The sequence below is a fragment of the Macaca mulatta genome, chromosome 19 (genome assembly GCF_049350105.2).
Source record: "Macaca mulatta isolate MMU2019108-1 chromosome 19, T2T-MMU8v2.0, whole genome shotgun sequence".
Classification (NCBI taxonomy): domain Eukaryota; kingdom Metazoa; phylum Chordata; class Mammalia; order Primates; family Cercopithecidae; genus Macaca; species Macaca mulatta.
Genome location: NC_133424.1, coordinates 10,725,068 through 10,970,566, shown reverse-complemented (window position 1 = coordinate 10,970,566; position 245,499 = coordinate 10,725,068). Strand labels below are relative to the sequence as shown.

The 245,499-nt window shown below is 51.2% G+C and overlaps 9 protein-coding genes, 1 long non-coding RNA gene and 2 other non-coding genes across 37 annotated transcripts; 5 read left to right on the top strand and 7 right to left on the bottom strand.

Moving 5' to 3' along the window:
* The first annotated feature begins 20,993 nt into the window (after positions 1-20,993).
* S1PR2 (sphingosine-1-phosphate receptor 2) lies at positions 20,994-31,131 on the top strand. Its single transcript, XM_001100481.4, has 3 exons — positions 20,994-21,164; positions 27,323-29,048; positions 30,571-31,131. The coding sequence occupies exon 2, from the start codon at positions 27,365-27,367 to the stop codon at positions 28,424-28,426; it is 1,062 nt and encodes a 353-aa protein (XP_001100481.1). The 5' UTR covers positions 20,994-21,164; positions 27,323-27,364; the 3' UTR covers positions 28,427-29,048; positions 30,571-31,131.
* A 32,428-nt stretch (positions 31,132-63,559) lies between these two features.
* Positions 63,560-125,985, top strand: DNMT1 (DNA methyltransferase 1). 10 transcript variants are annotated; one of them, XM_077977273.1, is made up of 41 exons: positions 63,560-63,663; positions 75,530-75,566; positions 77,621-77,728; positions 77,934-78,153; positions 79,351-79,398; positions 81,278-81,353; positions 83,332-83,410; positions 84,970-85,004; positions 85,682-85,766; positions 88,275-88,309; positions 90,243-90,330; positions 93,790-93,824; positions 94,391-94,472; positions 97,746-97,780; positions 98,103-98,148; positions 98,245-98,325; positions 98,399-98,508; positions 101,645-101,763; positions 102,272-102,364; positions 103,160-103,311; positions 103,443-103,630; positions 103,737-103,923; positions 106,947-107,044; positions 107,249-107,396; positions 108,827-108,942; positions 109,132-109,336; positions 109,796-109,929; positions 111,910-112,083; positions 114,442-114,663; positions 117,110-117,302; positions 118,144-118,228; positions 118,425-118,553; positions 119,009-119,291; positions 119,518-119,659; positions 120,720-120,886; positions 121,290-121,467; positions 122,027-122,222; positions 123,064-123,230; positions 123,508-123,624; positions 125,048-125,138; positions 125,630-125,985. In XM_077977273.1, the coding sequence occupies exons 1-41, from the start codon at positions 63,584-63,586 to the stop codon at positions 125,662-125,664; spliced, it is 4,899 nt and encodes a 1,632-aa protein (XP_077833399.1). In that variant the 5' UTR covers positions 63,560-63,583; the 3' UTR covers positions 125,665-125,985. The 10 variants fall into 10 exon arrangements, with proteins under 10 accessions (XP_077833399.1, XP_077833401.1, XP_077833400.1 ...); XM_077977275.1 differs by lacking the exon at positions 79,351-79,398 and having other exon boundaries at positions 77,974-78,153; XM_077977274.1 differs by lacking the exon at positions 79,351-79,398 and having other exon boundaries at positions 77,934-78,051.
* A 14,762-nt stretch (positions 125,986-140,747) lies between these two features.
* EIF3G (eukaryotic translation initiation factor 3 subunit G) lies at positions 140,748-145,612 on the top strand. The gene is given in 11 exon segments (NM_001266735.1): positions 140,748-140,807; positions 140,947-140,993; positions 141,485-141,568; positions 141,677-141,765; positions 141,876-141,935; positions 143,368-143,472; positions 143,565-143,754; positions 144,489-144,596; positions 144,725-144,861; positions 144,962-145,068; positions 145,444-145,612. Coding segments are annotated over 11 exon segments (963 nt in total). The 5' UTR covers positions 140,748-140,787; the 3' UTR covers positions 145,460-145,612.
* On the bottom strand, positions 145,424-149,021 carry P2RY11 (purinergic receptor P2Y11). Its single transcript, NM_001204430.1, is given in 2 exon segments — positions 145,424-146,941; positions 148,797-149,021. Coding segments are annotated over 2 exon segments (1,125 nt in total). The 5' UTR covers positions 148,816-149,021; the 3' UTR covers positions 145,424-145,835.
* A 222-nt stretch (positions 149,022-149,243) lies between these two features.
* Positions 149,244-154,365, bottom strand: PPAN (peter pan homolog). Of its 2 annotated transcripts, none has more exons than XM_077975673.1 (12): positions 154,176-154,226; positions 153,917-154,087; positions 152,980-153,081; positions 152,731-152,781; positions 152,454-152,624; positions 150,818-150,894; positions 150,509-150,613; positions 150,284-150,407; positions 150,129-150,207; positions 149,917-150,046; positions 149,668-149,837; positions 149,244-149,589 (listed from the first exon to the last, which is right to left on the bottom strand). In XM_077975673.1, the coding sequence occupies exons 1-12, from the start codon at positions 154,191-154,193 to the stop codon at positions 149,375-149,377; spliced, it is 1,413 nt and encodes a 470-aa protein (XP_077831799.1). In that variant the 5' UTR covers positions 154,194-154,226; the 3' UTR covers positions 149,244-149,374.
* On the bottom strand, positions 150,689-150,768 carry LOC114674259 (small nucleolar RNA U105B). Its single transcript, XR_003725274.2, has one exon. It is a non-coding gene; the product is annotated as a small nucleolar RNA U105B (small nucleolar RNA).
* Positions 152,851-152,935, bottom strand: LOC114674253 (small nucleolar RNA SNORD105). The gene has a single exon (XR_003725268.2). It is a non-coding gene; the product is annotated as a small nucleolar RNA SNORD105 (small nucleolar RNA).
* On the top strand, positions 153,925-167,940 carry ANGPTL6 (angiopoietin like 6). 4 transcript variants are annotated; one of them, XM_077977423.1, is made up of 8 exons: positions 153,925-154,109; positions 154,647-155,511; positions 157,716-157,804; positions 163,382-163,973; positions 165,012-165,192; positions 166,393-166,580; positions 166,654-166,924; positions 167,498-167,940. In XM_077977423.1, exons 4-8 carry the CDS (start codon positions 163,392-163,394, stop codon positions 167,686-167,688), a joined length of 1,413 nt encoding a protein of 470 aa, XP_077833549.1. In that variant the 5' UTR covers positions 153,925-154,109; positions 154,647-155,511; positions 157,716-157,804; positions 163,382-163,391; the 3' UTR covers positions 167,689-167,940. The 4 variants fall into 4 exon arrangements, with proteins under 4 accessions (XP_077833549.1, XP_028695107.2, XP_014978316.3 ...); XM_028839274.2 differs by lacking the exon at positions 153,925-154,109 and adding an exon at positions 154,250-154,508; XM_015122830.3 differs by lacking the exon at positions 153,925-154,109 and adding an exon at positions 154,251-154,508 and having other exon boundaries at positions 157,716-157,820.
* Positions 167,028-173,619, bottom strand: SHFL (shiftless antiviral inhibitor of ribosomal frameshifting). 6 transcript variants are annotated; one of them, XM_077977447.1, is made up of 9 exons: positions 173,488-173,619; positions 172,892-173,015; positions 172,644-172,693; positions 172,330-172,468; positions 170,543-170,581; positions 170,191-170,340; positions 168,926-169,029; positions 168,649-168,819; positions 167,028-168,208 (listed from the first exon to the last, which is right to left on the bottom strand). In XM_077977447.1, exons 3-9 carry the CDS (start codon positions 172,649-172,651, stop codon positions 168,115-168,117), a joined length of 705 nt encoding a protein of 234 aa, XP_077833573.1. In that variant the 5' UTR covers positions 172,652-172,693; positions 172,892-173,015; positions 173,488-173,619; the 3' UTR covers positions 167,028-168,114. The 6 variants fall into 6 exon arrangements, with proteins under 6 accessions (XP_077833573.1, XP_077833570.1, XP_077833572.1 ...); XM_077977444.1 differs by having other exon boundaries at positions 168,649-168,803; XM_077977446.1 differs by having other exon boundaries at positions 168,649-168,695.
* A 13,343-nt stretch (positions 173,620-186,962) lies between these two features.
* Positions 186,963-228,485, bottom strand: LOC714514 (complement C3). Of its 8 annotated transcripts, none has more exons than XM_015122828.3 (41): positions 221,131-221,418; positions 220,787-220,994; positions 220,162-220,336; positions 219,876-219,946; positions 219,661-219,749; positions 219,491-219,573; positions 219,158-219,245; positions 217,269-217,371; positions 217,052-217,172; positions 216,671-216,786; positions 215,883-216,023; positions 215,587-215,796; positions 215,149-215,358; positions 214,701-214,862; positions 214,305-214,434; positions 213,364-213,441; positions 211,911-212,108; positions 211,620-211,731; positions 211,247-211,332; positions 210,999-211,138; positions 209,562-209,768; positions 207,408-207,459; positions 207,146-207,232; positions 206,777-206,980; positions 203,801-203,876; positions 203,361-203,529; positions 201,032-201,121; positions 200,725-200,878; positions 199,210-199,382; positions 198,870-199,028; positions 195,182-195,241; positions 192,852-192,942; positions 191,752-191,797; positions 190,316-190,403; positions 189,962-190,048; positions 189,595-189,700; positions 189,002-189,091; positions 188,104-188,190; positions 187,926-188,015; positions 187,670-187,805; positions 186,963-187,184 (listed from the first exon to the last, which is right to left on the bottom strand). In XM_015122828.3, the coding sequence occupies exons 1-41, from the start codon at positions 221,199-221,201 to the stop codon at positions 187,052-187,054; spliced, it is 4,977 nt and encodes a 1,658-aa protein (XP_014978314.3). In that variant the 5' UTR covers positions 221,202-221,418; the 3' UTR covers positions 186,963-187,051. The 8 variants fall into 8 exon arrangements, 7 of the variants coding, with proteins under 7 accessions (XP_014978314.3, XP_014978315.3, XP_028694612.2 ...); XM_015122829.3 differs by having other exon boundaries at positions 217,052-217,177; positions 221,131-221,321; XM_028838779.2 differs by having other exon boundaries at positions 217,022-217,172; positions 221,131-221,284.
* LOC144336651 (uncharacterized) lies at positions 221,361-229,253 on the top strand. The gene is made up of 2 exons (XR_013408908.1): positions 221,361-221,446; positions 226,957-229,253. It is a non-coding gene; the product is annotated as an uncharacterized LOC144336651 (long non-coding RNA).
* Positions 229,254-234,167: 4,914 nt separating this feature from the next.
* RDH8 (retinol dehydrogenase 8) lies at positions 234,168-244,075 on the bottom strand. Its single transcript, XM_001100028.4, has 6 exons — positions 243,768-244,075; positions 239,986-240,144; positions 237,622-237,801; positions 235,654-235,747; positions 235,013-235,196; positions 234,168-234,917 (listed from the first exon to the last, which is right to left on the bottom strand). The coding sequence occupies exons 1-6, from the start codon at positions 243,928-243,930 to the stop codon at positions 234,702-234,704; spliced, it is 996 nt and encodes a 331-aa protein (XP_001100028.2). The 5' UTR covers positions 243,931-244,075; the 3' UTR covers positions 234,168-234,701.
* Between the last annotated feature and the right edge of the window lie 1,424 nt (positions 244,076-245,499).

Here is a 245,499-nt window from a genome sequence, read left to right as displayed (position 1 = left end):
CTTGGGAGACTGAGGCAAGAGAACTGCTTGAACTTGGGAGGCGGAGGTTGCAGTGAGCTGATATCACACCATTGCACTCCAGCTTGGGCAACAAGAGTGAAACTCCGTCTCAAAATAAATAAATAAATAACTGTGGATGCATGTTTAAGACTCTATGTATTTTGCAATTTTAAAGGGTCTTTTAATCCTTTATTTTGTTGCTGTTGTTTTTGAGACAGGATCTCACCCAGTCTGTAGTGCAGTGTAACGATTATAGTTCACTGTAGTCTTGAATTCCTGGCCCCAGATGACCCTCTGCTGCAGCCACCTAAGTAGCTGAGGCTACAGGCATGTGCCACCATGCCCAGAATTTTTTTTTTTTTTTTTTTTGTAGAGATGGAGGTCTTGCTTTGTTGTCCAGGCTGGTCTTGAACTCCTGTTCTCAAGTGATGCTCCCTAACTGGCTAATGTTTGTATTTTCAGTAGAGACGAGGTTTCACCATGTGGGTCAGGCTGGCCTCAGACTTCTGACCTCAGGTGATCCACCCTCCTCAACCTCCCAAAGTGCTGGGATTACAGGCATGAGCCACCGCGCCTGGCCTATTGTATATTTTCATTGGTCTTTCATATACCTGGTAGAGAAAATTTCAAAAACTACAAAAAGATTACTAGGGTGAAAATTCTGTCTACTCTTATCTGTGCCCCCTACCCCCAGTTCTTCTCCTGGAAGCCAGCAGTACAATCAACCTCCTGTGTGTCTACTCCAAAATCCGGTGTATGATTTTACAGGCAGCTTTGCAAGTCTGTTCCACACCAGAGAGTTTAGATTTTACGAGGCAAATGATGGAACAGTACTTAGTTTTTTTATTTTATCTTGTTTCATGGAGACAGGGTCTCGCCATGTTGCCCAGGCAGATCTCAGACTTCTGTGCTCAAGCGATCTGCCTGCCTTGGCCTCCCAAAGTGCCGTGATTATGGGTGTGAGTCACCTTGCCTGGCTTTTTTTTTTTGAGAAGGAGTCTCGCTCTGTCGCCCAGGCTGGAGTGCATGGCATGATCTCGGCTCACTGCAAGCTCTGCCTCCCAGGTTCACACCATTCTTCCACCTCAGCCTCCCGAGTAGCTGGGACTACAGGTGCCTGCCACCATGCCCAGCTAATTTTTGTATTTTTAGTAGAGACAGGGTTTCACCGTGTTAGCCAGGATGGTCTCGAACTCCTGACCTTGTTATTCCACCCCTCATCCCCCACAACAGATCTGTATCATTCATCTATGCCCTGTACCTTTCTTTGTTTTTAAGTCGGAGTCTCATTCTGTCACCCAGGGTAGAGTGCAGTGGTGCGATCCCAGCTCACTGTAACCTCCTCCACCTCCCAGGTTCAAACAGTTCTCCTGCCTCAACCTCCTGAGCAGCTGGGATTACAGGCGGATGTCAGCACGCCCAGCTAATTTTTGTATTTTCAGTAGAGACGGGGTTTTGCCATGTTGGCCAGGCTGGTCTTGAACTCTTGACCTCAAGTGATCCCTCTGCCTCAGCCTCCCAAAGTGCTGGGATTACAGGCATGAGCCACTGCACTAGGCCGCCTGGCTTAGTTTCTTAGTGATTTATTAGGCACCTACTGTGCACCACCGGTACACCAGTAAATCCAGCAAACACTTTTGAGATATTCACAGTCTAATGCAGAGGCCTGAAGGATCAGAGTTCAGGAGGGGAGTCTACAGGGTCTGTGGGTGTCCATAGGAGGAATTCCCAACCACGGGGACAGGGACTTGGGGTGATCTTATGAAGCTGTAGCCTGAGAGCTAAGGCTTGAGGACTTTGTCCAGAGGAGAAAGTGTGTTTCAGGTTGAGAGAACAGCAGTCACAGAAGCCAGGACTAAGGAAAGACTGACAGGGGGACAGAGGTGGCTGAACCTTTCTGACTACCCACTGCATGCTTCCTTTGTTTCTGTTGTTGTTGTTTTTTGAGACAGGGTCTTACTCTGTCACACAGGCTGGAGTGCAGTGGTGTGATCTCAGCTCACTGAAACCTCTGTGCTGGTGTGCGACTGTAGTCCCAGCTTCTCAGGAGGCTAAGATGGGAGGATAGCTTGAATCCGGGAGGCGGAGGTTGCAGTGAGCCGAGATTGCGCCACTGCACTCCAGCCCAGGTGACAGATCGAGATGCTGTCTCAAAAAAATAAAAAATAAAAAAGCAAATCTTCACTCCTGACCCTTCTGACCCTATTCTCTTGCCCTATATTAATACTTATCTTCTTCTTCTTCTTCTTCTTTTTTTTTTTTTTTTTTTTTGAGACAGTGTTCCACTCTGCCACCCAGGCTGGAGTGCAATGTCAAGATCTCAGTTCACTGCAACCTCTGCTTCCGGGGCTCAAGTGATCCTCCCACCTCGGCCTTTTGAGTAGCTGTGACTACACGCGTGTGCTACCACACTCGGCTATTTAAAAAATATTTTTTTTTTGTAGACACGAGGTCTCACCACATTGCTCAGGCTGGTCGCAGACTCCTCGGATCCAGCAGTCTTCCTGCCTTAGCCTCCCAAAGTGCTGGGATTACAGACGTGAGTCACCACATCTGGCCTAATGGTTATCTTCTTCTTCTTTTGAGATGGAGTCTCGCTCTGTCGCCCAAGCTGGAGTGCAGTGGCACGATATCCACTTACTGCAAGCTCTGCCTCCTGGGTTCACGCCATTCTCCTGCCTCAGCCTCCTCGAGTAGCTGGGACTACAGGCGCCCACCACCACACCCGGCTAATTTTTTGGTATTTTTTAGTAGAGACAGGGTTTCACCCTGTTAGCCAGGATGGTCTCGATCTCCCGACCTCGTGATCTGCTCGCCTCGGCCCCCCAAAGTGCTGGGATTACAGGTGTGAGCCACCACGCCCGGCCTTTTTTTTTCTTTTTTCTGAGACGGAGTCTTGCTCTGTTGCCCAGGCTGGAGTGCAGTGGCGCGATCTCGGCTCACTGCAACCTCCACCTCCCGGGTTCCCTCCATTCTCCTGCCTCAGCCTCCCGAGTAGCTGGGACTACAGGTGCCTGCCACCATGCCCAGCTAATTTTTGTATTTTTAGTAGAGACAGGGTTTCACCGTGTTAGCCAGGATGGTCTCGAACTCCTGACCTTGTTATTCCACCCCTCATCCCCCACAACAGATCTGTATCATTCATCTATGCCCTGTACCTTTCTTTGTTTTTAAGTCGGAGTCTCATTCTGTCACCCAGGGTAGAGTGCAGTGGTGCGATCCCAGCTCACTGTAACCTCCTCCACCTCCCAGGTTCAAACAGTTCTCCTGCCTCAACCTCCTGAGCAGCTGGGATTACAGGCGGATGTCAGCACGCCCAGCTAATTTTTGTATTTTCAGTAGAGACGGGGTTTTGCCATGTTGGCCAGGCTGGTCTTGAACTCTTGACCTCAAGTGATCCCTCTGCCTCAGCCTCCCAAAGTGCTGGGATTACAGGCATGAGCCACTGCACTAGGCCGCCTGGCTTAGTTTCTTAGTGATTTATTAGGCACCTACTGTGCACCACCGGTACACCAGTAAATCCAGCAAACACTTTTGAGATATTCACAGTCTAATGCAGAGGCCTGAAGGATCAGAGTTCAGGAGGGGAGTCTACAGGGTCTGTGGGTGTCCATAGGAGGAATTCCCAACCACGGGGACAGGGACTTGGGGTGATCTTATGAAGCTGTAGCCTGAGAGCTAAGGCTTGAGGACTTTGTCCAGAGGAGAAAGTGTGTTTCAGGTTGAGAGAACAGCAGTCACAGAAGCCAGGACTAAGGAAAGACTGACAGGGGGACAGAGGTGGCTGAACCTTTCTGACTACCCACTGCATGCTTCCTTTGTTTCTGTTGTTGTTGTTTTTTGAGACAGGGTCTTACTCTGTCACACAGGCTGGAGTGCAGTGGTGTGATCTCAGCTCACTGAAACCTCTGTGCTGGTGTGCGACTGTAGTCCCAGCTTCTCAGGAGGCTAAGATGGGAGGATAGCTTGAATCCGGGAGGCGGAGGTTGCAGTGAGCCGAGATTGCGCCACTGCACTCCAGCCCAGGTGACAGATCGAGATGCTGTCTCAAAAAAATAAAAAATAAAAAAGCAAATCTTCACTCCTGACCCTTCTGACCCTATTCTCTTGCCCTATATTAATACTTATCTTCTTCTTCTTCTTCTTCTTTTTTTTTTTTTTTTTTTTTTGAGACAGTGTTCCACTCTGCCACCCAGGCTGGAGTGCAATGTCAAGATCTCAGTTCACTGCAACCTCTGCTTCCGGGGCTCAAGTGATCCTCCCACCTCGGCCTTTTGAGTAGCTGTGACTACACGCGTGTGCTACCACACTCGGCTATTTAAAAAATATTTTTTTTTTGTAGACACGAGGTCTCACCACATTGCTCAGGCTGGTCGCAGACTCCTCGGATCCAGCAGTCTTCCTGCCTTAGCCTCCCAAAGTGCTGGGATTACAGACGTGAGTCACCACATCTGGCCTAATGGTTATCTTCTTCTTCTTTTGAGATGGAGTCTCGCTCTGTCGCCCAAGCTGGAGTGCAGTGGCACGATATCCACTTACTGCAAGCTCTGCCTCCTGGGTTCACGCCATTCTCCTGCCTCAGCCTCCTCGAGTAGCTGGGACTACAGGCGCCCACCACCACACCCGGCTAATTTTTTGGTATTTTTTAGTAGAGACAGGGTTTCACCCTGTTAGCCAGGATGGTCTCGATCTCCCGACCTCGTGATCTGCTCGCCTCGGCCCCCCAAAGTGCTGGGATTACAGGTGTGAGCCACCACGCCCGGCCTTTTTTTTTCTTTTTTCTGAGACGGAGTCTTGCTCTGTTGCCCAGGCTGGAGTGCAGTGGCGCGATCTCGGCTCACTGCAACCTCCACCTCCCGGGTTCCCTCCATTCTCCTGCCTCAGCCTCCCGAGTAGCTGGGACTACAGGCGCCTGCCACCTTGCCCAGCTAGTTTTTTGTATTTTTTAATAGAGATGGGGTTTCACCGTGTTAGCCAGGATGGTCTTGATCTCCTGACCCCGTGATCCTCCCGTCTCGGCCTCCCAAAATGCTGGGATTACAGGCTTGAGCCACCGTGCCTGGCCTTTTTTTTTTCTTTTAGACAGAGTTTTGCTTTTATTGCCCAGGCTGGAGTGCAATGGCGCAATCTCAGTTCACTGCAACCTCTGGCTCCCAGGTTCAAGCGATTCTCCTGCCTTAGCCTCCCAAGTAGCTGGGATTACAGGCACCCACCACCACACTCGGCTAATTTTTTGTATTTTTAATAGAGACGGAGTTTCACCATGTTGGCCAGGCTGATCTCAAACTCCTGACCTTGTGATCTGCCCACCTCGGCGTCCCAAAGTGCTGGAATTGCAGGCGCGAGCCACTGCGCCTGGCTAAAAATGCTTTTTGTCTGCCTCTCCCATTAGAGTGTAAACTCCCCCAAGGCTGGAATTTTCCTCTATCCTATTACCTGCTGTAGCCTCAGCACTTGGCATAGTGCCTGGACCACAGTACATGCTCAATAAATGTTTCTTTAGTTCTTCTGTTTTTCTTTTTAGAGACAGGGTCTCACTCTGTCACTTAGGCTGGTGTGCAGTGGCATGATCATAGTTCACTGCAGGCTCCAACTCCTGGGCTCAAGTAATCCTCCTGCCTCAGCCTCCCGAGTAACTGGCACCACAGGCTTGCACCACCACACCCAGCTAATAAATGTTTCCTGAGTGAATTCCTTCATTCATCCTATTGCAGGGGTATTGCTAACAACAGAGGACTTTCTCTCTATGTCCCTGGGTCTTAAGTCTCTGTCCACCTGAGGTCACTGGGCACATAAGGTGCCCATACATGATTATTCATTCGGTAACACCGGTTTGAATCCAGGTGTTGCCACTAATTGGCTGGATGGCCTTGGTCAAGTGGCGAGCTCTTTTGGAGCTGTGGCCTCCTGATCTGTAAGTGAAATACACACAAGCCCTCCCTACGGGGCTGTGTTGAGAATGAATTCTTCCTTCCACCTTCACTCCTCATCACCTGTTACCCATCCCCTAGAGGTAGGCTGTAAACATCTGAGTCAGGTCACTTCCCTTTTCTGCTCAGAACCCTCAGTGCCTTCATTTCACTTAGCACTAAAACCAAAGTCCTCATGCAACCCTCAAGTCCCCGCGGGACCTGCCCTCACCTTCCATTCTGTTCCATTCCTCCATGGCTTTGGCCGTCCCGGCCTCCTCACCGGAACCCAGAACCCACCAATCACGTTCCATTTCCCCCTGAATACCTATTTTTGTTTCTTTTATTATTTTATTCTTTTAAAAAAACATGATGACGGCCAGGCGTAGTGGCTCACGCCTGTAATCCCAGCACTTAGAGAGGCCGAGGTGGGCAGATGACTTGAGGTCAGGAGTTCGAGACCAGCCTGGCCAACATGGTGAAACCTTGTCTCTCTAAAAATACAAAGATTAGGCCGGGCGCAGTGGCTCAAGCCTGTAATCCCAGCACTTTGGGAGGCCGAGATGGGTGGATCACGAGGTCGGGAGATCGAGACCATCCTGGCTAACACGGTGAAACCCCGTCTCTACTAAAAATACAAAAAGAAAAAAAAAAAAACTAGTCAGGCGAGGTGGCGGGTGCCTGTAGTCCCAGCTACTCGGGAGGCTGAGGCAGGAGAATGGCATAAACCCGGGAGGTGGAACTTGCTGTGAGCCGAGATCTGGCCACTGCACTCCAGCCTGGGCGACAGAGCGAGACTCTGTCTCAAAAAAAAAAAGAAAAAAATTAGCCAGGTGTGGTGGCGGGTGCCTGTAATCCCAGCTACTTGGGAGGCTGAGGCAGGAGAATTGCTTGAACCCGGGAGGTGGAGGTTGTAGTGAGCTGTGATTATGCCACTGCATTCTAGCCTGGGTGACAGTGAGACCCTGTCTCAAACAAAACAAAACAAAACAAAACATGATGGAGTCTCACTATGCTGCCCAGGCTGGTCTCCAACTCCTGGCCTCTAGTGACTCACCACTTTAGCCTCTCAAAGTTCTGAGATTACAGGCTTGAACCACCATGCCCTGCCTCCCTGAATATCTGTACGTCTCACTCTTTCATCTCCTTTGGCTCTTTACTGAAATGCCACCTTCTCAGGTGACAGTGCATCTAAACTTATCCTTCCCTTCCTCCTCCAGCTTTTGTTTTTTTATCTTTTAGAGGCAGAGCCTCCCTCTGTTGCCCAGGCTGGAGTGCAGTGGCAGGATCATAGGTCATTGCAGCCTTTACCTCCTGGGCTGAAGTCATCCTCACACTCAGCCTCCTGAGTAGCTGGGACTACGGGCACACGCCACCACACTGGGCTAACTTTTTTATTTTTGGTAGAGACAGAGACCCACTATGCTGGCCAGGCTGGTCTCAAATTCCTGGCCTCAAGCTGTCCTCCAGCCTCGGCCTCCCAAAATGCTGGAATTACAGGCATGAGCCACCACACCTGGTCCCTACCCCAGTTTACACAGCATTCCCCAACTGGCATATTGATTATGAGTCTTTTTTTTTTTTTTTTTTTTTTTTGAGACAGAGTCTCGCTCTGCCGCCCAGGCTGGAGTGCAGTGGCCGGATCTCGGCTCACTGCAAGCCCCGCCTCCCGAGTTCACGCCATTCTCCTGCCTCAGCCTCCCGAGTAGCTGGGACTACAGGCGCCTGCCACCTCGCCCGGCTAGTTTTTTGTATTTTTTTTAGTAGAGACGGGGTTTCACCGTATTAGCCAGGATGGTCTCGATCTCCTGACCTCGTGATCCACCCGCCTCGGCCTCCCAAAGTGCTGAGATTACAGGCATGAGCCATCGCGACCGGCAGAGTCTTTTTTCTTTTTTTTTTTTGAGGTGGAGTTTCACTCTTGTTGCCCAGGCTGAAGTGCAACGGCATGATCTCTGCTCACTGCAACCTCCGCCTCCCAGGTTCAAGTGATTCTCCTACCTCAGTCTCCCGAGTAGCTGGGACTACAGATGCATACCACCACGCCTGGCTAATTTTTGTATTTTTAGTAGAGGCAGGGTTTCACCGTGTTGGCCAGGATGGTCTTGATCTCTTGACCTCATAATGCTCCCGCCTCGGCCTCCCAAAGCGCTGGGATTACAGGCGCGAGCCACTGCACCCTGCCTTTTTGTATTTTTAGTAGAGACAGAGTTTCACCATGTTGTACAGGCTGGTCTCGAACACCTGGCCTCAAGTGATCTGCCCGCCTTGGCCTCCCTAAGTGCTGGGATTACAAGCGTAAGCCACCATGTCCAGCCCCCAATTATGAGTCTTAATGAAAGGGCAGTAATGACCAGGAGATCTGCATACCAAAAGGCTCAAAGTTTGACTATTTTGAGCCAAGCCTGGGGAGAGGTCAAAGGTCGATGCAACCAGCCCTCTCCCTTGGATCAAAGGCTCAACTGCAGGTGACCTCTGTCCTTGGTAGTGTGGGACCAGCATCAACTCTGCAATCCAGAGAGGGCCTTTGCTGGCCATGGGTATCACACATTAGATGCGGGAGGGCCACCCAACATCTGGCCTCAACTTTTCCTCCATTACTAAACAAGGGTTCTCACAAAGGCCAGGGGTCAGGGCTGCAATACTGGGGGGCAGCCCTCCAACAAGAAGGTACAGGGCCTGAGGTCGGTGGCTCAAGTGATGCACCCACCTCAGCCTCCCAAAGTGTAGGGATTACAGGCGTGAGCCACTGCACCCAGTCAATTTTCCTCATCTTTAAAATGGGATTGCTGGGCGTAATGGCTCACGCCTGCAATCCCAGCACTTTGGGAGGCCGAGAAGCGTGGATCATTTAAGGTCAGGAGTTTGAGACCAACCTGGCCAACATGATGAAACCCCATCTCTACTAAAAATACAAAAATTAGCCAGGCACGGTGGCGGGCGCCTGTAATTCCAGCTACTCAGGAGGCTGAGGCATGAGAATCGCTTGAGCCCGGGAGGCAGAGGTTGCAGTGAGCCAAGATTGTGCCACTGTACTCCAGCCTGGGTGACAGAGCAAGACTCCATCTCAAAAAAAAAAAAAAAAAAAAGAAAAGAAAAGAAAACGGTACAGGTCATGGATGGATGATACAGATCTGTTGGTGGCGGGTGACAGGTGGTCTCGTATACTGGGGAGAACGGCCTAAAGCGCCCCTCCCCCATCCACTGTCCAAACATCTGCTGTGTGTTTGTTTTCAGCTCAGCTTGTGTGTAACTGCCAAACCCCGTGAGGGGGCAGACCTCCCACGGAGGGCCTCCCCACAGTGGGACCGATTTGCATGGATATTTTCATTCCCTTCACTTCCCTGAGCAACCAGGACAGGGGTGAAGGGTAGAAAAAAGCCACAGAGGCCGGGCGCAGTGGCTCAAGCCTGTAATCCCAGCACTTTGGGAGGCCGAGACGGGCGGATCACGAGGTCAGGAGATCGAGACCATCCTGGCTAACACAGTGAAACCCCGTCTCTACTAAAAAATACAAAAAACTAGCCGGGTGAGGTGGCGGGCGCCTGTAGTCCCAGCTACTTGGGAGGCTGAGGCAGGAGAATGGCGTGAACCCGGGAGGCGGAGCTTGCAGTGAGCTGAGATCCGGCCACTGCACTCCAGCCTGGGCAAGAGAGCCAGACTCTGCCTCAAAAAAAAAAAAAAAAAGAAAAGAAAAAAGCCACAGAACTAGCCCTCCAGGCAGGTGTTGGCGAGAACCAGAGAATCTGACCTCCTTGAGGGCCTGAGACCCTGGGCGCGTCACATTGACTCTCCAGACCTCAGTTTCCTCCTCTGTAAAATGGGGGTATAGTCGCCCCTACCCACATGGTTTGTGCAGGGCTTAAGCCTGCATGCTCTGGCATCGTCTGGTCCCTGTGCTGTTCTCCCTGCATGGCTCAGGGCTGACCTCTCACAGGACATCTCCCTTACCCGCTGGCTTCTGGACACATTTAGCCAATGGGAGGCGCTGGGGGCAGATTGTCCAAGAGGAAGGCGGGAGAAACCGAAGCCAAGATATTTATTTTCTTTCCTTTTCTTTTTTTTGAAACGGAGTTTTGCTCTTCTCGCCCAGGCTGGAGTGCCATGGCGTGATCTCAGCTCACGGCAACCTCCACGTCCTGGGTTCAAGCGATTCTTCTGCCTCAGCCTCCCAAGTAGCTGGGATTACAGGCACGCACCACCATTTCCGGCTGATTTGGTATTTTGGGTAGAGACTGGGTTTTGGCCGGGCGCGGTGGCTCAAGCCTGTAATCCCAGCACTTTAGGAGGCCGAGGCGGGCGGATCACAAGGTCAGGAGATCGAGACCATCCTGGCTAACACCGTGAAACCCCGTCTCTACTAAAAAATACAAAAAACTAGCCGGGCGTGGTGGCGGGCGCTTGTAGTCCCAGCTACTCGGGAGGCTGAGGCAGGAGAATGGCGTGAACCCGGGGGGCGGAGCTTGCAGTGAGCCGAGATTGTGCCACTGCACTCCAGCCTGGGGCACAGAGCAAGACTCCGTCTCAAAACAAAACAAAACAAAACAAAACAAAACAAAAAACAAAAAAAAAAAAACAAGAAAAAAAAAAAAAAGAGACTGGGTTTCATCATGTTGGTCAGACTGGTCTTGAACTCCTGACCTCAGGTGATTCACCCGCCTCAGCTGCCCAAAGTGCTGGGATTACAGGCATGAGTCACCGCGCCCGGCCTCTTTTTTTTTTTTCCAGGGATAGGGTCTTACTCTGTCACCCAGGCTGTAATGCAATGTCACAATTGTAGCTCACTGCAGCCTCGACCTCCTGGACTGACGTGATCCTTCTGCCTCAACCTCCTGCATAGCTGGAACCACAGGTGCGTGCCACCATACATGGATTTTTTTTTTTTAAAACGATTTTTAAAAGAGAGATGGGGTCTCCCATATTACCCAGGCTGGTCTCAAACCCATGGCTTCAAGCGATCCTCCCACCTTTGCCTCTCAAAGTGCTGGGATTACAGTCGTGAACCACTGCACCCAGCCCAAGATATTTCTCCCCATATGCTTCTGGTAGCACCTCCCATTAGACATCATCTTCCTGTATGATCATTTCTATTTAAATTTTTTACAAGGTCTGCCATATCCTTTATTTTTATTATTTTATTTTTTAAGAGATGAGGTTCGGCTATGTTGCCCAGGCTGGAGTCCAACTCCTGGGCTCAAGCGATCCTCCTGCCTCAGCCTCCCAAGTGGCTGGGACTACAGGCATACACCACCATGCTTGGTTTATGCTATTTTTTATTTTTTTTTTGAAATGGAGTTTCGCTCTTGTTGCCCAGGCTGGAGTGCAATGGCACGATCTTGGCTCATCGCAACCTCCGTCTCCCAGGTTCAAGCGATTCTCCTGCCTCAGTCTCCCTAGTAGCTGGGATTACAAGCATGTGCCAGCACGGCTGGCTAATTTTGTATTTTTAGTAGAGAGGGGGTTTCTCCATGTTGATCAGGCTGGTCTCGAACTCCCAACCTCAGGTGATCCACCTGCCTCAGCCTCCCAAAGTGCTGGGATTACAGGCGTGAGCCACTGCGCCCGGCCTATGCTAAATTTAAAATGATCTCGCCATCCTTTTTGTTTTGTTTTACAAAGTATTACTCTTTCACCCAGGCTGGAGTGCAGTGGCGCAATCTCAGCTCACTGCAACCTCCGCCTTCTGGGTTCAGGCAATTCTCCTGCCTCAGCCTCCCAAGTAACTGGGATTACAGGCTCCTGCCACTATGCCCAGTTAATTTTTTGTATTTTTAGTAGAGACAGGGTTTCACCATGTTGGCTAGACTGGTCTCGAACTCCTGACCTCGTGATTTGTCCGCCTTGGCCTCCCAAAGTGCTGGAATTACAGGCATGTGCCACCGTGCCTGGCCGTCCTTCGATTTTTTTATCTTTGTGTTAAATTGACCCATATATTAAATCCCCTCTATTGGAGATACTTCTGTTTCCTGCTTAGACCCTCACTGATGTAAAGCTACTGTCAGGAGGCCAGGCAGAGCGGTTCACGCTTGTAATCTCGGTGCCCTTGGGAGACCAAGGTGGGAGGATTGCTTGAGCCCAGGAGTTCAAGTCCAGCTCGGGCAACATAGTGAGACCAACCTAATCCTCTACAAAAAAATTAAAAGTTAGCTAGGCATGGTGACTTGGGCCTGTAGTCCCAGCTACTGGGTAGGCTGAAGTGGGCAGATTGTTTGCGCTCACGAGCTTGAGACTACAGTGAGCTGTAATTGCGCCACTGCACTCCAGCCTGGGTGACAGAACAAGACCTTATCTCCAAAAAGATAAAAAATGAAAATAAATAAATCGCTTCTCGGCCTTTTGGCCAAGATGAAGAAAACAAACAAACAAACAAACAAATAATAAGGCTGCTGTGAGGATTTTTTAAACAGAAGTATTGCTTTTTTGGTGCAATTTAGATACAATAAAAATCTTCCTGGTTGGGCATGGTGGCTCATGCCTGTAATCCCAGAACTTTGGGAGGCCGAGGTGGGTGGATCATAAAGTCACGAGTTGAAGACCAGCCTGGCCAAGATGGTGACACCCCATCTCTACTAAAAATACAAAAATTAGCCAGGGGTGGTGGTGGTGGACACCTGTAATCCCAGCTACTCTGAAGACTGAGGCAGAAGAATCGCTTGAACCCGGGAGGCAGAGGTTGCTTTGGATCATGTCACTGCACACTAGCCTGGGCGACAGAGCGAGACTCCGTCTCAAAAAAAAAAAAGAAACTCTTCTCTTTTTAGCATACAGATGTGCACATTTCAACAAACATATATAGTCACGTAACCAAAACCACAATCAAGATGCAGAATGGTTCCATTGCCCCCACCCCCAAAAATAATAATTCCCCCATCCCCCCCGACTGTTTTTTTTTTTTTTTTTTTTTTTTTTAAAGACATGGTCTCACTCTGTTGCTCAGGCTGGAGTGCAGTGGTGCGATCATAGGTGACAGTAGTGTCAAACTGCTGGGCTCAGGCAATCCTTCTGCCTCAGCCTCCGGAATAGCTAGTACAGGCACGTGCCACTGTAACTGGCTCATTTTTTTTTTTTTTTTTTGTAGAGACTGGGTCTCGCTCTGTAGCCCAGGATGGTGTTGAACTCCTGGGTTCAAGTGATTCTCTCACCTCAGCCTCTGAAAGTGCTGGGATTACAGACGTGAGCCACTGCGCCCGGCCCCACCATGCCCTTTTGCAGTCAAGCTCTCCTGTCCCAATATTTCACCGTCCCTATAGTTTTTCTTTTCCTAGAACATTATAGAAATAGAGTCATACAGTATTCGATCTTTGCGTTGAACTTCTTTCCCTCATCCTAATGCATTTGAGAGTTCTGCATGTGGCTAGGTATCACTAATTCCTTATTTCTGACTTTTTTTTTTTGAGATGGAGTTTCATATGTTCTTGTCACCCAGTCTGGAGTGCAGTGGTGCAATCTTGGCTCACTGCAACCTCTACCTCCTGGGTTCAAGCAATTCTCCTGCCTCAGCCTCCTGAGTAGCTGAGATTACAGGTGTGTACCACCACATCCAGTTAATTTTTTCATTTTTAGTAGAGATGGGGTTTCGCCATGTTGGCCAGGCTAGTCTTGAACTCCTGACCTCAGGTGACCCACCTGCCTCAGCCTCCCAAAGTGCTGAGATTACAGGCATGGTCTTCCTTTGTGAGGACGGACTGCAGTTTCTCTCTCCTTTCTCTAGCTGAGGGAAATGCTGTGAGCTATTGAGGGTGAGTCAATATTTGTAAAACGCTTAGGGCAGTAACTGGCACGTTATACACATGTCAGCTGTCATGAACGTGCTGGGGTGGGAGGGGCTTGCTGAGAAGTTAGCCGTTTTGAGGTTCCCCTTTCCCCTAATTGTTCATCTTGCCTTCAGCGGGAAGAGAGCCCACTCCTTCCCCCAGTTTGAAGGGCCACGACTGCTTCTGGTGCAGACGTGGCAGAGGCTGGCCTCCAGTGGGAGCCTCCCCACCCCATCACTGAAGCTGAAAGTGGGCTCTGAGCCCATGGAGGAGATGAAGCTGCCACAATTCCCTCTCCTGCCAAGATCAGCATCTGGGAAGCTTCTCTGTAGCCTGGGGCCCCTTCCCCCAGCGCTGGGGTGATGATGAGAAAGTTGGGATCCATCTCAGACACTTCCCAGGCAGTTCCTCCTGCCAGAGATGAGAGCCAGGGGGGTGGGGGGACAGTGGAGGCCCAGGGAGGATGGAGAACAGGCCTGGGCTTCATGTATTTCAGGGACATGATGGGCAACCACAAGATCTGGTGTCAAGGGCTTGGGCCTCCTGGATTTGGGGGAGTTCACAATATCTGGGGTGAAGGTGGGAATGGGGGTCAGAGGGCATCCCTTCTCCTGGATTATGGAGAACATTCCACATCTCACTGTTGACCAGTGTAGTCCTGGGTGGTAACCATTGCCTGTCTGTTCCTACCTGCTGGGGCAGAGATGGGGGTGGTGGCACAGGAGTGGGGTGGAGACTCCGAATGAACAAGAGGACAGAGAGCCAGGGCTGCTGGATTGAGAGGAGCTGGATGGCTCTAGTTCAAATCTCACCTCTCCTGTGTGCCTCAGTTTTCTTCTTCTTCTTCTTTTTTTTTTTTTTTTTTTTTTTGAGACAGAGTGTCGCTCTGTCGCCCAGGCTGGAGTGCAGTGGCATGATCTTGGCTCACTGCAACCTCCACCTCCTGGGTTCAAGCGATTCTTGTGCCTCAGTCTCTCAAGTAGCTGGGGTTACATGCGCGCATCACCGTATCTGGCTAATTTTTGTATTTTTAGTTAGAGACGGGGTTTCCCCATGTCGGCCAGACTGGTCTTGAACTCCTGACCTCAGGTGATCCGCCTGCCTTGGTCTCCCAAAGTGCTGGGATTAGAGGCGTTCGCCACCGCGCCCAGTCACCTTTCCTCATCTTTAAAATGGAATTGGCCGGGCGCTCTTATAGGCGTGAGCCACTTAGGGAGGCCGAGGCTTAGGTACATGGCATGGATCACTTCAGGTTAGGAGTTTGAGATCAGCCTGGCCAACATGGTGAAATCCCGTCTCCACTAAAAATATAAAAATTAGCTAGGCATGGTGGCACACTCCTGTAATCCCAGCTACTTGGGAGGCTGAGGCAGGCGAATCGCTTGAACCCAGGAGGCAGAGGTTGCAGTGAGCCAAGGTCATGCCACTGCCACTCCAGCCTGGGCGACAGAACAAGACTCCATCTCAAAAAAAAAAAAAAAAAAAAATACCAGGCACAGGCACGGTGGCTTACGCCTGTAATCCCAGCACTTTGGGAGGCCAGGGTGGGCAGATCAGCTGAGGTCAGGAGTTCTAGAGCAGCCTGGCTAACATAGTGAAACCCCGTTTCTACTAAAAATACAAAAAATTACCCAGGAGTGGTGGCGAGCGCCTGTAATCCCAGCTACTCGGGAGGCTGAGGCAGGAGAATCCCTTGAACCTGGAAGGTGGAGGTTGCAGTGAGCCGAGATCGTGCCACTGCACTCTAGCCTGAGTGACAGAGTGAGACTCCATCTCAAAAAACAAACAAAAAAATGATGATTATCATAGTACCCACTTCCCCAGGCTGTGAAAACTCACAGCATCACATCGAGCACACAGTCGGTGGCTGTGTGTGTTAGCCATTATTGTCACTGACCCTATAATTAGTGGAAGCTAGTTCAAGCCTCTTCCTTCTCCTCTATTTCCCCTGCTGGGAGTTCTCCAAGAAAAGGGCCCTGTTTCCTTCCTCCTCCACTGTTCTCTCACTCAGGCGCCCCCCCCACCACCGGGGTCGGCCAAGCTCTCCTCCTGACCCCCGCAAGACCATCAGGAAGTCCAGGCCTCCAGCGTTTTCCAGTCCTCCGTACCGCTCCCTTGGCTGACCTGGCGAAGACATTGTGTTGAACCAGAAGTGGGAGGGAGGCGGAAGTTGCATGTCGGTGTGTCTGTGTCCCCGGGGACATCACCTTTGTCTGGGAGCCACAGTTCCCCTGGCAGACGGCCACATATGTCTGCAGCCTTTACATCACCCCCATGCCCCAACCCCCCAGGTCCCAGGGGAGACTGCAAATTGCTGAGCCAGCCCAGGCATATGAGGGCGGTCACTTCCTCCCCAGCCTTCAGGTCCCCACACAAGACTGAGATTTCCGCTCTGATAGCTCTCAGACGAGGAGAAAACCTAATTTTCTTCATGCTTCCTCCTCTGCGGGTTGAACACCTGGTTTCTAGAGTGTTCAGGCAACACTTCTCACTTGGTAGAGGAGGCAGTGAGGTTTTGCTAAGGTCCCAGTAGACCCCAAGATATGGCCCAGAAGCCGGTAGACCCTGAAATCAAGCTCAGGAAAGGGAGCAAAGTCTAGAATTGACTAGTCACTTTCTGACTTTCTTTGTATCCCCCTTTCAAAGCCCCATCACCCTGTGTTAAAATTGTCTGGTTTCGGCCAGGCACAGTGCCTCACACCTGTAATCCCAGCACTTTGGGAGGCCGAGGCAGGTGGATAGCCTGAAGTCAGGAGTTCAAGACCAGCCTGGCCAACATGGTGAAACCCCGTCTCTAATAAAAATACAAAACTTAGCTGGTCGTGGTGGGGTGCAGCTGTAATCCCAGATACTTGGGAGGCTGAGGCAGGAGAATTGCTTGAACCCGGGAGGCAGAAGTTGCAGTGAGCCGAGATCTTGCCAGTGCACTCCAGCCTGGGCGATAGAGCGAGACTCTGTCTCAAAATAAATAAATAAATAAATAAAAATAATTGTCTGGTTTCTTCTCTGTCTCCTCCATCAGACTGTCAGCTTTGGATGGCAGCGACCAATTAGGCATCACCAGGCTTAGCACAGAGCTATTACATGTTGTGTTAAATACACACATATGTAGCATGCCTATATGTAACATTAATATGTTGATTTTTTTTTTTTTTTTTTTTTTGAGATGGGCTCTTACTGTATTGCCTGGGCTGGTCTCAAATTCCTGGCCTCAAGCAATCCTCCTGCCTCTGCCTCCCAAAGTGCTAGGTTATCATGCTTGGCCTGTTGATTTTTTTTTTTTTTTCCAGATAGTGTCTTGTTCTGTCAACTAGGCTGGAGTGCAGCAGTGTGATTTCAGCTAACTTCAACCTCCACCTCCCAGGCTCAAGTGATCCTCGCACCCCAGCCTCCTGAGTAGCTGGAACTACAGGCACACACAACCATGCTGGCTATGTTTAATTTTTTGTTTTTTCTTTCGTAGAGACGAAGTCTCACTATATTGCACAGGCTAATCTCAAGCTCCTGGGCACAACTGGTCTTCCCGCCTTGGCCTCTCAAAGTGCTGGGATTACAGACATGAGCCACTAGGCATGACTGATTTTTAAAATTTATATAGATATATATAATTTTTTTTTTTTTTTTGAGACAGAGTCTCGCTCTGTCACCCAGGCTGGAGTACAGTGGCAGGATCTCGGCTCACTGCAAGCTCCACCTGCCAGGTTCACACCATTCTCCTGCCTCGGCCTCCCAAAGTGCTGGAATTACAGGTGTGAGCCACCACGCCTGGCCAATTTTTGTATTTTTAATACAGACTGGGTTTCACCATGTTGGCCAGGCTGGTCTTGAACTCCTGACCTCATGACCCACCTGCCTTGGCCTCCCAATAATTTTTGTATTTTTAATAGAGATGGGGTTTCACCATATTGGTCAGCCTGGTCTCGAACTGCTGAACTCAGGTGATTACCTTGCCTCGACCTCTTTGTACATTTTTTTGAATTGCTATTAGAAGCTAAAGATTTCAAACAGCCGGCTGGGCGCAGTGGCTTACACCTGTAATCCCAGCACTTTGGGAGTCTGAGGCAGGCGGATCACTCGAGATCAGGAGTTCAAGACCAGCCTGGCCAACATGGCAATACCTCGTCTCAAAAAAAAAAAAAAAAAAAAAAACAACAAACCCACAGCCCTCCAGGGTATATCATGAAAAGCTGTTTCTTCTTACCTCATTTTCCCACCCACAGTTCCTCTCCCTAAGAGTAACTGTTGTGACTAGGGTCTGGTGCCTTCTGCCAGAGACAGACTGTGTGTCACAGGCAAATGTGTGTGTATTTATATAGTTCTTATAAATACACCCAGAAATGCAATGCATACTGGTCTACACTGTACTTTTTCAACTTAATATGTGGAAGACCATTTCCCATCAATACACACAAGACTACTCCATTTATTTATTTAATTTTATTTATTTATTTAAAATGAAGTATTGCTCTGTCGCCCAGTCTGGAGTGCAATAGCATGATCTTGGCACACTGCAACCTCTACCTCCAGGGTTCAAGCAATTCTCCTGCCTTAGTCTCCCAAGTAGCTGGGACTCCAGGCACACACTACCATTCCCGGCTAATTTTCGTACTTTTATTAGAGATGGGGTTTGCCATGTTGGCCAGCCTGGTCTCGAACTGCTGACCTCAGGTGATCCACCTGCCTTTTCCTCCCAAAGTGCTGGGATTACAGGCATGAGCCATCACACCCGGCCTCTTTATTTTTATTTTATTTTGTTTTTTGAGACGGAGTCTTGCTCTGTTGCCCAGGCTGAAGTCCAATGGCGCCATCTCGGCTCACTGCAACCTCCACCTCCCGGGTTCAAGCGATTTTCCTGCCTCAACCTCCTGAGTAGCTGGGATTACAGGTGCCCACCACCATGCCTGGCTAATTTTTTGTATTTTTAGTAGAGAAGGAGTTTTGCCATATTGGCCAGACTGGTCTTGAACTCCTGACCTCAAGTGATCCACCACCTCTGAGTCCCAGAGTGCTGAGATTACAGGCGTGAGCCACCAGGCCCAGCCAATTTTTGTATTTTTTGTAGAGATGGGGTTTCACCATGTTGCCCAGGCTGATCTAGAACTCCTGGGCTCAAGCAATTCACCCATCTTGGCTTCCCAAAGTGTTGGGATTACAGTCGTGAGCCACCGTGCCTGGCCAGATTATGTTTATAACATATAATGTGTACATTTTCACAAATGGTACCCTCATAAAAAGCCAAATCTCCCACCTGAACATAAGATCCATTGGGTTGGCTGGACACAGTTGCTCATGCCTGTATTCCCAGCACTTTGGGAGGCTGAGGTGGGCAGACCACGAGGTCAGGAGATTGAGACCATCCTGGCCAACATGGTGAAACTCTATCTCTACTAAAAATACAAAAATTAGCTGGGCATGGTGGCACATGCCTGTAATCCCAGCTAGCTACTCAAGAGGCTGAGGCAGGAGAATCTCTTGAACCCAGAAGCCAGAGGTTTCAGTGAGCTGAGATAGCGCCACTGCACTCCAGCCTGGCGACAGAGCTAGACTCTGTCTCAAAAAAAAAAAAAAAAAAAAAAAAAAAAAACCATTGGATGAGTTTTTCCTTTTTTTTTTTTTGTTCACTGCTGTGCCCAGTAGGTGCATAAAAAATATTTGTTGCTGGGTGCTGTGGTTTACACCTGTAATCCCAGCACTTGGGGAGGTCAAGGCAGGCAGATCAGTTGAGGTCAGGAGTTTGAGACCAGCCTGGTCAACGTGGTAAAACCTTGTCTTTACTAAAAATACAAAAAAATCATCTGGGCGTGGTGGCACGCGCCTGTATTTCCAGCTACTCGAGAGGCTGAGGCACAGGAATAGCTTCAACCTGGGAGGCAGAGGTTGCGCTGAGCTGAGATGGCACCACTGCACTCCAGCCTGGGAGACAAAGGGAGACTCTGTCTCAAACAAAAAAATTTGTTGAGGGAATGAGGGGCTGTCCTTTCCTGTTGTCAAACTGCTGGTTACACACACACACACACACACGTACACAAACATCATTCGATGAAGGTGTAGTGTGCATAATTTCTACAGGTAGGCACACAGAAACGCCCAGGAATGAGTGAAAATTGGAAAACTGGATAGAAGACTGGGCCAGATGCCAGAAGGCAGGCACAAACTGGGCCTTGCTGGTGCCCCCTGCCAGAGGGGACAGTGATCTACAGGAGCAGGAAAGACTGTGGAGTGTCCCCAGTCCCCCAGGGGAGAGAGGGCAGCACCTGAATTCTGGAGTTCTATCAAGGGAGAGACTGGTCAGGCTCAGTGGCTCACACCTGTCATTCCAGCACTTTGGGAGGCCGAGGCAGGAGGATTGCTTGAATGCAACAGTTCAAGACCAGCCTGAGCAACATAGCGAGACCCCCATCTCTACAAAAAACTGCAAAAAATTAGCCAGGTGTGATGGCGTACCTGTAGTCCCAGCTACTCTGGAGGCTGAGGTAGGAGGTTGAGGCTCCCGTGAGCTATGATTGAGCCACTGCACTATGGCCTGGGTGACAGAGTGAGACCCTGTCTCAAAAAAGAAAAAAAGGCCGGGCGTGGTGGCTCAAGCCTGTAATCCCAGCACTTTGGGAGGCCGAGATGGGTGGATCACAAGGTCAGGAGATCGAGACCATCCTGGCTAACACGGTGAAACCCCATCTCTACTAAAAAATACAAAAACTAGCCGGGCGAGGTGACGGGCGCCTGTGGTCCCAGCTACTTGGGAGGCTGAGGCAGGAGAATGGCGTGAACCCGGGAGGCGGAGCTTGCAGTGAGCTGAGATCCGGCCACTGCACTCCAGCCTGGGCGACAGAGCAAGACTCCGTCTCAAAAAAAAAAAAAAAAAAAAAAAAGGGAGAGACCAATTTTGTCTTTGGGACAGGACATCGCACTTAGTAGGAATTTCATTATTTGTTGGGTGGACATACAATAGGCACTTAATGCCTATTTGCAGCGTTGACACCTAGTAGGTACTTCCAAGGCTCTTTGTTGAGTAAATAAAGGTGACCTGTGTTTTCTTCCAAGTCCAGGGTCCCGGGGAGAGCCCAGAGGTAACCTGGAGTTGAAGACAGCTGTTTCAGGTTGAGGCCACCTGGCCAAGAGTACTGTGACGTCACTAGGCTGCGTGACGTTTCCCGCTGGCCGGTTCTCACGGGTGGGGGCTGGGAGGGGCAAAGCGAGAGGTGGGGGGGCGGACAAAGGGGCCCTCCGTGCAGCTCCTGTCTGCCCCCGCGTGCGTCCCGGCCAGCCGGCAGGCCACATCTGGAATTCATTGCAGCCGCCGCCGGAAAGGGGAGGAGAGGAGGGCGGGGCGAGCGGGGGGCAGAGGCGGTGGCGGCTCACCCCGCCCCCCCACTGTCCCTCGTCCCAGCCCCGGGACGTAGCCGAGCCCGGCGGGCAACCCCAGCCCCAGCCGCGGCCGCCCTGGGGACGCAGACGCCAAGGCCCCTCCGGCCAGGGCCGGGAGCCGGGCCGGCCTAGCCAGGTGAGCGCGCGTAAAGACAAGGAAGCAGAAAGGGCGGGCCCTGGTCCCCTGAGGTCTCGGGATCCGAGCTAGGGGGCCCCGATCGGGAGGCTGGGGCGCGCACGCGCCGCCTGGGTTCCTGCTGCACAGAGCGGGTGGTCACCGTGCGCCCTCTCCAAGAGTCCGGGCGGCCCCCACTGCTTCGGCCGCGAACCCCCAGACTGTGCTCCCCGCCTTTCTCAGCGGCAGGAAGTTGGCGCCGGGGAGAAGGCGGAATCCGAGCGCTTTCGACTGGAGTCTTTGGGAGGCTGGACGCTGTGCCCGGGGACCAGGGTCTTGGGGAGTGTGTTTGGGGGAGGGGTGCAGCACCCCTCCTGGCTGACTCCTGCTGAGCGAGGGCAAAAGGATGTGCGCGCCGTGGAGCCTCCAAGCCAAGGGGCGGCACCCACGGGGAGGGCGGTCGCATGTCGGGCTGTCTGCCTCGGTTTCCCCAAGTTGTTTGCTCCTCCGGTTCCCCCGAGGGGGCGTGGCTTTGTTTTGGAAGGAAAGAAAAAGTGACTGCGTGGCTTAGGCGCCTCCTCTTTCAACTCCGGCTCAGGGATGGGTCGTGGGTGAAGGCGCGCGTGGCGCGGACCCCGCGTGGCCCCTGGCCGGGCTGAGCGTCGGAACTCGCCCCCTTCTCCGGCACGGGTTGACTCACCCGGGGATTTCCACCCCCTCTGTCTCTGTCCTTGTCAGATGCTCCGGGCGCCGCGCGCTGAGCCCACGGTCCCCCGCGTGGGGCGACTCGGGCAGGCGCGGAACTCGCGGTGCAGCTGCTGCTACGATCTGGTCCCCCACCCCCAGTCTTCCCAGAATCTCGAGGCGGGACCCCTGGCGGGACGGAGAGGAGTCCTTCCAGTCCCGCTTGGAGACGTTGGGGTGGTCTCGTAGCGGTAGGGGGGAGAGGAGGCGTGGCTCCAGCGCAAGCGAGTGTGGATACCGCGCATTCCTAGGCCAGATAAGGAAGCCGAGAGTGCGGGTCAGCGCGGGGGCGGGTCCTGCTGCCATCTCCATGGAGACACGCTGGGCTTTGCCTGGTTGATGGTGGGCGGTGGGGGCGCTGCCCGGGGACCAGAGGTGTCTCCAGGCTCCTTCGTTGTTGTTTGGGTCTGGGCTGAAATTAGGAGATTCCACCCTTGGGAACCCACTAGGGTCTCCTTTGTTCGTTGGTTCATTCATTCATTCATTCATTCATTCATTTGCCCATTCCACACGTTTTCTGAGTGTTTTCTTTGTGCCAGGCATCCCTGTAGGGGCTGATAGCTGACTTGCTCCCTGGCCTTACCCATTGACTGTCTAGGTGGAAGCCAGACAGAAAAGGAGAAATATCATGATAGTTTCCCATAGTGGCAAGCGCTGCGCAGATAATAAAACAATATTCTGTGATTAGAAAAGGCTTGGAGACAGCTGCTATTGTAGACTAGAGGTCAGGGGAGTCCCCTCTGAGGAAATGACCTTTAAATAGAAACCAGAAAGATGGAGAGACAGTCATTCGAAGATTTGGGGAAAGGCCAGACGCGGTGGCTCACGCCTGTAATCCCAGCAGTTTCGGAGGCTTTGGCAGGTGAATCACCTGAAGTCAGAAGTTCCAGACCAGCCTGGCCAACATGGTGAAACCCCATCTCTATTAAAAATACAAAAATTAGCTGGGTGTGGTGGTGGGTGCCTATAACCCCAGCTACTCAGGAGGCTGAGGCAGAAGGATCGCTTGAACTCAGGAGGCAGAGGTTGCGGTGAGCTGAGATCACACCACTGCACTCCAATCTGGGCAGCAGACTGAGTGTCTGTCTCAGAAAAAATTGAGGGAAAGTGTGCCCCAAAAAGAACAGCAGGGGCAAAGGCTTGCAGGTAGGGGTGGGGGTAGCATGGAGGAGGCTTAGTGTGGTTGGAGTGGAATGGCCCTGGGGGAGAATGGGAGGAAGCTTTGTGGGCAGGGGCCATGCTACTTGGGCTATAGGGAGCCATGGGAGGATTTGGAGTTGGGGAGTGACATGGAGTTACGAGTTTAAAAGCTCCCCCTGGCTGCTTGGTAGAGAATGGCAGGGTAGGGGGTCCTGACAACCACAGGGAAACCAAAAAGTAGGGTGGCTACCATGGGGGCTCCATGGGTGACCAGGGGGAACTGTAACCACAGGGCCTGCCTCTCTGGAACTGGGAGTGGGTGGAGAGGAGCTTAGAAGCCACTGAGGCTTCCTCCATCCTTCCCCTCTCCTAATCTGCAGCCAAACAGTCGTCTGAGTCTATCTCTCTTCCCTTCCTTCCAAACCCCATCACTTGTCCCTCCTGTTCCATTTCAGGCCTGGACATTCTATGTGAGCCCAGTGGCCTCTTTCTGAGCTTCTGAGAGGGAGTCAGGAAGGACTTGGTGAAGGTGACTAGGAGACAGGCTCTGTGTCCTTCTCAAAACCTGGTAACCTAACACAGGGAGGGGACACAGGCTAGGCCACAGTCCACCTAGGGGGTGACTCTTCCGCCAGCTCCAACCTCAGTGCCCTGCTTCCTCTTTCTGGGACGTGTCAACCACCTAAGTGCTTGCCTCAGTAAAGTCCTAGTGGTTAAAGTGAGGCTTGGATAAAATATGGGCCTCAGTTTCCCCTTCTCTAGGAGAGCTGCCTCTCCCTCTGTGAACGCCTTAACCTCCCCGGGCTGCAGAAGGTGAGAGCGCAGCGCCCCCAGTCTTCCTCTCAGGGAAGAAGAAAGATTGTTTGATCAGTCCCTGGGATGCAAGGGCTGAACACATTTCATTTCATTTCGTTTTGCTTTGTTTTGAGACAGAGTCTCGCTCTGTCACCCAGGCTGGAGTACAGTGGCTGCGATCTCGGCTCACTGCAACCTCTGTCTCCCAGGTTCACGTGGTTTTCCTGCTTCAGTCCCCCGAGTAGCTGGGATTACAGGCGCACACCACCACGCCCGGCTAATTTTTTTTTTTTGTATTTTGAATAGAGTGGGGAGTTTCACCATGTTGGTCAGGCTGGTCTCGAACTCATGATCTCAGGTGATAGGCCCGCCTTGGCTTCCCAGAGTGCTGGGATTACAGGAATGAGCCACCACACCCGTCCTGAATATATTTCTTATTTCTCCAGGAAGCCACAGTAAATCTCTTGGCGAGCAGCAGAGGGGGCGGCTGCACTGCACAGTCTTCTTCCCAGGCCTGGAAAGGGACCTTGATTCTCACTTATGAACCCCAGGAGGGGCCCAGCAGGCCAGGGCAGCCTGGGGGCGTCTGGTCGGGGTGACCCAGCGGTCAGGCTGCGGTTCAAACTCCCCCTAGGGACGTCCACATAGCATTAACTCTATCCTTGGAAAGCCTGAGCTCCCGTCGCCTGTAAAGGACCCCATCAGTAGGGCTGGCCATAGAGCGCCCCCAACTGGACCAATCAGAGGCTGAAGATGGAAAGCACGGGCCAATAGGCAAATCGCTCAGTGCCCTTGGATTGAAAATGAGCCAATCAGGGCGTGGGCTGTTGCCGGCCCGTCAGCTGTGTGTGATCCCGCCGCAGCCTGGGCCCAAGCCTGCCTGGGACTGGCTGCAGTGTGCAGAGGGCATCAAGATCCCTGGGGCTCCGTCCAGCAAAGGAACAAGGGGCCTCTGTGTGGCTATCTGGGAGGGGCAGCAGTCCCCGGGGACGTGCACAAGCCCTTGTCTGTTCCCAAACTAGGACGGATGTCCCTCCGCCCTGGGGGAGCAGCTGCCTCTGTCCAGCCAGGGGTCAGGATGCCCCTTGGAGGGGGTGGCCAGGAACTGAGATGGCTGGGTGACTCCGGAAGCCTCCATCACTCCTGGGCTCAGGAGAACTGGCCTAACCAGACTTTTCTGGAACGGTACACACAGTCTTTGCCAGACGTGTTTCTAGGGACCTGGGGAGGACTCCCCTTATTCTCCCCGCTTCCTCCCGTTTGACTACGGGCTGGAACTTCCTCTCCCTTCATAAAAGGCATACACTGCATTGGCTCCTCTGACACCCCCCTAACCCTACGCCCAAGCTGGGGGAAGGCCATGGTGTCTGCCTCTCATCCTCTCTGCCCGAGAGCGCCTCTCCCCACCCCTCCCCCCACGGCTCAGTTTTCTTTGGTGGGTGGCGGTTCCGCCCCCTCCCCCCACGGCTCAGTTTTCCTTGGTGGGTGGCGGTGGGGGGGCTGGGAGGGGTTGGGGTGGAGGGATGGGAGGGGGTGGGGGGGTGACTCAGGCTTTCATGGAACAAATGCCTTACCCCCTCCCGGCAGGGCTGCACACCCCTCCACCACTCACATGACTTGAGCAAAGCTGCCCCATCCTCCCAGCCAGGACCTCCCAGATGGGGTCTCTCCCATCCTGACTCCCCCCACATCCCGCCTTCCTCACACCGGATGTGACTGCAGAGTGAGGACTCCACCCAGTTTGTTCCAGGGGCCTCACATCTGGATTTCATCCTGGCTGGGGAGGGGGTGCCAGCGCCCTGCCCATCCGCGCAGGACCTTCTGTCCCAGGGCAGAGCTAGATGGTGCTGATGAGAACAGGCTGTTGGAGATCTCATCTGGTTGGCTTACATCCCTTCCCTTTCCAAAGGATTGGAGGAAAGAGGGGAGCTAGTAACATTCGGCGGTATTTGTTGAGTGCTTACTATGAGCTAAACGTGCCTCATGCGTCATTTAAAAGGATTTTCCCATCACCCCCATGAAGTGGGCTTTCTTCTCTCCATTGCACGGATAAGGAGGTTCAGGCTGAGACAGCATCTAGGAACTTGCCCAGTGTTTCAGAGGTGGAATGGGAGCAAACTCTGGATTGTCTCCAAGGTCTGTGTCCTTGAAGATGGTATGACCTCTGGGATGTTTGAACCTCAGGGCCGCCCTGGTGTCTCCCCAAGACCTTATCTTGGGAACACCGGTGGCCTTAAGACTTAGACCCAGCCTGAAATCCAGCGTTAGTGCGTGGTAATGAATGAGCAGGGCATGGAGCTATCAGTGGTGAGATTCGCCCTGACCCAGGTCAGCATGAGGCTGAAGGCGCCTGTGTGTTCCAGAGAAGAGACAAACCCTCCAGGCCCTGCCTAGGGCTTGCTCTCTGGGCAGGTGGGCAAGGTTTCTGGAAGTCCACATTATATTTTTCATGCTATTTGGGGGAGCTTCTGTCCCTTTGAAAGCGTGTAGCTACTCAGGAGGCTAAAGTAGGAGGATCACTTGAGCCCAGGAGTTGAGTCGACTGTGAGCTATGATCATGCCACTGCACTCCAGCCTGGGTGGCAGAGCAAGACCGTATCTCTAGAAAATAATAATGAAAATTAAAATAGGCAAGATGTCTTGGTTCATGCCTGTAATCTCATTGCTTTGAGAGGCCAAGGAGAATTGCTTGAGGCCAGGAGTTCAGGACCAGCCTGGACAACACAGTGAGACCCAATCTCTACAAAAAAAAAAAAAAAAAAAAATTAGCCAGGCGGCCGGGCCCGGTGGCTCACAATGGTAATCCCAGCACTTTGAGAGGCCGAGGCAGGCGGATCACGAGGTCAAAAATTCGAGACCATCCTGGCCAACATGGTGAAATGTCGTTTCTATTAAAAATAAAAAAAATTAGCTGGGTGTGGCGGTAGGTGCCTGTAATCCCAGCTACTCAGGAAGCTGAGGCAGGAGAATCACTTGAACCCAGGAGGAGGAGGTTGCAGTGAGCCAAGTGTGCCACAGCACTCCAGCCTGGGCAACAGAGCGAGACTCTGTCTCAAAAAAAAAAAATTAGCCAGGCATGGTGGCATGTGCTTGTAGCTGAAGCTGAGGTGGGAGGCTGAGGTGGGAGGATCACTTGAGCCCAGGAGTTCAAGGCTGCAGGGAGTTATGATTACGCCACTGCACTCCAGCCTGAGGCAGAGCAAGACCTTGTCTTTAAAATATAGATAAATAAAATAAATAAGAAAGAGTGTAGCCTAGGGCTTATAAGAGGCCGCAGAGCCAGCCTCTCTGGCCCTGCCGCTGGTTAAATTTGAGACTTTAGGAAAGTGAATTAACCTCTCTGGGTTTCCTGTCTGTAAACGGGGATGATGATGATTCTGAATTCATGTGGCCCTTCCTCGAAGAGTAACAGAGCAAGAAATTGAATCTCAGCACATCTGAGGCCAGAGCCCAGGTAGCACCCATAGCTCTGACCTATTGTCTGTCTGTCTTCTCTGCAGTTCTGACAGCCCCATGGCCCCAGCAGGCCTCTGAGCCCCACCATGGGCAGCTTGTACTCGGAGTACCTGAACCCCAACAAGGTCCAGGAACACTATAATTATACCAAAGAGACGCTGGAAACGCAGGAGACGACCTCCCGCCAGGTGGCCTCGGCCTTCATCGTCATCCTCTGTTGCGCCATCGTGGTGGAAAACCTTCTGGTACTCATTGCAGTGGCTCGAAACAGCAAGTTCCACTCCGCAATGTACCTGTTTCTGGGTAACCTGGCTGCCTCTGATCTGCTGGCAGGCGTGGCCTTCGTAGCCAATACCTTGCTCTCCGGCTCTGTCACGCTGAGGCTGACGCCCGTGCAGTGGTTTGCCCGGGAGGGCTCTGCCTTCATCACGCTCTCTGCCTCTGTCTTCAGCCTCCTGGCCATCGCCATCGAGCGCCACGTGGCCATTGCCAAGGTCAAGCTGTACGGCAGCGACAAGAGCTGCCGCATGCTCCTGCTCATCGGGGCCTCGTGGCTCATCTCTCTGGTCCTCGGTGGCCTGCCCATCCTTGGCTGGAACTGCCTGGGCCACCTTGAGGCCTGCTCCACTGTCCTGCCTCTCTACGCGAAGCATTATGTGCTGTGCGTGGTGACCATCTTCTCCATCATCCTGTTGGCCATCGTGGCGCTGTACGTGCGCATCTACTGCGTGGTCCGCTCAAGCCACGCTGACGTGGCTGGCCCGCAGACCCTAGCCCTGCTCAAGACGGTCACCATCGTGCTAGGTGTCTTTATCGTCTGCTGGCTGCCCGCCTTCAGCATCCTCCTTCTGGACTATGCCTGTCCCGTCCACTCCTGCCCGATCCTCTACAAAGCCCACTACTTTTTCGCCTTCGCCACCCTGAATTCGCTGCTCAACCCTGTCATCTACACGTGGCGCAGCCGGGACCTGCGTCGGGAGGTGCTTCGGCCGCTGCAGTGCTGGCGGCCGGGGGTGGGGGTGCAAGGACGGAGGCGGGACGGGACCCCGGGCCACCACCTCCTGCCACTCCGCAGCTCCAGCTCCCTGGAGAGGGGCATGCACATGCCCACGTCGCCCACGTTTCTGGAGGGCAACACGGTGGTCTGAGGTGGGGGTGGACCAACAACCAGGCCAAGGCAGAGGGGTTCATGGAGAGGCCACTGGGTGACCCCAGACAGAGACGTGGGGCTGCCGAGCCAGATGCCCCCGCCCCACAGACCTGGGTGATGTTACAAATATTTCACACCTGGAAAGGCCAGATAAGGCACTGACTAGTCACATAGCAGTGTTGCAGTGGGGTCCTGAGGGCCAGTCCGGTGACTGGTGTGACCCCTTTAGAACTGGATCCTGGGAAGTCCAGGGCAGGGGACCTGTGAAGAGCCAGGGTGAGGGTAGGCAGCATTTAAGGGGACTTCAGGGCAGGAGCGCTTTACTACCTGGTACAAAGGATTTTTTTTTTTTTTTTTTTGAGACGGAGCCTTGCACTGTTTCCCGGGCTGGAGTGCAGCGGCATGATCTCGGCTCACTGCAAGCTCTGCCTCCTGGGTTCACGCCATTCTCCTGCCTCAGCCTTCCGAGTAGCTGGGACTACAGGTGCCCACCACCACACCTGGCGAATTTTTTGTACTTTTAGTAGAAACAGGGTTTCACCGTGTTAGCCAGGATGGTCTCGATCTCCTGACCTCGTGATCCGCCCGCCTCGGCCTCCCAAAGTGCTGGGATTACAGGCGTGAGCCACCGTGCCCGGCCTTTTTTTTTTTTTTTTTTTTGAGGTGAAGTCTCGCTCTGTTGCCCAGGCTGGAGTGCAGTGGTGCAGTCTCAGCTCACCGCAACCTCCACCTCCGGGGTTCAAGTGACTCTCCTGCCTGAGCCTCCTGAGTAGCTGGGATTACAGGTGCCTACAACCACGCCCGGTTAATTTTTTTTTTTTTTTTTTTTTTTTTTTTTTTTTTGAGACAGAGTCTTGCTCTGTCGCCCAGGCTGGGGTGCAGTGGCCGGATCTCAGCTCACTGCAAGCTCCGCCTCCCGGGTTTAGACCATTCTCCTGCCTCAGCCTCCCGAGTAGCTGGGACTACAGGCGCCCGCCACCTCGCCTGGCTAGTTTTTTTTTGTATTTTTTAGTAGAGACGGGGTTTCACCATGTTAGCCAGGATGGTCTCGATCTCCTGACCTCGTGATCCGCCCGTCTCGGCCTCCCAAAGTGCTGGGATTACAGGCTTGAGCCACCGCGCCCGGCCTTTTTTTTTTTTTTTTTTTTTTTTTTTGTATTTTTAGTAGAGACGGGGTTTCACCATGTGGGCCAGGCTGGTCTCGAACTCCTGACCTCATGATCCACCCGCCTTGGCCTCCCGAAGTGTAGGATTACAGGTGTGAGCCACTGCACCTAGCGGTACAAAGAATTTCTACATTTTCTTCTGGCCCCCATTCCTGCACTGATTTCTCCTTTTCGAATGTATTCCTCCTGCCACTTTCTCTGGGCAACTTCGTGCCACTTCGGAACCACTGTCCCGAGGAGCTAGAGGCCTCCTCTCTGACCCTCCAGAGCCCAAATCCACAGCTTCCCCAAATTTTATCAGCTGCCACTTGATGACTTCTCCTCTTCTCTCTGAGGCCCGGAAACCACGGCTGGAGGTGGGGAGGGGATGGCGACTGAGGTCCATTCCTCATTCTCAGACCTCATTGGTCAATTGCACTATTTGGGGCACAAGTGGGAAAAACCAGTGTGGGTGGCTGGGGAGGGCTTTGGGACTCTTGATGTGGGGTAGGGCGCAACTTGAGAAAATTCTGGGGGCGATGTTTGCACAGACACCCTCCTTTCAAAAACAGCCACCCCCAGGCTATTTTTGGGTCCACACCTGCAGCCCCAGCTAAAGTACCAGGTCTCCCGAGCAAGGCAGAGAGAAGCCTTGAGCCTGAACCCTGCTGTGTCTTCTTTCAAGATTTTTTTTGTTTTGACACGGTTTCAAGATTTTTGTTTTGTTTTGTTTTTCAGATGGAGTCTACTCTGTCACCCAGGCCGGAGTGGGGCAGTGGTTCAATCTCCGTTCGCTGCCACCTCCATCTCCCGGGTTCAAGCAATTCTCCTGCTTTAGCCTCCCGAGTAGCTGGGACTATAGGCACCTGCCACCACGCCTGGCTAATTTTTGTATTTTTAGTAGAGACGGGGTTTCACTATGTTGGCCAGGCTGGTTTCAAACTCCTGACCTCAAGTGATCTGCCCGCCTTGGCCTCCCAAAGTGCTGGGATTACAGGTATGAGCCACTGTGCCCGGCCTTCATCTTTCAACTTATATTGAATGGAGCATGGGAGTGGCAGTGGCTAGGGACATTTCCTAGGGACAGTCTCCCCTAACCTGCCCCAGAAGGATTTCATAAAGACCTGTGGATAATGGAAGGGATGTTACGGTACAAACGTATATTTATGTGTGTGTGTGTGTGTGTGTGTGGGTGTGGGTGCGCGCATAGGCGTGATGTCTGTGACCCCCCTCTCCCCATTACATTTCCCCAGAATGAATGCTGTCCTGTCTTCTCATGTCTGTGTTGAAGCTGCCAAAGTCAGGGAGCTCTGGTCCTGCCCAGACCCCTTTGGAATTGCTGGCCCCTCCCCCCACTGGAGAGCTGGGGTGCAGCTCACCTTGGGGAAGGAAACCTCATGCCTCAGAGTAATTTCTTGTGAATGCGAAGCCTGGGGGAGCGGGTCTTTGGGGGGCAAGGAGCCAGTCAGGGGCTTGTTTCCTCTCATAGAGCTCCCCAGACATGCCCCCGCAATGCCTGAAACCCAGACCTAGGCTAATAAACGGTTCAGTTTCTCTTTCTGGTGGTTGGTGTGTCTTTTCAGGGAGCACTTTCCCCCAGGAGCGCCCCATGGCTGGGCTGGATGGAACGGTAGGGGGGCTGCTGCCTGAGTAACTCATCCTTTGCCAACCTTCCCATTCTGTGCCCCTGACACCCTTAACCTGGCCTGAGCCAGGAGAAAACAGAGGTCAACCGGGATCTTTCTCAGGGGCAACTCTCCTGCCCCTCCCGGGGATTAACTAGGCCTGGGATCTCCCTGCTTTCCCTGAAAGAGACAGCCTGGCGGGTGGTGGGAGGCTCTTACATCCTCCCAGTTGTATGTGCCTCCCGGGGAGCTGGAGAGATGGTTTGAGGAGGGTACAAAGAACCCAGATACCCACCCTTAGACTCGGTGTTCCCAAAAGTAATGGCTGATCTCCACCGAGCACTTTCCAGGTGTAAAGACTTGACTGCTCAGGAGGTAGAAGTTACTATAAACTCTCATGGAGGTGTGAGTTCAGAGAGATCAAGCAAACTGCTCAGAGTCACACAGCACTAGTCGGGGTAGCGCCTGTCTGAGTTTGAACCCAAGCAGGCTGACTCCAGACCACACTGGATCCACCACTGGGCTAGAGAGAGGCCACTCAGCTGAGTGCAGTGGCTCACTCCTATAATTCCAGCACTTCGGGAGGCTGAGGTGGGCAGATCACTTGAGATCAGGAGTTTGAGACCAGCCTGGCCAACATGGTGAAACCCCGGATCTGCAAAAAATACAAAAATTAGCTGGGTGTGGTGGTGGGCGCCTGTAGTCCCAGCTACTCGGGAGGCTGAGGCAAGAGAATTGCTTGAACTGGGGAGGTGGAGGTTGCAGTGAGCCGAGATCACGGCACTGCACTCCAGCCTGGGTGACAGAGCAGAACAAAAAGAGAGAGAGAGAGAGGCCACTCAGCCCCCTCTTTGCCATGGAAGGAGGAGTCACGAAGTTCATCAAGAACCAGGAGAAGCCAAGACAGGATGCAGCCTGGAGTGGGTCCCTCAGTGGGCTCACTGGTGACATCCTCCTCTTTTGTCTGCAGGCAGCCGGCTCAGTGACTCCTTTGAAGACAGATCTAGAGTTTTTGTTTTTGTTTTTGTTTTTGAGACAAGGTCTTGCTCTGTTGCCTAGGCTGTAGTGCAGTTGGTGCCACCATGGTTCATTTCAGCCTTCCAAGTAGCTGGGACCACAGACATGTACCACCATGCCCGGCTAATTTTTGAATTTTTATTTATTTATTTTTTTGTAGAGGGGGGTCTCCCTATGTTGCCCAGGCTGGTCTGGAAATCCTGGACTCAAGTGATCCTCCTGCCTCCACCTTGGCCTCCCAAAGTGCTGGGATTTCAGGCATGAACAGATGGGGGACCCTAGATCCCCCAGCTGGAGCCCCACACGGCAACACCAGCTCTAAGACTAGGACAGCCAGTGAGAGAGAAGGCAGACCGCAGAGGCCGAGGGCCTGCAACCCCCATCGGAATTCCCCTTCTCTAGCAGTTGAGACAACAACCTCTGTTTGGAAACCTGAACCCTAGATGGGATTGGGGGTGGGGTGGGGGAAAAAGGCACAGACCAGGCTGGAGCCAGTAGATTTTCCCCAGGTACCCACAGGGTTCTCTATCTCCCCCTTCAGGACTCTGTTCAAATGCCACCTCCTCAGAGAGGCCCTCCCTGGCCACCTCCTTCCTCTTCACTTGCTTATCAGTATATGATTAAGTTGGTGCAAAAGTCATTGCAGTTTTTGCCATTACCTTTAATGGCAAAAATCACAATGACTTTTGCCATTTCTTTTTTTTTTTTTTTTTTTTTTTTGAGACGGAGTCTCGCTGTGTCTCCCAGGCTGGAGTGCAGTGACGTGATCTCGGCTCACTGCAAGCTCCGCCTCCCGGGTTCACGCCATTCTCCCGCCTCAGCCTCCCAAGTAGCTGAGACTACAGGCGCCCGCCACCACGCCCGGCTAGTTTTTTGTATTTTTAGTAGAGACGGGGTTTCACCATGTTAGCCAGGATAGTCTCGATCTCCTGACCTCGTGATCCACCCGCCTCGGCCTCCCAAAGTGCTGGGATTACAGGCTTGAGCCACCGCGCCCGGCCTGCCATTTCTTTTAATGGCAAAAGACATATTGACTTTTTTTTTTTTTTGAGACGGAGTCTCGCTCTGTCGTCCAGGCTGGAGTGCAGTGGCACGATATCGGCTCACTGCAAACTCCACCTCCTGGGTTCACGCCATTCTCCTGCCTCAGCCTCCCGAGTAGCTGGGACTACAGATGCCCACCAGCACGTCCAGCTGATTTTTTTGTAGTTTTTAGCAGAGACGGGGTTTCACCGTGTTAGCCAGGATGGTCTCGATCTCCTGACCTCGTGATCCACCCACCTCGGCCTCTCAAAGTGTTGGGATTACAGGCATAAGCCACCGCGCCCAACCTGCAATGACTTTTTTTTTTTGAGATGGGAGTCTCGCTCTGTCATCCAGGCTGGAGTGCAGTGGCCGGATCTCAGCTCACTGCAAGCTCTGCCTCCCGGGTTTACGCCATTCTCCTGCCTCAGCCTCCCGAGTAGCTGGGACTACAGGCCACCCGCCACCTCGCCTGGCTACTTTTTTGTATTTTTTAGTAGAGACGGGGTTTCACCGTGTTAGCCAGGATGGTCTCGATCTCCTGACCTCGTGATCCACCGTCTCAGCCTCCCAAAGTGCTGGGATTACAGGCTTGAGCCACTGCACCCAGCCTATGCAATGACTTTTAATGGCAAAAACTGCAATGACTTTAGCACCAACCCAATATATATCAATTTATCTGTGTCTACCGCCATTAAAATACAAGCACCATGAATATAGGACTGCACCTGCCTTATTTACTAATGTATTTCCAGCGTTTTGTTTTTTTTTGAGAGAAGGTCTCACTCTGTTACCCAGGCTTGAGTGCAGCGGTGCAATCACAGCTCACTGCAGCCTCAACCTCATGGGCTCATGGGCTCAGATGATCCTTCCACCTCAGGCTTCCTAGTAGCTGGCATTATAAGCCTGCTAATTTTCTTCTTTTGTAGAGACATGGTTCTGCCGTGTTGCCCAGGCTGGTCTTGAATTCCTGGGCTTAAGAGATCTCCCCGCCTCAACCTCCCAAAGTGCTGAGATTACAGGTGTGAACCTCCTTGCCTGGCTATTTATAGCTCTCTAGCATCTTTTTTTTTTTTTTTTTTTTTTGATGCAGGGTCTGGCTCTGTCACTCAGGCTGGAGTTCAGTGGCGTAATCACAGCTCACTGAAGCCTTGACCTCCTGGGCTCAAGCCATCCTCCCACCTCAATCTCCCAAGTAGGTGGAACTACACGTATGTGCCAACACACTGGCCTACTTTTTTGTATTGTTTGTAGAGACAGAGTTTCACCATGTTGCCCAGGTTGGTCTCAAACTCCTGGGCTCAGTGCTCCGCCCACCTCAGCCTTCCAAAGTGCTGGGATTACAGGCATGAGTCACCACGCCTGGCTATCTGTAACATCTTAAACACTATTTAGCATGTTCCCACCCCAGGGCCTTTGCACCTGCTGTTCCCTCTGCCTGGAATGCCTACACACAGTAGGTCCTCAATAAATGCTTGTTGAATAAATAAAGCAAAAGCAAATGATGGTCATGTCAGTGAGTGTTAAGTGCTAGGAAGAAAATAAAATAGGGCCAGACGCGGTGGCTCATGCCTGTAATTCCAGCATTTTGGGAGGCCGAGGCGAGCGGATCACCTGAGGTCAGGAGTTTGAAACCAGCCTGGCCAGCATGGTGAAACCTCATCTCTACTAAAAATACAAAATTAGCCAGGTGTGGTAGTGGGCATCTGTAATCCCAGCGACTCCAGAGGCTGAGGCTGGAGAATTGCTTAAACCTGGGCGCTGCAGTTTGCAGTGAGCCGAGATCACGCCTTTGCACTCCAGCCTGGGCAACAAAAGTGAAACCCCGCCTAACAAAAAGAAAAGAAAAGAACTAAAAAAAATTACAGGCGCGGTGACTCATGCCTGTAATCCCAGCACTTTGGGAGGCCGAGGCAGGCGGATCACCTGAGGTCAGGAGTTTTTTGTTTGTTTGTTTGTTTGTTTGTTTGAGACAGAGTCTTGTTCTGTCACCCAGGCTGGAGTGCAATCTACTCACCGCAACCTCCACCTCCTGAGTTCAAGAGATTCTCCTGCCTCAGCCTCCCGAGTAGCTGGCATTACAGGCAGGTGCCACCAAGTCTGGCTAATTTTTGTATTTGTAGTAGAGACGGGGTTTCCACCATGTTGGTCAGTCTGGTGTCAAACTCCCGGTCTCAAGTGATCCACTCGCCTTGGCCTCCCAAAGTGCTGGGATTACGGGCGTGAGCCACTGTGCCCAGCCAAGGTCAAGAGTTTGAAACCAGCCTGGCCAGCATGGTGAAACCCTCTCTCTACCAAAAATACAAAATTAGGCCATGTGCCTAATTTTGGGATTATGCCTATAATTCCAGCACTTTGGGAGGCCAAGGCGGGTGGATCATGAAGTCACGAGTTCAAGACCAGCCTGGCCAACATGGTGAAACCCTGTCTGTACTAAAAATACAAAAATTAGCCGGGCGTGGTGGCACGCGCCTGTAGTCCCAGCTACTTGGGAGGCTGAGGCAGGAGAATTGCTTGAACCTGGGAGGCAGAGGTTGCAGTGAGCCAAGATCGTGCCACTGCACTCCAGCCTGGGCAACAGAGTGAGACTCTGTCTCAAAAAAAAAAACTTAGCTGGGTGTGGTGGTGGGCGCCTGTAATCACAGCTAGCCTGGAGGCTGAGGCTGGAGAATTGCTTGAACCCGGGAGGTGGAGGTTGCAGTGAGCCAAGATCGTGCCTTTGCACTCCAGCCTGGGCAACAGGAGCGAAACTCCATCCCCCACCCCCCCCAAAAAAAGGTGGCATTTGTCCCCTGGACAGAACTGCTGCCGCTGTCACCATCTCTGACTAATATTGCCCAGGTCTCACCACCGCCACCAGGCCTTGGGGAAGCCGCAGCGCAGCTGCAGCCGACAGGCCAGCCAGACCCCCACCCGTGCTGCCCCACAGCCCCTGCAGATGGGGCCCTGCGCCTACAAGATCAGGCAGTTCCTGGACTGTCCGACCACTGAGAATGACCTGTCCATGTGTGAGGGCTTCACTGAGGCCCCGAAGCAGTGCAAGTACAACCATGGTCTGAGCTCCCTGCCCTGAAAATGTCGGTGCAGACTCGGGGGCCAGCCCTGCACCCACCTCTACCCCTCGCCCACAGCCGGACCACAACACCAAATTGTACCTGGATAGCTGGGATTGGAAGTGAGGAGGAGGTTTCTCACCCCACAGATAACCCAAGACACAAATGTGCAATTAAAAGAGTTTATTTTAGACCACAAAAACAAATGAAAAAACAAACAAACAAACAAAAAACAAAGAAAAAAAAGAAAAGAAAATAGTGCCAGGTGCTATAGCTCATGCCCATAATCCCAGCACTTTGGAATGCTGAGGTGAGCGGATCACCTGAGGTCAGGAGTTTGAAATCAGCCTGGCCGCATGGCGAAACCCCATCTCTACTAAAAATACAAAATTAGCCAGGCGTGGTGGTGGGTGCCTGTAATCCCAGCTACTTGGGAGGCTGAGGCAGGAGAATTGCTTGAACCCGGGAGGTGGAAGATGCAGTGAGCCAAGATCACACCATTGCACTCCAGTCCAGCCTAGGCAACAAAAGTGAAACTCCGTCTCAAAAAAAAAAAAAAAAGAAAAGAAAAGAAAAAGAAATAGGCGGGCGCGGTGGCTCGTGCCTGTAATCCCAGCACTTTGGGAGGCCGAGGCAGGCGGATCACCAGACCAGGAGATCGAGACCGTCCTGGCTAACACTGTGAAACCCCGTCTCTACTAAAAATACAAAAAATTAGGCCGGGCGCGGTGGCTCAAGCCTGTAATCCCAGCACTTTGGGAGGCCGAGACGGGCGGATCACGAGTTCAGGAGATCGAGACCATCCTGGCTAACACGGTGAAACCCCGTCTCTACTAAAAAATACAAAAAAAAATTAGCCGGGCGAGGTGGCGGGCGCCTGTACTCCCAGCTGCTCGGGAGGCTGAGGCAGGAGAATGGCGTGGACCCGGGAGGCGGGGCTTGCAGTGAGCTGAGATCCGGCCACTGCACTCCAGTCTGGGCAGCGGAGCTAGACTCCGTCTCAAAAAAAAAAAAAAAAAAAAATACAAAAAATTAGCTGGGCGTGGTGGCAGGCGCCTGTAGTCCCAGCTGCTCAGGAGGCTGAGGCAGGAGAATGGGGTGAACCTGGGGGGCGGAGCTTGCAGTGAGCTGAGATTGTGACACTGCACTCCAGCCTGGGCGACAGAACCAGACTCCGTCTCAAAAGAAAAAAAAAAAAAGAGAAGGAAATAAAATAGGGCCAGGCATGATGACTCATGCCTGTAATCCCAGCCCTTTGGAAGGCCAAGGCAGGAGGCTCACTTGGGGCCAGGAGTTTGAGATGAGTCTGGGCAACATAGTGAGACCCCATCTGTAAAAATAAGTAAATAATACATATATACCCTGGTGTGGTGGTACGTGTCTATAGTCCTGGCCACTCTGGAGGTGGAGGTGGGAGGATTCTTTGAGCCCAGGCGACTGAGGCTGCAGTGAGCTATGGGCATGCCACTGCACTCCAGCCTGGGCAACAGAGTGAGACCCTGTCTCAAAAAATAAAGTCTAACGTGTGCTTGTGTGCTGGGCACTGTTAGAATCATTTGACATCTGCAAACTTCTGGAATCCTCACAATAATCCTATAGAGTAGGTGCTATTAATGGCTTTTTGACAGATAAAGAAACTGAGGCACAGAGAGGTTAGTAATTCACCCAAGGTCAAGTAGCATGGGAATCAAGGGGCCAGGATTGGAACCCAGGCAGTGATTGAAGACCACAATCATATCTTTTTGATTGTTTGTTTTTGAGACAGAGTCTGGCTCTCTCGCCCAGGCTGGAGTGCAGTGGCGCGATCTCGGCTCACTGCAAGCTCCGCCTCCTGGGTTCATGCCATTCTCCTGCCTCAGCCTCCCGAGTAGCTGGGACTACAGGCGCCCACCACCATGCCTGGCTAATTTTTTTGTATTTTTAGTAGAGACGGGGTTTCACCATGTTAGCCAGGATGGTCTCGATCTCCTGACTTCATGATCTGCCTGCCTCGGCCTCCCAAAGTGATGGGATTATAGACGTGAGCCACGGCACCTGGCCCACAATCACATCTTTTAAAAAAATTTTTCAGGCCGGGCGCGGTGGCTCACGCCTGTAATCCCAGCACTTTGGGAGGCCGAGACAGGCAGATCACGAGGTCAGGAAATCAAGACCATCCTGGCTAACGCGGTGAAACCCCATCTCTACTAAAAAAAATACAAAAAACTAGCCGGGCGAGGTGGCGGGCGCCTGTAATTCCAGCTACTCGGGAGGCTGAGGCAGGAGAATGGCGTGAACTCGGGAGGCGGAGCTTGCAGTGAGCCGATATCCGGCCACTGAACTCCAGCCTGGGTGATAGAGCAAGACTCCGTCTCAAAAAAAAAAAAAAAAAAAAAAAAAAAAAATTTTCAGGCCGGGCGCGGTGGCTCAAGCCTGTAATCCCAGCACTTTGGGAGGCCGAGGCAGGCGGATCACAAGGTCAGGAGATCGAGACCACAGTGAAACCCCGTCTCTACTAAAAATACAAAAAATTAGCCGGGCGCGGTGGCGGGCGCCTGTAGTCCTAGCTACTCAGGAGGCTGAGGCAGGAGAATGGCGTGAACCCAGGAGGCGGAGCTTGCAGTGAGCCGAGATCGCGCCACTGCACTCCAGCCTGGGCAACAGCGTGAGACTCCGTCTCAAAAAAAAAAAAAAAAAAAAAAAAAAAAAAAAAAAAAAAAAAAAAATTTTCAGCCTGGCATGGTGGCTCATGCCTGTAATCCCAGCACTTTGGGAGGCTGAGGTGGGCGAATCACCTGAGGTTGGGAGTTCGAGACCACACTGACCAACATGGAGAAACCCCATCTTTACTAAAAATACAAAATTAGCTGGCACATGCCTGTAATCCCAGCTACTCAGGAGGCTTAGGCAGGAGAATCGCTTGAACCCAGGAGGCGGAGATTGCGGTGAGCTGGAGATTGCACCATTGCACTCCAGCCAGGGCAACAAGAGCGAAACTCCGTCTCAAAAAAAAATTATGTATTTATTTATTTTTGCAGATGGAGTCTCACTCTGTTGCCCAGGCTGGAGTGCAGTGGCGCAATCTCAGCTCACTGCAACCTCCACCTCCCAGGTTCAAGAGTCTCTCCTGCCTCAGCTTCTCTAGTAGCAGCGATTACAGGCACATGCCACCACGCCTAGCTAATTTTTTTTTTTTTTTTTTGAGACAGAGTTTCGTTCTTGTCGCCCAGGCTGGAGTACAGTGGTGCGGTCTTGGTTCACTGCAACCTCTGCCTCCCAGGTTCAAGCGCTTCTCCCACGTCAGCCTTCCGAGTAGCTGGGATTACAGGTGTGCACCACCACACTCAGTACACTGGGTGCACACTCACACCCAGTGAGATGGAGTCTTGCACTGTTGCCCAGGCTGGAGTGCAATAGCCCGATCTCGGCTCACTGCAACCTCTGCCTCCCAGGTTCAAGAGATTCTCCTTGTCTCAGCCTCTCAAGTAGCTGGGATTGCAGGCGCCCGCAACCACGCCTGGCTATTTTTTTTTTTTTTTTTTTTTTTTTTTGTATTTTTAGTAGAGACAGCGTTTCACCATGTTGGCCAGGCTGGTCTTGAACTCCTGACCTCATGATAAACCCGCCTCAGCCTCCCAAAGTGCTGGGATTACAGGCATGAGCCACCGCGCCCGGCCCATGGTCACATCTGATCATCCTCAATATCCGGATCTGAGGATCCTGTTTGTTGATAGCTCTCAAATCTTGGGGCCCAAATTAAAGTGGTCCTTCCAGCAGGAAACACAAGATGACTTTCACCTCCTTTTTTCCTCAGGGAGGCTATTACCTAACAGGGACCAACAAAGGAATGACCTGGAAGAACCTGCTTAAATGCAAATTCTCAAACTCTGTGGTCAGAGATTCTGACAAAACAGGTCTGGAATGAACCTAGAAATGTGTGCGTTTTTTTTACCAGGAACCCCTGGTAATTTAAAAATATGTAGTCCTTGGCCGGGCACAGTGGCTCACGCCTGTAATCCCAGCACTTTAGGAAGCCGTGGCAGGTGGATCACCTGAGGTCGGGAGTTCGAGACCAGCCTAACTGACATGGAGAAACCCTGTCTCTACTAAAAATACAAAAGTACAAAATATAAAATACAAAATACAAAATACAAAAAAAATACAAAATACAGAAAAGGTTGCGGTGAGCTGAGATCCTGCCATTGCACTCCAGCCTGGACAACAAGAGCGAAACTCCATCTCAAAAAATAAAATAAAATAAAATAAAAAGTAGGCCTTGCACTATATTCTATTTTGTTGTTGTTTTGGAGACAGGGTCTTACTCTGTCACCCAGGCTGGAGTGCAGTGGTGCCATCTCGGCTCACCGCAGCCTCAACGTCCCAGGCTCAATGATTCTCTTGCCTCAGCCTCCTGAGAAACTGGGACTGTAGGCACTTACCACCAAGCTTGGCTACTTTTTAAATTTTTTATTTGTAGACATGGGCTTTTGCCGTGTTCCCTAAGCTGGACTCAAACTCCTGGGCTCAAGCGATCCTCCCACCTTGGCTTCCCAAAGTGCTGGGATTACAGGTGTGAGTCACTGTGCCTGGCCCTTGCACCATATTCTAAGAAGCATTCTTGGTTCCATAATTTGGAGGAGCACTGTCATGAGCATTACAAATAGGACTACTGTGAGGCAGGCAGGGACTGAATTTTACATATTATTGAATTTTAATTAACAGAAATCATTAGCTATAATATTGGACAGCATAATTCTGGGTTTCATATTTCTAGTTTCTGCAGCCTCTGAGCAACTGAGCTCTTTTGATTTTTGATTACTATCTCAACAATTTTTCTTTCTTTTTTTTTTTTTTTGAGATGGAGTCTCACTCTGTCACCTGGGTTGGAGTGCAATGGCAGATCTCAGCTCACTGCAACCTCTGCCTCCCGGATTCAAGTGATTCTCCTGCCTCAGCCTCCTGAGTAGCTGGGATTACAGGTGCCCACAAGGCCCGGCTAACTTTTTTTTTTTGTATTTTTAGTAGAGACAGGGTTTCACTATGTTGGCCAGACTGGTCTTGAACTCCTGACTTTGTGATTTGCCCATCTTGGCCTCCCAAAGTGCTGGGATTACAGGTGTGAGCCACCACACCCAGCCCATCTCAACAATTTTTTTTTTTTTTTTTTTTTTTTTAGACAGCGTTTCACTCTTGTTGCCCAGGTTGGAATGTAATGGTACAGGCTTGGCTCACTGCAACCTCCACCTCCTGGGTTCAGGTGATTCTCCTGACTCAGCCTCCCAAGTAGCTGGGATTATAGGCGCATGCCACAATTTTGTATTTCTAGTAGAGACAGGGTTTCACCATGTTGGCTAGAGTGATCTCGAACTCCTGACCTCAGGGGATCCGCCTGCCTCAGCCTCCCAAACTACTGGGATTACAGGCGTGAGCCACTGCACCTGGCCAAAACAAGGCATTCTCTAACATAACCTCAGTAAAATGATCAAAAGCAGGAAATCTGCAAACCTAATTAGATTTCCCCAGTGTCACATCACTGACCTTTATAGCAAAAGAAAATCCCAGATCACTTGTTGTTTCCAGTTGTCTTTTTAGTTTCTTTCACTGAGATCAATTTCTGAGCCTTTTTGTCTTTTGTGACCTTGACGTTTTAACAAAGTGTAGGTCAGTTATTAGGCAGAATATCTTTCAACTTGGGTTTGTCTGCTGTTTCCTTATGATTAGATTCAGGTTGTGCCTTTTTGGCAGGAAGACCCCAGCCTGCCATCAATTGGTCCCATTACTGGTAATGTTAATTTTGACCACTTGGCCAAGTGGTATCTGCCAGGTGTCTCTGCTACAAAGTTACTGCTTTCCGATTTGTAATTATTAAGTTTCTTGTAGGGAGGTACTTTGAGATTCTATAAATATCCTGTTATTCATCAGACTTTCACTCTTTCAGGATTCATTCTTGCCTGAATCAATTATTATTCAATGGTTTTTTGTTTTGTTTTGTTTTGTTTTATTTTTGAGACAGTGTCTCACTGTCACCCAGGCTAGGGTGCAGTGGTGTGATCACAGCTCACTACAGCCTCGACCTCCCAGGCCCAAGCAATCCTCCTGCCTCAGCCTCTCAAGTAGCTGGGGCTACAGGTGCAAACCGCCATGTCTGGCTAATTTTTGTAAAGAAGGGTTGGTTTCGCCATGTTGCCTAGGCTGGTCTCCAATTCTTGGGCTCAAGTAATCCACCTACCTTGGCCTCCCCAAATTATGGGATTATGGGTGTCAGCCACCACACCCAGCCAGCCTCACCGGATATTTTGTAGCAAATCTGAGACCTCAAATAATTTCATTTGTAAATACTCCATTTTTTATCTCTAAAATGTAGCAACACTTTTTAAAAAAATGCTGCAATACCTTTTTTGGGCAGGGCGTGGTGGCTCACTCCTGTAATCCCAACACTTTGGGTGGTTGAGGTGGGCAAACAGCTTGAGCACAGAGGTTGGAGGCCAGTCTGGGCAACATGGTGAAACCCTGTGTCTACAAAAAAAAAAAAAAAAAAAAAAAGCTGGGCATGCTGGGCATGGTGGCATGCGCCTGTAGTCCTAGCTGCTTGGGAGGCTGAGTGGGGAGGATTGCTTGAGCCCAGGAGGTGGAGGCTGCAGTGAGCAGAGATTGCACCCCTGCACTCCAGCCTGGGTGACAGAGTGAGACCCCCATCTTAAAAGCAAAACAAAACAAAAACCAAAAAACCTTTCTGTAGAACCAAGGTCCCACTATGTTGCCCAGGCTGGTCTGGAACTCCTGGGCTCAAGCGATCCTCCTGCCTCAGCCTCCCAAAGTGCTAGGATTACAGGCATGAGTCACTGTGCCTGGCCTGTCTTTCCACTTTTCACTGATAGCTAAGAATGATCCAGGGGTTCGGATGCCATCTGCCTGACCCTGCCTTTGTAAATTCCCCATCTGGCGTTTCCCTAAAGGTTTGATCACCCATGGATAACCATTGCCTGGAAGTGTTGTTTCATTAGCAGTCTTCAAAGGGTTTGTGGCTGGGCGTGGTGTGGCCCACGTCTGTAATTCCAGCACTCTAGGATGCTCAGGCAGGGAAGATCGCTTGAGGTCAGGAATTCAAGACTAGCCTGGGCAACACAGTGAGACACCCCCAGCTCTATAAAAAAATCTTAAATATTAGTTGGGCATGGTAGCATGCACCTATAGTCCCAGCTACTCAGGAAGGCGAAGCAGAAGGATCACTTGAACCCAGGAGCTGGAGGATGCAGTGAGCTATGATTGCACCACTGCACTCCAGCCTGGGCAACACAGTGAGACTGCCTCTCTAAAAACAAACAAACAAACAAACAAAAAACCTACAAACAGTTTCTTTCTTTCTTTTTTTTTTTTTTTGTTGAGAAGGAGTCTCGCTCTGTCGCCCAGGCTGGAGTGCAGTGGTGCGATCTCAGCTCACTGCAAGCTCCGCCTCCCGGGGTCACGCCATTCTCCCGCCTCAGCCTCCCAAGTAGCTGAGACTACAGGCGCCCGCCACCACGCCCGGCTAGTTTTTTGTATTTTTAGTAGAGACGGGATTTCACCGTGTTAGCCAGGATAGTCTCGATCTCCTGACCTCGTGACCCGCCCGGCTCGGCCTCCCAAAGTGCTGGGATTACAGGCATGAGCCACCACACCTACAAACAGTTTCTAAACCATCTCTCCATCCTCATATCTAGCCATTTTTTCCCATTTGTCTACAAAGCTGACATACTTGCCCAAAATTTGGACACCCGATACTGCCATCTTCCCCCTTTTATTGGACAGATTTAACTATTCTCGGATAAGACATTCAAAGAAACCAATGCCACCACCCTTCCTTGAATGTCTCATCCAGGAATAGTCAAGTCTGTCCAAAAAAAGGGAAATGAAGTGGGTCGGATGTGATTCATTTTTGTCGGCAATTGTGGTGGCATAGCTGTTAAAAGTGCATACTATCAAGTTAGGAAAAGCAGATTTGAATCTCACATCCAACACTCAACAACCCAAGTAGACTTTGGGGATGGCACATGACAACTGTCAGCTGGCCTCATCTGTTAAATAAGTACGTTACCTTATTTATTTATTTATTTTTTTGAGATGGAGTCTCACTCTGTGTCCCAGGCTAGAGTGCAGTGGTGCGATCTCGGCTCACTGCAACCTCCGCCTCCCAGGTTCAAGCAATTCTCCAGCCTCTGCCTCCCCAGGAGCTGCGATTACAGGTGCCCACCACCACGTCCAGCTATTTTTTTGTATTTTTAGTAGAGACGGGGTTTCATCATGTAGCCATGCTGGTCTCAAACTCCTGGCTTCAAGTGATTCACCTGCCTTGTGATCCGCCCGCCTTCGCCTCCCAAAGTGCTGAGATTACAGGCGTGAACCACTGCACCCGGCTCATTACTTTAGAAGCAAAGATCGCAATTACCTCTGCACCAACTAATGATCCCCAACTTGCCAATTGCTTCTGGAGAATCAGCTGTGGTTAATTGGTGGGGTTTTTTTTTTCCCCTCCAGAAAGGGGTCTCCTCATGTGACATCCCTCTGGCTTAATTTAAGGCCAGGGCAGGCCTAGCTTTTATTCCTGCTCACCACGGGGTAGAGAGGGAAACTTTCTTTGCAGTTCAGGAGCGGACACTGTGTGTTTTCACGTCATTCTCCAGGAGGTGGGCAAGTCTCTGGCCTGTGAATGGCATTTTCTTTCTCTAGGGCTTGTGGCTGTCATGGACAATGGCAGGCTGAAGGGGGCTGGGAAGAGTTGAGGGAGGAAGGCAGGGTGTAAGTGGCCTGGAAAGAAGGAAGGAAGCCTAAGTTTGAAGTGGGTGAGAAAAATGAAGATAAGTGCCTTGGTAATTTCTATAAACAGAATTGCACAGTATGTACTCTCCTATGACTGGTTTCTTTCATGCAATGTAATGTTTTTGAAATTCACATTTGTTTGTTTTTTTTCTGAGATAGGGTCTTGCTGTGTTGCCCAGGCTGGAGTACAGTGGCATAATCACAGCTCACCGCAGCCTTTATCTCCAGGGCTCAAGCATTCCTCCCACCTCAGCTTCCCGAGTAACTGAGACCACAGGCATGTGCCACCATGCCCAGCTAACTTAAATTTTGATTTCTATTTTTTGCTGGGTGCAATGGCTCATTTCTGTAATCTCAACACTTTGAGATTACCAAAAAAAAAAAAAAAAATAGCTGGGTGTGGTGGTGCATGCCTGTAGTCTCAGCTACTACTTGGGAGCCTGAGGCGGGAGGATTGCTTGAGCGTGGAGGTTGAGGCTGCGGTGAGCTACGATTGCACCCCTGCACACCAGCGTGGGTGTGAGAACAAGACCCTGCCTTTAAAAAAGAAAGTTGATGACCCCCGTGTATAATATTCCATGTGAAGGCCGGGCGCGGTGGCTCAAGCCTGTAATCCCAGCACTTTGGGAGGCCGAGGCGGGCGGATCACAAGGTCAGGAGATCGAGACCACAGTGAAACCCCGTCCCTACTAAAAATACAAAAAATTAGCCGGGCGCGGTGGCGGGCACCTGTAGTCCCAGCTACTCAGGAGGCTGAGGCAGGAGAATGGCGGGAACCCGGGAGGGGGAGCTTGCAGTGAGCCGAGATCGCGCCACTGCACTCCAGCCTGGGCAACAGCGTGAGACTCTGTCTCAAAAAAAAAAAAATAATAAATAATAATAATAATAATAATATTCCATGTGAATGAGTAACTATCTGTTCTATTATTGATCATGTGGTCTTCAGCTTTTGGCTACTGTGATTAAACTACTATGAACATTTCTTGTTCGTGTCAATTGGTAGATATATACACTCATTCCAGGCATGGGATTGGGGGGTCCTGGTCAGCAGTAGACATGGCTTTAGCAAATGTTGCCAAATCATTTTCCAAAGTGGCCATACCATTTGAGACTTCCTCCAGCAATATAGAAGAGTTCTGGTTTTGCCAACCCCGGGAAAAAAAATTTGTTTCATTTGCGTGTGTGTGTGAGGGTGATACTGTATTGAGGTTTGAGTTTGCATTTCCCTGATGACTAATGAAGTTGAGCAGCTTCCCACGTTAGCCTTGGCCATCTGGGTATCCTCTTTTGTGAAGTGCCTGTTTAGCTCTTTTAGCCACTAAGTAAAAAAGTGATTGTCTGTCATTAAATTGAAGGAGTTCTATATGTATTATAGGTATGACGTATGTCTGTGGCTTTTTTTTTTTTTTGAGATGGAGTCTTGCTCTGTCATCCAGGCTGGAGTGCCGTGGCGTGATCTCGGCTCACTGCAACCTCCGCCTCCTGGGTCAAGCAATTCTCCTGCCTCAGCCTCCCAAGTTGCTGGGATTACTGGCGCCCGCTACTGTGCCTAGCTAATTTCTGTATTTTTAGTAGAGGCAGGGTTTCACCATGTTGGCCAGGCTGGTCTCAAACTCTTGACCTCGTGATCCACCCACCTCGGCCTCCCAAAGTGCTGTGATTACAGGTGTAAGCCACCATGCCTGGCCATCTGTGGCCTCCTTTTCTTTTTTTTTTTTTTTTTGAGACGGAGTCTCACGCTGTTGCCCAGGCTGGAGTGCAGTGGCGTGATCTCGGCTCACTGCAAGCTCCGCCTCCCGGGTTCCCGCCATTCTCCTGCCTCAGCCTCCTGAGTAGCTGGGACTACAGGCGCCCGCCACTGCGCCCGGCTAATTTTTTGTATTTTTAGTAGAGACGGGGTTTCACTGTGTTCTCGATCTCCTGACCTTGTGATCCGCCCGCCTCGGCCTCCCAAAGTGCTGGGATTACAGGCTTGAGCCACCGCGCCCGGCCCTGTGGCCTCCTTTTCAAAGGCATCTTTTGATGAACCAAAACTCATCTTCAGCTGGGAGTGGTGGCTCACACCTGTTATCCCAGCACTTTGGGAGGCCAAGGTGGAAGAGTCACTTGAGGCCAGAAGGTCGAGACCTGCCTGGGCAACATAGTGAGACCCTGTGTCGACAAAAAAAAAAAAAAAAATTAGCCGGGTGTGGTGGTGCATACCTATAGCCCCAGCTACTAGCTACTCTGGAGGCTGAGGTGAGAGGATCACTTGAGCCCAGGAGTTCAAGATTGCAGTAAGCTGTGATTGTGCCACTACACTCCAAGCTGGGAGACAGACCCTCTCTCAAAAAACAAAACAAAACCCAAAAACTCCTTTTCATAGAGTCCAGCATATTTTCTTTTATGACTAATGTACTTTGTGTCCTGCTGAAGAAACGCTTGCCTGTCCACAAGTCACATAGCTGTTCTGTGTTTTATTTCAAAAGCTTTCTTGACTTTGCTTTTGTATTTAGATATGCAAGGTGTCTGAGTTGTGTGTTTTGTTTTTGTTTTTGTTTGAGACAGGGTCTTACTGTCACCCAGGTGGGAGCACAGTGGTGTGATCACAGCTCATTGCAGCCTCAACCTCTTTGGGCTCAGGTTATCCTCCCACCTCAGCCTCCAGAGTAGCTGGGACTACAGGTGCCTGCCGCCATGTCCAGCTAATCTTTTTTTTTTTTTTTTTTTTGAGAGGGAGTTTTGCTCTTGTTGCCCAGGCTGGAGTGCAATGGCGTAATCTCAGATCTCAGATCACTGCAACCTCTGCCTCTCAGGTTCAAGCGATTCTCCTACCTCAGCCTCCCAAGTAGCTGGGATTACAGGCATGCGCCACCATGCCCAGCTAATTTTGTATTTTTAGTGGAGAAGGGGTTTCACCATGTTGGTCAGGCTGGTCTTGAACTCCTGACCTCAGGCGATCTAGCTCGTCTAATTTTTATTTTTTTTTTGTAGAGACAGAGTCTTGTCATGTTGCCCAGGCTGGTCTTGAACTCCTGGACTCAAGCAAATCTGCCTGCCTCATCCTCCCAGATTGCTGGGATTATAGGTGTGAGCCACTGCCCAGCCTGTTGGTAATTTTTTTTTTTTTTTTTTTTTTTTTGAGACAGAGTCTTGCGCTGTCGCCCAGGCTGGAGTGCAGTGGCTGGATCTCAGCTCATTGCAAGCTCCGCCTCCCGGGTTCAGGCCATTCTCCTGCCTCAGCCTCCCGAGTAGCTGGGACTACAGACGCACTCCACCACACCTGGCTATTTTTTTGTATTTTTTTAGTAGAGACGGGGTTTCACCGTGTTAGCCAGGATGGTCTCGATCTCCTGACCTCGTGATCCGCCTGCCTCGGCCTCCCAAAGTGCTGGGATTACAGGCTTGAGCCACCGTGCCCGGCCACCTGTTGGTAATTTTGATGGATATTTGTAAACTGAGCATTTAATGTGGGGAGAACAGGCGTCATACCCTCTCTCATCTGTGTAGGGCTCCATAATGCTTTATTGGGTGCTAACTACATCCTGGGTGCTTTGCTAGGCACTGGGCATCGGTGGGGGTATGGCTGACATAAATCTCAAATTATATGATCAACAGCTGGGGTAAAGGCTCTGAAGGAAAGGGCTTGGCTTCTAAAAGACTATGGAACAAAGACCTGAAAGGGCCAGGGGAGGTTAGGAAAGGCTCCGTGACGGAGGTCACGGCTGAGCCACAATAGGGAGGATAATTGTAGATTATCCAAGCAGGAGAACCGAGCATGTAGAATAGGACTTTCCAAGCTAAGGAAACAGCCCATGCAGAAGCCTTGCAATACATATCTCTGGCTGCATTAACAACAAGCCTCAAACCTCAGTGGCTCAGAACAACACCCAGGCATTATATCCTGTGGTTTCTGCGGGTTGGGAATTTGGGAGCAGCTCTCTTAGGGGTCTTTTATGAGGTTACAGTCAGATATCATCCAGGGTTCCACTCATCTGCAGGTCTGATGGGGGCTGGAGTGCAGCTACCTCCAATGTGGCTTACTCACCTGGCTGATAAATTGGTTTCTCTTCCTATGGGCCTCCCTGCAGGGCTGCTTGAGCATCCTTACAATATGGCAGCTGGTTTCCCAGGGAATGAAAGGTGGTGCTGTAGTGCCTTTTATGATCTAGCCTTGGAAGTCACTCACCTTCCCTTGGCCACATAAACTGACCGTGACTATGGAAGAAGGGAGAAGGCTTTGCAGGGTATGAATACCAAGAGGCAAGAGACATCGAGGGCCTTCTTGGAGGCTGGCCACCACAGGTCTTAGGCAGAAAGAGGCTGGGGCTGTCCATAATGTGGCTCAGCTGGAGTGGGTTAATAGGTGGGTGGCAGGAGATGAAAGGACAGGACAGGACAGGGCTGGGCACTGAGGCCTTGTGGGCTGCAGTGGAGAGAGTGGGCTTGGGTTTATCCTAAGATCCCTGAGAAGTCATTCAGGGGCATTCAGTGAGGTAGGGAGGAGCTAACATGATCAGATCTGGATTCTGACGAACTTCCTCCATGGTGAATGGATGGTGAAGGGGCCAAGTAGCAGCCCAGGAACGAGGCTGGGCAGGCATCCAGGAGAAAGGTGAGGGTGACCTGGGCCAGGGGCCCAGGAGGAGCAGATCAGTTGACTCAAGGGCTCTTTGAAGGAAAAACCCGCAGGGCTTGGCAGCAAGCCTCTTGTGATCCCAACAGAGAGCTGTCCGCCTGCTCAAAGGCTCCACGAGGAGTAGGCGGCTCTACCCAGCACACGCTATGGGACTTGGGTTTCTGCAGATCTGGTTCCTGGCTTGGGCAAGTCACTTGAGCCTGGAGAGAGTACTTCTGAGGCCCTTACGGGGTGAGGGTGGTAAAGTGTCCCCATTGTTACTGAGTGCTGCTGGGCCTCTGATGGGCCTAGCACTGAGCACGGTGTCTGGGATGACTCAGCTTCAGTCTTCTGACTGACCGTGGCTCAGGACATGTGGCCAGCTCTCCACCAGTCCTTGTGCTCGGGGCTGCCTGGACCTCGGTTAGACTGATCTCTGGGCCTCTCCTAGCCTCCCTGGAATGTGGCCTGGGAAGCAAGGAGCTATGACCTGGCAGATCTTTCCTTTTCATTTAATTTTTTTCTTTTTGGTGGGGACAGAGTCTTGTTCTGTCGCCCAAGGTGGAGTGCAGTGGCCTGATCTTGGCTCACTGCAACCTCCACCTCCCAGGTTCAAGCGATTCTTGTACCTCAGCCTCCTGAGTAGCTGGAATTACAGGCGCCTGCTACCATGCCCAGCTAATTTTTGTATTTTTAGTAGAGACGAGGGTTCACTGTGGTGGCCAGGCTGGTCTCGAACACCTGACCTCAAGTGATCCACTTGTGTTGGCCTCCCAAGGTGCTGGGATTATAGGTATGAGCCACCATGACCGGCCTAGATTTATTTTTTGTTTTTTAGAGATGTGGTCTTGCTCTGTCGCCCAGGCTAGAGTGCAGTAGCACGATTATAGCTCATTGCAGCCTCAAACTCCTGTCCTTAAGCAATCCTGCCTCAGCTTCCCAAAGCGCCGGGATCACAGGCATGAGCCACCATGCCTGGCCTGGCAAGTCTGTCTTGTGGCATGTTAGTGAATGTGACTTTGGAGGCTGAGAGGTGGAGGCAGAGTGAATGCCCACAAAATCGGTACGTGTTTTCTTCTAGAGGTTCCACTTCCTTCTCTCAGGTAAGGCGTGAGCCACTGCACCCGGTCTTTGGTCTTTCTTTTCTTTTCTCCTTCCTTTCTTTTCTCTTTCTTTCTCTTTCTTTCTTTCTCTGAGATCTTTCTCTGTCTGAGATCTTTCTCTCTTTGAGATCTCTTTTTCTCTTTTTTTCTCTCTTTCTTTTTTCTTTTTCTCTCTTTTTCTCTTTCTCTCTTTCTCTCTGTCTCTGTCTCTGTCTCTCTGTCTCTGTCTCTGTCTCTTTCTGTCTCTCTCTGTCTCTGTCTGTCTCTCTCTTTCTCTGTCTCTCTCTTTGTCTCTCTTTCTCTCTGTCTCTGTGTCTCTGTGTCTCTGTGTCTCTCTGTGTGTGTCTCTCTCTGTGTGTGTCTCTCTCTCTGTGTGTGTCTCTCTCTGTGTGTGTCTCTCTCTGTGTGTGTCTCTCTCTGTGTGTGTCTCTCTCTCTGTGTGTCTCTCTCTCTGTGTGTGTCTCTCTCTCTGTGTGTGTCTCTCTCTGTGTGTCTCTCTCTGTGTGTGTCTCTCTCTCTGTGTGTGTCTCTCTCTGTGTGTCTCTCTCTCTGTGTGTCTCTCTCTCTGTGTGTGTCTCTCTCTCTGTGTGTGTCTCTCTCTCTGTGTGTCTCTCTCTCTGTGTGTGTCTCTCTCTGTGTGTGTCTCTCTCTGTGTGTGTCTCTCTCTCTCTGTGTCTCTCTCTCTGTGTGTGTCTCTCTCTCTCTGTGTCTCTCTCTCTGTGTGTGTCTCTCTCTCTGTGTGTGTCTCTCTCTCTGTGTGTGTCTCTCTCTGTGTGTCTCTCTCTGTGTGTCTCTCTCTCTGTGTGTCTCTCTCTCTGTGTGTGTCTCTCTCTCTGTGTGTGTCTCTCTCTCTCTGTGTCTCTCTCTCTGTGTGTGTCTCTCTCTCTGTGTCTCTCTCTCTGTGTGTGTCTCTCTCTCTGTGTGTGTCTCTCTCTGTGTGTGTGTCTCTCTCTGTGTGTGTCTCTCTCTGTGTGTGTCTCTCTCTGTGTGTGTCTCTCTCTGTGTGTCTCTGTGTGTGTGTGTCTCTCTCTGTGTGTCTCTGTGTGTGTGTGTCTCTCTCTGTGTGTCTCTGTGTGTGTGTGTCTCTCTCTATGTCTCTGTCTCTCTCTGTGTCTCTGTCTCTCTCTCTCTCTCTCTTTCTCTTTCTCTTTCTTGATAGAGTGTCACTCTGTTGCCCAGGCTGGAGTGCAGTGGCACAATCTCAGCTCACTGCAAACTCTGCCTCCCGAGTTCAAGCGATTCTCCTGCCTCAGCCTCCCAAGTAGCTGGGATCACAGGTGTGCACCACCACACCCAGCTAATTTTCATATTTTTAGCAGAGATGAGGTTTAACCATTTTGGCCAGGCTGGTCTCAAACTTGACCTCAATTGATCCACCTGCCTCGTCCTCCCAAAGTGCTGGGTTTACAGCCATGAGCCACCGCACCTGATCCTTTGTTTGAGATTTCTAGTGTTTAAGTGAACAAAGCAAATGATCCAGGAATTGGAGACAAACCTAGGTTTGTAACTTGATCTGGTTTGGGTTTCTGTTTGTAAAATGGAAATGACACTGTTGTTGTGGGGAAAACAACTTTACTTTTTTTGTTTTGAGACAGGGTCTCGCTCTGTTGCCCAGGTTGGAGTACAGTGATGTGATCTCAGCTCACTGCAACCTCCACCTCCCAGGTTACGACAATTTTTGAGGGTTTTTTTTTTTTTTGAGACAATTTCCCTCTGTTGCCCAGGCTGGAGTACAGTGGCATGATCTTGGCTCACTGCAACCTCCGCCTCCTGGGTTCAATCAATTTTCCTGCCTCAGTCTTGTGGGTAGCTGGGACTACAGGTGCATGCCACCATGCCCGGCTAATTTTCGTATTTTTAGTAGAGACAGGGTTTCACCATGTTGACTAGGCTGGTCTTGACGGCAAACCTCAGGTGATCTGTCCACCTCAGCCTCCCAAAGTGCTGGGATTACAGGTGTGAACCACCATGCCTGGCCTAATTGTGTTTTTAGTAGAGATGGAGTTTCACCATGTTGGCCAGGCTGGTCTCGAACTCCTGACCTCGGGTGATCCATCTGCCTTGGCCTCACAAACTGCTGGGATTACAGGTGTCAAGCCACCACGCCTGGCCTCGTGTTCTATATGTTAATTCAACCTATATTTGCATTCCTCTGGAGTTTGTAGTCTGTGGAGGGGTCAGCATACTAAGGCCTGAGGGCCAAATTTGGCTGGCCATCTGTTTTTATAAAGTTTTACTGGAACACAGTCATACCTACTCATTTACATATTGATGATGGCTGTTTCTGCACTTTGATGATGGCAGGGTTGAGTAGTTGGGGCATAGGATGTGTGGCTCATGAAACCTGAAATATTTATCTGGTTCTTTACAGAAAACGTGTGCCGGCCGGGCGCGGTGGCTCAAGCCTGTAATCCCAGCACTTTGGGAGGCCGAGACGGGCGGATCACGAGGTCATGAGATCGAGACCATCCTGGCTAACACGGTGAAACCCCGTCTCTACTAAAAAATACAAAAAACTAGCCGGGCGAGGTGGCGGGCGCCTGTAGTCCCAGCTACTCGGGAGGCTGACACAGGAGAATGGCGTAAACCCGGGAGGCGGAGCTTGCAGTGAGCCGAGATCGCGCCACTGCACTCCAGCCTGGGTAACAGAGCCAGACTCCGTCTCAAAAAAAAAAAAAAAAAAAAAAGAAAACGTGTGCCAACCCCTGCTTTGTTCTTGTGGGGCAGACAGATTACAATAGATAGTAAATAAGAAAATCTCAGGCTGGGCACAGTGGCTCACGCCTGTAATCCCAACACTATGGGAGGTGGAGGCGGGCAGATCACCTGAGGTCAGGAGTTCGAGACCTGCCTGGCCAACATGGTGAAACCCCATCTCTACTAAAAAAATACAAAAAGTTAGCCAGCTGTGGTGATGGGCGCCTGTAGTCCCAGCTACTCTGGAGGCGAGGCAGGAGAATCGCTTGAACCTGGAAGATAGAGGTCACAGTGAGCCAAGGTTGTGCCACTGCACTCCAGCCTGGGTGACAGAGCAAGACTCTAAGGAAAAAAAAAAGAATCTTTGACAGTGGTAAATGCTACGAAGAAACAGTAAAAGTAAAGCATGACTCGGCGGGTAAAGGTTACTCTCCAGTGGTCTGGGGAAGCCTCTGTTTTGAGGCAATGTTGAGCTGTGTGAATCTTCCAGAAGGCTGATTTGGGCAGAAGTAGCAGCAAAAACAAAGGCTTTGGGGCACTTAAGAACTTGAGAGGCCAGGGGCAGTGGCTCATACTTGTAATCCCAACACTTTGGCAGGCTGAGGCAGGAGAATCGCTTGTGCCCAGGAGTTCAAGACCAGCCTGGGCAACATAGTGTCTCTACCAAAAACAAAAACAAACAAAAACTAGTCAGACATGGTGATGTGTTCCTGTAGTCCCAGCTACTTGGGAGGCTGAGGGGGGATGATTGCTTGAGCCCAGGAGTTGGAGGCTGCAGTGAGCTGTGATTGCACCACTATACTCCAGCATGGGCAGCAGAATGAGACCCTGTCTCAAAAATACAAAATTAAAATAAAGCTAGGCTGGGTACAGTGGCTCATGCCTGTAATCCTAGCACTTTGGGAGGCCGAGGTAGGCGGATCACTTGAGGTTGGGAGTTCGAGACCAGCCTGGCTAACATGGTGAAACTCTGTCTCCACTAAAAATACAAAAATTAACCGGGCGTGGTGGTACGTGCCTGTAATCCCAGCTACTCGGGAGTCTGGGGTAGGAGAATCGCTGGAACCCAGTAGGCAGAGGCTGCAGTGAGCCAAGATGACACCACTGCATTCCAGCCTGGGGAAGAAGAGTAAAACTCCATCTCAAAAAACAACAACGAAAAAAACCCAAAACTGGTGCTCAGTGAAGGGAGGAATAAAACTTACCGAGCAGGACCCCATAAAAATAACAAAATGCTTAGATTTTATTTCAAGAACAATGGGAAGTTCTGGAAGGTTTTAGTGGCAAAGAAGGGGATGGCATGTTCCAGTTTATTTTTGTAAACATTTCTCAGAGCCAGGTGTAGGGGCTCATGCCTGTAATTCCCAGTGCTTTGGGAGGCTAAGGTGGGAGGATTGCTTGAGCCCAGGAGTTTGAGGCTGTAGTGAGCTATGATCATGTCACTGTACTCCAGCCTGCGGTGACAGTGAGACCCCAGCTGGGTGGTGGTTGTTGTTGTTGTTGTTGTTGTTGTTTTTTAAAAAAAGGCCGGACACATAGCTCACGCCTGTAATTCCAGCACTTTGGGAGGCTGAGGTGGGTGGATCACTTGAGGTCAGGTGTTTGAGACCAGCCTGGCCAACATGGTGAAACCCCATCTCTACTAAAAATACAAAAAATTAGCTGGACATGGTGGCTTGTTCCTGTAGTCCCAGCTACTTGGAAGGCTGAGGCAGGAGAATTGCTTGAACCTGGGAGATGGAGGTCACAGTGAGCCAAGATTGCACATTGCACTCCAGCCTGGGCAACAGAGTGAGACTCCATCTCAAAAAAAAAAAAAAAAAGGCCTGGTGGGGTGGCTTACACCTGTAATCCCAGCACTTTGAGAGGCCAAGGTGGGTGTATCACAGGTCAGGAGTTGGCCTGGCTAACATGTTGAAACCCCGTATTAACTAAAAATACAAAAATCAGCCAGGCGTGGTGGTGAGTGACTGTAATCCCAGCTACTAGGGAGGCTGAGGCAGGAGAACTGCTTGAATCCGGGAGGCAGAGGTTGTAGTGGGTTGAGATTGTGCCACTGCACTCCAGCCTGGGCGCCAGAATAAGACTCCGTCTCAAAATAATAATAATAATAATAAATAAATACATAAAATAAAGCTTTCTAGCTGAAGCATTTGGAAGGGAATCTCCAGGGCAGCTGGGAGGTCAGGGAGGAAGCTTCTAGAATGAAGTCCAGGTGCGTGATGATGGCAGTTTGGGCTAGGGTAGCAGGAGCGTGGATAAGTAGAAAGACTTGGCTTGTATTCCAGAGGAAGAACCAGCAGAGCTTGCTAATGTTTAGCATCTGAGGCGAGGAGAGGCATGAAAGGAGATGCCTGGATTTTTCACCCAAACAACTTGGAAGCAAATTCCAACTTGCAGGGTGCCCTTAAGGCAAATCGTTTCCATATCTCTGTGCTTTTTTACCCGTATCTGGAAGATGGGTCAAGCCATCTCTTCCTGACAAGGTTGACAATGCTGTTACAAAGGAAATCTAGCTTAGAGGAAGTCCCCAGTAAATGCAGCTGCTCTCCTTGCCTTGAAGTCCCTGAGTAGGAAGTCTGTTCATCTGTCCCTTCTTCTATCTCCTCCCCTGGCTCTAAGGTGGGTTAGGGGTCCTGATCACGAGTTCTGACAGGTTTACGGGCCTAAGGTCCACTCTGGTAAGAATGACTTCTACTATTCCTGTTCTGATCCTATCCTAGTCCAGCTTCCTTCAAGTGCTATCTCTTTGGTCTCCCATGGCCTGGACAGCTGGCCATCCCTGGGGCCACTGTTTTGCCCTCAGGTTCTGGATGAAAGACAGCTGGATTCATGGTCCTTACTGCTGAGTGAATCTATGATCTTGGGTAAGGGGTGTCTGAGAGTCCTATGTGACGAATATTTCAGGCCATTGCAAGCACGGTCCTGCTACCTACCTTTATGGTTGTTAAGGATTAAATTAAATAATTCCCAGCCTGGGCAACATGGAACACTCTGTCTCTACAAAAATATATAAAAAAAGGCCGGGCGCGGTGGCTCAAGCCTGTAATCCCAGCACTTTGGGAGGCCGAGACGGGCGGATCACGAGGTCAGGAGATCGAGACCATCCTGGCTAACCCAGTGAAACCCCGTCTCTACTAAAAAGTACAAAAAACCAGCCAGGCGAGGTGGCAGGCGCCTGTAGTCCCAGCTACTCGGGAGGCTGAGGCAGGAGAATGGCGTAAACCCGGGAGGCGGAGCTTATAGTGAGCTGAGATCTGGCCACTGCACTCCAGCTTGGGCGACAGAGCGAGACTCCATCTCAAAAAAAAAAAAAAAAAAAAAAAAAAAAAAATATATATATATATATATATATATATATATATAAAAATTAGCCAAGCCCGGTAGTGTGTCCCTGTGGGTCCCAGCTACTTGGGAGGCTAAGATGAGAGGATTGCTTGAGCCTGGGAGGCTGAGGTTGCAGTGAATGGTGATCGTGCCACTGCATTCCAGCCTGGGTGACAGAGTGAGACCCTGTCTCAAAATAAAAGAAGGCTGGGCACAGTAGCTCAGGCCTGTAATTGCAGCACTTTGGGAGGCCGAGGCAGGAGGATCGCTTGAGTTCAGGAGTTAGAGACTAGCCTGGGCAACATGGCAAAACCTCGTCTCTACAAAAAAATATAAAAATTAACCAGGTGTGGTGGTGTGTGCCTGTATTCCTGGCTACTCGGGAGGCCGAGGCAAGAGAATTGCTTGAGCCTGGGAGGTGGAGGTGGTAGTGAGCTGAGATTGCACACCATTCCATTCCAGTCTGAGACGGAAGTGAAACCCTATCTCAAAAAGACAAAACAAAACAAAATGGCCTGGCACAGTGGCTCACAACTGTAATCCCAGCACTTTGGGAGGCTGAGGTGGGCAGATCACAAGGTCAGGAGTTGGAGACCAGTCTGGCCAACATAGTGAAACCCCATCTCTACTAAAAACACACAAGAAATTAGCTAATTAGCTAAGCGTGGTGGTGTGCACCTGTAATCTCAGCTACTCGGGAGACTGAGGCAGGACAATTGCGTGAACCCAGGAGGCGGAGCTTGTAGTGAGCTGAGATCGCACCACTGCACTCCAGCCTCGGTGACAGAGCAAAACTCCATTTCAAAAAAAAAAAAAAAAAAACACACCAAAAAGCCCCAGGCACAGTGGCTCATGCCTGTAACTGAGCTCAAGAGTTCAAGATTGGCCTGGCCTGGGCAACATAGCGAGACCCTGTCTCTATTTAAAAAAAAAATTGGAAAAGAAAAAAAAGTTATCTAAAGAACCTGGTAGAATACATCAGTGCTGATTCAATATTAACCGCTGGGAATTTGTCTTATTATTCAGTCTTCCTGGGTCCTGCCATGTGTGAGTAATTCATAGCAAACGGGGGGGTCTGTGTGAGGGTTCACTTCTGGCCAGAATGACCCTTCCCCACCAGCTGTTGGGGGAACTGTGTGTGCGTGAGTGTGTACGTGCATATAAACACATTCACTGTGAATTTTATAATACAAATATTTTGTAATACAAAAATGTAAAAATATGCCCGAATTTTAAACTCCTTTTTGGTGCTTCTTATTGTTGAAGGGAAAGTACTTCTTAGGGCTGGGTGTCATGGCTCATGCCTATAATCCCAGCCCTTTGGGAGGCTGAGGTGGGCGGGTCACTTGAGGTCAGGAGTTCAAGACAAGCCTGGCCAACATGGCAAAACACTCTCTGCTAAATATACAAAGATTAGCCGGGCGTGGTGGTGCACACCTGTAATCCCAGCTACTCAGGAGGCTGAGGGAGGAGAATCGCTTGAACCCAGGAGGCGGAGGTTGCAGTGAGCTGAGATTGTGCCACTGCACTCCAGCTTGGGTGACAGAGCGAGACTCGGTCTCAAAAAAAAAAAAACCTTAGCCCCGTTTACTAATAGTATTTTATTTACCATCTTATAAATTTTTCAGTGTGCAGTTTAGTATATACACATTGTTGTGCAACAGATGTCTGGAATCATTTTGTAAAACTGAAACTTTTGAACAGTGACGCCTTTTCCTCCTTCCCCCGTCCTTGGTAACCACTATTCTACTTTCTGTTTCTAAGATTTTGATTACTTTAGATGCTGCATAAGTGGAATCCTACGGTATTTTGTGTTTGTGTGATTAAGTTCTCACTGAGCGTAATATCCTGAAGGTTCATCCATGTTGTAGCATATAATAAGATATTTTTTCAGGCCAGGCGTGGTGGCTCACACCGGTAATCCCAGCAGTTTGGGAGGCCAAGGTAGGCGGATCACGAGGTCAGGAGATCGAGACCATCCTGGCTAACACAGTGAAACCCTGTCTCTACTAAAAATGCAAAAACTTAGCCGAGCATGGCAGCGGGCGCCTGTAGTCCCAGCTACTCTGGAGGCTGAGGCAGGAGAATGGCGTGACCCCAGGAGGCGGAGCTTGCAGTGAGCTGAGATCGCGCCACTGCACTCCAGCCTGGGCGACTGAGCGATACTCCGTCTCAAAAAAAAAAAAAAGATATTTTTCTTTTTTCTTTTTTGAGAAAGATATTTTTCTTTTTTCTTTTTTGAGACGGAGTGTCACTTTTGTCACCCAGGCTGGAGTGCAATGGCGGGATCTCGGCTCACTGCAACCTCCACCTCTCAGGTTCAAGCGATTGCCTTGCCTTAGCCTCTTGAGTAGCTGGGATTACAGGTGTGTGCCACCATACCCAGCTAATTTTGTATTTTTACTTTTATATTATTTATTTATTTATTTTGAGACAGTTTCTCTTTCGTTGTCCAGGCTGGAGTGCAATGGCGCAATCTTGGCTCACCTCAACCTCCACCTCCTGGGTTCAAGCAATTCTCCTGCCTCAACCTCCGGAGTAGCTGGGATTACAGGCATGAGCCACCACGTCTGGCTAATTTTGTGTTTTTAGTAGAGATGGAGTTTCTCCATGTTGGTCAGGCTGGTCTCGAACTCCTGACCTCAGGTGATTTGCCTGCCTTGGCTTCCCTAAGTGTTGGGATTACAGGTATGAGCCACTGCACGTGGCCGTTTTTTCTTTTTTAAAGACTGAATTAGGCTGGGTGCAGTGGCTCACACCTGTAATCCCAGTGCTTTGGGAGGCCAAGGCCGGCAGATTGCTTGAGCTCAGGAGTTTGAGACCAGCCTGGGCAACGTGGAAAAATCCTGTCTCTACAAAAAATATAAAAAATTAGCCCATTATGGTGGCACATACCTGTAGTCCCAGCTACTTGAGAAGCTGAGGTAGGAGGATGCCTTGAGCCCAGGAGTTTGAGACCTGCCTGGGCAACATAGCAAGACTCCATCTCTTAGAAGCAATATGATCTTCCTTTTTTTTTTTTTTTCTATCTGTTGGCTGTTGTGACTAATGCTGCAATGAAGATGGGTATGCAAATATCTCTTTAAGATCCTCTTTTCAATTCTTTTGAATTTATATCCAGAAATGGGATTGCTGGATCATATGATAATTCTATTTTTAATTTTTTGAGGAACTTCCACACTGTTTCTCATAGCAGCTCCACCATTTTATTTGACTCTCAACCGTGCATAAGGGTTCCAATTTCTCCACATTTTCACCAACACTTATTATTTGACAGTAGCCATTCTAAGGGGTCTTTGGGATATTTCATTGTGGTTTTGATTTGCACTTCCCCGATGACCAGTGATGTTGAGCATCTTTTAATATGCTTGTTTTCTATTCGCATATCTTCTTTGGGAAAGTATGTATTGAAGTCATTTGCTCTTTTTGTTTGTTTTTGAGATGGAGTCTCGCTCTGTTGCCCAGGCTGGATGGAGTGTAGTGGCATGATCTTGGCTCACTGCAAGCTCCGCCTCCCAGGTTCACGCCATTCTCCTGCCTCAGCCTCTTGACTAGCTGAGACTACAGGCGATTGCCACCACGCCCAGCGAATTTTTTGGATTTTTAGTAGATGGGGTTTCACCATGTTAGCCAGGATGGTCTTGATCTCCTGACCTCATGATCTGCCTGCCTTGGCCTCCCAAACTGCTGGGATCACAGGCGTGAGCTACCGCACCCAACCCATCTGCTCATTTTTATTTTTTTATTTTATTTTTATTTTTTTTATTTTTTTTTTGAGACGGAGTCTCGCTCTGTGGCCCAGGCTGGAGTGCAGTGGCCAGATCTCAGCTCACTGCAAGCTCCGCCTCCCGGGTTCATGCCATTCTCCTGCCTCAGCCTCCCAAGTAGCTGGGACTACAGGCGCCCGCCACCTCGCCCGGCTAGTTTTTTGTACTTTTTAGTAGAGACGGGGTTTCACCGTATTAACCAGGATGGTCTCGATCTCCTGACCTCGTGATCCGCCCGTCTCGGCCTCCCAAAGTGCTGGGATTACAGGCTTGAGCCACCGCGCCCGGCCCATCTGCTCATTTTTAAATCAAGTTTTTGTTGTTGCGTTGTAGTAATTTATTTTTTATTTTTTTAAATTTTTATTTATTTGAGACAGAGTTTCTCTCTTGTCTCCCAGGCTGGAGTGCAATGGTGCGATCTCGGCTCACTGCAGCCTCCATATCCTGGGTTCAAGCGATTCTCCTGCCTCAGCCTTCTGAGTAGCTGGGATTATAGGTGTGTGCCACCACGCCCAGCAAATTTTTATATTTTGAGGAGAGACAGTGTTTCACCATGTTGGCCAGGCTGGTCTCAAACTCCTGACCTCAGGTGATCCACCTGCCTTGGCCTCTCAAAGTGCTGGGATTACAGACGTGAGACACCGAGCCTGACCAGTAGTAATTTATTTTTTATATAATTTTTTTTTCTTTTCTTGGTAGAGATGAGGTTTTGCCATGTTGCTCAGGCTGGTCTAAAACTACCGGGCTCAAGCGATCTGCCTGCCTGGGCCTCCCAAAGTACAGGGATCACAGGCATGAACCACCGTGCCTGGCTGTAATTTTTCCTATATTCTGGATATTAACCCTTTACCAGATAATATAGTTTGCAAACTTTTTTTTTTTTCCCATCCTATAGGTTGCCTTTTCACTGTGTTGGTCATTTCTTTTGCTGTATAGCTATCCTTAAGTTTGATGCCAACTCAATTGTCTATCTTCTCTCTTGTTGGCTGTATTTTGCTGTCATATCCAAGAAATCATTGCCAAATCCAATGTCATGAAACTTTTCCCCATGTTTTCTTCTAGGAGCACTATAGTTTCAGGTCTTATGTTTAAGTCTTTAATCAATTTTGTGTTTTTTGTATATGGTGTAAGGTAAGGGTCCAACTTCATTCTTTTATATGTGGTTATACAGTTATCTCAGCACCATTTGTTTTTTTTTGGTTTTTTTTTTGAGACGGAGTCTCGCCCTGTCGCCCCGGCTGGAGTACAGTGGCACAATCTCGGCTCACTGCAAGCTCCGCTCCGCCTTCCGGTTTCACGCCATTCTCCTGCCTCAGCTTCCCAAGTAGCTGGGACTACAGGCGCACGCCACCACGCCCGGCTAGTTTTTTGTAATTTTTAGTAGAGACGGGGTTTCACCATGTTAGCCAAGATGGTCTCGAACTCCTGACCTCATGATCCACCTGCCTTGGCCTCCCAAAGTGCTGGGATTACAGACGTGAGCCACCGTGCCCGGCCGCACCATTTGTTAAAGACACAATCTTTCCCCCGTGTTCTGGTGCTTAAAAAAAAAAAAAAAAATTCCGGCCGGTTGCGGTGGCTTAGGCCTATAATCCCAGCACTTTGGGAGGCTGAGGCAAGTGGATTGCTTGAGGTAAGGAGTTCCAGACTACCCTGGCCAACATGGTGAAACCCTGTCTCTCCCACTAAAAATACAGAAATTGGCCAGGCGTGGTGGAGTACGCCCGTAATCCCAGCCTACTAGGGAGGCTGAGGCATGAGAATCGCTTGAACCTGGCAGGCAGAGGTTGCAGTGAGCCGAGATCTCACCACTGCACTCCAGCCGGCGTGACAGAGTGAGACAAGGTCTTACCCCGTCGCCCAGGCAGGAGTCCAGCGGCCCAATGATAGCTCACTGCAGCCTATACTGCCAGGGCTCAAGCCATCCTCCCACCTCAGCCTCCTGAGTAGGTAGGATTACAGGTGTATGTCACCATGCCCAGCGAATCTTTGTATTTTTTGTAGAGATGGGGTATCCCTATGTTGCTCAGGCTGGTCTTGCACTCCTAACCTCAAGCGATCCTCCCACCTGGGCCTCTCAAAGCACTGGGATTACAGGCATGAGCCACTGCGCCTGGCATAGTGCTTCTTAATTTATTTTTACTTTTTATTTTTATTTTTTTGAGACAAGGTCTTGCTCTGTCTCCCAGGCTGGAATGCAGTGGCGCAATCATGGCTCACTATAACCTCTGCCTCACTGGTTCAAGCGATCTTCCTGCCTCAACCTCTAGAGTAGTTATACTACAGGCACACGCCACTATGCCTAGCTAATTTTTGTTTTCCTTTTTTTCTTTTAAGAGATGTGGTTTCTCTTAAACCAGGAGGCGATCCTCCTGCCCTGGCCTTCCAAAGTACTGGGATGACAGGCATAAGCCACGTGGTGCTTAAAAAGGGGAACAAAAAACCCCACACACACTGGGTATAGAAGTGGCACGGGTCTCTATACACTGTGAGATTCTTGGTACTAGCTACAAATTCTGTGCATACTCAAGATTTTCTAGAGTAGGTGCAATTACCCCGTTTTACAGACGAGGACACAGAGGCTGAGTCCTAGTGACCGATCCAAGGTCGTACAGCCAGCAAATAGATGGAGGTTGAATTGGAACTGAGGACTTTACTCAAGGGCTCTCACAAGCCCTTGGGGACTTCTTGCTGCTTTATCCCCATCACACCTGAAAGAATGAATGAATGAATGCCTCGGGCACGGTGCCCACCTCCCAGCAAACCGTGGAGCTTGGACGAGCCCACTGCTCCGCGCGGGGGTGCGTGACCGCCTCGCGCATGCGTGGTCCCTGGGCATGGCCTGCTCCGTTCCATCCTTCTGCACAGGGTATCGCCTCTTTCCTTTTGGTACATCCGCTCCCCCCTCCCCGCGCCCGGACTGGGGTGGTAGACGCCGCCTCCGCTCATCGCCCCTCCCCATCGGTTTCCGCGCGAAAAGCCGGGGCGCCTGCGCTGCCGCCGTCGCGTCTGCTGCAGCCTCCGAGATGCCGGCGCGTACCGCCCCAGCCCGGGTGCCCACACTGGCCGTCCCGGCCATCTCACTGCCCGACGATGTCCGCAGGCGGTAGGTACCGTGGGGGGAACGTGGACTCGGGGGGCCAGGCAGGGCGCTGGGTGGGGGGTCGCTTCCCCTCGGGGTGGCCAGTGGCCGCTGCTGACAGACGGGCGCGCATGCGTGGGGTGGTGCGGCGCGCAGCGGCAGTTGGCGCGGGCAGGGTGGCACTTCCGGTCGCGCGTGCCCGGGCTGTTTGGCGCCAAAATGGGCTGTGGATTCCCCCGTAGCTCCCTGGTGGCTAGAAACTGGGCGGGGTGGGGGTTCTCTTTTGATCCCCAAATACAGCAAGCTTTGGGTTCGTCTCCGGGGTCCCCTTCTCGAAGCAGCGGTGGGCCGGGCTCCTGCCTCCAGCTTGGTAGCACAGGAAGTGGGCAGCCCGCGGCCAACGGACACCCCTCGGGCACCGGCACTTCGGCCTCCACTTCCGGTGTCCGGCCCGGTCCCCGGTGGTGCTTCTCTGGTGGGGGGTCCCTCAGTGCCTTTCCCCCAAAGCTGTGCATCCCGATGGCGGCCTCCAGAGACGGACGTCACCGGTCGGGGCCCGGGCTGGGCTGGCTCATGTTTGAGAGCCCAGCCTTCCGTAGGGGGGACTCATTCTGTCACTTGGGACTGTGTGTTCCTTGCTCCTTGGGAAAGTCTGTGTTTTGGCAGGAACTTGAACCGTGCAATGCCGCGCAGGGCCCGGGAAGCGTGAAGGCTCCATGGTTGGTCTTTTCCTGTAAATCTGTGCCTGTGAGCCGTGGGCATCAGGGAAGTCTTGCTATTGAGAACTGGCTACACTTTCGTGTGTGTTTGCGTGTGTTCATGGGTGTGTTCTTTAGTGTGTGTGTCTAATGTTGGAGGCCCTGGCTTTAGCAATTCATGCCTCTGTCCGACTTCCGTGCACAGGATCAGTGGGAGCAGTGGTCCCAGCCCCTTGTCCATGAACGCCATCTATTCATTCCTAACAACTTGTTCAAGGGAGGTGTGCATGAGGCATAGGAACCCTCACCAGGCCTGGACACTTCCAGCTGAATCTGTGAAAGCAGTCTGCCATTTTTCTATTTCCTTGGGCTTGTTAACTGGCCTGGTTGGGCCTTTGGGGAGGGATGGATATTTGGTTCGACCCCCTACTTTTTTTTTGAAGGCTGGGTGCTGTGGCTTACGCCTGTAATCCCAGCAATTTGGGAGGCAGTGGCGGATGAATCTCTTGAACCAGGGGTTTGAGACCAGCCTGGGCAACATGGCAAAACCCCATCTCTACTAAAAATACAAAAATTAGCCAGGAGTAGTGCCATGTACCTGGAGTCCCAGCTACTCAAGAGACTAAGGTGGGAGTATCACTTGAGCCCCAGAGATTGAGGCTGTATATAGTGAGCCGAGATCGTGGTACTGCACTCCAGCCTGGGTGACAGAGTGAGACCCTGTCTCAAAACAAACAAAAACAACAACAACAACAATTTTATTTTTAGAGATGAGTCTCACTCTGTTGTCCAGGCTGGAGTGCCCTGGCACAATTATAACACACTGTAGCCTTGAACTGCTGGGCTCAAGGGATCCTCAGCCTCCTGAGTAGCTGGGACCATAGGCGACCACCACCATGCCCAACTGACTTTTAGTTTTTTCTGTATACATGAGGTTTTACCATATTGCCCAGGTTGGTCTTAAACCCCTGCCCTTAAGCAGTCCTCCTGCCTCTGTGTCCCAAAGGTTAGGGTTACAGGTATGAGCCACCATGCCTTAACTACAACTTTTTTATTTTGAGATGGAGTCTTGCTCTGTCACCCAGGCTGGAATGCAGTGGCGTGATCTCAGCTCATTGCAACCTCCACTTCCGGGGTTCAAGTGATTCTCCTGCCTCAGCCTCCTGAGTAGCTGGGATTACAGGTGCCCACCACCATGCCTGGCTAATTTTTGTGTTTTCAGTAGAGTTGGGGTTTCTCCATGTTGGCCAGGCTGGTCTCGAACTCCTGACCTCAAGTGATCCACCCGCCTCAGCCTCCCAAAGTGCTGGGATTATAGTCAAACCACTTCTTAACCAGTTAGTGGGTATATACCTTCTTGAATCATCTGTGCCAGTATCCTCCCAAGATAAAACTTGATTTAAAATGGAATGGAAGTGAAGTTACAAAAGTACCTGGCTTCATGATGTTAGACCCAATTCAGAGAAGTTTGGGCCCGGCCTTCCTTTTTTATTCCTTTTTTTAATTTTGTAGAGACGGAGTCTTGCCATGTTGCTCAGGCTGGTCTTCGATTCCTGGCCTCAAGCGATCCTCCTGCCTCAGCTTCCCAAAGTGTTGGGATTACAGGTGTAAGCCACTGTACCTGGCCTGCCCAGCCATCTTGAAAACATGGCCTCCACTGGCTCGATGATCTTAAGCATATGCCACCTCTATATCCATAGTCTAGGAATAATGACATGTGTTTTCAGGTGGTATTGGGTTAAATGAGAATATGCATGGCACATAAAGGTTCATATGCTAGTGGCTAACTTAGCTTGTTTTTTAAGTTTTTTCTTTTAAGACACGGGATCTCACTGTGTCACCTAGGCTGGAATGCAGTGGCACAATCATGGCTTACTGCAGCCTCAAACCCATGAGCTCAAGCAGTCCTCTTGCCTTAGCCTCCTGAGTAGCTGGCACATGCCACCATGCCCAGCTAATCCTTAAAAATAATTTTTAGAAGGCCGGGCTCAGTGGCTCACGCCTGTAATCCCCGCACTTTGGGAGGTCAAGATGGGTGGATCACCTGAGGTCAGGAATTTGAGACTAGCCTGGCCAACGTGGTGAATCCCCATCTCTACTAAAAAAAAAAATTAGCCAGGTATGGTGGTGGGCACCTGTAAACCCAGCTACTCAGGAGGCTGAGGCAGGATAATCGCTTGAACCCAGGAGGCTTGAACGGAGGAGGTGGAGGTTGCAGCGAGCCGAGATTGCGCCATTGCACTCCAGCCTGGGCAACAGGAGCAAAACTCTGTCTCAAAAAAAAAAAAAAATTTTTTTTTTTAGAGATGAGGGTCTTGCTTTGTTGCCCAGGCTGGTCTTGAACTCCTGGGCTCAAGCAGTCCTCTGCTTTGGCCTCCCAGAGGGCTGATATTACAGGCGTGAGCCACTGGGCCCGGCCATTATTCCTCAAGAGTTCTTAAAAGTGGATGCTGGAGGAGTTAACTGCCAGGAAGCAGGAATTCCTGCTAAGGTCTGCTGCTTGCCAAAGCCTTTCCCTTCAACTGGGGTTGCCAATAGGCCACTGGCTTAGGGGCTCTGTTGGCCCTGTGCAAATATTTTGTTTGGCTGAATTGGAATACCATTAGGTGAGCCTTACAATCCACCATTGACCCTGGGTTCCACATTTCTTTGAACTCAGATTGCTTCACTGTAGGCATTGGAGTTTTGGAGGACTGCTTTTGACCATGTGGTAGACATTGAAACTGCAGTTTATATGACTCACTCCACAGACTTTTTTTTTTTTTAACATTTTGAAAATATTTCATTATATGAAAAATAAACAAACATGGCATCCAACAGTACCTGAAACTTAGATTTTTTTTTTAAATTGAGGCAGGGTCTTGCTATGTGACCCAGGCTGGAGTGCAATAGCGTGATCTCAGCTCACTGCAGCCTCCGCCTCCCGGGTTTAAGCAATTCTCCTGTCCCAGCTTCCCAAGTAGTTGGGATTACAGGTGTGCACCACCACGCCCAGCTAATTTTTTTTTTCCCCCTTGAGGCTGAGTCTTGCTGTGTCTCCCAGGCTGGAGTGCAGTGGCCATGATCTCAGCTCACTGCAACCTCCGCCTCCTGAGTTCAAGCAAATCTGCCTCAGCGTCCCAAGTATCTGGGATTACAGGCGCCCGCCACCAAGTCCAGGTAATTTTTGTATTTTTATTAGAGACTGGGTTTTGCTATGTTGACCAGACTGGTTTGAAACTCTTGACCTCAAGTGATCTACTCGACTTAGCCTCCCAAAATGCTGGGATTACAGGTATGAGCCATGGTGTCCAGCTGGTTCATTGTTTGATGTTTTTTTTTTTTTTTTTTTTTTCTTTTGACGGACTCTCGCTCTGTTGTCGAGGCTGGAGTGCAGTGGTGAGATCTTGGCTCACTGCAACCTCCGCCTCCTGGGTTCAAACAATTCTCCTGCCTCAGCCTCCCAAGTAGCTGCGATTACAGGCATGCGCCAAGATACCCAGCTAATTTTTTTTTATTGTTAGTAGAAACCAGGGTTTACTGTGTTGGCCAGGCTGGTGTTGAACTCCTGGCCTCGAGTGATCCGCCCGTCTCAGCCCCACAAAATGTTGGGATTACAGGCGTGAGCCACCGTGCCTGGCCTGTTAATTGATTCTTAAGCCTGCTCTCAGACAGCTAGGCTTGCTTCCCCACAATAAGAGTGTTGAATCTTGTTGGTGTACCCCACATGGTGCCATTATAACACTGAAATTAGTGATTATTTCAGAGTCTGTTACCAGAGCATGTCTGCCATATTCACTGTATCTGTAGCTTGGAGCACAATAGACTCGAATGCTTGCATGCTAGCTCTTCCCCTGTACAGCCTGGATTAACACATTAATGCTAGCAGCCTCCTTCGCACAACTGATTAGCTTTTGTAACTACTACAGCTTTCTTATCTGCTAGTCATTCTGTGATTGGATTAAGCTAGGTCTTGAACTCCTTAACTCCAGTTCCTTGGCTACTACTGAGTACATACTGAATAAGGCAAAATTGACTTACCTCTTTTTGTTTTGCTCCCCTGTGGTAGAATTCTAGGGGTGCAGACTGCTGGGGTTCACATCCCGCCCTACTTGCCAGCTGTATGGCTAAGTTATTGAACTTCTTGGTGCCTTGGTGTTTCATCTATAAAAAGGGGGTGGGGCTACCTGCTCCACAGGGGTGTTAGGAAGACTGAGCTTATCGGTATAGATGTGTTGAGAGCAGCACCTGTCCAAAGCCCTTTGTCACCTGTTAATTTTGTGGTCCTGTGTATACAGTGGGGATGCTGTGAGTTTGGTTCCAGATTACCGCAGTAAAGTGAATCTAGCAAGAAAGTGAGTCACACACGCATTTTGGTCCCAGTATGTGTAAAAGTTATTAGACTAGGCCGTGTGCAGTGGCTCATGCCTGTAATCCCAGGACTTTGGGAGGCGAGGCAGAAGGATCGCTTGAGCCAAGGAGTTCAAGACTAGCCTGGGCAACATAGGAAGACCCCCACCCCCGTCTCAAAAAAAAAAAAAAAAAAAAAAAGCCAAAAATGGTGGCATGCTCCTGGGGTCCCAGCTACTCAGGAAGCAGAGGTGGGAGGATCACTTGAACCCATGAGGTCGAAGCTGCAGTGAGCCATGATTATGCCACTGTACTCCAGCCTGGGCGACAGAGCGAGACCCTGTCTCAAAAAAAAAAAAAAAAATTATTATACTATGATTCTTTTTTTTTCTTTTTTTTTTTGAGGCAGAGTCTCACTCTGTTGCCCAGACTGGAATGCAGTGGCCTGATCTCGGCTCACTGCAAGCTCCGCCTCGCGGGTTCACGCCATTCTCCTGCCTCAGCCTCCCAAGTAGCTGGGACCACAGGTGCCCACCACCACGCCTGGCTAATTTTTTGTATTTTTAGGAGAGACGGGGTTTCACCGTGTTAGCCAGGATGGTCTTGATCTCCTGACCTCGTGATCCGCCTGCATTGGCCTCCCAAAGTGCTGGGATTACAGGCGTGAGCCACCGTGCCGGGCCAAGCCCGGTTAATTTTTGTATTTTTAGTAGAGATGGGGTTTTGCCATGTTGCCCAGGCTGCTCTTGAACTCCTGAGCTCGGGTGATCTGCCCGCCTCAGCCTCCCAAAGTGCTGGGATTACAGGCATGAGCCACCGTGCCCAGTGGGTCTACTCTTTTGCCTACTGCAGATGCTGTCTTGGGCAGCCCTGCTCCAGCTGCCATGCAGCCAGCCTGAAGAAGCTGGGTTGACAGACTTGTAACTTGTCTTGCATGGTCCACTATATTTTTAGAGACAAGGTCTTGCTCTGTCACCCAGGCTGGAATGCAGCAGCACAATTATAGCTCATTGGGCTCTAGTGATCCTCCTGCCTCAGTCTCCTGAGTAGCTAGGACCACAGGTGCATGCTACCACACCCAGCTAATTACTATTTTTTGTTTAGGCAGGCAGGGTCTCTGCTGTGTTGCCCAGGCTGGTCTCAAATTCCTGGGCTGTATTGATCCTCCCGCCTCAGCTTCCCGAGTAGCTAGGCCTATAGGTACATGCTAGCACACCCAGCTAATTACTAATTACTATTTTTTGTAGAGACAGAGTCTCGCTGTGTTGCCCAGGCTAGTCGTGAATTCCTGGGCTCTAGTGATCCTCCCGCCTCAGCCTCCTGAGTAGTTAGGACTATGGGTGCATGCCACCACACCCAGCTAATTACTATTTTTTGTAAAGACAGAGTCTCACTATGTTGCCCGGGCTGGTCACAAATTCCTGAGCTCTAGTGATCCTCCCGCCTCTGCCTCCCGAGTAGCTAGGACTATAGGTGCATTCTACCACACCCAGCTAATTATTTTTTCTTGTAGACAGGGTCTCGCTCTGTTGCCCAGGCTAGTCTCGAATTCCTGGGCTCAAGTGATCCTCCTGCCCTGGCTTCCCGAGTATAGAGATTACAGGCATGAGCCACTGCGCCCAGCCATGGTCTGCTATATTTCAGACCAGCATTTCTGGCATAGAGGTGTTAGAGTAATCTAACATTTTATAACTTCTTCCTATCCAATCTATACTAGATACCTCTGCTGGGTTAGTTTTCTTAACATGGCTCTGATATCACGGGTTCTACTTCCCCTTGACTGCTTTGGTGGTTTGTTAACTATGGAATAAGATTGATAAGTGTGATGCTTCTGCTCTCCCTCCGACTGTCGCCAGCCTCCTCTCTGGAGGTGCCTTTCCCTCTCTGTGTGTGACCAGTCTGGCGTTTGTTTCTTGGGTGTTTCCAGAGGCAGCCATTTCTCGACGGTCCGCCTATTTAAGCAGCTTCCTGTGCCCGGTTCGCACAGAGCTCTCAATTCCTTCCTGAGGCTGTTACACCCTTTATCTTGGGAAGCCCGCAGGCGTGAGCCGTATTTGCCTTATTCTTCTGTGGCTGTTTATATATTTATTTATTTATTTATTTATTTATTTATTTATTTTTTGAGACGGAGTTTCACTCTTGTTGCCCAGGCTGGAGTGCAATGGTGTGATCTTGGCTAACCACAACCTCCGCCACCCGGGTTCAAGCGATTCTGCCTCAGCCTCCCAAGTAGCTGGGATTATAGGCATGTGCCACTATGCCCGGCTAATTTTGTATTTTTAGTAGAGACAGAGTTTCTTTGTGTTGGTCAGGCTGGTCTCGAGCTCCTGACCTCAGGTGAACTGCCCACCTCAGCCTCCCAAAGTGCTGGGATTGCAGGCGTGAGCTACCGTGCCCAGCCAACTGTTTATATATATATCTTATCTTCCCTCTGCAGAGGGCTCATCTCCGAGGGAAACACTAGGAAGGAATCATAGGGTCTCAGGCTATGCGCTAAGCCGGCATTCTGAGTCTTCTGCTACTTCCTTCTTGGCCGTCCTCGACCCTCCTGGCTTTAGCAGGTGTGATTGGTGTCATCACAGTTTTACCAGGGAAGGGTGTCTTTACAGTGACCCTCCTGCCAGCTCCTGGGTGCCTGCCTGGGATCCCACCTGCCACTCTGGGGCCAGGCAGGTTAAATCCAGTCTCCACTGGATGAGACATTCTAGGGGTTTTGAAGGTTTCTCTCTTCTTCTCTTTGCCAGGCTAAATATCCCAGTTCATAGGAGGGGTTGAAAGAAAGCAGACCCATTCTGCAAAGGACACCTTGGTCTCCGCAGTCAGTTGAACCTTGTCCTTCACACCCCAGGCAACCTCAGGATCAGGAGACTGGCTAGCTTGGTAGAGGTACAAGCCATGTCCTTCCAGTTTTCTCAGCAGAGTGACTGAGAAATCGAGTGTAATGCTGTTACCACAGCTTGTGTGCCTCTGGCTGGAAGTACCAGTTTCTGTAGCCCTCCTGACTTAAGGCTCTCCTCGGACCCCAGTTGCTACAAGGGTAGAATGACTTTTGCCCGGAAGAGGTTCCCTGTGCTCCTGGAAGTCCTGATGTCAAAGCATCTTTTTTTTTTTTCCTTGTGAGACAGGGTCTTGCTCTGTTGCCCAGGCTGAACAGGCTGGAGTGCAGCGGTGCCATCATAACTCACTGCAGCCTCAACATCCCAGGCTCAAGCGATCCTACCACCTCAGCCTCCCAAGTAGCTGGTACCACAGGTGGAGACTAACCACACTCGGCTAATTTTTACTTTTTTTTTTTTTTTTTTTTTTGAGAGACTGGATCTCTCAATATAGCCCAGGCTGGTCTCAAACTCCTGACCTCAAATGATCCTCCTGCCTTGGCCTCCCAAAGTGCTGGGATTACAGGCGTGAGCTACTGTGTCTCACCTCATAGCACCTTGAGTCCAACTGATGCAGTATATATAATATGCAGTCTATGTTACCACTGTGTTTCCAGGGTGCGAAGTGTCTCTTTTACAGAGTGTTTTTTTTTTGTTTTTTGTTTTTTTTGAGATAGAGTCTCGCTCTCTCGCCCAGGCTGGAGTGCAGTGGCCGGATCTCAGCTTACTGCAAGCTCCGCCTCCCGGGTTTACACCATTCTCCTGCCTCAGCCTCCCGAGTAGCTGGGACTACAGGCGCCCGCCACCTCGCCCAGCTAGTTTTTTGTATTTTTTAGTAGAGACGGGGTTTCACCGTGTTAGCCAGGATGGTCTTGATCTCCTGACCTCGTGATCCGCCTGTCTCAGCCTCCCAAAGTGCTGGGATTACAGGCTTGAGCCACCGCGCCTGCCCATTTTTTTGTATTTTTAGTAGAGACGGGATTTCGCTGTGTTAGCCAGGATGGTCTCAATCTCCTGATCTTGTGATCTGCCTGCCTCGGCCTCCCAAAGTGCTGGGATAACAGGCATGAGCCACTGCACCTGGCCCTACAGAGCAGTCTTTCCTAACCATGCAGCAAGTCAGGAAGTCCCTGCCTAGTGGCACCTACATTTAATCACTTAACTCATTGCCTGGAGCAGGGTCTGGCATTCAGCAGGTGCTCAGATGTGAGCAGCGCTGGTGGGGAATCAGGGCCCGCATGACCCAGAGCAGCCGCTGTAAGACATCGGTCCAGCAAAGCATTCCTCATGCTACTGCCTGTACTTGCCCTCTAGGAAGGCCAGCCTGGAGGAGCCACTTCTGCCTTTCAGGCAAATGATAACTGAGCACCTGTCTGTGCGGGTGCTGGATGGGAAGGTCCAGAGATGGCAGTGGACTGGTCCCTGCCTGGGGCACCTTCTCTCCACCAACAGACACTTACCCAGCTGGTTAGACCTGTTCTCATTGCACGTCTGCAGTTAGCACCCAGGCTGGGAACAACAGCCTCTGTGTTCCCTTCCCTTTCCTTGGTACCTTCTCTTCTTGTTCCTTTATTTTTTTCTGAAGAGATAGGATCTCCCTATGTTGCCCAGGCTGGACTCGAACTCCTGGCCTCAAGCCGTCCTCCCACCTCAGCCGCCTGAGTAGCTGGGGTTGCAGGCACTCAGCACCACAGCACCGCACCCAGCTATTGTTCTTTTATGTTTTCCCTTTTTGTCCCCGAAAGAGTCAAGCCACTAATTGTCAGTAATCAAATCAGACCACGATTTCCCAGGGAAACTCCTGGCAGTTCTACATTTAGGAATGATTAGTTAGAGACATCCTGAAGAATGAGTTATTTGGGGAGGCGCCAGCCACCTCCTCTAATTTCACCTCTATCCGCCCTGTGTGTGGGTACCCCTTGCTTCCCTGGATGCTTCACTCCCCCATTTCATCCTCATTAAAATGCCACCACCCCCCACCAGGCCTTTAGGAATATTAACTGGCTGTTCCCCCAGTGTCCTGTGGCCCTGGGCTACTTATTCTGACACTGGCCATACTGTGGCACACCTTGTTATGGGCTGTGGTCAGACCCAACTGGAGAAAGACCAGCTGTAGGTCATTTCCCTTACGTAAAGGGCCCCAACTGTATGACCTGCCCCTCCTTTCCTGATATCTTTTTGAGTCAGGGTCTCACTCTGTTGCCTAGACTGGAGTGCAGTGATGCAGTCACGGCTCACTGTGGCCTCGACCTCCCGGGCTCAGGTGATCTTCCTTCCTTAGCCTCCCAGCTAACTAACTGGGACCACAAGCACGTACCACCAACCCAGCTTTTTTTTTTTTTTTGAGATGGAGTTTCACTCTTGCCATTGCACTCTAGCCTGGGCAACGTGACCGGCTCACTGCAACCTCTGTCTCCTGGGTTCAAGCGATTCTCCTGCCTCAGCCTCCCGAGTTGCTGGGATTACAGCCACCCACCATCACACCCAGCTAATTTTTGTATTTTTAGTAGAGATGGGGTTTTGCCATGTTGGCCAGGCTGGTCTCAAACCCTTGACCTCAGGTAATTTACCCACCTTGGCCTCCAAAAGTGTTGGGATTACAGGCATTAGCCACCACGCCCAGCCACTAATTTTTGTAGAGACAGGGTTTTGCCATGTTGCCCAGGCTAGTCTGAACACCTGGGCTCAAGTGATCCGCCTGCCTTGGCCTCCCAAAGTTCTGGGATTATAATTGTGAGCCACCATGCCCGGTCCCTGGTACCTTTTAAAATATATAGGCTAGGCATGGTCTCTGGAGTTCGAGACCAGCCTGACCAACATGGAGAAACCCTGTCTCTACTAAAAATGTAAAATTAGCTGGGTATGGTGGTGCATGCCTGTAATCCCAGCTACTTGGGAGACTGAGCCAGGATAATCGCTTGAACCCGGGAGGTGGAGGTTGTGGTGAGCTGAGATCGCACCATTGCACTCCATCCGGGGCAACAAGAGTGAAACCCCATCTCAAAAAAAAAAAAATTAGACCGGGCGTGGTGGCTCACGCCTGTAATCCCAGCACTTTGGGAGGCCGAGGCGGGCAGATCATAAGGTCAGGAGTTCAAGACCAGCTTGACCAATATGGTGAAACCTTGTCTCTACTAAAAACACAAAAATTAGCTGGGTGTGGTGGCGGGTGCCTGTAGTCCCAGCTACTTGGGAGGCTGAGACAGGACAATAGCTTGAACCTGGGAGGCAGAGGTTGCAGTGAGCCGAGATTGCACCACTGCACTCCAGCCTGGGCGACAGAAGGAGACTGTCTCAAAAAAAAAAAAAAAAAAAAAAATTATATGTATATATGCATGCCAGGCACTGTGGCTCATGCCTGTAATCCTAGCACTTCAGGAGACGGAGGCAGGCGGATCACTTGAGGTCAGAAGTTCAAGACCAGCTTGGCCAACATGGTGAAACCCTGTCTCTACTAAAAATACAAAAAATTAACCAGGCTGGTGGCACCTGTAATCCCAGCTACTTGGGAGACTGTGTGAGAATCACTTGAACCCAGAAGGCAAGGGTTGCAGTGAGCTGAGATCGCACCACTTCACTCCATACACACATATGTATATGTGTATATACATATATATACACACATATATATGTATACACATATATATACACACATATATATGTATACACATATATATACACACATATATATGTATACACACACACATATACATATTCTGTTACAGAGCTGCTGTGTAATCTCACAGTCATCAGAAAAATGGCCCCCAAAAGGGGAAGCTTGTTCAGATCAGATGACTTCTTAGCATTAGGCATTCCAGTAGGACACTCTAGACTCTTGTGGGGAGACAGAAGCCAGCTTTGGTTTTTCTAACACTCATACGTTAAACTTGTTTCTGTCCAAAACTTGTTTAGAACTGTGATATTCTTACAGGCAAATGAAGTTGCTTAACAAGTATTTGTATTTTCTCCCCTATTTCTTCCTCCCAGGCTCAAAGATTTGGAAAGAGACAGCTTAACAGAAAAGGTAATCTCCACCTTAAAATTTTTCTTGCTACCAAATGTGACTGACATACTTTGTGGATCATGAAAAGAGGTTTGTTTTCTTTAAATGGATTTCACACTTTTTCCCATGATTTCAAAGATAATTTGGATACTCTTGGTGAATGTCAGCACTAATTTGCTGCTAATAGTTGGGTGTTTTTTTTTGTTTGTTTGTTTTTGTTTTTGTTTTTTTTTTGAGACGGAGTCTTGCTCTGTCGCCCAGGCTGGAGTGCAGTGGTGCGATCTCGGCTCACTGCAAACTCCGCCTCCTGGGCCCACGCCATTCTCCTGCCTCAGCCTCCCGAGTAGCTGGGACCACAGGTGCCCGCCACTGTGCTCGGCTAATTTTTTGTATTTTTAGTAGAGACGGGGTTTCACCGTGTTAGCCAGGATGGTCTCGATCTCCTGACCTTGTGATCCGCCTGCCTCAGCCTCCCAAAGTGCTGGAATTACAGGCGTGAGCCACCGCACCCGGCCCTTTTTTTTTTTTTTTTTTTTTTTTGAGGTGGTCTCACTCTTTCACCCAGGCTAGAGTGCAATGGCACGATCTCGGCTCACTGCGACCTCCTGGGTTCAAGCAGTTCTCCTGCCTCGGCCTCCTGAGTAGCTGGGACTACAGGTGCCTGCCACCACGCCCAGCTAATTTTTATATTACTGGTACAGATGGTGTTTCACCATGTTGGCCAGGCTGATCTTGAACTCCTGACCTCGTGATCTGCTCACCTTGGCCTCTCAAAGTACTGGAATTACAGGCATGAGCCACTGCGCCTGGCCTGTGTTTTTTTTTTTTTTTTTTAACCAATCTCAGTTCCTAAACAATCTACTCTGGATTGTAACTTGTCCTGGTAACACTGTTTTATTGTGTTTTTGTTGTTGTTGTTTTGAGATAGTGTCTCATTCTGTAGCCCAGGCTGGAGTGCAGTGACACAATTTTGGCTCACTGCAACCTTCGCCTCCCAGGCTCAAGGGATCCTCCCACTCAGCCTCCCGAGTAGCTCTAACTACAGGCTCAAGCCACCATGCCCAGCTAATTTTTTTTTTTTTTTTTTTTTTTTTGAGATGGAGTCTCGCTCTGTCGCCCAGGCTGGAGTGCAGTGGTGCGATCTCAGCTCACTGCAAGCTCCACCTCCCAGGTTTACGCCATTCTCCTGCCTCAGCCTCCCAAGTAGCTGGGACTACAGGCGCCCGCCACCTCGCCTGGCTAGTTTTTTGTATTTTTTAGTAGAGACGGGGTTTCACCGTATTTAGCTAGGATGGTCTCGATCTCCTGACCTTGTGATCCGCCCATCTTGGCCTCCCAAAGTGCTGGGATTACAGGCTTGAGCCACCGTGCCTGGCCTTTTTTTTTTTTTTTTTTTTTGAGACAGAGTCTGGCTGTGTTGCCCAGGCTGGAGTACAGTGGCGCGATCTCGGCTCACTGCGAGCTCTGTCCCCCAGGTTCACGCCATTCTCCTGCCTCAGCCTCCCGAGTAGCTGGGACTACAGGTACCCGCCACCACGCCGGGTTAATCTTTTTGCATTTTTTTAAGTAGAGACAGGGTTTCACCGTGTTAGCCAGGATGGTCTTGATCTCCTGACCTCGTGATCCGCCCACCTCGGCCTCCCAAAGTGCTGGGATTACAGGTGTGAGCCACCGCGCCCGGCCAGTTTTTTAGTATTTTTTGTAAAGATGGGATTTTGTCATGTCACCCCAGGCTGGTCTTGAACTCTGGGGGCCTCAGCCTCCCAAAGTGCTGGGATTACAAGTGTGAACCACTGTGCCCGGCCAACACTTTACAGAAGCACAGTATTGTTCTTGTAAACCATAAGTCTCCATCTCACCTCCAGCTTTTCCAATTTTCACCACTTTGGAGACAGGAGTGAAATGATCCTAATGGAAATTCCCTGAACACATTTCATGACTGTGTTTTGGCCAAGACAGCATTGCCTGTCGTTCAGTCATTGTGATGTGACCAGGCAGCTCAGTAATTTGTGTGTTAGTCCATTAGTGAATAGCTTGGGAATCTGGGGACCACTAAACCTCTATCCTTCCCTCAGGAATGTGTGAAGGAGAAATTGAATCTCTTGCATGAATTTCTGCAAACAGAAATAAAGAATCAGTTATGTGACTTGGAAACCAAATTACGTAAAGAAGAATTATCTGAGGTAAGTCAGTTCTCAGCATCCCAGCCTCTAGAAAAATGTCTCCTCCCAGTAACTTGTCTGTGACCACGGAGGCAGCAAGATCTCCAGCTGTCCTCATTGCCTGATGATGATGATGATGATGATGATGATGGAAACACATGTGTTTCCTTGTTCTCTGACACTTGTTTACATTCACTGCTACTTAAATTATCCTTTCCTGCTATAGGAGGGCTACCTGGCTAAAGTCAAATCCCTTTTAAATAAAGATTTGTCCTTGGAGAACGGTGCTCATGCTTGCAACTGGGAAGTGAATGGACGTCTAGAAAACGGGAACCAAGCAAGAGGTGAAGACCATAGAGTGGGAATGGCAGATGCCAACAGTCCCCCCAAACCCCTTTCCAAACCTCGCACGCCCAGGAGGAGCAAGTCCGATGGAGAGACTAAGCGTAAGAGCAGATGATTCCTTTTAATTGTTTTTGAGATGGAGTCTCACTCTGTTGCCCAGGCTGGAGCACGGTGGTGTAACCTCGGCTCACTGTAACCTCTGCCTCCCAGGTTCAAGAATCCTCCAAAGTGCTAGGATTATAGGCATGAGCCACCACGCCTGGCCCAGCTTGACTCTTTTTTTTTTTTTTTTTTAATGACAGAGTCTTGCTCTATTGCCCAGGCTAGAGTGCAATGGCGCCATCTCGGCTCACTGCAACCTCCGCCTCCCAGTTTCAAGCGATTCTCCTGCCTCAGCCTCCCAAGTAGCTAGTATTACACGCGGGCAGCACCACCCCTAGCTAATTTTTGTATTTTTAGTAGAGACAGGATTTCACCATGTTGGCCAGACTGGTCTGGACTCCTGACCTCAAGTGATCCACCTGCCTTAGCCTCCCAAAGTGCTGGGATTACAGGCATGGGCCACTGAGCCTGGCACCACTTGGCTCATTTTCAGCCTAGAAGGAGGCTTTAGTAGCGTATAAGTGGGCAGTTAAACTTGGACCCTGGGTCAGTGTTTCCAGGTTCCTTTCTTGTATACACGTCCTCACTAGTAATTACTAGACACTTCCTAACTAAGATGTGTACATCTTTAAATTTTGTCTTAGCCGGGGGTGCGGTGGCTCATGCCTGTAATCCCTGCACTTTGGGAGCCCAAGGTGGCTGGATCACCTGAGGTCAGGAGTTCGAGACCAGCCTGCCCAACTTGGTGAAACCCCATCTCTATTAAAAATACAAAAAATTAGCTGGGCTTGGTGGCAGGCACCTGTAATTCCAGCCTGGGCAACAAGAGAGACATTGTCTCAAAAAAAAAAAAAAAAATTTGTTTTTGACCAAGTTACAGCATTAGATTCCAAAACATGGCTACATGTGTGAGAGGTTGCAGATGACAAGTGCTAAAAATACTTAACTCCTTCTAAGACCTTATATGCCTGGTTAAACTAAACATTTATTCTCAGACTCCTGTCTAGTTTGTAGGCAAAGGAACTCTTCTGGAATTTTTAAAAAAACAAACAAGAGGATAGTACTTGAGCCCAGGTCTGGTTCTCAGCCACCTCATTTTTATTTTATTTTATTTTTAATTTTATTTTTTTTGAGACAGAGTCTTGCTCTGTTGCCTAGTGGCATAATCTCGGTTCACTGCAAGCTCCGCCTCCCAGGTTCTTGCCATTCTCCTGCCTCAGCCTCCCAAGTAGCTGGGACTACAGGTGTCTGCCACCATGCCTGGCTGGCTAATTTTTTGTATTTTTAGTAGGATGGGATTTCACCATGGTAGCCAGGATGGTCTCAATCTCGCGACCTCATGATCTGCCCGCCTCGGCCTCCCAAAGTGTTGGGATTACAGGTGTGAGCCACTGTGCCTGGCCTTATTTTATTTTATTTTTTATTTTTATTTTATTTTTTGAGATGGAGGCACGCACTACCACGCCCAGTTAATTTTTGTACTTTTAGTAGAGACGGGGTTTCACCATGTTGGCTAAGGTGGTCTCGACCTCCTGACCTCAGGTGATCCACCTGCCTTGGCCTCCCAAAGTGTTGAGATTACAGGCGTAAGCCACTGCACCCAGCTCTTTATTTTATTTTATTTTTTTTGAGACGGAGTCTCACTCTGTTGCCAGGCTGGAGTACAGTGGCGTGATCTCAGCTCACCACAACCTCCACTTCCTGGGTCAAGTGATTTTCCTGCCTTAGTCTCCTGAGTAGCTGGGACTACAGGCAGGTGCCACCACGCCCAGCTAATTTTTGTATTTTTATTGGAGACGGGTTTCACCATGTTGGCCAGGATAGTCTCAATCTCTTGACCTTGTGATCTGCCCATCTTGTCTCCCAAAGTGCTGAGATTACAGGCATGAGCCACTGCACCAGGGCTATTTCTTTTCTTCCTTTTCTGTTTTTTTATTTATTTTAATTTTTTTTTGAGACGGAGTCTCACTCTGTCCCCCAGGCTGGAGTGCAGTGGCTGGATCTCAGCTGGGTTTATGCCATTCTCCTGCCTCAGCCTCCCGAGTAGCTGGGACTACAGGCCCCCGCCACCTCGCCCGGCTAGTTTTTTGTATTTTTTAGTAGAGACGGGGTTTCACCGTGTTAGCCAGGATGGTCTCGATCTCCTGACCTTGTGATCCGCCCGTCTTGGCCTCCCGAAGTTCTGGGATTACAGGCTTGAGCCACCGTGCTCGGCCTTCTTTTTTTTATTTTTATTTTTATTTTTATTTATTTATTTTTTTTTTTTTTGAGACGGAGTCTTGCTCTGTAGCCCAGGCTGGAATGCAGTGGCCGGATCTCAGCTCACTGCAAGCTCCGCCTCCCGGGTTTACGCCATTCTCCTGCCTCAGCCTCCCGAGTAGCTGGGACTATAGGCACCCGCCACCTTGCCCGGCTAGTTTTTTGTATTTTTTAGTAGAGACGGGGTTTCACCGTGTTAGCCAGGATGGTCTCGATCTCCTGACCTCGTGATCCGCCCGTCTCAGCCTCCCAAAGTGCTAGGATTACAGGCTTGAGCCACCGCGCCCGGCATTTTTATTTTTAAGAGACAGGGTCTTGCTCTGTCGCCAAGGCTGTATGCAGTGGTGTGATCTTGGCTCACAGCAACCTTCATCTCCTGGGTTCCAGTGATTCTCATGCCTTAGCCTCTTGAATAGCTGGGATTATAGGTGTGTTACTACCACGCCCAGCTAATTTTTTTGTATTTTTAGTAGAGATGGGGTTTTGCCATGTTGTCCAGGCTGTTCTCGAATACCTGAGCTTGGATTATTTTCCTACCTCGGCCTCTCAAAGTTTTGGGATTATAGATGTGCGCCACTGTGCTTGGCCCACTTCATCTTTTGGTATTTTAACAAGAGGTTCTGTTTCCTGGCCTTCTTTAGCATTTGGCCCCTCAAATAACTGACATGATATGGCTCAGCAAACTGGCAGGTGCTAACTGCTGACATTAGCGAGCTGGTTATTGACTAGAATAAAAATGCAAAGATGCTTAGTCCTTAGAACCTGGCTTCCTGCAATAGCTTAGTAATGTTGAACTGCATTATTGCTGTGGGCTTTCTATTTACAGTGGCTTTTTTTTTTTAATACATTTTTTTCTTTAAACAGCTGAACCTTCACCTAGCCCCAGGATTACAAGGAAAAGCACCAGACAAACCACCATCACATCTCATTTCACAAAGGGGTCAGTATATGATAAATTGGCAGCTGCATTTTTTTAGGGGTCGGCCATTTTGGGATGGAATTGGTAGGGGGTCACGTGGCAATTCTGTCTTCCATGTTATATAGGTTTTCATCTTGCAGTTCTGTTCACTAGATGTTTATGAATAGCATTTCTGAAAGCGTTAACTGTTTTTACTCATAGGAAAGGTGAAATGTACACACAATTATGAGTTTTGTATAATGAACCCTGAAATACCCATCTAGTGCCAACAGTTATCAAGTTACAGCCATTGTTTCATCTATACCCCTGTATTGTGTGTCCCCGCCCCACCTGGATTACTTTGTCCATAAATATTTTAGTATATTTCTAGATAGTGAGATCTCTTGACAACTTTTTTTTAATTACTTATAGTTTACAATAATTGCTAACATTTAGCAGTCTTCTTTTTTTTTTTTTCTTTTTTTTTTTGAGACAGAGTCTTGCTCTGTCGCCCAGGCTGGAGTGCAGTGGCCGGATCTCAGCTCACTGCAAGCTCTGCCTCCCGGGTTTACGCCATTCTCCTGCCTCAGCCTCCCGAGTAGCTGGGACCACAGGCGCCCGCCACCTCGCCCAGCTAGTTTTTTGTATTTTTTAGTAGAGACGGGGTTTCACCGTGTTAGCCAGGATGGTCTCGATCTCCTGACCTCGTGATCCGCCCGTCTCGGCCTCCCAAAGTGCTGGGATTACAGGCTTGAGCCACCGCACCCGGCCCACAGTCTTCTTTTTTTTTGAGACAGCGTCTGGCTCTGTCACCCAGGCTGGAGTACAGTGGCACAATCTCGGCTCACTGCAACCTCTGCCTCCCGGGTTCAAGTGATTCTCCTGCCTCAGCCTCCTGAGTAGCTGGGATTACAGGCGCCTGCCACCATGCCTGGCTAATTTTTGTATCTGTAGTAGAGATGGGGTTTCACCATGTTGGCCAGACTGGTCTCAAACTCCTGACCTCAGGTGATCTGCCCACCTTGACCTCCCAAAGTGCTAGATTACAGGCGTGAGCCACTGTGCCCAGCCAAAACAGTCTTTTTAACAAACCAAAGTATAAATAATACTGTTCTGATGTCTTTATAAAATGTAAGAATTCCCTACTATCAGATATGTAGTTGGTGTTTACATTTTTCCCTTTGTGGTGAACAAGCCGTGTGGCAAACAGACAGCGTTTGGTTGACTTGTTCCTTAAAGTTATAGATTCCTTCCCTCCTATTTTACTTAAAATTCCTCACAGATTTTAAATTCCTCTTATCTTCTTGCCCTTTACTTGAAGAAATTCATTTGTCCAGCAGTTCCTAGATTGGGCCAATTGCATCTTTGTAGTGTTCCACAGGTCCCCTTGTCTTCTGTTCCCTATAAACTGATAGTTAGGATTACAGGCCTGATCAGATTCCAACTTTTTATTTTTTGAGGCTGACTTCATTTTTTTTTTGATACGGAGTCTTGCTCTGTCACCCAGGCTGGAGTGCAGTGGCATGATTTTGGCTCACTGCAACCTCCACCTCCCAGGTTCAAGCGATTCTCCTGCCTCAGCTTCCTGAGTAACTGGGATTACAAGTGCCTGCCACAATCCTTGGCTAATGTTTGTATTTTTGGTAGAGACAGGGTTTTACCATGTTGGCCAGGCTGGTCTGAAACTCCTGAACTCAGGTGATCCTCATGCCTTGGCCTCTCAAAGTGCTGGGATTACAGGCGTGAGCCACTGTACTTGGTCTGAGGCTGACTTTATGGATGGTGCTGTGTTCCTCCATCAGAAAGGTGTGTAACATCTGACACTAGCAGCTGTTGATCAGTGTTTAGACCCATGATTTCTTAGGACTTACAAGGTGGCAATATAGCATTCTAAACCTGTCATTCAGAGAAACATTGAACTTGAAGCCTCTTTCGACATCCTGGGGAATGAGGGTCCACTCCAGGCCCGTTGGAGGCCTAGGGTCTTGTTCCACTAACGGTCAGCCTCACTGTGTGACAGCCCTGCCAAACGGAAACCTCAGGAAGAGTCTGAAAGAGCCAAATTGGATGAGTCCATCAAGGAAGAAGACAAAGACCAGGTAGGGCCAGTGCTTTCATTTCCTGACTCTACCTTAACTTGGTATTTGACGATTGTGACTTCATATGTGATCTGTCCAAGTAAATAAAAACCCTGTCTAGTTAGGGCTCTCCAGAGAGACAGGACCAATAGAATGTATATGTGTGTATACAGATAGATACGTATGCACGTGTATGTGTATATAATTTGTTTTATTTTCTTGTTTTCGTTGGAATATATATTTATGGGGAGAGACTTTATTTTGAGAAATTGGCTCACAAGATTGTGAAAGCTGGCAAATTTGAAATCTGCAGGGCAGGCTGGAGGCCCAGGGGAGAAATGACGTCATAGCTCGAGTGGGAAGGCAGTCTTATAAACATACCTGTTATATATGTGTGTGTGTGTGTGTGTGTGTGTATATATATGTATGTATGTGTTTGGACTTTTTTTTTTTTTGGAGACAGAGCTTTGCTCTTGTTGCCTAGGCTAGAGTGCAATGGCACCATCTTGGTTCACTGCAACCTCAGCCTCCCGGGTTTAAGCGATTCTCCTGCCTCAGCCTCCCGAGTAGCTGAGACTACAGGCGTGTGCCACCACGCCCGGCTAATTTTTGTATTTTAGTAGAGATAGGGTTTCACCATTTTGCCTAGGCTGGTCTCGAACTCCTTGAGCTCAGGCAATGCTCCCGCCTCAGCCTCCAAAAGTGCTGGGATTATAGGCGTGAGCCACTGTGCCCAGCCAATTTTTTTTTTTCTTAACTTTTTTTAGACAGAGTCTCACTCTTTCACTCAGGATGGAGTGCAATGGCACAATCTCGGCTCATTGCAACCTCTGCCTCCTGGGTTCAAGTGACTCTCCATCCTCAGTCTCCTGAGTAGCTGGGACTACAGGCACGTGCCACTATACCCAGCTAATTTTTATATTTTTAGTAGAGATGGGATTTCACTTTGTTGTCCAGGCTGGTCTTGAACTCTTGACCTCAAGTGATTCACCTGCCTCAGCCTCCCAAAGTGCTGGGATTACAGTTGACTTTTTTCTTTTCTTTTCTTTTTTCTTTTTTTTTTTTTTGAGACAGATCTCATTCTGTCATCAGGCTGGGGTGCAGTGGCACAGTTATGGCTCACTGCAGCCTCAACCTCCTGGATTCAAGCGATCCTCCCACCTCACCCTCCCAAGCAGCTGGGACTACAGGCACATGCTAATCAGCTAATTTTTGTATTTTTTGTAGAGATGAGGTTTCCCATGTTGCCCAGACTGGTCTCTAATACATAAACTAAACAGATTCCTGACGCAAGATGGGGAATCTTTGATTCTCTTGCGTAGCATCACTAGGCGATCTCTATTGATGGGCAGTGTGCCTGCCTACTTCTCAGACCTGCCTTTGTTTTGGGGTTGGTGGGGATTAATACGAGAGTAAGAGTTTCTCAGATCTTCTCCCAAAAAACCCAGGCCCCCTCCTTTCCCACTCTTGTTGTAACCATGTCAAATGTGTTAATATTTCAACTCACACTTTTGGTGTTGATCTTCCCTTGAAACCAGTATTCTAATCTTTTTTGTTCTTCCTCCCTTCCCTCCACACAGGATGAGAAGAGACGTAGAGTTACATCCAAAGAACGGTAAGAATAGTTACTATGCCTTTCTTTTTGTTCTACGAGTTGTGTAATCTTGATCACAAAACTACTTTTTCAGAAAGTTTAAGGCTGGGCAAGGTGATTCATGCCTGTAATCCCAGCACTTTGGGAGGCCGAGATGGGTGAATCACTTGAGGTCAAGAGTTCAAGACCAGCCTGACCAACATGGTGAAACCCCGTCTCTACTAAAAATATAAAACTTAGCTGGGTGTGGTGGCATGTGCTTCTAATCCCAGCTACTCAGTAGGATTGCTTGAACCCAGGAGGTGGAGGCTACAGTGATCTGAGATCATATCACTGCAGTCCAGCCTGAGTGACAGGAAAAAAAAAAAAAAAAAAGTTTAAAAAGAAGAACTTTATTGTGAGTTTCCAAGGCAGCCATATCCTTATGAAGGATCTGAATTTGGGATCAGATCATTGATGTTTAGATTCAAGTAAAATTCTCCTCTTTCCTTGGAAAGAATGAATTGAGGGCAGCTGGCATTCGAACCAGATGTAAAAGTCATATCAGATACTACAGGTTAAATGAGTGTGTATCTGTCCGGGCTCCTGAGATAATGAAGGTTGCTTTTGGGGGTAGGAAAGAGGAGCTTTATGAAAACTGCTTCTTTGGGGAGGCTTCTGGCACTCACACTTGGGGTCTGTGTTGTTTTGCTTGACAGAGTTGCTAGACCGCTTCCTGCAGAAGAACCTGAAAGAGCAAAACCAGGAACACGCTCTGAAAAGGAAGAAGAAAGAGATGAAAAAGTAAAGCTCTATCACCTCTAAGTTTAATTCTCCCCTAATCCTATATGGTCCCAGTTTCCTTCCAGGACATGGGGACAGCGGGTGGGGAACGTGGAAGAACGAGATGGCTTTTGCCAGTGATCGAAGTGCCTTTGACTTTGACTAAACACTTTTCAAACTTGTTTTTTCATGGTTCTCTACATGGAAGGTGGGTTATGAGGTTGTGATAGTGAGGACCCTTGTTACTTATTTGTGATTTTCAAAATTTCATTTTATTTAATTAATTTATTTATTTATTGAGACAGTCTCCCGCTGTGGAGACAGTCACCCAGGCTGGAGTACAAAGGTGCGATCCTGGCTCATTGCAACCTCTGCCTCCCAGGTTCTGGTGATTCTCGTGTCCCAACCTCCTGAGTCCCTGGGGCTACAGGCGCCCGCCACCACACTCGGCTAATTTTAGTGGAGATGGGGTTTCACTGTGTTGGCCTGGCTGGTCTCTGACTCCTCACCTCGAATGATCCATCTGCCTCGCCACCAAAGTGCTGGGATTACAGGCATGAGCCACCACACCAGCCAACCTATGCTACTTAATCAACTAGTCACAGAGCTTCAGTTTGTCACCTTGCCCTCTTGCTTCTCTGGCTAATGAAATCTTTGTGAAGATCTAATTTTCAGACATAGGAGGTGCTAAAATTCTTTTTTTTTTTTTTTTGAGACAGTCTTGCTCTGTTGCCCAGGCTGGAGTGCAGTGGTGTGATCTTGTCTCACGGCAACCTCCGCCTCCTGGGTTCAAGTGATTCTCATGCCTCAGCCTCTTGAGTAGCTGGGATTACAGGTGCCTGCCACCACACCTAGTTAATTTTGTATTTTTAGTAAAGACAGGGTTTCTCCATGTTGGTCAGGCTGGTCTTAAACTCCCAACCTCAGGTGATCTGCCTGCCTTGGCCTCCCAAAGTGCTGGGATTATAGGCATGAGCCACCACACCTGGCCTAAAATACTTATTTTTTTGTGGTTCTCTACATGGAAGGTAGGGTATGAGGTTGTCATAGTGAGGACCTTTGCTACTTATTTGTGGTATTTATTTAATTTAATTAGTTTATTTATTTTGAGACAGTCTCCTGCTCTGTCACCCAGGCTAGAGTACAGAGATGCGATCTTGGCTTATTGCAACCTCTGCCTCCCAGGTTCAAGTAATTCTCGTGTCACAGCCTCCCAAGTAGCTGGGACTACAGGCGCCTGCCACCACACCTGGCTAATTTTTGTGTTTTTAGTAGAGACAGGGTTTTACCATGTTGGCCAGGCTGGTCTCAAACTCCTGACCTCAAATGGTCCACCTGCCTCAGCCATCAAAGTGCTGGGATTATAGGCATGAGCCACCACACTGGCCAACCTATGCTACTTAATCAACTAGTCACAGAGTTTCAGTCTGTCACCTCGCCCACTTCCTTCTCTGGCTGATGGGATCTTGGTGAAGATCTACTTTTCAGACGTAGGAGGTGCTAAAATTCCTTAGCATCATCCAGACATAAAGTTGCATTCTCCTCTGTGAAGTCAGACTAGCTCTTTCCCCAGTCTCTCATCTTCTTTGTAAAATCTGAGTCTACAGGCGCCCACCACCACGCCTGGCTAATTTTTTGTAATTTTAGTAGAGACGGGGTTTCACTGTGTTAGCCAGGATGGTCTCGATCTCCTGACCTCGTGATCCGCCCGCCTTGGCCTCCCAAAGTGCTGGGATTACAGGCTTGAGCCACCGCGCCTGGCTGCAAAGCGTTTCTTAATATCGCTGACCGTTGTGATCTCTTCACAAACTACCACATGTGGAGTTTCTGAGGGTTGGATTTGACTTGCCTGATTCTCTGTCAAGAAGTATCTAGTTCTTTAAATGCAACCTCAGGCTGGGCATGGTGGCTCACACCTGTAATACCAGCACTTTGGGAGACCAAGGCGGACGGATCACTTGAATTCAAGACCAGTCTGGCCAACGTGATGAAACCCTGTCTCTACTAAAAAAATCTCTGTAAAAAGATTACACCACTGCACTCCAGCCTGGGTGACAGAGTGAGACTCCGTCTCATAAATAAATAAATGAATAAATGCAGTCTCAGAGGATGTGGTGTTGTGTCTCAGTTGGAGCTCCTTTCCAGATTGCACCATCGTATTTCATTCCTTTATATCGGAAGTGGAGATTTATAATGAAGTTACTTTCTGTGAGGCTATCAACACTTACTGATGACAAGTGGTAGAGGAATTTTGAAGTAAAAATACTTAAACTGCAGTGTTGTATTATCTCCTTTCTAAGAGTTTCATTTCCTGTCTACTTACCCCACTGAAGAAGAAAGGAAAATTGCTGTCTTGAACACCTGGCGCAAGTGATCCTCCGACTTCAGCCTTCCAAAGTTCTGAGATTACAGGCGTGAGCCACCGTGCCCGCCAGTAGACAGTCTTCACTCCCACCCCTGGACTCTAGGATCAGAAAGATCCAAACCAAATCAAAAAAACTAACTTGTCTTTTTTCCCCGCAACTTTAGGAAGAAAAGAGACTCCGAAGTCAAACCAAAGAACCGTAAGTTGTTTGTGCTTTATGTTGTGAAACTGAATTGCTAACATAAGTATCCTGGTAAAATAACGGGTTGGTGTGGAACCCTGGGCACTAATCGTATGTCTCCTAAGTGGGCGAGTTCTACTTGTGAAAGGTGAGGACACCCTGAAGTGAAGGCTGAAGTTAACTTTTTTTTTTTTTTGAGACAGAGTCTTGCTCTGTCGCCCAGGCTAGAGTGCAGTGGCCGGATCTCAGCTCACTGCAAGCTCCGCCTCCTGGGTTTACGCCATTCTCCTGCCTCAGCCTCCCGAGTAGCTGGGACTACAGGCGCCCGCCATCTCGCCCGGCTAGTTTTTTGTATTTTTTAGTAGAGACGGGGTTTCACCGTGTTAGCCAGGATGGTATTGATCTCCTGACCTCGTGATCCGCCCATCTCGGCCTCCCAAAGTGCTGGGATTACAGGCTTGAGCCACTGCGCCCGGCCCTGAAGTTAACTTTTATAAATTTTAATTTAATTTAACTTAGAGACGGAGTCTCCCTCTGTCACCCAGGCTGGAGTGCAATGGTGTGATCCTGGCTCACTGCCACCCCCAACTCCCAGGCTCAAGCGATTCTCCTGTCTCAGCCTCCTGAGTAGCTGAGACTTCAGGCGTGCATCACCATGCCCAGCGAATTTTTGTATTTTTAGTGGAGACAGGGTTTCACCATATTGGTCAGGCTGGTCTTGAACTCCTGACCTCAGGTGACCCACCTGCCTCAGCCTCCCAAAGTGCTGGGATTACAGGGTGAAGTTAGCTTCAATTTCTCTTCCCAACCCCAGGGCCCTCCTCAGGGTTGGTCACACAGCTGTGTGTTGTGTGGTAGTGAAAGGCCGTCGAGTGAGCAGCTGTGTCACTTACCTTTTGCTGTGAAAATGCTGTGTGACAAATGACTCCAAGGCCAGAGGCCTACAACAGCGAGCATTTTTCAAGCTCACTTGTCTACAGCTTGGTGGCTGTCAGCTGATCTTGAGCTGGCTTAGTGGGGACAGCTGGGCTGACCCAGCTCTGCCTCCACAATTTGGCCAACCTGGGTACACACTTGTGGCTGTGCCAGATCACAAGGGTAGAAATGAAAAGTAGCACTTTTTCAAACCTTTCTTGAAAAAAGTTGGGCCAGGTGCAGTAGCTCGCACCTATAATCTCAGCATTTTGAGAGGCTGAGGCGGTTGGATCACTTGAGGTCAGGAGTTCAAGATCAACCTGGCCAACGTAGTGAAACCCCGTCTCTAATTAAAAATACAAAAAATTAGCTGGGCGTGGTGGTGCATGCCTGTGGTCCCAGCTACTTGGGAGACTGAGGCAGGAGAATCACTTGAACCCGGAAGGCGGAGGTTGCAGTGAACCGAGATCACATCACTGCACTCCAGCCTGGGTGACAGAGCGAGACTCTGCCTCAAGAAAAAAAGAAAAAGAAAAAGCAATTAGCTGAAGCAAATGTTGAGAGTGAGCCTGAATCCAGAGGTGGGCAGAATACCCCACCTCAGCGCCAGGGCCCTGGCAGAGAGGTGGGTGAAGACTCAGAGCCCTGTGTGCAGTCAGCTGTCCACGGTCACTGACTGACGCAGATCGCACATCAGCGCAGCTCTCCTCAGCCCGGGCAGGCCAGACACGGGTTTTCCTCTACCGCAGGCTGGATTCCCATCAGGCCACAGAAATCATGGCGTCCCTTTGTCTACTTTTTGTATTAAACCACTGGCATCTCTGACCAACATTCAGATGGGGTATTGACGGTGTTCCTGAAGACCTTGAGTCCTGGAGTAGTAAATGCCCTCTGGGCTTCCTGCAGTGAAAACTAGAGAGACAGCCTGTCCTCTGAACCTGGGGAGTTTGTGTCAACCCTTAGGAGCTGTTGGCCCTGGTGCAGGGCGCCCCCTGCCGTGCTGACCAGCCTATGTGTGTGTTGTCTTCTGTGACAGAACACCCAAACAGAAACTGAAGGAGGAGCCGGACAGAGAAGTCAGGGCAGGTGTGCACGCTGACGAGGACGAAGACGGAGATGAGAAAGTAAAGGCGGGATCTTTGTTTCTGAACTCCCCCTTGTTCTTCTGCTCCTGTTTGCTTGGGCGGGAGAGTGCAGGGTGGGGATCTGGGTTCAAGTCCAGTCCCATCCACCTAGGCTCCACGGGGTCATCCAGACTCTGGGAAGGTCACCTTTTCCTCCTCTTGGGGGCCGGGATTTGTGGCTGGATGCCTGTGCCCAATGCCTAGTGAACACTCAGTTGTCCTCTGTCTTTCACACTAGAGAGGGTCTGTGTGCACCTAAGCTGAGATGTGCGTGAAGCATCCTCTCCTGAGGCCTCACTGCTGAGAAGCCTTGATACACAGTCAGCTCCGACACACATGTCAGCCACACCTCGATTTCTTTCCCAGCCTCCTACGTTCTTCTGAGTCTAGCTCTCCCCCTGCCAGCCTCCCCAGTCTAATTCAGCCAAGTGCATATGTTTAAACCCTAAAGCATCATGTGGAGCACTGCTGGGCCTCTGTCAAAGTACAGGATGGCCAGGTTGCCTGCAGGCCCTCCTGCATGAACTCCAGGGAAGGGAGCTAGGTCATCGGTGTGGGACAGTGAGTCCCTATCTAAGAGACGCCGAAGACCCCAAGAGAGTCTCTGGGTTTCTGCCTGTTGCGATCTAGAGAGTGGAGCCCAAAGTCACGGGCTTGCTGGGTGACGAGCACCCTCACTTCTGACCCGGTCGCCGATGGGCTTCCGTCCTCACCCTGTAGCGGGAGAGCCTTTGGTATTGCCTCCTGTCCCTCACCTCTTCTGTCCAAATGTTGGGCACCTTACTGTCAGCACTTGCCTGGGATCCCTGGAGTAGTCACATTACTCCCTGCCCTCTATTGGAAACTGGCAGGGGCCTGAGCTCACACCGCCAACACTTTTGCCTCATGGTAGAAAAGGATGTGAGGGCTGCGCACGGTGGCTCACTACTGTAATCCCAGCACTTTGGGAGGCTGAGGTGGGCGGATCACTTGAGGTCAGGAGTTTAAGACCAGCCTGGCCAACAGGGTGAAACCCCATGTCACCTAAAAATACAAAAATTAGGTCGGCTTCATGGTACGTGCCTATAATCCCAGCTACTTGGGAGGCTGAGGTATGAGAATCACTTGAACCCAGATGGCAGAGGTTGCAATGAGCCAAGATTATGCCGCTGCAGTCCAGCCTGGGCAACAGAGTGAGACTCTCAAAAAAATATATATAGTAATAATAATAAAAGCAGTGCCCAGAGAACAAGGATTGTTGGCTGCTTCACCCCAGGGGGCCCCTTGCACAGGAGGTGCCGTCTCTGCCTCCCAAAGCTCTAAGCACCACTGTCCCCTATCCCGAGAGACAGGGTCTTGCTCTGTCACCCAGGCTGGAGTGCAATGGTGCCATCACGGTTCACTGCAGCCTCGACCTCCCAGGCTCAGGTGATCTTTCCACCTCAGCCTCCTAGGTAGCTGGGACTATAGGCAGGCACCACCATGTCCAGCTAATTTTTTTTTAAAGTGTTTGTAGAGCCGGGCGCGGTGGCTCAAGCCTGTAATCCCAGCACTTTGGGAGGCCGAGGCGGGCAGATCACAAGGTCAGGAGATCGAGACCATCCTGGCTAACACAGTGAAACCCCGTCTCTACTAAAAATACAAAAAACTAGCCGGGCGAGGTGGCGGGCGCCTGTAGTCCCAGCTACTCGGGAGGCTGAGGCAGGAGAATGGCGTGAACCCGGGAGGCGGAGCTTGCAGTGAGCCGAGATCGCGCCACTGCATTCCAGCCTGGGGGACAGAGCAAGACTCCGTCTCAAAAAAAAAATAATAATAATAAAGTGTTTGTAGAGATAGGGTTTTGCCATGTTGCCTAGGCTGGTCTCAGTCAAACTCCTGGACTCAAGTTCTCCACCTACCTCAGTCTCCCAAAGTGGCAGAGTGGTAGGATTACAGGCACGAACCATTGTGTTCAGTCTGTTTGGTTCGTTTGTTTTTTTTTTTTTTTTTAAAGACAGTCTCCCGCTGTCATGTACTGGTTGACTCACTGCAACTTCCACCTCCTAGGTTTAAGTGATTCTCCTGTCTCAACCTCTGGAGTGGCTGGGATTACAGGCATGTGCTACCATGCCTGGCTAATTTTTATATTTTTAGTAGAGATGGGGATTTACCATGTTGGCCAGGCTGGTCTCTAACTCCTGACCTCAAACAATCCACTTGCCTCAGCCTCCAAAGGTGCTGGGATTACATGTGTGAGGCACCACACCCGGCCTGTTTTTTTGAGACAGGACCTTGTTCTGTTTCCCAGGCTAGAGTGCAGGAGTGCAGTGGTGCTATCATAGCTCACTGTAGTCTCCTGGGCTCAAGTGATCCTCCCACCTCAGCCTCCCAAGTAGCTGGCACTATAGGCATGCACTATTTAAATTTATTTTTTGTAGGCCAGCCGTGGTGGCTCACACCTATAATCCCAGCATTTTGGGAGGCTGAGGTGGGCGGATCACCTGAGGTCAGGAGTTCGAAATCAGCCTGACTATATGGTGAAACCCCGCCTCTACTAAAAATACAAAATTAGCTGGGTATGGTGGTGCATGCCTATAATCCCAGCTACTAGGGAGACTAAGGCAGGAGAATCGTTTGAACCCGAGAGGCAGAGGTTGCAGTGAGCCAAGATCACACCATTGCACTCTAGCCTGGGCAACAACAATGAAACTCTGTCTCTCTCTCAGATAGATAGATAGATAGATAGATAGATAGATAGATAGGCAACAGGAGTGAAACTCTGCCTCTCTCAGATAGATAGATAGATAGATAGATAGATGGGCAACAAGAGTGAAACTCTGTCTCTCAGGTAGGTAGGTAGGTAGGTAGGTAGGTAGGTAGGTAGATAGATGAGTGAGCCTGGGCAACTAGGCTCACTCATCTATCTACCTACCTACCTACCTATCTACCTACCTACCTACCTACCTATCTGAGAGAGAGATTTTTGTAGAGACAAGGTCTCACTGGGTTGCCCAGGCTGGCCTCGGATTCCTGGCCTCAAGCAACCTCCTGCCTTAGCCTCCCAAAGTGCTGGACTTACAGGCACATGCCACTGCACACAGCCTGTAAATAAAGTTTTATTGGAACAGAGCCATACTTTTTCATTTACATTTTGCCTGTGGGTGCTTTTGTGCTACCATGGCAGAGATGATCATCCTGACACAGACCACGTGGTCAGCAAAGCTGAAAATACTGATCCTCTGGCTCTGACAAAAACAGTTTGCGAAGCTCTGGTGTAGGAGGTTGTTTAGTGCCCTCTTGTTAGTTTCAGGTGGGGAATTAAGGGAGGGAAAGTGAAGCCTTGTGTCTACCAGGTAGATCTGCCCAGGCCTGCCTGTCTTCCAGCTCCACAGTGAGGATCCCTAATCTGTAACTTTGGTGTTTGCATTTTATCTCACTCTGGCTCAGAAACTAATTTTTTCCCCTCTTTCTCTCTCTACCTCCCCCCTGTTTTTCTCTCAGGATGAGAAGCAGCACAGAAGTCAACCCAAAGATCTGTAAGTGTTTAAAATGCTTGTGCTTTTGTGTTTTCTGAACCAGGAGAAAACCTGTTCTAGGCCAGGTGCGGTGGCTTGCACCTGTAATCCCAGCACTTTGGGAGGCTGAGGTGGGTGAATCACGTGAGGTCAGGAGTTTGAGGCCAGCCTGGCCAATATGGTGGAAACCCATCTCTACCAAAAATACAAAAATTAGCGGGCTGTACTGGCAGGTGCCTATAATCCCAGCTACTCAGGAGGCTGAGGCAGAATTGTTAGAAGCCAGGAGGTGGAGGTTGCGGTGAGCCGAGATCGCGCCACTACTCTCCAGCCTGGACAACAAGAGTAAAACTGTCTCAAAAAAATAAAGAAAGCCTGTTCTAGAAACCTGTGGTGATGTAGATATGTGCGGGGACCCTGGGGCCTCTGAAGGCCTCGTCTCAGGATGACAAGCTGGCAGTGTAACTGCAAAGCTCCCACGGGTATCTTGCTTTCCCCTGGGGAGGCATTAGTTTGTCATTTTCCGTGCGAGTTGGCGATGTGGTGTTCCTAAACTGCTACTTGCTATGTATCTGTTCACCCTGCAGAGCTGCCAAACGGAGGCCTGAAGAAAAAGAACCTGAAAAAGCAAATCCACAGATTTCTGATGAAAAAGACGAGGATGAAAAGGTAAAGGTCTCACTTTTCTTTCTTTTTTTTTTTTTTTCAAGACGGGGTTTCGCCATGTTGCCCAGACTGGTCTTGGGAAAAAGAAGACTGGGCGTGGTGGCTCACGCCTGTAATCCCAGCACTTTAAGAGGCTGAGGCAGGTGAATCAGGAGTTCAAGACCAGCCTGACCAATATGGTGAAACCCTGTCTCTACTAAAAATAGAAAAATTAGCAGGCGGTGGTGCGCACCCATAGTCCCAGCTACTCGGGAGGCTGAGACAGGAGAATCACTTGAGCACGGGAGGTGGAGGTTGCAGTAAGCCGAGATCTCACCATTGTACTGCAGGCTGGGGACACAGCAAAATTAGCTGGGTGCGGTGGCATATGCCTGTAGTCCCAGCTGCTTGGAAGGCTGAGGCACGAGAATTGCTTGCACCCAGGAGGTGGAGGTTGCTGTGAGCTGAGATTGTGCCACTGTACTCCTGCCTGGACAACAGAGCAAGACTGTCTCAAAAAAAAAAGGGCTGGGTACAGTGGCTCACGCCTGTCTTCCCAGCACTTTGGGAGGCCAAGGCAGGCGCATCACCTGAGGTCAGGAGTTTGAAACCAGCCTGGACAACATGGTGAAACCCCATCTCTACTAAAAATACAAAAGTTAGTCAGTTGTGGTGGTAGGGGCCTGTAATCTCAGCTACTTGGAAAGCTGAGGCAGGAGAATCGCTTGAACCCAGGAGGCAGAGGTTGCAGTGAGCTGAGATCATGCCATTGCACTCCAGGCTGGGGACACAGCAAGACTCCTTCTCAAAAACAACAAAAAATACAAGGACATTGGTCTTATTGGGTAAGGCCCCACCTTTATTACCTCTTTTAACCATAATTGTCTCCTTAAAGATTCTATATCCAAATACAGTCACATAGCAGGTTAGTCTTAATGTATGAATTTTGCAGGGGACATGACTCAGTCTGTATACCCCCTCATCAATTGTTTGCTTACCTTTACATTTTAGTATTTATTTTTGAGACAGGGTCTCATTCTGTTGTCGAGGCTAGAGTGCAGTGGTACAGTTATAGCTACCATAGCCTCGAACTCCTGGGCTGAAGCAATCCTCCCACCTGGGCCTTCAAGGTAGCTGGGACTATAGGCGATGCCACTACACCCAGCTAACTTTCTATTTTTGTGGAGACAGGGTTTTACTGTGTTGCCCAGGCTGGTCTTGAGCTCCTGGGCTCAAGCAGTCCTCCCACCTGGGCTACTTAAAGTGCTAGGATTACAGGCATGGGCCACTGTGCCTGGCCAGTTATTTATTTATTTATTTATTTATTTATTTATTGAGACAGTCTCGCTGTGTCACCAGACTGGAGTGCAGTGGTGCGATCTCGGTTCACTGCAACCTCCGTCACCCTGGTTCAAGCAATTCTCTTGCCTCAGCCGCCCAAGTAGCTGGGACTACAGGCACTCGCCACCACACCCAGCTAATTTTTGTAATTTTAGTAGAGACGGGGTTTCACCATCTTGGCCACGATGGTCTCAATCTCTTGACCTCGTGATCCATCTGCCTTGGCCTCCCAAAGTGCTGGGATTACAGGCGTGAGCCACCATGCCTGGTCCTGTGCCTGGCCAGTTATTTGTTTACCTTGAGGTGTCACTTATACAGGAAAGCTAAGGTTTTAAAAAATTGGCTTCCCCTCTGAATCTTTTTTTTTTTTTTTTTTGAGACGGAGTCTCGCTCTGTCGCCCAGGCTGGAGTGCAGTGGCCGGATCTCAGCTCACTGCAAGCTCCGCCTCCCGGGTTTACGCCATTCTCCTGCCTCAGCCTCCCGAGTAGCTGGGACTACAGGCGCCCGCCACCTCGCCCGGCTAGTTTTTTGTATTTTTAGTAGAGATGGGGTTTCACCATGTTAGCCAGGATGGTCTCGATCTCCTGACCTTGTGATCCGCCTGTCTCGGCCTCCCAAAGTGCTGGGATTACAGGCTTGAGCCACCGTGCCCGGCCTTCCCCTCTGAATCTTTTCAGGAAGTTTTTGGTTATGAGATTTATTTATTCATTTATTTTGAGATGAACTCTCACTGTCGCCCAGGCTGGAGTGCACTGGCGTGATCTCTGCTCACTGCAACCTCTATGTCCCGGGTTCAAGCAATTCTTCTGCCTCAGCCTCCTGAGTAGCTGGGACTACAGGCGCCCGCCACCTCGCCTGGCTAGTTTTTTTGTATTTTTTAGTAGAGACGGGGTTTCATCATGTTAGCCAGGATGGTCTTGATCTCCTGACCTCGTGATCCACCCGTCTCGGCCTCCCAAAGTGCTGGGATTACAGGCTTGAGCCACCGTGCCCGGCCAATCTTAGTATTTTTAGTAGAGACATGATTTCACCGCTTTGGCCAGGCTAGTCTGGAACTCCTGACCTCCAGTGATCTGTGTGCCTTGGCCTCCCAAAGTGCTGGGATTACAGGCATGAGCCACTGTACCGGGCCTGGCTGTAAGATTTTTTTTTTTTTTTTTTGAGACGGAGTCTCGCTCTGTCGCTCAGGCTGGAGTGCAGTGGCCGGATCTCAGCTCACTGCAACTCTGCCTCCCAGGTTTATGCCATTCTCCTGCCTCAGCCTCCCGAGTAGCTGGGACTACAGACACCCGCCACCTTGCCTGGCTAGTTTTTTGTATTTTTTAGTAGAGATGGGGTTTCACCATGTTAGCCAGGATGGTCTCGATCTCCTGACCTTGTGATCCGCCCGTCTCGGCCTCCCAAAGTGCTGGGATTACAGGCTTGAGCCACCGCACCCGGCCTAGATTTTTGATTATATGACTTTAGATGGTAGAGTGAATCAGAGCTCACCTGCTGGCCCTCTCATTCCCTCCCTCCCCCTTCTGTTTTATGATAATCACTTATACAAAGTTCTTAACACCGAAGCACTATCTGGGTGTGAAACACTCTTACCCTTTAATCCTCTTTTTTTTTTTTTTTTTTTTTTTTTTTTTGAGACGGAGTCTCGCTCTGCCGCCCAGGCTGGAGTGCAGTGGCCAGATCTCGGCTCACTGTAAGCTCTGCCTCCCGGGTTCACGCCATTCTCCTGCCTCAGCCTCCTGAGTAGCTGGGACTACAGGCGCCCGCCACCTCGCCCGGCTAGTTTTTTGCATTTTTTTTTTTTTAGTAGAGACGGGGTTTCACCGTGTCAGCCAAGATGGTCTCGATCTCCTGACCTCGTGATCCGCCCGTCTCGGCCTCCCAAAGTGCTGGGATTACAGGCTTGAGCCACCGCGCCCGGCCCCCTTTAACCCTCTTTTGTTTTCCCTGTGTAGGAGGAGAAGAGACGGAAAACGACCCCCAAAGAACCGTAAGAATTTATTCTTGGCATTATCCAAAGCAGATGCTAATGTTAAAATGATGGTTCTAGAACAAAAGGGAAAGGTTTTAGTAATTGCCAGAGCAACCTTGGGGAGCAACCTTAGGCTCATTTTGGATTGGGTTGGTGAACATAGGACCAAGATGCGTCAGGCAGGACGCCCCTGCGGTGAAGAGCCACTGTGACCTCGCGCCTGGGCCTCACTGCCGCAACCGGTGCCTCCATGTGCCACAGGCGCCTCAGGCAGAAACCTCACAGGGGCGATTTTGATATTTTCTGAAACAATTAAACGATGCTGTGCTTTTCCCCCCAGAACGGAGAAAAAAATGGCTCGCGCCAAAACAGTCGTGAACTCCAAGGTAAATGTCTGCTGGGAATAAAGCTGGTGGCGGTGCTCACGAGGCGGCTGGGAGCGGCTCTCTTGAGCGCCATCATCTGTGTTCTTGCTCCCACAGACCCACCCTCCCAAGTGCATTCAGTGCGGGCAGTACCTGGACGACCCCGACCTCAAATATGGGCAGCACCCACCAGACGCGGTACGTGCAGCTGTCTTCCCAGCCTTCTCTGCCTGTCCCTCGTCCCTCTGCTCACCGGCCCCGTGTCCTTCAGGTGGATGAGCCACAGATGCTGACAAATGAGAAGCTGTCCATCTTTGATGCCAACGAGTCTGGCTTTGAGAGTTATGAGGCGCTTCCCCAGCACAAACTGACTTGCTTCAGGTAAGTGTACTTTTGTGTGTGTGTGTGTGTTTCGTGGAAGGAGGCGCTTTCCCAGAGGCGTCTACGGGCTCAAGATTATGGTTTTTAGGGCCTGACCTGCAGCATGTCTTAAGCTAACACTTCGTGGATAAGAGCTACCTTGGAGGGCTGGGCGCGGTGGCTCATGCCTGTAATCCTAGCATTTTGGGAGGCCGAGGTGAGCAGATCACTTCAGGTCAGGAGTTTGAGACCAGCCTGGCCAACACGGCGAAACCTACTGAAAATACAAAAAGTAGCCAGGTGTGGTGGTACGCGACTGTAATCCCAACTACTCGAGAGGCTTAGGCAGGAGAATTTCTTGAACTCTGGAGGCGGAGGTTGCAGTGAGCTGAGATGGTGCCACTGCACTCCAGCCTAGGCGACAGAGCAAGACTCCATCTCAAAGAGCCACCATGGAAAACTGGTGAAGGGACAGTAGAGCTTTGCTGATTTTTGGTTTGGTTTTTGGGTTTTTACACTACACATATTGCCCCTCCATTCTGCCTACATCCTGAGGGTCACACGCTTAGATGAAGGCTTGCTCTGTGCTAGGTACCAGTGATCTGGGTGTCGATGTAGCTGCTCACATCCTGCCTTCATGGAGCCAAAAATGGGTGATACCTGTCGGGTAGTCACAGCCATGACAGATTTTTAAAAAGCCTGGTTGCATGTAGAGAGAAAGAGTGTGAGGAGGAAGCTCTGTGAAGACGAGAGAGGCAATGATTTCAGTAAAGACCTTGCGAGAGAAGAGGCCAAGGGGATGGCCAGGGTGGGGCACCCTAGGTAGAAGGGGGCGTGATTACCAGGGCTCAGAGGGGCCTGTGCCAGCTGTGGAAGGTGAATGGCAAGCCTGGTGTGGTGGTGGGTTGGGGCTGGGCCACACAGGGACTTGCAGACCTCAGCATTGACTCTCGTGTCCTCTGAGGGAACGTGCCTGGCGTCCGGCCCCTACCTTCACCGAGGCTTACGTCAGCTCTTGAGTGGGCAGAGGGCCCGTGCTCTCAGGCATCCCCAGCACCATTTTGCTCCCTCTCCCTGCGGGTGCAGTCACCCTACAAGGCTTCACCTTGTTCTTCGTGGGAAATGCCTCAGCTCCAGGAACAGCCCTGCCTCCTTTTAGGCCTGGGTGGTGTTTTCCCTCTCTGTGAAGAGGAGGGGGAAGTGCCTTGGGGACACCTGTTGGAAACACCCACAGGCAGCGGTTCCTGCGCCCACTGGGAGGGCATCCACATGCTCCCTGTGCTTGGCTGATGGTTGTTCCCCTCCCTCTCCTTCTATGGGATCCCGATCCAGACCAAGATGCTGTTGCACCCACCAGCAACTGCTAGCCCCCCAGGCCTTGCCCAAAGCAGGGCCACACACCTCTGCCTGCTGGTGTGAGTGAGGTGTGCTGTGGTGGGCAGAGCTGGCTACCATGCCCCAGGGCCTCACTCTGGCCTTCATCAGGGCAAAGGCTCAGGGGAGCCTGGGGCTGGGGCTGCCAGAGTCCTGATGTCTCAGCTTCCTCCCTGAATTGAGATCTATCATAGATTTGTTCCTAGAGCGTGGGATGGTGGCCTGGAGGACACTTTACAGGAGTCGCATGCCTTCTGTCCACTGGAGCTGGGCTGCCTGGGTTATTTAGGGACTCTCCATGCTGCTGTACTTGGCCTGAAAGTGGCGGATAGAAGCCACTCATGGGTGGAGTCTGGCCTGTGAATCAGTGGGTCCTGCCACTGCCTAGGACTTAGAACTTCTCTCCCATGTCTCCCCATGGAGAGAGCCTCCAGCCCACCTGTGCAGCGGGGAGCGGGACCCCCTCTTCTGTAGGCCCTCCCTTGATCTCCCTTGATCCACGCTGTCTTCATCTGTCTCTTCTTCTGGGCCTTACATCCTGAGGGCAGGGCTGCCACCTATTCTGTCTGCTATGCCTGGCACACGGTAGGGGAGCTCCGCAGGAGGTGTTCAGTTTTTTGTTTGAGCATTTCTGGTTTTCAAGGCACTAAGCCTGGTGAGTGTGGTGGAGGGGTGCTCTCCAGAGACCTGTGCAGGCTCCATATGGGGGCTCTGGCGATAGCCCAGCACCTCTGGCCGGGGAAGGGTGATCCTTGTGCCTAGATGAGCAGGTTCATAAGCAGAACCCCCAGTTCATGTCTTTTTCCTTAAGTTTGACATCTTGCCTCTCTGTCTTCAATAAGGAACCTGCTCCCAAATGTCAAGGGGCATCTGGACAGTGGGGTCACAGGTGCCCTCCCTGTGTTTGAGATTTATGCCCAAAAGGAGGCAGAAGTCCTTCTCTCCCACATCCCTTTTCACACTGTTCTATAACCTGCTTTATTACTTTTTTAAATTGAGGTCTGACTCGTGTAATATAAAATTAACCATATGAGGTATTTGAATAGGTGAATTCATAGATATAGAAAGCAGGTGGTTGCAGGGGCTGAGGGCCGGTTGGGAGGAGACTGGAGAGTGACTGCTACTTGATGGGAATGAGGCTTTATTAACATTTGAGTGACGGAAATGTTCTACAGCTGAATAGATATGGTGGCTACACTGCATAGTGGAAACTGTTCTAGAAACCGGTATTTCCCACACTGTAAGTCTGACTGATCTTTTGGTGTTGCTCTTGCAGACACACATACTCTTGATGCTTAGGTGGGAGAATAAGGTAGACACTCCGGGTGATAGAACACTGTCTTAATTTAGTGTTCCCGCAACCAAAAAAATGAATGTTGGGGCTGGGCGTGGTGGCTCAGTCTGTAATCCCAGCATTTTGGGAGCCCGAGGCAGGTAGATCACTGGAGGTCAGGAGTTCAAGACTAGCCTGGCCAACGTAGTGAAACACCGTCCCTACTAAAAATACAAAAATTAGCTCGGCATGGTGGTGCAGGCCTGTAATCCCAGCTACTCAGGAGACTGAGGCAGGAGAATTACTTGAACCCGGGAGGCGGATAGGTTGCAGTGAGCCGAGATCACGCCATTGCACTCCAGCCTAGGGGACAGAGCAAGACTGTTTCAAAAACAAAAAAAGAGTGTTGGACTTGTACATTGTCTCATTGCTTCGTGCCTGATCTGAAGTCTGCACCAAGACCCACCTTCATGGCTTAGCTGGTAAGCGTATGCTTTGTTTCCTGTCCAGCGTGTACTGTAAACATGGCCACCTGTGTCCCATCGACACCGGCCTCATCGAGAAGAATATCGAACTCTTCTTTTCTGGTTCAGCAAAACCAATCTATGATGATGACCCATCTCTTGAAGGTAAGGAGGAGTCCAGGATTGTTTGGGGCACACTTTAAAAACAGCCAGGCAGGGTGGTTCACATCTATAATCCTAGCACTTTGGGGGTCTGAGGCCAGAGGATCACTTGAGCTCAGGAGTTTGAGGCCAGCCTGGGCAACATAGCAAGAGCCTGCTTCTATTTAAAAAATTATAAATATGTGTGTGTATATATATGTATATATACACATATACATATACACATGTATACACATGTATTTATATATATATACACGCACACATACTTATATATACGTATAAATAGAAATATACTTATAAAGCAATATTCAGCTGGAGCTGCTGCCTCTTAAAGTTAGGGCATGAGATTTTGTGTTGGGAACAGCTGTAGGCCAAGTCACTGTGGTGACTGAGGAGCACCCGACCTGGCTGATGGGATGTCTGCTGAGCTGGGCGCTTGGAGCACCTCTTAGCCCTCCTGGGTTTGGGATATGAGTCAGAGCCCTTAGTCCATTTCTTTTTTCTGCTCTAGGTGGTGTTAATGGCAAAAATCTTGGCCCCATAAATGAATGGTGGATCACTGGCTTTGACGGAGGTGAAAAGGCCCTCATCGGCTTCAGCACCTGTAAGTGTGTGGCCCATCAAAGGCTGGCCGGGGGTCTGAAAGGGGGCCTTCATGTTCTCCTTCCTGGGGGCTGGTGGGGCTCTGGTGGGAATTCTCAGCAGGCTTGCAGAAGGCCATGTGACTGTGGGAACCTTAGCAGGTTCAGTTGGGGTAGCCTCTTGTGTTAGTTATGACCGGCTCTGGAACTGACTCTCCAGTTGTAAGAGCAGGTCTTGGCCGGATGTGGTGGCTCACACCTGTAATCCTAGCACTTTGGGAGGCCGAGGTCGGGGGATCACTTGAGGCCAGGAATTCGCTGAGCCTGGCCAACATGGTGAAACCCCATCTACCAAAAACGCAAACAATAGCCACGTGTGATGGTGCACACCTGTAATCCCAGCTACGTGGGAGGCTATGGCAGGAGAATCACGTGAACCCAGGAGGCAGAGGTTGCAGTGAGCCGAGATCATGCCACTGCACTCCAGCCTGGGCGATGGAGCAAGACTCCATCCTCCTCCACACACACACACAAAAAAAGCAGGTCTTATTCTTGCAACCCAAACCCAGACTGAATTCCAAAAACCAGAGATGAGCTCAATGAAGGCCTACTCAGCTAGTCTTCGCTCTCTGGCTGACTCAGATAGGCTTCTTCAGAACAAGCCAGCTATGATGTGTTGTGCCCTGTGTTTCTGACATTTGGGTACAGGATGACTTTTAGACTGTTGGGTGAGTTTGGTAGACTCCTCCCTGCCCTGTGGCCACCGTAGGTGCCATCAGATTCCAACCCCTTTTTCACACCTGCTCTGTTCACCCCAGCGTTTGCCGAATACATTCTGATGGATCCCAGCCCGGAGTATGCACCCATATTTGGGCTGATGCAGGAGAAGATCTACATCAGCAAGATTGTGGTGGAGTTCCTGCAGAGCAATTCCGACTCGACCTACGAGGACCTGATCAACAAGATTGAGGTAAGAGATCGAGGGGCCTCAGCATCTGGGATTCCCACCGGAAACTTGCCTTCAGAACCAGCAGACATTGTTCTTCAGTTGGATTTAGGCCAGTTTGGCTTAAGCATGAGAGAAACCTGTTCTCTTTCAAGACCACAGTTCCTCCTTCTGGCCTCAACTTGAACCGCTTCACGGAGGACTCCCTCCTGCGACACGCGCAGTTTGTGGTGGAGCAGGTGGAGAGTTATGACGAGGCCGGGGACAGTGACGAGCAGCCCATCTTCCTGACGCCCTGCATGCGGGACCTGATCAAGCTGGCCGGGGTCACGCTGGGACAGAGGTAAGGATGCGGCGGGGACAAGAGTGAAGACTGGAGACTGAGGAGGTTAGAGCATGGTGCACATCCTCTGTGCCAGTCCTCTGAGATGCTGGACCCTCTCCCGTAGGCGAGCCCAGGCGAGGCGGCAGGCCATCAGGCATTCTACCAGGGAGAAGGACAGGGGACCCACGAAAGCCACCACCACCAAGTTGGTCTACCAGATCTTCGACACTTTCTTCGCAGAGCAAATTGAAAAGGATGACAGAGAAGACAAGGAGAACGCCTTTAAGCGCCGGCGATGTGGCGTGTGCGAGGTAACCTCGCCTGTAGGGGCTCCCACTCCCCTGAGGTGGCCCAGCTTCTGGCCTGATCTGAGGACTGCTCCATCTTTCTCTCTGTGGCTTAAGACTCTGGCTGCTCAAATGTGACCCCTGAGACAGAAATTAGTTAGTGTTCTAGGAGGACCCTGCATGCTTCATTGAACATCAATAGGACAGATGTCCACAGAGGCGTGCTTGGGTGCTTTGCTGATAATGCCACAGTCCCTAACTGACGAACCTGGCTTCTGGGTGACTCTGCTCTGCCTGCATCTCACTGTCTGGAGGCCCCCGTTGGAGTGCTAAGGGAGTATTCACATCTAAGTGGGCACTTTGTCCAACTTAGATTTGAGGCCCTTAGGAGGCCTTCCTTTCTGTGAGTTTTGAAAATATATGTTTACTTCCCTCAGGAGGAACCAACCTCCTCGTTCTATGACCCAAAGACCAGGTATATTTTGATACCTATTACCTGACTTTCTTTTGGATAAACACTGGCTTCAGGGCTTTGTCTTTGATCCCCACTGGCATCCCTTAACGGGAACCTGCATGTCGTCACCATTGTTACTTTGGTTTTATTTTATTTTTCTTGGTTAACACACGTGTGTCCAATGTTTTATAATTTCTAAAAAAATTCTTAATTTTTTTGAGACAGTCTCGCTCTGTCACCCAGGCTAGAGTGCAGTGGCACGATCTCAGCTCACCATAACCTCCGCCTCCCGGGTTCAAGCAGTTCTCCTGCCTCAGCCTCCCGAGTGGCTGGGATTATAGGCACCTGCCACCATACCCAGCTAATTTTTTTGTATTTTTAGTAGAAACGGGGTTGCACCATGTTGGCCATGCTGGTCTTGAATTCCTGACCTCAAGTGATCTGCCCACCTTGGCCTCTCAAAGTGCTGGGATTACAGGTGTGAGCCGCTGTGCCTAGCCCTAAAATCTTTTGTTTTTATTTATGCAACTGTTATATGTTGATACAGGTAGATCTAGTAATTTCATTTTAAATATTCTGTAGTATTTCATTAAATGAACATCCTAACTTCTCAATGATAGGCACCTCTTCAGTATTATAAATATAAGGCAGCATCCTTGAGCAAAGCTTCTTGCAAGTGTATCTGCTTAGAAATAGCGTTGCCAGGCTGTGGGTGTGTATTCTTAAGTTTGATCTAGAAGATTGCGCTCCAAAATGGTTCTATCAACTTATTTGAGTAGTGTGCGTTCTTGTTTCCTCACACCACCTCTCTGGCTTCTTAACCTTTACCCATCTGGAGAATGGGAAGGGAACTTTTTCTCTCACTTACCGTACTTCTAATAAGGTTGAATTTTTTTTTTTTTTTTTTTTTTTTGTAGAGACAGGGTCCTTCTGTGTTGCCTTGTCTGGTCTCAAACTCCTGGCTTCAAGTGGTCCTCCTGTCTCAGCCTCCCAAACTGCCGGGATTAGAGGCATGAGGCACTGCACCTGGCCAAACAGGCACATTTTTAAGTCTTCTTGTTTGTTGTTGTTGTTGTTGAGATGGGTCTTGCTCTGTCACCCAGTCTGGAGTGCAGTGGCATGGCTGTAGCTCACTACATTCTCAACCTCCTGGGCTCAAGTGATCCTCCCACCTTAGCCTCCCAAGTAGCTGGGACCACAGGTATATGCCACCATGCCCAGCTACTTAAAAAAAAAAAACATATTGTAGATGGGATTTTGCCATGTTGCCTAGGCTGGTCTTAAATGCCTGAACTTAAGCAGTCCTCCCTCCTTAGCATCCTGAATTGCTGGGACTGCAGGAATTTGTCACCACGCCTGGCGAATTTTTAATTTTTTGTAGAGATGGGGGTCTTAATATGTTGCCCAGGCTGGTCTTGAACTCTTGGACTCAAGTGATCCATCTACATATGCTTCAGCCTCCCAATATACTGGTTCAGGCATGAGCCACCATGCCTAGCCTAAAAGTCTTAATTCACTGTTTGTTTGATTGTCACTAAGGGCTTGTGATTCACCTTTTTTTTTTTTTGAGACGGAATCTTGCCCAGTCGCCCAGGCTGGAGTGCAGTGGCGTGACCTCAGCTCACTGCAAGCTCTGCCTCCTGGGTTCATGCCATTCTCCGGCCTCAGCCTCCCTAGTAGCTGGGACTACAGGCGCCCACCACCACGCCCAGCTAATTTTTTTTTGTATTTTTAGTAGAGACGGGGTTTCACCATGTTAGCCAGGATGGCCTCAATCTCCTGACCTCATGATCTGCCTACCTTGGCCTCCCAAAGTGCTGGGATTACAGGCATGAGCCACCGTGCCGGGCCACGATTCACCTTTTTTGTTTATTTTTAAAATTTTTTGAGACCTAAAAGTATTAATTCATCATTTGTCTCATTGTTACTAAGGGCTGTATGATTTCCCCTTTTTTTTTTTCTTTGAGATGGAGTTTCGGCCGGGCGCGGTAGCTCAAACCTGTAATCCCAGCACTTTGGGAGGCCGAGACAGGCGGATCACGAGGTCAGGAGATCGAGACCAACCTGGCTAACACAGTGAAACCCTGTCTCTACTAAAAAAATATGAAAAACTAGCCGGGCGAGGTGGCAGGCACCTGTAGTCCCAGCTACTCGGGAGGCTGAGGCAGGAGAATGGCGTAGACCCGGGAGGTGGAGCTTGCAGTGAGCTGAGATCCGGCCACGGCACTCCAGCCTGGGCGACAGAGCGAGACTCCGTCTCAAAAAGAAAAAAAAAAAAAGAGAGAGATGGAGTTTCACTCTTGTCCAGATTGGAATGCAGTGGTGTGATCTTGGCTCGCTGCAATCTCCACCTCCCAGGTTCAAGCAATTCTCCTGCCTCAGCCTCCCAAGTAGCTGCGATTACAGGCACACCCTACCACACCTGGCTAATCTTTGTATTTTTAGTAGAGACGGGGTTTCACCACGTTGGCCAGGCTGGTCTGGAATTCCTGACCTTAAGTGATCTGCCTGCCTTGGCCTTCTGAAATGCTGGGATTACAGGCATGAGCCACTGTGCCCGGCTCTGATTTGCGTTTTTAATACCATTTTTTAGGTGTGTCAGCAGCCTGAGTGTGGGAAATGTAAAGCCTGCAAGGACATGGTTAAATTTGGTGGCAGTGGACGGAGCAAGCAGGCTTGCCAAGAGCGGAGGTAGGTCGGGCCGAGTCCTCCTCCTGTGGCAAAGGACTTGCCAGCTGGTGGCGGATGCACTGTGGAGAAGGGCCCGCGTGTGTGGGAAAGCACCAGGATTCCTTCGTTAGGCATTGTCTCAGGGCCTGTCCCTGTTAGGACGAAAACAGCCTTGGTTGGTCTTACTTAGAAAAGGGGCCTTAGGTATAACCAGTGACATTGCAGGTGTCCCAATATGGCCATGAAGGAGGCAGATGACGATGAGGAAGTCGATGATAACATCCCAGAGATGCCGTCACCCAAAAAAATGCACCAGGGGAAGAAAAAGAAACAGAACAAGAATCGCATCTCTTGGGTTGGAGAAGCCGTCAAGGTAACCCTTGGAGCCCCTCGTTCGGCTCACTGCCATGTTCCCGATAAGCAGGTTCCCCTAGTATCTTGCCAACCTGACCTCTTGGTCAACCTGAGCCCCAGCACCAAGAAACCTGCCTGTTTGCCCCTGAGAGGAGCAGGACTGGCCGAGAGACCATGTTCTGTGGCTCAGTACCAGCAAGGCATTTTTGTATGGCCACAAGGCTCAGTTCTCCTAATGTCCCAAAATGGGCATTTGACACAGTTCTAGGGGCGTCAGGCAGGTGAGCCCTCATAGCTTGTTTTTGTGTTTTGTTTTGTTTGGGACAGAGTCTTGCTCTATCACCCAGGCTGGAGTGTGGTGACATGATCTCAGCTCGCTGCAACCTCTGCCTCCCAGGTTCAAGCAATTCTCCTACCCCAGCCTCCTGAGTAGCTGAGATTACAGGCATGCACCACCATGCCAGGCTAACTTTTTTTGTGTTTTTAGTAGAGACGGGGTTTCATCATGTTGCCCAGACCATTCTCAAACTCCTAGCCTCAAGTGATCCACCTACCTCAGCCTCCCAAAGTGCCGGGATTACAGGCGGGAGCCACCACGCCTGGCCCCTCATAGCTTGTTTTCAAGAGAGCCGTCACAGCCCCCTCTGGCGTGGGGTGGGTCTTTTGGGGGCACCAACAGATGGCCTCCCAGTTGTTCTGTGGTCATCGGCTTCACTGAGGGTCAGTTCCTTTACCACAGTGTGAGAGAAAGGAGTGAGTATCCTCTGTGTTGCTTCTCTGATGTCCATAAATTAAAGATGCAATCAGTTCACTTAAGCATGAGGCTTGCCGCCTGCTGGCTGCCTGGGCCGTGGCTGAGCCCCTGCAGGAGGACAGACATGGGTACTGTTGCATGGCATGAGTACCTCTGCAGGGTAGGGGGCTGGGAGGAGGCTGGGGCCACGAGGCCTTGCAGAGGTGACACGTGGGCTGAGATGGAGAAGGTCAGGTAGGACCTAGCCACACCAAGACCTGGGGGAGAGCTGCACTGAGGTGGCAGTCAGCTTACCTTGGTGGAGAAAGGGAAGGAGGCCCCTGCAGTTGGATTGGCTTGAGCCAGGGGGTGACAGGCAGGACAGGGGCCAGGGTTCAGGCTGTGGCCTTACAGACGATGGTGAGGTGTTGGGAGCTATGCTGTTAAAATCAAATCCTGGGACCCGAGTGGCAGAGCGGAAGTGGGAGGGACGCGAGTTCCCTTGGTTACAGCATCTGGCCGAGGAGGGTGGATGTTCTCTTCTTTTTTATTATTGAAGCCCTTGTAGAACAGGATGTTCTCTTTAGCAGCAACTCTTCATTGACTTCTTGATGAAATGGAGTCATGTCTTACATTAAGTAACAGAGAACCATGCAGGTCAAGGCCAGCAAAGACCCTCAAAATGATCCTCCCTGAACATCTGCTCTCATTTTCAGACTGACGGGAAGAAGAGTTACTATAAGAAGGTGTGCATTGATGCGGAAACCCTGGAAGTTGGGGACTGTGTCTCTGTTATTCCAGATGATTCCTCAAAACCGCTGTATCTAGCAAGGTTTGCATCTTTCTTTTTGCTTGACTTCTGCACGTACTTTCTCAAGTAGGAGATGCCTGTTTTGCCAAAATAGCACCAGCAGCTTTTTGCCCTAGATGAAAACCGAAAAGGACGAGTGCCGCTGCCCAGACTCGGTCACATATCTGCTGGCCAGGTCAGAACTTCTCCCCATGCCCGTCTTGATTCCAGGGTCACGGCGCTGTGGGAGGACAGCATCAACGGGCAGATGTTTCACGCCCACTGGTTCTGCGCTGGGACAGACACAGTCCTCGGGGCCACGTCGGACCCTCTGGAGTTGTTCTTGGTGGATGAATGTGAGGACATGCAGCTTTCATATATCCACAGCAAAGTGAAAGTCATCTACAAATCCCCATCCGAAAACTGGGCCATGGAGGTGAGTGCCTGGTGCCCCTCGTGAGCCCCTGCCTTGCCATGGAGGGTCAACTGCTGACATGTGTTCTGTTTTGTTTTTATTTGTATTATCTTGTGTGTGTGTGTGTGTGTGTGTGTGTGTGTGTGTGTGTGTGTTTGAGACGGAATTTCACTCTTGTTGCCTAGGCTGGAGTGCAATGGCATGATCTCAGCTCACTGCAACCTCTGCCTCCCAGGTTCAAGTGATTCTCCTGCCTCAGTCTCCTGAGTAGCTGGGATTATAGGCACCCGCCACGACGCCTGGCTAATTTTTTTTTTGTATTTTTAGTAGACACAGGATTTCACCATGTTGGCCAGGCTGGTCTCGAACTCCTGACCAGCCTGGAAGGCCAGGTGATCCACCCGCCTCGGCCTCCCATAGTGCTGGGATTACAGGCATGAGCCACCACGCCTGGCCTGACACGTATTCTTATCTCCCAAGGGAGGCATGGATCCCGAGTCCCTGCTGGAGGGGGACGACGGGAAGACCTACTTCTACCAGCTGTGGTACGATCAAGACTACGCGAGATTCGAGTCCCCTCCAAAAACCCAGCCAACGGAGGACAACAAGTTCAAGTGAGCACTGGGGCCAGGCTCGGGGTCAACAGGCACTTTCAGCCCACATCGCTCCCGTTTCCTGTGTGCTTCTGTCTGGTTGGCTTCCCCCAGGGGCCCCCCAGTTTGTGTTTCTTGCTCACCAAAGGCCAGCCTGACTATGGATGACGCTCAAGGGTATAGATGGCCTGGAGTTGCTTTAAGTGTGTGGATGACCTGGCATTGGCTTTGTAAGAGGGTTCCCTACCCAGGAGCAGGGTTCGTCTTCCCATTTCAAGACTTCCCGCATGTTCTTCAGTGTGTGCCCAGCTCTGGCATGTTTTTGGCTGTTTCTTAGATATTTTCTCCTGTAAATGAGACCTTTATTGGATTCTTTTCTAACTGGGTGACTGCTTTTAGGGAAGCTTTTATTTTTTATTTTGTTTTTGAGACAGAGTTTCACTTTTGTTGCCCAGGCTGGAGTACAACGGCTCAATCTTGGCCCACCGCAGTGGGTTCAGGTGATTCTCCTGCCTCAGCCTCCCGAGTAGCTGGGACTACAAGCATGTGCCACCATGCCCAGCTAATTTTTTTGTATTTTTAGTAGAAACGGGGTTTCTCCATGTTGGTCAGGCTGGTCTCGAACTCCCAACCTCAGGTGATCCGCCCGCCTTGACCTCCCAGAGTGCTGGGATTACAGGCGTGAGCCACTGTGCCTGACCAGCTTTTATTTGTTAATGTCCAATGCCCCATGCCTTCTTTTTAACCTCCATACCTCACTTTTTTCAACTAAAAGCAGCAGCCAGCACCCCCAGAGGAGCAGGTGGCAACCAGGGAGACCCAGGGAGGCCAAGAGGGCTCCCCTGGGGGTATCTGTGCTTCTCCCATAAGTCTCATGCTGAGTTCGGCTTGATCTCTATTTTCATTTTATTTTTTATTTATTTTATTTTTATTTGTTCGAGATGGAGTTTCACTCTCGTCACCCAGGCTGGAGTGCACGATCTTGGCTCATTACAACCTCAGCCTCCTGGGTTCAAGCAATTCTCCTGCCTCAGCTTCCCAAGTAGCTGAGACTACAGGTGCCTGCTACCATGCCCGACTAATTTTTGTATTTTTAGTAGAGACAGGGTTTCACCATGTTGGCCAGGCTGGTCTGGAACTCCTGACCTTAGGCGATCTGCTCCCTTCAGGCTCCCAAAGTGCTGGGATTACAGGCGTGAGCTACCGCACCCAACCCCATTTATTTATTTATTATCACCCAACCGCATTTATTTATTTATTTATTTGAGACAGGGTCTCACTCTGTCACCCAGGCTGGAGTGCAGTTGTGTGGTCACAGCTCACTGCAGCCTCGACCTGCTGGGCTCAAGTGATCTTCCTGCCTCAGCCTCCTGAGTAGCTGGGACTGCAGGCATGCACCACTCTGCCTGGTTAATTAAAAAATTTTTTTTTTGTAGAGACGGGGTCTCACCGTGTTGACCAGGCTAGTCTCAAACTTTTGGACTCAAGCGATCCTCCTGCCTTGGCCTCCCAAAGGGCTGGGATTATAGACATGAGCCACCATGCTGGGCCTTGATCTCTATTTTTAAGGCTGTCTTCAGGTCTCCTTTAAGGGCTTACTAGTCAAGAATAATGTTGAATTTCCTCAAATACCTGTTGGGCCTTTATAGAGAGAACAGTAAGAGTCTCTGCTGGATTGAGTTCCTCACTGAGCCGCTTGGGACTCTTGCTGGTGGTGTGTTCTTAACCGCATTCTAGACTCTCTTCATTGATATCTTAGGGGTTTTGTATCAATGACTCAAAAGTGGCTTGATTTTCTTGCTATATTCTCTCTGGACTTTGGTCTCAAATAAGTGCCTTCAAAATGTGAACACAAAGCACAAGAAAGCCACTTCCTTCCTTCTATCATCTGCAAATGTTTTCTCTTGGTCGCCAGAGTCTCTGGATTAAGCTGGCAGTAGCTGCTGCGGCCACCGCCGGCCACCTCAGGGCCTTACGCTTCTGTCCCTTTGTTTCCTTCAGGTTCTGTGCGAGCTGTGCCCGTCTGGCTGAGATGAGGCAAAAAGAAATCCCCAGGGTCCTGGAGCAGCTCGAGGACCTGGACAGCCGGGTCCTCTACTACTCAGCCACCAAGAACGGCATCCCATACCGAGTCGGTGATGGCGTTTACCTGCCCCCTGAGGCCTTCACGTTCAAGTGAGTGCCCCCTTGGAGCAGCCGGGGCCAGGGCGCTCCAGGCCGAGCCAGGCTGGCTTTGTGGTGTCCCCCTCCTCACAGACATCCCCAACCCCTCTGCACCAGCTGTTATCCCAGCCGTCACTTTGGCATAGGTGGCAAACAGACAACATAAAGCATGGAGTGTAGACTGTCCGTGATGCTATTGCAGAGCAAAGCTGACTGTAAAAGTCAGAACTCGCTGGTTTGGCTGGGTGTGATTTCTCACACCTGTAATCCCAGCGCTTTGGGAGGCTGAGGCAGTGGGGAATCATCTGAGGTCAGGAGTCCGAAACCAGCCTGGCCAACATGGTGAAACCTCGTCTCTACTAAAAATACAAAAATTAGCCGGGTGTGCCACCACACCTGTAGTCCCAGCTACTCGGGAGGCAGAGGCAGGAGAATCACTTGAACCTGGGAGGCAGAGGTTGCAGTGAGCCAAGATCATGCCACTGCACTCCAGCCTGGGCGACAGAGTGTGACTCCGTCTCAAAATAAAAAAAGCAAAAAGGAACTTACTGGCTAAAGCGCGAGGGACAGCTGGGGGCCCTCCCCAGTTCTGCCTCTGCCCAAGGACACCTCCTCTCCGTCCCCTGCTGTGAAGTGGGAGAGTGGGATCTTGGCTGCTGGGGCTCGAAGGGTTGAGTGAGTTGAAAGTGCTCCGTACAGTACCTGGCTTAAAGTAAAGGCTTAATGAACATGAGTTACTTCTTGGTAAGAGGGAATTACATCAGATGACTTATCTGTGTCGGAGGATCGAGGCTCTTTCAGGAAAAACCTAAAGCCACAGATCGTTTCCACACTGATGCATTCTGTGTTTTTGCTAAGAATAAGTGCGTGGTTGGAATTACAGCCCACATTTTCCAGATGCTTTCCCAGCTCACAGTTCCATTTCCCTAGAGCCCCAGCTCCCTTACCTTAGTTCAGTTACTGTGAATTATGAGACCTGGAGAAATAGGGTCCCTCCAGCCTTGGCACAGTTAGGGTGCATTACCCCCTCTGGTTGTCCTTGATTGGAAGGGGACACCTCCCTGTAGTATTTTCTGCCAGGTGCTCCTGGCAGAGTGGGAGACTCAGCACAGAGGTGCCTTTGGGGCCTGTCAGACTCCTGGGGGGCCTAGTGGGGAGAACATGGCAGCCGCCTTCCCTAACGGCAGGCCCTCTCCAAAGAACAGCTTTTCCCCACTAGTCAGACCTCATTCCCATTGCCCCAGGCCCCCATGTCGCCTTAGATTGGCCTTCTCCAGTGTCTCTTCTAGATCAGAGCCTTAGTCAGGGTAGCGTAGGTTGTATCATAGCAACAACCCCAAATCACAGTGACTTAAAACCACAGAAACTAGACTGGGCATGGTGGCTCGTGCCTGTCAGGAGTTCAAGACCAGCCTGGCCAACATACCTGTCTCTACTAAAAATAAATTAGCCAGGGTTAGCTGGGCGTGGTGGCGGGTGCCTGTAATCCCAGCTACTTGGGAGGCCGGGGCACGAGAATCGCTTGAACCCGGGAGGAGGAGTTGCAGTGAGCCGAGATCATGCCACTGCACTCTAACCTGGGTGACAGAGTGAAAGTGTCTCAACAAAAACCACAATAGCCACTGTCTTGCTCATACGAGGTGCCCATCACAGGTCAGCAGAGAACTCCGCCTGTTGTGTCCCTTGGATATCTGGGCTGCTGGAGTCAGAAGTTGCCAGTCTCTGAGCCCAAGGGAAAGCACACAGGACATTCCCCAGGCAGTGACGTGCTCTTAGGTCATTTCTGCTCACGTCACAGGCCAGGAAACACAAGATGCCAAGTGGTCGGGAGGCAGGAGCCTGGGGTATTCGAGCAGTGCTGGCCACCACTGTAGCCAGTAACGCACAGAGGGTGAATGCCTGCTTCAAACCGTGAGACTGAATTTCCAGCTAAATATTTTTTTATTCTTCAAGATGGAGTCTTGCTGTGTCACCCAGGCTTCAGTGCAGTGGCACAATGTCAGCTCACTGCCACCTCTGCCTCCTGGGTTCAAGCAATTCTCCTGCCTCAGCCTCATGAGTAGCTGGAATTACAGGCGTGTACCACCGCGCCCAGCCAATTTTTGTATTTTTAGTAGAGACAGGGTTTCACTATGTTGGCCAGGCTAGTCTCGAACTTCTGACCTTGTAGTCTACCTGCCTCAATCTCCCAAAGTGCTGGGATTACAGGCGTGAGCCACAATGCCCAGCCTAAATCATTTCTTAAGGTACACACCTACCTTAATTCATCAGGTGTTTGACTTTAAATGGCTATTGTCACGGGTCAGTCATGCCTGACTGACCACTGCAAGGTGGAAAGTTCATTGATGCTAAGTGGGTGCTTCTCTGCAGCATCAAGCTGTCCAGTCCCGTGAAACGCCCACGGAAGGAGCCTGTGGACGAGGACCTGTACCCAGAGCACTACCGGAAATACTCCGACTACATCAAAGGCAGCAACCTGGATGCCCCTGAGCCCTACCGAATTGGCCGGATCAAAGAGATCTTCTGTCCCAAGAAGAGCAACGGCAGGCCCAACGAGACTGACATCAAGATCCGGGTCAACAAGTTCTACAGGTCAGGGGAGGCCTCTATTCTTCCACGAGGCCGCAGACTCTTCTAGAAGGCTCTGCCTGAAACAGGGTTATGACATAGCACCCACGGTTGTTCTAAGAGTTAGGTTGAGTTAGCTGTTTTTCCAAGTGTTTTTGATTATCGGTGGGCATTGATAATGACTAGAATTCTAGTTCCCAGCCCTCACTTTTAGGTCCTTATTTTAATGTTGCAGAGCCCTTTTTCCAAAAGAAATCCTTAAGCTGTCTGGGCGCTGTAGCTCACACCTCTAATCCTAGCACTTCGGGAGGCTGAGGCAGGAAGATCACTTGAGTCTAGGAGTTCGAGACCAGCCTGAGGAAATGTAGTGAGACCCTGACCCTACCAAAAAAAAAAAAAAAAAAAAAAGGCCAGCTGCGTGTGGTGGCACATGCCTGTAGTCCCAGGTACTTGGGAGGCTGAGGCTGGAGGGATCATTCAAACCCAGGAATTTGAGGCTGTGTGAGCCATGATCCCACCACTGCACTCCAGCCTGGGTGACAGCCAAACCCCGTCTCAAAAGAAAAAAAGGGTAGAGTGTCTGGGCACCCGCATCCCAGAGCTGCATCTATGACTGTCCAGGTTCTGTCCCACCGTCCCCACCTCTTCCCAGGTCCTCCTTTCTGTCTCTGGGATTTTTTCTCTTTCCTAAGCTTTTGGCCTGTTACGTTTTCTTTTTCTAAGACCCGAGTAACTGGTGGTGATTGGGCATTAACCTGAAACTAGCCTGTACAGGAAGGTATACACTTGCCTCACCTCTTAGCTAACATAGATCAAAGATTTCCTGAAGCCTTTGTAATAACGGGAAATAAAACAAGGGTTCTGAGTGGTACAGGTGAGAGAAACACACTCTGGAGAGGCTGCTACCGGCAGGTGGCCACACAGGGCAGGGCCAGGCATGCAGAGCAAGCAGCCAACCTGCCCTAACGGTTGGGGGGTCTTTACCTGGCAGTTCCCTAATTGGGGGCGAGTCTACCTTACAGTTCCCTCATGTGGGGAGGGGATATCTTTACCTGCGGTTCCCTAAATATGGGGGGGGTCTTTACCCTATGATTCCCTAACTGAGGGGGCCTTTACCCTCTGGTTCCCTAACTGGGGGGGGTCATTATCTGGCGGTTCCCTAATTGTGGGGGAGTCTACCTTGCAGTTCCCTAATGTGGGAAGGGGATATCTTTATCCTACAGTTCCCTAACTGGGGGTGGGTCTTTACCCTGCGGTTCCCTAACTGGGGGTGGGTCTTTACCCTACAGTTCCCTAACTGGGGGTGGGTCTTTACCCTGCGGTTCCCTAACTGGGGGTGGGTCTTTACCCTGCGGTTCCCTAACTGGGGGTGGGTCTTTACCCTGAGGTTCCCTAACTGGGGGTGGGTCTTTACCCTGTTGTTCCCTAACTGGGGGTGGGTCTTTACCCTGCAGTTCCCTAACTGGGGGTGGGTCTTTACCCTGTTGTTCCCTAACTGGGGGTGGGTCTTTACCCTACAGTTCCCTAACTGGGGGTGGGTCTTTACCCTGCGGTTCCCTAACTGGGGGTGGGTCTTTACCCTGTTGTTCCCTAACTGGGGGTGGGTCTTTACCCTGCAGTTCCCTAACTGGGGGTGGGTCTTTACCCTGTTGTTCCCTAACTGGGGGTGGGTCTTTACCCTACAGTTCCCTAACTGGGGGTGGGTCTTTACCCTGCGGTTCCCTAACTGGGGGTGGGTCTTTACCCTGTTGTTCCCTAACTGGGGGTGGGTCTTTACCCTGCAGTTCCCTAACTGGGGGTGGGTCTTTACCCTGTTGTTCCCTAACTGGGGGTGGGTCTTTACCCTGTTGTTCCCTAACTGGGGGTGGGTCTTTACCCTGCGGTTCCCTAATTGGGGGTGGGTCTTTACCCTGAGGTTCCCTAACTGGGGGTGGGTCTTTACCCTGCGGTTCCCTAACTGGGGGTGGGTCTTTACCCTGTTGTTCCCTAACTGGGGGTGGGTCTTTACCCTGCGGTTCCCTAACTGGGGGTGGGTCTTTACCCTGTTGTTCCCTAACTGGGGGTGGGTCTTTACCCTGCGGTTCCCTAACTGGGGGTGGGTCTTTACCCTGCGGTTCCCTAATTGGGGGTGGGTCTTTACCCTGAGGTTCCCTAACTGGGGGTGGGTCTTTACCCTGCGGTTCCCTAAATGGGGGGAGTCTGTCTACCTTGCAGTTCCCCAGTGTGGGGAGGGGATATCTTTACCCTGCGGTTCCCTAATTGGCAGGGGTTCCTTACCCTGCGGTTCCCTAACTCGGGGGGTCTTTACCTGGTCTCCCTAACTGGGGGTGTCTTTACCTGGTGGTTGCCTACTGGCGGGGGGTGGTCTTTACCCAGCAGTTCCCTGAGCACCCCAGGAACATGGTGCTGTTTAATTCTGCATAAGCTCACCACAAAGGAGAGCTCCTAACGAGGCCTCTCCCGCTCGCAGGCCTGAGAACACCCACAAGTCCACCCCGGCGAGCTACCACGCAGACATCAACCTGCTCTACTGGAGCGACGAGGAGGCTGTGGTGGACTTCAAGGCCGTGCAGGGCCGCTGCACCGTGGAGTATGGGGAGGACCTGCCCGAGTGCGTCCAGGTGTACTCCATGGGCGGCCCCAACCGCTTCTACTTCCTCGAGGTGGTGCCCCTGCTTGCTAGAGGGAAGGCTTCGGGGTCCAAGTTGTCCAGAAGGAGTATGATGTCGGGTTATGCAGAAGGCGGCTTGGCTGCAGGGTTTCAGCTTTTGTAAGAAGTGGGTGGTTGGCTGGCGTGAAGCTGTTCTGCAGGAGCTTTACGGGGGTCTGGGCAGGGTTCTCCGGAGCACAAGTTGTATGAGATTCAAGTAGTTCCGGAGTTTAACACTCCTGGTTTTTAAAAAGCGTGTCATTAGAGAACATAACATTTTAGTGTCTTGGTGCAACTGAACGTTGAGGACCGTGAGGCAGCCTCCACCAGCCTGACTGGTGTCTTAGTATGAGTTGGAGAAGGTACCCCTGCTCCTGGGTCCCTTGGGCCAGGCACCCACGTCCAGGCCCAGCCCACATGCCCGTGCAGGTGGCCCTGGTTATGGAGAGGGCCCGGTAGTCAGCTGATCAAGCTCATGACTTGTAAATTGTTGGGGCTTGGCCTTTCCGTGTTGTTATCTTAAAACGATACATCCACGTTTTCCCAGGCTTGGATGAGGATAGCTCAATTGGACAGCAGATTCTGTATAGCACTTTTTCCTGTTCTAGAATGAGTACTCCCAAGTGCTTATAATAGGCATTTCAGTGTCAGCCAGATCAAATGTTAGTATTAATAAGATGGATTGTTTTAAGTTTCCATTGTAGCAAAGTCACACTACTCTTATTGGTGGCTAACTGACCATGCCCCACTGAGGGAGAAATTAAGTGGCTATGAAATTGCCTTCTTACTAGTCTGTGTTAGAGAGGGGACCAGTGCGCTTCTCTCCCAAACGATTGCAGTTCTCTCCTTTTCAGGCCTATAATGCGAAGAGTAAAAGCTTTGAAGATCCTCCCAACCATGCCCGTAGCCCTGGAAACAAAGGGAAGGGCAAGGGAAAAGGTACGTCATTGTATGAGTTTCTTTTCAAGTCATTCTTCTGTAACTTGGAGGCTGCCTGTGAATCCCTCAGTTTAAAACCACCTTTGGTGTTACCAACTCTGGGATAGCGAGGCTGCCTGAATTAACAAGGCGCTTGAGAGCAAGGTGGGACTTGGACTCTGAGGATCAGGTTTAGCCTCTGGCCTCTCTCCCCCAGGGAAGGGCAAGCCCAAGTCCCAAGCCTGTGAGCCGAGCGAGCCAGAGATGGAGATCAAGCTGCCCAAGCTGCGGACCCTGGATGTGTTTTCTGGCTGCGGGGGGTTGTCGGAGGGATTCCACCAAGCAGGTGAGTGCCCGTAGGCTCCATCTCTGAACACCTGGTGAGCCCAGACTGGGCAGGTGCTACCTGAAACGACTTCCAACCCCGGTCACCTTCCTGACTCAAGAATCTCCTTCCGAGGCCAGGCACGGTGGCGCACGCCTGTAATCCCAGCACTTTGGGAGGCCAAGGTGGGAGGATCATGAGGTCAGGAGTTCGACACCATCCTGACCAACATGGTGAAACCCTGTCTCTAATAAGAATACAAAAATTAGCCGGGCGTGGTGGCGGGCACCTGTAGTGTCCCAGCTTCTCGGGAGGCTGAGGTGGGAGAATCGCTTGAACCTGGGAGGCTTGCAGTGAGCCGAGATCGTGCCACTGCACTCCAGCCTAGGTGACAGAGCGAGACTCCATCTCAAAAAAAAAAAAAAAAAATCTCCTTCTGGGGAGTTGAAAGCATGGCTTCGTTCTTGATCCGCCAGGCATCTCTGACACGCTGTGGGCCATCGAGATGTGGGACCCCGCGGCCCAGGCGTTCCGACTGAACAACCCCGGCTCCACGGTGTTCACAGAGGACTGCAACATACTGCTGAAGCTGGTCATGGCCGGGGAGACCACCAACTCCCGCGGCCAGCGGCTGCCCCAGAAGGGAGACGTGGAGATGCTGTGCGGTGGGCCGCCCTGCCAGGGCTTCAGTGGCATGAACCGCTTCAACTCACGCACCTACTCCAAGTTCAAAAACTCGCTGGTGGTCTCCTTCCTCAGGTAAACAGGTAGAAGCCCCCCCGTGTTGACAGATGGCCTGGGGCTGTGCCGCGTGTCAGCAGTGGTCATTCACCCTGCACTGAGGCTTCTGCCCGCTGGAAACTCACAGCTCAGCTTTCAGTAGGGAGAGACTTTGATAACATTCACGAGGGGCTTCCGGCACAGTGGGTCATTTCTCCCCTCTGTCTGTGGAGGTGACTCCTGCAGTCTCTCCTGCCCCCTACAGCTACTGCGACTACTACCGGCCCCGGTTCTTCCTCCTGGAGAATGTCAGGAACTTTGTCTCCTTCAAGCGTTCCATGGTCCTGAAGCTCACCCTCCGCTGCCTGGTCCGCATGGGCTATCAGTGCACCTTCGGCGTGCTGCAGGTGGGCCCCGGGGCCGGGGCGGGCAGATGGATGTGGCCAGCACATGACCCGGCCAGCAGCCAACCGTCCCTTACTGAAAGCAGGGTTCAATGGCACAGGCCTGCCATTCAGGCGGCAGAGGCTGGCATGGTGCTCTGTCCCACTGGTGGGGTCAGGGGAGATGCATGCTCAGCCAGCCCCCAGCAAGTCCACCTCTAGCGTCTCTTGAGCTGTGTTCTCGAACATGCCCGGGAGGGCTGGCTACCAGGGGCTTCTCACCAGGTAGCTCCCGGTTCCTTTCCCTCGATGGAGAAGGGTGAGCAGCCCACCACGGAGCACCACGGAGCGGTTGAGTCTGCATGAGGGGAAGTGAGGTGTGCAGAGACATGTGTAGGCAGCTGCTGTTCGATCGGTTTAAAAGACAGTTTTGCTCTGGGTAACTGCGCATACAAACCCCCACAGATGGCCGAGGGTTGCACTCCAGGTGGCTGTGTCTGCAGGGACAGGGATGGACATGGTCTGTGGGGCCCAGGCCTTATCTGAAAAGCATCCCCCCCATCCTCTATCAGCTCAGCGATTGAGGGTATAACTAAAAATGAAGCAGCTATTCAGATGCTAGCACAGGATGTCTGCCTAAGTGGGCAAGCACTTGGCTACCCGGTCCCCTAGTTCAGCCTCAGGGTGACTCAGGCTCAGCAGGCAAGACTTGTCACAGCCACGTTCTCTGTCCTTGTAACCACAGCCATTAGGGAAGTGGCAGGGCTCCTGGTCTCCAGTGTTGTTCTCCCCGAGTGCTAAGACCTCGGGGCCCTTGCAGTGCTTTCAGAGCTGGCTGGACTTGCCCACAAGGTTCGCTCCCACCTTCCCCAGTGGTTGTCCCCTGCGCTCAGCTGCTTTTGTTCTTTATCTGCTCCAACCTCCTCTGACCAGGAGCGTGCCTGCTGGGGTAACTGGGGATTCTGCAAGTGCACTCTGCATCGGCCAGCTGCTCCCAAGTCAGGCTGCTGACCCCAGGCCTGGGTCTGGCCTGTCCAGTTGGGAGTGTCCCACTGATGGGGGTGTCTGTCCTTCTCCCCCACAGGCCGGTCAGTACGGCGTGGCCCAGACGCGGAGGCGGGCCATCATCCTGGCCGCAGCCCCTGGAGAGAAACTTCCCCTGTTCCCGGAGCCGCTGCACGTGTTTGCACCCCGGGCCTGCCAGCTGAGTGTGGTGGTGGACGACAAGAAGTTCGTGAGCAACATAACCAGGTAGGTGGCCCCGGTCACTCCTCCACACACTGCCGAGCGGGCCTCAGTAGCTCCTAGGGCCCGTGAGTGCTCCCTGGTGAGATTTAGGGAGGAGAGGATGGTACGCCTGCAACACGGCGCTCTGTCACCCCTGTTCTCCAATTCTGACCCCGCGTCATCTGCTTCCCTAGTAGATAGTGCATGTAGAGCGGCTGGCCGCATGCTTGGCTGTGGTCATCCACAAAGTCCATGCCATAACCCCGTCCCCTCTTCCAGATGGCATCCAGGCACACTGCCACTCATGTGACCTCAGGCAGTGTGCTGTGACCTCTGGAGAAGGCCATGTGAGCAGGCAGGGGGCAGCACCTGTGACGAGGGGACAGCTGCTGCGTGCATGCCCAGAGGTGTCGACCTCCTGTTGCAGGTTGAGCTCAGGTCCTTTCCGGACCATCACGGTGCGAGACACAATGTCCGACCTGCCAGAGGTGCGGAATGGAGCTTCAGCACTGGAGATCTCCTACAATGGGGAGCCTCAGTCCTGGTTCCAGAGGCAGCTCCGGGGCGCACAGTACCAGCCCATCCTCAGGGACCACATCTGTAAGGTAACGGCACCCTGACAGAGCAGCTCCCCCTGGAGGCCCAGCCTAGCAGCCTCATGGGAACAGTCAGAGCCTGCCCAAGGCTCAGGGGGGACATGGAATCTGATCCCAGGCTCCTCTTCCTGAGTCCTCAGCCCTTGCGTGACCCCTGGTCTCTCTCCCATGGTCATGGGAAGTGTCAGAGCTCCCGCACTCCTGGACTCAGACTCGGTCTGGAATGGTGTCAAGCCACTGCCCACCCACCACTGCCTTCCCCCTCGCTGCCTCTTCCTGCATATTTTCCCAGGATGCCAAGACCAGCCCTTTCACCATCCCCTGGCACCACTCCCCTTCCCCCACCCTAAAGACTCAGCTTAGATTCCCACGCTGTCCCGCCCCTGTGCTGCCTCAGGTCTCTGCTATGGCCTTGAGCCAAGTACAACATCCCCGACTGTCTCTTTCCCGATGGGCGTGAGCCCCAGGGGGCTTCCTGGTCACCATGGTGTTCCCAGCACCCAGCCCACCATGGATGCTCGGATGCTGCTTACACGAGGTGACAGCTGGGTCCCCCACACTCTTTCAGGACATGAGTGCATTGGTGGCCGCCCGCATGCGGCACATCCCCTTGGCCCCCGGCTCAGACTGGCGCGATCTGCCGAACATCGAGGTGCGGCTCTCGGACGGCACCATGGCCAGGAAGCTGCGGTATACCCACCATGACAGGAAGAACGGCCGCAGCAGCTCTGGGGCCCTCCGTGGGGTCTGCTCCTGCGTGGAAGGTGGGGCCTGTAGGTCGTGGTTCCCAATGGGCTGAGGGGAAGGAAGGCAGAGCCCTGGGGCTTTGACCTGTGAACCTGGAGGCCAGGGCAGGGCACAGACACACTAAACCTGGGTGTCCCAGAGAAGGTAGCTGCTGACCATGTTAAGTAGTAAAAGCAGACTGGGTTGGTGGCCACACCTGTAATCCCAGCACTTTGGGAAGCACTTTAAGGCGGGAGGATCACTTGAGCCTGGGAGGTTGAGGCTGTAGAGAGCTGTGATTGTGCCATTGCACTCCAGCCTGGGAGACAGAGTGAGACCTTGTCTCTAAAATGAATGAATGAATGAATGAATGGATAGATAGATAAAATGATAAAATAAATAAAACAGGTCAGGCACAGTGGCTCAACCTCTGTAATCCCAGCACTTTGGGAGGCTGAGGCAGGCAGATCACTTGAGGTCAGGAGCTCGAGATCAGCCTGGCCAACATGGTGAAACCCCATCTTTACTAAAATTATACAAATTAGCTGGGCGTGGTATCACACGCCTGTAATCCCAGCTATTTGGGAGGCTGAGGCAGGAGAATCGCTTGAACTCCATAGGCAGAGGTGGCAGTGAGCCAAGATCATGCCATTGCACTCCAGCCTGGGCAACAGAGCCAGACTCTGTCTCAAAAAAATATATAGTAATAATAACAAACACAGTCCCCAGAGAATGAGGATTGTTGGCTGTTCCACCCCAGGGGTCCCCTTGCACAGGAGGTGCCATCTCTGCCTCCCAAAGCTCTAAGAGCCACTGTCCCCCGTCCCAAGCCTATACCCCATCCCGTAACTGCAGCCTCATCACTGTCCTCTCTTCCAGCCGGCAAAGCCTGCGACCCCGCAGCCAGGCAGTTCAACACCCTCATCCCCTGGTGCCTGCCCCACACCGGGAACCGGCACAACCACTGGGCTGGCCTCTATGGAAGGCTCGAGTGGGACGGCTTCTTCAGCACAACCGTCACGAACCCCGAGCCCATGGGCAAGCAGGTAGGTGGGGAGGGGGTGTCCAAGGGCCTGTGTCAGGCCCTGTACTTGGAGGCCCAACTGGGTGGAGGTGTGGGCTTAGCCAACTGGAGGACAGCACCCCAGGACCCCAGGCACCTGGCCTCCTCTGCCTCCTGCCCACTCCGTGTCCATGGGACAGGCTCGTAGGCCAAGGCCAAGGCCACGGCCGGACGCTGCCAGGTTGCCATTTCCCTCCCTGTCCCCCACGGTGACCTGGCCTGGGTGCTACTACCCTCACCCACTGCGCCTCTTGCCCCAGGGCCGCGTGCTCCACCCCGAGCAGCACCGCGTGGTGAGCGTGCGGGAGTGCGCCCGCTCCCAGGGCTTCCCCGACACCTACCGGCTCTTCGGCAACATCCTGGACAAGCACCGGCAGGTCAGTGGGGCAGCGCCCACTGGGTCTGGACGGGAAGGAGGCTTCTGTGCCTGTCATTGGGTGGGACTGGGGCCAGCACAGTCACTTCCGAGAGGACACCTGTTGGCTGCCGGGTAGCCCCAGCACTCGCAGTAGGACGATGGCCCACAGGAGGGACAGGGCTGAGACATCCGAGTCAGGTTGTATCCCTACGCTGGTTCCTTACTGTTTGTCTTTGAGTCAGAGACTGAGCCAGAAGGACAGTCCGTCACACTAAGGGAGCAGGCTAAAACCCACGGTGGCGACCGCTCACTCGCTGTAGGTTCAAATGAACTAGCACCTTAATTCCTACCTGCTTCTCAGGTGTCAGCTGACTTGACGAGTTAGTCTATGAGTTAGTCTTAGTTAAGTGTATTTTCATCAACACAGGGCACATGCATAGCTTAAAAACCAGTGTCCAGGGTTCTTGTGAAAACCATGTTTCACCCCTCCCGCCGAATCTGGTTCTCAGGAAGCAGCCCCCTTTTTTTTTTTTTTTTTTTTTTTAAATAAGATGAAGCTTTGCTCTTTCGCCCATGCTGGAGTGAAGTGGCATGATCTCAGCTCACCACAACCTACACCGCCCTGGTTTCAAGTGATTCTCCTGCCTCAGACTCCCGAGCAGCTGGGATTACAGTTGTGTGCCAACACACCGGGCTAATTTTTGTATTTTTAGTAGAGACGGGGTTTCACCATGTTGGCCAGGCTGGTCCCGAACTCTTGACCTCAGGTGATCCGCCTGCCTCGGCCTCCCAAAGTGCTGGGATTATAGGCATGCGCCTCTGCGCCGGCCAGGGAAGCAGCCACTCTTAGCTGGGAGCGAAACGTGTCTAGGTAGCCCATTTGTCTTTTTTTTTTTTTCCTGAGACAGTCTCACTCTGTCACCCAGGCTGGAGTGCAGTGACATCATCTCTGCTCACTGCAACCTCCACCTCCCGGGTTCAAGCCATTCTGCTGTCTCAGCCTCCCGAGTAGCTGGGATTACAGACATGTGCCACCATGCCCGGCTAGTTTTTGTACTTTTAGTAGACGAGGTTTCGCCATGTTGGCCAGGCTGGTCTTGAACTCCTGGCCTCAACTAATCCACCTGCCTTGGCTTCCCAAAGTGCTGGGATTACAGGCGTGAGCCACCGCGCCCAGCCCCATGTGTCTTTGTCTCAAGTCTTTCTGAAGCTCTTCAAAGGCCCAGTGAACTATGGCTGTGGGGTGGGACGATGGGCCAGTTGGAGGATCCAAGGACCTTGTGCTGGAAGGGCTTTGGGCCCATGTGAGCAGGACCAGAACCCCTCCCCAAGGGGCGCAATGCCCAGGGTGTCCTCCGTCTGAACAGGGGCGGCAGTACACCTGACCCCGGGCCTCGGGCCTGGCCATCCACATCAGGCATTGCCCTTCTCCCCTCCCGCAGGTGGGCAATGCTGTGCCGCCGCCCCTGGCCAAAGCCATTGGCTTGGAGATCAAGCTCTGTATGTTGGCCAAAGCCCGAGAGAGTGCCTCAGGTATGGTGGGGTGGGCTGGGCTTCCTTTGGGGCCTGAGCGCCCTCTGGGGGTACATGCAGGGGCAGCTGCGGGCCACCGCTCTGGACTCTGGGCCTCATGTGGGTCACCCATCTTTCTGAAGGGGCTGCTGTGAGGATTGAGTTGCACGTGTCGAGTGCTTAGAGCAGGCGCGCTGCACACAGCAGGCCTTTGGTCAGGTTGGCTGCTGGGCTGGCCCTGGGGCCATTTCCCTCACTCCTGTTCAGTGAGTCTGGCTCAGCAGGCACCTGCCTCAGCTGTTCACTCGAGCCTCTGGGTCTAGAACCCCCTGGGACCTTTTGAGGAGTGTTCAGTCTCCATGAATGTTCCTTTAGCACTCTGCCGCTTACTGGGTCAGCTGTTACATCAGTACGTTAACATTTCCTGATGGTCCATGTCTGTTCCTCACCTGTCATGTAGCGTGATACCGTGCGTGTTCCCCAGAGTGACTTCTCCTTTTATTTCCCTTCAGCTAAAATAAAGGAGGAGGAAGCTGCTAAGGACTAGTTCTGCCCTCCCGTCACCCCTGTTTCTGGCACCAGGAATCCCCAACATGCACTGATGTTGTGTTTTTAACATGTCAATCTGTCCGTTCACATGTGTGGTACATGGTGTTTGTGGCCTTGGCTGTCATGAAGCTGTTGTGTGAGGTTCGCTTATCAACTAATGATTTAGTGATCAAATTGTGCAGTACTTTGTGCATTCTGGATTTTAAAAGTTTTTTATTATGCATTATATCAAATCTACCACTGTATGAGTGGAAATTAAGACTTTATGTAGTTTTTATATGTTGTAATATTTCTTCAAATAAATCTCTCCTATAAACCACCCTGGGTGGGGACTCGTGATTTGCACGGGGCTTCTGGCTGAGGCCAGACAGGAACAAGCTCCTCCACACTGAAGGCGACCCACATGGAGTTTGAAGCTAGACACTCCGTGTGTCTGTTTGTTCAGAACTGAGTCACATGAGTTGATCCCCATGACATGCAAATGGAACTTGCTAGTGTAGCTTCCAGGAAAGCCTTTTAACAGAAGTCTTGGCTAGCCTTCCCCATGGCTGGTAGCCCTTCTTTGGTCTGGAGTAGGTTGTGATGCCTGGCAGTAGAGCAGCCATCCTGTGACCATGAGGCAGAGCTCTGTGCAGCGACTGGTGGAACAAGGAGAGAGAAGTCACCACTGAGCTGCCCTTGGAGCTCCGGCCTCCCTATCCCGAAGCAAAACCCCTTCTTTAGTTGGGTTTTTTTCTTTTCAAAGGTTTTTTTTTCTTTTTTCTTTTTTTTTTTTTTTTTGAGACAGGGTCTTGCTCTGTTGCTCAGACCGTAGTGTAGTGGGGCAGTCTTGGTTCAGTGTAACCTCTGCCTCCTGGATTCAAGAAGTTGTCTTGCCTCAGCCTCCTGAGCAGCTGGGATTGCAGCCGCCCATCACCACGCCCAGCTAATTTTTGTACTTTTAGTAGAGATGATGTTTCACCATGTTGGCCAGGCTGGTCTTGAAATCCTGATATGATCCGCCCACCTGGGCCTCCTAAAGTGCTGTGTTACAGGTGTGACCCACTGCACCCAGCCTCCCATTAGCTTTTTTTTTTTTTTTTTTTTTTTTTTTTGGAGACAGTCTCGCTCTGTCGCCCAGGCTGGAGTACAGTGGCCAGATCTTGGCTCACTGCAAGCTCCGCCTCCCGGGTTCACGCCATTCTCCTGCCTCAGCCTCCTGAGTAGCTGGGACTACAGGCGCCCACCACCACGCCCGCCTAATTTTTTTGTATTTTCAGTAGAGACGGGGTTTCACCATGTTAGCCATGATGGTCTCGATCTCCTGACCTCGTGATCCAACAGCCTCGGCCTCCCAAAGTGCTGGGATTACAGGCATGAGCCACCGCGCCTGGCAGCTTTTTTTTTTTTTTGAGACAGTTTCGTTCTTGTTACCTAGGCTGGAGTGCGGTGGCACGATCTCTGCTCACTGCAACCTCCGCCTCCCAGGTTCATGATTCTCCTGCCTCAGCCTCCCAAGTAGCTGGGGTTACAGGTGTGCGCCACCACACCCAGCTAATTTTATATTTTTGGTAGAGATAGGATTTCTCCATGTTGGTCAGGGTGATCTCAAACTCCCGACCTCAGGTGATCTGCCTGCCTCGGCCTCCCAAAGTGCTGTGATTGTAGGTGTGAGCCACCGTGCCTGGCCAGCATTTTTTAATAGTGACATAACACTTCTGTGTGTCCAGTGGCCACTGGATGTACCCCTTCTCTGTGGTGGCCACATGACCATCTTTGCTGGGAGATCCCCGGGCGTTTGGGATGACTGCCCCTGCTCAGTCATCCTGGCTCATGTCTGTGCCATACAGAGACCTCCCAGTTTTAGGAAGTCAATTTATTTATATTTGTCACTCTTAGTTTTTTGTAGCCTGTTTATTTTTGAGATGGATTCTCACTCTGTCGCCCAGGCTGGAGTGCAGTGGCACGATCTCGGCTCACTGCAACCTCCACCTCCCAGATTTAACCCTCCTTCCTCAGCCTCCCAAGTAGCGGGGATTGAGTAGCTGGGATTACAGGCGCCTGCCACCACATCCGACTAATTTTTGTTAATTTAGTAGAGACAGGGTTTTGCCGTGTTGGCCAGGCTAGTCTCGAACTCCTGACCTCAAGTGATCCTCCCGCCTTGGCCTCCCAAAGTGCTGGCATTACAAGCATAAGCCACCACACCCGGCCTTTGTAGCCTATTTAGAAATGCCTTCCCTCCCTCCACCAAGAGATCTTAAACATGTTATCTTCTTCCACATTCCTGACATTCCCATTTTAACACATGAATCACTTTTGTAAGGACTAAAAATGGGAATCTCAGCTTATTTTTTGAATAAGACTGATAGCAAATGCACACAGCAAAGTACAACAGCTCAGCCTGACATATGGTAAAGTTCCCCCATCCAAGATTTTTTTTTAATATACTTTCTGCTGCTATTTTGAGCTTTAAAAAAATCATTTTAAAGTATATAATGAGTATAATGAGTTTTCTTTTTCTGGATTCCGAGGCACCTTGAGCAAGACAACCGAATCCTTGTTTTCTCACAAGGTCACACTATGCATTTTGCCCATGTACCTATGATCTTTTATTTTCTATTTTTTTGAGACAGGATCTCGGTCTGTCACCCAGGCTGGAGTGCAGTGGCCTGATCTCGGCGCATGGCAACCTCCACCTCCTGGGTTCAAGTGATCCCCTGCTTCCATGTAACTGGGACTACAGGAGTATATCATCACATGTGGCTAATTTTTTGTTTGTTTTTTTAAGATGGAGTTTCACTCTTGTTGCCCAGGCTGGAGTGCAATGGCACAATCTCAGCTCACTGCAGCCTCTACCTCCCAGGTTCATGGATCCTCCTGCCCCAGCCTCCCAAGTAGCTGGGATTAAAGGCATGTGCCCAGCTAATTTTTGTATTTTTGGTAGAGACAGGGTTTCACCATGTTGCCCATGACCTCAAGTGATCTCAAGTGATCAGCCCACCTCAGCCTCCCAAAGTGTCAGGATTACAGGCGTGAGCCACCACACCAGGCCTAATTTTTGCTTTTGTAGAGATGCAGTCTCACTATATTGCCCAGGCTGGTCTCAAACTCCTGGCCTCAAGCGATCCTCCCACTTGGCCTCCTAAAGTGCTAGATTACAGGTATGTGCCACCATACCCAGCCAATAGTGTCTTTTTTTTTTTTTAATGAGATGGAGTTTTGGTCTTGTTGCCCAGGCTGGAATGCAATGGCATGATCTTGGCTCACTGCAACCTCCGCCTCCTGGGTTCAAGTGATTCTCCTGCCTCAGCCTCCCAAGTAGCTGAGATTACAGGCGCCTACCACCATGCCCAGCTAATTTTCATATTTTAGTAGAGACGGGGTTTCACCATTTGGCCAGGCTGGTCTTGAACCCCTGACCTCAGGTGATCCACCCACCTTGGCCTCTAAAAGTGCTGGGATTACAGGCGTGAGCCACCGCACCCTATGATAGTGTCTATTAAGACTGCCTTTACAAAACTTAGTGGGACATGGTGGCACATGCCTGTAGTCCCAGTTACTCAGGAGAATGAAGCGGGAGAATCGCTTGAGCCCAGGAGGTGGAGTTTGCAGTAGCAATCTCGGCTTACTGCAACCGAGATTGTGCCATTGCACTCCAGCCTGGGTAACACAGCGAGACCCTGTCTCAAAAATAAACTGCTTTGGGCCAGGTGCGGTGGCTCACGCCTGTAATTCCAGCACTTTGGGAGGCCCAGGCAGGTGGATCACCTGAGGTCAGGAGTTCAAGACCACCCTGGCCAATAGGGTGAAACCCCATCTCTAGTATAGATACAAAAATCAACTAGGCATGGTGGAATATGCCTGTAATCCCAGCTACTCGGGAGATTAAGGCAGAATCACTTGAACCTGGGAGGCGGTGGCTGCAGTGAGCCACGATCACACCACTATACTCCAGCCTGGGCGACAAAGTGAGACTGTCTCAAAAAAAAAAAAAAAAATGTCTCGCACCTCGAAGGTTGTCTTACCTAGGAATCTCGCTTGTTCCTCTATTTTTGAAAATTGGGGTAGAATATGAAATATGCAACTCCTAAATGTTCAGCTTAAATTTCGAGAAGTGAATATAGCACTGTAGACTACGTCCTTATCGAGATAGAGAATGTCTCTGTCACCTCAGGTCACCTCGTACCTCTTCCCACTTGATCTTCCCCTTCCCGGTCCCTGGTCAGCCTCCCATCCAGTTTTGTCTCCATAGATGACATTTGCCTGTTCAGGCCAGCATGAGCTCTTGTGTTTGGGATCTTTCAGCATAAATGCCTTTGGGATTCATCCATGCCATTAATATGTGTATCAGTTTTGTCCATATATATATATACATATTTTAGAGGCGGGATCTTGCTCTGTTGCCCAGGCTGGAGTGCAGTGATGCTCTACTGCAGCCTTGATCTCCTGGGCTCAAGTGATCCTCCTGCCTCAGCCTCCTGAGTAGCTGGAACTATAGGCGCATGCCACCATGCCCAGCTAAGTTTTACATTTTTTTTTTTTTTTTTTTTTTTTTTGAGACGGAGTCTGGCTCTGTCACCCAGGCTGGAGTGCAGTGGCCGGATCTCAGCTCACTGCAAGCTCCGCCCCCCGGGTTTACGCCATTCTCCTGCCTCAGCCTCCCGAGTAGCTGGGACTACAGGCGCCCGCCGCCTCGCCCGGCTAGTTTTTTGTATTTTTTAGTAGAGACGGGGTTTCACCGTGTTCGCCAGGATGGTCTCGATCTCCTGACCTAGTGATCCGCCCGTCTCGGCCTCCCAAAGTGCTGGGATTACAGGCTTGAGCCACCGCGCCCGGCCAGTTTTACATTTTTTTATGGAGATGGGGTCTCACTGTGTTGCTCAGGGTGGTCTAAAACTCTGGCCTCACGTGATCCTCCCACCTCAGCTTCTGCAGCAGCTGGAACCACAGGTATGTGCCGCCACACCCAGCTAATTATTATTTATTTATTTATTTTATTTCTTTATTTTTGAGACAGTCTCACTCTGTCTCCAGGCTGGAGTGCAGTGGTGCGATCTCGGCTCACTGCAACCTCTGCCTCCTGGGTTCAAGCTATTCTCATGCCTCAGCCTCCCGAGTAGCTGGGATTACAGGCCCGCCACCAGGCCCGGCTAATTTTTATGTTTTTAGTAGAGACGGGGTTTCCCCATGTTGGCCAGGCTGGTCTTGATCTCCTGGTCTCAAGTGATCTGCCTGCCTCGGCCTTCCAAAGTGCTTGGATTACAGACACGAGCTACCGTGCCCGGCAGCTGATTTTTATATTTTTTGTAGAGACGGGGTCTCGCTTTGTTGCCCAAGCTGGTCTCACACTCCTGGGCTCAAGCGATCTGCCTGCCTTGGCATCCCCAAATGCTGGGATTATAGGCATTAGCCACTGCGCCTGGACAAGAATATAATATATTAACTATACTCACTATGTTATACAATAAATATCTTAGAATGCCTTTATTTGAACTTTTTTTCTTTATATTGTTTGGAAACAACTACAGTCTCAAGAGCAGTAGATTGAATTGTGATGCAGGTCAGCCCTCCATATCCAAGGATTCCACCTCTGCCATTCAACCAACCACGAATTTAAAATATCCAGAAAAAGTCCATAAAGTTCCAAAAAGCGAAACTTGTATTTGCCGCTCATGAAGTGCTACGTGGAATCCATAAGAAGAAAGCAATGTGTAGACATTATGTCAGGTATTACAAGTAATCTAGAGATGATATAAAGTACATAAGAGAGGCTGGGTGCAGTGGCTCACGCCTGTAATCCCAGCACTTTGGGAGGCCAAGGCAGGAGGAACACTGGAGGCCAGGAGTTCAAGACCAGCCTGGCCAACATGGCGAAACACCCTCTCTACAAAAAATACAAAAATGTGCTGAGCATGGTGGCACACACCTGTAGTCCCAGCTACTCCAGAGGCTGCGATGGAAGGATCACTTGAGCCCAGCAGGTGGAGGTTACATTGAGCTGAGATTGCGCTAGCCTGGGTGACAAAGCAAGACTCTGTCAAAAAGTAATGTACACAGGGGAATGTGTGTAGTGTATATGCAAATACTATGCTATTTTATTTTATTTTATTTTTATTTTATTTTATATTTGAGACAGAGTCTCACTCTGTCGCCCAGGCTGGAATATAGTAGCACAATTTCAGCTCACTGCAACCTCTGCTTCTTGGGGTCAAGCGATTCTTCTGCCTCAGCTTCCCAAGTAACTGAGATTACAGGCATGCGCCACCACACCTGGCTAATTTTTTTGTATTTTTAGTAGAGACGGGGTTTCGCCATGTTGGTCAGGCTGGTCTTGAACTCCTGGCCTCAAATGATCCACCCGTCTTGGCCTCCCAAAGTGCTGGAACTACAGGTGTGAGCCACCACGCCCAGCCTATGCTATTTTCTATCAGGGATTTGAGCACATTCTGATTTTGGTACCACATGGGATCCTGGAACCAATCCCCTGGGAATACTGAGAGATGGCTGGACGTAGATTTGTATACATATGAGTATCCACATATAGTCTACTTTTCTAGGAGTTGAATGACTGGGTTGAAACTTTAGAACTGGCACATCTGCTAAAAATCGAGCAGGTGTTTTATAGGGATTACATTAACTTTGCAGACTTCTGGAAGAATTGACATGTTAATGACAAGCCTTCCTTTTTTTTTTTTTTTTTTTTTTTTTTGAGACGGAATCTCGCTCTGTCGCCCAGGTTGGAGTGTGGTGGCACGATCTCCGCTCACTGTAAGCTCCGCCGCCTCCCAGGTTCATGCCATTCTCCTGCCTCAGCCTCCCTAGAAGCTGGGACTACAGGCACCCGCCACCACGCCCGGCTAATTTTTTTGTATTTTTAGTAGAGACAGGGTTTCACCGTGCTCGCCAGAATGGTCTCGATCTCCTGACCTCGTGATCCGCCCGCCTTGGCCTCCCAAAGTGCTGGGATTACAGGCGTGAGCCACCAAGCCCGGCCAAGCCTTCCTTTCTAAGAACAGGGTTTGTCCTGTTTGTTCAGGAATTCCTTTGTGTCCACAGCTTTTCATCCAGATCTTGCAGACTTCATAACTGGATTCCTAAGTATTTAGTCCCTTCATTGCTAATATAAATGGGGATGTTTTCTTGTTTTCTAAACTGTGGTCCTTTGCCTATGGAGAGATGCTCCATTTGTATTGGCTGTGATTTTGTAAATTGGTTTTTGAACCTAACCAACTTGTTGAATTCCTTTTTTTTTTTTTTTTTTTTTTGGAGATGTGGTCTTGTTCTGTCACCCAGTGCAGTGGCGCGATCTCTGCTCACTGAAACCTCCACCTTCAGGTTCAAGGGATTCTCCTGCCTCAGCCTTCTGAGTAGCTGGGATTACAGACATAGGCCATCACGCCCAGCTAATTTTTGTATTTTTAGTAGAGAAGGGGTTTCACCATGTTGGCCAGGCTGGTCTCCAACTCCTGACCTCAGGTGATCCGCCCACCTCAGCCTCCCAAAGTGCTGGGATTACAGGTGTGAGCCATCACACCTGGCCTGAATTTCCTTGTTTTTAATCCCACTTTTTCAGTTGTCACAGTCTGAGGTATACAATCCTTCACCAAAGACAACTTGAGGATGTACTTTGGTGTAAGAATTAGAAGCCATTGTCTTGTCTTTTGAGAGACAGGGTCTTATTCTTTCACCCAGACTGGACTGCAGTGATGCGATCATAGCTCACTGCAGCCTCGAACTCCTTTGCTCCAGAGATCATCCCCGCTCAGTCTCTGGAGGAGCTGGGACTACAGGTATGTACCACTATGCCTAACTCATTTTTATTTTTATTTTTAGTAAAGATGAGTTCTTGCCATGTTGCCCAGGCTGGTTTCAAACTCCTGGGCTCCAGTGATCTTCCCTCCTCAGCCTCCCAAAGTGCTGGGATTACAAGTGTAAGCCACCGTGCCTGGCTTCTTTTCTTTTTTTTTTTTTTCCTTTTAATGTATTATTATTTTTTGTAAAGATGGGGTCTCGCTGTGTTGCCCAGGCTGGTCTCCAGTAATTTCAATTCTTGTAAGTATAAAGCAGATGTGGAAGTGCTGGGTCATTTGGTAGTTCTATTTTTAATTTTTTGAGGAACCACCATACCATAGTTCATAGTGGAAGGCTGTTTTATTTTAATGAAATAAACGTAAGGCACTGCTGACGTGCCCATCTACTTCCCTAGAAAAACCACAGTAAGGACATTGCCATGTCTCCTTTCTGCCCCTATTTTTTGACTGTTACCACATCTGCATGTCCCATCAATTTAGTATTTCCTTCTTTTTATTTCTATTTACTTTTTTTTTTTTTTTTTTTTTTTTTGAGATGGAGTCTGTCACCTACGCTGGAGTGCAGTGGTGCAATCTTGGTTCATTGCAACCTCTGCCTCCTGGGTTCAAGTGATTCTCCTGCCTCAGCCTCCTGAGTAACAGGCATGCACCACCACACCCAGCTGATTTTTTTTTTTTTTGAAACAGAGTTACCTTCTTGTTGCCCAGGCTGGAGTGCAATGGCAGGATCTCAGCTCACTACAACCTCCACCGCCCAGGTTCAAGCAATTCTCCTGCCTCAGCCTCCTGAGTAGCTGGGATTACAGGCATGTGCCACCACACCCATCTAAGTTTGTATTTTTAGGAGAGATGGGGTTTCTCCATGTTGGTCAGGCTGGTCTTGAACTCCTGACCTCAGGTGATCCACCTGCCTTGGCCTCCCAAAGTGCTGGGATTACAGGCGTGAGCCACCATGCCTGGCCATACCCAGCTGATTTTTGTATTTTTAGTAGAGATGGGGTTTCATCATGTCGGCCAGGCTTGTCTCGAACTCTTGACCTCAAGTGATCCTCCCACTTTGGCCTTCCAAAGTGCTGGGATTACAGATGTGAGCCACAGCACATGGCTTATTTTTATTTCTTTTTAGAAAGAGTCTTGGCCGGGCACGGCGGCTCACACCTATAATCCCAGCACTTTGGGAGGCCAAGGCAGGCAGATCACCTGAGTTTGGAGTTCAAGACTAGCCTGGCCAACATGGAGAAACCCCGTCTCTACTAAAAATACAAAATTAGATGGGCATGGTGGAGCATGCCTGTAATCCCAGCTACTAGGGAAGCTGAGGCAGAATAGCTTAAACCCGGGAGGTGGAGGTTGTGGTGAGCCGAGATCATGCCATTGCACTCCAGCCTGGACAACAAGAGCAAAACTCCGTCTCCAAAAAAAAAAAAAAAAAAGGAGTCTCTCTCCATCACCCAGGCTGGAGGACGTGGTACGATATCGGTTCACGGCAACCTCTGCCTCCCGGGTTCAAGGGATTGTCATGCCTCAGCCTCCCGAGTAGCTGGGATTACAGATGCCTGCCACCACACCTGGCTAATTTTTGTATTTTTAGTAGACATGGGGTTTCGCTATGTTGGCCAGGCTGGTCTCGAACTCCTGACCTCAGGGGATCCGCCTGTCTGGGTCTCCCAATGTGCTGGGATTACAGACGTGATCCACTGCGCCCAGCAGAAATAGGGCCTTTAGAGAGAAAATTAAGGCCAGGTGCGGTGGCTCACGCCTGTAATCCCAGCATGTTGGGAGGCCGAGGCAGGCAGATCACGAGGTCAGGAGTTCAATACCAGCCTTGCCAACTTGGTGAAACCCCGTCTCTACTAGAAATACAAACATTAGCCGGGTGTGGTGGCACATGCCTGTAGTCCCAGCTACTCGGGAGGCTGAGGCAGGAGAATCACTGGAACCCAGGAGGTGGAGGTTGCCATTAGCTGAGATTGCACCACTGCACTCCAGCCTGGGCTACAGAGTAAGACTTCACCTTAAAAAAATAATTAAAAAAAAAAAAAAGAATTAAGTTTAAATGAGGTCATTAGGGTGGGCCCTAATGCAATAAGACTGATGTCCTTAGAAGAAGAGATTGGGACATAGATACACACAGAGGAGGCCATGTGAGGACAGACGGAGAAGGTGCCACCACCTCAGAAGAAACCAACCCTGCTGACACTGTGATCTTGGACTTCCAGCCTCCAGAATTGAGAAAATAAATATGTGCTGTTTAAGCCCCCCAGTCTGTGGTATTTCGTCGTGGCAATATGAGAGAAAGTAACTAATGTTAAGCTGGGTTTGCTCATTTCTGTTTTCTGGCATAATTTCACAAAGCCCCTGACTCTGGGACATGTCTGCACAGCTCTACAGAATGAGGCTTTGAAGACAAAACAGTATAGAGCACAGGGCACCCCATGTCTCGTTGCCCGAGTCACTGTATTCCTTAAGTGAGTCTGGGCACAGTGGCTCATGCCTGTGATCCCAGCATTTTGGGAGACTAGGGCAAGAGTATCACCTTAGCCTGGGGAGGTTGAGGCTGCAGCGAGCTGTGATCGCGCCACTGCACTCCAGCCTGGGTGATAGAGCAAGACCCTGTCCCAAAAAAAAAAAAAAAAAAAAAAAAAAAAAAAAAAAAAAGGTGTGCCAGGTGCGGTGGCTCACGCCTGTAATCCCAGCACTTTGGGAGGCCGAGGCGGGTGGATCACCTGAAGTCAGGAGTTCGAGACCAGCCTGACCAATATGGAGAAACCCCGTCTCTACTAAAAACACAAAATTAGCTGGGCATGGTGGTGCATGACTGTAATCCCAGCTACTCGGGAGGCTGAGGGGGAGAATTGCTTGAACCCCGGAGGCAGAGGTTGCAGTGAGCTAAGATTGCGCCACTGCACTCCAGCCTGGGTGACAGCAAGACTCCATCTCAGGAAAAAAAAAAAAAAAAAGGACCTGGCCTAAGCCTTTTCCTACATATAAAATAACATCTAATTGGGTTAGGGTATTACGCTTCTGTAATCTATAACCAGATGTACTCTTGCACCCAAACCTTGATGTGGCCGGGCATCGTGGCTCACACCTGCCTAATCCCAGCACTTTGTTCATTGCAGCCTCCACCTCCTGGGCTCCAGGGATTCTCCTGCCTCAGCCTCCTGAGTAGCTGGGATTACAGACACATGCCATCATGCTCAGCTAATTTTTGTATTTTTAATAGAGATGGGTTTTCACCATGTTTGCCAGGCTAGTCTTGAACTCCTGACCTCAGGGCATCTGCCCGCCTTGGCCTCCCAAAGTGCTGGGATTACAGACGTGAGCCACTGTGCCCAGCCTCTTTCTTTTTCAGAGACAGGGTTTTTGCTCTGTCGCCCAGGCCAGAGTGTAATGGTACAATCATAGCTCACTGCAGCCTTACCTCCGGGGCTCAGGCAATCCTCCCACCTCAGCCTCCCAGGTAGCTGGGACTACAGGCGTACATTACCACACCCAGCAATTTTTTGTGTGTAGTGATGGGGTCTCAATGACGTTGCCTCGTCTGGTCTTGAACTCCTGGGCTCAAGAAACTCTTCTGCCTTGGCCTCCCAAAGTGCTGGGATTATAGTGCATGAGCCACAGTGCCCAGCCAAGAAATATATTTATATGTTACATCTCACATATATTACATAAATGCATATTATATATTAATTCATGTCCAAAAATAATCTTTCCTTTCTTGGTGCCTTCTTTCCAAAGCATTCCTCATTAACAGGTTCTGATTCTTTCTTTCCAGGAAATGATTTGCATATATCTGCATATCTATGTGCTATTAAAGATGTACACAAATTGGTTCCTACAATATATGCCATTTTATATATTGCTTCCTCTTTTTTTTTTTTTGAGATGAAGTCTCGCTGTGTCGCCCAGGCTGGAGTGCAATGGTGATTCTCCTGCCTTAGCCTCCCGAGTAGCTGGGATTACAGGCGCCCACCACCACGGCCAGATATATATATATATATATATTTTGTATTTTTAGTAGAAACGGCATCTCACCATGTTGGCCAGGGGCTGGTCTTGAACTCCTGACCTCCGGTGATCCACCCGCCTCGGCCTCCCAAAGTGCTGGGATTACAGGAGTGAGCCACTGCGCGCCATCTTTGCTTCCCCTTTTTATCCTGAAGTTTGTTTTTAACATGAGCACAAATGTATCTACCTCCTTAAAGATCAAATAGCAATTTATAGATTACAGTATAGCATAACTTCATCTATGTAACTAGTCCCTATGGATGGTGGATGAGTGTTTCCAGTTTTTGCTATCATAAACAATACTGCAGACATTTTACTTACATCTTTGCATATATTTACAAGTTTATTCGCAGCAGGAATTATTAGCTGGTTCAAAGGAAAATTCATACGTGCTTGTTTTTTTCTTTTTTTGAGACAGAGGCTTGCTCTGTCACCCAGGCTGGAGTGCAGTGGGGCAATCTTGGCTTACTGCAACCTCTGTCTCCCAGGTTCAAGTGATCCTTCTGACTCAGTCTCCCAAGTAGTTGGGATCACAGGCGCCCGCCACCACCATGCCCAGTGAATTTTTGTATTTTTAGTATAGATGAGGTTTCACCATGCTTTCCAGGCTGGTCTCAAACTCCTGACCTCAGGTGATCCACCCACCTCAGCCTCCCCAAGTGCTGGGATTACAGGCGTGAGCCACCGCGCCTGGCCTGTTTCCCTACAACATCTTTACTACCACTGGGTGATATCAAATTTTTAAAGCTTTGCCCAATCTGCTAGGTTGTTTGGATTTTGTGTTGCTCAGAGTACATTTGAGTAAGCTTGTACAAATGTTTATCAGCCCTTTGGACCAGCTTCATATTTTCACCAGTATACATAGCCGGGACACCCTCCTGAAAAACCGCCGCAAACCGCAGCGGTGTACCTCTCTCTCCTGCCTCCAGCTAATGTTTTCCCTTCCACTTGGGTCTCTACAGGCTTCTAGAATAATTTTTTCCACAAGAAAAGCTGGTGATATTCTAAACCCTTGAGTGGCCTCCTCACTCACACCTCAGAGGATAAACAGCATAAACTTTGTTTTTCCTGTCTTCTTTATTTTTATCAGGCCATTCTCCCTTACAAGTTTTGTTTTGTTTTGTTTGTTGCATGTGTGTGTCTGTGTGTGTGTGTGTGTGTGTCTGTGTCTGTGTTTTCGAGACAGAGTCTCGCTCTGTTGCCTAGGCTGAAGTGCAGTGGTGTGATCATGGCTCAACCTCCTGGACTGAAGCTATTCTCCCACCTCAGCCTCCTGAGTATCTGGGACTACAGGCACACAGAATTATGCCCAGCTAATTTTTTTAAAGTTGTTGTTTTCTTTTTTTTTTTTTTTTTTTTTTTAGGGGCCAGTCTCACAACTGTAATCCCAGCACCTTGGGAGGCCGAGGCGGGCCCCTGTCTCTACTATCTCTACTAAAAATACAAAAATTAGCACGACCTGGTGGCCGTAGTCTGTAATCCCAGCTATTCGGGAGGCTAAGGCAGGAGAATCTCTAGAACCCGGGAGGCAGAGGTTGCAGTGATCCAAGATTGCGCCACTGCACTCCAGACTGGGCGACAGAGTGAGACTGCATCCCCCCCCCAAAAAAAATGTGTTTTAGAGATGGGGGTCTCGCTATGTGTTGCCCAGGCTGGTCGAACTCCGGGGCTCAAGTGATCCTTCTGCCTCAGTCTCCCAAAGTGCTGGGATTACAGGCGCGGGCCACAACACCCAACTAATTTTTGTATTTTTAGTAAAGACGGGTTTCGCCATGTTGCCCAGGCTGGTCTTGAACTCCTGACCTCAAGAGATCTGCCCGCCTCGGCCTCTCAAAGTGCTGGGATTACACGTGTAAGCCACTGCATCCGGCATTGTCAAACTTTTTTTGTTCATATCACCCTCCTTAGGAGAAAACCCGAATTATTCTAAAATTGAATTTACATCAACTAAATTAATTTCAATTTAATTACATTTAATATCTCCCTAAAGGCAGAAACTAAATACTTAGGAATAAGATGGCTGATAGAGCTGGCTTTAGAAGACCACAATAGCTAAGATTTTTTTCCTCCCTGAAAAGCAGTTTTTTCCCCTGGGGAGTCATCATGAATCACTCCAACTGAGGACGGTTGTGCTTAGAGCAAGCAGCTGAGCCATAAACAAGTAAATGCACAAAATTATACCGGAAAGCCAAGAAGGCTACAAAGAAAAGAAGAGGGAGTGGCTGGGGAGGGGGGCGACTTGGCATCTGAATCATTGAGATCGGGAAAGAAGATAAGGAACAGTTTAAGCAAAAGGATTGTTTTCCCTGAGCTTTGGTTTCTTTTTTCTTTTTTTTTTCTATTTTAGAGACAGGGGTTCTCACTATGCTGCCCAGGCTGGTCTCAAACTCCTGGCCTCAAGCGATCCCCACACCTCAGTCTCCCAAAGTGCAGGATTACAGGCATGCGCCACCGGACCCAGTCTGAGCCTCAGTTTCCTCAGCTGTAAAATGGAAGTAATATCCTCCTCACCGTGCTTCATATACAACAAGCACTCAATAAGTGAGCCTTGTTATGATTATTATTATTTATTTTAATTTTACTTCTTTTTCTCAGACAGAGTCTCACTCTGCAGCCCAGGCTAGACTGCAGTGGTGTGATTTCGGCTCACTGCAGCCTCCGCCTCGTGGGTTCAAGCGATTCTCCCGCCTCAGCCTCCCGAGTCCCTGGGATTATAGGCGCCCGCCACCACGCCTGGCTAATTTTGGTTTTTTGTGTGTGTGGGTTTTTTTTTGTTTTGTTTTGTTTTTTGAGACGGTGTCTCGCTCTGTCGCCAGGGTGGAGTGCAGTGGCGCAATCTCAGCTCACTGCAACCTCCACCTCCCGGGTTCAAGCGATTCTCCTGCCTCAGCCTCCAATCTGTAGCTAGGACTACAGACGCGCACTACCACGCCCAGCTAATTTTTGTATTTTTAGTAGTGACGGGGTTTCGCCACGCTGGCCAAGCTGGTCTCGAACTCCTTACCTCAGGTGATCCGCCCGCCTCGATCTCCCAAAGTGAGGGGATTACAGGCTTGAGCCACCGCGCCCCGCCTATTTTAATTTTAAAGGTTAATAGGACCAGCACTGAAATCAGCCTCTGCCCCGCCAGCCCTGCTCTGGTACCAGCAGCGTTCAGCAGCACACACAGCCGCGTGCGCCTCCACCTCCGTCCGCAGGTGTCGTTGTGGGTGCCGCGGCTGGGCCTCTCTAGCGGCGACGGCGACACCGGAAGTCTCGTTTTCCACCCACTTCCGCTCTCTGGCCAGGCTTGGGCTGCGTGGAGAATACTTTTTGCGATGCCTACTGGAGACTTTGAGTGAGTCCGGGATCGCGGAGGGGGGCATGGGAAGCGGTTGGGGTGCTCTGGGCAGTATTATGGGGCCTGGGTGTGCCGAGGCTGCGGGGACCGGGCCTTGCTGACTTAATCTTCGCTTCCCACACATTTGTTTCCGCAGTTCGAAGCCCAGTTGGGCTGACCAGGTGGAGGAGGAGGGGGAGGACGGTAAGTGTACCCGGTCGCCCGGGGTAATCGCGGCCAGGCCCGAGCCGGGCGACTGACGCCTGCTTCCATCTCGCAGTCTGGCACCGTGTCCCCCGTCACGACCAGCCCCTGCCCCGCGCCATCCTCCTTGGGACCTGCCTGTTGCCAACTCCAGGTGTTCCCGGGCGGGTCCCTGTTCCTCCCATGTTACTGCCGAAGTCCTCCCAGCTGTTGCCTTACTCCAGGGAGGAAGTTGTAATCTCCCGTCTCCTGTTTGTCTACTGGCGCCTGGTTGGCTTCATGGCCTGGCACCCACCTTCCTACGAGGGATCCCCCATCTTTGCCACTCCAAGTCCCCACAGGGCTATCCCAGTGCGCTGCCTGGTCAGCCCTCTGCCCTTGGCCTGCCTTTCTCAGCTCTTGCTGTAGGCATCATCCCAAAGGCCCTTCCATCGCAGCTGGGGAGCTCCTGCCCTGGACCTGACCCCTCCTCCCCACGCTGCCTCTTGCAGACAAATGTGTCACCAGCGAGCTCCTCAAGGGGATCCCTCTGGCCACTGGCGACACCAGCCCAGAGCCAGAGCTACTGCCGGGAGGTGAGTGAGGACTGCCACTCCGTGTCCGGGTTGCCTCTCCCTCCAGCCCTGCCGCTCCTGATCCCCATGACCCAGGACTCAGTCCTTCTGTTTTTCCCCTTCTCCCAGCTCCACTGCCACCTCCCAAGGAAGTCATCAACGGAAACATAAAGACAGTGACAGAGTACAAGATAGATGAGGATGGCAAGAAGTTCAAGGTGAGGGTAGGGGGTCCCTTAGACCAGAAGGCGGCGGGGTGTGCTGAGGGGGTTGGTAAAGGAGATCCCCTAGTCCCAGAAGCCTGACCCTTCTCCCCTGCCATCCTCAGATTGTCCGCACCTTCAGGATTGAGACCCGGAAGGCTTCAAAGGCTGTTGCAAGGAGGAAGGTGAGGCGCTCCTTCCCCAGGGCTAACCCAGAGGAATTGGGAAACCGTGCTCCGGGACCTTTTTGTTAAGAGATGGGGCTTAACTCTTTTTTTTTTTTTTTTTTTTGAGACAGAGTGTCGCTCTGTCCCCCAGGCTGTAGTGCAGTGGCACGATCTCGACTCACTGCAACCTCCGCCTCCTGGGTTCAAGTGATTCTCCTGCCTCAGCCTCCTGAGTAGCTGGGATTACAGGCATGCGCCACCACGCCCAGCTGATTTTTGTACTTTTAGTAGAGACGGGGTTTTGCCATGTTGGCCAGGCTCGTCTCGAACTCCTGACCTCACGTTATCCACCTGCCTCGGCCTCCCAAAGTGTTGGGATTACAGCCGTGAGCCATCGCACCCAGCCGGGCTTAACTCTTTGTACCTATTTTGTTGAAGCTGAACTGAGGCCTGGAGTGCTTACACTCTCTTGGGACTCTGGAAAGTCCAGGGCATAGGAGTCGATGATAAATAGCGATTAAATGATAAATATCTAATAAAAGTTTGATGATAGATATCAAATTATATTAATAAATGTCAAATAAATTCCATTATAAATATCGAGTGAAAGTTAGATTCTTTTAATTTTTTTAAAGACACAGGGTCCAGTTCTGTTGCCCAGGTTGGAGTGCAGTGGCACGATCATAGCTTACTGCAGCCTTGAACTCCCAGGCTCAAGCCAACCTGGGATTACAGGTGTGCACTGCCACACCCGGCTAATTTTAATTATTTGTAGAGATGGGGTTTCACTATGTTGCCCAGGCTGGTCTCTAGCTCCTGGGCTTAAGAGATCCTCCCACCTTTGCCTCTCAAATTGCTGGGATTACAGGAGGGAGCCACCGGGCCCAGCCGGGGTTAGATTCTTGTTCCTCTTGGCCTGTCAGCCTGGAGGAACAGAGGCAGGAGGTGGTCGCAGCAGTTAGAAGCATTAGCAATAAATACACTTAGAACAGCTTGCTGTGCACTTAATTGTAACATACCCCATGGCAAACGCCTTGCAGGGAGTGTCTCTCTGATTCAGTCTCCTTAGGAGCCCAGGGAGGCAGGAAGCTTTTGTGGTTCCCGTTTGATAAGGGAGGAAGGGAGGAAGCTGAGGCTCAGGTTGTCTAGCTCAAGGGCCAGGAGGTCTGGGTAGACCCCTGCACATCCCTGAGTATCACGCCCTGGTGGGAGCTGGTCCGCCAGCCTGCACAGGCCCCAGGCTGTACAGCTGTCACCTGGAGCTTGGGCCTGGCGTGTACTCAGGAAATGGGAACTGTCGCCAGGACTATTTGGGGAGTGGTTGAGGAGGATGAAAATGGGGTTCGAGGCCCAGGTACTCTGGGGATGGCTGCTGTAGGTCTAGGGTATCCCACTGTGGAACCCTGCCTGCCCCTGCCCTCAACTGTCCCCCATCCCCCCCTGAGCCCAGAACTGGAAGAAGTTCGGGAACTCGGAGTTTGACCCCCCGGGACCCAATGTGGCCACCACCACCGTCAGTGATGACGTCTCTATGACGTTCATCACCAGCAAAGAGGTGAGCAGGGCGATCGGGGGGGCTGGCGTGCTGGGGTGGGGCACAGGGGGTGCCTCAGCCGCCTCTGAGCTCCCACAACCCGCCCCTGCCAGGACCTGAACTGCCAGGAGGAGGAGGACCCCATGAACAAACTCAAGGGCCAGAAGATCGTGTCTTGCCGCATCTGCAAGGGCGACCACTGGACCACCCGCTGCCCCTACAAGGACACGCTGGGTCCCATGCAGAAGGAGCTGGCCGAGCAGCTGGGCCTGTCTACCGGCGAGAAGGAGAAGCTGCCGGGAGGTGCGGGGCTGGGGATGCTGGCTGCCATGGCGGGGGCGGGGGGTCCTGCTGTCAGTGCGCGGGTTCTGTCCCCAGTGCTGCCTTTGTGCTGTCATCTCCCACACGACAGCGTGGCAGGGTTGATGGCGCCCGACTCTTCTCAGGGCGTCTGTGCCTTCCTAATTGGCTGTACCTCCTGTGGTTGGGAGACCGGCGTCTCTCGTATATGTGTGACTTGGCAGCTGTGACTCTGCTGGTGGCCCTATGACTGTCCTGATGGGAGCTGCTGTCGGCCCTTGTGTGTACACACTGTGTGTGTAGTGTCTCCGTTGCACGCCTGTGGCTGTGCCGTCTGAATCTTTTGGTGGGATTGCTGGTGGTGAGTGTGAGAGTGGAGATGTGCATTTGTCGCCTACCATGCGAGGGAAACCTGGGCACTGTTCCTGTCGTGTGTCCCATGCCTGCTGTCGCTGTGGATGTGAGGCTGCCATTCCCGTCGCCACCCCCCCAACCCACCCTCTCTGGGGTGGGGTCAGGGCTCCCTCTTCCTCCGCCATTGTCACCGGCCAGGAGCTCAAATGGTGTCAGCTTCCTAGGTGTCACCTTGGTGTCCTCGTGGCCAACTGGCTGCCTGTGGCTTGGCACACGGTGCCTGCGCTGGGTCAGCACTGAAGCCTGAGCCTCCTGGGGCGGCTGTGTCCCTGTTCCTGCGCCAGGGTGAGGTTGAACTCAGTTGACTGTCTTTTGGTCCCCAGAGCTGGAGCCGGTGCAGGCCACGCAGAACAAGACAGGGAAGTACGTGCCACCAAGCCTGCGCGACGGGGCCAGCCGCCGCGGGGAGTCCATGCAGCCCAACCGCAGAGGTGAGGGGCACCCTGATGCCAGGCTGGTGGGTGGGCATCTCCCGGCACCTCGTAATTATCCCCAAAGCGTGCACACAAGGGCCGGGCAGGGGCCTCCCCCTCACAGCCACCTCCCCTCTCCCACACAGCCGACGACAACGCCACCATCCGTGTCACCAACTTGTCAGAGGACACACGTGAGACCGACCTGCAGGAGCTCTTCCGGCCTTTCGGCTCCATTTCCCGCATCTACCTGGCTAAGGACAAGACCACCGGCCAGTCCAAGGTGGGCAGGCAGGCGGGTGCGACGGGGCTGTGTGAGGGTCACCTGTCCTGGGGTCGCCTGTCCTAGTTTGTGCCCCTAACCCCACCCCGCCCCTGCACAGGGCTTCGCCTTCATCAGCTTCCACCGCCGTGAGGATGCCGCGCGCGCCATCGCCGGGGTGTCTGGCTTCGGCTACGACCACCTCATTCTCAATGTCGAGTGGGCCAAGTAAGACTCCACCCCCGCCCCACCCCTCCCCACCCCAGCCCCTGCTCCCCACCTCGTCCCAGCACCTCCACGGAACCTTGGGCCAACCAGTGGCCGTGTGCCAATTAAACAGTCCCCCAGCTGGTTTTGAGGGGACAGTCCTTTATTGTTTTTCTCCAAAACCTGGCAGAGGGGCAGAGGGGTGGCAGCTCTTGTGCCTGGGGTCCCTGCCAGTCCTGCCAGGCCTTGAGGCTGGCCATCTGGCTCAGTGCCCGCTTTGTCCTCCCATTGCCCCGTCCTTCTCTGCCCCTAGCCCGCCACAAGGCACCATTTGGGTGTCTGGGGTCTTGGGGCGCCCCTGGAGGTCTCATACCCTGCCACCCTCCCCTACCCCAGGCCGTCCACCAACTAAGCCAGCTGCCACCGCGTGCTCGGCCCAGGACCCTCGGCGACAGAAGGCAGCCTCTGAGAGAGCGGGCTCCAAGGGCAATAAAAAAGCTCCACTCTCTCTACCCGGTCCTGTTTGTTCTCGTGTCTCCAGTCCTATGACGGGGACCAGCGCCTCCCCTCTCCTGGGCATGGTTTGGTCCCTGACGCTGCAGGGAGCCCTGTGGCCAGCGCTGTTGGGTGGGAAAGGCAACTGCTCCTGCCTGGGCTGCAGCTGGGCCTGAGCTGGCTGCAACCACAGGTGTTGCCTTTTGGGGGAAGGGGCATGTTGGGGCTGGGGTCCTGTCCTCAGGGTTCTCCAGCAACACCTGGGGTGAGGCGGCGGCTTCAGCTAGGCTACGTCACGGGCTCAGCTCATGGGACTGGGGCTCCGACGGTTTAGAGGCAGCTGTGGCATTGAGGGGCAGGGCTTGGCCAGTGTTCTTGGCGTCCTCTGGGTTCCAGCTGTCCTTGTAGCCAGGGCAGTGTCGGCAGCAGCAACCCAGGCTGGGCACCGCGGCCATGTAGAGCAGCGGGTGGACACAGAAGGCCAGGGGCATGAGGCCCCGCATCACCTGGTAGCCCACGTAGGGTCCCAGCTCCAGGGCTGCTGTGGCCTGGGCCACGTCTGCAAAGCTCGGGCAGCGGGTGCTCCAGCGCCGCCGAGCATCCACGTTGAGCACACGCATGACGTGGTAGGGCACGTAGGAGCTGGCGTAGAGGGCCACGCCACTGGCCACCAGCGCTGCCACACGCAGCTTCTCGGCCACAGTCATGCTCGGGCTGCGTAGCACAGCCCGCCCGAGGGCGCCATAGGCTGCCAGCGTGAGCAGCAGCGGCAGGCCGCAGCCCAGCCCCGCCAGCACCAGGCTGTATGCTCTGTAGGCCTCCAGCCTGTGACCTGCTGTCCCCAGACACTTGATGCAGGCCTCGGGCCTGGCCACGATGCAGTTGCCCACCCCCTGCTGTGGCCTCTTCAGGTGGGAGAAGCTGAGTGTGGGCATGGCCAGCAGGGCGGCCAGGACCCAGCCGGCGGCGCTCACGGCCCAGGCGTGCTTGGGCCGCAGGTGGCTGCGGGTGAAGAAGGGGTGCACGATGCCCAGGTAGCGGTTGAGGCTGATGCAGGTGATGAAGATGACGCTGCCCAGCAGGTTGCAGGTGAAGAGGAAGCGCTCCAGGCGGCATGCGGCCTCCCCATAGCGCCAGTGCTTGGGGGGATAGAGGTAGGCGGCCAGCGGGGGCAGCGTCAGGGCGCAGAGCAGGTCACTGACTGCCAGCTGGACTGAGAAGACCACGGCGGGGTACCACGGGCGCTGCTCCCGGGTGCTGAAGCGGTACAAGGCCAGGCCATTGCTGGCCAAGGCCACCAGGAACTGAACCACCAGTATGGGCCACAGGAAGTCTTCCTGGAACCCACTGAGGATGTGGTCGGCAGCTGCCGAGAAGTTGGCAGGGCAGGACTTGGCATCTGTGGGCAGAAGGTGTCACCAGCTGAGCCTTATTCTCCCACATGGCAGCTCCTGCTGCCCCCCGAGCCCACGTCTGCCATGGCATGGATTCCTTGACACAAGTTCTTTCCCCTCCCTGGAAGGAGACCGGGCTCCACTCCTTTATATGGACAGGTCTGGGCTCAGAGCCGGGGTTCTGCATTGGGCCCCGAGGAACCAGCTGAGGCAGGCCAGGCAGTCTTGGAGCTCAGGGTCCACCGGTAACATGGGCAGTGGCCACCCTGCTCCCGCACCACACCTGCCTGTGGGAGTCCCTGGCCTCACTAGAGGCCGCCGCCTCAAAGTCCAGCCCCGGCAAGGCCTGCTGGCTCCGCTTCAAACCTGTGCCGTCTGAGGCCCCACCGGGGTGGGGTCCAGCCCTGGCATCCTGCCCCGACCTCAGCACTAGCCGCCGCCCACAGCCTCTTCTCCCTGTGGCCACCAGAGGGCACCTGCGAGCACCAGAGTTCTGTCCCCATCCTTTGGCTTCCAGGTGCTCACACTTGGCCACAGAGTTGCCGCCAAAAAGCCAGACTCACCCCACAAGGTCCCACAAGAGCACTCCCGCCCGCCATACCCCCCAGTGCCACCCTCTGTGCTCCACGACTCACTCCCTCGCGCCAGCCCACCCTGGCTTCCCGGCTGCTTTTGCAGGCTTGTGCCTTGGGACCTTCATACCCAGACATTCTTTTTCTTTTTTTTTGAGACAAGAGTCTCGCTCTCATCACCCAGGCTGGAGTGCAATGATGCGATCTCAGCTCACTGCAACCTCTGCCTCCCTGGTTCAAGTGATTCTCCTGCCTCAGCCTCCTGAGTAGCTGGGACTACAGGCAACCACCACCACGCCTGGTTTAATTTTAAATGTTGTATTTTTAGTAGAGATCGGGTTTCCCCATGTTGGCCAGGAGGTCTCGAACTCCTGACCTCAGATCTGCCCGCCTCAGCCTCCGAAAGTGCTGGGATTACAGGCATGAGCCACCGCACCTGGCCTCACCCAGACTTTCTTGAGGCTCCTTTCCCCACGTCTGTGGTCTTGCCTGTGAGAGGGCCCAAGGCCACTCTAACCACTATGTGCCCTCCACTCTCCCTTCCCTGCGGTATTTTCCCCCATACCCTGTGCCTCACCTGATGACAGTGAGAAAAATCTCCCTTTCGGGAGAATGGGGGGGCCTGCTTACACACCACTGGCGCCAGTGCTCACCGCAGTGCCCAGGGCCCAGCAGCACAGGGGCACTCACTCCTTGTACACCCCACTCCTGCCACCGCAGGCCGGGGCAGGCTCCTCCGGAGGACTCCCAACGCCAGCCTGCTCAGGGAGGAAGTGTCGTCTAGACTGGCTTTTTTTGGAGACAGGATTTCACTGTCACCGAGGCTGAGGAGCAATCACAGCTCAGTGCAGTCTCGGACCTCCTGGGGTCGTGATCCTCCTGCCTCAGCCTCACCAGTAGCTGGAATCTCAGGCTCACACCACCAGGTTTGAGACAGAGTTTTGCTCGTTGCCCAAGCTGGAGGGCAACCTCCGCCTCCCGCGTTTAAGTGATTCTCCTGTCTCAGCCTCCCGAGTAGCTGGGATTACAAGCACGTGCCACCAGGTCCGGCTAATTTTATATTTTTAGTAGCAATGGGGTTTCTGGCTGGTCAGGGTGTTCTCAAACTCCTGACCTCATGTTCTGCCCGCCTCAACCTCCCAAAGTGCTGGGATTACAGGCGTGAGCCACTGTGCCCCCCCCCCAGACCTAGGTTTTACCAATACCCATGCCCCACCGCCCCCACCTCCTGACAATCTGCAGGGCTAACCACAGACCCCCAGAGAAAGCCAACATGCCTTCTCCTTACCTGAGACGTTGGCTGCCATGCTCCCGTGCCGAGCCTCAGCCTGTGTCTGCCACCCAGTTCCGCAGCTCCTCCCCCAGTCACTGGTGGCTTAGCGGGCCCTGCCCCTGCCCCAGCCCCACCCCCAGTTCCTGGCCCAGCCAGCAGAGCAGGCCAGGGTGCCTTTCCACCCACGTTTCCTTCCTCATTGTGCACAGCCCTCTTGAGGTTCAAGCTCATCTGCTGAAAGCGTGACCTGTCTGCTTGCAGGGCTCTTGGTGGGACTGTGGGGAGGAGCCTCATGACCACCACTGCCACCAATGAAACCAACCCCATGCAGGGTAGGGGAGAGACCCAGCTTCCAGGAAGAAACCAGGTGGGAGGGACTCCCGGGGTCACCTGCCCAGGCGACTCTGGGTTGCTTTGCAGAGCTCCAGGATCCCCCATCCCAAACGCCGACGTGGACCCCTGGCCAGTTCAGTTGTTTATTGGAGTGGAAGGGTGGGGGACATGACTCCTTTATGAAAGGAAACCGAGGGCCATATCTCTCGGGCCCCAATCTGGGGCGTTCAGTTCATCCACTGCTCCGGTGCGGCTTGGGCTCAGGCCACTGTCTTCCGTGAGCGGCCCCGGCCCTGGCCTCGCCCACCATCCTGGGAAGCCCCTCTGGGCCCCCGCCTGGTCTGGGACCCCTGGGGCTTGTCCTTGGGCTTGGGAAACTTCCGGTCACAAAGACGACCCCTGCCTCGATCCGTTTCCCGCCGCTTCCGGCCTGGAGACTTGGCAGGCCGTTTCCGCTTGGCCTCGGGGAACAGGTCTGTGGGGACAGACAGTGTCAGGGTTCCCAGGGACAAGGACAGGCTCTGGGTGCCCCGCTGCAGACCCCACTCCATACCTTCACTAGGCGCCTCGCCGACCGCCTGGCAGAAATACTCGATGTCATCATCTTCCTGGTCATCGTCCTCCTCACCCAATCCCAGGCTCGCCGTCCTCGAAGGGATCCCAGAGGCCTCTTCATCACCACCCCCGACCCGTGCCTTCTTCATGCCCTGCAGGCTCTTCTTCCTGGAGGAGGGGGTGGGGGTCAATGTGGCTGCCCACCCCAGGGATCCCCCGGCCCCGCCGTGCCCAGCCCTGCCCGGACCTGTGGGCCTCCCGCTGCTCCTGCTTGCGCTGCACGTTCTGGGCCTGCTGAGCCTGCCTCTGTGCCTTTAGCCGCAGCTTCTTCTCCTTGGCTTCCAGGATGGCCTGCAGCTCCTCCTCCGTCTTGCGCACTGAGCCAGGAGACGCGGGTCACCAAGGTCCGGATGCAGCCCGGCACCCACGACCCCGCACCCCCGCGGGCCCCGGACTCACCAAAACTGTGGAACATCACTTTGCCCTCCCCAACGCCCTCCTGGACCTTGATGAGCTGCAATGTCATCCGCGGGCCGATCTAGGGGGATGAGGGAGAAGTGTCAGCCCATTGTTGGGACTGGGGGAACACAGGGGTCCCCTGCCCCGGGCCTTACCTCAGTGAGCCGCACCGCACTCTGCTGGGCTCGCATGTTGCCACGGCCAGCGACAGCCTGAGGCAGCTCTGTGATGTTGTGGTCGCCATCAGGCTCTGCCTCGCTCTCCGACAGCCCCGCGCCCCTGTGTGTGGGACATACAGGGCTCAGTGGGGGAGCTCAGGCTCCCGGGCCTGTTCTGGGGTCCCCGGGCGGCAGTGGCCTTCCGCCCTGTGCCCTCCTCACGTGGCCAGCAGCTCGCTGATGTCCTGCAGGCGGCTCATGTTGGGGAACTTTTCCTGGAGAAGCTTCTTCATCCCGCGACTCGCGCCCACAGGAACGACTTTGATGCTACTGCAGGAACGTGAGTTGACGGCAAGGGAGTGGTCAGGGGACACGGGGCTGGCAGTCCCCATCCCACCCTTCCCACAGTGCGTCAGGGCGTTTACTTTGAGACACAGCAATCACAGAGTCTCAGCAGGAGTGCTGTCATCAGCCGCACGCGGGGGCCCCCACCCGGCACCCCCTCGTCCCCCATTCCGCTGGGACACTCACTAGTGGCGGAAGTCCAGCTCCTGGGAGTCAGGGTTGTAGTCAATGAGCAGGCAGCGCTTGATGGTGTTCAGGTTCACCTGGAAGGTGAGGAACAGCGCATGCTCCAGTAGGCTCACGGCGAAGTATGGGGAAGTGGGGGCTTTGGAGGATGCATGCACTGTACATGGACTGTGGCACTGGCTAGAAATGCTGCCTCCAGCTCGCACCTGCAGTTTCAGCTACTCCAGAGGCTGAAGTGGGGGGACTGCCTGAGCCCAGGAGTTCAAAACCAGCCTGGGCAACATAGCGAGTCTCCATGTCTACAAAAAGTAGATGGAAAAATGTGCTGGACGTGGTGGCTCATGCCTGTAGTCTCAGCTACTTGGGGGGCGGAGGCTGCAGGATTGCCTGCGCCCAGGAGTTCAAGATCAATGTAGGGAGACGTGTCTCTTAAAAAAAAAAGGAAGAACGTGCAGGTTTGAACATAAAGTATAATAATTAAAAAAAAAAAAAAAAAAAAATCAACCGGGCACGGTGGCTCAAGCCTGTAATCTCAGCACTTTGGGAGGCCAAGACGGGCGGATCACGAGGTCAGGAGATTGAGACCATCCTGGTTAACACGGTGAAACCCCGTCTCTACTAAAAAATACAAAAAAAAAACTAGCCAGGCGAGGTGGCGGGTGCCTGTAGTCCCAGCTACTTGGGAGGCTGAGGCAGGAGAATGGCGTGAACCCGGGAGGCGGAGCTTGCAGTGAGCTGAGATCCGGCCACTGCACTCCAGCCTGGGCTACAGAGCAAGACTCCGTCTCAAAAAAAAAAAAAAAAAAAAAAAAAAAGGAAAGAAGAAATCCTGGTCCCTGAGCCCGTATTAGACTCTCTGATGACTGATATCTTCCATAATTTCTAAGTCCCACCTGAGAGTCACTAGTGCCAAAGATTAGGAGCTAGAACCCAGGAGCCAGACGAATTTAAAAATCCAGTCCTGCGCCCTGGAATCTAAAATCAGCATCTTGGCCAGCCTCAGTTTTGCTTTTTTTTTTTTGAGACAGGGTCTCCCTTTGTCACCCAGGATGGAGTAGAGTGGCATGAACACAACTCACTGCAACCTCGACCTCCTGGGCTAAGGTGATCCTCACCTCAGCCTCCCCAGTAGCTGGTACTAAAGGCATGCGTCACCACACTGGGCTTTTTAAAAATCTACTTTTTGTAGACATGCGGTCTCACTATGTTGCACAAGCTTATCTCAAAGTCTTGGGCTCAAGCGATCCTCCCACCTCGCCCTTTCAAAGTACTGGGATTACAGGCCTGAGCCATAGCACTGGGCCTGCAGCTTCCCTCTGTAAAACAGGGCCATGAGAAGAGATGCTATGATCCTGCTCAGTCCAGCACTCAACACACAGGGGGAATAGAGCTCCATCAGTATTTCTCTCCACCTGCTGGAAAAGGCGCAGCTCGTGGGGTGGGGAGCGCTGAGGGCATCTCTGGACACTTTTGTCCAGCATCATCAGACACAGGAGTGGGATTTGCCCTCAGGACTCAGCAGACCCAGGAGCTCTCAGCCTCAGAACTGGGAGGACTGAGCAATCCATCTGAGGGCCTGTGGGACCTCTACCCGCTGCACCCACCCATACCTGCCACCTCGCCAGGCCAGACCCACCTTGTGCACGTTGATGGAGGGGAACAGGTTCTGGAACATGGTGGCCATGAGCTTCACATGCATGCCGTGGGGGCCAAAGCTGTTGAGTACCAGGAGGGGTGGGTGGGCAAACTGCTGCTCGTGCATGCGGTGCCGGCGCAATGAGGAGACCACATCACGCACCAGCGAGTACTGTAGGGCAGGAGTGAGGGGGTGACCACCAACCACACATGGCTGGGAACACCCCCAAGTCCAGCTCTGACCCCACATGGCTTTGTACCACCTCCACCCCTCTCACCTTCTTGACCTGGAAGGTCAAGGTGGGGCCTCCTGGGAGGCGCATCAACTTCTGCAGGAGAAAAAAAGATCAGTGACGCTGGAGGGGTCTAGCAGAGGAGTCTGCGAGTAAGCACCTTTGCGCCATCTCTTCTTCAGAGCGTTTACTTTGAAGCCAGAAATCACAGCAGCTCAGAGGCACATGTGTTCATCATAAGAGAAGGGGGAAGTGGGGGTCTGGGGGAGATGAAGGGTGAGGGCATCTACTCACAAAGTAGACACTGGTCTCTGTTTTGCTCAGGATCAGAAAGTGTGTGACCCCAAGGGGCCCAGCCACTGCCACACAGTCTTTCAGCGAGTTCTTCTTACGAACCTGGAAATGACAAAAAGAAAAAGAGAAAACATAGCTTATCCCTTATTGCGATGACTATAAGCTGACGGTGCAAATCCTGTTATGGTCTGTCTAGCATCAAACCCTTTCAATAAGCCCAGAGGAGCAAAAGGATCTTAGCCTTTAGAGTCAATCAGACGCGGATTTGAGTTCTAACTCTTACCTCTTGCTCACAGCGCATTTTCCCATTGACAAATGAGTGAACTGAGGCCCAGCAAGGTTAACTAACTTGCTTCAGGTACTGGGGAGAAGACAGTTTCCAACCCTGCTTTGCTGCCTCCAGATTCTAGCCTCTTTTTTTTTTTCGACACGGTCTCCTCCTGTCGCCCAGGCTGGAATGAGGTGGCATGATCCTGATTCACTGCAGCCTTAATTTCCTGGGCTCAAGGAATCCTCCCACCTCAGCCTCTCGAGTAGCTGGAACTACAGGCATGCACCACCATATCCGACTAATTTTTCTATTTTTTGCAAAGACGGGGTTTCGCCATGCTGCGCAGGCTGATCTCGAATTCCTGGGCTCAAGTGATCCTCCTGCCTCAGCCTCCCAAAATACTGGGAATACAGGCATGAGCCACCACGCCCGGCTCCAGATTCCAGTCTTAACCGTCAGGCTTAGGCGACCAACTATCTCCCAAGCTGCGCGCCCTCACTCCAGCTCAGCAAAGCCCTGAAAGGTAGAGATGATGCTCCCCATGAGGGTCACTTTTTCCAGCCGGGGAGACTGAGGCCTCCCACAGTTTTATAGCGGGAGCCATTACTGCAGCCGCGAAGACGGGGCCCAGGGTGGGTGGAGGCGGGCTGGGGGTAGGGTACAGACCTGCAGACGGCTGGCAGTGAGCGGCTCCATGACCCGCCGCACGTCCAGGCTGAGCTGCCGGATGTTGCGACCCGTACAGCCCCGCGTGAACACGAACGAGTGCGGGTTCGCGGCATAGGCCTCGAGGTTGCGGAGCTGCGCCTGAGCGCGGGCGCGCTTCTGGTGCCGGGACTGCGGTGGCAAGAGACAAACGGTGAGCGCCGCGACCTCGGTCGGGATCCCGACTGCGTCCCCTGCCTCTCAAACCTCCGGGCCTTACCCTCCCTGACTGTCCCATGCTGCTGTGTCCTCCACGAGGCCTCCTGTGTCCGCCGCTTCCGGCGCTGCGCAGCTCACTTCCGGCGCCTGAGAGCCGGCACGGCCTGGGTCGTCATCGTGCGGGCCTGCGCACTAGGTGGCCTCCGGGAGCGGGGAGGGGCAATCAGGTGGAGCGGTTGCTATGGAGACACGGGTGCCGGTTTCTAGGGAGAAAGGGGCGGGGCTACGCGGCTCCGGGCTGCAGAGAAACTAATCCGCCGGTTCGAATCCCGCTTCGGTCCATTTCCTCCAGCTGGGCTAAAACCACTTTCTGCATTCCGAGGCTCCTCCCAAAGTAAGGATGATAATATCCCCCGGGCTCACGAATTAGGAGCGAGCATATACGCACAATGTTGGGCGCTCTGGCGCCACGTACTTGGGGAGAAGCCACTGGAGGGAATGACTGTGGCAATCATTCATTTTTGTCCCACAGCTCCTCTGGGCCAGCTGTCCTCCCTGGGTACCCCTGACTGCAGACGGGCTGAGGGATGGAAACTCCACATCACCTTCTGGAAACTCAGGGCAAGGCGGGCGCTTCGTGAATAACTCGCCCCCTCCTTCTTTCCGCTCAAAGCCTCAGTCTTGGCCTCAGGCCTCTGGCGTCTTCCCCAAAACCTTGCAGTGGGGGGAAGGGACACCCCCTCGCTGGGCTGAGCATTGCTCTCCCCTCCCCCATCGGCCTCCTCTCCCTCCTTGCTCTCTCTGGCACCCCAATTCTTCCTCCTCTCCCCTAGATGTGTCTCCCCTCCCATTCGTCTTCCCCCATCTCTCTCTCCCTCTTGCAACGTTGTCTCTGTCATTAGTTGTCTCTTTCATCATTTATAACTAAAGATGGAAACTAAAGAAGTTTCCTTTCTCTGTGTCTGGTCCCATCCCTGTTTCTTCTCATCTGCCTCCCTGTGTCTCTCCCCATCTCCCCGTCTCTCCCTATCTCTGCCATCTCCCTATGTCTCTCTCATCTCCATCTGTCTGACTCTCTGTCTTCTTCAGCCCCTCTCTGTGACTTATGAAGTTCCCTCCCTCTCTACTGCCAATGGGGAAGCCAGAAGGGGCTGAGGGTGGGGGGCCGAGGGGCCCAGTGTGGGGGCCCCAGCTCAGGCCCAGAGCCCAGCCTGGCAGCCTCTCTAAGATCTGGGACGACCATTTCCTCTTTCAACCCTGGAGTCCACTCGAGTTACTTGGGAGCTCAGGACGGTGCAGACCCGGGGAAGGAGGCGGCTCTCCCAGCGTGTGGCTGGTCGTCGGTGGGGCCTTCGGACAGGTCTCAGACCCTGGGCCAGGGCTCTGCAGGGCTCTACGTGAGTTTCTTTGTACCCCTGGGAAATGACTGCATGGTTACTTCCCCCAGTTCCGTCTTGTGTGATTTGACTTGTGTGAAAATGTGAACGAGCGTGTGGGAGACAGATGGTGACCTCTGTGATGTGGTGGATAGGTTTCCAGGTGTCACCTGTGCGGACCTGTTTTGTATCTGTGCACTACTGCGTGATCACAAGAACCAGGGTGTGGAAGGCCTGACACACACATAAAGACCCACTCAGCCCACCCCCATTTCCCTTTAAGTTGTGATGTGTGTGTGACCATATTTGGAACATACAGTTGTTGCCTGAAACTGTGTTTTGTTTTCAGCTGTGTCTTTTTTTAAAATCAATGAGATATCCTTTATTTATGAAAGCATAGTTCCAATGCAAAAGTCAAGCTTTATGGTTTCTTTCCAATGACAAGCTGGTGTGTTTGGCTTCTTATGCTGAAAATACATGCCTGAATTCTATAACAAGGTATTAACAAAATCATGAATAGTTAATTAAATAAGTGCCAGCACTACATGGAACTTACTGCATAAAACTACACACACACACACACACACACACACAAAAAAAAAAAAAAACCCAAAGAAAGATAACTATCACTGTACATATGAGTACTGTCCAGGATATCAGATCAATTATCAAATCCAAGGTCTCTAGTGTTTTGTCTTACAGTGTTGAATATATGAATGCTTCTCTATTATACTGACTTGTATTATTTTCAACAAATAATTAAGTGGACTCAAAATCTTACATTTTCATTTCTTTTTTTTTTTTTTTTTTTGAGACAGAGTCTCACTCTGTCGCCCAGGCTGGAGTACAGTGGCTCACTGCAACCTCCGCCCCCCAGGTTCAAGCAATTCTCCTGCCTCAGCCTCCTGAGTAGCTGGGATTACAGGCGCCCGCCACCACGCCTGGTGAATTTTTGTATTTTTAGTAGAGATGGGGTTTCACCATCTTGGCCAGGCTGGTCTTGGATTGCTGACCTCGTGATCTGCCTGCCTTGGCCTCCCAAAGAGCTGGGATTACAGGCGTGAGCCACTGTGCCCGGCCTTACATTTTTATTTATAATTACACAATCCAGATTAATCCAGAAAACATAAATCACATGTAACTGAGCTAAGGTTTTCACTTTAAGAATATATTACTTCTACCACAATTTAAAAATTTCCAGCTGTCTTTTATATTTATTTTTTATTTTAATTTATTAATTCTTCAATTTATTATCATCATTTATTATTATTTTGAGATGGAGTTTCAGTCTTGTCGCCCAGGCTGGAGTGTGTGCAGTTGCTCTATCTTGGCTCACTGCAACCTCCGCCTCCCAGCTTCAAGCGACTCTTCTGCCTTCAAGCGGTTCTCCTGCCTCAGCCTCCGGAGTAGTTGGGATTACTGGCGCACACCACCATGCCCAGCTAATTTTTGTATTTTTAGTAGAGGCGAGGTTTTACCATGTTGGCCAGGATGGTTTCAAACTCCTAACCTCAGGTAATCCACCCACCTCGGCCTCCCAAAGTGCTGGCATTTCAGGCATGAGCCACTGCACCCAGACTTTTGCTGGGTGTTAATGTGTGCGTGCATGCGAGTGTGTGTGTGTCTTTGTGTCCGCTCTGTTATGTGCCCATATGTGTGTGACTGCTGTGGTGTACATGTGTGAGTTTCTGAGTCAGGCTACCTCGAATGGCTCCCATCCTGGTCTCTTTTTGGCTGTGTGACTGCAGGCAAGTCGCTTACCCTCTCTGAGCCTCAGTTTTCCCTGCTGTAAAATGAGGGTACATACAGAATCCAGCTCAGGTTGTGAGGATCAAATACATAAAAGGTGTGGAGAGTTTAGAACCAAGCCCTACACACAGTGAGTCCCCAGTGATGTTCCTTGTTCTGGGTGTGGTGTGTGCATGTCTGGGGCTGGGATCCTGCCTGGCTGCCCCGGGGCCTGCAGCTCCCACACTCTCGGCTCTGCAGTGGAGGATGGGGGGGAAGGGGAGGGATGTCCAGGACACTGACCTGTGTTATCAGGCTCTGGTGGCCTGGGCAGGGGGGTCTGGCAATTCTGTCTCATTTCTCATTCGGGAAAAGCTAAATATTTATAGTTTGGGCTCCTGGGCCCAGCATCCCAGCTCCACTCCCAGGCTCTGGGGGCTGGGGAGTGGTTACTAAGCCTCCTCTCTCCTGTCCCACCACCCTCTCTCCTTCTCTAGCTCAGAGGCCCCACTGGACCCTCGGCTCTTCCTTGGACTTCTTGTGTGTTCTGTGAGCTTCGCTGGATTCAGGGTCTTGGGCGCCAGAGGTGAGAGGGTGGGAAGGTAGGTAGAGGCTGATTCTCACTGTGGGGAAACTCCGACCACAGCTTGGCTTAGGGGCCCCCAGGCCACCCCGCCACCCCAGGCTCACAGTGTGAAAGGCAGTGGGTATTATACACACGTCCCAGTTCCAGGGGGGTTGGTCAGTCTCTGTTGTGGGGGGTGGGGGCGTGTCAGTGATCAGGGGACAAAGAGAGGACCCCCCTCCCCGGACTCTTGTGAGCCCCTGCTTGGTGTCTGAGTCCAGAAGTAAATGTGGCCATCTCCAGCCCAGACCCTCCATGGTTCCCAGCTGACTCAGAGTAAAACCTAAGTCCTCCTCCGGGCCCACAGGACCCTTCACCCTTTGCCCTGTCACGTCTTCCCTCCTCCTGCTTCCCCCCTCGCTTACTCTCTCTGTTCCGGCCTTGTAGACCTTTCTGCCATTTCCTTTTTTTTTTTTTTTTGAGACAGAGTCTCGCCCTGTTGCCCAGGCTGGAGTGCAGTGGCACAATCTCGGCTCACTGCAAGCTCTGCCTCTCGGGTTCACGCCATTCTCTTGCCTCAGCCTCCCGAGTAGCTGGGACTACAGGCGCCCACCACCATGCCCGGATAATTTTTTTTTTTTTTTTTTGTATTTTTAGTAGAGACAGGGTTTCACCGTGTTAGCCAGGATGGTCTTGATCTCCTGACCTCATGAACCACCCGCCTCAGCCTTCCAAAGGGCTAGGATTACAGGCGTGAGCCACCACACCCGGTCTTTTTTATTATTTTATTATTTTTTATTTTTTATTTTTTTTATTTTTTTTTTATTTTTTTTTTTTTGAGACGGAGTCTCGCTCTGTCGCCCAGGCTGGAGTGCAGTGGCGCGATCTCGGCTCACTGCAAGCTGCGCCTCCCGGGTTCACGCCATTCTCCTGCCTCAGCCTCCCGAGTAGCTGGGACTACAGGCGCCCACAACCGCTCCCGGCTAATTTTTTGTATTTTTAGTAGAGACGGGGTTTCACCGTGGTCTCGATCTCCTGACCTTGTGATCCGCCCGCCTCGGCCTCCCAAAGTGCTGGGATTACAGGCGTGAGCCACCGCGCCCGGCCTTATTTTTTATTTTTTTAGACTTACTCTGTAGCCCAGGCTGGAGTGCAATGGCATGATCTCAGCTCACTGCAACCTCTGCCTCCTGAGTTCAAGCGATTCTCCCACCTCAGCCTCCTGAGTAGTAGCTGGGATTACAGGCATGCATTACCATGCCCAGCTAATTTTTGTATTTTTAGTAGACACGGGGTTTCACCATGTTGGTCAGGCTGGTCTTGAACTCCTGACCTCAGGTGATCTTCCCGCCTCAGCCTCCCAAAATGCTGGGATTACAGGCATGAGCCACCATGCCTGGCCCCTTTCTGCCATTTCTTGGGTGCAACCTCAGGGCCTTTGCACCTGCTGTTCCCTCTGCCTGAAATGCTCTTCCTCTTCTCTCTCTTCCTTCAGGTCTTTGCAAAAGTGTCATTCTTTATTTTATTTTAATTTTTATTTAGTAGAAATGGGCTTTCACCATGTTGGCCAGGCTGGTCTCAAACTCCTGGGCTCAAGCGATCCTCCTGCCTTGGCCTCCCAAAGAGCTGAAATTACAGACGTGAGGCACTGTGTCCAGTCAAGTGTCACGTCTTCTGTGAGGCCTTTCCTGACTCCTTTTATTTATTTATTTATTTATTTTTGAGACAGAGTCTCGCTCTGTTGCCCAGGCTGGACTGCAGTGGCACAATCATGGCTCACTGCAACCTCTGCCTTCCGGGTTCAAGTGATTCTTGTGCCTCAGCCTCCTGAGTAGCTGAGACTACAGGCGTGCGCCACTACGCCTGGCTAATTTTTATATTTTCAGTAGAGACAGGGTTTCGCCACGTTAGCCAAGCTGGTCTCAAACTCCTGGCCTCAAGTGATCCTCCCGCCTCAGCGTCCCAAAGTGCTAGGATTACAGGCACCTCGATCTCCCAAAAGTGCTGGGATTGTGGGCGTGAGCCACCACCCCCAGTCCTGACTTCTCTGTTAAATGTCCCCCAGCCCCAGGACTGTCACCCCCTTTCCTGTTCCATTTTTCTCCTAAGTACGATTGCCCTCTGACCTACCTGGCGACTGTTTGACTTATTTCTCTGTTCTACCAACTTGAATGTCAGCTTTGTAAGGGCAGGAATTTTGTCTGTTTGGTTTAAGGTTGTGTCCTCATTGCCTAAAACAGCACCTGGCACACGATAGGCACTCAAGGCGCCTGTGGTTGAATGCATGAATGCGGCAATGTGTGTGTGAGGTGGAGACCCTCAGGATATGTGCTTGTACAGGCATCAGGAAGTGTAGGTTTAGGCCCAGTGTGGTCGCTTACACCTGTAATTTCCGCACTTTGGGAGCCCAAGGTGGGAGGATCACTTGAGCCCAGGAGTTTGAGACTAGCCTGGGCAACATAGTGAGACCCCCTCCCTACAAAAAAGTAGCTGGGCATGGTGGTGTGCATCTATAGTTACAACTACTCAGGAGGCTGAGGCAGGAGGACCACTTGAGCGCAGGAGTTGGAGGCTGCAGTGAGCTATGATTGCTCCACTGCACTCTAGCCTGGGCAACAGAGCAAGACTCTGTCTTTTTTTTTTTCTTTTTTTTGAGATGGAGTTTCACTGGATTGCCCAGGCTAGAAGGCAGTGGCATGGTCTCAGCTCACTGCCACCTCTGCCTCCCAGGTTCAAGCCATTCTTCTGCCTCAGCCTCCCAAGTAGTTGAGATTACAGGCCCATGCCACCATGCCCAGCTAACTGCATTTTTAGTAGAGACGGGATTTCACCATGTTGGCCAGGCACCCTGTCTCTACTAAAAATACAAAAATTAGCTGGGTGTGGTGGAGCATGCCTGTAATCCCAGCTACTTGGGAGGCTGAGGCATGAGAATCGCTTGAACCCAGGAGGCGGAGGTTGCAGTGAGCTGAGACTGCAGAGCAAAACTCCGTCTAAAAAAAAAAAAGAAAAAAAAAAAGAGGGGGTGGGGGGCGGGGAAAGAGAGAGAGAGAGCGAGAGAGCGAGCACTGTATATGGAGGGACAACCCTAAATCTGCTGATCAAGGAGGGCTGCTGAGACGAATAAGGACAGGAAGGGAATGATGTTAAATTGTGAACAATGTTCCAGGCTGCTTGCTTCGTGTGAGGAAGTGCATGGGAGGAGGTGAGGGCAGGAGGGGATATGGCAGATAGCGCAAGTTTTTATGGACGGTGGGTGGATTTGGGCTTTTCCTCTAAAGGAGGTGGGAGCCAAGGAAGATTCAGGGCAGAGGAGGGAGGGAGGGATGTGAACTGACTCGGATGTTCACAGGCGCCCTCTGGCTGCTGTTGGGGAGACTAGACCTGGGGTTGAGGATGGAAATCCAGAGAGCAGGGAGGCAGCTGCTGTCATCCAGATGGTGTCTTGAGCTGGGAATTCAGGGAGGGTCTCCGGGCAGCGGGGAGCAGCGGGGACGTGGAGGAATTCAGGATCTAAACAGAAGAGCAGACAGGTCTGGCTGATGGATTAGATCTGCTTAGATGGGTTGGATCTGCTGGGGTTTTGTCTGAGGATGTGGAAGTTGGGGTTTCCAATATCCAACAGATGAGACCCATCTCACCTCCTTGCACCCTGCTCCCTTTGCTTTTTTTTTTTTTTTGAGACAGTTTTGCTCTTGTTGCCCAGGCTGGAGTGCAGTGGTGCTATCTCCGCACACTGCAACCTCCACCTCCCAGGTTCAAGTGATTCTCCTGCCTCAGCCTCCCAAGTAGCTGAGATTACAGGCCTGTATCCCCACACCCAGCTAATTTTGTATTTTCAGTAGAGACGGGGTTTCACTGTGTTGGTCATGCTGGTCTCGAGTTCCTGACCTCAGGTGATCCATCCGCCTTGGCCTCCCAAACTGCTGGGATTACAGACGTGAGCCACAGCACTCGGCCTTCCTTTGCTTTTGCTTTAACCTCTCCCAGGTTGCTTTAATACATCAGGCAGGGTCCAGTCTCAGAGCTGTTGCGCTTAGACCTCCTCCTCCACCAGGCTTTCCCTTTAGGCAACCCCTCCTCTCATGCTGCCCCTGCACAGACCTCCATGTTCTTTACCTAGTTTGCTGTTGTTATTGTTTTGTTTTAAGAGACAGAGTTTGCTCTGTTGTCCCCAGGCTGGAGTGCAATGCTGCGATCATAGCTCACTGCAGCTTCAAACTCCTGGCCTCAGTTGATCCTCCCTCCTCTGCCTCCCAAGGAGCTGGGATTACAGGTGTGAGCCACTGAGCCCAGATGTACAAAATATTTTAAAAATTAGCAGGGCATGGTGGGTCACACCTGTAATCTCAGCATTTTGGGAGGCAGAGGTGGATCACTTGAGGCCAGGGGAGACCAGCCTGGGCAACATAGCGAGACCCTGACTCTACAGAAAATTTAAACATTAGCCAGATGTGGTTCTGTGCACTTGCAGTTACTTTTTTTTTTTTTTTTTTGTAGAGACAGGATCTGGATACATTGCCCTGTCTGGAGTGTGGTCTTGAATTCATGGCCTCAAGCAGTCTTCCCGCCTTAACGCAGGCCTCAGCTGCCTCACCAGTCCTACTATTATTTTTAGCACTTAACATTGTCTAATATACTCTATTTATTCATCCTATACAGTATGTTTTTTTGTTTTGTTTTGCCACTGGGGGAGGGATTTTTGTCTGTTTTGTTCCTAAATGTATTCCCAGTGCCTAGAAAGGGGGCTGGCACACATTTGTGCATAGTACCTAGTGACTTTTTTTTTTTTTTTAAGACAGAGTCGCTCTGTCGCCCAAGCTGGAGTGCAGTGGCGTGATCACAGCTCACTGCAGCCTGGAACTCCTGGGTGCAGGCGATCTTGGGATGACAAGCCCTTGCCACCATGCCTAGCTAATTTTTGTATTTTTTGTATAGACAGGGTCTCTCTGTGTTGTCTACACTGGTCTCCAACTCCTAGGCTCAAGCGATCAGCCCACCTCGGCCTCCCAAAGTGCTGGAATTACTGGCCTGAACTGCCACATCAGGCTTGTTTTTATTTATTTATTTATTTTTGAGATGGGGTATCACTTTGTTGCCCAGGCTGGAGTGCATGGGAGCGATCATGGCTCACTGCAGCCTTGAACTCCTGGGCTCAAGTGATCGTCCTGCCTCAGCCTCCCGAATAGCTGGGACCAGAGGTGTGCACCACCACGTCCGGCTAATTTTTAATTTTTTGTAGAGATGGGGGGGGTCTCCTCATGTTGCCCAGGCTGGTCTCGAACTCCTGGTCTCAAGCGATCCTCTCGCCTCGACCTCCCAAAGTGCTGAGTTTGCAGGCGTGAGCCACCGCGTCCGGCCTCGCTTGAATGAATGCGTGAGATGCGTTATCTCGGGGGGCGCCAGGAGCTCGGTGTTGAAGCCAGAGTGGGATCACCCTGGGGCCCTCCAGCCGCGGGAGGAATGAGATGGAGATGGGGATGGGAATCATGGGCCCGGGACACCGCGGGTGTAGACGCGCGCATCCCCGCGTGGAAGCAGAGGGGTATGGCCTGGCCCCAGCACCCCGTCTTCCTCCCGTTCCTCTTCTGCCTGCAGGTCCGCCGCCATGGGGAGGCCCTGGCTGCGTGCGCTGCAACTGCTGCTCCTGCTGGGCGCGTCGTGGGCGCGGGAGGGTGCCCCGCGCTGCACCTACACCTTCGTGCTGCCGCCGCAGAAGTTCACGGGGGCCGTGTGCTGGAGCGGCCCAGCGTCCACGCGGGAGGCGCCCGAAGCCGCCAACGCCAGCGAGCTGGCGGCGCTGCGCATGCGCGTTGGCCGCCACGAGGAGCTGTTGCGCGAGCTGCAGAGGCTGGTGGCGGCCGACGGCGCCGTGGCCGGCGAGGTGCGCGCGCTGCGCAAGGAAAGCCGCGGCCTGAGCGCGCGCCTGGGCCAGTTGCGCGCGCAGCTGCAGCACGAGGCGGGGCCCGGGGCGGGCCCGGGGGCGGATCCGGGGGCGGAGCCTGCCGCGGCGCTGGCTCTGCTCGGGGAGCGCGTGCTCAACGCGTCCGCCGAGGCTCAGCGCGCCGCCGCCCGCTTCCACCAGCTGGACGTCAAGTTCCGCGAGCTGGCGCAGCTTGTCACCCAGCAGAGCAGTCTCATCGCCCGCCTGGAGCGCCTGTGCCCGGGAGGCGCGGGCGGGCAGCAGCAGGTAACCTCGCAGCCTACCCGGATAGCAGCATCGTCTGTGAAATGGGCGTTTTGCAACCCCAATCCACAGTTCCGAGATCCGCAAAACCCTGAAAGCCGGATTGCTACTCGCCCCTTCTGGTAACTTATTTGGGTCAAAAAGTGACTGCTGGCTATTTATAGCCTTTACTTATCCACTTAATGTGAATAGTCATAGGATCCTATAATTAAGCATATCATTATCACGTAAAGACCAAAAACCCCTTTAGGAGTGTTATGTATATTCTGTACGCACATGCATATACATAACCCTCCCTATGTCACTGTGTCTAAATCCAGCCGTGTTATTCTGAATTCTGGAACGTGTCCGGGTCTGGGTTTGGGATAAGAGAATGTTGCTCTGTGACAGTCCCTACCTTACAGGGTTGGTGAGAGGAGTCAGTAAGTTAAGATACTGTTGGATGTGTTCTTATTATGCCTACTTTACAGAGAAGGAGGCTGGGGCACAGATCAATTAAGCCATGAGCACCAAGAACCGGTATTTAAGCCCAGCTCTGTCTGCACTTTATTTTTTTAATTTTATTTTTGAGATAGAGTCTTGCTCTGTCTCCCAGGCTGGAGTGCAGTGGTGTGATCTTGGCTCACTGCAGCCTCCACTTCCCAGGTTCAAGCGATCCTCCTACCTCAACCTTCTGAGTGGCTGGCATTACAGGCGTGAGCCTCCACACTCAGTTAATTTTTTTTTGTACTTTTAGTAGAGACAGGGTTTCACCATGTTGGTCAGGCTGGTCTCGAACTACTGACCTCAGGTGATCTGCCCGCCTCGGCCTCCCAAAGCACTGGGATTACAGGCGTGGGCCGTCGTACACAGCCTGTCTGCACTTTAAAGCCAAGTTGTTTAGCTTTGGGGGAGGATTATTCCTGGGGCTGGGATACCCCCACTGCCAGATGTCCAGGTCATTTGGGAGCTGGGAGATTTATCCACCATCTCTGCCCCTGAGACCAGGCCTCCTGGCCTGAGGGTTAGTGCAATAACACCTGACTTTCTCCGTCACCCCAGGTCCTGCCACCACCCCCACTGGTGCCTGTGGTTCCGGTCCGTCTTGTGGGTAGCACCAATGACACCAGTAGGATGCTGGACCCAGTCCCAGAGCCCCAGAGAGACCAGACCCAGAGACAGCAGGAGCCCCTGGGTTCTCCCATCCCTGCAGGTCAACCTGCTGTCCCCACCAAGCCTGTGGGTAAGTCGACAGCAGGGCTGAGGAATTGTGGGTAGAGGCAAATTGAGGAGTCAGGATTTTAGTGGCATATTTCTCTTATCGTGAGAGGACCGGAAGAAATGATTCTGATTAAAAATAAGACCAAACTTCTAAGGTGTGAAAATAGGAGAAACAAGAAATAGAACAGGGGGGACTCTTATTTTAGTGAGGCGATTGTAGATTTAGGACTGCTACCTTTGGTAAGAGTTTGAACTGGTTCAGAGTACCATATTCAGGACTTATATTCTGGTGAGGAGACCATAAAAACCAGGGTTTAAGAACCCCAGACTTGGCCGGGCACGGTGGCTCATGCCTGTAATCCGAACACTTTGGGAGGCCGAGGCAGGCAGATCATGAGGTCAGGAGATCAAGACCATCCTGGCTAACACGGTGAAACCCTGTCTCTACTAAAAATACAAAAAATTATCTGGGCATGGTGGCGGGCACCTGTGGTCCCAGCTACTCGGGAGGCTGAGACAAGAGAATGGCGTGAACCCGGGAGGCAGAGCTTGCAGTGAGCCAAGATCACGCCACTGCACTCCAGCCTGGGCGACAGAGCGAGACTCTGTCTCAAAAAAAAAAAAAGAAAGAAAGAAAGAACCCCAGGCTTGGCATTTCCTCTGGTTAGAGACAAGGGACCCAGATTCTTACTCAGGTAAGGAAATGGCTATTGGGGCTCGAATTCTAGTGAGGAAATGGGAGAGGCAGGCCTCTTATGCTGGTGAGGAAATGGGAGAGGCAGGACTCTGGTAGAAAAGTGGGAGAGGCCGGGTGCGGTGGCTCAAGCCTGTAATCCCAGCACTTTGGGAGGCCGAGATGGGCGGATCACGAGGTCAGGAGATCGAGATCATCCTGGCTAACACGGTGAAACCCCGTCTCTACTAAGATATACAAAAACTAGCTGGGCGAGGTGGCGGGCGCCTGTAGTCCCAGCTACTTGGGAGGCTGAGGCCGGAGAATGGCGTGAACCCGGGAGGCGGAGCTTGCAGTGAGCTGAGATCCGGCCACTGCACTCCAGCCTGGGCTACAGAGCGAGACTCCGTCTCAAAAAAAAAAAAAAAAGAAAAGTGGGAGAGGCAGGACTCTTATTCTGGTGAGGGGACCTGTGAGAATCTCGACTCTTGCTCCAGTAAGGGATTGGTCAGCCCAGGCTGTGCCTCCCACATATCCCTGTGCCCACAGGCCCATGGCAGGATTGTGCAGAGGCCCGCCAGGCAGGCCATGAACAGAGTGGAGTGTATGAACTGCGAGTGGGCCGGCATGTGGTGTCAGCATGGTGTGAACAGCAGCTGGAGGGTGGAGGCTGGACTGTGATCCAGCGGAGGCAAGATGGTTCAGTCAACTTCTTCACTACCTGGCAGCACTATAAGGTGGGCACAGGTGGGCAGAGACAGGGAAGGGGAGGGAGCCTGTTCTGGCTTCCTGACTTTCCTGCCCTGCCAGGCGGGCTTTGGGCGGCCAGACGGAGAATACTGGCTGGGCCTTGAACCCGTGTATCAGCTGACCAGCCGTGGGGACCATGAGCTGCTGGTTCTCCTGGAAGACTGGGGGGGCCGTGGAGCACGTGCCCACTATGATGGCTTCTCCCTGGAACCTGAGAGCGACCACTACCGCCTGCGGCTTGGCCAGTACCATGGTGATGCTGGAGACTCTCTTTCCTGGCACAACGACAAGCCCTTCAGCACCGTGGATAGGGACCGAGACTCTTATTCTGGTAAGGAGAACTCTTATTCTGGTGGGAGGATAGGGGAGGTGGGACTCCTGTTCTGGTGAGGGAATGAAAGGAGGTAGGGTAGGTAAGACGCCCCTCTGGTAAGTAGTAGGATAAGCAAGCTTTTATTCTGTCAAGAGAACAAAGGTCAGGACTTTTATCCTGGTGGGGGTATGGGGAGTCCAGATTCCTTCTCTGATGAGGCAAAAAAAGAATCAAGACTCCTGTTCAAGTGAAGGGCAGAGGGTGAGAGCTAGTACTCTTATCTAGAAAGGAAGTAGGTAATTTTCTTTTCTTTGATAAAGGAATGAGTGGTAGACTCCTAATTTGCAGAAAAAGTGGGAAAGGTGTGACTCGTACTTTGGTAAGGAGATAGGGAAGGAATTAAGGCTATTACTCCGAAGAAAGTTGGGGGGCCAGGGCTCCTATTTTTTTGCTGAGGAGATGGAAGATCAGGGCTTGTATTAAATAAGAATGGGAGGGGCCAGGGGATACCTGGCAAAAGCCTTGCACTGTGAGGTGCAGGTAGAGACTTTTATTCTGGTGAGAGGACATGGACTCTCTCTCTCCCCTCAGGTAACTGTGCCCTGTACCAGCGGGGAGGCTGGTGGTACCATGCCTGTGCCCACTCCAACCTCAACGGTGTGTGGCACCGTGGCGGCCACTACCGAAGCCGCTACCAGGATGGTGTCTACTGGGCTGAGTTTCGTGGTGGAGCATACTCTCTCAGGAAGGCCGCCATGCTCATTCGGCCCCTGAAGCTGTGACTCTCTGTTCCTCTGTCCCCTAGGCCCCAGGGGACATTGGTCAGCAGGAACTCAAGTTGTCCTGGCCACACCTTCTTTGTGGCTCAGTGCCAGTGTGTCCCACAGAACCTCCCACTGTGGATCTGTGACCCTGGGTGCTGAAAATGGGCCCCAGGAATCCCCCCCTGTCAATATCTTGGCCCCAGATGGCTCCCCAAGGTCATTCATATCTCGGTTTGAGCTCATATCTTATAATAACACAAAGTAGCCACAGACCGTGTCTGGTTTGTATCTGCACCTGGCAGGGGTCACTCCCTGGGCCCGCCCTCCTCGTCCTCCACCTCTTCCTCTTCCTCCTCCTCCTCCTTCAGGTCCTCCAGGATGAGGTTGTCCAGGTCTTCCAGGAGGCCGCCCTGGCTCAAGCAGGTGGCCACAGTGGAGCCACTGCTAATGTGAGGGTTGCTGGGGTGGAGCACTTTGGGCAGGTGGTTCTGCTTCCGGCTCTTGGGGTGAGCACAGGATGTCCCAGGCACGTGGGGCTCTAGGGAGGGAGAGGTGCTGCAGACATGGGACTCCAGGTCCCATGAGAGTTTGGGCAGGAGGGGGCTGAGGCCACGAGGGGCTCTAGGGAGGAGCTGAGGCCACAATATACGGGGACCAGCACAACTGGACATTCAGGGGTGTTGAAGATACAGGAGACCTGGGGACATGGGGGGTCACCTGAGATTACAGGGGACAAAACAGGGGCCCCAAACCCAGAGACCATGGGGGCAGAGGCCATGGAGACCCTCAGGCATGGGCCACTGGGGTGAAACCTCAGAGCCTCGTGGGCAAGACCACGGAGACTGGGGGGCCATGGAGGCCACGTAGAAGCAGTGGCTGCTGCTGTGGGAGACGAAGTGGACTGAGTGGAGATTTGGGGACTTAAAGGCACAGAAGGGGACAAAGACTGCCCAGGATGTTGGAGGAGAAAAGCCTCACCTCGCCGGTTGTAGCAGTCGGCGGCCGAGCAGGAGTGAGTGTGGGTGCTGCGGCGATCCGGGTCCCGGTCCCAGCGCGGGGGGAGGATCCGTGTTGGATACACGGGGAAGCCGCACCCGTAGCAGGGGGACGGGGACCCCATCTGTGCCCAGCCCCTGGGGGCGGGCAGGGCTGTGAGGGTCCGAGGGCGAGGCTGGGCCAGGGTGGGGCCAGGGCAGGGAGGGGCAGGGCTGGGGTGGGGCAGGGCTGAGGGGGAGCTGGGGGTCAGCGCCCTCACCGGAAGTTGTGCCGACACTTCGGGCAGTGGAACTCAGCCAGGCCCCACATCTTGTCAGCTGGCACTGGCTCGTAGCGCTTCCGGCATTTCCGGCACCGGGATACCTGGTGGTGGTAGGGCGGGGCGTGCAGAGAGGGGACCAAGGATTGTCAGAGGTGTCTGAGGTTGGGGTCAGGGCTAGAAGTGTGCTGCAGTGGCTGGCCTCAGCTTGAGCAACCCAACTCAATCAGTGACTTCACATGGGTAGCCTCATATTGACCATGGTGGGAATACTTACACCACAGAAATTGGCAAACACTACACATCTTGGCTTCCTGCCTCTTTTGCAAGAACTAATTAAGCATTGACCAGAAGCGAACTACTGGTCAGGACATTCAGAGGCCAGATTTGGGGCTGTGTTTTTGAGGTCAGATTTGGTTTCTTTTCTTTCTTTCTTTCTTTTTTCAGAGACAGAGTCTCACTCTGTCATCCAGGCTGGAATACAGTGTTGTGATCATGACTCACTGCAGCCTCCACCTCCTAGGCTCAAACGATCCTCCCACCTCAGCCTCCTGAGTAGTTGGGACCACAGGCACACACCGCCACTCCCAGCTAATTAAAAAAAATTTTTTTGCCAGACGCAGTGGCTCATGCCTGTAATCCCAGCACTTTGGGAGGCTGAGGCGGTAGATTGCTTGAGCTCAGGAGTTTGAGACCAGCTTGGGCAACATGGCAAAACCCCATCTCCACACACACACACAAAATACAAAAATTAGCCAAGTGTGGTGGCGCAGGCCTGTAGTCTCAGTTACTTGGGAGGCTGAGTGGGGAGGATCATCTGAGCCCAGGAGGTGGAGGCTGCAGTGAGATATGATCCCGCCACTGTACTCCAGCCTGGACGACAGGGCGAGACCCCATCTCTTCAAAACAAAAATTTTTTTGGAGCCAGGGTCTCACCCTGTCACCCAGGCTGGTCTCAAACTCCTAGGTTCAAGCAGTCCTCCCCACTTAGCCTCCCAAAACACTGAGATTGCAGCCATGAGCCACTGCGCCTGGCCAGGTTTGATTTCTGTAGTAGCTGTTCAATTGTGGGGTCAAGGGTCAGGCTCTGGGGTAAGGAGGTATTGGACTTCTCACATTTAAGGTCAGGGGTTGGGATCAAGATGAAGGCTGAGCTCTGAGTTTGGAGGTCAGTGATGGAAATCCTTAGGTCAGAGGTACAGTCACTGAGGATGGGAGTCAGGAGTGGAGTTCGGGACAGTCAAGGTTAAGTTGTGGGTCACTACCTCCTTCCTCTGGGGCACGCGGCGCCACCAGACGTGGTCGCAGGAGGAGCAGGCAAACTGCCGGTCCACAGCAGGGATAAGGTCGTCCTGGGCACGTTGAAACATGCGTAGGTTGGCTTCTGTCAGCGGCAGGAGGGAGGTCGCCACTGCCTGTGGAATGGGGCAGGTGGGGATGAGGTGGAGGGGGGTCACCCCTTCTGCACTAGCATAAGCATCAGCCCTCCTCTCCCTACAGACAAGTCCTCCTCCTGCCCCAGTGAATATCTCCCCTCCTGCCCTAATGGACATCCTTCCGTGCCTGCAGATGTCCCCCTCCCCACTTCCCCATCTCAAGCCCTAGCCACCAACTCACCTGAATGTCCCGGTCCTGTTTCATATCTTCTGGTGGATCCTGGGTGGAGATAGCAGGGGCATAAACTGGGATGGGGCTCAGGCCTCTTTTCCACCTGTTTGCTGTGTTGGGAGAGCCCCGGCCGCAAGGAGAATAGGGTGCCCCTAGCTCGCCAGGAGCTCACAGAGCACTGCCCACATATTGAGAGCCAGGTGTGTGGCCTCAGTTGTCCTCATAGCAGCCCTGAGAGGTGGGCACACCTGTTACCTTATTGCTCAGATGGGGAAACTGAGGCTTAGGGGAGGGCTTGCCTGTGAGGCCAGCCTGACCCCCGTACTCACTTCCTGCCTGCAAATGCCACATGCTTGTTGGTGTTGTGACAATATCGCCCCTTTGAGGCCATGTTGTGCTTGGCTAAGTGGTGGGGATCTGGACTGAGAGATGTGGGTTCGAATCCCAGCTCTATCACTTCCAGCTGTGGGGACTTGGACAAGCCACTCCCTGCCTCCTGGGTTCCCACTGACAGGCATGTTAGAGCCCAGACTCTGACTCCAGGTGGCCAGGGTTCAAATCGCAGCTGCCACCTGCTTGCTTCGTGAACCTAGCAAGTGACTTCATCCTCAGTTTGTCTGTGAAATGGGGATAAATAACAGGACCTGTCTCCTGGGGTCACTGTGGCGATGAAATAAATCAATTCCTGGAGTCTTGCCATATGGGAAATACTCAATGAATGCTACCCTCTGCTATTGTTATTATTATATTTTTGAGATGGAGTTTCACTCTTGTCGCCCAGGCTGGAGTGCAATGGCGTGATCTCGGCTGACTGCAACCTCCGCCTCCCAGGTTCAAGTGATTCTTCTGCCTCAGCCTCCCAAGTAGCTGGGATTACAAGCATGCACCACCACGCCCAGTTAATTTTTTGTATTTTTAGTAGAGACGGGGTTTCACTATGTTGGCCAGGCTAATCTCGAGCTCCTGACCTCAAGTGATCTGCCCGCCTCAACCTCCCAAAGTGCTGGGATTACAGGCGTGAGCCACCGCACCCGGCCCCTCTGCTATCATTTTTATCATACTTTTATATGTATAAATGTAGACTATGATACATATTTTACTATCCTCTGGGTTTTTTTGTTTTTTGTTTTGTTTTTGAGACGGAGTCTTGCTCTGTTGCCCAGGCTGGAGTGCAGTGGCGCGATCTTGGCTCACTGCAAGCTCTGCCTCCCGGGTTTACGCCATTCTCCTGCCTCAGCCTCCTGAGTAGCTGGGACTACAGGCGCCTGCCACTACGCCTGGCTAATTGTTGTTGTTGTTGTTGTTTCGTATTTTTAGTAGAGATGGGGTTTCACCATGTTAGCCAGGATGGTCTTAATCTCCCGACCTCAGGTGATCCGCCCGCCTCAGCCTCCCAAAGTGTTGGGATCGCAGGCGTGAGCCATGGCGCCAGGCCTATTATACTGTAACAGCCCTACACTGAGCCTTTCAGGCAGGCGAAATCCACAGTGTTCCCATCACCAAAGCTTTCGAAGAAGCAAAGTAGCCATGATGCACCTGTGCTTCAAAGCCATTCATTCATTCATTCATTCATTCATTCATTCATTCATTCATTCAACACAAGGGTTCCCTTCCCCTCCCTCTCTCTCCTCCCCAATCCCCTGCTCATCCCAGCCTTTCTAGAGACTGACACTAACAACCCTTCCCCACCTCCCAGCCTTTGCTCATGCCATTCCCTCCCACACCCTAAGGCCCCTGCCTTTCTTTCCCTTTCCCCTCCCAGGGCTCACTCCTCTCCATCCTTTAAGACTTGGTACCTCCTCCTCCAGGAAGTCTTCTCTGATCTCTGCCCCCCCACGATGGCCATAATCCTGACTCCTTTCATTGCCTAGTTTCATGGCTGTCCGCCTTTGAATACAATCAGCGCATAATGAGCACCTACTGTTTGCAGGCTCCCTGGCCGGACAAACGATAGAGAGGTGAAAAAGTGATATTGGGTGATGAGTTACGGACCGACAATGCCTGGTCCCTCCTGTTTCAGAGAAGTGTCAGTCACCATGAACCGGTCGGGTCCCCCCTCTTGCTGTCCCTCCCGTGACCCGGTCCTTTGCGAGGGGAGGGGACAGGTTACCTGGGCATCCAGATCGTTACTTAGTTCTTGGCCATCTTTTTGCTTTACCCCTGCGGGGGAGAGTGCGTATAAGAGAAGGGCCCTTGAAGGGTCTGTGGGAGTTCCAGGCCACCCAGAGCCGCGATGCAGAGCCTCCCCGAGGCTGGGACCTCCGGGGGAGGTGATCTCAACGCCTCTCCCTAGACCACGCCCCCTCGGCGCTCCCACGCGCGGTCTCCGCACCAGGCCCGGGACCCCAGCAGCCTCACCGTACACGATGGAGCGCCCAACTCCCGTGTGGTCGCTGCCGAATTTCCTCATCAGAGCCCCCGCCTTCTTGGAGGATACCTTCCCATGAAACTTCTCCCGGAGGCGCCGGACGCTCTTCTCCAGCTGGGATGGGGACAGGGGGGTTCCGGTGGGCGAAGGGGAAGCGCGATCGTCCCTCCCCCATCTCTAGGCACCGTTCTCCCGGCCTGAACTTGACCCTTGGTTTTGGCCTCCGCCGCCCCCCCTTTCATCCCTCTACGGCATTTCCTGGAAAAAGCCAAAGTCCCCACATGGCGCTGGGGGAGGGCGCGGACTGAGGCGAGCGTCCCAGCCTAAGGTGGGGGGGCGGCCAGGTTATCTCTGGCCTCTGACCTTTGACCCTGCAGCCCCCGCTTTTCCTCGGAGAGGCCTCATTTCGCTCTGGGGAAACGTGGGAGTCACTTTCCTTTTCAAGGGGGGTGAGCGCCAGGCAGGGGTAAAGATCTGGGGTTCTAGGATGGGGGTCCCCAGGAACTGCGAAGCCCCCTCCGCGCTTCTCGGCCGCTCCTCGGAGTCTGTCGCGTCTGCCCCCGGCCCAGCCGTAGCCATCTCTTACCTCCACACCTTCCTGAGACATGGTGGCGGCGGCGCAGGTCCCCGCGAGGGTCCGCACTGCGCGGTTCAGCCGCCCCCCTACCTGGGCGCGCCCGTCGGTCCAGCAGCCGCGCAGGGCAGGGGGCGGTGCCTCGGGGCCGGCTCCGCCCTTCCTCCCCAGCCCCTGTTTCGCTTTCGATTCAGGGGGGACCGGGCGCGCTGGCTCCGCCCTGGCTCCGCCTCTGCTCTTGCGCCCCAAACCCAGGCGGGCGCCCCGGGTCTGCACCCTGCGGCGGAGCGCGCAGACCTCGGGCGGGGGAGGCGGCGCGGCCTCTGCAGTCGGTCACATGTCCCCACGCTGCGCGGGGTCCGCGTCTTCACGTCCCTCGTGGGGGCGGGGCCGCATCGGAAGGCCGCGGCGAGGCCCCGCGCCCCCCCACCCAGCGCGCGCTCCCCCAGTTCATCACCCTCCTCTCTGTCCTCCCTCCTTCCCCGGGAATCTGGCGCTCATGAGGACCTGGGCGCTTTTCCTGCCCTGAGTCTCTGTCCTAGCTAGGGTCACCTCTCTGAACCTCAGTTTACCCCTCTGTGAAATGGGGAGGATCCTGGTCTCTACACCATGGAGTGGAGTATGTGCCAAGATTCCCGAGTGGATCGCGTAATAGCGCCTGGCTTGCAGTAGGCACTCAACTAGTCACTGGGCCACCTGCTGTGTGCCCTTGATAGGGGCAGGCAGTGTGTGTGTGGTTGCGGGGAGCGGTGCTTGAGAAAAACACAGATTCTTGGTCTCTCGTTGCCCGGTAGAATCCGGCTGTCTCAGGGATCCAGGGAATCTGCAATGGTTAAGAACCCCGTGGGCTGGACAGTTCTAACCCAGTACAGGGCGCATCAGGGAGCCGTTAGGTGGTGGGGCTCTGGCCCAGCCTGGGGACACAGAGATGGCTACTTCATTGGAGGAGGGGATGCTTTGTACAGTCACTGAAATTGGAGGTCTTAGCTCGGGGACGAATAGAGTGGGGAGTTGAGGCAGCCGTGCAGAGCCCCCAAAACAAGACTAAGTCTGGGGCTTTCGGGCAAGGGCTTCTCAAGCCCAGCACTCTTGACACTTTGGGCTGCCTGGTTCTTTGTGTGGGGGACTGTCCTGTGTGTTGGGGGACATTTAACAGCATCCCTGGCCACTGCCTGCTAGATGCCAGTGGCTCCTCACTCTCCCTGTTGTGACTACAAAAAATGTCTCCAGAGACTGCCAGATACTCTCTGAGGGGCAAAATAGCATTGTGTTCAACGACTCTAAATTTTTTTCTCCATTGCACACCTCTATAGGTAAAACTGTTAAAATTACACCCCCAGATGGATATTTATTTATCTTTTGAGACAAGGTTTTGCTCTGTTGCCCAGGCTGGAATGCAGTGGTTTGAATACGGCTCACTGCAGCCTCGAACTCCTGGACTCAAACAATCCTCCTACCTCAGCCTCCTAAGTATCTGGGATTACTGGCATATGCCACTATGCCTGGTTAATTTTCAATTTTTTTTTTTTTTTTTTTTTTTTTTTTTTTTTTTTTTTTTGGTAGAGACGGGGTCTCACTATGTTGCACAGGCTGGTCTCAAACTCCTGGCCTCAAAGATGGATTTTTTTAAAAAAATTTATTTATTTGTATTTATTTATTTATTTTTTTTTGAGAAGAGTCTCCCCCTGTCGCCCAGGAATGCAGTGGTGCCATCTCGTCTCACTACAACCTCTGCCTCCCAGGTTCAATCGATTCTGCTGCCCCAGCCTCCCAAGTAGCTGGGATTACAGGTGCACGCCACTACGCCTAGCTAACTTTTGTATTTTAGGTAGAGACGGGGTTTCACTATGTTGGTCAGGCTGGTCTCGAACTCTTGACCTCGTGATCCGCCCGCCTCTGCCTCCCAAAGTGCTGGGATTACAGGTGTGAGCCACTGAGCCCAGCCAGGATATTATTTAAATTATATACAAATACAATTATATCAATATATTCTGTAAATTGTTACATAACAGTATCTTTATTACAGAAATATATATTCTTTTTTTTTTTTTTTTTTTTTTTTTTTTGAGACGGAGTCTCACATTGTTGCCTGGCTGGAGTGCAATGGTATGATCTTGGCTCACTGCAACCTCTGCCTCCCAGGTTCAAGTGATTCTCCTGCCTTTGCCTCCCAAGTAGCTGGGATTACAGGTGCCCGCCACCATGACTGACTAATTTTTTGTATTTTTAGTAGACACGGTGTTTCACTATGTTGGCCACTACATGTGGTCTGGAACCCGTGACCTCATGATCCTCCCGCTTTGGCCTTCCAAAGTGCTGGGATTACAGGCATGAGCCACTGTACCCAGCCAAAATATATGTTCTTTAGGAAACAAAAAATTGTAATCTCAGCTACTTGTGAGGCTGAGGCAAGAGAATTGCTTGAACCTGGGAGATGGAAGTTGCAGTGAGCCAAAATCATGCCATTGCCCTCCAGCCTGGGCAACAAGAGCGAAACTCTGTCTAAAAAAAAAAAAAAAAAAGAAAGAAAACAGAAAACTGCAGATTCAAAAATATACATGAGGGCTGGGCTTGGTGGCTCATGCCTGTAATTCCAACACTTTGGGAGGCTGAAGCGGGTGGATCACTTGAGGCCAGGAGTTTGAGACTAGCCTGGCCAACATGGGGAAACCCCATCCATACCAAAAATACAAAAATTAGCTGGGCATGGTGGTGCATGCCTGTGATTCCAGCTTCTTGGGAGGCTGAGGTAGCAGAATTGCTTGAATATAGGAGGGAGACATGGCAGTGAGACGAGCTTATGCTAGTGCACTCCAGCATGGGTGACAGGGTGACTTGAAAAAATGTAGAGAGATAAATGAAGCTGGGTATGATGGTTCACACCTGTAATGCTAGCACTTTGGGAGGTCAAGGTGGGGAATCACTTGAGGCCAGGAGTTCAAAACCAGCCTGGGCAATATAGCAAGACCTTGTCTCTTAAAAAAAAAAAAAAAAGAAAAGAAAGAAAGAAAGAAAAGAAAAAACTTATTAAAAAAAAAAAAACTAAAAAACAATAAACCCCCCCAAATCTAGATATTCTAGTGTTTTCCAGTTAAACCCCAAAACTTTGTTTATAGGGTGTATGTACTGCACTCTGGAGACTACTATATTCGCAAACAAAAGCAGTTCATGATTCTTCGTGGCTGAATGGTGGAATTCTAGGCGGGGATGGGGGCTGGAGACTGCACAGAGGACCTGGGATTTTATCCTGAAGGAAGTGGGAAGGTTTGGAGGGAATCTCCTGTCATAGTTGCCAGTTACTAATCTATTTGCCCAGCGCAGAGGGAGGTCATAGTTATGTCCCATCCACTGGCCGAGATGGGCACTGAGTGGGAAGGAAACAGGTAAGAGTCTGAGCTAGCCCTGACGTAAATCAGATCTGCTAGGCGTTTTGTTTTATGATTTTTTTTTTTTTTTTAGCACAGAATATGCAGAGCAAAGGTCTGTTAGAGCTGGCATTTTTTTTTTTTTTAAGAGACAGGATGGAGTGCAGTGGCACAATCATAGCTCCGCTGCAGCCTCAACCTCCCGAGCTCAAGCAATCCTCCCGCCTTGGCCTTCTGAATAGCTGGGACTGCAGGTGTGTGCCACCACACCCGGCTAATTTGTTTGTTTGTTTATTTTGTTGTTGTTTTGTTTTGTTTTTGTTTTGAGACAGAGTCTTGCTCTGTTACCTAGGTTGCAGTGCAGTGATATGATTTCAACTCACTGGCAACCTCTGCTTCCTGGGTTCAAGCAATTCTGCCTAAGCCTCTGAGTAGCTGGGACTACATGTGTGTGCCACCATGCCCGGCTAATTTTTATACTTTTTTGTAGAGCTGTGGGTCTCACTGTGTTGCCCAGGCTGGTCTTGAACCCCTGGGCTCAAGTGATCCTGCTGCCTTGGACTCCCAAAATGCTGGGATTTCAGGCGTGAGTCACTGCACCTGGTCAATCCTTATGATTTCATGTAGTCTTTGTAGCTCAGGACTTGAGAAATGGCTTTGCTGGGCTGTTTGCTTTGCTTTTTGCTCAGGACCTCTCAGAAGGTTGCAGTTAAGGAGTTGGCCACGGCTTCGGTCATCGGGAGGTTTGACAGGGGCTGGCGAATCTGCTTCCAAGGTGGCTCACTCCCAGGGCATGCAGATGGGTGCTATGATTGGCGGGATGCCTCGATTCCTCCCAGTATACTTGAGTGGCATGAGTGTACTCCCAGCATGGGAGCTGGCCTCCCGAGCACACCATCTAGGAGCTGAGAGCTAGGTGGAAGTTGTATCTTTTTATGATCTAGCCTGAAAGTCACATAGCATCACTTCTGCCACATTGTGTACATTAAAAGCTCATTGGCTGGGCACAGCAGCTCATGCCTGTAATCTCAGCACTTGGGAGGCCAAGGCAGGAGGATCACTTGAGCTCAGGATTTCAAGACCATCCTGGGCAACATAGTGAGACCTCATCGGTTGGGTGTGGTGGCTCACTCTTGTAACCCCAGCACTTTGCGAGGCCGAAGTGCATGGATCACCTGAGGTCAGGAATTCGAGACCAGCCTGGCTAACCTGGTGAAACCTCGCCTCTACTAAAAATACAAAAATTAGCTGGGCGTGGTGGTGGGTGCCTGTAATCCCAGCTATTTGGGAGGCTGAGGCAGGAGAATCACTTGAACCCAGCAAGTGGAGGTTGCAGTGAGCCAAGATTATGCCACTGCACTCCAGCCTGGGTGACAAAGCAAGACTCTGTCTCAAAAACAAAAACAAAAATAAAATAAAACATAGCAAAAACAGCAAATCTTGACCTGGAACCAGACCCTTGGAGGCTTAAGCTGGGTGACTGTGTGTTCAATTATGGAGGAAGGCCGGGTGCAGTGGCTCACACCTATAATCCCAGCACTTTGGGAGGCCCAGGAGGGCAGATCACTTGAGGCCAAGAGTTTGAAACCAACATGGCCAACATGGCAAAACCCTGTCTACTAAAAATACAAAAAGTAGCCAGGCATGGTGGTGCGTGCCTATAGTCCCAGCTACTCAGGAGGCTGAGGTGGGGGAATCACTTGAACCCGGGAGGTGGAGGTTGCAGCGAGCCAAGATCACACAACTACACTCCAGCCTGGGCAACAGAGAGAGACTCCATCTGGAAAAAAAAAAAAAAATTGCCTCACACCTATAATCCCAGCACTTTGGGAGGCCGAGGTGGGCGGATCATCTGAGGTCGGGGGTTTGAGACCAGCCTGACCAATATGGAGAAACCCTGTCTATACTAAAGATACAAAATTAGCTGGGCAGGGTGGTGCATGCCTGTAATTCCAGCTACACCAGAGGCTGAGCCAGGAGAATCGCTTGAACCCGGGAGGCCAAGGTTGCAGTGAGCAGAGAGCATGCAATTGCACTCCAGCCTGAGCGACAGAGCAACTCTGTCAAAAAAGAAAAGAAAAAAATAAAAGAAAAATTAATTGCATTTATCTTATTGGGTATTTTTTTCTGACCTCGTGATCCACCCATCTCAGCCTCCTAAAGTGCTGGGATTACAGGTGTGAGCCACTGCACCTGGCCAATCCAATTAATTTTTTAAAATAACATGTTTGAAACCCTGGACACTATCTTTGACAATGACGCCTAATGGGTGAGAAGTAATTTGGAATTTTATAATATGAGTAGTTCTGAGTAAATGGAACATCCTTTGCAGCACAGAAATCTATTGTTCGAGTTTTGTGAAATCAGTTTCTTACATTTTTCCAGGAATACATTGTGTGCAAAAGTTGAGGAACCTGTTTGGTGGGGCTATGCTCAAATTAATTTGGTGAGTGGTGAGTGGAGAAATTATAATGGCTAAAATGAATTCCCTGAGTATATCTGGGGCTCACTGGCTGTTGGGCTCTCCGCAGGTGATGCCCTAGGCCTTAGGATCTTCTGGCTTAGGCATGATTGGCCCTTACAGATGAAGAAACTGAGCTTCCAAGAGATTAAGCAAATCATGTGGATACCCAGCTTATAAGTGGTATAGTCAGGATTTGAACTCAGGCCAACTGACTGCAAACTCCTTCAAGCTGGAATTTAGGTTGAGAATTGTGGAGATGAAGGGGGCATGCTTTGGAACTAGACAGTCCTTAACCAACCTTTTTCCTTCCTTCCTTCCTTCCTTCCTCCCTTCCTTCCTTCCTTCCTTCCTTCCTTCCTTCCTTCCTTCCTTCCTTCCTTCCTTCCTTCCTCCCTCCCTCCCTCCCTCTCTCCCTCCCTCCCTCCCTCTCTCCCTCTCTCCTCCCTTCTTTCCTTCCTTTCTTCTTTTCTTTTCCTTTTCCCTTTCCCTTTCCCTTCCTTTCCTTTCCTTCTTTATTTTTTTTGAGACAGAGTCTTGCTCTGTTGTCCGGGCTGCAGTGCAGTGGTGCAATCTCGGCTCACTGCAACCCCCACCCTATTGGTTCAAACAATTCCCTGCCCCAGCCTCCCAAGTAGCTGGGATTACAGGCGTGAGCCACCGCGCCCGGCTAATTTTTTGTATTTTTTCAGTAGTGACAGGGTTTCACCATGTTAGCCAGGATGGTCTTGAGCTCCTGACCTTGTGATCCGCCCGCCTCAGCCTCCCAAAGTGCTGGGATTACAGGCGTGAGCCACCGCGCCTGGCCAATTTTATATATATATATATATATATATATATATATATATATATATATATATATATATATATTTTTTTTTTTTTTTTTTTTTTTTTTTTTTTTGAGACGGAGTCTCGCTCTGTCGCCCAGGCTGGAGTGCAGTGGCTGGATCTCAGCTCACTGCAAGCTCCGCTTCCCGGGTTTACGCCATTCTCCTGCCTCAGCCTCCCGAGTAGCTGGGACTACAGGCGCCCGCCACCTCGCCCGGCTAGTTTTTTGTATTTTTAGTAGAGACGGGATTTCACCATGTTAGCCAGGATGGTCTTGATCTCCTGACCTTGTGATCCGCCCATCTCGGCCTCCCAAAGTGCTGGGATTACAGGCTTGAGCCACCGCGCCCGGCCAAATTTGTTATATTTTTAATAGAGGCGGGGTTTCACCATGTTGGCCAGACTGGTCTCAAACTCCTGACCTCAGGCAATTCTCCCACCTTGGCCTCCCAAAGTGCTGGAATTAACGGCGTGAGCCACTGAGCCCACCCTCTTTTCTTTCTGGTGTTTTTTGTTGTTGTTGTTGTTTTTTGAGACAGAGTCTTGCTCTGTTGCCCCGGCTGGAGCACAGTGGCACAATCTCACATCACTGCTATTTCTGCCTCCTGGATTCAAGGGATTCTCATACCTCAGCCTCCTGAGTAGTAGCTGGGATTACAGGCATGTGCCTCCATGCCCAGTTAATTTTGTATCTTTAGTAGAGACAGGGTTTTGCCATGTTGGTCAGGGTGGTCTCAAACTCCTGGCCTCAAGGGATCTGCCTGCCTCGGCCTCCCAAAGTGCTGGGATTATAGGCATAAGCCAAGATGCATAGCTGTTTTCTTCTTTTTTTTTTTTTTTTTTTTTTTTTTTTGAGACAGAGTCTCACGCTGTTGCCCAGGCTGGAGTGCAGTGGCGCGATCTCGGCTCACTGCAAGCTCCGCCTCCCGGGTTCCCGCCATTCTCCTGCCTCAGCCTCCTGAGTAGCTGGGACTACAGGCGCCCGCCACCGCGCCCGGCTAATTTTTTGTATTTTTAGTAGAGACGGGGTTTCACTGTGGTCTCGATCTCCTGACCTTGTGATCCGCCCGCCTCGGCCTCCCAAAGTGCTGGGATTACAGGCTTGAGCCACCGCGCCCGGCCGCTGTTTTCTTCTTTTTTGGGGGAATGGGGACTTGCCATGTTACCCAGCTGGGGTGCAGTTGTGTGATCATAGCTCACTGCAGCCTTGACCTCCTGGACTCAAGTGATCCTCCCACGTCAGCATCCCAAAGTGCTGGGACTACAGGTGTGAGCCACCACACCCACCACTTTGGTTTAACTTGCTTTTCCTAAGGCGTGGCCTGTGGGAAGCGGTCCCTCACTCTACTCCAGGGGCCGCTGCCACATCTCAGCTCCTGACAGCAGAAACATCCATCATTTATCATTGATCCTACATTCTGGAGGAGAACCAAGGCCAGAAGGCCCCGAGGGAAAGTACTGAAAAAAAGCCAGTTGGGACCAGGTGTGGTGGCTCACACCTGTAATCCCAGCACTTTGGGAGGCTGAGTCGGGGGGATCACGAGGTCAGGAGTTTGAGACCAGCCTGGCCAATATGGCGAAACCCTGTTTCTAGTAAAAATACAAAAATTAGCCAGGTGTGGTGGTGCGGGCCTTTAGTCCCAGCTACTCAGGAGGGTGAGGCAGAAGAATCACTTGAACCCTGGAGGCGGAGGTTGCAGTGAGTCAAGATCACGCCACTGCACTCCAGCCTGGGTGACAGAGTGACACTCCATTTAACAAAAAAAAAAAAAAAAAAAAAAAAAAAAGCCAGTTGGTGCAGACACCAGACCTGTAATTCTGGGATGTGGGATGGCCAGACAATGTCCTCTTTCTACTTTACATTTTGGATTTTTTTTTTTTTTTTTTTTTTTTGAGATGGAGTCTCACTCTGTTGCCCAGGCTGGAGTGCAGGGCAGTGGTGTGATCTCGGCTCAGTGTAAGCTCCACCTCCCAGGTTCACGCCATTCTCCTGCCTCAGCCTCCCGAGTAGCTGGGACTACAGGCGCCCGCCACCACGCCCGAAGTGCTGGGATTACAGGCATAAGCCACCACACCTGGCCTACATTTTGGAATTTTAAATTTGCCGATAGCATTCCCTCCCCTCTAAGCATGATATTCTGCCCTTTTTTTCCTTTTCTGACTGCAAAAGCAGAGCGTGTTGGACCCCTCCTCCAAAAAGTTACACATTAAGAAGTGCTTGGGCCGGGCGCGGTGGCTCAAGCCTGTAATCCCAGCACTTTGGGAGGCCGAGACGGGTGGATCACGAGGTCAGGAGATCGAGACCATCCTGGCTAACACGGTGAAACCCCGTCTCTACTAAGAAATACAAAAAACTAGCCGGGCGAGGTGGCGGGCGCCTGTAGTCCCAGCTACTCGGGAGGCTGAGGCGGGAGAATGGCGTGAACCCGGGAGGCGGAGCTTGCAGTGAGCCGAGATCCGGCCACTGCACTCCAGCCTGGGTGACAGAGCGAGACTCCGTCTCAAAAAAAAAAAAAAAAAAAAAGAAGTGCTTGATCCAGAAGGAGGAAGGTCCCTGTGTACACACAGTAAGAAACGTTACATATTTTTGTCCATGGCTACTCAAGTGTTTTCCATGTTGAAGAATAGGGGATGCAGGATGTGCAGGTTCTGGTTCTGGGGGAGAAGTGCATGATAAAGGCTTGCGGCAGAGCTTCCCATTTTTCCTTCCTTCCTTCTTTTTTTTTTTCTTTGAGACGGAGTCTCACTTTGTTGCCCAGGCTGGAGTGTAGTGGCACTATCTCGGCTCACTGCAAGCTCTGCCTCCAGGGTTCACACCATTCTCCCGCCTCAGCCTCCCGAGTAGCTGGGACTACAGGCCCACCACGCCTGGCTAATTTTTTGTATTTTTAGTAGAGACAGGCTTTCACCATTCACAGGATGGTCTCGATCTCCTGACCTCGTGATCCTCCCGCCTCGGCCTCCCAAAGTGCTGGGATTACAGGTGAGAGTCACCACGACCGGCCCTTCTTTCCTTCCTTCCTTCCTTCTTTCCTTCCTTCCTTCCTTCCTTCCTTCCTTCCTTCCTTCCTTCCTTCCTTCCTTCCTTCCTTTCGACAGTCTTGCTTTATTGTCCAGGCTGGAGTACAGTAGTGCAATCTAGGCTTACTGCAACCTCCGCCTTCCGGGTTCAAGGAATTCTCCCGTCTCAGCCTCCCGAGTAGCTGGGATTACAGGCGCCCATCACCACACCTGGCTAATTATTTCGTATTTTTAGTAGAGTCGGTGTTTCGCCATGTTGGTCAGGCTGGTCTCGAACTCCCAACCTCAGGTGATCTGCCCGCCTCAGCCTCCCAAAGTGCTGGGATTACAGGCATGAGCCACCGCGCCCAGCTGTGGTGATTTGTTTCGTAGGAATAGATAACAAATGCCCTAACTCAGGAGTAGGCAATTTTTTTTTTTTTTTTTCTGTAAAGGACCAGATAATAAGTACTTTAGGTTTTCAGGCCACATAGGTTCTCTGTTGCACATTCTTCTTTGTTGTTTGTTTTTATTTATTTTTAGAGACAAGTCTCACTCTGTTACCCAGACTGGAGTGCAGTGGCGTGATCCACCCTCCTCAGCCTCCCAAGTAGTTGGGACTACAGGTGCACACCACCGCGCCTGGCTCTTTTCTAGGCAGATCATGAACTCCTGGCCTCAAGGGATTCTCCTACCTCATCCTCTCAAAGTGTTGGGCTTACAGGCAGGAGCAACCGTGTCCAGCCTATTGTTGTTGTTGTTGTTGTTAATCAATCCTTTAAAAATGTTTTAAGGCCAGGCACGGTGACTCACGCCTGTAATCCCAGCACTTTGGGAGGCCGAGGAGGGTGGATCACCTGAGGTCGGGAGTTCGAGACTAGCCTGACCAACATGGAGAACCCCTGTCTCTACTAAAAATACAAAAAAATTGGCTGGGCGCGGTGGCTCATGCCTGTAATCCCAGCACTTTGGGAGGCCGACATGGGCGGATCACGAGGTCAGGAGATCGAGACCATCCTGGCTAACATGGTGAAATCCCGTCTCTACTAAAAATACAAAAAATTAGCCGGGCGTGGTGGCGGGTGCCTGTAGTCCCATCTACTCGGGAGGCTGAGGCGGGAGAATGGCGTGAACCCAGGAGGCGGAGCTTGCAGTGAGCCGAGATCGCGCCACTGCACTCCAGCCTGGGCGAGGAGCAAGACTCTGTCTCAAAAAAACAACAACAAAAAAACAAAAAACAAAAAAACAAACAAAAAAATTACCTGGGTGTGGTGGCACATGCCTGTAATCCCAGCTACTCAGGAGGCTGAGGCAGGAGAATTGCTTGAACCCAGGAGGCAGAGGTTGTGGTGAGTGCACCATTGCACTCCAGCCTGGGTAACAAGAGCGAAACTCTGTCTCAAAATATATATATATATTTTAAAAGGCCAGGTGTGGTGGCTCACGTCTGTAATCCCAGCACTTTGGGAGGCCAAGGCTGGTAGATCGCCTGAGGTCAGGAGCTCGAGACCAGCCTGGCCAACATGGCGAAACCTTGTCTTTACTAAAAATAGAAAAATTAGCTGGGTGTGATGTTGAGCACCTGTAATCACAGCTACTGGGGAGGCTGAGGCAGGAAAATTGCTTGAACCTGGGAGGTAGAGGTTGCAGTGAACAGAGATCGCCCATTGCACTCCAGCCTTGGTGATAAGAGCAAGACTTTGTCTCAAAAAAAAACAAAAAAACAAAAAAACCCTACTCTTAGCTTGAGGACTGTACAGAAACAGGCCATAAGCCAGTTTGCCTGCCATCTTTCCTTCCCTTCTTTCTTCCTTCTCCTTCCCTCTTCCCCATCACCTCCCTTCCTTCCCCTCCCCTCCCTCCCTTTATCCTTCTCTCTCTTTTTCTCTTCTCTCCCTCCTTCCCTCCTTCCTTCCCTCCCTTCCTCCTTCCCTCCTTCCATCCCTCTCTCCCTCCATCCTTTTATCTTTCTTTTCTTCCCTCCCTCCCTTTCTTCTCTCTCACTCCCTTTCTCTTTTGCTTTTTTTTTTTTTTTTTTTTTTTTTGAGACGGAGTCTCGCTCTGTCACCCAGGCTGGAGTGCAGTGGCTGGATCTCAGCTCACTGCAAGCTCTGCCTCCCAGGTTCACGCCATTCTCCTGCCTCAGCCTCCTGAGTAGCTGGGACTACAGGCGCCCGCCACCTCGCCCGGCTAGTTTTTTGTATTTTTTAGTAGAGACGGGGTTTCACCGTGTTCGCCAAGATGGTCTCGATCTCCTGACCTCGTGATCCTCCCGCCTCGGCCTCCCAAAGTGCTGGGATTACAGGCTTGAGCCACCGCGCCCGGCCTCTCTTTTACTTCTTCAATCATTCATTCAGCAAAATGAGCACCTATTATGTGCCAGGCCCTGAATGTGTCTGTGATTATAACTGTGGCTAAGACAGGCAGCCTCCCTGCTCTCCTGGGGCTCCCAGCCCAGTAGGGGAAACAGACAGCAAAGACACAGATAAAGAATCTCGGCTGAGTGGGTCATGCCCGTAATCCCAGTACTCTGGGAGGCCAAGACAGACAGATCACCTGAGGTCAGGAGTTCGAGACCAGCCTGGCCAACATGGTAAAACCCCGTGTCTACCAAAAATACAAAAAGTATCCAGGCATCATGGTGCATGCCTGCAATACCAGCTACTAGGGAGGCTGAGGCACGAGAATCACTTGGACCCAGGAGACAGAGGTTGCAGTGAGCCTAGATCACACCACAGTACTCTGGCCTGGGCAACAGAGTGAGACTCTGTCAAAAAAAAATAAAGGGAAAGAAAGAAAGAAAAAAAAAAACCGTACTAAGAATCTAAGAATCTAGAATCTGGCTGGGTGTGATGGCTCACGCCTGTAATCCCAGCACTTGGGGAGGCTGAGGCGGGCGGATCACGAGGTCAGGAAATCGAGACCATCCTGGCTAACACGGTGAAACCTCGTCTCTACTAAAAATACAAAAAATTAGCCGGGCGTGCTGGCGGGCACCTGTAGTCCCAGCTACTCAGGAGGCTGAGACAGGAAAATTGCTTGAACCTGGGAGGCAGAGGTGGCAATGAGCTGAGATCGCACCACTGCACTCCAGCCTGGGCGATAGAGCGAGACTCTGTCTCAAAAAACAAAACAAAACAAAACAAAACCAAAACCAAAACAAAGCTTCCATCACTATAAGCTGCTTGAAGTTACACAGCAAGTGAACCATTAGGGCCAAGCTCAGAATGTGGGCATCAAACTCAGCCATCCATTTATTCACTGACTCATTCATCCATCCGTCTATTCACTGAGTCAACACTCATTTCCTGAGCACCTACTGAGTTCCAGCTCCTGCTGTAAAAACAGGGAATACCACAGCGAATAAGACAGATACAACCCCGACTTTAAGGAGCTGACATTGTGGGGCAGGGAAAACACCCACTTAACATCCACCCACCTTGGCCTCCCAAAGTGCTGGGATTACAGGCATGAGCCACCATGCCAGAGGTGACAATTAAACAGAGCCCAGAAAAGGGAACGATTCAAGCTAAGCCGACTTTAGGGGGAGGGGTGCACCTGGGAGAGGGATGGTGGGTGCAAAAGCCCAGAGCTGGGAATCATCTTCCCGCGGAGGTGGATGCTGGAAGGATACAAAGGAGGCCAGTGTGGTCAGAACGGAGCCAAATGTAGTGAGCATAGCTCACTACAGCCTCCAACTCCTGGGCTCGAGTGAGCCTCCCACCTCAGCCACCCAAGTAGCGGGGGAGGAGGGAGGAGACAGGTCCACGTCATGCCAGAGCAGGTTGTGCAGGTCCCCTGGTGAAAGGTGCAACAGGGACAAGTGTCCAGGGTTTGGGTGTGATATCTTGTGCTCTTTATTTGGGGTTAAACCCAGTGGCCCAGAGCTGCCTGGTGTCACCTCCCTGAAAGCTGAGGAGGCTCAGGACTCGCAGCCATGGGTGCGCATATATTCCGAAAATTCGTCCAGTTGCTTCCGCAATTCTTTCTTGCTGGCATCTCCATCTGCTGGCCAAAGCATGAGGAACGTCTCCCTGCCCAGAACGTAGCTGTAACTGTGGGTTACAAGAAGCAAGAAGGTGAGGAGGGCCTGGCGACCCTGGGGATATGGCAACCTCCCTGCCCTGCCCTGTCTGACAGCCTGCCAGAGCCTTAGCCTATAGTGTCCCCACCCAAAGGCCCTCTCTGGTCTTCCACCCTCTTAGTCCAAATCACTGGGAATTAGTAAATGCTTCCCTGGCCGGGTGCAGTGGCTCATGGCCATAACCCCAGGATTTTGGGAGGCCAAGGTGGGCGGATCACTTGAGGCCAGGAGTTCGAGACCAGCCTGGCCAACATGATGAAACACCGTCTCTACTAAAAATACAAAAACTAGCCAGGCGTGGTGGTGCACACCTGTAGTCCCAGCTACTACTTGAGAGGCTGAGGCAGGAGAATCACTTGGAACCTCCAGCAAAAATTGTGGAACTGAGGGCTGGGTTGAGGGTAAGGAAGAGGGCCCAGGCTTGAGTTCCCAGGACAGGTGGAGCCCCTCACGCACTCAGATTTGATTCTCCACAGGTCTGACGTCTGGCCCATGATAAGGTACGATTCCTGTTCTTGCAATCCCAGGGAGTCGTGGCAGGTGGCGTGGGAGATGAATTTCTTCATGGCAAGGGGTGTGGCAGGATCTGTGCCTGGAGAAAACCCAGTGTGTGCGCACACATAAGTCTGACCCTCCCACACAATGGGACCCCCAGGGTAGGCCCACAGGGTGACCCCACACTGGGATTCTTCCTTTGTCACCTGGGACATACCACTCTTAATGATGTCTTCGAGCTGCATGTTGTAATAGACGTAAGGGTTGGAGGCAGAGACCTCCACAGATTCCAGCTTTGTCTTGTACACTGGGGAACGGGGAGGGCAGAAGGGTGTCGTGTTGGCATTCGGCCTGCAAGTGGGCTCTGCCTGTCCCCTGCGGCTCCCCACACTCACCAAAATCTACGCCTGCCTCACATGCTGTTGTCTGGAGCTCCTCCTGCCTCAATTGGCCACTGGGCTTCTGCAGGGATGGGCACTGTCCTGCAGGATCAGGTGGGCGGCTGCTCTGGCTGCACTGGGACAGGGGACTTCCTCCCATTAACCCCCCACCCTCCCTCCCTTCAGCCCCCAGGCCTGGGTCTCTGGATCTGGCGCTTCTAGTCTGTGGGGCTCTCTCTCTGTCTCTCTCTCTCTTTCTTTTTCTTTTTCTTTTTCCTTCCTCCTTCCTTTCTTTTCCTTCTCTCGCTCTCATTATTATTATTATTATTTTTTTTTTTTTTTTGAGACGGAGTCTCGCTCTGCTGCCCAAGCTGGAGTGCAATGGCCGGATCTCAGCTCACTGCAAGCTTCGCCTCCCGGATTCACGCCATTCTTCTGCCTCAGCCTCCCGAGTAGCTGGGACTACAGGCGCCGCCACCACGCCCGGCTAGTTGTTTGTATTTTTTAGTAGAGACGGGGTTTCACCGTGTTAGCCAGGATGGTCTCGATCTCCTGACCTCGTGATCCGCCCGTCTCGGCCTCCCAAAGTGCTGGGATTACAGGTGTAAGCCACCATGCCCAGCGTCTGTCTCTCTTTTTGGTCACTTTCTTGTCTATTTCTCCTGTCGTTGTCTCTTTGTGTCTTTCTCTCTGTCTCCATGTCGTTTGATCCTTGGCAGTGCGAGTGTGTGTGTGACAAGCTTTGTCTCTCTGTGCCTTCTTTCTGTCTCTCTTTGTCTCTGTCTCTTTCTCTTTCTGTCTAAACTCAGGCCAGACTATAGCCAGGAGGAGGCTTGAAGGGCTCCTGGATCCACCCCCCACAACCCGGCAGCCTCAGCCTGGCGGCATGGGGCTCACCCTCGGCACATCTCACCCTCTGCACATCTGCAGACGTCTTTGTGGCAGATCTTTCGCAGGGAAGATTGCTCTGTAGGCAGGTTGTAGAAAGTGCTGCACCTCCGGGCTGTGAATGGAGGGTGCAGGGGTTGAGGGGGGTGCGTTGTCTTGGGCCAGTGTTCCTGGGGGTTCAGTGCCTACCTGGCCTGGTCTTCACCTGCTCTGGGCCCTGGCCTTGTCTTCCCCATCCTCCAAAGTCCAGGCTCCTTCCTGCCTCTCCTTGTCACTGGGCTGTGCTTTCCAGGTCCTCCCAGACCTTCCCCTCTTCCTGGCCCTGCCCACTGCAAACCTCACTTTGAAGGGCCCTGGCCAGCCACCTCTGTCGACAGGCCACGCCCACTCAAAAGAGCCTGCCCCTTCCCCACCCATTCCCAGCAGGCCACGCCCAGTCCCCTTTCAACTTCTGCCCGTCTCCTTCCTGTCCCCGCCCACGAAGGTCACTCCAATAAGACCACGCCCCTTATGTCCACCCAGACCCAGCTCCCTTTTGGCAATTCCCAGTCTCTCATCGCCTGGCACCTGGCCCTGTCCTTTGCAGGCCTCATCCCCATGCACGGGGCCCCTCCTTACAAGGCTCGTAGTAGTCGTAGATAGTGACCAGGGCGGCCTGCAGGAACTCCGCCTGCAGCATCCTGTGAACACGAAAGCCCAGCACTGTGTTTTTCTCATGGGAGAGCTGGAGAGAACAGAGTCCTGTCTGAGCCGGCCAGGGCCACTGACCGTGGGACACTGACCTCATGGCACTGACTACGAGGCCTTGGCTGTTGGCGTTGGCCATGACCACGGACCATGTGACCTTGACCACAGGAATCGCAACCGGAGGGGCTGATCTCAGAGGGCCTGGCTCTCTGCAAAACCACCCAGGGGACCGACCTTGGGTTCTCCAGCCCCCGGGGTGCCCACACATCTCTGGCGGAGGGCACCCAGCCCCTCTCACCTTTTCCAGGTAGAGGACAACGGTGCTGTCGCTAGTACTTGTCTTGGTTTCGTACTGAAAGGCGTACCTCTCCACATCACTCGTGAGCTGGGGCAGAGGGTGGAGACTAGAGGGTGGCTGACAGCCTCCAAGGCCCCTAGCCCTAGAGCTCCAGCCTTTGTCCAGTCAACCTCACAGTAGAGGAAACTGAGGCCCAAGCAGGGAAAATATTTGGTTGAGGCCATGCAGGGAGTCACCCAGAAGTGACGATGGGGCATTAACCCAGGAACCTTGATTTGAGTAGACACCGCACTGCATCCATGTGGGAAGTATGGAAAGGCTGCTCAGGAAGCCTGTAGGTGGGGTCTGCGTTACCTGTTTGAGGTCATCCTGGTTGGGGTAGAAGCCAGTGAGCAGGGAGACCTCCATGATGGTCATTGTGGCCTCTCGATTGTTCTGGAACCTGGAAATTCACAGCCTCAGTCTTCCCCCACTGTCCTCCCGTCTCTCTCTCCATCCTCTCCACTGCTATTGTCTCTGGCTTGGACTAGTGCAGTAGCCTCCTCCCAGGTCTCCGCATGTCCACTTTGCCACTCACAACACAGAGCTTTAGCAAGCAGAAATCTGACTACCTTGCCTCCTTGCTTCAATGACCAAATGCCTTGCCTCAATCCTGACACCCTTCCACATCACCTCCTCCCACCTCGGCCTCCATTTGATCACGGTTAGCCTTGTTCCCTCTCCTGCCATTGGGCCTTTGCACATGCTGTTCACTCAGCCTGGAATCTTCGCTCCTGCCTCTTTATCCTGAAACACCTCTCGTGTTTTCCATCTCAGCTGATGTATCACTCCCTCTGGGATGTATCTTCCCTCTGGGATGTATCTTCCCTCTGGGAAGCCTTCCCCAACCTACACCCCACACACCAGATCATTCATTTTTTTTTTGAAACAGGGTCACTCAGGCTGGAGCGCAGTGGTTCAATCATGGCTCACTGTAGCCTCAGCTTCCTGGGCTCAAGTGATCCTCCTGTCTCAGGCTCATGAGTAGCTGAGACTATAGACATGCACCCCCACCGCTAGCTAATTTTTTAATTTTTATTATTTATTTATTTATTTATTTATTTATTTATTTTTAAGAGATGAGGTCTTGCTGTGTTGCCCTGGCTGGCCTCAAACTCCTGGGGTCAAGTGATCCTCTCGGCTTCCCAAAGTGCTGGGATTACAGGCACGAGCCACCACGCCAGGCCCAGATCATTCTCTGATTTGCCTCCCATGGCTCTGTAAACCTCTCCTTTGCCACATGAAATCACATTTGCCATTTCATATTGGTTCTGTATGATAATTTGGTGATTGTCTGTCTCTCCTGATAGACTGTGGGCTTCGCCAGGGCAGGGAGAGGCTGCCTTGCTCATAGCTGGGTCCCTGGCTCCAAGAACAGGGCCTGGCACAGAGTAGGTGCCCAATAATGTTTCTATCTGAAGCAAACTTGGGCAAGGAAGGTATGGACAGGGCAGGACTGGGGTGGGGGCTGGGGTGTCTGGAGAAAATGAGAACCACGGGGAGAGCTTCAGGGCTTGGAGCCAGCTCCGGGCATCTGAGTCACGGAGCATGTCAGCTGAGGTAGAGCCTGTCGGTCATCTGAGGACATGCAGACATGGCAGGAGGCAGGGACAGAATGGGGGACAGACATGGAGAGGCAAGCTTGGCTGGTTCCCACTGTCCACTCAGTACACAAGGAAGGCCGCTAAGGAATCTGGGTCCCAGAAAGTGAGAGCTTCCTCCCGCCCAGTTCAAGATCCTGGTGCCCTGACCTTGTTTCCATCCTGAGCCGAAAGGTCTCGTCTCCCTTTTTATTTTCTGCAGAGAGAAGGCAGCAGTTTAGAGGCTGGGGAGCACAGTGACCAAGTGCACAGTCTCTGGAGCCAGCTTCTTGGATTCAAATCCTGCCTCTGCTGTGTGACTTTGAGCAAGTTGCTTAACTTCTCTGTGCTTCAGTTTACTCATCCATAAGGGGGGATCATAATATTCCCAACCCAACAGGGTTGTTGTGAGGATTAAATAAGTTAATACAAGTAAAGCCCTCAGCATGGTGCCTGATCGGTGCTTTGTAACTATTATTATTATTGTTATTATTATTAAGAAATGAAGCAAAAACCAGAACCTTGGCGATGTTTAGTCCCTAAAATTCATGGGACTGGTGAGGGTTGTTCCTCTTACTCCCACAGTGAGCTCCCAATAGTCCTCTCTCCTTCTTGGTGCCCCAGGCTGGGAACTGTGGAATCCAACTATTTCTCTGTTTTTTTTTTTTTCTTTTGAAAGAGGGTCTCACTCTGTTGCCCAGGCTAGAGTGCAATGGCGCAATCATGGTTCACTGCAGCCTCCACCTCCTGGGCTCAAGTGATCTTCCCACCTCAACTTCCTGAGTAGCTGGAACCACAGGCAAGCATCACCATGCCCAGCTAATTTTTTGTAGAGATGGGGTCTCACTATGCTACCCGGGCTGGTCTTGAATTCCTGAGCTCAAGCGATCCTCCTGCCTCAGCCTCCCAAAGTGTTGGAATAGCAAGCATGAGCCACTGTGCCTGGCCCACTAATATCTGATAGTCTCCAGAGTCCCTAATCTGGCTTGGCCTCCGTCATCTCCTGCAGGACCAATGCAGTCACGTCCTTCCTGGTCACCTGGCTCCCACCCTCACCTTCTAGAGTGGTCAGATCAGAGGGAGCCTGTGCAAACCTGTGCTAGGTCACGTCCCTCCTCTGTTTGGAACCTTCCATGCCCCACCTTACTCAGAACAAAAGCCAAAGTCCTCACTGTGGCTAACAAGTCCCTATACCATCTTCCCCCATCACCTTTCCAACTTCTTCTCCTAAAACTCTACGCTTGCTCCTCCTGTAGCCACACCAGGCTTACCTTCTAAGACACTGTGGAGAGTCACATTCAGGTGGTACAGGTTGCAGTTGTCCTCCCAGGACTCTGGGGACTTGTGGTACATGGTCAGGATCTGCCAGGCCAGGAAAGGGGGCTGTCAGAGCCCTTCCCCATGCACTGCCTTTTCTCTGTACCCCAATCCTTGACTTTCCAAGTCTCTGGCCATGTGGGGAATTTACTGCAAGATCGCCCCCCTCCCTGACCCCATCAATTCCTAGGTGCAGTGGCCAGAGCCGTGTCTGGAGTCTAGACCAGCTCTGTGTAAAAGAACTTTATGCAGTAACGGAAATGGTCCCATTTGGCATTGTCCAATGTGGCAGCCATTAGCCACACGTGGCTACCGAACACTTGAAACGTGGCTAGTTCGATGGAGAAACTGAATTTTGAATTTTATTTAATTTTAACCCATTCACAGAGGCTTGAAGAAAGGTATGACTTGCTCAGGGTCACATAACAAAGGCAGAGATTTAGCCATGACTCCACTGTCTGGAACACGACACCAGACAACCTTTTGATGAACAAAAGAGCTGTCATATGTCCCAAACTGCTGGATTACAGCCCCAGGCATATGTCATGGGGCTGGAAGAGGTCATGGATGTCAGGCCGGGCGTGGTGGCTCATGCCTGGAATCCCAGCACTTTGAGAGGTCAAGGCGGTCAGATTACTTCAGGTCAGGAGTTTGAGACCAGCCTGGCCAATATGGTGAAACCCTGTCTCTACTAAAAATACAAAAAATTTGCCGGGCATGCTGCTGTGCACCTGTATTCCCAGCTACTCAGGAAGCTGAGGCAAGAGAATCACTTGAACCTGGGAGGCAGAGATTGCAGTGAGCTGAGATCGCGCCACTGCACTCCAGCCTGGGTGACAGAGCGAGACTCCATCTCAAAAAAAAAAAAAAAAATCATGGACGTCATCCCAGCACTCAGCCTCCCAAAGTGCTGGGATTGCAGGCATGAATCACACTGACTGGCCTATATTTATTTATTTAGGTTATAAATAAATAATAATATTAGTATAATATATTATTTATTTATTTATTTTTGACACAGAGTCTTGCTGTGTTGCCCAGGCTGGAGTGCAGTGGCGCGATCTCGGCTTAGTGCAAGCTCTGCCTCCCAGGTTCACACCATTCTCCTGCCTCAGTCTCCCCAGCAGCTGGAAATATAGGTGCACACCGCCACGCCCGGCTAATTTTTTGTATTTTTAGTAGAGACGGGGTTTCACCCTGTTAGCCAGGATGGTCTCGATCTCCTGATCTTGTGATCTGCCTGCCTTGGCCTCCCAAAGTGATGGGATTACAGGCGTGAGCCACCATGCCCAGCCTGAAACAGAGAGTGTACCTTGCCTTAATATTGGACTTCCCATCTTCCAGAACTGTGAGCAATAAATTTCTCCCTCTCTCTCTTTCTTTCCCCTTTCTTACTTGTGTGTCTTTCTTTCTTTCTTCCTTCCTTCCTTCCTTCCTTCCTTCCTTCCTTCCTTCCTTCCTCCTCCTCCTCCTCCTCCTTCTTCTTCTTCTCCTTCTTCTTCTCCTCCTCCTCCTCCTCTCTCTCTCTCTTTCTTTCTTTGCTTTCTTCTTTCTTTCTGACAGAGTTTTGCTCTAGTCACCCAGACTGGGGTGCAATGGCTCAATCTTGGCTCACTGCAAACTCTGCCTCCTGTGTTCAACTGATTCTCCTGCCTCAGCCTCCTGAGTAGCTGGTACTACAGGTGCCCGCTACCATGCTTGGTTAACTTTCGTAATTTTTATAGAGACAGGGTTTCACCACATTGACCAGGCTAGTCTCGAACTCCTGACCTTAGGTGATCCTCCCCCTTCGGCCTCACAAACTGCTGGGATTACAGGCCTGAGCCACCGTGCCCAGTCAAGCCACTGCACCTGGCCTTTCTTTCTTGCTTTCTTGCTTTCCTTTCTTTTCTTTCTTCTCTTTCTCTTCCTTCCTTCCTTTGAGATAGAATCTTACTTTATCATTTAGGGGAGAATGCAAAGTCTTGATCACGACTCACTGCAACTTCTACCTCCTGGGCTCAAGCAATCCTTCCACCTCAGCCTCTTGAGTAGCTGTGACTATAGACATGTGCCACCATGCCCAGCTAATTTTTCAATTTTTTGTAGAGACAGAGTCTCACTCTGTTGCCCCAGTGCATCTTGAACTCCTGGACTCAAGCGATTCTCCCGCCTGGGCCTCTCAAAATGCTGGGATTGCAGGCATGAGCCACCATGCTGGGCCAATTTCTGTTGTTTATAAGCCACCCAGTCTATTTTGCTGTGGCAGCCTGAACAGACTAATACAGTTGAATACAAAACCTACCGAGATGGTGCCTCTCCCGTTGCCACTGGCTTTGATCTCTAGGTCATCCTGGGCAAGGAACTGAAGAGAACAAAGGGGAAGATTTAAGGATGGAGGAAGCAGCAAAGTGAGGGTCAAGTGTAGGGGGATGTGAGGCCTAAACACTCACCAGGGCCTCGGTTATTCCCTAACCTGGGACCTGGTGATTCATTTTCCATCTCTCTCCACGCAGATGGTTTTGCTTTTCCCTCTTCAGAGATCATTTGTGGTGTCTACACTATCATAGATCAACCGGAACTGCTCATTCAGCCTGTTTTGTTTGTTTGTTTTTGAGACCAGGTCTCAGTCTGTAACCCAGGCTGGAGTGCAGTGGTGCGACCTCGGCTCACCTTGGTGCGCCTCTGCCTCCTGGTCTCAAGCGATCCTCCTGTCTTAGCCTCCAAAGTAGCTGGGACTACAGGTGTGTGCCACCACACCTAGCTAATTTTTTTGTTGTTGTTGTATTTTTTTGTAGTAACAGGATCTAACTATGTTGCCCATGCTGTTCTTGAACTCCTGACCTCAAGTGATCCACCCACCTTGGACTCCCAGAGTGTTAGGATTACAAGCATGAGCCACCAAGTCCAGCCTAAGGCTGTGTCTTTTTTTTTTTTTTTGAGACAGAGACTCGCTTTGTTGCCCAGGCTGGAGTGCAGTGGCATGATCCCGGCTCACTGCAACTTCTGCCTCCTGGGTTCAAGTGATTCTCCTTCCTCAGCCTTCCGAGTAGTTGGGACTACAGGCTTGTGCTGTCACGCCCAGCTAATTTTGATATTTTTAGTAGAGATGGGGTTTCACCATGTTGGCCAGGCTGGTCTTGAACTCCTGACCTCAGATTATCTGCACGCCTCAGCTCAGGCTGTGTCCTAATGTGCATCCCTGGAATCTGTTCTCTTTGGAGCATTTCCAAGTTTCTCTGTGTGCGGAGCTCCCATGAGCCCCTTCTCACTGGCACCTCTGCACCTCTCTTTATTTTTCTTTGTCTTTTAAAATTGATGCATAATGGGCTGGGTGCAGTGGCTCATGCCTGTAATCCCAGCACTTTGGGAGGCCAAGGCAGGTGGACCCTCTGAGGTCAGGAGTTCGAGCAGCCTGGCCAACATGGTGAAACCCCGTCTCTACTAAAAAATACAAAAATTAGCTGAGGGTGGTGGCAGGTGCCTGTAATCCCAGCTACTCAGGAGGCTGAGGCAGGAGAATCACTTGACCCCAGGAAGCAGAGCCTGCAGTGAACTGAGACTGTGCCACTGCACTCCAGCCTGGGCGACAGAGTGAGACTCCATCTCAAAAAAAAAAAGAATTGATGCCTAATGGATGTACATAGTTTCAAGGCACCTGTGATAATGTAATGCATTCATATAATATGTAAAGATCAGATCAGTGTACCTCAGATATCCATCACCTTAAATATTTGTCTTTTCTTTATGCTAAAATTATGCTAATTCTTTTCTTCCAGCTATTTTGAAATATGCAATAGATTATTGTAAACATAGTCACCCTACGAATCTATCAAACACTCAGTCTTATTTCTTCTATCGAACCATATGCTTGTACCCATTAATCAACTTCTTTTCATCCCTCCCTTTCTTCGTGCACTTCCTATCCTCTGGCAACCACCAATCTAATCTCTATCTTCATCTGCAGCTACTCTTGTTTTCCTCATTATAGTCTTCTTGCATCAGCCAGAATAAAATTTTAAAAATTCACAGCCAAACCAAACATAATGGCATGCCTGTAATCCCAGCAATGTGGGAAGCCAAAGGGGGAGGATTGCTTGAGCCCAGGAGTTCAAAACATACCTGGGCAATTTAGCTAGACCCCATCTCTACAAAAAAAATTGAAAATTAAGTCGGACATGCTGGTGCATGTCTAGTCCCAGCTACTCAGGAGGCTAAAGCAGGAGGATTGCTCGAGCCCAAGAATTAGAGTCTGCCATGAACTATGTTTGTGTCACTGCACTCCAGCCTGGGCAACAGAGTAGGACCCTGTCTCTAAAAAACAAAAAATAACAAAAAAAAAAAAAAGGAAAAAAAAAGAAAAAAAAAAAAGAAAAAGAAAGAAAAAAATCACAGCCAGTCACTCAAATCTCATTGCCTATAAGATCAAATCTTATCGCCTATAGGACCAAGTCCTAATTCTTGCCATGGCCTCCCAGCCCTCTGCTGAGCTCTGCCAGCCTTCAAGCCTCCTAATAGCCTGCTTTATTTGCTGTTCTCCCTTCTGACCATTCCTGTGCCTGAGTGGCTCCGGGTCTCCACTCTGTGCTGTTCCCTATGTCAGAAACACTCTTCCTTAGCTGGGCATGGTGGCTCATGCCTGTAATCCCAGCAATTTGGGAGGCCGAGGCAGGTGGGTCACATGAGGCTAGGATTTCGAAACCAGCCTGGCCACCATGGTGAAACCCCATTTCTACTAAAACTACAAAAATTAGCTGAATGGTGCATGCCTGTAATCTCAGCTACTGGGGAGGCTGACACAGGAGATGGAGGTTTCAGTGAGGCAAGATCATGCCACTGCACTCCAGCCTGGGTGACTGAGTCAGACTCTGTCTCAACAACAACCACCACCACCACCACCACCACCACAACAACAACAAAAAGAAACACTCTTCCCCTCCCTCTGCTTTCTTCATCTTGACAACTATTTATCCAGGGACATCCACTAAACAATGCATGACCTTAGATGAGTTGTTTTCCTTCTTTTCTTTTTTAGTAGAGATGGAGTCTCGTGATGTTGCCCAGGGTGTCATTTCTTTTCATTTATTTATTTTTTTTTTTTATATTTATTTTTATTTTTATTTTGAGATGGAGTCTCACTCTGCCACCCAGGTGCAATCCCAGGTAACTACAACTTCCTCCTCTTCCTGGGTTCAAGTGATTCTCCTGCCTCAGCCTCCTGAGTAGCCGAGATTACAGGCACGCACCACCATGCCCAGGTAATTTTTGTATTTTTATTATTATTATTATTTTTTTTTTTTTTTTGAGACGGAGTCTCGCTCTGTCGCCCAGGCTGGAGTGCAGTGGCGCGATCTCGGCTCACTGCAAGCTCTGCCTCCCGGGTTCACGCCATTCTCCTGCCTCAGCCTCCCGAGTAGCTGGGACTACAGGCGCCCACAACCGCGCCCGGCTAATTTTTTGTATTTTTAGTAGAGACGGGGTTTCACCGTGGTCTCGATCTCCTGACCTTGTGATCCGCCCGCCTCGGCCTCCCAAAGTGCTGGGATTACAGGCGTGAGCCACCGCACCCGGCCAATTTTTGTATTTTTAGTAGAGATGGGGTTTCACTACATTGACCAGGCTGGTCTCGAACGCCTGACCTCAGGTGATCCACACACCTCAGCCTCCCAAAGTCCTGGGATTATAGGCGTGAGTCACGTCACCTGGCCCATTTTCTTCTAGATCTTATGGAATCTTCTAGATACCATAAGAGCAGGGACCATGGATCTTTCATAAAATAACCTCAATGCCTAGGAGAGTCTTTGATGCATAGTAGATGCTCAGGAAATGTTGATGGAATAGAAGAATCAATACATTGACAGTATAGCCACATTTCCATCGCTTATGATATCTTGGGGTGTGTCTTGAGGAGGGAGATCAGCAGGGACATGACACTTCGCCTCATCTCCAATGTCTTTTCTGCGTGTACTCTGGCCTGCCCCTTAGTGACATACCTTTGCTGACCGCTGTTGGTAGGCATTGTTGTGATCAATGTGCCAATTCACATTCAGGGCTTTCTTGGGGGCGCTGACCTGGACGTGGAGATCCTGGACGCCCTGGAAGGGGACATCTTCGCGGAAGCGGGTCAGAGCTTCAAGGGCCACCACCGTGGTCTGAGTGTTGGAATGGGGCGGGGAGATGGGGGAACGTGGATCAGCACCACAGACAGCACTCGAGAAACCATCGGCCGGCGTGTCAGCACCACGGACAGCCACCCACACTCCAGCGTTGGACTAGTCGCGTCAGCATCTCGGCTAGCGACTCTGGCCCTCACCTCCCGGGGGTCCCCATCACCTGGGTGGACCCGAAGCCTCCTCCCAGCTCCCGCTTCTCTAGTAGCCACTTGGCGATGGCGTGCGTCTCATTGTACCGGCGCATCTCCAGCTTCTGCATGAGCGCGTAGGCTGTGGCCTCAATGGTGTACAGGGAGCCGAGGTTCTGCTCATCCACCGGCCAGTGGGTTTTGTCTAGAAACAGGGACGCCCACCTTGTCACTCAGAGCTGGGCCCACCCACCGTAACCTGCCCTCTCCTTGTGTCATCTGGCCCAGTTTTCTCATCTGCCATCTTACTGATCACCTACTTTATTTTTATTTTTGTAGAGATGGAGGAGTGGGGGTGGGGGAGTTCTCATTATGTTGTCAAGGTTGGTTTTGAACTCCTGGCTCAAGCCATTCTCTCACCTCGACCTCCCAAAGTGTTGGGATTACAGGCGTGAGCCACCGTGCCCAGTCTTGATCACCTAGTTTATGTGAAGCTCTTTGCTGAGGAAACACGGACATCCAATTTTCAGAACGACCTTAGGAGATGGGATCTATTTTCTGATGGGGAAATTGAGTTTCAGAAAAAGTTCCTGGCTGGGCGCGGTGGCTTACACCTGTAATCTCAGAACTTTGGGAGGCCAAGCCAGGTGGATCACCTGAGGAGTTCGAGACCAGCCTGGCCAACATGGTGAAACCCCGTTTCTACTAAAATTACAAAAAAATTAGCCAGGTGTGCTGGTGGGTGCCTGTAATCCCAGCTACTCAGGAGGCTGAGGCAGGAGAATCACTTGAACCTGGGAGGTGGAGGTTGCAGTGAGCTGAGATCATGCCATTGCACTCCAGCCTGGGCGACAAGAGCAAGACTCTGTCTCAAAAAAAAAAAAAAATCCTTCAGGTCCCTCTAGTCCCACTGCAAGCAAATTTTCCTAGTTCCACTTTCTTTAATTTGTGGAATGGAGAAGATGGGATATGGACCCTTGGGGATGAGATAGGATCAACCATGGGATTTTTTTTTTTTTTTTTGAGATGGAGTCCCACTCTGTTGCCCAGGCTGGAGTGCAGTGGCGCTATCTTGGCTCACTGCAAGCTCCACCTCGCGGGTTCAAGTGATTTTCCTGCTTCAGCCTCCTGAGTAACTGGGACTACAGGCATGTACCACCACGACCGGCTAATTTTTTTGTGTTTAGTAGAGACAGTGTTTCACCATGTTGGCCAGGCTGGTCTCAAACTCCTGACCTCAGGTGATCCGCCCGCCTTGGCCTCCCAAAGGACTGGGATTACAGGCATGAGCCACTGCCCCCAGCCTCAGTTTGGAATTATATGGTGACCTGTCTGTCTTCCGATTGTCTCTTCCAAGGATGGTGGGACCCTTGAGGGCAGGGAACTTCTCAGTGTTGTTTACATTGGCCTCACAGGGTCTGAGCTCAAGAGTTGATACACAGTGGATGCTCAGGAAACACTAAGTGATGAATGACACATTGCTGGATTTGAGATCACCCCCTCCCCACTCCATGACTGAGGTTGACTAAGAAGCATCCCACACTCACTAGGGCTAGCAAAGCTGTCCAGGCGGTCGTTGGCTTGGGAGCTGTTGGCAAGGGCCAGTGCGTAGGAGGTTATGGCTATGGCAAAGGTTGTCTGAATGTCAGGAAGTTTTCTCTCCAGGAAGCCACGGGCTCTCTCGATGCTGGCCATCAAATTCTAGAGGGTCAGAGGGAGGAGGCCAGAGGGAGATGATCAGAGGAAAGAAGTCTAGAAGTTAGAGGGACCCAGGGGGACATAAGGGTGTGGGAGCTTTCCAGATGCTGGGGCTAGAGGACCATACAGATCCTGCCCTCCTCTCTGGGGTCCTACCTTCTGGTTGCACAACTCCTTTCCCTCATTCAGGGCTATCAGGACGAGAGCTGTGAGGGATACATCCTCCTCGGAGCCTTGGTAGCCACCCTGTGGACGCAGAGTACAACCTGTGATCCCCTCAGCGTCTTGGAGATGCCTTCCTCAGCCTCTCCTGTCTGACCCTGAGAAGTTTCCAGGTACCCAGCTCTGGGCGGGATGATGGTGGAGGTGGGATGAAGACAGAAAGGAGAGGTTTGCCTCCCTGGGGTCTGCCCTACAGTCAAAAGCTATCGGCCGGGCATGGTGGCTCATGCTTGGCCTAAGATGTGATCTTATTTGGAAACTGGGTCTTTGAGGATGTAATTAAAATTAAGAAGAGATCTGGATTAGGGTGGACCCTAAGTCTAATAACTGGTGCCCTTATAAGAAGGTCATGTCGGCCAGGCGCAGTGGCTCACATCTGTAATCCCAGCACTTTGGGAGGCCGACACGGGTGGATCATGAGGTCAGGAGATGGAGACCATCCTGACTAACATGGTGAAACCCCATAGCTACTAAAAAATACAAAAAATTAACCAGGCGTGGTGACATGAGCCTGTAGTCCCAGCTACTCAGGAGGCTGAGGCAGGAAAATCGCTCGAACCTGGGAGGCAGATGTTGCAGTGAGCCGAGATCTCACCACTTCACTCTAGCCTAGGTGACAGAGCAAGAGTCTGTTTCAAAAAAAAAAAAAAAATTCTGGGTGCGGTGGTTCACACCTGTAATCCCAGCATGTTGGGAGGCTGAGGTGGGCAGATCATGAGGTCAGGAGTTCGAGACCAGCCTGGCCAATACGGTGAAACCCTGTCTCTACTAAAAATACAAAAAGTAGCCTGATATAGTGGACTTGCCTGCAGTCCCAGTTACTCAGGAGGCTGAGGCAGAAGAATCGCTTGAACCCAGGAGGCGGAGGTTGCAGTGAGCTGAGATCGTGCTACTGTACTCCAGCCTGGGTGACAGAGCAAGACTCCGTCTCAAAAAAAAAAAAAAAAAAAGAAGGTCATGTCAGGGTCAGAGGTGATGGCTCATGCCTGTAATCCCAGTACTTTGGGAGGCAAAGGCGGGCAGATCACCTGAGGTCAGGAGTTCGAGACTAGCCTGGGCAACATGGCAAAACCCTGTCTCTACTAAAACTACAAAAATTAGCCAAGTGTGGTGGTGCATGCCTGTACTCCCAGCTACTCAGGAAGCTGAGGCAGGAGAATCGCTTGAACCCAGGAGGCAGAGGTTGCAGTGAGCCGAGATTTCACCACTGCACTCCAGCCTGGGCAACAGAGCGAGACTCCATCTCAAAAAAAAAAAAATTAGCCAGGAATGGTGGTTTGCACCTTTAGTCCCAGCCACTGAGGAGGCTAAGGCAAGGGGACTCTTGAGCTCAGAAGTTTGAGGCTGTAATGAGCTATGATTGTGCCACTGCATTCCAGCCTGGGCAACAGAGCAAGATCTTATCTCTAAAAATAGTAACAATAGGCTGAACCCAGGAGGCAGAGGCAGTGAGCTGAGGTCGTGCTACTGCACTCCAGCCGAGGCTCATGTCTGTAATCCCAGAACTTTGGGAGGCCGAGGCAGGCAGACCACTTAAGGGCAGGAGTTTGAGACCAGCCTGGACCACATGGTGAAACCCCATCTACTAAAACAAAAATGTAAAAATTAGCTGGATCTGGTGGCACATGCCTGTAATCTCAGCTACTCGGGTGGCTGAGGCATAAGACTCGCTTGAACCCAGGAGATGGAGGTTGCAGTGAGTTGAGATCATGCCACTACCTTCCAGTCTGAGTGACAGAGTGGAACTCTATCTCAAAATAATAAATAGTAATAACAATAATTTGGCCTGTTGCTTGCAGAGAAGGCAGCAAAAGTACTTTTTGGAGGAGAGTTGGAGGAGCCTATGAGTGGTTAAGTGTGAATACTGAGAAAGGAGTGGTGGGGCGAGGCCTAGGAGGTGATACAGACAAAGATAGCTGTGAGCTACAGCAGGTGTTTGAGCAGGGGAGAGACCTGCCAGGCTGTGTTTGAAAGACATTTCTGGATGCTGGTGTGAGGGGACGCGGTGGGGATGGGTGTGCAAGCTGGGGAGGACTCAGTGCCCGAGGGAGGAGGGACAGGACAGGCCACTGCTTGATGTGGGGATTAGGAAGAGTGTGAGGTGGTTTAGACCTGGGCGGGGATGTGATCCTTGGCACCGAGCCTCAACTCTTTCCTGTTCTCATTCTGCCCAAGAACAGATTGGGAGCCTGAAATCTCCGTCTTAGCGCACAGAGTCCCTGGGATTTGTTTGAATGGCCCAGGCAGGGAGGGGTGTGATCACCTGCATGGATGTCATGACCACGGGACCCTCCTCCAGGAAGTGCCCGTCCTCCGCCTGCCTGTTGGTGATGATCCAGTTGGCCATGTCACAGAGAGAGGACAGGCTAAGCACTTGGGTCGTCATTGTAGAGTAGGCCAGGGCAAAGACACGGAACACATAGCTTGTGAGCCTGTCAGGAGAAGGTGAAGGTGACACGTGCGAACGGCAGCCAAGGGGGCTCTGGGATAGGGGGAGTCTACGCCATGGTCCACACCATTCCAGGTGGACCCCTGCCATTTGCCACTGCCCAGGCCTGCCAGTGTAGAATTCCCCAGACCCATGTGCTGGACACCCCAAGACCCCAAGACTCTACAGCGTGGATGTTCCTGAGTCATCAGACCCCAGACTGGCCCCGTGGGCTTCCAGGGTGGCAGCGACAAGAGAGACAGGGTCACCCTCACCAGGTGCTTCCTGGGCTCCCCTTGGAGGTGTGGTAGGTGCCGTCTGAACTCCGGTGGGTCAGCATCCGAGTGTAGCCTGAGGCAACAGAGCAGGGCTTTGAGGAACAGTCAGTGTTATCAGGAATAACCTGGCGGGCAGGGACTGGAGGTGACGTGGGGGTGTCACGCATAGAGGTAATCTAGAGGGGGAGACCTGTTGTCCAGGTGTGCTTTGGAGGGGTGTTTAGGGCCCAGGTGTAAGTGAGGAGCAGGGCTCAGGAATGACTTTGAGGGACCCAGGATGCAGTTGTCTCTGAGTGTAACCCAGGAAACCTTCACCTCGGGGACTCTGGGGCAGGGCATGCTACCCTTGGAGTTGCTGCTGGAAGAAATCATAGGTATTGTTGTCCACATATAACCTGGGAGATGGGGCAACTTGAGGGGTGCTACGTGGGAGTTTTTTTTTTTTTTTTTTTGAGACGGAATCTTGCTGTGTCTCCCAGGCTGGAATGCAGTGGCCGGATCTCAGCTCACTGCAAGCTCTGCCTCCCGGGTTTACACCATTCTCCTCCCTCAGCCTCCCGAGTAGCTGGGACTACAGGCGCCCGCCACCTCACCCGGCTAGTTTTTTTGTATTTTTTAGTAGAGACAGGGTTTCACCATGTTAACCAGGATGGTCTCGATCTCCTGACCTCGTGATCCGCCCGTCTCGGCCTCCAAAGTGCTGGGATTACAGGATTGAGCCACCCCGCCCGGCCTTTTTTTTTTTTTTTTTTTTTTTTGAGACAGTCTTTCTCTATTGCCCAGGCTGGAGTGCAGTGGTGCGATCTCGGCTCACTGCAACCTCCGCCTCCCGGGTTCAAGCGATTTTCCAGCTTCAGCCTCCCAAGTAGCTGGGATTACAGGCATGAGTCACCACGCCCAGCTAATTTTTGTATTTTTGGTAGAGACGGGGTTTCACCATGTTGGCCAGGCTGGTCTGGAACTCCTCACCTCAGGTGATCCACTCACATCGGCCTCCCAGAGTGCTGGGATTACAGGCGTGAGCCACTGCGCCCGGCCAGCCTAGGAGTTTTCTTGGGGGTTATTTCTTGGATGTAAACCTGGAGTGTCAGTGCGTCTGTGTCACCCGGGGAGGTTACTTTGGGGCGTGATCTTAGATGAGTACTTCTTTGGTGTATTCTTTTTATTTTTTTGAGACAGAGTCTTGCTCTGTCACCCAGGCTGTAGTACAGTGGAGCGATCTCAGCTCACTGCAACTTCTGCCTCCTGGGTTGAAGTGATTCTCCTGCCTCAGCCTCCTGAGTAGCTGGGACTACAGGGGCGCACCACCACACCTGGCTAATTTTTGTATTTTTAGTAGAGATGGGGTTTCACCATGTTGGCCAGGGTGGTCTTGAACCCCTGACCTCAGGTGATCCACCTGCCTCGGTCTCCCAAAGTGCTGAGATTACAGGTGTGTGCCCGACCCTTTTTTTATTTATTTTTATTTTTTTGAGACTGGGTCTCACTCTGTCACCCAGGCTGGAGTACAGTGGTACAATCATAGCTCACTTCAGCCTCAACCTTCCCTGGTCAAGTTATCCTCCCACCTCAGCCTCCCAAGTAGTAGCTGGGATTACAGGCATGCACCACTACACCAGTCTAATTTTTTTTAAAGATGAGGTCTCACTATGTTGCCCAGGCTAGTCTCAAACTCTGGGGCTCAAGCAATCCTCCCACTCAGGCTTCTGAATAGCTGAGACTGCAGACAGGAACCACCATACCTAGCCAAAAAATTTAAACATTTTTTTGTACAGATGAGGGTCTCACTATGTTGCCCAGGCTGGTCTCAAACTCCTGGGCTCAAGTGATCTTCCTACCTTGGCCTCCTAAAGTGCTGGGATTACAGGCATGAGCCACCACACCCAGCCTTTCAGGTGTATTCCGAGCCTCCCTACTCATTACTTGAAGTTCCCCTGGAGGTTTACTGTTTGCTTGGAGCACTGGGGTGACAGTATCTGGATGTTACCTGTGGGATTACTGTTTGAGAAAACCTGGAGGGAAAGTTGGAGTCTGAGGGAAACCTGGGACCAATTAACTCAGAGTTCTGTGGGTGTTACTAGGGGTGTTCATTTCTGGTTACTCCCTGGGGTGTTTGGTTGTAACCCGGGGAAGTATCAGCATACAGGTGCAACTAAGAAGCCACTGCTGGGGTTATTCTGGGGTTTGCTGCTTGGGTGTTCCCTGGGGTTCCCTGGGAGTGGCACTGAGGGGGTGCAACCTGGGGCAGGGCCTGAGTACAACATCATCTCGCAGCATGGCTTGTTGGGAGAAATCAGGGTGTCTGACATAAGATTGAAGCCTAGAGGTCTGGCGTGGTGGCTCACACCTGTAATCCCAGCACTTAGGGAAGCCAAGGCAGGTGGATCACCTGAGGTCAGGAGTTCGAGAGCAGCCTGACCAACATGGCCAAACCCCATCTGCACTAAATATCCAAAAATTAGCCGAGTGTGGTGGGGGGCACCTGAAATTGCGCCACTGCACTCCAGCCTGGGCGACAGAGTGAGATGCCGTCTCTAAATAAATAAATAAATACAAATACAAAAATTAGCCAGGCATGGTAGCGGGCACCTGTAATCCCAGTTACTCAGGAGGCTGAGGCAGGAGAATGGCTCGAACCTGGCAGGTGGAGGTTGCAGTGAGCCAAGATCATGCCAGTGCACTCCAGCCTTGGTGACAGAGCGAGACTACATCACACACACACAAAAAAAGATTGAAGCCTGGGGAAGGGGTCAGGTGAAGAATTCCCATGGGTGTGTCACAGCTGGGGGATGACCTTGGGGAATTAGTACCAGGTTGCAGTGTGGGGAAGGAGTCACAGTTTGGGTGTTAATGCCTGAGGCGGGGGCTGGGGGGGTCCCATGAAGATTTCCCCAATCTTGGGGGTGCCCCAGCCACCCTCTGGGAGATCCCCAGGCACCCTCATGGAGGCCCCAGGAGGGTCCCCGCTCTCACCGCTGACAATATTCTTCATCACCTGGTCCCTGTGCTCCACCCCGACCTTGCCCCACTGGCCGGTGGCATCCAAATAGCGGGACAGGATGATGACAGGTGTCAGGGAGCTCAGCGTCTGCTCAGGGCAGCCCGTGGGGACCCGCAGCAGATGCCAAATCTCATTGGGTGTCAGGCTGCCCACAATTGTCTCACCAAGGATGTCACCTGTTGGGTGGGTGAGTTGGGTCACCCTGGGAGTGGCCTATGCCTAAGCCACCATGGTTCACTGATCCCCCCACATGGCCACCCCCAGCTCCTCCTGCCCTGGTGCCTCGTGGACCTTAGAGGAGCCAGTGTCAGCCCTCCCCACGTTCCTGTGTCCCCCAGCACCTTGAACACTGATAAACACTTCCGCCTCCGTGTCGGGTACCATGTTCAAGAGCTCCTGTCTTGGCACCAGTTTTGTCTGGGTCTGACCTGAAGAACCACAACCTTCCGTGACAAGTGGGCTCTGGAGCTGGGGAAGTCAGGGTGCACAGAGCCTGGGGCTGGGGCTCGGAATCCCCACCTGGGCACACCCGCTCATGCCAACTCCTTCCTCCTCCCTAGCGCAGCCCCAGGATCTCACATACCCTCTGCAGATTTCACAAACCTTGGGGTTCCAAGACGATGCTGTAGGACATTTGCTGGATCTGACCCCCTGCCTGAGGGATGAGTTGAGGATATAAGTCAAAAGCAAAAACAGCAACCACAGTAAAAATGACAATTGCAATGATGGTGAGAGGAGGCATTCCTTGGCTGTGATAAGCACAGACTCTGGAGCCCAAATTTCTGGGTTCGAATCCCAACTCTTCTGCTTCCTAGCTGTGTGTCCTTGGGAAACATTAGTTACCCTCCCCCCAACTTTTTTTTTTTTTTTTGAGATGGAGTCTCGCTCTGTTGCCCAGGTTGGAGTGCAGTGGCCGGATCTCAGCTCACTGCAAACTCCGCCTCTGGAGTTTACACCATTCTCCTGACTCAGCCTCCCGAGCAGCTGAGACTACAGGCGCCCGCCACCTCGCCTGGCTAGGTTTTTGTATTTTTTAGTAGAGACGGGGTTTCACCATGTTAGCCAGGATGGTCTCGATCTCCTGACCTCGTGATCCGCCGGTCTCGGCCTCCCAAAGTGCTGGGATTACAGGCTTGAGCCACCGCGCCTGGCCAGTTACCCTCTCTCTGCCTCAGTTTTCTCATCTGTCAAAGGGGGATAATAATAGTCCCTCACTCATAGGGTTGTTTTGAGGGCTGAATTAGTTAATTTTTTTTTTTTTTTTTGAGACAGGGTCTCACTCTGTCACCCAGGCTGGAGGCAGTGGCATGATCTCAGCTCATTGCAGCCTCCACCTCCCTAGTTCAAGGGATTCTCATGCCTCAGCCTCCTGAGTAGCTGGAATTACAGCTGCACACCACCACGTCAGGCTAATTTTGGTACTTTTAGTAGAGATAGCGTTTTGCCAAGTTGGCCGGCATGGTCTTGAACTCCTGGCCTCAAGTGATTCACCTGCTTCAGCCTCCAAAAGTGCTGAGATTACAGGCATGAGCCACCATGCCTGACCTAGTTGTTGTTGGTTTTTTTTTTTTTTTTTTCAGAGAAAAAAAAAATTTCAGGTTGCCCAGGCTGGATTCAAATTTCTAGGCTCAAATGATCCTCTCACCCCAGCCTCCCAAATAGCTGGGAGTACATGGGGGTGCCACCACACCTGACTGAGTTAATATTCTTAAACACTTATATCTTAAGCGTTAAACATGTGTTTGTTAAGTAAATAAGGTCTTTTGTTTGTTTGTTTTTTAGAGAGAGGGTCTTGCTCTGTTGCTCAGGCTGGAGTGCAGTGGCATGATCTCAGCTTCAGGCTCAATCTCATGGGCTCAAGCAATCCTCCCTCAGCTTCCTGAGTAACTGGGACTACAGGTGCCAGTTACTAATACCAGGCTAATTTTTAAATTTTTTTCTAGAGAGGTCTTGCAATATTGCCCAGGTTGGTCTTGAACTCGTGGGCTCAAGCAATCTTCCTGACTTGGCCTCCCAAAGTACTGGGATTACAGGCATGAGCCACCAAGCCCAGCCTAATAAAGTATTTTTGATAGGCCATACACTGGTTCTGGGTCATTTTCCCAGCTCTCTGATTATTCGTGGGTATGATGATTATCCTCATCCTGCAAGCAAGGAAATGGAGGCTCAGAACAGAGAAGTCAAGCAAGTTGCCCAAGGTCACGCAGCACAGACAAGATTTGAACCCAGACCTGACTCCAAAACTCTGAAGTGGGGGCTTGTGACCCGACCCCCTCACATCAGTCCACTGACTAAACTTTTTCCTTCTTCTTCTTTTTTTTTTTTTTTTGAGACGGAGTCTCACTCTGTTGCCCAGGCTGTAGTGCAGTGGTACAACCTCGGCTCACTGCATCCTCCACCTCCTGGATTTAAACAATTCTCCTGCCTCAGCCTCCCGAGTAGCTGGGACTCCAGGCATGCACCACCATGCCCAGCTAATTTTTGTATTTTTAGCAGAGATGGAGTCTCACCATGTTGGCCAGGCTGGTCTCGAACTCCTGACCTCAGGTGATCCACCCGCCTTGGCCTCCCAAGCTGCTGAGATTATGGGTGTGAACCACCACGCCCAGCCAACTGATTGAACTTTCAAATCTGTTCTCTCATCTCACTCCCATCTAGGAGCCCTGTTTATCGATCCTGGGCCCACCTGCCCAGCCTGGACCTGGTGGAAGCCCCGCTGTCTGCACCAGCAGCTAGGGAGTTGGGGGTGCCCATTACCCGGACCAAAAGTGTCTTCTTCACGTGGTCCTGGACCCCGTAGCCCACAGCCTTGACCTCCACGTCCACTTTGCCTATCTCCAGAGGGAGAAGCACAAAGGGTACTATCTTGGAGGAGGTGGGGGGCACGACCACCACCTGGCGGGATGGTGCTCCTGGCTTTGACGCACTGCACAGTGGCTCCTTGTGGGGGAACTCCACTCGGACCTAGGGCAGGATGGGCAAAGGCAGACGGTATCGATGTATGACGTAGTCCAGGACCCTAGGGTTACAGTCCCCTCCCCATCCTGAGATGCCCGAGTAGGTGACAGTGAAGCCTAGTGATGGGGACCACAGACCCAGCCTGAGTCAGAGCCCCATCTGCCATTTATGTGCTGTGTGACTCTGGGCAAGCCCTTGAACCGCTCTGTGTCTCAATTTCCTCATCTCTAAACCAAGAACAATAATAGTACCCATCTGATGGGGTTGTTGTGAGGTTTAAATTCCTTCCTTCCTTCTTTCCTTCCTTCCTTCCTTCCTTCCTTCCGTCTCTCTTTCTTTCCCTCCCTCCCTCCCCCCCCTTTCTTTCCCTCCCTCCCCCCTCCCTTCTCTCTCTTTCTTTCTTTCTTTTTTTCTTTCTTTCTTTCTTTCTTTCTTTCTTTCTTTCTTTCTTTCATCTTTCTATCTTCTTTCTTTCTTCTTCTTCTTTCTCTCTCTCTCTCCCTCCCTCTCTTCTTTCTCTTCTTTCTTTCTTCCCCCCTCTCTCTCTCTCTCTTTCTTTTTTTTTTTTTTTTGATGGAGTCTCACACTGTCGCCCAGGCTGGAGTGCAGTGGCACGATCTCGGCTCACTGCAAGCTCCCCATCCTGGGTTCATGCCATTCTCCTGCCTTGGCCTCCAGGGTAGCTGGGACTACAGGCGCTCGCCACCACGCCTGGCTAATTTTTTGTATTTTTAGTAGAGACGAGGTTTCACCGTGTTAGCCAGGATGGTCTCGATCTCCTGACCTCGTGATCTGCCCACCTCGGCCTCCCAAAGTGCTAGGATTACAGGCATGAGCCGCTGTGCCCCGCCCCCTTCTCCCTTTCTCCCTTTCTTTCTCTCTCTCTGTCTCTCTTTCTTTTCTTTCTTCTTCTTGCTTTTTCTTTGTTTCTTTCTCTCTTCTTCTTCTTCCTTTCTTTCTTTTCTTTTTTCTTTCCCTCTCTCTCTCTTCCTCCCTCCGTCCCTCCCTCTCTTCTTTCTCTTCTTTCTTTCTTTCTCTCTCTTTCTCTCTTTCTTTCTTTCTTGTTTTTGATGGAGTCTCACACTGTCACCCAGGCTGGAGCACAGTGGCACGATCTCGGCTCATTACAAGCTCTCCCTTGCATAAATAAATAAAATGAAATAAAATAATTTAAAAATTTTTTAAAATACACCCTAGCAGAGGTTTTGGCAGGAAGTTGAGGGCTTGGGGCTTCACCTTGGCCTGGCGATCCCTGAAATTGTACAGCACAGCTTGGATCTGGACCTGCTCATTCCTGACCACGGAGGAGGGCAACTTAAGGTCCACAAAGAACGATTTCATAACTGTCAGCTCAAAGGGGTCCGAGACACAGAGACCTAAAGCCAGGAGAGCACATTGGGTTTAAGCAGAGGCTCGGTGCGGGGAGGGGCTGGGTAAGGTCACCATACCCCCATTCCCTTAGCACTGAGCTTGCTGGGACTCACCTTGTCCAGCCTTGAGGCTGACCGCCACAAACTGCCATGTGGTGATGGAATCCGGCACGTTCACAGAGATGGGGTAATGGGAGATGCTGTTGTGAGTGAGGAAACATCACTGAGTTTGTGCTGCATGGACAGAGCTTCTGGGTTGGGGGTCGCCATGCAGTGGTTGTGGTCACCATTGAGGATCATCAGGTCACCTCATTAGTGACAGCATCGCTAGAGGGTCATCCTTTTAGGGAATCCACTAAGATGTTTTCCCCATTGTGGGACTGTCCTGAGGCTCAATGTCACTGCTGGGGTCATTGTCCCTGACCAGCATCCACTGATGATTGCAAGGACCTGGGACCAGATTCTGGCATGGAGGCTGATGTCCTACCCCGATTCACTCTTCGGCAGAGTGAACTTCCTCCAGAGCCAACTCTCAGGGAACAAGGTCCGCGCCGGCATGTCATCCAGGAAGAGGTCGTCGAAGTCCTCCTCTTCATCCACTGGAGGGAGCAGGTATGAGGTACAGTCTCCTTCATGTTTCTTCCATGTTCCACCAGACTCCTTGTGGGATCCTCCTCTCCAACCCTCCATGGCCCATATCACCCCTTAACCTGTCCCATGTCACTCTGTATCCCTCCATGAAGCCCCCACCCTGCATCTCCTGCCATGGCCCCCTCACTTGTCCCCAGACGCAGCTGATCCTCTCGAGCTTCCCGAGTCAGGGTCTCAGACAGATGGCAGCAGTCCAGGAAAGCAGCCACACAGGCTGGACCATGGCGGACATGCCAGGTCCTCTCCTCACAGGACAGCTCCACTGGGCTTTCCCGGAGCCCAGCCTCACAGCACTTTTGCTCCAGCTCTGTCTTAAACTTGTTCACTGTGGGCCAGAGTCAGAGGGAAAGAGGAGAGTTGGGCAGGTCCTAAGGACCATTCACTTTGATGCTATGCACACCTTGCCACTATTTAGCAATGACTCCATGGTAGATTCTATGCCTAGTGCCTTATCTGTGCCCTTTCTGAAGCCTCATATTGAATTCACGTGGTGAGATTCTGACAAGGAAGCTGAGCCACAGAGAGGTGAATTCATTTGCCTGGAGTCAAGGCTTCCAAGTGGCAGAGGTGGGATCAGAATCCATACTGCTTTTTTTTTTTTGAGACAGAGTAGCACTCTGTCACCCAGGCTGGAGTGCAGTGGCGCAATTTCGGCTTACTGCAAACCTCTGCCTCTCAGGTTCAAGTGATTCTCATGCCTCAGCCTCCCATGTAGCTGGGATTACAGGTGCCCACCACTACATCCGGCTAATTTTTGTACTTTTAGTAGAGACAGGGTTTCACCATGTTGGCCAGGCTGGTCTCGAACTCCTGACCTCAAGTGATCCACCCACCTTGGCCTCCCAAAGTGCTGGGTTTACAGGCATGAGCCACCATGCCAGCCTCAGAATCCATGCTTCTAACACCACCCGGTGCTGCCTCCCATCTTCCTCTGAATCCAGGCTCAAAACCTCTTCTTGTGGTCCACACTCTAGCCTTCAGGATGGCAGTTTATTCAGATATTGTCCAATGACACTTAAGACTTATCTCTCCTTTTGTCTACATTCCATCCTGTACCACAGAGGCTAGACATTTGAAAACTACATTTCCCAGACTCCCTTGCTGCTAGGGTTCTGAATGGGATTAGATGCAGCCACTAATATGCTCTTATGAGAGATCTGGGAGATAGAAGAGAAGCAGAAACCATTTTTCTTGCAGCAGTGGTAGCTGATGGGTGGTCTCCAGTCTGTGTGTTTTTGTAATGGGCACAATTTCGTGTTTGACGTACCAGTCTGTGTGTTTTTGTAATGGGCACAATTTCGTGTTTGATTATCAACGTACCAGCCTTTTGAGAGATATTGGCAGCAGTTTCCTGATATTTCATGGATTGCAAGACTGAAGTGGGGTGATCTTGAGTCCCAGCAAGCAGGCTTCCAACTTCCACCCCAAAAGCCCATTTAATGATTTTGTAAGCACCAAACTCCCCCTATTAGATCCCTCCCTGCTAGAAATGCATAGAGTGGTTTTGGTGTCCTGTTCTAAGCCCTTATGGATATCGTAGGTTGGGGAGATGGAGCGAGGCATACAGCTTTAACACTGACCTGCATTCCTCTTTGTCTCCAGCCTCTTCAGGGAGCGGCGATGGCGGCTAGGAGGAGGGTCCTGGGGGCAGGGCCAGTCTGGGAGTCAGAGGGAATGATGATAGAACAATTACCAAGATCATTATCAATATCCTTGATGATGTTTATAGGGTGTTTGCTGTATGTCCAGCACTTTATATGCATCACTTCATTTCATCTGACAGCCTCCTATATTCAAGACTTGTCACTTAAAAGCTGGGCAATTTTCAACAAGTCACTTAACCTCTCTGGGTGTTAATTTCCCCAGTGATGTAAAATGGGCATAACCAGAGTTCTGTCAATGAGATCATGCATATACAAGTACTTAGCACTGGGTCTGGCATGTAATAAATAAGAACTGTTATTAATATTACAATTTATAGCTGAGAGAATACACTCTTAGTTGTCTCCAAATCCATTATCATCCCTCATACAATATGGAGGCAAGTAAGCCTCCATATTGTATAGATCACTCAGAATAAAGACTACATTTCCCAGCCTCTCTTGCACTTAGATGGGGCCATGTGACTGTATTCTGACCAATGAGATGTGGAAGAAGTGTCCTCCCCTTTCCACTTCCCTTCATCTTCCTGCCTGGCATGGATGGACTCCTAGAAGGAGTCTGAGTCCCAGGATGACCTCTGTAGTGTTACTGAATGAGAAATAAACTACCTGTTTAACCTACTGTTATTTGTATCTTTGATACACATGGCTAACCCTGTCTTAACCAACACACAGTGAGTTACTTCTGTTATTATCTGTAATTTATGGACAAAGAAATCAAGACTCGGAGAGAAATGTGACTGGCCCATGGTAAGTGACAGGATGTGGATTACAGCCCATATCTGTTTGACACTAAACCCCACTAGGCAGCACTGCCCCCATTCCTGCCCTCCTCTTGCCCCAACCCCCCAAGCCTGTACCTGTGCTTGCCAGGCTATCCATTCCTGTGCTCATTTTCAGGTCCAATCCAGCATCCTTGAACACAGCAAATCTGTCTTTTCCACTTCCTGCTGTGCAGCCAATGTCATGTTCCTCCACCACATCCCAGACCTAGAGGTTAAGAGAGGAACCTGGATTTGGGACCTATATGACTCCTCCATGAAAGGAAAAATGGTATACTGGAATTGCAGGCTCAAATAATAATTCTCATACTATCTCCCATTTTTTGAGCTCTTATCACCTTTCAGTCATTAGGCTTTGCACCATCTCCTTGAATCATTACGTTGATGTTGTCCTCTTTATGTATGGCTGAAGAAGCTGAGGTTCCAGCTAGAATATCCTGGCAACATCTTGGCCCAAAGCCCATACGCTCTTACCTTCTTCTGAGTGAGCTTGTGTTTGCTGTTCAAAACATAGACAGCCTTGTCCACAGCCACCAGCCCCACTGTGGCTTCTGCATCACCTGTCACCTTCAGTTCCACTTGGCTGTTGGGCTCCAAAGAAGGGAAGAATCTATCATTCTTCAAGCCAACTTTCAGCTGAGCCAAGAAAAAGAGAGATGTCAGAAAAAGGGAATCACAGACCACACAACTCCACTTTCAGGTTTATGTTCCCTACTGCTCTGGTGTAGCATTTGAGAACTCCACTAGGCTAATCCCGATTCCATGTATTTATTTACTTGCATCATCGCCACACCTTGTGTTGAGCTCCTAAGGCCACATATTCTCCTCTTCCTTGGCTTCCAGTTTGGGAATGCCTAAATTTGTACGGCCCCTTTCTGGGGTTTTATGATGATGATTCACAACTATAAGGAGTTTGGCTTACCGTCCCTATGCATCTGTCATTCACATCAATCCATATGGAATCAGCCACCAACTCAGGATCCTGGCTCACTCCTCTGGGAAGTAAATAAAATGCCAGAATGCGGAAGGAGGGCAGCATCGCTGAAGTCACATCAATAATGGCTGACGTGTAGACACTCCCCTGGCTTTTTGACTGATGTTTGGCACTCACAATCTGGCCCTTACTCAGGACCTTGGAGACAAGGGAGATCAAGGATGAGAAGGGTAAGGTCAGTCTTTCCCTGAAGCTGTCCCACCCCACAATGGAGGCTCATAGTCTCTTTTCTTCAGCCTCTTGATCTGAGCCCACTCAAGATTGTTGCCACCTTCATATCTTTTTTCATAGTTTCTCCAACCCAGCAAGCCAAGGTTTTTCCAAGGAAAGAATTCCTTGACTCAGATGCTGGTCCTAGCCCCTTACCAGGATGGTGAAGTGAGTAATCCGGTCCTTGGTTTTAGGGTCCTGATGCTTTGTATTGAGGCTCAGCTGGATGCTGCTGCCAACCTCTGTGCCCAATGTCTTTACTTCGATGTGCAGGAAGTTTCCTGACCCATCTTGAGTCAAGTAAGGCCAAGCTGTCATCTTGGCTGAAGCCTGCTCCTCTGGCTGAAGAGATTCCTCAGTTTTCACCTAGAGAGGATGATGGGCAAGTAAACCCCAACCCTTCCAACTCACACAGCTCCAACTCCACCCTCCTTGCCTTGTCAAGTTGGTACCTCGATGGGGAGCTTGTCCAGATTTGCATCTGTGTTGATGGTCAGAGTGGCCAGTCCCTCAGTTGAGGTGCACACTTTGTAGTTTTGGGACTGGACAAGGACTCTGTCAGCTGGGGATCCATCAGGATTTGAGACGAAGACCTGGGGTGGAATCTGGGGTGAGGTGAAGGAAAAGCCTGGGGTGGCCTGGTGTGAGAGGTGAGACTGGAATATGATCTGAATAGGACTGCTTTGTACAACTTTATACATGGTGCACTAAACAACACCAGGGGCACCATTCATATTAGAGTTTTTATGAATGGTGCCTCCTAGAGCTTTGCAGTGTACAACCACATGTAGTCACACTGTGTGTTGTGGAGCTGATGGTAAGTGGGAAGACTGAGAGTGGAGAGGGAAGGAGGACACACGAGACCCTACAGGAGTCTTGGAGTAGGATTTGTGCCAAAGGACATCCCTGATTTTCCTAATGCCCATCCAAATTAATATATGTGAAAAGACCATGCTTTGCTTTGCAAATGCAGCCTCTAGATATACCCTCAAACACCCTCTTCCAGCCTGACTGTGGCCTCTAAGTCCCCATAGAGAAATTCTGGAGTCATCACTGTGCTTTGGGGGTATCTGGGTTAAGGTTTGAGGGGACTCTGGGATTAGCCTGGGGAATATGATGGACTCAACCTTCAGATGAGTTGGATGCAGGTGAGTCCAGTGTGGGTTTTTGTCTCTTTGTGGGAGGTCTGTTTTGGGGATGGGGCCCTGAGTCCCTAGGTGTAGTGAGTCCAGACTCTGACCCGAAAGTGGAAGGGCATTCCTGGCTTGAAATACTGGGGTGTCCTGGTGAACTTGATGTTGTATGGGCTCTGGACAATCTTCACCCCTGAGGTCTCGGCTTGCACCATCTCACCCCCTGTAGAGATAGCGGGCACATAGAGTATGTGAGGGAGTTCAATTTCTTAAGTGAGTGGCAGGACTAGTATGGGAGCCCCATCTTGGTGAAGGCAGAGAAAGACAATAACACCATTTCAACTCCTTCCACCCTTTCTGGTGTTTCCCATTTCTCTATTGAGGAAACTGAGGCTAGGAGGCAGCCCAAGGTCACGTGGATGGAGTGTCTGTGTTGGGCAAGAACACCATGTCCTGACCTCAGTCAGGGGCCTGGGTGAGGGTGGCACCTGACGAGAACACGGTGACATTGACAAAGATTGATCCTCCAATGAAGTCCTTTTCTGGGCCTTGGAATGCAGCCATCAGTATATCCTTCCGGAGGGAGACGTGGCCCAGGCCTTCCGAGATCTGTTCTTAAGGTAAAAGAGAGGAAGAGGATATGGTTTCTTGGGGAGTGATAGAAAGTGGAGTGAATTGGAGGCTGGGGAGCTGGGATTCAGTCACCTCCACCCTCTGCAGGGAGCTTTGGATAGGGATCCGGCGGGAGTCCAGTTTCACCCCAAAGATGACCAGAGCATGTCCGTCCACCGGCTTGTTAAATATATACCTGGGGGATGGAGGACCATTCCACTGTCTCTGAAGCACCCACATACCTCATGTTGCTTCAGAGATGACTGTGCAAAATTAGGAGGGGCAGAGGTGGAACTTGGAAACTTAGATGGTTTCATTGATGACCCACACAACTCTGGGAGGTGACAAATATATCCCATAAAGCCTTGATGGGTTGTAGATGTGGTCTGTGCAATCTCCCAAGATGGTAGAGGTGGACTTAAAACTATATAAAGCCACAAAGAAGTCTGGACAACCTACGAAGTGGCCTGTGCAGCCTCACCAGGGAAACTAGGTGGCCTATGTAGCATGTTAGAGCAGCAGGAATGATTCATATAATGTCCAGAAGTGGCCTTCACCAAGAGGGGGCTCCCATAGCCCGTATAATCTCAGGTGGACAGCATTGCCTGCACAACCTCATAGAGCAATGCAGATGGTCTGTAAAACACAAGGCAGCAAATGTGTCATTTGCCATCTCATAGAACTGCAGAAATGGTTTGGACAATCTCTCAATGGCAAAGGTAACCTGTACCACCTCATGGACTTTCAGAGGTGGTCTAAACTGTGAAGTGGCAGATGAGATGAGACTCAGTACAACGCCATTGGGTAGACAAGGTGGCCTCTACAAATTCATAGACTTGAAGAAATGGTTTATACAACTTCACAGGTGGCAGATATGGTCTGTACAACCTCATAGGACAACATAGGTAGCCCAGAATACCAGAATATCTCATGGGTAGGACGAGAGTGTGTCTGCCACCCTAAGTGCTACAGAAGTGGCTTGCTTCTTCTCTCTTTCTTTCTTTCTTTTTTTTTTTCTTTGAGATAGAGTCTCACTCTGTCACCCACACTGGAGTGCAGTGGCACAGTCTTGGCTCACTGCAACCTCTACCTCCTGGGCTCAAGCGATCCTCCCACCTCAGCCTCCCTAGCAACTGGGACAACAGGCACGTGCCACCACTCCTGGATAATTTTTTTTTTTAAGATGGAGTCTTGCTCTGTTGCCCAGGCTGGAGTGCAGTGGCACGATCTCCACTCACTGCAAGCTCCGCCTCCCAGGTTCACGCCATTCTCCCGCCTCAGCCTCCTGTGTAGCTGGGACTACAGGTGCCCGCCACCGCGCCCAGCTAATTTTTGTATTTTTAGTAGAGACGGGATTTCACTGTGTTAGCCAGGATGGTCTAGATCTCCTGACCTCATGATTCGCCCGTCTCGGCCTCCCAAAGTGCTGGAATTACAGGCTTGAGCCACCGCACCTGGCCCCAATTTTTTTTTTTTTTTTTTTTTTGAGACAGAGTCTCACTCTGTCACCCAGGCTAGAGTTCAGTGATTCAATCTCGGCTCACTGCAACCTCTGCCTCCTGGGTTCAAGCAATTCTCCCACCTCAGTAGTCCCTGAGTACCTGAGACTACAGGTGTGCACCACCATGCCTGCCTATTTTTGTAGTTTTAGTAGAGATGAGTTTTTGCCATGTTGGCCAGGCTGGTCTCAAACCCCTGACCTCAGGTGATCCACCCTCCTCGACCTCCCAAAGTGCTGGGATTACAGGTGTGAGCCACAACGCCCAGCCAGCCTGGCTATTTTTTTTTTTTTTTTGGTAGAGAAGGCGTTTTGCCATGTTGTCCAGGCTGGTCTTGAACTCCTGGCCTCAAGTGATCCTCCTGCCTTGGTCTCCCAAAGCCCTGGGATTACAGACGTGAGCCATAGCACCTGGCACTTGTTTCTCTGTATTCAATCTTTGTGTCCCTGGTCTTCTGGCAGGGCTGGGAGGAAGGGGGCTCACCGAGCGTGGATGTCAATGCCCAGAACCTCATCCTTGAGATAGAAGAAAGTCTTGTTTGGGACCAGCTGGACCTCAAAAGATGGGAGGACTGGGAGGAAAAAAAAAAAAAAGCTATGGGCACCCTCAGTATTGTACCTGCTCCCTCATCTCCTCCCAGTCCTGCTCCTTCCTTGGTGGCTCTGCCAAGCCCCAAGGGCTGGAACACCAGCACCCAGCACTTAGCACCCAGCTCAGGCCCTGGTTTACAGTGGAGGCTCCCCTTGAAACCTCCTTTCCTTTCCAGTCCCGTCCCTGGCATATTCATCTTGCCCACCCCACCCACAGCCTTCTCACCATATTCCTTCACATCAAAGGCAGCCTTGAACTTCTGCTTGGGTGTACTTTGGTAGCTGGCTTCGATGGTCCAGGTCCCCAAACTGAGGCACAGAAAGTTAAGAGAGATGGAGACAGAGAATGACAGCCTCCCTTGCCACCCCTCGGGCTCCCAGACATGACAAGGGCACCTGACAAGCTCTGGGAGGTGAAAGGAGCTGAAAAAGAAGCCGTCCTTGGCTATCAGACTCTGGCTAATCACGGTGATTCCCTCTGGGTTCTGTGGGGATAGGGGGTGGGGCTGGTGACTGCCCTCTGGGAGGGCCCTTGTGGCTCATGCTTCAGCACGCCGTGCAACCTCAGTGTCCAGGATCCACCCCCACCACCCCCCATCGGGAAAGACCACCTTGATGTCCAGAGTGAATGTCCTGGTCACAGGGTCCATCTTGTGGTTAACAGTGAACACCCGGTAGTGAACTAGGGGAGAAGGAGGACTCTGAGTGTTGGGTAGAGGAAGGGAAAGACAGAGAGAGAGAGAGTTTGGATCTTGGGCAGTGGTGGGGGCCACTTATGCAGAGAGAGAGATCTTGGGAGGTGGAGAAGATTTTAGGGGATGGGAGTATCTCAGACATTGGGAAAGACTGGGAATGAGAGCCAGTGATTGCTCCAAGCCAAGTGCCTCGGGGCTGTACCCAAGTGCTCAGGGGTGTAGATGGTCTTGTCTGTCTGGATAAAGATGTAGCCAGCATGAGGAGCCACCAGCACTATCTTCTCCATGAATGAGGAGTCCGAGAAGGGTGCCCAAGTTGCCCGGATGATGACATATTGCTGTCCTGGTTTTGGGGGGTACACCAGGCTCTCGGGAACCTGACAGAGAGAGATATCCATACTCCTCAGGCTCTGCTGGGGTCTCCCTGACTGGGAGTAAAGCCCTGGGACAGATCCTGGGAGGAGCAATTGACTGAGGATCTTCTGGTTCTGCCTTTGGGAGCTAGGTTGCCATGTGCAGTTGTGCAGGTTGCTCACTGAACGAGAGCACCCAGCCAAAGGAAGGACGAAATCCAGTCCATGATCAACTTCCCAAGCTACCAACAGAAGGCACCTTTTATAGTTCTCGGAGAGGCATCAAATGGGCTAGTGGAGGCTTCCTGGAGCCCAGGCTTAGGGACTTTTGACTTCTAAATGGACAGGATGTTAGAGGAGCGGTAAGTACTTTGGGCCCTGCATCTACTCTCCAGACACAGAGTCTGCCCCTTTCTACCTTTATTGCTGACCCGGAGTCCCCTTTGTGGTCACGCATTCCAGCCTGTCACCCACCGTCACAGGTGCCTGGTCCATAAAGTTGTTTCCTGGCGAGAGAATGAGCTGGCTCCTTGCCAACACTGCCTTCCTCATGGGGAAGTCCCATACCGTGAGGTTCACCTCGAGGGTCCTTGTGAGGGGCTGTCTGGAGTCCGAGTGGGCCTGAATGTGAATCCTCTCCGGACTGCCAACCCTCAGGACTCGGGGGGTCACCAGGATGTAGCTGCCAGTAGACAAACACAGGGGCATTAAGGGACTTGAGTAGGGAAAGTGACACCAAACAGGAGTCACAAGCTGGAATCACGCAGACATCAGATGTGCAGGAAGCCGGCTGAGCCCCCTCCATTCCCCAGACTCACAGAGGCTCAGCGTGGGTGAGGGGGCTTCCCAACAGAAGCAGAATCCACCCGAGGGGCCAGGGCATGTCCATGGTGGGTGGGAGGGTGACGGGTGGCCACAGGCTGCAGATATCTGTTCTCTTGTCTGTCCTCTTGTCTGCCCTGGCCCTGGCCTGTTTGCCTTGACTGGTCGTGGCTGAGTTAATATCTAAACAGGTGTGGGGCAAGAATCCCTCTAAATCCAACCAGGTGGAGTTGAGGGTGTTTCTTTCTTCCCAGCCAAGCCTCCAAGATAGGCTTGAGAAGTGCCCCAGCCACTTCCTTGGGGGCCACAGTGGTAAGAGAATTGCCTGTTCCATGAGCCATGAGGGTCTTTATCCTCCCCTACTTTTTTTTTGAGACAGAGTCTGGCTCTGTCACCCAGGCTGGAGTGCAGTGGCACAATGTCAGCTCACTGCCACCTCTGCCTCCCGGGTTCAAGCAGTTCTCATGCCTCAGCCTCCCAAGTCGCGGGGATTACACGCATAAGCCAGCACGCTCGACTAATTTTTGTATTTTTAATAGAGATGGGGTTTCACCATGTTGGCCAGGCTGGTCTCGAACTCCCGACCTCAAGTGATCCTCCCACCTCGACCTCCCAAAGTGCTGGGATTACAGGTATGAGCCACTGTGCCTGGCCATGAAGGTCATATCCTAAAGCCCTCCCCTCCCCCAGCAAGGAGCTTTGCACACCCAGGACACTGAACTCAGGGCTTGGTTGGGATTGGCTGGCAGGAGGAGGAGCAAACATCTTTCTACCCTAGGCTGGATGGATTTTTCCTACTTCTGCCCTTGTGAAATTGGCAAAACAGGGCAGCTGCACAAACAGGGGCGGTGCTGGCATTTTTTTCCCTATTTCTCAATTCCGGGAGTAAGCAGCCTGTGGCATTTGACCATCTGACCCCAGGACCCACTATAATGAAACCTGCTAAGAAATCCATGGTTCAAAGTCCTCTTGTTGGGCTTCAAGTCCTTGCACTACATGGATTTCTTCATCCTTGCAGGAGACGATTATGCTTGGTAAATTGTGACATTGTCTATTGTTTCCTAAGTCATGCCAGAGTCTCTGGGTTCCTTTTCCAGAAGGCAAATTATACATATTAAGCCGGGGAAGGAAACACATCATGCTTGAAGCATTCCTGGAAAAAGGCTTTCTCTGTCCTCAAATAATTCTCACTGTTTAGCGGGCTTATTAAAGAGAATTGTTGAGACGGCTTTGTGGTGTCTGCCTCTAAGAAGCGGTTGGTCTTAATGATGAGTCTGTTTGAATCTGCCCCCTACAGTGATGTCAATTCAGCCAGCTTGGGAAATTTTGCCTATTGAAGAGTTCCTGATCCCCCCATCAAATGATAATATACTTTTTTTTTATTTTTTTATTTTTTATTTTATTTTTATTATTATTTTTTTGAGACGGAGTCTGGCTCTGTCACTCAGGCTGGGGTGCAGTGGCCAGATCTCAGCTCACTGCAAGCTCCGCCTCCTGGGTTTACGCCATTCTCCTGCCTCAGCCTCCCGATTAGCAGGAACTACAGGCGCCCGCCACCCCGCCCGGCTAGTTTTTTGTATTTTTAGTAGAGATGGGGTTTCATCGTGTTAGCCAGGATGGTCTCGATCTCCTGACCTCGTGATCCGCCCACCTCGGCCTCCCAAAGTGCTGGGATTACAGGCTTGAGCCACCGCGCCTGGCCTACTTTTTATTTTTTTAAAGACAGATCTCACTCTGTTGCCCAGGCTGTAGTGCAGTGGTGCGATCTTGGTTCACTGCAACCTTTGCCTCTCAGGTTCAAGCCATTCTCCCACCTCAGCCTCCCGAGTATCTGGGATTACAGGCGTGCACCACCACATCTGGCTACTTTTTTTGTATTTTTAGTAGAGACGGGGTTTCACCATGTTGGCCAGGCTGGTCTCAAACTCCTGACCTCATGATCCGCCCATCTCAGTCTCCCAAAGTACTGAGATTACAGGCATGAGCCACTGCTTCCAGCAGATAATACACTTTCATCTGCCAAAGATTCATCAAGCATTTACTTTGAGCCTGGCCCCTACTTAGCATGCTGGGGACACAGCAGTGAACATGGCAGACAAAATCCCTTCCTGTGTGGAGTGGACATTTACTGCAAACTTAAAAATGGCATTTTCTACTGAAATCTCATAGTCTCCCATGAATTGGGGCTTAACGTGTGCCCATTTTCTAGATCCTGCCTTCGTAGAGAGCTGAAACCAAGGACGTTAGAAGCAAAGGGAGGAGTAGGATCTAGTTATTTATTCCTTGGGCATTTGTCGAGCACCTACTAGGTGCTGGACACTGTTCAGTGTGCTCTATGTCCCCTAATAGAAACCTTGCAGCTGGGTCAGGAGTGGTGACTCAGGCCTGTAATCCTAGCACTTTGGGAAGCTGAGGCGGGAGGATTGTTTGAGGCCAGGAGTTCGAGACCAGCCTAGGCAACAGAGTGAGACTCAGTCCTGACAAAACGAACAAACAAACAAACAAACAAAAAAACCAGGGGTGGTAGTGCACATCTGTAGTCCCAGTTACTCAGGATGCTGAGGTGGGAGGATTGCTTGGGCCCAGGAGGTCGAGGCTGCAGTGAGCTGTGATTACATCACTGCACTCCAGCCTGGGCAACCCTACCTCAAAAGAAGAAGAAAAGAAGAGGAGGAAGAAGGAGAAGTAGTCTTGCAGCCATGCTGAAGTAATTAGCACCCATTGCACAGATGAGGAGACTGAGGCCCCAAGAGGCTAAGCTCCCCATGTCAGGCAGCTGGGGAGCAGTGAGGCTTCAGCTAACGCTCTTAAGTTGATGTTTTAGGGAGCAAAGACTCAATAGAATCAAATTAAAGCCTGCCTCAGGGAAGCAAGTGACACTTAATTTGAAAGGTTCTAGAACATTAGTGTCTATTTACTGTCCCAGGGTCTCAGGAATCTCCACTGGTTCTGTTTTTTGTTTTTGTTTTTATGGAGTCTCACTCTGTTGCCCAGGTTAGAGTGCAGTGGTACAATCTTGGGTTCAAGCAATTCTCCTGCCTTAGCTCCCCAAGTAGCCGAGGTTACAGGTGCAGGCCATCACAACCGGCTAATTTTTATACTTTTAGTAGAGACGAGGTTTCATCATGTTGGCCAGGCTGGTCTCGAACTCCTGACCTCACATAATCCGCCCACCTTGGCCTCCCAAAGTGTCAGGATTACAGGTCTGAGCCACCGTGCCTGGCCTCCACTGGTTCTGTTTAGCTCTGCCTGGGCTGGGGGTGGGCGTTCCCCTTCACCAGGTGTTCACATCCCCCCTCTGTTGGGGGCAGGGATTGCAGGTGTCCGGGACAGGTGATTGTCCAAAGGCAAAGGTCCTCAGGGCCTCTCTCCGCAGTCCTTCCCTTCTTTTCCTCCAGTCTGGGCCTTCTCTCCCAGTACCAGTGTCTCTTATCTACACAGTGGGAATTGCCAGGTAGAACCATCTGAGCCATTTTAAAATTTTTTATTTTTATTTTTTGTTTTTAGAGACAGACTCTCCCTCTGTCATCCAGGCTGGAGTGCAGTGGCACAATCACAGCTCACTGCAGCCTTGACTTCCTGGACTCAGGTGATCCTCCTGCCTCAGCCTCTCAAGCAGCTGGGACTACAGGCAGGCACCACCACGCCCAGCTAATTTTTTTCTATTTTTGGTAAAGACAGGGTCTCCCTATGTTACCCAGTCTGGTCTTGAACTCCTGGGCTCAAGCAATCCTCCAGCCTTGGCCTCCCAAAGCCCTGGGATTACAGGTGTGAGCCACCATGCCCAGCCTGGAGTGTATATTTTTACTGTAGCCACATTCACCTGGACTGTCTTTTTCAATCCTCTCAGCAATCTAAGGAATTAAGGATCATCACTGGCCCATTTTACAGATGAAAAACTCTCTGGACTCCAGGGCTGACACCTGGAATCCCAGGCAGAGCTGGGAGGATCGCTTGAAACCAGGAGATGGAGACCAGCCTGGACAACATGGCTGACCCTATCTCTACAATTTTTTTTTTCTTTTTCTTTTTTTCTTTTTCTTTTTTTGAGATGGAGTCTCGCTCTGTCACCCAGGCTGGAGCGCAGTGGTGTGATCTCCGCTCACTGAAAGCTCCGCCTCCCGGGTTTACGCCATTCTCCTGCCTCAGCCTCCCGAGTAACTGGGACTACAGGCGCCCGCCATTCTACAAAATTTTTTTTTAAAAATTAGCTGAGTGTAGTGGTGTGTGCCTGTAAAGACCAACTGTAAGGTCCTCTGAACGGGCTACACCATAGTTGAGCCATTGTGACCCCCGTGACCCACACCTACAGGCCTCCTGGGGTCACAAAGACTGGAGCAACAGGAGAACCACTAAAGAAACAGCTAGTTCCAGCCAGGCGCGGTGGCTCATGTCTGTAATCTCAGCACTTTGGGAGGCTGAAGCGGGCGGATCACAAGGTAAGGAGATCGAGACCATCCTGGCTAACGCGGTGAAATCCCATCTCCACTAAAAATACAAAAAACTAGCCGGGTGAGGTGGCGGGCACCTGTAGTCCCAGCTACTTGGGAGGCTGAGGCAGGAGAATGGCGTAAACCTGGGAGGTGGAGCTTGCAGTGAGCCGAGATTGCACCACTGCACTCCAGCCTGGGCAACAGAACAAGACTCCGTCTCTAAAAAAAAAAAAAAAAAAAAAAAGAAACAGCTAGTTCCTGCCTTAACTTATTAACCGACCTTGCAACATTCCACCGTTGTGATATGTTCCTGCCCTACCCTAACTAATCAATAGACCTTGTGATATTGTGCCTTGTGACCTCCCCCCACGTTGTGGCTACAAACCTTGTGACATTTTTCCCCTGCCCGAAAAAACTGCCCGTAACTGTAACTTTCCACTACCTACCCCAAACCTATAAAACCAGTTCCACTCCCACCACCCTTCACTGACTGTCTTTTCGGACTCAACGGCTTGCACCTGAGTGAATAAACAGTCTTGTTGCTCACTCTTAGCCTGTTCAGGGTACCTCTTCAATTAAATGCGCGCAGAACATTTGGTGCCGAAAGCCCTGGATAGGGGATCTCCTCCTGGAGACCTACCCCTATTCCCCTGAGCTCTCCCTCAAAGAGACTCCCTTCGACCTTGGGACTTCAGACCCGCCCCTGCAAAAGGACCCCACGCCTGCCTACAGATCAGTTAAGCTGCCTCAGTCTCTCTTCATCTTTCTCTCTCTTTTTCTTTCAGACAATGAACCTCCTTTTGTCCGTGTTTCTGAAATCCAATAATGGTCACGGCTGTACAACTCCGGACTTCCACTGGGGATACCCACTGAAGATCCTAGTGGTCGTTCTATTCCTTGTCTCTTTCTTTCTCATCCAATCTTCCCTGTTCTATCATGGGCAACCTCCCGCCCTCCATCTCTCCTCCTTCCCCTCTGGCTTGTGTCCTCAAAAATCTCAAACCTCTTCAGCTTTCACCCGATCTAAAGCCTAAACGTTTATCATTATTATTATTATTTGCTGTAACATGGCCTGGCCCCAAGATAAATTAGACAACGGCTCTCAGTGGCCAGAAAACAGCACTTCCGATTTCTCTATTTTGCGGGACTTTGACAACTTCTGTCACAAAATGGGCAAACGGTCTGAGGTACCCTACGTCCAGGCATTTTTTTTTTTCTTTGACACGGAGTCTCGCTCTGTCACCCAGGCTGGAGTACAGTAGCGTGATCTCGACTCACTGCAAGCTCTGCGTCCCGGGTTCACGCCATTCTCCTGCCTCAGCCTCCCGAGTAGCTGAGACTACAGGCGCCCGCCACCATGTCCGGCTAATTTTTTTGTATTTTTAGTAGAGATGAGTTTTCACCGTGTTAGCCAGGATGGTCTCAAACTCCTGGCCTCAAGTGATCTGCCCGCCTTGGCCTCCCAAAGTGCTGGGATTACAGGCACGAGCCACCGCGCCCGGCCGTCCAGGCATTTTTTACACTATGGTATCTCTCTCCCTAGCCTCTGCTCCCAACGTGACCCGTCCCAAGTTTTCCTTATCTCCCTTCCTTCTTCCATTGGTGATGCTGATTCCTGTTTGTCCGTTAATCCCTCTGATATTTCTCCCCCTCACCCACCCGAACTCGGTTCTAATTCCCCCTCAGAATCTGATCCCTCTTCTACCCACAACCCACCCCCCTTATGCCCCTCCCATCACCACCCCTCCTCGCACCCTATCTGGCTTACAATTTGGCCCCACGGCCGGCCCCCTGCCCCTGCCCCTGCCCCTGCCCAGCAATTTCTCCTTCGAGAGGTGGCAGGAGCCGAAGGAATAGTCCAGGTTCATGTCCCTTTCTCCCTGTCGAACCTCTCCCAAATTAGTCAACGCCTAGGCTCTTTCTCGTCTGACCCCACCAACCATATACAAGAACTCCGATACTTAACCCAGTGCTATAATCTTAACTGGAATGACTTAAACATCATCCTCATCTCTACTCTGGCTCCTGAGGAGCGAGAGCGAGTTTGGACCCTAGCTCAATCTTACGCTGATGACTACTGGCACCTTGAGCCTGGCCTCCAAAAAGGTGCTAGGGAGGTACCCCGTGAAGACCCCCAATGCACCTACCAGTCAGGGCTCCAAGGAATAGCCAGGCAGGACCATATGATCTCTTGCCTAGCTCAAGGGCTTCAGAAGGCTGCATATGAAACCATCAATTATGACAAACTAAAGGAGACCATTCAGAACAAATACGAAAATCCAGCTCAGTGTATGGCCCATCTAGCTGCCACCTTCAGGTGATACACAGCACTAGACCCTGAAGGGCCGGAAGGCCGCCTTATTCTTTTTTTTTCTTTTCTTTTCTTTTCTGTTCTTTTCTTTTCTTTTCTGTTCTTTTCTGTTCTTTTCTTTTCTTTTCTTTTTTGAGACAGAGTCTTGCTCTGTCGCCCAGGCTGTAGTGCAGTGGCCTGATCTCTGCTCACTGCAAGCTCCGCTTCCCAGGTTCACGCCATTCTCCTGCCTCAGGTCCCAAGTAGCTGGGACTTCAGGCAGCCGCCACCACGCCCAGCTAATTTTTTGTATTTTTAGTAGAGATGGGGTTTCACCATGTTAACTAGGATGGTCTCAATCTCCTGGCCTTGTGATCCGCCCACCTTGCCCTCCCAAAGTGCTGGGATTACAGGCGTGAGCCATCACGCCTGGCTCTGCCTATTCTTAAATGAAGAATGCTGCTTTTACTTAAATCAATCTGGCCTCATATATGATAACATTAAAAAACTTAAAGACAAAGCTCAAAAACTTGCAAATCAGGCAAATAATTATTCTGGACTTACCTTGCCATTCTCTAGCCTAGCTTCATGGCTCCTTCCACTAACAGGCCCTTTCACACTCACCCTTCTTGTCCTCTTGATCAGACCTTGTCTTTTCAGGCTAATCTCTCAGTTTATACAAAATCGTATCTAAGCTATTACTAATTAATCAATACGGCAAATCCTCCTTCTAACAACCCCGCAATACCAACTCCTATCCCAAGATCTTTCCTCAGTTTAATCTCTCCAACTTTAGGTTCCCATGCTGCCCCAACCCCACTCAAAGCAACCCTTAGAAACATTGTCCATCACCCCAAAACATCACCCATCACCCCTCCTTGGCACCCCTAAAATTTTCACCCCAACATCCCAACATTACACTACTCTTTCTCATTTTATTTCTTTCTTATTTTATTTTTCATTATTAAACATAAAAAGACAGGAATGTAAGGTCCTGTGAACGTACTACACCATGATCGAGCCATTGTGGTCCCTGTGACCCACATGTACAGGCCTCCTGGAGTCACAAAGCCTGGAGCAACAGGAGAACCACTAAAGAAGAAGAAACGGCTAGTTCCTGCCTTAACCGATTAACCAGTCTTGCAACATTCCACCATTGTGATCTGTTCCTGCCCTATCCTATCTAATCAATTGACCTTGTGATATCATGCCTTGTGACCTTCCCCCACCTTGTGACTATGCACCTTGTGACATTCTTCCCCTGCCCGAAGAAACCGCCCCTAACTATCTTTCCACTACCTACCCCAAACCTATAAAACCAGTTCCACTCCCACCACCCTTCACTGACTCCCTTTTTGGACTCAGCTGAAAAGTGAATAAACAGCCTTGTTGCTCACACTTAGTCTGTTCAGGGTGTCTCTTCAATTAGACGCATGCGTAACACCAACTACTCATGGGGCTGAGGTGGGAGGATCGCTTGAGCACGGGAGTCAAGGCTACAGTGAACAGTAATCCTGCCACTGCACTCTGGCCTGGGTGATAGAGTGAGATTGTGTCCCAAAAATTAAAAAAAAAAAAAAAGAAAAGAAAAGAAAAGAAGAAAGAAAGAAAGAAAAAGAAAAAGAAAAAAAAGAAGAAGGCAACCGGGAGTGGTGGCTTACTCTTGTAATCCCAGCACTTTGGAGGCCAAAGCAGGAGGATTGCTTGAGCCCAGGAGTTTGAGACCAGCATGGGCAACATAGTGAGACCCCATCTCTATAATAGATAGAGAGAAAGAAAGAAAGAAGAAAGAAAAGAAAGAAGAGACAGAAAGAAGAGAAAAAGAGAAGAAGAAAGAGAAAGAACGAATGAATGAAAGAGAAGAAAGAAAAAGAAAGAGAAAGAAAAGAAAGAAAAAAGAAAAGAGAAATAATAGAAAGAAGAGAAAAAGAAAGAGAAGAAAGAAGAAGAGAAAGAACGAATGAAAGAGAAGAGAAAGAAGGAAAGAAAGAAAAAGAAAGAAGAAAGAAAGAAAGAAAAAGAAAGAAAGAAAGAGAAAGAAAGAAAAAAGAAAAGAAAGAGTGGCACTAAAAAGGTGAAGGATCCTGTCCCACATTGCACAGCTAAGAAACTGTGGCACAGCGAGGTTGAGTGTCTTGCTCAGGGTCACACAGCAAGTTTAGTGACGGAAGCTGAGTTCGTGAACCCGAATGGTAAAGGGAGCCCAAGAAAGGTAGGGGGTAGACCTAGCTCCACCCAGGTCCACCTGAGCGGCAGACAGTGGCCTAGGACAGACCGGCTGCTCGGGCGCAAGTCCACGTGGCCTCTCGCACTTGGACACCAGAGGGCGCAAGCGAGCCTCCGGCCAGGCAGGCAGCTGCGCTCGGCCCCTCCCGCAGGAATGCCAATGAGGGAGGGAGGGGACTTTGGCCGCCCGCCCGGAGCAGCTGCGCCTGCCGCTCAGATTCCGCCCGCCTTCCCCTCCCTGGGATCGGGAGTTAGCACCGAGAAGGCGCGGGCGGGAGGGGCGGCCTTGTAGGGATGTGTCCTTGCAGAGATGCAGCCTCTGGTTTTACTCCCTCCTCCAGGGCTTTGAGCTCAGAGCTTCTCAGGCAAGGCCGGGCAGGACCCAGGAGACCAAGGAATAAAGCTACCGTCAACATAACTATTCAGGGCTCTAATTTATTAGACACCGACTACATTCCAGCCCTTAATAAGACTTTCTTCCTGGCAAGTTCCATTTCACAGATGAAGAAACTGAGGGTTAGAGAATTACCCTGTCTTGTCCAGGTAGGAGGTGTCACGAGCTTCTCAGGTTGGACTGTACTGCCGGGATGTGCCAGCTTGGTCACTTCCAGTCCCCAACCCAGGCTCCTTGAGTCAGTTTTTGATTTCCACAGTGTTGATGATGTGGGTAGAGCAAATAGACAACAGTCTCGTGCCCATGGAGCTGACATTTTAGTGGGTGGAGACAGGCAAGAAACAAGCATAGTAGGATATGCCTTCAGGGCATGGTGGCTCATGTCTGTAATCCCAGCACTTTGGGAGGCCGAGGTGGGAGGATCACTTGAGCCCAGGAATCTAAAAGCAGCCTGCTCAATAAAGCAAGACCCCTGTTTCTATTTTTGTTTTTTTTAGAAAGAAAAGAAAAGGAAGGGAAGGGAGGGAGAAAGGAAGGAAGGAAGAAAGGGAGGGAGGGAGGGAGGGAAAAGAGAGAGAACCATGTCAGATGATGGGAAATAAAACAGATAAGAAAATAAAGGGACAGTGTGCTATCTTGAGGTGATCCTGGAGGGCCTCTTGGACGAGGTGATATTTGAGCACATGAAGGAAATGAAGAAGGGAGCCTTGTGGGTATTTGGGAAAAGCATTCTATGTAGAGGGAACAGCAAGTGCAAAGGTATTGAGGTTGGTGTGTTTAAGAAACAGCAAGTAGGCCAGGCATGGTGGCTCACACTTGTAATACCAGCACTTTAGGAGGCCAAGGCTGGAGGATCACTTGAGTCCAGGAGTTTGAGGTTGCAGTGAACTATGATCATGCCACTGCACACCAGCCTGGGTGACAGAGAGAGACCCTGTCTCTGAAAAGAAATAAAGAAAGACAGACAGACGAAATGGCACAGCAAAGAAGTCAGTGTTGCTGGAATGAGTGGGTGATGGGGAAAAAGTAGGCAATAATTTGAGACAAATATTCAGTGGTCAGATGATGCAGTTTTGATCTGAGTCTAAATAAGAGGGGAAGCATGCCAGACGTCATGGCTCACACCTGTAATCCCAGCACTTTGGGAGGCCAAAGCGGAAGGATTGTTTGAGACCAGGAGTTCAAGACCAGCCTGGGCAACATAGTGAGACCCCGTATCTACAAAAAAATGTGTTAAAGTTAGCTAGTTATGGAGGCACACACCTGTGGTCCCAGCTACTCAGGAGGCTGAGGTGGGAGGATCTTCTGAGCTGGAAGGTTAAGGCTGAGTGATTGCACCATTGTACTTTAATCTGAATGACAGAGCAAGACCCCGTCTCAAAAAAAAAAAAAAAAAAAAAAAAGTCTAAATAAAAGGAGAAGCCACTGCAGAGGTTTGAAAGGATTGAAAGGAGGAATGACTTTGTCTTTGGGTTCTAACAGAATCAGTCTATGTATGTCCTTTCTTATTTTATGTATTTATTTATTTATTTGAGACAGGGTCTGTCTCAGCAGGTTGAAGTGCAGTGGTGCGATCATAGCTTACTGCAGCCTCCAACTCCTGGATGCAAGGGATCCTTCCGCTTCAGCCTCTTGAGTAACTGAGACTACAGGGACATGCCACCACACCAGGCTAATTTTTTAAATTTTTTGTAGAGATGGGATTTTGCTATGCTACCCAGGCTGGTCTCAAAATCCTGGACTCAAGTGATTCTCTTGCCTCCACCTCCCAGTGTTGGGATTACATGCCTGAGCCACTGTGCTATCAGTATGTCCTGTGTTTCTGTGTCTTAAAATTTAAAAGTAAAATAATAATAATGGCCAGGTGTGGTGGCTCATGCCTGTAATCCCAGAACTTTGGCAGGCTGAGGCAGGAGGATCACCTGAGGTTGGGAGTTTGAGACCGGCCTGACCAACATGGAGAAACCCCATCTCTAATAAAAATACAAAAATTAGTCGGGAGTGGTGGCGCATGCCTGTAATCCCAGCACTTTGGGAGGCCAAGGAGGGCGAATCAGTCAGGAGTTTGAGACCAGCCTGGCTAACACGGTGAAATCCCGTCTCTACCAAAAATACAAAAATTAACCGGGCGTGGTGGCGCACACCTGTAGTCCCAGCTACTCAGGAAGCTGAGGTAGGAGAATCGCTTGAACCCGTGAGGCAGAGGTTGCAGTGAGCCAAGATTGCGCCACTGCACTCCAGCCTGGGCGATAGAGCGAGACCCTGTCTCAAAAAAGAAAATCCTCCAAGGTACATGATTCAAGGAAACAACTGAAGTTCACATTTATTTGTATAGTATGCTGCTTTTAGTGAAAAAAATTTTTTTAAAGTGTATATTCAGTTTTTAAAAGTATTTTTTAAAAAGTATATATTCAGTATATACTATTTAAAAAACTTTTTTGAAAGTATTTTTAAAAAGCATATATTCAGTATATACTATTAAAAAAAGTATATAGGCCGGGCGCGGTGGCTCAAGCCTGTAATCCCAGCACTTTGGGAGGCCGAGACGGGCGGATCACGAGTTCAGGAGATGGAGACCATCCTGGCTAACACAATGAAACCCCGTCTCTACTAAAATACAAAAAAAATTAGCCGGGCGAGGTGGCGGGCGCCTGTACTCCCAGCTACTCGGGAGGCTGAGGCAGGAGAATGGCGTGAACCCGGGAGGCGGAGCTTGCAGTGAGCTGAGATCCGGCCATTGCACTTCAGCCTGGGCGACAGAGCGAGACTCCGTCTCAAAAAAAAAAAAAAAAAAAAAAAAAAGTATATATTCAGTTTTTAAAAGTATATATTCAGAATGTTCCCTTGGTCCACAGAGCTCTGGTGTCTGCATGGGGGTGCAGGGTGGGTTATTAATTATTCCTGCATTCTCAGTCCCAGGATCATGAAGTCACGAGGTTGAATGTAGCAGAGTCTGTCTCATCCTTCAAGGCTCATAACAATACCCCTTCCTCCAGGAAGCCTCCCTTGCTTTCCCAGAGACAGCTGCGGCTTCCTGCTCTGGGCTCCCCAGGCCTAGTTCCCAGGGTCCCTCTCTCTGCTCCACTGTGATCACAGAGGAGTCCTCAGCCCCTGGCACCCACCATGTGACTTTCTATCTATGAATTTGATTACTTTAGGCATCTCAGATAGGTGGAATTTTCTATCTGGTTTATTTCACTCAGCATGGTGTTCTCAGTATTTACCCACATGTCAGAATTTCCTTCCTTTTTAAGGATACACAAAAGTCTGCTTATCCATTTGTGAGTTTTTGTTTTTGTATTTTTTTGAGACAGAGTCTCATTCTGTTGCCCAGGCTGGAGTGCAGTGGTGCCATCTTGGCCTCACTGCAACCTCCACCTCCTGGGTTCAAGTGATTCTCATGCCTCAGCTTCCCGAGTAGCTGGGATTACAGGTGCCGGCCACCATGCCCAGCTAATTTTTGTATTTTTAGTAGAGAGAGGGTTTCACTATGTTGGCCAGACTGATCTCGAACTCCTGGCTTCAAGTGATCCACCTGCCTTGGCCTCCCAAAGTGCTGGGATTACAGGCGTGATGCACCATGCTTGGCTGGCTTGCTTTCTCTCTCTTGCTCTCTCTCTCTCTTTGGAGCTGTCTTTTTAAGTTTTTATTTAATTTTAAGAAATTGAGCTTTATTAAATAGTAAATGTAACTACAACTTGTGGTTATAAATATATATTTAATGGAAAAAATATACATACATTGCTGGTGTGTGCTCAGATACATTTTGTTGATGGGGTGTGTGACCAGGAATGTCCCCTTGGTCCACAGAGCTCTGGTGTCTGCATGGGGGTGCAGGGTGGGTTATTAATTATTCCTGTATTCTCAGGCCCAGGATCATGAAGTCACGAGGTTGAATGTGGCAGAGTCTGTCTCATCCTTCAAGGCTCATAACAATGCCCCTTCCTCCAGGAAGCCTCTCTTGCTTTCCCAGAGACAGCTGCAGCTTCCTGCTCTGGGCTCCCCAGGCCAAGTTCCCAGGGTCCCTGTCTCTGCTCCAGCTGTGACTGCAGAGGAGTCTATGCCTGAAAATTGAGCCCTTCTGGGATTCTAGCCATGTCCAGGCACAAAGCAGGGGAGGGGGAGTTTGCAGAATGAATGAATGAAGCATCTTCATCCCTTGAATTAGATGTGGAATGAAGAAGTCTGGTTGTTCAGGGATGGGGATCGTGAGCTCCGTTCTGCTCATCTTGGCCGCACTCGCGTTGGGAGGCAGCCGCAGGACAGACATTGAAGGCCAAGGCTGAGGAGGCGTGGACAGCGGAAGAGGAGGCGGTGGGTGGTTCGCACATACAGGCTGCCCGAGGAGTCCACGGTTTTGAGCATGGTCAGCGGGGAGTAGCGGACGTTGGTCTGTCGGCGCAGGGGTGGCCGAGCCGAGCTGATGACATTGACAATGGCCTGCAGAGTAGAGCGCCTGAGCCCTGGGACCCAGGGAGGGCTTCACCCCGCAACATACCTGAGCCACCACTTGGGGCTCTGGGCCCTTCACTCACCTGAACCACATCCTGTGGGCTCTGTCCCACGGAGCGAAACAGCTCCCTGGAGGCTGGGAGATAGAGGTCCCGGAAGTAGTGCAGGGTGTCAGGGTCAGTGCCTGGGAACTCAGCTGTAGAAACCTGCGCCAGAAGCTTCCCCTCAAACTCGGTGACCACGGGGCCTGGTTCCACCAGGGAGATGCTGGCGACAGGGCAGGGGTAGTGTCAGTCTGATGCCCCAACTGCTCCCTGACCTATTTTGTCCATTTATTTATTTATTTATTTTAAGATACAGGGTCTCACTCCCTTGCCCAGGCTGGAGTGCAGTGGCATGATCATAGCTCACCACAACCTCCAACTCCTGGGTTCAAGCAATCCTCTACCTCAGCCTCCCGAGTAGCTGGGACTGCAGCTACACACACCACCACCCTTGGCTAATTTTTAAATTTTGGGTTGAGATGGGGGTCTCGCTATGTTGCCCAGGCTGGTCTCAAACTCCTGACCTCAAGCGATCCTCCCCTTTCAGCCTCTCAAAACGCTGGAATTACAGGTGTGAGCCGCTGCACCCAGCTTCATTGTCTTCATCTCTCCTCTCCCCCTTTCAATGCCACCTCCCCAGCACTGCCTCCAAGCCCCCTCTGCCCACGTGCCCGCCTCACAAGATGTTGAACTGCAGCAGCTGGATAGCCAGGCTTTCGAAGAATCCCTCCAGGGCGAACTTGGAGGCTGCATAGACATCGTTGAAGATGACACCTGTGAGGGTCAGAAGGAGAGCTCTTTGGGGGTCTGGGAGGTGGGCTTTGTGGGTTCCAGGGTGATGGGGTCTTTGGGAGACAGAGCAAAGAGGATGTGGAGACCAGACAGAGCAGATACATGGTGCCAAGATGATGTGGGGTATGGCATTGTGTGATGGGGTCATATGGGGTCAGAACGAAGTTGTTCTCGGGTGATGGGTGCCACCTCTCAGCTCCACCTGGTCCCAGGAAACTCCCCTATTTCCCTCCATTCTCTAAACCTTTGGGGCCACTTGGGGATCCTCTTCATTTTTCTCTTCATTAGGGCTGTTGTCTCCCTCCCTCCCTTTCTCCTCCCTCCCTCCCTCCTTTTCTCCCTCCCTCCCTTTCTTTCCTTCCTTCCTTCCTTCCTTCCTTCCTTCCTTCCTTCCTTCCTTCCTTCCTTCCTTCCTTCCTTCCTTCCCTCTCTCTCTCCCTCTCTTTCTTTTTCTTTTTTGATAGGGTGTTGCCCTGTCCTGCAGTCTGGGGTGCAGCAGTGCAATCACAGCTCACTGCAGCCTTGAACTCCTGGGCTTAAGCGATCCTCTCACTTCAGCCTCTTGAGTAGCTGGGACTACAGGCACACACCACGATGCTTGGCTGATTTTTAAATTTAATTAATTTATTTTTTGTTGTTGTTGAAGGGAGACGGAGTCTCACTCTGTCGTCTAGGCTGGAGTGCAGCCTTTGCCTCCTGAGGTCAAACGAATCTCCTGCCTCAGCCTCCTGAGTAGCTGGGACTACAGGTGCACACCACCACACCCGGCTAATTTTTGTATTTTTACTAGAGATGGGGTTTCACCATGTTGGCCGTTCTGGTCTCAAACTCCTGACCTCAAGTGATCCATCAGCCTCAGCCTCCCAAAGTGCTGGGATTACAGGCATGAACCACCGCATCTGGCCAAAGGTTTGTTGTTTTTTTTGTTTGTTTGTTTATTTACTTATTTATTTATTTATTTTTTGAGACAGAGTCTTGCTCTTGTTGCCCAGGCTGGAGTGCAATGGCACAATCTCAGGTCACTGCAACATCTGCCTCCTGAGTTCAAGCAATTCCCCTGCTTCAGCCTCCCGAGTAGCTGGGACTACAGATGTGTGCCACCACACCCGGCTAATTTTTTTGTATTTTTAGTAGAGGTAGGGTTTCACAATTTTGGCCAGGCTGGTCTTGAACTCCTGATCTCAAGTGATCCACCTGCCTTGGCCTCCCAAAGTGTTGGAGTTACAGGCATGAGTCATTGTGCCTGGCCTAATTGAAAAAAAAGTTCATAGTAATAAGGTCTTGCTATGTTGACCAGGCTGGTCTCAAACTCCTGAGCTTAAACAACCCTCCTGCCTAGGCCGCGCAAAGTGCTGGGATTATAGATATGAGTCACCATGTCTGGCCACTTTTTCCTTCTGAACTTCATAATCCTTCTGAACACAATTCTCCAGGCTAATTTATTTTATTTTATTTTATTTATTTTAGAGACAGAGTTTCACTTTGTTGCCCAGGCTGGAGTGCAGTGGCACAATCTTGGCTCACTGCAACCTCTGCCTCCCAGGTTCAAGCAATTCTCGTGCCTCAGCCTCCTGAGTAGCTGGGATTACAGGCACATGCTACCATGCACAGCTGATTTTTTTTTTTGTATTTTAGTAAGAACGGGCTTTCACCCGTTCTTACTGGTGGTCTCGAACTCCTGAGCTCAGGCAATCCACCCGTCTCAGCCTCCCAAAGTGCTAGGATTACAGGCATGAATCACCAAGCCTGGGCTCCACACTAATTTAGAATATGATCTAAAACCCATTCACCATCCTCCCAGTCTGGGGAGGATCAGACGCTGGTGGGATTTCCAAGGGTGGGTCCCCACAGCTCACCCTGCAGCCCCATGACGCTGCTGATCACCACGATGTGGCCCTGCCGTCTCCTCTTCATGCCTGGAAGCACAGCTTTGACGAGACGGACAGCTCCGAAAAAGTTGGTGTCAAAGACATTCTGCATGGCAGCAAGGCTGAGCCCCTCCAGGGGCCCCACCAGACCCATTCCAGCATTATTCACTAAGAGAAGAGGTACTAAGGTTACCTGAAAGTCCCTTACCCTTCTAGCATTACTTCCAGACACCCCCTGAATCACCCCACCCCGTACTCCAAGTCCAAGGCCAGTCCAGGGTATCGTGGGTGGACAAATATGAAATCTTGGTGATCTTTAAACACAGTTTAGCGTTTGTCATAGGAGATCCTCAGCCCTGAGTGGGAGGAAGGGCTGCTGGGAATAGTGGCCCCCTTAATCCATGAGCAATTCGATTCTGACCCCAAATTGCATCAAGACAGTGACACCCACCTTCCTGCGAAGGTTGGGGACCTTATGACTTATTTCTGCATCATGCTGTCTTCCCCAAGTGACTCATCCAAGTAATTTTCCCAACCACGTATGACTTTCTCCATATATGAGAATTTCTATTCCGTAAAATCTGCCCCACCCCCAGGCCTCAGATTATTACTAGTGTCTCTAATATTTTTATTTTTATTTTTATTTTTTTATTTTTTTATTTTTTTTTGAGACGGAGTCTCGCTCTGTCGCCCAGGCTGAAGTGCAGTGGCCGGATCTCAGCTCACTGCAAGCTCCGCCTCCCGGGTTCACGCCATTCTCCTGCCTCAGCCTCCCGAGTAGCTGGGACTACAGGCGCCCGCCACCTCACCCGGCTAGTTTTTTTTTTTTTGTATTTTTAGTAGAGACGGGGTTTCACCGTGTTAGCCAGGATGGTCTCGATCTCCTGACCTCGTGATCCACCCGTCTCGGCCTCCCAAAGTGCTGGGATTACAGGCTTGAGCCACCGCGCCCAGCCTAATATTTTTATTTTTTAAAAAATTGATTTTTGGGCCAGGCATGGTGGCTCATGCCTGTAATCCCAGCACTTTGGGAGGCCAAGACGAGTGGATCACCTGAGGTCAGGCTTCAAGACCAGCCTGAAGAACATGGAGAAACCCCGTCTCTATTAAAAATACAAAATTAGCCGGGTGTGGTGGCCCATGCCTGTAATCCCAGCTACTTGGGAGGCTGAGGCAGGAGAATCACTTGAACCCGAGAGACGGAGGTTGCAGTGAGCTGAGATCGCGCCATTGCACTCCAGCCTAGGCAGCAAGAGTTAAATTCCATCTCAAAAAAAAAGATTTTTGGGCCAGGCGCGGTGGCTCAAGCCTGTAATCCCAGCACTTTGGGAGGCCAAGACGGGCGGATCACAAGGTCAGGAGATCGAGACCATCCTGGCTAACATGGTGAAACCCCGTCTCTACTAAAAATACAAAAAAACTAGCCGGGCGAGGTGGCAGGCGCCTGTAGTCCCAGCTACTCGGGAGGCTGAGGCAGGAGAATGGCATAAACCCGGGAGGCGGAGCTTGCAGTGAGCTGAGATCCGGCCACTGCACTCCAGCCTGGGCGACAGAGCGAGACTCCGTCTCAAAAAAAAAAAAAAAAAAAAAAGATTTTTGGCCAGGTGCGGTGGTGCACGCCTGTAATTCCAGCACTCTGGGAGGCCGAGGTGGGCGGATCACTTCAGGTCAGGAGTTTGAGACCAGCCTGGCCAACATGGTGAAACCTCGCCTCTACGAAAAATACAAAAATTAGCTGGGCATGGTGGCAGGCACATGTAATCCCAGCTACTCAGGAGGCGAGGCAGGAGAATCACTTGAACCTGGGGGGTGGAGGTTGCAGTGAGCTGAGATCACGCCACTGCACTCCAGCCTGGGCGCAGAGCAAGAATCCGTCTCAAGAAAAAAAAAATTTTTTTTTGATTTTTGAGACAAGGTCTTGCTCTGTCTCCCAGACTGGCTCTATCATAACTCACTGCAGCCTCAAACCCCTGGGCTCTAGTGATCCTCCCACCTTGGCATCCTGAGTAGCTGGGATTAGGCATGCACCACTATACCTGGCTAATTCTTAAATTTTTTGTAGAGTCAAAGTCTCACTATTTTGCTGGTCTCGAGCTGCTGGGCTCAAGCAATCCTCCTGTCTCAGCCTCCCAAAGTGCTAGGATTACAGGTATGAGCCACGGCACCCAGCCCTTAATAAATCAATTGGTAGGATCAACTGGTCTACCCCTGTTGGCCAACTGGTCTACCCCTTCTGTCCAGGTTCAGAGATTGGGGAAGGAGCCAGAGAGCTGGTGTTCAGACCTTGCCGTATTGAGGGTCTATACTCAGACCAGGATGGGGCTCAGTGAGTCAGGGGCTGCGACGTCTTACCCAGCACGTCCACTTCTCCCTGGATACAGCTGAGACACTGAGCCACCGACTCATCACTGCACACGTCCAGCTGGGCCACAGTGAGGGTCTGCCCCAGAGCCTCCCCAGCAGCTGCCTCCAGTGTCTCCTTCTTCCCCAGGTCCCTCATGGTGGCCACCACTGGGGGCAGAGAGTAGAGCAGGGACAGGCACTGAGTTCCTTTCCCCTTGGTGTGGGCTCCACGTTTCTGTGATCTTGCATTAAAAGTCACAGAGAGATGGAAACCCATAAGTTTACACACCCACATTTATCACTCAGCCAACAAGTGCACACTTGTGTACATGCATCTCCACATACCTGTATCCATCCTTCCAACCATGAGTTCAACAGACATTTATTGAGCATCTACTATACACTATGCCCTATTCTAGGTGCTGAGGCTATGGCATGAAATAAGATAAAGTCGCCAGGTGTGGTGGTGCAAGCCTGTAATCCCAGCACTTTGGGAGGCCTGGGTGGGAGGATTGCTCGACTAGGAGTTTGAGACCAGCCTGGGAAGTATAGCAAGATCCCATCTCTACAAAAAAATTATATATACAAATTTGCCAGGTGTGGTGGGTGGCCCCCACCTGTAGTCCTGGCTACTTGGGAGGCTGCGGTGGGAAGATTGCTTGAGCCCAGGAGGTTGAGGCTGCAGTGAGCTGAGTTGGAGCCACTGCACTACAGCCTGGGTGACAGAGTGAGACCCTGTCTCAAAAAATAAAAAAATAAGGCCGGGGTGGCTCACATGTGTAATCCCAGCCCTTTGGGAGGCCGAGGTGGGCAGATCACAAGGTCAAGAGATCGAGACCATCCTGGCCAAAGTGGTGAAAGTTCGTCTCTATTAAAAATACAAAAATTAACTGGATGTGGTGGCACACACCTGAAATCCCAGCTACTCAGGAGGCTGAGGCAGGAGAATTGCTTGAACCTGGGAGGCAGAGGAGGTTGCAGTGAGCTGAGATCATGCTACTGAACTCCAGCCTGGCAACAGAGTGAGACTCTGTCTCAAAATAAATAAATAAATAAATAAATAAGATAACATTTCTGCCTTCATGGAATTTATAGCCTAGTAGGTAAGACAATAAAATACACAAACATAAAACAGACTGCCATGAAAAAAATGCATACATACCTATAGCCAACATACATACATACATGAACACTGAAGTTAATAGCCATATATATATATATATATATATATATATATATATATATATACATATTTTGAGACAAAGTTTCACTCTCGTTTGTTACCCAGTCTGGAGTGCAGAGGTGTGATCTCGGCTCACTGCCACTTCTACCTCCTGGGTTCAAGCGATTCCCCTGCCTCAACCTCCCAAGTAGCTGGGATTACAGGTGCCTGCCACTACACCCAGCTAATCTTTTGTATTTTTAGTAGATATGGGGTTTCACCATATTGGTCAGGCTGGTGTCAAACCTCAGGTGATCTGCCCACCTCATCCTCCCAAAGTGCTGGGATTATAGGCGTCAGAAGCCAAAGAGCCACAGAGCCTGGACAAGCTTATCCTCTTTTTTCTTTTCTTTTCTTTTCTTTTTTTTTTTTTTTTTTTTGAGATGGAGTCTCGCTCTTGTCACCCAGGCTGGAATACAGTAGCAAAATCTCGGCTCACTGCAACCTCTGTCTCCTGGTTCAAGCGATTCTCTTGCCTTAGCCTCTCAAGTAGCTGGGATTACAGGTACCTGCCACCATGCCCAGCTAATGTTTGTATTTTTGTTGATTGGTTGATTGATTGACTGAGACAGAGTCTTGCTCTGTCACCCAGGTTGGAGTGCAGTGGCGCAATCTCGGCTCACTGCAAGCTCCACCCCTGACATTCACACCATTCTTCTGCCTCAGCCTCCAGAGTAGCTGGTACTGCAGGTGCCCGCCACCACGCCCGGCTAAGTTTTTATATTTGTAGTAGAGATGGAGTTTCACCGTGTTAGCCAGGATGGTCTCGATCTCCTGACCCCGTGATCCACCCACCTCGGTCTCCCAAAGTGCTGGGGTTACAGGCATGAACCACTACACCTGGCCAATTTTTGTATTTTTAGTAGAGACGGGGTTTCACCATGTTGGCCAGGCTGTTCTCAAACTCCTGACTTCAGGTGATCTGTCCACCTCGGCCTCCCAAAGTGCTGAAATTACAGACATGAGCTACTGCGCCCAGCCTCAAGCTTATGCTCTTAAGCAGGACCTTAGCATATGTACCATGTCTGCACATGCACCAGCATGCATGTTTGATATCCCCCAATGTGTGCAACCATAATCAACCAAGAACACTCCTGGGGGCATTTGCCTCTTGTCTTCGGGCCAGTGTGATTCGTGGGTAGCAGGCGCCTGAATGGGGTCACTTGCATCTACATGTGATATAGTGGGAAACATGGGTGCAAGGGATGGGATGCCTGAGTTCAAATCCCAGCTCTGCCACTTTGCAGCTGGGAGACCTTGAGCAAAGACCTTTGACAGTCTGCATCTTCGTTTCCTCATTTCTAAAATGAGGCAGGCCAGGCACAGTGGCTCATGCCTGTAATCCCAGCACTTTGGGAGGCCCAGGTGGGCAGATCACCTGAGGCCAGGAGTTCGAGACCAGTCTGGCCAACATGGTGAAATCTCGTCTATTAAAAATACAAAACATTAGCCGGGTGTGGTGGTGCATGCCTTAATCCCAGAAACTCAGGAGACTGAGGCATGAAAATCACTTGAATGTGGGAGGTGGAGGCTGCAGTGAGCCAAGATGCGTCACTGCACTCAACCTGGGCGACAGAGCAAGACTCTGACTCAAAATAAATAAATAATAAAATAATAATAAAATGGGGTGGATAATAGTGCCTGCCTCACAGGTGTGATGTGAGGATTAAACGACTTCCTGGATTCAGGGCACTTAGAATGCAGCGTGGTACATTGTAAAAGCTCCGTAAACATTAGCCTCCAGCAGTTTAATACACCCATCTGCCCGCCCACAGGAACGCACGTTATTCCCTGCACACTGGCGTTCAGGCTGTCGTGCTCAAAGCTGTGTGTGTCTCTAAAACAGAGGGCAGAGGGCTGGGAGAAGCACCCCTGCCAACTGGGGCAATGCCCTCACCCCTAGTCGCCTCCTTGTAAGTAACAACCCTTTGCCCACTTTGGCTCCAGCATGCACCCTCTGGGTCAGGGGTTCTCCTGGTTGGTTAGGATGCAGGTTCCAGGGATTTATTCTAGAGCTGCAGAAAGGCAAATTCTTAGAACTAGAAGGCCATCCCTTCAACCCCCAAGGTCAGGAGCACTTAAGAAGCTTATCTCAGTCAAAGCAGTAATCTGGGGAGACTGTGGAGGAGTGAGCATCAGGGTAGTGATTATTCCAATCTAGGAAATGCCCTAGTGAAACCCTTCTAAAAATATCACCCACCCACCCCCTGCCACTCTCAGCATGCTTTATTTTGTTTCTCAGCACTTATTCCCACCAGATATAGCAACAATTTCTTTTTATCTGTTTATCGCCCGTTCTCCCTCTCCTCCCCGAATGACACCATCCCGAGGGCTGAGATTTTTTTGTCTATTTCATCCCCAGTTGTGTTGCCAGCATTCAGAACACCCAGAAGGTGCTCAAGAAATATTTGTAGGATGAGGGGATGATTCCTGGAGGGAGAGGAAGACGGCATGCATCCTGAGTTCTCCCCAAGCCCACAAGTACAGCTGGGAGAGATGGGTAGGGGAGACAGTGCTGGGGAAGCCGTTTCCACCCTGCTGCCTCCTAGCGCCGCCCTGCACCTCTTACCCTGGTAACGCTTCTTGGGGTCATGGGCCAGCTGCACTGCAAGTTCCAGACCAATTCCTGATGAGCAGCCGGAGATCAGCACAGTCCGGGGTGCAGCGGCCATGTTGATCCCCTCCCTGGACGCGTGACCTCCGCCGGGCAGCACCTGACTCTGACCATTCATCCTGGGCTTGTCTGCTCCCTCCTAACCCCCTCCCACAGATCCCCTGCAGGGCAAAGCCTCCGCCCTGGCCAGGAGACCCTCAATTCTGGACTGACCCTGAACAGGCAGTAAGAGAGAATCTCTTAAATCCTTTCTGCACCTCATTTTCTTCATCTGCCAAAAATTTCTTCTCCACACCTACTATACACATCACTGGTTTTTGTTTGTTTGTTTTTAAGAGACAGCGTCTTGCTCTGTCACTCAGGCTGCAGTGCAGTGGCACCACCGTAGCTCACCGCAGCCTCAAGCGATCCTTCCACCTCAGCCTCCAGAGTAGCTGGGGTTACCGGCACACACTACCATACCCAGCTAATTTTTAAATTTACTTCGTTTTTAGACATGGGACCTTGCTCTGTTGCCCAGACTGGTCTCCAACTCTTGGCCTCAAGCGATCCTCCTGCCTTGGACATTTGTAACCGTTTTCTTAATTTTTAATTTTTATTATGAGTGTAAATTATTATTATTATTATTATTTTGAGACAGAGTCTTGCTCTTGTCACCCAGGCTGGAGTGCAGTGGTACAATCTCGGCTCACTACAACCTCCGTTTTCCAGGGTCAAGCGATTCTCCTATCTCAGCCTCCCGAGTAGCTGGGACTACAGGTGTGTGCCACCACACGGAGTTGATTTTTGTATTTTTAGTAGAGATGAGGTTTCTCCATGTTGGTCAGGCTGGTCTTGAACTCCTGACCTCAAGTGGTCCAGCGGCCTTAGCCTCCCAAAGTGCTGGGATTCCAAGTGTGAGCCACTGAGCCCAGCCGAGTATAAATTATTTAGGGCTGGGGAGAGTTTCTGTGAAAGTTGGGGGGAATTAGTGTCTGTATTCTGGGTGAAGAATCTCTGATTGAAGGGAGAGAGTGAGAGAAGGAGACAGAGAATGTGGATCCAGAAATGTTGTTTCACAGAGGGAAGGGGTGTAGAACTGTCAGAAGATGTAGTTAGACTACAGGAAGAACTTCCAGCAAGGCAGGGCAGGCAGGAATTTTGTGAGAGCCTTTTAGTTGGAGAAGTCTCAGCTTCAGATGTCCCTGGGGTGGGGGGAGGCGCAGCTTGCAGAGATTCCCTCTCCTCCTCCCACCCTGGGGGGCCCCGTCTCCCCCTCAGGCCTGATGGGGCCCCACCCCCTCCTCTTCAGGGACACAGAGACTCTTTGTCTGGGGAGTCAGAGACTGGGAGGAAGGCACTGCTTGCGTCTCCCTCTTCCCCTGGGGCGGGGGTGGGGGAAGCAGGGTTCGGGGAGCAGTTCAGGGCTCAGGATACGCCTCTTGGTTCCTCCCCTCCCTCGGGAAGCACCCTCACATCCTGCGTGTCTGCGCTTGTCCAATTGCATAAAGCTCTGTTTGACCTCCTGGGGGCCTCTTCATGCTGGAGGTGGGGGTCCCAGCACGGTGAGGGGGGCCTCTGCCTCATCCCAAGAATGGCAAGAATCCACCCTTTCCTCCCCGTGACAGTGCATTGCTTTGCAACAGGGACAGATTTCCCACCACCCCCGGACCTTTTTTTTTTTTTTTTTTTTCTGAGACAGATAGAG

Coding starts and splice junctions, on each gene's coding strand:
- S1PR2 (XM_001100481.4), top strand. CDS start 27,365: ATGGGCAGCTTGTACTCGGAGTACCTGAACCCCAACAAGGTCCAGGAA.
- DNMT1 (XM_015122837.3), top strand. CDS start 63,859: ATGGGCTGTGGATTCCCCCGTAGCTCCCTGGTGGCTAGAAACTGGGCG. Junction 77,729..77,933: donor GTAAAGAAGAATTATCTGAG/GTAAGTCAGTTC, acceptor TTCCTGCTATAG/GAGGGCTACCTGGCTAAAGT. Junction 103,631..103,736: donor GGGGTCACGCTGGGACAGAG/GTAAGGATGCGG, acceptor CCTCTCCCGTAG/GCGAGCCCAGGCGAGGCGGC.
- PPAN (XM_077975673.1), bottom strand. Junction 152,782..152,979: donor CAGAGACCAGTGTCTACTTT/GTGAGTAGATGC, acceptor TTTCTCCTGCAG/AAGTTGATGCGCCTCCCAGG. Junction 149,838..149,916: donor GAGCAGCGGGAGGCCCACAG/GTCCGGGCAGGG, acceptor CCCCTCCTCCAG/GAAGAAGAGCCTGCAGGGCA.
- ANGPTL6 (XM_077977423.1), top strand. CDS start 163,392: ATGGGGAGGCCCTGGCTGCGTGCGCTGCAACTGCTGCTCCTGCTGGGC. Junction 163,974..165,011: donor GCGCGGGCGGGCAGCAGCAG/GTAACCTCGCAG, acceptor CCGTCACCCCAG/GTCCTGCCACCACCCCCACT. Junction 166,925..167,497: donor GGACCGAGACTCTTATTCTG/GTAAGGAGAACT, acceptor CTCTCCCCTCAG/GTAACTGTGCCCTGTACCAG.
- SHFL (XM_015122832.3), bottom strand. CDS start 173,508: ATGTCTCAGGAAGGTGTGGAG. Junction 168,804..168,925: donor AAGTGTCGGCACAACTTCCG/GTGAGGGCGCTG, acceptor GCCCGCCCCCAG/GGGCTGGGCACAGATGGGGT. Junction 168,209..168,648: donor CGACTGCTACAACCGGCGAG/GTGAGGCTTTTC, acceptor CTCCCTCCCTAG/AGCCCCACGTGCCTGGGACA.
- LOC714514 (XM_077977277.1), bottom strand. CDS start 221,201: ATGGACATGCCCTGGCCCCTCGGGTGGATTCTGCTTCTGTTGGGAAGC. Junction 214,435..214,700: donor ACAAGCTCACTCAGAAGAAG/GTAAGAGCGTAT, acceptor CTTAACCTCTAG/GTCTGGGATGTGGTGGAGGA. Junction 189,701..189,961: donor TTGTCCTCTACCTGGAAAAG/GTGAGAGGGGCT, acceptor TGTTCTCTCCAG/CTCTCCCATGAGAAAAACAC.
- RDH8 (XM_001100028.4), bottom strand. CDS start 243,930: ATGAATGGTCAGAGTCAGGTGCTGCCCGGCGGAGGTCACGCGTCCAGG. Junction 235,748..237,621: donor CAGCGTCATGGGGCTGCAGG/GTGAGCTGTGGG, acceptor TGACCCTCACAG/GTGTCATCTTCAACGATGTC. Junction 234,918..235,012: donor GCCCACAGGATGTGGTTCAG/GTGAGTGAAGGG, acceptor TCTACTCTGCAG/GCCATTGTCAATGTCATCAG.